General features: G+C 42.7%; 11 protein-coding genes across 22 annotated transcripts; 6 read left to right on the top strand and 5 right to left on the bottom strand.

Moving 5' to 3' along the window:
* Positions 1 to 857: 857 nt before the first annotated feature.
* LOC115364508 (prostaglandin E2 receptor EP1 subtype-like) lies at positions 858 to 6,002 on the bottom strand. The gene is made up of 3 exons (XM_030059111.1): positions 5,681 to 6,002; positions 3,618 to 4,534; positions 858 to 1,378 (listed from the first exon to the last, which is right to left on the bottom strand). The coding sequence occupies exons 2-3, from the start codon at positions 4,485 to 4,487 to the stop codon at positions 1,103 to 1,105; spliced, it is 1,146 nt and encodes a 381-aa protein (XP_029914971.1). The 5' UTR covers positions 4,488 to 4,534; positions 5,681 to 6,002; the 3' UTR covers positions 858 to 1,102.
* A 35,637-nt stretch (positions 6,003 to 41,639) lies between these two features.
* wizb (WIZ zinc finger b) lies at positions 41,640 to 57,834 on the bottom strand. 2 transcript variants are annotated; one of them, XM_030057225.1, is made up of 10 exons: positions 57,734 to 57,834; positions 56,268 to 56,408; positions 55,127 to 55,699; positions 54,302 to 54,757; positions 53,703 to 54,209; positions 52,335 to 52,913; positions 51,686 to 51,897; positions 49,414 to 49,729; positions 46,017 to 46,182; positions 41,640 to 44,773 (listed from the first exon to the last, which is right to left on the bottom strand). In XM_030057225.1, exons 1-10 carry the CDS (start codon positions 57,825 to 57,827, stop codon positions 44,362 to 44,364), a joined length of 3,456 nt encoding a protein of 1,151 aa, XP_029913085.1. In that variant the 5' UTR covers positions 57,828 to 57,834; the 3' UTR covers positions 41,640 to 44,361. The 2 variants fall into 2 exon arrangements, with proteins under 2 accessions (XP_029913085.1, XP_029913086.1); XM_030057226.1 differs by having other exon boundaries at positions 49,414 to 49,666.
* Positions 57,835 to 58,233: 399 nt separating this feature from the next.
* On the bottom strand, positions 58,234 to 61,927 carry LOC115363097 (protein Wiz-like). The gene is made up of 6 exons (XM_030057173.1): positions 61,792 to 61,927; positions 59,995 to 61,695; positions 59,080 to 59,511; positions 58,590 to 58,826; positions 58,389 to 58,436; positions 58,234 to 58,268 (listed from the first exon to the last, which is right to left on the bottom strand). Exons 2-6 carry the CDS (start codon positions 61,148 to 61,150, stop codon positions 58,234 to 58,236), a joined length of 1,908 nt encoding a protein of 635 aa, XP_029913033.1. The 5' UTR covers positions 61,151 to 61,695; positions 61,792 to 61,927.
* A 3,018-nt stretch (positions 61,928 to 64,945) lies between these two features.
* On the bottom strand, positions 64,946 to 68,066 carry pglyrp6 (peptidoglycan recognition protein 6). The gene is made up of 5 exons (XM_030057172.1): positions 68,003 to 68,066; positions 66,418 to 67,278; positions 66,126 to 66,336; positions 65,122 to 65,416; positions 64,946 to 64,993 (listed from the first exon to the last, which is right to left on the bottom strand). Exons 1-5 carry the CDS (start codon positions 68,064 to 68,066, stop codon positions 64,979 to 64,981), a joined length of 1,446 nt encoding a protein of 481 aa, XP_029913032.1. The 3' UTR covers positions 64,946 to 64,978.
* A 713-nt stretch (positions 68,067 to 68,779) lies between these two features.
* On the top strand, positions 68,780 to 73,743 carry LOC115363139 (trafficking protein particle complex subunit 5-like). 3 transcript variants are annotated; one of them, XM_030057230.1, is made up of 3 exons: positions 68,780 to 68,889; positions 70,796 to 71,068; positions 72,478 to 73,743. In XM_030057230.1, the coding sequence occupies exons 2-3, from the start codon at positions 70,799 to 70,801 to the stop codon at positions 72,772 to 72,774; spliced, it is 567 nt and encodes a 188-aa protein (XP_029913090.1). In that variant the 5' UTR covers positions 68,780 to 68,889; positions 70,796 to 70,798; the 3' UTR covers positions 72,775 to 73,743. The 3 variants fall into 3 exon arrangements, with proteins under 3 accessions (XP_029913090.1, XP_029913092.1, XP_029913091.1); XM_030057232.1 differs by having other exon boundaries at positions 68,785 to 68,871; XM_030057231.1 differs by having other exon boundaries at positions 68,806 to 68,909.
* Positions 73,744 to 73,981: 238 nt separating this feature from the next.
* On the top strand, positions 73,982 to 85,760 carry mcoln1b (mucolipin TRP cation channel 1b). 2 transcript variants are annotated; one of them, XM_030057228.1, is made up of 14 exons: positions 73,982 to 74,226; positions 74,715 to 74,959; positions 75,145 to 75,306; positions 75,710 to 75,866; positions 76,435 to 76,516; positions 76,621 to 76,717; positions 77,038 to 77,137; positions 77,366 to 77,472; positions 80,144 to 80,293; positions 80,447 to 80,548; positions 80,737 to 80,859; positions 82,043 to 82,249; positions 83,466 to 83,596; positions 83,967 to 85,760. In XM_030057228.1, coding segments are annotated over exons 1-14 (1,707 nt in total). In that variant the 5' UTR covers positions 73,982 to 74,183; the 3' UTR covers positions 83,968 to 85,760. The 2 variants fall into 2 exon arrangements, with proteins under 2 accessions (XP_029913088.1, XP_029913087.1); XM_030057227.1 differs by lacking the exon at positions 83,967 to 85,760 and having other exon boundaries at positions 83,466 to 83,600.
* A 4,758-nt stretch (positions 85,761 to 90,518) lies between these two features.
* On the top strand, positions 90,519 to 120,665 carry prr36b (proline rich 36b). 2 transcript variants are annotated; one of them, XM_030058962.1, is made up of 5 exons: positions 90,519 to 90,807; positions 105,402 to 106,157; positions 106,667 to 106,751; positions 116,615 to 116,832; positions 117,141 to 120,665. In XM_030058962.1, exons 2-5 carry the CDS (start codon positions 105,512 to 105,514, stop codon positions 120,269 to 120,271), a joined length of 4,080 nt encoding a protein of 1,359 aa, XP_029914822.1. In that variant the 5' UTR covers positions 90,519 to 90,807; positions 105,402 to 105,511; the 3' UTR covers positions 120,272 to 120,665. The 2 variants fall into 2 exon arrangements, with proteins under 2 accessions (XP_029914822.1, XP_029914821.1); XM_030058961.1 differs by lacking the exon at positions 90,519 to 90,807 and adding an exon at positions 95,620 to 95,941.
* Positions 120,666 to 123,445: 2,780 nt separating this feature from the next.
* Positions 123,446 to 125,558, top strand: LOC115363095 (putative uncharacterized protein DDB_G0271606). The gene is made up of 2 exons (XM_030057171.1): positions 123,446 to 124,848; positions 124,909 to 125,558. Exon 1 carries the CDS (start codon positions 123,446 to 123,448, stop codon positions 124,502 to 124,504), a length of 1,059 nt encoding a protein of 352 aa, XP_029913031.1. The 3' UTR covers positions 124,505 to 124,848; positions 124,909 to 125,558.
* Positions 125,559 to 132,203: 6,645 nt separating this feature from the next.
* Positions 132,204 to 172,125, top strand: pkn1b (protein kinase N1b). 4 transcript variants are annotated; one of them, XM_030058966.1, is made up of 22 exons: positions 132,204 to 132,733; positions 152,988 to 153,288; positions 154,155 to 154,300; positions 154,704 to 154,824; positions 156,436 to 156,581; positions 157,334 to 157,547; positions 157,684 to 157,878; positions 159,337 to 159,446; positions 160,675 to 160,818; positions 161,174 to 161,249; positions 162,216 to 162,357; positions 162,935 to 163,022; positions 164,104 to 164,195; positions 164,638 to 164,710; positions 165,236 to 165,327; positions 165,491 to 165,667; positions 165,890 to 165,952; positions 166,096 to 166,172; positions 166,405 to 166,547; positions 168,662 to 168,769; positions 169,363 to 169,443; positions 170,813 to 171,016. In XM_030058966.1, exons 1-22 carry the CDS (start codon positions 132,707 to 132,709, stop codon positions 171,014 to 171,016), a joined length of 2,820 nt encoding a protein of 939 aa, XP_029914826.1. In that variant the 5' UTR covers positions 132,204 to 132,706. The 4 variants fall into 4 exon arrangements, with proteins under 4 accessions (XP_029914826.1, XP_029914827.1, XP_029914825.1 ...); XM_030058967.1 differs by lacking the exon at positions 132,204 to 132,733 and adding an exon at positions 148,094 to 148,137; XM_030058965.1 differs by lacking the exon at positions 132,204 to 132,733 and adding an exon at positions 150,064 to 150,407 and having other exon boundaries at positions 164,104 to 164,192; positions 164,635 to 164,710.
* Positions 172,126 to 176,839: 4,714 nt separating this feature from the next.
* On the top strand, positions 176,840 to 191,831 carry engl (endoglin, like). 4 transcript variants are annotated; one of them, XM_030056919.1, is made up of 17 exons: positions 176,840 to 176,964; positions 178,106 to 178,177; positions 179,926 to 180,095; positions 180,724 to 180,861; positions 181,097 to 181,271; positions 181,598 to 181,769; positions 182,054 to 182,198; positions 182,590 to 182,782; positions 183,150 to 183,319; positions 185,515 to 185,670; positions 187,006 to 187,086; positions 187,245 to 187,490; positions 187,609 to 188,208; positions 188,612 to 188,756; positions 188,833 to 188,934; positions 190,329 to 190,434; positions 191,140 to 191,831. In XM_030056919.1, the coding sequence occupies exons 2-16, from the start codon at positions 178,108 to 178,110 to the stop codon at positions 190,430 to 190,432; spliced, it is 2,667 nt and encodes an 888-aa protein (XP_029912779.1). In that variant the 5' UTR covers positions 176,840 to 176,964; positions 178,106 to 178,107; the 3' UTR covers positions 190,433 to 190,434; positions 191,140 to 191,831. The 4 variants fall into 4 exon arrangements, with proteins under 4 accessions (XP_029912779.1, XP_029912777.1, XP_029912780.1 ...); XM_030056917.1 differs by having other exon boundaries at positions 176,906 to 176,964; positions 178,060 to 178,177; XM_030056920.1 differs by lacking the exon at positions 176,840 to 176,964 and having other exon boundaries at positions 177,626 to 178,177; positions 179,929 to 180,095.
* A 543-nt stretch (positions 191,832 to 192,374) lies between these two features.
* Positions 192,375 to 196,986, bottom strand: LOC115364141 (zinc finger protein Gfi-1b). Its single transcript, XM_030058585.1, has 6 exons — positions 196,909 to 196,986; positions 195,108 to 195,438; positions 194,204 to 194,376; positions 193,698 to 193,829; positions 193,405 to 193,570; positions 192,375 to 192,660 (listed from the first exon to the last, which is right to left on the bottom strand). The coding sequence occupies exons 2-6, from the start codon at positions 195,427 to 195,429 to the stop codon at positions 192,464 to 192,466; spliced, it is 990 nt and encodes a 329-aa protein (XP_029914445.1). The 5' UTR covers positions 195,430 to 195,438; positions 196,909 to 196,986; the 3' UTR covers positions 192,375 to 192,463.
* Positions 196,987 to 205,404: the final 8,418 nt, after the last annotated feature.

The raw sequence follows: 205,404 nt of genomic DNA, 5'->3' as shown, positions 1-205,404 counted from the left end.
AATTAGTTGCTCAGAATAAAGCTAACTAGCTTTCATTAAATTAATTACAGCTGCAGGAACCGCAGTGACAAAGTGCAATCCATATATGCTGAGGCTTTTTCTGTGCAGTCAAAGAGTGGGCAGGTTTCGCCGCAGGTGATCTCTCAGTCACCAATTAAAAGCCAGAATGAGCTGGGAAAATTGAACAGACCTTTAGCCTTTATTAGGTAATCTTACAACCCCTTTACTCTGCAAAGTCTGCAATGTCACATTGAATAGCGTTTGCAACATATACTGTAGCTTCACTTCAGTCCCCGGACACCCGGGGGAAATAAATACATTCACAAACTTGGACAATAAAGACACACTTTCACGTTCATGCCACAATGCCACTGCACTACATCTGACACAAACTGTGTGTGTTTCACATCTTCAAGCTGAGGTAAAAGCACAGCCTTTACTTTGCTCTGCTGTATCAGTATTTACACTCATCTCTGACTTTTACATTGTGTCAAAGAACAAAACCAATGGCACATTTACAGACAAAATTTAAAGTTGAGATGTTTGCTTTAAGACCATATGGGTAGGCAACTTGCTTATTCATCAAGAAATTTACACATTGTTCTCTGGCCAGCAAAACTCCTTGATTTAATCTGTCCTCATAGAGGACAGACTCTAATGCAAATATACCCTGTATCTATATGGGGCATACTGCATTCAGATGTACAGTATAAGCGGTTTATTATGGGTGAGTTCATTATGAATTTTATCCTTTCCCCATGTAGTGTAAGACTGTTTTATACATACAACAACCTAAAACATTATCACAAGCCTGTCAACAATATTCCAACATCTGGAAGATATTGCTTCCGATTTTAAAAAACACTGATTACAATTCTAAATACTTCATATTCACACAAATCAGGATGACTGTCATTCCCACAAGCCAAGAGGAAAAAAAACACAACCTTATTTATATATGACCTTTTACCAGTGCTTTCTGATCCAAACCATAGTCGGCATGATTTATTTCTGATCCCACTGATAAGGCTGGCAAGTGACTGAGCGTCCCTTCAGAGTGACAGATGACATATCCCTTTTCCTCCTTTGTGTCCTCTTTCCCTTAAATCTGATTGACAGTGTTTTTCTCTGAGCTCTGAAAGGAGCTCATGTCCCAGCGGATAGAGCGGAATGTGCTTCCCTTGAAGCTGGCTCGCTTTTTGGTGATGCGGTAGATCTTCTTGAGGATTGCGCGGCGTAGCAGGATGTACACCCAGGGGTCCAGGATCTGGTTCCAGGACGCCAGCCTCACGCCAGTCACCATCAGCATCCTATAGGTGTCTTTATCATTGTCCAGGGAGCCACTGTAGGACCGTATCACTGACATCAGTCCAAAGATCTAAGGAGAATGGTTAAAGAAAAAAGAATAGTTTTAGCCACGTTCAACCAGTATCACCGTATCTAATTAACACATAAATAGATGATAATAAACTATAATGTTAGCTGATAATTGGGACAGACAAAAGGACACATGTATGGAGAAATCCATTGCTTCAAGTGTTCTATGTCACACTTTTAAATTCATTCAAGTTTAAACCCTGGGCAATCTGGTTTATTTATTACAGCACTAACAAGATTATAAGATCTGAATTACTCAATGTTATTGACTAAATAATTGAAATAAATTGTAAAGTACCCATATTGTGTTTGCACCTGCTGCAATTCTATTCATTTCAGTTTATTAAAACAAACATGACCTTGAGTAAAATGTGTCGTACTTTCTTGAGCTGCTAAAAGACATTTTCAATTTACCAAAACACAATTATTGCTACCACTAAGTAACTGCTTCTGGTGTAAAAAAAAAAAAAAAAAAAGATTTGTCAGTGATTGCAGCTCTTACACTATAGTTATATAAAATGATCAAGTCATGGCATGGAGCAACAAACTGTTCTAAATAGCTCACTATGACACAAACTAGTGACTACTTTTCTTTTATTTGCACATAAAATGTGCCAGTCATCGTCATTTAACTGTGAATTTATGGGATTAAACATAGCATACTGATGGTAGTGTCTGAATCTTTTATAGTCTCCATGTTTGAAAAGCCTTCGTCTCCTTATCTTTATAATGTGCAATTATTTCAGTTGTTTGAAATTCTCATTATTCAGACATGAAAACAAGAGAAGCAGGGCTGTGTTTCAGTGTTTTAAGTCTGTCTTGGTTAAAGCACTTTACGTTCAATGCTCAAACTCATACACACTAATTTTCTAACGCACTGGACTGACTACTTTCTAAGTCACAGTAAGCCACTTGTACCCATTTTAATGACACACGGTGCTACAAGTTTGACCACTTTGAGTGAAGGTCAGCTCGGCTTTGCATTGTATTGTCACTGATGAGGCTTTTGTGTGTGGACTGCTAATTGCATAATTTAGGCCTGACCCTCACATATTTTTTGTGTGAGAGGTCACAAAGAAGGACAAGAGCTTAGATCACAATGCATGCACATTACAAGTTTGTAACATTGCATTAATTAAGACTTGTACAACCACTTTCTAAGCTCCAGAGAAAGCCAGTCATTATCCTAGTCAGAAACAGCCTGCTCAGGATGCACTGACAGACTCTCAAAGACAATAAATTTGCACTCAGGAGGGTTTCACACCCTTGAGGTGAGTGTGCAAAGGGACTCAAAGCTTTTCCTTCATGCAATGCAACACACTGAAATAATACGGCATGACAGTGGTAAGCTGTTCTCAGCAGCTTGCTGTGATACAAACCAGTGACCTGTCTCTTTTTATTCCTCACAGGTGAAATAAACTGATTATTGCCATTTTAAATGTGTACTAGTGCAGTTAAACATGGCATATCCACAGTGTCTGTGTTTGAAAGGCTGCAAATCTCTTTATCCTTCTGGCATGAAATTATTTCACTTGCTGCAAATTCTAATTAGTCAGCATTTGAAAATGAGGGAAGCAGAGCTGTGTCTGAGCACTAACTTTGTCATTGCCAAAACTCTCCACCAAAGTTCAGTAATCAACAGCCAAATAGGCTAAGCTGCTAATACCCTGGAGTGATTACTTTCTGAATGACAGAGGAGATGCCGAGGAAACAGCTAATACTTTCAAGACGGCATGAAGTTAAATTAAATGAAACATGAACAAACATGAATAAAATGAGTTTTGAGTGAAAGACATCACTGCGTAGCATCTTGTTTTAAATGATTTGAATTTAGTGGCTTTACAAATTTATATTGATTTTAAGCTTTTCTAAAGAGGAACAGTTCAATGACAGGATAGTACTCATTTTGTTCCCACAGACTACAATATACTGTTTATGCATCATGTCTTAACAGGTATTCCTACATGCAGAAAATATTTTTAGAAGCCATCAGAGCTCTTTGCAGTGAGATAAAATTTCTAATAGTTTTTATGTGCACAGAGCCCTACTCTGTAATTTCAGAGCTCTCTGTGAGCAACACAGAGTGTAATATGTTTTAAATTTAAGAATATATGCTATATAGTGTATGTGATGAAATTCAGTCATATATAAATATTCTCTTTCTCAATTAGATGGCATCAGATCAGGCTATGGCACATCAAGTCTCTACTTATTCCCAGTCTGAACTTCCCCAAACTCACCAGCAGGGGGCTCCAGCAGATGCAAGAGCTGACCATGATCCCAACCAGCTGGACCACCATCTCAATGTCATGGGACTTGGCCAAGCGGCGGTGTGAGCAGGACCTCTTCCGCAGCCTGGCTCTCACCAGCGTGATGCCGCTGATGGTGTTGCACACAAAGGCCACAGCCAGACAGGTCAAACCCAGGCCAGAGAACAGAATCACGAAGGCCAGGTCTGTCCCTTTGGTGTGCCCTAACACCCTGATGAAGCACCAGGTCCAAGGGTACTGGTACGTGTACGCGCCCAGGCTAAAGAAGGGCAGGACGGCCACACATAACGCCACCAGCCAGATGAGGGCCAGTGCCATCTTAGTCCGTGCCGTGGTCACTAACTGAGCGTGGAGCAGGGGCTTGGTGACGCCCAGGCAGCGCTCTGCAGCCATGCCACAGCCCAGGAAGAGCGGGCACAGGCCAAAGAACACCATGCTGCCCCCCAGAAACAGACAAGGGACATCAGGATAATCTAGAGAGTCCGAGTCAGGATCAGCAACAGTGGGCCCAGTGCCCGCTGAGTACAGCCTTAACACCAGGGCTCCGGGGATGACATGTCCAGCAAGGTCGGTGGCGACCAGGGAGCTAGCGAAGAGGAGGAAAGTGGCCTTGGAGCGCCGACGGAAGCGGTTATAAGCCTTGGCCAAAATAATGAGGGCAACCACATTGGATAGGATGCCCAATGTCATGGAGAGACCAGCAGCTGTGGGATTGCTGGGCAGACAGAAAGTGGCATTGTTCCTCTGTGCCTCGACCCCAGTCACCTCCCCTCTGGTCTGGTTCAATAGGGGCGTGGGGGCGACGATGCCTGAGCAGTTGTTGTGCTGCATTGCCAGCATCACCGCTGGGCTCTGGGCCTCATGAGGTTCCTCTGGGTGAGGGGGTGCTGGAAAGGAGGAGAGCTTGGATCAGTATATGCACACTGGAAACACGCTTGATATCAGCCAACTGCTGCTGGATGACTGCAGAAGCTCCAGAGGCAGCGCATGAGCACAAGCAAGAACACAGTAACTCATATTTACCATAAATCATGACCATAGACCATAAATTAGTTTTCAATGCTGTGTCAACATCCCTGAGGTTTACATGTGAGGGGCCTCATAGTTTTCCCTTCATGCACGGCAACGCAGAAATTCTGAACAAGTTCTGACAATTTCTGTTGACACAGAAAACTGCTGCCCACATTCCATGAAAGGTGCTGTTTTCATGCAGCACTCAGCTCTGAATGTGATGAAACACACACACACTGATCAGAACAAGTCAAAAACAACAGGGAAGTCACTGGGAATTCATATTTTGAACATCCACTTGTGTGCAAATGTTCAGTAAGTCTACATTCATGTCAGATCAGAGTTACTTTGGAGTTATTTTAGGAACTTGGACATTTATTGGTATTGATCAGAACCAAAGGGGGGAAAAAACATCGTTGGGTAAGACCATCAACACACACATAATGAGAATGGACATATTTTGCCAAACATTACATTTGCAGCCTCGTATAGTTTAATGGAGCACATCTGGAGTCTCTTGGATTTCCCTTCCAAACGGCACATGTTTGAAACACAAATAAGAGGCTTGACTTTATTTTCTGCAGAAAACGTTTTCGATCCGCTCATGGATCTTCTTCAGCTCTGATGAGATATAAAATCGCTTATTTTTTCCCCCCCTTATTAAATATTTAACACCTTTAATATATAAGCTGTGCATGATTCAAGGCGCTCTCCAAACAGTTTCTAGACATTTTCTAACATTTCTGTCAAATAACTACATACTGTAAAAATTAGGTGGAAAAAAAAAAAAAAAACTATAGGGCTATTGCTATGTCCAAAATATCATTTTCAATAAAAGGAAAAAAAAAATACTACTAATTTTCTCTAATAATAATGAATTCGGCTGGTTAATGTTAATTTCAGTGCATGTACCACTTGTCCTTTAAGTTGAAAATGAAAAGTGAGAGTGAAAAGTTTGGCTGCACATAAAGCCTACAGCCTACAAGCAAATTAAATGACAGCGTCCAAAATATTTATCCTACCTTATGAAATATGACGTCCATGGAGATTAGGCAATGTCAGATTTGGGCAAATCAGTCATATTACACGATAATTAAAACAGATATGAATCCAGCTTTCATGAGTTCCTCTTGAGCTCTTCTTGCACTGAAGTCAAATGCTCTAGGTGGACGCTCCTCGTTTCCTCATGTTGCTGCTGTGCACAACTCTTGGCACTCACTAATTGCTCTGAGAACAGGCAGCCTCCCTACAAGACTGTACAAGCTCGTCCTCTTCCACTTTGTCTGCGCCTTGTCCGCTTTATATGCCGCAGCTGAGCCCAGTTTGCGTTGCCTCTGCGTGTCAGTCGACGGAAACAAGTAATTGCTTCAGTCTACAAGCTGTCTGGAGCAGCGGGGTGAATGGGCCACTCAACAAAATCACACTTTACAATATGAATATTAAAAAGTAATAGTAAAGCCCCGCCCACGAACTCCGCCCTACAATCGGTAAAACTAAATGGCAAGACTGCAGCAGAAGCAGCCTGCCAATTTAAAATGCAGTAAGAGACCTGCTGCCCAGAGGCTGTGGGGTAAATAAGACCTGTCCAGGGAGCTGCTGGGGTGTAGAACATTTAATGGTGGCTAAAGTAAATCCATCAGACAATGTAAACACAAATACATTATAGTCTTGTCGAGTATAGACAATAACATTTCATGTTTGGATTTGCTTTTTTTTTTGTCTTAAAATGCTCTATATTGACACAGATTTTGCAGCAGTGAGAAATGTACATAATCAGTTTGATGTATTGAGCAAAATACAAAGATACAGACAAAGTCAGATGTAATCAAGCAGCCAAAAGGTGTCGCAATAATAATAATAATAATAATAATAATAATAATAAATACACATACAGTGAAAAATATTTCTGTAATAGTTTACAAAAAAAAATCTTATCTATGAGTTTAAAGAAGCATTTGGGGTAGAGCTTGTACCACCTATGAAGTCCGTACTGCAGCGACCTGGGTTTGAATCCCTATGTTGCATGTCAACCTCCCCCAAACACACACACACACACACACACACACACACACACACACACACACACACACACACACACACACACACACACACACACAAACACTTTCCCCTCTCTCTCTACTTTCACTATCAAATAAAGAAGCAATGCCAAAAAAAGAAAGGGTGGGCTCATCAGTTGGGCACTTAGTATGACTAATCTAAATTTACATCATAAGGATTTGCGTCAGTTTAAAAGGGGGCTCCCTCAACTCATCGCTGTTAATTTGGCTGGAAAAACATTCTCCCTTTGTGCCTGTGTACTAATTAATTTCAGCTGAATGGAACACAACCTGCATAGACTTGTGGTCCCCTCACATCAATGTAAACCAGCTGTGCTCCTGCCTCTACAAACATCTCTGTCACAGCGTGTAGCTGCAGCTGTGACTGCAAATAATCTGTCTGCTCTCCAGAAGGCCGGCCACACTGCTGCTGGGGAAATTAGGAAAATATATTACTCTGAGAGGGGGTTTTAATGCTCGAGGCGGCCTCTGAATGAAGATTAGTGTATATACAGTTCACACTTGTGCCGAGGCCAGGAATTTTTTACTTTAAACATATAAGAGGTATAGTTTTCTGCTGGTTCATTTTTACATAACACCCTTCATTCTCTTCCCAGATTGAATAAATTTAAGGTTATACTTGGTATTATCATAATTTTATGTCTGTACAGAGGAAAAAGCACAAAGCACAAGTCAAATCAAAGGAAATTGCATTCATCAGTGTTGTGGGGAACAGAAAAGCTTCAGTATAATTCAATGATAGGCACAGGCAGTCAACACACCACCTAGCTGTGAGTAATGCAGGGTTGTAGTCCCCAAATGTACTTTTGATGAAAAGGGAGAATTTGAGGCACCTCGGTTCCCCATCATCACTTATCAGGCACATCTTTGCACAGTTTTGAAATTCCTCCTGCAGACAGAGGTCGTCTTTCTTCTGTCACCTTACATCAGGAACAGCGTAAGGGCGTAAATGACAAATGTACACAGTAGGGCTCTTTCATACACAGGGTGTAACCGAGCATAGAAAATCTTAGTTCCTTGGCTTGGAGTCCAGTGGGGCAAGGAAAGGAATGTGTGTGCATGTGCCTGCATGTGTGTGTGTGTGTGTGTGTCTGTGTGTGTGTGTGTGTCTGTGTATATGTTTGCACACAAATCAGGTTGTGTGTGTGCATGTGCGGGTGGGTACGTGAGCCTGTCAAGAGGTCAGCCAGTATGTCATTTACCTCCACAGGCTGACATGACAGGCAGGTGCGGCGGCAGTATTAGCTTGAGGTTTTTAAGGCCCCGACTGGCTGCTCTGCTGTAAAACCTGGAGCCTTCCTAAGATCAACACCTGACCTGGCTGGATGAAGAGCTCAGTGGTTATGAATGGAGAGGATTCTGGGAGGAGAGACGGCACCGGAGAGGGGTTGGCTGAGAGGAATGGCAATGTAGAGCAGGGAGGCAGGAAGGCACTCTGCCCGGCAAAAGAGCTTCATTTCAATGATTTGTTCAGGACAAGGAGCGGGGTGTGGCTCTATTTACACAGCTAGAGCAACAAGATTATGGTAATGTTTTGCAGCTGAGAACCCAGGTGGGAAAAACATTTAGTGCTATTAGTGTGAGAAAAAAAAATAGCTTTGTTTTCTTTGGTAGCCCAAAAATATACAGCGTGACAAGGCTTTGACTACAGGCTCTACTGTAGCTGTGCCCATGTCCGTTTCCCTCAGGCACAAATGGATGTTCCTTTTCCCTCACTAATGAGATTTTTATAGACTCACCCAATTTACAGCATCAATACATTGACAAGAAGTTTTATGACTTTTTTGGTTGGGAAAAAAAGGAATTCATTTCAGATTTTATTGAAAATACAAATCTCATGACACCGCCATGTATTTGCACATTTCCATAAAACCAGCTACCTGCAAGACTTTTTAAAAATTATTTTAATGGCTTTGTGATTCTGAAGACTCTGAAAAGCCTTTGAAAGAAAGACACTTTTTTAAAACTGTTCTTCCACAAAAAGCTGAGTCATGCTGACCCACAGAGCAACACCTTGTAGTTGTTCAATGTACAAAAACTGAACTTGTATCACTTGGCTTCAAAATCACTTCCACTTGTTTTGTGTGGAAAGTGGAAACTCTGGTCCATCTTTCAGCACAAACACAGAGGGAATTGTGTCCCAATGGTCCTGGTTTTCATAATTCCAGCTAAACTCTTATCAGTAAGCCATGCTGAACAGCTGCACGGTGCAGAAGAGAAAAACGTACCCTTTCAGCTTCTCAGTCAGTTCAGTAACTCCACAAGTGTGCTATTTTCGTCATGTTAATTGCATATTTTTTATTTGTTCCCAAGGAGCACACAATAACAGAGTAAACAGCAAGGGAAAACAGCCATAAACAAGTCTTCTGTGTGGTTTTGTGTGATACACTGCCTTCACTGTACCAACACTACCATGTTCAATTCAATAGTCAGCCAGTCTCATCTTTTATTTTTAAATTAATATGTTACTTTAAAGCAGGAGTGCCCAATGTGTCAGTTGCAAAGGCCATACTGGTGGTGTGCCTTTAAAAATGCATTGTCCCTCCTCCCTTTGGCACCTGCCACTTGATTGATCAGGAGCAGCTGCTGTTGATAACATTGTTACATTAGGTTACCATGACAACTAACTTGATAAGGTGCCTCACAGACTCTGATCTGCGTAACTACCATCGCTATTCTGAAGAAAAGGAAACATGGAGAGACATCCGCGTAGAGTTGATTTGAGATCAGCTTGCCTTTTTATAAATTCTTGAAGATGTTTCACTTCTCATCCAAGAAGCTTCCTCAGTTCTGACAGACTGGTGGGGAGCTCCAGGTATTTGACCTGTGTGGTGATGTGATCCAGGTCGTTGAAACTACTGAGTCATCAGTGAAACATGGACAGACTCTTGAACCCTGCCAAATATATATATATATATATGACAGTGACTTCCCTACCAAAAGAGAGTTGAGAAAGAGAAAGGTGAGGGAACTGTGATCTCAGTTAATTGGACAGCAGTCTCTTTTCACACAGCAAAGCAAAGACAGCCACTGAAGCCTCATTCCTGGTGAGTCATACCACCATTAAACCCAAAAAGGCTTTCCAAGATAGCCAAGAGGCCTCCACTCAGGCAGCAGACTCACTGTTTCCAGATTTTAAAAATAAGCCTGAAATCAGCATCAGTATCAGTATCAGCAATCAAAGCTCAGTTATCTAGTAGTGCAATTATCCAGCGCTGTGAAGTGATGGCTGATGATAGCTGATTTGATGCAGCAGCTTTGGAAAGACTAGAAGTGTTTCTCACTGCGGCTAGATAAGTCCAAGGACCTAAGTGATACGGTGCAATTGTCCATTTTCATATGGATGATGTTCAAAGACACAACAGGGAAAGAGGAACTATTAACGATCTTACCAATGAAAGAACACATCAGGGTTAGGGCATTTTTCAGACATTGCATTCCCAGTGTCTAGATTGGTATCAATCACCACTTGGACACTAATTGTCCAAGTGGTGATTGACACTTAGGCCAAACATGTTGACACTTAGGCCAAATGGCCAAATGTCACAGGCACACTGTTGATGCTTGGCTGTTCTAATGGAGATGTTGCCAAATGCAAGGAGTAGGACGCATTTCCCAACTTCCTTAACCATCGCTGCATAACACACCATCAAGCACTATGTGTGAAAATGCTGAACATGAAAGAGGTCATGGATGTGTCAACAAAAGTCTCCAGTTCATTTTGGGGAAGCTCTCTTCAAGAGATCTGGAAGGAGGCTGACTGCAACCACACTGACCTCTTGCTACACACCGACATCAGATGGGTGAGTTGGGGCAAATTCTTGCAGAGGTTTTGAGAGCTTCAACCAGAGATACAGGAGTATCTCCATGGCAATAAACATGCAGAATACAAACAACTTGATGATGATCAGACCTGACCAACATGTTGAACAAGCTTAATTTAGAGTTACAAGGAAAAGACAAAACTAGTTGACACTTTCAAGACTTTTACTTGAGCCAATCGCTACCTTCAGGTAGCGATTGGCTCACACTGTTTCACATAAATTCACCTGTGCTGTAGGATGACATCTTGCCACTGCAGGCTGACATTCAGTTGAAGTCACAGGCCAAAGCTGGACAGTTTTGGAACATTCTCACGGAGGAAAATTATCCAAACACGAGGAAATGTGCTACCTCAATGATTGCATTTAAAAAAAAAAAAAAAAAAAAAAAAACTTATTTCCCACATGAAGATTATCAAGTCCAAATATTGTTCCACCATGACTGATGATCACTTGGAGGCCTGCTTGAGACTAGCTACCAGCAGCTACAGTCTGGATTATGAAACCCTGGCTGACTCCATTCAGTGCAAGTCATCAGAATACACTAGGCATCCTAAGTCTAGTGAAATGTTGATTTTATTTTCATGTGTTGTCAGCAATGAGATTTTTTTTATTGGTAGATCATATTGAGCTGGTCATTTTAAAAAAAGCTCACAAGCCAAAAAAGTGAAGCCATACCTGCCATAAAGTACGCATTAGTCACGTTACCCCTCTGAAGCCCACCTTTGGAGACCTCTGACAGAAAGAGCGCTCTGTGCATGGTCCAGGATTTTGTTTTGGAGTTTGAGGCAGAATGCCTCACTTCATCACATAGGAATCTACTGGCTAAATAGCTGTGCCTCGGGTCCAGTAAAACACCCAGAATTCAGCTGAACCCCCCCCCACCCCCCACCCGAGCATGGGGGAGCTGACTGGCCAGTACAGGAGCAGCTGAGGGGAGCTGTGTATTCCTGAGAGTCTTCTTGTTCATTAAATGTCCATTCCTCCACCATTTCATTTGAAGTCAGTGCCCGCAGACACCGTCACCTTTTCCACTTTGCAGTGTCATATGTGTTACAAAAGAAACCCTTTGTGGCAGGCCATCCTGAGTGACACAATTTTGAACCCCACCAAAGCAGCAGCAGGAGAACTTGGCGGTCTGGCCAAATTATAAAATGTTCAAGTTCAGCTTTTTGGTCGCTGTTTGTTGTTTGTCACACGGTTCTCTAGATTTATGTGGAAAAAAAAAAAAAAAAACAGCTGCACAAAATTCCAGAACTTATTTCATGAAAACCTCATAATAGTTATGCAGCTTTGAGCCCAGGCACTTTCATATATTTGTATGCTTGTCATGCTCATTGTTTTTCATAACATCAATTCATTCGCTTTATCACTTTTATGAAATTGGTTTCATTTTGATGCAGTGAGAGATAGGAAACAGAAGATGAAGGTTATTTTCCTCTTCCTGCAAAGTCTCTCATCTCTCATCTCTTAACTGCCTGTGCCTATGGCATTTAGGCTGACATTATAAACAGGAGGCAGCGTTTCTAGGCTGAGCTGAACATCAACTTTCAATGTACAGTTTGTATGCACCCAGCTGGATTTCTGGTAAATATGCACTGTATGATTAAAGAAACAACATCAACACCATTTAAAATATCTTCGTCTTTCGTGTCAAGGAGCATGTTACCACTTCAAAGCAGAGAGAGATGTGTCAAGATATGTATTAGAGCTAATGAGCTCAAAAATAATACAAATTAGTACAGTTCATTTCACCCCTGCCTCCTCTCTCTCTCTCTCTCTCTCTCTCTCTCTTCCTACTCATTCCTACACAGCTTTACCCTAACTACTGCTGGGCTGACCACACGCAATGAAAATATGTTTGTCCTTCCCTTTCCCGGCAGTGTGGTTGTGGGGTCTTGGAATGGAGACGAGAGGAGAACAGAGAAACAGTGAAAAGAGATTGATGGTAAAGGAGGAGAGGAGAGGAGAGGAGAGGAGAGGAGAGGAGAGGAGAGGAGAGGAGAGGAGAGGAGAGGAGAGGAGAAAATTAAGAGGTCTATGAGGGATGTTAGAGCACCAGAAGATGAACCTGATCCAACTCTGCAGAATAAGCCTCGAGTTCCACTGTTAACATTTCTCTGATGCTAACATGAGCACATGCACCATGCAACCAGCCTTCAATATAACATATAATTTTCAAGGAAACAAGAGAGGGGCAGGGGGGATTTGAAAAGCACAGAGATCTTAAACAAAAGACAGAGAATAATGCGAGAACAGTGCTCAAGGACATCACTCTCTTTTGCTCCCCAATTGAGAATGACTTGGCATGTGAGTGCATGTGTGTTTTTGTACTTTCATGCACGTTTGCGTGTGTAAGGAGTCGTTTCAGTCATTCTGCTGGCTGCTACGCTGTAAACATTCCCTGCTCCATGTCCTACCCTCTTCTAACACAATACCACTGTATGAAAAGCTCAGTGGCTGATTGCAGAAAATTGCTCAAGTGACTTCCACCCAACAAATACCAGGAGTGGCTGTGCAGAATTCTTCTTTACAACTATCACTGCTGTCTTCACAGGCCGCCAGATTCCACAACTTCCAGGGAAGGGTTTGTCAGTCGTGTTTCAAAGGGCCAAAGTGACTCATGAATTACGACATATTCCTAAGAAACAACCTCTCTTAACTTGAAGGACAGGGAGGTGTTATGGTTGGTATCTTAGAGTCCGCTTACCTGCACCAAAAATGGGTTTCACTTTTGACTCTGCAAATACCCATTTAATACCCACAGCATGCTGCAAATAACAGACAGAACTAGCTGTGAAGTGAAGTGAAGGACTGTTTTATCTCCTCTGTCATCCGGAAATCTTTCATCTTTTTTCGCTCCAAATAATGTGGATCTTCCCCATATATGAAGGTATTACCACTGGGACCACATACTGTGCATTCTTGCACGTACAAAACCGCTTGTGCTAGATTAGAAAATAATCACAAATGAGTTCATCAGAAAGACACACATTTACAAAAAGGGGTTACAGAGGGGGTGCAAGTTGTAGCGGAAACCCTCCTAGAGTGGAGAGAGGTCTTTCATGCTCCGTACCGAGGGAGCTGATGTAAACACATGAGATATTTGAGACGCCTACAGCAAGTGACCGGTAAACCACAGCTTCCTCTAAGTGTCACCACTGACTGTCCAGCGAACATGGGAACTTACAAAACCTCACTTGCAGAGATCACACTGCACACGTACTCGCACATTTACACACACATTTACACACACACACACACACACACACACACACACACACACACACACACACACACACAGGGGCGCCGCCACGAATTTTGGGCCCCATGAAAAAAAAATCAATTGGGCCCCCTTGGCGCAGTGATTGTCACCACATCTCCAGGACCTAAGTGTTCCATCAAAAGCTTTACATAACTCAAATGAAAGGCTTTCAACTGTCTTGCTTTATGTAGTTCAATAATAGTGCAAGCACAATATTTACTGCAGGTTATTTGTACATGCAAGTCTGCATACAGTATGTAGTTCACTATACTCACTAGTCACACTACAGAACATTGACCCAAATTACCTACAGTACAGTTCTGTATCACCACCACTTGATAACATATAGTACATTGGATACAATAGATTTTGTGTGTGTGTGTGTGTGTGTGTGTGTCGGTCAATATGGATGTTTACTTTGTGGTCAATGGGGATTTTTAACTTTTACTGCCAAAAACAAGTAAAAACAAAGAGATCATAATGGTAGTATTATATTTGACATATATATATATATATATATATATATATATATATATATATATATATATATATATATATATATATATATATATATTTATTCAATGATGGTTTAATAATTTTATATTAGTTTTTACCTATTTTTTGGGGCCCCTGTCAGGCAAGGGCCACTGGAATTGTCCTAACTTCTCCCCCATATATGGCGCCCCTGCACACACACACACACAGTTTGGTCATGCACTTTCATTTATAACTTCTCTGATCATGCAATCCTGATCCTAATCATCCCAAAAAGTTCAAAAAAACTATTTATAGATGAGTGGTTTCTATTCAAGCAATCTGATGGGTTGAGAGCCATGTTTTGTTTGCTATGACATGTTTTGAACAGTTGACTAGCATTTAACATTGCATGTGGGCTGTGAACAATCTACCTTTCAGATTGGATTATGCTGCTAAACAAGTTGTAGTTTGGGGGACTATACTTTTTGGTGGAGCATTAAATACGGTAAGCACAACTCTATTTCAGTGTTTACTTGAGATAATATCAGTATTGTTGCTACAAAATCAAAACTGTTATATAAAAGGAACAGTTATGCTCCAGGGCTGGGTGTTATAGTTAACAATATCACGGCTGTGATTTGGTCGCAGGCACAAGCCGAAGGCCTCGAGTGTTCTGTCTCCTCTTCTATAAAATGTTGCCTGATCAGGAAATGGCTCAGCATTCAATAAGATTGCTCAACATGGATTTTTCCTAATTCAGCTTTACAGCACCCTGATTCTCTTATTGTCACGTCATTGTGACTTGTTCATTCAATATCCCAGTAAACATTTCCTCCACCTGAGTCTAAACCAGCAAGTCCAACAGATGTCAAGTTTTAACCTGACTCTATTTCGACTGACAAGACTCTGCAAGACCGATGTCGACAACACATTATCTTAGAGGAATGGTGATACTAAATAAAAGTGTTTTATTTTTATACATAGTGTGGTGACACATTTGGTCAATATTGAGGGTGAAATAATTTTATTATTTGTGTGCATTTGATTGAGAAGCCATTAGTAGGAACTAGCTGGTTTTCCTTGCTCATGAGCACGGCTGAGTTGTGCCCTCCAGCAGTGCCGGCGGGGGAAGTCTTTGCAGTTTGGGCACAGGTGTGGTGCACATTTTTAGGTGAGTCCAGAAAAGGCACTTCAAATCGCTTTTGTAAGTGAGCCTCTTCCTTGCATCAGTGCATTTGTTACTTTCAGACCCTCCTCTTGTCTTCTTTTTGTGCATTATCTTGGGGTTAGTTTCTTTTGTGTTAGCAGGCAGCAACTGGGACGAGTCAAAATATTGTCTCATATATGCAATGTTGAAACGATGTTGGTGGAAAAATCAAGCTCAGAAAAAACTTTCATATTAGTCCCATCATAAGACCTCTACTTCCATGACGGATGTTCATTAGGCCTCAGATAGAAATGTGATGTAGAGATGATGACGGGTATACACCGCTGTTTTTCTTTTCACCTCTTTGACACATGCGCCATCAAAGGCCAAGGACATTTGATCACTCTGTTCAGTCAATGGCTGGTCAAAAGGGCAGGCTATTATTTTACTGAGCCATTAGTGCAGATTTGTGAGTTTTTTCCATTTTCTTGTCATGTTTATTTCCATCTCCATTTCACATGCATTTCTTTTTGTGAATTATCTCAGCGGGAGCTCTGGAATGACTCTAGCCAGAGTAACACAGATCATTACACACAAGTTCGCATAGCAAGTAATTAAATCTTCACCAATATTCATTGTTTAGTGAAGTATTTAAAGGATACTTATTGGCATTTGCTGTGCTTTTTATGAAAAGCACCTCACGATTCCATGAATGCAGACATTTTTTTTTTTTTACTACATTGACAATCAAACCCCTGCAGTGTTGCTGTTTTGCTCTTCTTACAGAGCGACAGGACCAACATTTTGCCACAAATGACTGAAATGAACACAGTCAAGTTGTACTCACCCTATGTATGCTTGGCATCACAACTATGTAATTTCCACTGCTTGGGTGAACAGTAGTCATCAAGGTGCCAACATTATCATTCCCCTCTTTTACCAAACATATATAATGAATGGCCACTTCTGTAAGTCACCCAAGTGTGAAATAGCAGGAGCACAGGAGCAAAGGACAGCTATTATTGAGCTATAAATCAAGCAAAAACGCCGTTAGCGAGCATGCATGTAAAAAATATAGGTTTTACACAGTTCACAAGAGAGACTACCACAGAAAGATGCCACCATAGCGCAGGGCGTCACATGATGTATGGCTCCATTTTCTAATGATATTACAGTCTGACCTTGCTCCAGTTAGGGCAGTGAGAAATAATGTTGGTTTACGAGGCTACTGATGAGCAATTTGTGATAATATGACGTCAAACCTGTAGGATCTGTGTATTATCAGTGCCCAGTGGAGTTGATAGTACACACATGTGCTGTTTATTTAAAGCACCTGGTGCAATGATATATAGTTTCTTTAATGCTCCACTCAGAAATGCATATTCTGTTTAATGAGTCTTCCTGTTAATGCTCTCAAAATATTTCCTGTTTTAGGTCTAATATGGTGTGAAATTGTTTTTTTTTGTTTTTTTTAATCACATATGCATGCTGTTACATAGTGGACTTTGAGTGTATACATGCTTTGGCAGATGTCCTAATTCATCCATGCTCTTGTTTATTTAGAGTGAGGAAACCTGAGTTGTGTCATATGTATCGTATCTTTTGCTACCGTGAAACATATGGACATATAGCATGTCAGAGCTATAAGTTCTCCCTATTTTTAACTTCCATCCTTATCCCGTGTTTTAATTCTCAGTCTTTGCTCCAGGCAATGATATTCATCTTGTTCCTACTCGTTCTTTCCCATAACTAACTTTGCCCTGCGCAGAATGGTTGGCATTAGATATTGTTGCAATGAGCCAGATGTTTGATTTTATTGTTACGAAGAAAAATAAATAAATAATGATTAATGATGACTGATGTTTTTGCAGTGCATTGAGTTATGCTTTTTACCGCTTTATCAACTCAAAAATGTAGCTGGAACAACACTGACATGAACGCCCACGCTATTAAATTCACTGGTGAAAAGGTTCTTGTTGTCTCATAATTCATGCACCATTAAAACAAAGAGATTTGAGGGAAATATTTTGACATATATATTGATGTTATTTGGGTAACAGGGCTACTTCGAAAACAGTTTCCCTGGTTGTTTGTCATGGGAAATGCTCTAACATGAGTCAGCTGAGTTTGAAATGTCCCTCAGCCCAGTGGTTCCCAAACCAGTCCTCAAGGCCCACCGGTCCCTCTTCAGGTGGATCTGTTTAAGCCAATCAGCTTGCAGCCCTTAAATGGATCAGGTGTGAAAGAGTAGAGCTGAAACAAAAACCTGCACGACAGGGGGGGCCTTGAGGACTGGGTTGGGAACCACTGCCTTAGCCTATAGACATTGTTAGAGGTGTGTGGTAGGTTAAGAGAAGGTGAGGGAAAACAAATTTAAAGGTAACAATTAAAGTAAAGTAAAGAATTTAAACCATCATAAATCCTTTGATTGTGCCGGCACTTCTCGTCAGAGATTCTGTAAAAGCTGAAATGAGACGTCACAGGAAGAATTTCACAAGGCTAATGCACCCAATAATGTCCTATGCACAATTATTTATTCTCTTGCCTCAGTCTTTCCACAGAGGAGTTGAGTCACTCACTGGACTAATAATCTGCAGGACCTTAAAGCCTGTCAACAGAAGTCACTCATAATGACATAAGACGCTAGCAGAGCAAATGCAGATAAAACCTCAGTGGGCCATAAACGATGCAATGGCATGGCTGAACAATGAGGCTGACGAATTACATTAGCGTTTTGTAGTCCCCATGAAATATGTTTTTTGGGATCATGAATAGAATAAGGTTTTAGCCCTGCCCATGTACTTCCTGAACATCATTTCAGTCACAGTCACAGGGGAAATACAATTCATTTTATGGGTCTTTGTGATTGCTTTGCCTTGATTTTCACAACCATCTTTCAGCGTGTGTAAAAATGTTGATGCAACAATCCAGAATGACTTGCCAAAATCTTACCCTAAGACACAAAATACCATGCACAAAAATATAAACTCTAAATCACAATCTCATTTCTCAGACTGTCTCACCGCTGAGCCCAGTGGTTCTCAAATTGAGGTTCATGTACCCCTAGGGGTACACTGGAGTACTGCAGGGGGTACTGTACGTGAGATTTTTATAAATGTTCATTTAAAAAAATATCAGTCTTACATGATTCCTAAAATGACTAGTCTATGCAATAATAAGTTCAATAAAAATGCAAATGTAAGTTTGACAAACCACATTTTATATTCAGTTCAGGTGTCAAATAAATCTGTTGCTGTGGTGCTGTGTGTGTTTGTCACTATTGCCAGGAAGCCAAGACACACACACACACACACACACACACACACACACACACAAAGAAAAGCAATGAAACAGCTGAAAATAAGGAGAAAGAAATGAAAAACAAAGCAAAAACAGAGCCAACAAAAATTCATTACTATCAGCTTGTTGTTTCAGACACTGATGGAGCTGTGTTGGATCTCTTTAAATAGGATTTTTTTTCTACTTTTTTTTTTTTTTTTTTTTTTTTTTTTGCACTGGTCAGGGGGTACTTGGGCTGAAAAAATATTTCAAAGGGGGTACACTGACAGCCATAGCCAATAAGAGGGATGCACAGGCAGCGTCACTGAATCAACTCAACGTTTATTTTCAGTCTCATCTCGTTACTTCTGACTGCATGGTCCAGCACAGAAACTCTACAACAGATCGACCAGTCTCTAAAGGCTGTTAGAGGATTTGTATGCCTGTTTCTAAAATGGCAACAGCGTTTCTGTGCATCTTATTGCACTGCCGTACAAATGGCCGCTGTAAACTAAACTACTTGTTGCACGTGCACATTTTACACGAGTCTTGTACGTTACATCATTATTGTATTGGTTCATCTTCAGTCATTATTGTTAATTCCAGTATGGATATGAGTGTCTAATAGTTTGGTGTTTTGTGAGCGGTGGTTTATTCCAAAGGTCTAAAACCCTCCACTCAGTGCCAATAAACAAAATCAAATCTGCTCTGAAGCCATCAATCAGAAAACTAATACTCACTGTAGAAGTACGTTTACATTCTTATTAAATTCTTATTCTCTAAACTGTTACATAAGGCCGTAACAGGACACAAATACATGCTGCTGTTGTTTACTCTAGTTTCTAGTTGTTTACTCTAACTTATTATTATGACCTATTACTTTTCACTGGGTAAATTATTGCTTTATTGTGTATGTTGATTTTACATTATTTAAGGGATACATCCAACATTTGGGGCAAAATACCATTTTTCCGACTAAACCCAGACAGGGATAAGATGTTCAATACCGTTTTCTCCTGTGTGGTTCAGTTCCTGTGGGTAACATTTTGTGTTAGCTTAGCATAAACACTTGAAGTCTATAGGAGTCGTTAGCCTAGTCCCGACAAAGAGCACAACTCCTGAGATTTGACTTGAAATCTTATTTTGCAGCCATCTGAGGGCAAGGTAATATTTACGAGCCATAATATTTACAATTCCAGAGGGTTTACAGAGCATTGGCATCATAATTACATATTCTGAACTGTTCCATGTCTGCGGGCGTTTCCAGCAATACAACTGGGGGTGGGGGGTTATGGCGTCAACACGGTTGTTATTCATAGCAACAGCATAAGTGACCCAGTTGATTAATTAATTAGTTTAATTAGTTAAGAGACAGAGGGTTCTCAGTGCTGGGCTACATGCTAAAGGTCCTTTTCCTGAAATGTGACCTTGAAATTAATCTAGCCTTTCATGTTTGCTGGAAACATTATTAGCTCTTTCTGAACATTAACCCTCCCCCAGCGAGGGGGCTCGTCCACCTAAGTGAAGACTGTTGTGCAGAGACGTGGCTCGCTAAATAGTGAAGCTTATGTGGGGAACCAGTGTGCTTGTCCGGCTTATCAACACTTAAGTGCTTCATTTTGAATAAACATCAACACTGCTGGGAAACGGCAAATTGAGAAGTGGTTCCTCCCTGTCCATCAGTTTTAGCCTTCATGTTACTAGGTATTTTTTTATTACCTGCTTATTCACAGATGCTTGCTGAACTATATATATCTCTTTAACGTCAACATTTCAACATTTCGTATAAACAATCTGAATGCTAACAGATTCACCAGATGATGAATCAGAGGGCGGTTTGGTAAATTGGCCCGAGTTTGTTGAACTTTCTTTTTCTTGTGTTTTAAATGTAGACCAGGAATAGATTCCCTACCTCCCATTTTGTAGCATTTGAAGCATTTGGATCATTTCATTTTATTGAATCACTGCATGATATGTGACTGACATTATCCTTTTTAAGTATTCATCAACACTTACAGTATATCACTGCAAGTTCACAACACACACACAGTCAATGTGGTCTCAGCATATATCGACATGATGGTAGAGGTGCATTTTCCTCTTGATTCAATTTTCTCTTCCATGAAACATCAAGCCACTAAGCTTCCAACTCACAACCCAGTAAATATTTGAGCTAATAATCCTGAGTGCTGGAATCAACTGGAAGGCTACCAGTCTAATGCGAAGAGGAAAAAGAGACAGGTACCGGAGAGATCTCTGGGGAGGATGACATTTCGGGAGATGGTGCTGATGAGATTTCAAGGTTTCAACTCTGAAAGTCTGACTCAGCATCATTATCTGTTCACAGCCAGTTTCCGCAAGCACTTATTATGTATCATCATCAAGACATTGCACTCAGTTTAAATAGCAGGGACAGCAGAGGATCACTCATCTCTCCAAAGGGAGCCCATTTGTCTGACTCCACCTGACGAAAATATACTCGGTGTAATTATCCAGTTCACAAGGAAGTTGCTGTCTTCATGCAAACGTGCTCGCCACCCCCTCATTACATGCGTGAAAATAACCCTCTGTATCTCATGCACCACTGTAGTTTAACCCACCCACCAGCGGCTCTGCTTTTCGCTAGGACGGGACACGTTTCCTTTCAGTGGAAGCCCTCATGGCCTCAGCTCTCTGGCAGGGAGAGTGAGCATCCCCGTGGCTTTATTCAACATGGGTATTATGTGGTATTAGTGGCCCTGGTGAAATCATCTATGATTACCGAGAGACTTAGCGCTATCGCTCCAGTGTGAACCATTTGTTTACCCTTTACCCTTTCCTGGGCCCCACCATGCAAAAATGACCACACATTTTTGTCCCCGTCTTATCAGTCAGTCATGTCGACTTTACAGCATGCAAATGTGACCATGACAACCAGCAAGGGAACAGCACAGTAACAGATACATGCAAAAATTTGTTGGATCAATTTCAGTTGAATGCCTGCAGACCAAAGCCACTTGACTATCCAATTAAATTGTTCAAACACAGAGAACGTCTGGTGAATCTTTTTTTTTTTTTTTTTTTTTTTTTTTTTTTAAGATATTTGGGGGGATGTTATATGAACACCATCTGTGACATTTCTCTCTGGAAGAAATACATTTGTATTTTATTTCAGCATGTAATGTCTCTGACCGACTGCTCAAAGTTGAAATTAAATATGTGGTCTTAGCTCAACTGTAATGGTTATGAAAAGCTACTGGAAACAAGAGTGCAACTACTGATATATGATTGCACACATTTTAATGGGGTTTCAATGCAAATACGCTCAAAACAAAATGATGTTAAAAAGGAAAACAAAACAGTTATGTAGTTAAGCAGTTAATGAGCTAAATGCAGCCATGTTGACTTTAAATTGCAGCCACTCACTCACAGGGATTTTCTTTAGTCTCAGTGTTCTTACCTAAATATATATAGGAATAAGGTTTTGTGTGTGTGTGTGTGTGTGTGTGTGTGTGTGTGTGTGAGCCAAATTTACAGAATATGACCTACCAGAAGAATCTGCATTTGTGTATGTGTGTCAGTGTGACATTTTCATGGTCAAAAAGCTTATTTATATGCCAGAGTGTGGCTTGAAGTGGGTGTTTTTGCTGCGCGGAGTCCAAGCCTCTCATAAGAGCCTCATTCACACAGTGCCAGCCAGCAAGCCAGCTAGTCAGCCAGTTAGTTAGCCGGCCAGCAAGAAATGGCCTCTCCTGCCTGTGGTGTCTTCAACTCGAACCAGATGCTTCAGACTTTTCCCTCTGCAGCACAACAACCCAACACACCCCTCAGTCTGTTCTCCTCTCCCACTTGCCCCTGGATGATTTGTATCGCTTCCTGTTGCACTTGACAGATTAGCATTTGCATTTAACCTTTTAGTGGTTATGAGCTCAGATTAAACAGCTCCACATACTGAATTTGCAACAGGAAAAGGGGCCTATATTATCTGGGGTGGATTATCGAGGCGGATGAACAGATAGTGTTCATTTTATTTTACTGGGCCATGTTGTCTTATTACAGATCAATGCGCAAGTGCAACTTACATAAAACACTTTTAACTTGACTGTGTTCGCAGAGGTAGAGTTATGTGATCAATATACCACAATATCAATAAAAAAACACTGCAATTTATTAAGGTTAGAATCCAATTCAATCCCATTCTTTTTTTTTTTTTATTGTTTTTACAATAAATAGAAAAAGAAACAGCATGTATACACACATATCAATACAGACACATATATATGGTGAAAAATAAAATGCAAATAAATAAAAGAGGATAGAGTAGAAACTGAAATGACAAAATAAAATTAACTGACTAAATAAAAGGAAAGATTATGTATATCTTAATAAGGTGAGAGTCTACAGGACAAAAAAGGGTAAAATAAAGTGAAGTGCAAGACATCTGTCCAGTAGAATAATAAATAAAGGAAATGTAGAGCTTTTATGTTACTGAGGGAGTATTACTCAAAATTCTGAGAGGCTGAAATTCAATTCATAATAAAACACTGTTAGTGCTCCACTAATTGCTTTGCTTATGTTTGATTCATTTGATTGAAACTGAGCGTTCACTTTCACCCTTGGGTTTCTACAAATGTCTTGGCACAAGATGATTTCCCATCAGCAAGTGTGCTTGTGCAGTATTCTGGAATAATTCAAGTGAGGACTAAATTTATGTTTGCAACATTAATACATCCTCAGTCTACTCATGCAGTACCCTCGACAGGAAACCTGGAACTGAACAATGCACCACAGTACATAGTGTTATGCTACACAGGCCTGTGGTCATAAATCATTAAGTAGCTATATACAGTGCAATGCATGAAATATTTGCAACCACATGAAAATTGATTTGAGATGAAAAATGGAAGTCATGAAGACATACTGTGTAACGTTTATTAAATGGTGCATATCAAGTGAGTTGTGAAAGACATTTCCAGAATGAAAATTCTGCACAAGTACAAATGACAAATAGCTGTGCTCCACTGAGATATGAGATAATGTTTTGCCCGTATGTGGCACCGAGTTCCTGCTTGATGAAAATGAAACAATGCCACAGAGCGATACAGTCTCTCCCTTTTCCTCTCACTTGCCTTGAAATGTCACACAGTTTGATTTGCCATCTTTCCACTCTTCTGTATCATTCATCCAATCACCTGTTGCTATTTCCTCTTGACCTCCAAGTATAATGGGCCTCCCCCAGGGGGGAATACTTTTTCAATCTGCACCGTGGTCCACAGGAGAATTTAGGACACTTCCCGGATGTCCTATTTGCATGGTTTTGTGTACTAAGGGACAGGGGGTGAACTTTTTTTTGCCTAGGTACATAAAAGCAGGAGTATCCAGGGAGGGTTTGCTCAGTAAACCTTCTCTGGCTAAATAAAGGACAAAAAAATGTGATTCCAAAACAAGAGCAAATGGAAGAGACCGAGGAGACGGCCTCTGTTAATCTGTTGGCAGCGGGACGCCCAAATAACCACTGATTGACGGTCTGCTGTTCCAGTGCAGAGCGCAGCTGTAAACAAGGTTGCAGGGATTTGATTGGTCAGTCATTTCGGTGTTCTAATTCTAGAACCCTCCAGTATTGATCTAGAGGGCGAAACAGAACAGGACCGAGTGTGCGAGGCCGAGAGCTTCATCAACACAGCCAATACAGATGCTGGGGAGCGATACTGTCAACCATGTTGGCAATTAAGATCTATAATGCACTTACTCTTCTTTGGCAGAGTTACATTATTTGCACTTCAGGGTTGAGAACTTCTGCTTTCTGCGAGATTTATGTACAAGTCCTTTGAAACTCAGTTAGTTTTTTCAGTTTGAATATGTATAATTTGCCATAGCCAACTGCACTGTGTTTCTGCTCTGTGAAGTGCAGATAGCCTGTAATAGGTCAGTGATGTATGGCTGCTCTTATTGCCTCTCCAAAGGCACTTTACTGGCCCGAATCCATGAATTACTCATTTTCATTTCTGCAAGAATGAAATGGTCACAAACCAATGCATGAGAAAATGAAAATAAGTCTCTGGAGTGTGAACCACACTAAAAATTTGCATTCATCCATGGATTTCTCTTTTGAAAGAGACGTGTTAGTATACTCCTCTTGAACGCAAAACTGCATAGCCCACTAATCAGTCTTCCAGGACTGACAGAGTCAATGGCATCTTCCAGATCTTGGTGAAAACATCATGAGAAATTAGGTCTCCCAGTGGAATGTCTTGTTAAGGGATTCATTTTTTCACCAGCTAATGGTGAGTTGCAGTGAACCGCAGCAGAGAAACACATGTCGTGAGTTTGCCGCTGCTTTTTTATCCCAGTGGAGAATTGTTTGTGGCTTCCAGATGCCTTGGCGTTTACCAATAAATCTATAAATCCAATCTTACACCAACTAGCAAAAAGGCGATCAGTGTGAATGAGCTCATTCACTCCATGCCATTTGGGTGAGGTAATACCACTGATTCAACGTCTGCCACATCATCGCAGACCAGAGGAAGACATCATTACAATCATTGATCAAGGAGGAACGCCGTTCACGAGGGATTTCTTCAAGGTTTGGAGCAACACCAGCTAAAACAGAAAGGCATTTAGAGAATCTAAGTTTTCCTGGAAGTCTTAAAAAGGTCTTAAATTGTTTTTGTTTGGTGAACTGTACAGCTGTTGAACACGGGGCCATTTCCTTTTTGTAGAAACCAGGCCAGATATAGTGGCATGATCGACTATAGTCTAGGGAAAAATAACACCTTCAAACAAATCACTAAATCACAGTCCTACGGAGATGCTTGTGTGGAATACTTCATCCTCAGGGGCAGAAGAAGGAGATTTTCATCCATCACTGACTCCACAGTGTGTAATCTAAACAGAGTCGAATACAAAGCTATTCTCTTCGGGGATTTAGTGTTGCTTTACTCAGCCAGAGGTCTGACAGACGGACATATTTTGTGTTCAGTTGTGAGGCCCCCGTTTGGCCCGGAGACCCGTCCTGTCACGGTTTTGGAGCGGGACGGCCCTGCTGCTCTGCTGGATTGCAGCCCTGCTAATTCCTGCATAGTAAGCAACACATAGGTATCACTTACAGTCATCACAAAACAAATTTCCATAGTTCAAGAAGACCACCAGGCAAAAATTGTGATAATATGCGATTCTGATCTCGCTACTTGCATCCTGTTAGTTTTAGCAGGAAACCATGGAGAGAAGCTAATCGCTGCTTTTTAAAGAAACAAATGCCATGTTCTTTATTTAATTCACCACTTTAAGCTGGTGAGAACTGCACACGTGTACTGTCTAATCCCATGCTATAAAAGCAGAGGAAGTAGATAAACAGGTGTAGCAGCATGGTATTAACAGGAATCATTTTATGAGGGTGATAATTTAAGAAAACACACTAGACTCCATACTGTCCCTCTGCAAGTCAGACAGGGAATAACAAGACGTCGCATGGGAGCCATGCTTCCAGATAAGAGATGCAGAGATAAAAAGGGAGGGTCAGGTTTTCCAGTCTTCACTCAACAACTTTGTCACTGGCCACTGTAGAGCTTGATGACAGCTAAACGCTTTAAAGCCTCGAGCCAAGGATCCGCCTGAATTCTTGTGCAACAAGAGAAAGTACTCTTATGAGGATAAACAGTTGAGATACCAGAGAGCAGATGGTTTAGCCTGACAATGCATAAACACTGCTAGCACACAACACAGAACTTTGTTGATGAAATATAGTCATATAGACTAATGATGGGTAATTTAATTAACACAACTTTAGAATCTGAGGGCATAATTTATTTTAATGGAGCATAGAGCACTCCAGTCTAATACAGTATGACAGGCTTATTCAAAATTTAATTCCAAATAAACATATCAATGCTGGCATTTACATTTGTATGGAGATGCCTTTAAGCAAAACGTTCAGTCAAATGGTGGAAAAACACTAAAGGTGAGAATATTACATTTGAAAAACAATGGGTTTGGGACGTTACACCAGAGCAAGATTTCTAAATCCTGGACTCTTTTGCTTCAGTGGGTGGTCGACTTCCTTGTTAATAATAATAATATTCTGTCTTTAGTTTGAGCAGCATGACTGAATGACCTTGTCCATTACTCTTGTGTAATATACATTCCTGCTGTGATCAAAGCTTCCCCTCTAGGATTCAATGTTTGTTCGTGGCAGCATGTTCATAAGCTTCTCGGTAAATGTTTAAAACTGTTGAGTCATGATTTCCAATAACACACAAAGGAAGGACAAGGTAAAATATGACACAACAAAAAAGACAAAAGGAAGAATTTGTGGCAGGTTTGTGTGGATTCAAGACATCAAATACTGTGCATCAGCCAGTGTGAGGAGCTGGGACACACACACACACACACACACACACACACACACACACACACACACACAGTATTTGTGTGTTGTATCTCTGTGTTATTGGCATCATTATATGTTGCGTTCCATTCTTGCTTGAAATCCAAACATGAGCCATTCCAGACCACAGTCACAGCCATTATTTCTGAGGTTTATCTTCATCCCCCCGTGATAATCGTCACTCTCACTCGCTTGCATTCACAGTGTAGCTGTGTAACTTGGTGCTGTATTTTTCCTTTTGTGGTCAGGCTGCGGCCTCCCCGTTAATCCACACAGCTGTGGAGCCTCACCGGGGGCTGCCTTCTGTTCAACAGCACATAAAAAAAAAAAAAAACCCGTCATCGAGTGAAAAACGGGGCAAGAGGCTACGCTCTGCATCCCACACAACCAGATCTCTACAGTCCGAAGAGTAGGAGGAGGTGGAGGAGGAAAGAAGTGGGACAGGGAATCTCAGCATCGCATGTTTCCTGTTCTGCCTTTTTTGGGTGATATCCTGTTATGGACATCTGCTTGGTCCAGAAGAGATTTGGGTCAAGAATGCAATAAGATGTGAATATCAAACGAATAAACGAGCTTAATCCAGCCAAACGAATCGAGCTCTACAAACTGGAAGATTCGAGAGGTCGAGAGCCTTATCACACCTTTCTGTTCCCTCGGTGAGGAAATGGTTGCAGAATTAAAGACAGTGTCAAACGGGTGGCTTATCTTATTTAGGGAAAATGAAACTATCAGTTGTACATTTAAATATTCAGACAAACACTGACCACAAAGCCAGCGTCTCATTCATCATCAGCAGGACAGCCCCGGGTTATGCATCAAAATGCCTTTCTGTATAGATTATCATCTCACATTTTTTTTTCGCTTTAGGACAGAATTATTCATGACCACAAATGCTGCCCTTGAAAAGATACTTAATTGGCAGTCAAAAGGAAATCTGTTTTTCTGTTTTACATTTATATGAGCACTGCCACTCAATCTTTTCTGTCTTATTGATTGTCTTCCTCTCAAAACCGATGACACTCGGTACTAACTTGGTTATCCCTGTCAGTCACAGTGAAGAGCCCGTGTCCGGCTTAAGGTCCTCAGCTGCAACAGGCTGTGTTTGATGAACTGGGTGTCAGCTTCGCCAGGGAATTATTTCTTGTGCTTTTGGAAAAAGGTCATAGTTGCTCCACAACTCTGTCACAACTGCTGCACAGTAATCACCACAGGCAGTCCCTCTGTATTACAGTTTTTTTTAGTGGTTAAACCCAAATTACAATGGTGTGGGTCCAAGCAGCTTAATAAACCACTTGATTTAATTTCTATCTCTACTATTTTTCAGTGGATGATAGAATTCATGAGCAACTTCACTTGTGAAATTGTTGTGCCAGCAGGTAAAAGAGCAGGGGAACATGTGTTACTGATCAGTTTGGCATTTTATACCTGCAAAAAAAAAAAGAAAAAAAGAAAAAAAAAAAAAAGTCTAGAGACTGAAAATATACTGTGACATTTCTAGCATCATCAGCTGTACTGGCGTTATTTTTACTTGTTCCCTTTCTCAGTGTTTAAAACTGAACAGTCATGTTCAAAGTCACATCCTTGGCATCTACCGAGTGTGTCACTGTGATGTAGCAAGGATCCATTATGGAGCCATTAGTTTATGTAATTTGTTTTTACCAGCGATTCCGCACAATCTTGCCTCTATTCAGCCTCTTCCTTTCTGAGAGGAAGGACTGGAGGTCAGGCAAGAGCAAGCGGGTGAGGCAAAACCCAGTTGAAAATTTTTAACCTAAACAAATTAAGGCTATTTCCTTGATCACTTAATGAAAACAGACTAATTTTAATTCAGTGTTTACAAGGCTGGCTCTGCTCTCTGGAAGAAAAAAGGATGTTTTTTTTCTCACATAATTATGTTTTGGACAACACCTTGTTACCATGACATGTTTTAAAAATGTAGTATTTTATCCCAAACTACATGTTTGGTGGAAACAGCATGCACCATGTGAAGCATCACCTCAGTTCACATCAAAAGGTAGTGCAAGGAATAATGTGCTGAAATCAAAAAATGACTTCCAATGGAATCCAGACTGCCACAATCAGGTTTTACAAGGTGTTGAACAGGAAGTGAAGATGAGAAAACCACAGACATCTATGGAATCACGTCTAAATGAAGACTGAATTAACACACATCAGTCAGCTTGGCTATAGACATGATGTCAACTTTATGACTAAGTTATGTTCAAAAGTAAGTCTGATGATGCTGAAACATGGTATTTTTATAATGTATTGGAATTTACTGCTGGGGGAAAACAATAATCACACTCACGGCAATTGGAAATTGTACCAGCATTATGACTAAGACACTCCACTGAGAACAATGAGGGATAAAGCCCATAATGATGGACAGACATGGGTCAAACAGCAGTGCTAAATCATTTCTGTGGCCTGCTTCAGTGAAGCAGGTGCCAGATAGGTGGGGTTTGCTACCTGGAACAATACAGCAAGCACTAGCAATCAGCTGTAAAGATTATTTAATGAGGTCTGATCTTGGATGGCTTGAGCATTTATAATCAGCGCTCTCCAGCAGCTGTTCCCAGTTGGCACTGACAGATCTGAACAATCATGGCCAAGGAGCACATGTTTGGCACTTTAACGTGCAATTGACGTCGAATGAACAAAAGCTTTTTTAATAGAACAAAGGGAAAAAAGTTGACACAAGTAAATAAGTGTAATGAAATAAAGAAAGAACTGCGGAGCTGAAGGTGTCTGGAGAGTGAGAATAGAGGCATGTCGAGCACAGTGGGGAATTTATTAGAGTAATATTACTTGCAACACACAAGCCCAATTGAAACTGAAGAGAATTAACACATTATGAGCCAGTTTTTATGTATAGTGTGTTTTGCTGAACACTGGATTGCACTGAATTGCGACATGGCATTACCTCATAACAACAACTTCAGGAGCAATTACCACCAAACGATCCAAACACAAGGTGAGAAAACAATAAGCATGTTTGGTCATATGACTGGAGAGATAAACAAAAAAAAAATTCTTATCTAAGAATGCAGGTAGCCCAAACATTGGTCCCAAAATCCCAATGTGGGCAACTTTCTCACAAGCCGTCAAGGAATGAAAAGCAACATTTGTGCTGTTCAGGGAGGAAAACCATCAATAATTCAAGTCCTGATAATTGTGCATGCACTCATGAGAGAATTACTCACTGGAATATGAAGTCGCTGATGTAACACTGTGAGGAAAACCTAGCAGAGGTTTGAATGACGGACACTACAAATTGATTCCCAATAACGGCCAACAGGAACAAATGGAGAAGTATAAATAAAACATTGTCCCTTGGGAATGGACAACAGGATCCAGATGACAGGGGGGATCCGGAGGGAAAAGGTGTGGAGGAGGACAAACCACCGAGCAAATAATCAAACACAGTCCCTTCTCTCCCGGAACAGGAAAACAGCAGGTTGGTTTGTACCTTGGCACCAGGATAGAGGAATATGTGAGAGCAGCAGAGGCTTTTTCCCACTAACTCAGAGGATATTAGGTGTCAAGGGACATATTCACACAGGCTACCGCACAATTATCATATTCTCTTGCTGCACTTCTACCTTTGCCTGGGAAGGAGACGTTTGTTTGTGTGGACATGCCAAGTAGCTTTATGAGTGGAGTTTCAGTTCACACCTCTGAGTCAATCAGTGCATTAGGAGAGTGATTGAGAGTGATTGGAGACGGTGGTCTGCATGGAGCAAGATAATCAAAAATTAACTGGATAGGCCTTTTCAGATACAGAGAATCAATGAGAAACTGGAGAAAATCTACAAACTGTCAGCTGATTCATTCAAAAAAGCTTTGCAATCCTATCAGAAGCTGCCTTACTGTGATGCAGATCAATAACCATTTGGTGTCTATTTGGCACAGGCCTGCTCCTCTAACACTTTGGATGGTTCCAGGATACAGTTTACAGGCATACAATATAATTGTAGACTAACTACTTAAAGGAATATGCCACCATTTTGGGAAAAAATATCCTTTTTCCGACTTAGATGGTCAATACCATTTTCACCTCTTTATGTCCACCGGTTTGGTTCCTATGGGTAGCATTTTGTGGTAGCTTAGCATAAAGACCTGAAGTCTATGGAAGGTGTTAGCCTGGCTCGGGCAAAGTGAGAGAAGTAAACCTTACAGCAACTCTGAAGCTGTCTTATTTACAGAATGAATCATGTGTATTTGTAAATACACGTCTTGGAATTTAAAAAAAAAAAAAAAAAATCAATCGAGAGTCAGGAGACGTTTAGGAAGAGGAGTTTTGGAGAAGCTGATTTGTGCCAAATGACGGATAAACATGTTCAGCAGTTACAGTTCCACCATCTGACTTCTCTACCGCTCTCATTTAAAAAAAAAAATAAATAAATAGAAAAAATCCAAGACATATATTTCAAATTTACATGAAACACTGTATAAATGAGACAGCTTCACAGTTACTGTAAGGTTTATTTTTTCACTTTCATCACCTTATCTGTCTCAGTCTGGGTAAGTCGTAAAAAGGCTATTTTGCCCAAAATGTTGGAGTATTCCTTTAATACCAGTCCCCGTAGTTATACACCCATCCACAATCACTTCATGTCAAATCTTTGTGTGAAGTAAATAAGATTTGCATTTGGCCCTGAATTGACAATTAAATAGGTGATATGACCCACAGAATATCTCCTACATTTTTCATCATTCAGGCTACCATCAGAAACTGATGATCTGATGATCTTTTTCTTCCACGGTGCCTTCTGGTCATTTGCCACAATAAAATTACGACCAGTCAAAATGACGCTGTTGATATCTGAGATGTTAACTCCGGATGGTCAAACTCAGCCATTAAATGTTAAAACGGCCTGGCATATGATTCGGGGATGGATCTTGCTAATGCAAATCCAGTCTTCAAAAAGCATCTAAACTGATCAATACTCGCTCCCTGAGCTGAGATGTGTTGTGATAGGCCTGTAAATAACAGGGAAAGAGCTCTCATCCCTCTCATTTCCCCCGAACTGCTAAAACTTGTCTTCAGTGGAAAATGCATCCCCGGGCCTGATGATAGGTGGAATCACTCTCAAACAGGAAGAGCATTTTTCCCACTAGTAGACTTGGCATGACAAGTTATGGGACGTGCTTCTGACTGTGGGAATTAACTTTGATACCCCCTTCAATAAACTGTTACATCTGGAACCTCACTGAAAGATGCACAGCAGTGTTTAAAACCTCTTGAACCCTGCCAATCCCATAGTTGGCTTCGTCACTTCATTTTAAATTCTAGTGGACATCCTAAGGTTCCCAGACATACCAAAAATGTCCTGCAGAAATACAGGGAATTATGTATAAAATGACTCACAAGACAGCTAGATATTTTCTATTTGATGTAATGGTGCAGCCATAAAAGGATGACATCTTGGGTTTGAATATTTCACTCAATTTAAGTAGCTTCAGTGGAGTGTTGCAGCCAGCAGATGCAGAATATGTAAGTGGCATTGTCTTGCCAGATGGATTTTTTTTTTCTTAACTTTGAAGCTACTTGAGGGGGAAAGTTAAGGGGAAATCAGAGTTTAAGGGTTTCAATATTTTGTTTTTGCTGAAATTCATTGTTAGGTGAACATTTTGAGAGAAAAGAAAACAAAATAGGCATGATCTTCACAAATGAGCTTTCAGAGTTTGCAGTTTATATCTTTGATCTTTAATCACAGCGTCTCCATTGGTCAAATCAAACAGCACACCACAGTACTTAAATGCATCATCCCTCCAGGTAATTTCAAAACTGGACCAGTGCTTGACTTTTGATCGATTATTTGAGATCTTTGACTAAGCAGTGGGTCTTAATCAGCTCTGAAACAACCCATAACAAATGTAACATTCAAGCTTCCAGACAGTATGGATCTTGCAGGGTATTGCACAACCATGATACATCCCCAGTTGGACTGCAAAGTGGCAGAATGTAATGATTTAATGCCTCCAATCCCAACCTCAGAGAGTCCTCTGGCACTTGGCATGGAAAAGGACTGGCAATCAGGGGAACCCTCTGCGGCTGACACTCCCGACGTCATCATCTCGGAGCCAAGACAGTGACTCAGAGTTACAAGAAAGTTCGATGAACCTCGCTGCAGTCAGTGGAACAAGTGACAACGATGGAGCCATAAAAAGCAGGTTGTGAGGTGCTAATGTGTTTCTCTGACGTTCTGCTCCAGTGACTTGGCTCTCGGTGTAGCCTGGGGTCAATCAGCATTCACAGCTTCTTTCACCAGATGGCAGATTATACCTGATACCTTGAGGAGGACTGCTCTGATTAACTGAGGGGAACATCATTTCTCTATGGGAGACTGAAAAAAAAAAAAAAAAAAAATCAGAGGCCTTCATTGCAAAAAGTGGTGACAAAGACTGATGTTTGGCAGTCACATAATTCAGCACAACCCTTTAGATGTAGGTTTATTTACATGCAGGTGCATCAAATGTCTGTAAGAGCTTGTAACTTTAGAGTTAACCCTTCAATCATTCATTCTTTCTCTCAATGATAGTTATTTATGTCATATTTCCTTCCGAATGAAATTCATAGCAATCTGTTTGTTTACCCCAAAGATCTTCAGAAAGTTCATCGCTGGGTCTCAAAATAGTTTTAGAGTTTCTCAGATGCAGTTCAAGTTTTTCCAAAGAAATTAATTTCCGCAAACTATCTCTAGGGAGCCACAAAGAGACTCAGGCCACCTGCTCCCAGAGATCCATTGTGAGATGCGTAACAAATTGTGCTACACTCTGTATACATGAGGGTGTGGACAAAGTGAGGAAGCTGCGACGGTAAAATTAGAGCTGTTTCCCCGTCAAGTCTGTTTAAGGCACCGAAATATCTTTTTTAAACAAATGCGCTCTCTGGAGACATAAAAGACAAACATTTCACAGCAGTGTGTTTCTCTCTAAACGAAAGTAGTGTTTTCAGCTACAGTCACAGGGCCCAGCATGAGGCCAGAATAAACAATGCTCCCAGAGCCAAACAAAGAGGCACACCAAGAAGAGAGAGGGGAGAGGACTGCAAGACATGGCCAGGGTATGGTCACATATTCTACCTGTCACACCTTCAACTCTCCTCCATGTTTCGAGAGGCAGACTTTGCGGTGAGGACTTTGATTCTCATCTCACATTCCAGCTTGCTTAAATAGAAAGGTTGCACTGTTGACGCATCATTTCCAGTGAATGTGATTGCAATCAGTCTGACATTTGTTGGCCTCCCTTTACTTTCACTAAAAAAACAAAAGGTATCACAGTGAAATGTCTGTGTACTTTTGTGTGCGTAACTGCCAGCAGGAATTGTGCAAATATTGTGAAGAAGTCTTTCACTTTTAATTGCAGAAGAGGCACTGTGAGGTAAACTGAACGTAACTCAAAGCTAATGAAGCCTCCAGGCGGAGTGTGGGAGCGTAGTAAGTGACCCAACACAGGTTTTCTCCCTCAGGGAGCTATCAGTCATTGGTCATCCAGATCAGACTGATAGTGAAGCCATGGGTTACATCCTCACACTGTCTCTTAGCCAGCCCACTCAAATAGCCCTTTATGATGAATGGTCTTATGGAGACGTCATGAGGAAGATCAGTGCCAGACTCCGGACTCTTCTGTTCAGTGTCCCGCTAGATTATGCGTCTGTAAAATCATGGAGGTGACAGCATCAGTCAATTATGTGGGGCAAAGAGTAAAAATAGTTCTCCTCTCTTTCCGGCTCATGGGGAGAAGCAGTTCATCCAAAATAGTCTCGCTCTTTTTGCACAGGACCCTGCTGGTGAACCCTGCAAAGCCACTTGTTAGCGCATCACATAAGTGGAATTGGCTTCTACCATCTCCTTCTGGCTCAATTTTAATACAAAAGATAGCTGAAATGAAAGCTGTTCCAACGGCGCTGGCAAGACCATCCATCTCACGTCAGCTGGAAAGGAAAACTGGAACATCACAGCATCTTGAATATAGAGCAGGAAAGGGAAATGTGATCACAAGTGGTCACTCAAGATGCATGTGGAGGCGCCTTCTAATGCCAGCTGTGACCTGACATACTTAGAGCTGTCCACTTGTGATCGGGTCACCCAAGATGCATGTTAATGCATGTTAATGCATCCAGTTACCTTCTCCATGGAAGTTGCCCATGCTTCTTTGCTTGCCTGTCATGTGACATGAAATTTGATGGACAGATAGGGTTGGACTGAGAAACACCTGATTTGATTTTGATAGCAATCCAGATCTGGGATTTCTGTCATTTGCTGAAAAGCATTTTCAGCCATAAGTATGAAACCAGTGGAGATACTCTCTATTCCAAAAGCTAACTGTATATTTGCAGGGTCAGGAAATCAAAGAAAAATGAAAAAAACAAAACAAAACAAAACAAAAAAACACAAGGAAGGATGTCTTTGCAAGTTGAAGAACTGTCCAGCACTGGTGGAGATTTCAAGATTCACGATCATTTATTGTCATTCCAACAAAATATTAGTTAGTCCAGCAACAAGTGCAAGCACCATAGTAATAATAATTTTAAAAAAAGCATTTTAACTGTAAAAGTGCAATAAAAACAGCAAATGAAAAACACATTCTATGAACTGTTCATGTAGAGTGTTGTGTAAAGCGGCTATTTAATGTATATTTACAGTAAATAACTGTCTATGTACAGTGACAACATTAATGTAAAGTGGTTGTGTATCAAGAGGTGGCAGAGCATTGTTCACAGAGTTTGTTTTCACACTCTTGTTTTTACAGTATTAAAGGAGATTCAGTGTATGCTGTTTTACTCTTGCACACATACACGTGTTGACTTTGGGGTCAAAATGTCAGGGGGAAAATGGGATCAGCTGTCATTCGAGGATTCACATCACCTGTAACAACATGAACTTGAAGTCATCATGTCCTGTGCATCATCTCCCACCTTCCCACACATGCACACAATAACCCTCCAAAGTGCAACTCTGCACACTTTGTCTAGCAGGGAGAGACCTCTAAATGTGTCGTTTGGGGAAAAAATTTAAATTCCAACCTTTTAATAAATGACATTAAGCAACGGGGAATTTCTTTTGGATCGTATCCCTAAACAATACAAAGGCAGAGTGAATGGAAACCTCTGTTGCCTTTCCACAGCCTTTTCCACTGCTTAATTCAAACCAAGCCCTTAACACGTTCCTGTAGCCTGCATATGGTGAGCAAATGTCATTCTCTTTTAGTTGTACTGGCACGCTGTCCTACAACCACGCTTAGAACTGAAAGCAAATATCATTATACAAGGAAGGTGAAATAAATCACATTAGGAGTGCAATGCTGACAGCTTTTTCTTTTTCTTTTTTTTAAGCAACACTGATTTGTATACCCAGTACAAATATGCACTATTTGATGTGCAAATATACTACCTAAACAAGCCCTGATTCATGACCCTAACATTGTACTTGTACATCCATTCATCCATATAATACAAATACAAAACAAATACAAACAGGCTCTGTGTGAAGAGCAGTGCCAGTGCACACTGCACGTGCTTGTATTCTCCTCATCATGCATCTGTTTTGACCTTAATTCAGCTGAAATACAGCGTGAGAATGACCCGGCACACGGGAAACTCTCAAAGCAGCAGAAAAGGAGGAAGTAGGAGAACCAGAATCCACTGAGAGTGTCAGGTTAGACCAATATATTGATATGATGTGATACTTGATGATATTGGCCATTCAATAAAAGCAAATATCAGTAAGTCACTATTTATGGAGGTTCTTTTCTGAAAATCACTATACAATACCAGTCTGTTTACTTTATTATTTAGTTATTCATTTATTTATTTGGACCGCCATTAGTCACTAACAATGTAGCAACTGCTCTTCCACAAGTAAACATTATATCATAGCACAAAACAATTATGTGACTACTAAAAAAAGCAAACAAACAAAAAACAAACACAATGAATGAATCAACAACAATAAACCTTTCAATAATGATAATTACAACAATGATAAAGTACTCACACTCTAAGAGGAGATAATCAACATATATCAGTAACACATTTGATACAGTTAAAAAATAATATAGTACCACTGAAAACATGATAAAAAAAAAAAAAAAGTTCCTCGTTCCTCTCACAGGATGACTGCTGTGTTTTTTGCTGAGCCCTCTGTGGTACACACTCCTGCCATTCAAAAGTATGGCAGGACCGGTGTTTTTCCTGCATTGCCGAATTTGGCCTGATTGCAGCCTAATGTGTGTTTCAGAGCTTCCTCTACCCTGCCAAGAATAAGGTTCTCAGGAAAAACACAGAATACTTGCGCTGTTATTACATCAAACGGTCACTAGTAAAGATAGCACAAAACTCTGCCTACGTGCCACCTCGGTTTAGAAATATAGGACTGTGCATCAGCCTTTAAAAACACATATTGTTTGGTGGGACCCTAGGCCAGAGTTTTGTCTCATCAATCAAATCAGCGATGGTCTTCGCAAGGGAAGTCATGAATTTCCCAGACAGGAGGGGAGAGGACAGTTCAGAACTCATCCCGTGTCATGTCAGATTCCAGAGAGTGTGTTAACTTGCCTCTGGGATCAGATGAGTGAAAGCTGTGGTCCTGAGTGTGAGGGTGGCCTGAACACTGCTCCCTTTTTTTTTTTTTATCATCATCCAGCACACTTATCCATCAACAAGTTCCATATGTCTTTGTCAGGTAATCTTTAATTTATGTTGGGGGTGGATGGGCTTTCAACAAACAGCACACTGATTTATGTTGTCTTGTTTATTCTCCAAAGCAAATGAAGCAATGGAGAGGAAACTGCTGGGGACTTTTAAGTAAAGCCTTAGCTCTGTTTTAGTTGTGATAGCTGTAAGACGGGCACCTCTTGCATCATCAAGTAATTTTCAATCTGTCTTGATTCAGTCTGTTTGACAACCTGTCAGAAGTATTGATATTTCCTCACCTCGGTTGATGTTATGCATTCTTACGGTCCTGTGATGTGTATCTGAGGCTGTTCTGGTGTCCTTTTGAAGGTCGGCTCCTCTTCCTGGGCATGGCGCTCAACAATAGCCTCAGCTGGGAATCCCTTGTGACACCTAGGGGTCTTGGGATCTGCGATGTCCGGTCAGAGATGCAAACTTTTCCTGTTTTCAGCCCCAATTCCCTTTTGGTTATTTTGAAACAAATGTCAAAGAGTGATTGAGGAAGTATCAAGATGAACGGGGTCTAAAAGGGTCAAAGAGCACAGAGTGCACACTGATAGTGATGAGCTTATTAAAATATTTGGACCATCCTTCCAGACACTTAATCCCCCCAGTGTGGGTCAGCGTAGGGGTAAAAAGAACGTTTTTAGGGATTTAAGCAGGATTATCTCACTCTCACACCAAAAATGGATGTGGAGTGAAAAGACAGTATGTCTAATCACAGCAGATTGTCTTCTCAAGGGGTTTCTAGCATTGTGCTTTCTCCATAACTGAAATACGATGACAGTGTCCCAGCTTAATCCAGTAATATTTGCTGATTAGACTTCCGTCTGCATTATGAATATGACCGTGAATCTGCGTTCATCCATTCGTCCGTTAATCCGTATGCCCGTCTGTTCATCCCACAATGGCATAACTTACAGAAATATGCTCAGATTTCCAGCAAATTTGGTGGCAAGCCTGGTCATGGGCCAGAGAAGAAGTGCCAAACATTTTGCATCTCTTTACAAAAAGGAAGTGCGGTAGCGAATTCTGAACAGAGTCACATTTCATCGGAAATCTCTGACTAGGTATATCATGGACCACAGAGGACCTGAGGAGCTTTCAAGCTGCTCACTTAAAAGGAGGTGCCTAATACAACAAAAAGTCACATGATTTTCCAACATATTAGCATATCACCACAAATCTTTGACACAAAGTTTGCCCTGGGCTGAGGACAAACATTTTAACCTCTCACACTGATTGGGCCATGGCCACTTCATCCAAGGCCACACCGACTTTTTGTGATATTTTTCCAAAAAGGGTCAGGTGGGGTGTCTGCTGACTCAGCATGTAGCTGTCAACAGGTGGGTTGGCACACGGCCATGCCCACCTCTGGTTGTGCTCTTAATAAAACACATTCTGCACCAGAGCTTCATCCATTCATTTGTTCATCTGTTTATATGTTTACTTGTTTTAGCCTGCTTGAAGTCAGATATCTAATAGTGTGACAATTATCTGTTGTGTCTTCATGGCATGTGATGAGAGAAATAACACTGAGAAACTTATTAATACCAGGAAGCTGAACTTCAAAAGGACACCAATTTGGTTTTGCCAAAGAGTCTAACATCTGATCAGCACTTGAGGATAGATTTGTCTAATTTTATACAGCTCCAGCTTTTATCTCAATTCATGTCCTGTTTTATTTTCCATTATGAAATATAAATAATGACTACAGCAGCTATGGAATGCGCTGAACTCGGTATGCAGCGAAAAAAAAAAACTCACTGAATGAGATGATGCTCTTCATTGGAATTGAAATGTTTGTGCAGTTTCTACAAAGTTTACACTGACACAGCATGTGTCAAATGTCAACAGATAAGTGATACTAAAATGTGTCTTCGCTATCTAGTGAAGTGTAAACACTGACATTGTTGATATATTAAAACACATAAATGAGAACTTTTTACTTTTTATAACTTTCAGAGGTCAGTACACTTCCATTTTTGTGCAAAGTGCAAATATCAGTATCAGTACCAGTATCAATTAAATTTGCTCTTCTCTGCCATAAAAAAAACTTTATTTCCCACTGATATAAGAAGCAGGATGACTGCAGCATGACTTTCCTAAATCATCTATCCACTCCTCCTTCAAATCTGCCCATGAAGATGAAGACAGGAATTAATTTGGGATCTTCATTTAACTTACATGGTGCTCTGGTTCTGATCTCTCAGATTTCAGAGCAAAGCCCCATGATGTTTGTGTGCCTGAGGTTTTGTGTTTGTGTAGGTGGTTTGAAAAGCATTTTACAGTGTTGCTGCACCACCATGTTGCTTGATCTCTCCTTTTGGTCGGGTCCAGCCTAAACTATTAATTACAGGGTGCATGAACCCCTTTCATTTCCACTTGGAACATTTCCAGTCCTTTATCCCAGGAGCTCCATCCTTCGCTGCTCCACTCTGCACATGATGGGAACTGCTGCTTCAACAGCTAGACATCTGCAAGACAAACTGACAGAGATGTCACACAAAACTGAACCCCAGAAGTGGTCGAGCATACTTTTGCATGAATGAAAAAACATGGAAATACTTCCCATCTGACTTTTAGTGTTTTGACTGAACAAATAAATTTTGACAATATAATAAATCAAATTCTAGCCAGCCAAAAAGCAAGCTGGAGATCATCTAGCCCTAACCGTAACCCTAACAACACCAGAGACACATGTGCTAACTAGAAAGCAGATTTACCTTTTACCTGGCTGTTGTGTCAGTGAAATTATCTTTCAGGCAACAAGCGGGATCTTGGTCAGGCCCTTAATTCATTCCTGTCAAAGTCTGTGTTCCCATGGCTTTCCAGTACCATGCTTCTCTTAGAGGGAGAGCTGAAAGAGCGGAAGGAACAAAATGATTTGATATACAAGGATGGGATCAAGTGGAACACAAGAAGTATCTCTCATTGGACACAAGTGGGTGGGTGCCCTCCCTCACCACAAAAAAACCCACTAAAATCTCAGAAAAGGCTAGAAATACACACTCTTCCTGGATATCCTCTGGGCTGGAGAACGGGGTGATGATAAGAATCATCAGGACAAGCTGTAACCCACAGAGGACAACAAAAAGACCACATGTGAAAGGCAGCAGACTTTGAGAGAAACTGCAAGTCATCACGTCCCGCACATAGGTTGAGAAGGGCTTTATTGTTCGCCCCCTGGCATTAATCAATAAGAGTCTGAGGGACACCAAGGTCCTGGAATTTACTGCCGGTCCATATCTACATTTGCATATCTGTCTTCAAGCATTGGGCAATAATGCTCAGCCAACCGGGAGAACTCATTACCGTTATCATTGATCAAGATTACTGCCTTTACTTGAAGACATCAGTTCACTTGGTAGGTTAATAACAATTGATCTGGGATGTGGCTTTCTGGGTTTCAGGAAAAGTGAATTGAGGTTGTAAACCAGGAGGGAAGTTCATTCATGCCTCTCTGCTGCCATTTGTCTCCTAGTAGAGCATTAGTTACAGCTATGAATGCATGCTCTGCGGCGTGTAGTGTTTGTGTGCAAGGCTGCATTCAAAATGTGCTTACATGCTCTACAACGTAAACCCTTTCATGAACTAAAGAGCATGCACAATGATCGAAGCTCGGTTTCTACGCTTGCCTGCCATCTAACGTTGAATGCAAGTCGAATGTGGATGAAATTAACCTCGCAGAGTAATGCTTGTAATTTAACTCCCCCTCCTGGCCAAAAGCTAGAAGAGCCCAAGGTCTGCGCCACGCTGAGTTAAGAATCCCCTCCAAACATGCAAGCGGTGCGTGCCAAACACACACAGATGGTCAATGTGTTGGGATTTAACAATAAAGACAGTCAGCATTTGAAATTGAAATCACATTTATTGTTTGTTCAGGAGCTGATTCACTTAAACCTCGACCCTTTGCGTACAGTACAGTTCTTCCCTCAACTCCATCCTTTTCTTCCTCATTGTCATTATCATTGTCATCTCTGTCTTTTTGCACACCCATGCGCACACACACGCAGATACACACACAAGGCAGCCGGTTACACCAGCTGAAGGTTATAGACGTTTTCAGGCAATCTTAAAAGGGAACGCTACACACCAGTCTTTTAATTCACATCTCACATAGTAAAGCAGCCACGGAGCTGCAAGCGGCTGCAGCATTTAACTCGATTACTATGTGAATGCAGAGGGAGGATCATATCTGACCGTGCAAAGTGGTCCCCTTTAAGGCCTGGTTTTTTAGAGTCCTTTGATACCAGGACGTGACAATCACGTTAAATGTTGTCACTTATTCAGTCACTCGCAGCTACCCTCACCCACAACATTTTCACCAGCACCAAATGTTTCAGCTTTGAGAAACTAACGGATAAAAATAAAAAATACTCTAAGATTCACCTTCCAGGACTGCAAATACAGAAATGCACAGAGCAATAAAAAATACATAGCATCAAAGGTTGAAATCAAATCACGATAGAGGAATTAAGATCACTTATTTTTTTTTTTAAACTAGCCTGCTAATAGAACTGCTGATAGCTCTACTAGCATCAACAGTTTCTTAAGTACATGTAGTTATATAGTATATATCTATACTCCATAAAAGGGGTTGGGTATTGTTTGGATTGAACAGTCATGTTTCAAACATGGTCATCAACACTGGAACAAACTTTGAGAGTTTATCAGCCTACATGGACCCTTTAGTTATTGCCTCAGTTTCAAGTTGATGTGAACGCACTCTGAAGCAACATAGAAAGAAACAGACTGGGACTTCAGCTTCAGGACCCTGGAGCTGCTCCGCGCGTAAGCCCGAGGTCACACGTGTTTATGAGTTTGGATCGAGGGGCCGACAGTTCTCAAGAGCCCTGCTTGAAATCAAGTTTGGTTTGTGTTAGTGTTTACTCAGCGTTGTAATCTACCCCTACAGTAACAACAGAGTCCCGTGAAGCCACTTTCAGTAGCACAAGTCTTTAAAATGATCAACTTGGTGGTGCATGAAGTGGACGCAGATCTCCACCACCAGCGAGTACATCGTCCAATCCATTGTTCACCGTGGAGCCTGGGTGACTTGATAGCTGTGCAGAGTTTCCTCCACAAAGAGGTCCAATGTAAACAGCTTTTACAGAGGCAAGACAAGGAAGTAAACAGACTCTTTGGCACATCCTAACAGAATGACGGATGCATTTTAAGTCCTGATCAGACTAAATAGAGACAGACTCCCACTTTGAGCTGAGGAGAAGTCTTTCTGTGGTGCAGTTTTACTTCTGTCTTTTTCATTAGAGTGGGCATCAAATGTACACTTGCTATGCATGTACACGCACATACAAACTAACACACGCTCGAGCGCGCACACACTCCCACACACACACACACACACACACACACAATGCGCACTTGTGTACAAGTGCACTGTTGACCTATTTTCAAACATTCCAAAGTTCTATTTTAGCCTTAAAATGACCTAGCTTACCACATTCAGATGTATAATAAATAAATAATAATGATTTGGGTTACATTGAAAAAGGCAGGAAGAAAATGGCAACACTGTGAATGGAAAATATAAAAACTTGAAATGGGTAACCTTGAACATTTTCTATGGCCCCCCCCCTTCTCAAATCCATAAATAGCGATTAAAAAGGAACCATGTGCCGTCAACACAACAGCAGCCCTATTTGCTGAACACAGCAAACTTGAATAAATCTGGGGGACTATGATGCAAGAATATTTTTTGATTGTGTATGAAATGTGTGCATATAAGGTATTAATAGATTAGGTGCTTTAAGCTACATTCAAGCAACATGAATATTTTGGGGACAGTAAATTGTGTGCCTGCACCTGTCACTATTAAGTTATAAAGTGAACGTTGGGGCTCTTCCCTTTTTTGGGTGTGCTTCCACTTCTCGGCCCCTGTTACCAATCTGGATTATTCTTTGTCAATTTTGCCCTGTTAAAATGGGGCGTTTCAGTAAGTGCTCAGTGAAAATGTCTACATTAAAAGTGCTATTAAAAAACACTAAGTGTTAACACATGTTTAAAGTCTCAACTGTGAGACTAACACACATATAAATGTTAAATCTCAGTCAGGACCTTTTGGTGAGAGGCTGAGGCCAGAGCCACCAGCGTGCTCTTGCTTCAAAGCCTCGCTGGTCGCAGTAACGCACTGTTTAGAGGGGGAAGGGGGCAAAGCTGTCATAGACAGGGAGGGTCAAAGCTTGATGAGGGTCACATTAACCCCTAAATCAACCGCTGAATGGCAGGAGATGTACAGTAACGGTCCACGTCAAAACCTTGACATTCAATATAAACAAGGCAAACACAAAGCATTAGTTCATCTCTCCCCACAACCTTGAACAGTTCCCATAATCACCCATCCCTGGTGCACAGATAAGCCAGGAGGGCTTCGTTCCCATGGCAACGGGACTTACTAACAGTCTTGAAAGCTGTTTTCGAAGGTGCTTGGGGCTCAGAGAGCTCTTTAAGGGGGCAACACCCTCCTCAAAACGCCCTGTAAAAGGCCAAAAGGAAAGAAACGGATGGACGTAAAGGCATTGCAAAGGCAGAACAAAACCAACGGGTGGAAGGATGGCGGGGCGACGACAAAGAGTTCACACTGTCTGGGTCGGGACAGGAATAGGGGTTGGAGTAAGGGCAGGCTGCTCCTCCGAGACCTCTACTATCTTTGTGGCAGTGACAGCCGGAGCGCACTCGGCCGGAGGCGTCGGGGAGCAGCTGCCGGGAGCGGGAGCGACAGCAGGAGCCGCGGTGCAGGTCGGGGTGGATGCTGAGGTGGAGGTGAGGCCAGTCGTTGTAGTGGTGGTACTGGAGGTAGAGGCAGAGGCTGGGGCCGAGACCGGGGCCGAGGCTTTGGCCGGGGCATCAGCCTGGCTGGGGGGGTTGGGGGAGGCGGCTCTGGGCGCAGTAGGCTTGTTGTAGTTCATCTTGAGAATGTGCTGCTGCAGGTGCCTGATCCAGTCTTCCTGGACCGACAGAGGACCGTGAAACTCCACCTCACAGAACCTGACACAGACAAACAGATCAGGGTGTCTGCAGGTGACAGAGAGGTTGATTTCATGCTTTTTCAACCTTTTGGACAAATTTAAATAAGAGTGCTTTTTGGAGAAAACATCTTTTTCTTATTCAAATAGGCACTGTAATTAAGTATGAATGGTTTTTTAAAAAAAGTTTCCTTTCAGTGGTACTGTGATAAATCTCTTTTCCACAGATCTTGGAACAGGCAAGTACAAGGATTTTCTTGGATTTCCCTCTACAGGTAAATATAAACAGAGCTGGGGTAATCTACAATGCACATTTTCCTGTACCTGTCAGGTAAGTTTGAGCTACTAAATGCCCACATGGTTTAGGTTTCCTCCATTTTCCCCCTTTTTGGCTTCAGTTGTTTGTTTGTTTTTATTTTGGGAAGTTTTCTTGCCCCCTATGAGGGTTTAGGTTTGGATTCAGGATTTTTTTCTCTATAAGCTGTGAAACCCTTTCAGACTGTAACAGTGATTAAAGGCTATAAATAAACTTTAGCTCACAGCATGTATGTGTAAAGGCAGTATTAGATTAAGCAACAAGTGTTTTTTTTTTAAACAGCAAAAGTGTTGAATCTTGACACATTTTGTGGGGAAAAAAATGAAATGAGATAAACATGTTTGTTCAAATTCAAATTCATGACTATATCAGTGTCTTTAAGGTGTCATATTCATAAACTCTTGCATTCAGATTTCAGACTTTGATTCAAGAATGTGCAGAAACCCTGCAGACGAATACAAGCTCGGCCTCCCCCAAGACAACGGCTTCCTTTCATCTGTAAAATAATTTCAACATTTACTGTCAGCTCCAGCAAAGTGTGTACACGCACCAACAAACAAAATGCAAACTGATACCGTCAAATTCAGTGCAGCAAGCCTCCTCGGGGAGCAGCTGTTTTCATTAAAACTTTTGTACTGCAGCGATATCAGAACTTAAGCACTCATATTCATATTGCCTGAAAATCCCAAATGGCTCACTATTCTCAATATAGTGCATTAGCAACTAAAAGTAGAGTGCTGCTTTGCATTGGTGAAGCGGGGAGGGGGGGGACATTGCTGCATTGGGATTAAGAGACTATTTAAAACTCAGCCAGACAGTTCTCATAATGCTGGTGTCTCTGAATTTCTCCTGCCGAGGACCCTGGAAAATGGGCCCTTTGTTAGACCGCTGTGGGTCCCCCAGATCTCAGTGTGACACCCAGCGCTGCAACGTACGCGGTGAAACTCACCGGCACTTCAGGGTGTAGAACTTGCCCACCAGTTTGACCAGCGGGTAGGAGGGCGGTTTGGGGACCAGGGCGGGGACAGTGCCGGTGCGGGGAGGCTTCGGCGGGCCGCTCTCCCTCTCTGCCCCGTCTGGGCAAGATGGGTGCTTCAGGGGCCGTCGCTCAAAACCTAGGCAAGAAGAAGAGTAGAGAGGGTGGTTTGGTAAACTACATTTACACAGATACACTGGTTTAACAATATATGAGGCCGATACAGACTTTTATCACAACGGCCATTTAACATGAAATCGCTGACTAATGATAGTACTTAAGGTTTTATTCCATTAGAGTCTAACATAGCCAAGGTCCTGCTATTGTTCATGCTGGCTCACTGGAAAGACATCACCACATTTAAATGGACCAGAACTTGCATTAATGTCAACAGTGACACCCGTGCATACCTGCTATTTCATGTTAAAATGACTGCTGTGAAAAAGGTCTATTTATTGGATGTCATCCAGTCATATCCTTATGCAACGCTGATATGGGAGGTTTCTCCCTGATCATATCTACATGGAAATGTACAATCAGCAGCGATTTACAATCCTTTCACATTTTATTAGTTAATTCAATCTGCTTGTGCATTGGGTGTTTTCCACAAGTGGTTTATTTAGCAATTTTCTGACATAAGTACATTGGTTTGGCACATACACTCCTGATCAAAATCTCAAGACCAGTTGAGAAATTGCAAGAATTTACATTTTGCACTGTTGGATCTTAAAAAGGTTCTAAGTAGAGCTTCAAAATGCAAAAAGAAGAAATGGGAGTGAGACAAAAAAAAATTGAGTAAGCAATGTATTGCAAACAACCATTGAACTGAAATAGGCTGTTCATCAGCTGATCAAAAGTTTAAGACCACAGCCTTTAAAAGCCCAAATCTTGGCAAAAATGTGGATTCAGTGTCATTTTCTGTCAGGTATCCACATTGTCATGACCTCCTGATGGCAAAGGCAAAAAAGCCTTCTTGTTAATCACCTCAAAAATTCGTTTCGGCATGCTTGATGCTAGTGTTTCCAGGAGGCTAGTGGGAATGTTGCTCCAAGTGGTGAAGATGGCTTCACGGAGGCCATTCACTGTCTGGAACTGGTGTCCATTTTTGAAAACTTCCCTTGCCATCCAACCCCAAATGTTCTCAATTGGATTTAGATCAGGGGAACACACAGGATGGTTCAAAAGAGTGATGTTATTTCTCTGGAAGAAGTCCTTTGTCAGGCGGGCATTGTGAACTGCAGTGTTGTCTTGTTGAAAAACCATTACCACACAGACGATGGCCTTCAGTCATGAGGGATGCCCCCTGCAACATCTCCACATAGCCAGCTGCCGTTTGACGCCTCTGCACAACCTGAAGCTCCATTGTTCCATTGAAGGAAAAAGCCCCCAGATCATGATGGCGCCCCCTCCACTGTGCCGTGTAGAAAACATCTCAGGTGGGATCTCCTTATCATGCCAGCAACATTGGAAGCCATCAGGACCGTCAAGGTTACATTTTTTCTCATCAGAGGATAAAACTTTCTTCCACCTTCCAATGTCCCATGTTTGGTGCTCTTGTGCAAACTTCAAATGGGCAATTTTGTGCCGTTGAAGGAGACGAGGCCTTTGAAGACGTTTTTTTGTTCTTAAAACTCTTCTCTCGCAGATGCCGTCTGATGGTTATGGGACTGCAGTTGGCACCAGTGACAAGCTTAATTTGGGCCGAGGATCGTCCTGTGTCTTGACGGACAGCCAATTGGATCCTCCGGCTCAGGGCCGGTGAAATTTTTTTTGGGTCTACCACTTGACTTTTTTGTTCCATAACCCTCAGGATCTTTTAAGAAGTTTAAAATGACTGTCTTACTATGTCGAACCTCAGCAGCAATGGCACGCTGCAAGAGGCCTTGCTTATGCAGCTCAACAATCCAACTGCGTTCAAGGAGAGAAAGCTTTTTTGCCTTTGCCATCAGGGGGTCATGGCAGTGTGGATACCTGACAGAAAATGACACTGAATCCACATTTTTGTGAAGATTTGGGCTTTTAAAGGCTGTGGTCTTAAACTTTTGATCAGCTGATGAACAGCCTATTTCAGTTCAATGGTTGTTTGCAATACATTGCTTACTCATTTTTTTTTTTTGTCTCACTCCCATTTCCTCTTTTTGCATTTTGAAGCTCTACTTAGAACCTTTTTAAGATCCAACAGTGCAAAATGTAAATTCTTTCAATTTCTCAACTGGTCTTAAGATTTTGATCAGGAGTGTATTGAACATATGAACCAGAGTCAAGACGTGGATCTGAAATGGACATTTTGATATATTTTTTTTTTTTTTTGGCCCCTGCTGTTCAAAATCGCCTATCAACTCCAGTCTAACAGGAATGGCTACAGTGTCTGAAACCTTCACGCTCTCCATGAGGCAAACTTTTTCATGAGACCCTTCAAGACAACTCAGGGTGAGTAAATGTTACAAAATATATAGTTTGTGGGACAAGGAGTCCACACAGCTACCATTTAGAAGAATTTAAAAGAATTTCAGCAGTATGCAGTTCACTGGAGTGCTGTAGCGTGACATGATTTAAATTTTGTTCCAGAAGCTTTTAGACCAGGGCTATTCAATTACAAATTCAGTTGGGCCAGATTTTTAACCGAGACCTTAAGCTGGGCCAGACATTTTCCAGACATTTAAAACGGCGGTTTTCATCGTCAATTTTTCGTTTAAGGGTTGAAAAAGACATACTTTTGAGCCGCTAGCATCAGTAACTTTCAAAACAACGCGCTGCAGTGTGAGTTGGTTGTGTGTTGCTAGGCAACGTGGAGTGTTGCATTCACTTTCTGAACTACTGCAGGGATTTCGAGTTCATTCTCGCGAATATTTTTCTCTGCTTTTTTGGTTGAACCACGAGCTGGGCCACTCGGGAATTGCTTCTGGGCCGCATGTGGCCCGCGGGCCGCCAATTGAATAGGCCTGTTTTAGACCCTGCCAAAAATAAATTTCTGAGGGAAACAATGAATATTCATTATATTCTTGTCATGACAGTCAAATTTTAAAGATACTGAGTAATGGCACAAAATACTGGCAATTCAAATGATCAATAGACCATAATGGCTTTCAAAAACTCATATCGATCAGACTCAAGCATAAACCAGCAACAATGCGAAAATGTGTTTGGTGTGTGTGTGTGTGTGTGTGTGTGTGTGTGTGTAAATATGTTCATGTGACTTGAATTCAAAACTCAGGTAAGAGGTGGTGTAAACAAACAGGGCTGTATTGCCCAAGAGTTTGGAGTGTTTGCGTGTGTTTATAGGAGCAAGGCAGTACACGTGCGTGCACATATAAACATATGCCCGCGAGTGTCCTTCAGTGCAAGAGAGCACAGACATAACCTCACGTACCTCGGGGCAGGCGGACGTTGAGCTCGCTGCGTGCCACCTGTGCTTGGAGTGGGAGGGCACTGGACTGCCGCAAGGGGCTGGGACTGCTGCAGCCGGGCCTGATGGGAGCGGCCAGAAGGTTGGTACCGGCTTCACCGTCTGCCGTCTTGGAAGACCCCTGGTTGACCTCGTGGCTCGCCGGCCGCACCAGGCTCACAGCCACCGAGGACCACTGGGAGGAGGAGGAGGAGGAGGAGGAGGAAGAGGAGGCCTTCTGGGATGAGACGGGGAGGATATGATCAGAGTCCGATGACGGAGAGAGAGGTGAGCTGCTCTTCTGGAAGACGGGACAAACCCAGAGAACAAACGAGCGCTTAGATCTGACCTGTATTCATAAACAGGAGACACTTAAGCTGCCTGATGTCCCGCCATAATCACTCTGATATATTAACGGAATTATGCTAATGAGACCATTAATTTAGCTAAATTATTCATTAATTAGAATATATTCCCATGCCAACCTACTTTTCTTCACATAGCATATGGATGGTATTTTAACCCCTTAACTATGATTTTCCTTTAAATTTTCCCTTAAATAGATTCAAATATAGAATTCTTTTTACATGAGCAACATTTGCACATATAGACAGATGACAAATTAAAGGGAAAAACAACAGAAAGCATCTTAGCGCTCACTGCCAAGCCTCTGAACTCTACTGCAAGGAGGGAACACCATTCTCCAAACAGATCTTGTCCATAGACAGGGATATTATAGCAGGGTTTTAGTGCGCAAAGCCCTCATTACAAAGACAAACGCGCATTTGAATGGCTGCACCGTTACATCAAACAGAAAATATCTAGATGTCTTGTGCATCATTTTCCTGAAATCCAGCAGGGCATATTTGGTATCTTTGGAAACCTCAGGATCTCCACTAGAATTTAAAATAAAGCTTGGTGGATTTGAACAAAGCATGGCCATGCAGCATGCATGTGTAACGATGAACCCAATAACAGGATTAAACAGAGTGAAAGAGGTTGAAGAATTAAGGAGTTAAAAAAAAGATATTTCCTCATTAATATGGAAATTTAGGCAGCAAGGTGCTCCAAAACTAACCAGATTATCTACTCTACAGAAGGAAACTGTGGTGAAGTTTATATCATGTTTTATTCTTGAGTTATTGTCACAATGATGTGACACACAAATCATGACATAGCGCTGTGCATACCGTGCACCACTGAGTTAGGACATAGTAAAATAAAAAATAGTATAAATCCTCAACATGAAGTATGTGATTACTTTAAGCACCTATTTATTAATATTTATGACTGTCTGGACAAATTCTAAGTTATGTTCAAAGTGTACCTGCAAAGCTGAGCCCAAGGCAAACTTCCCCAAAGGGACAATTAAAGTGGAAGAAATATGCAAAATATGAAATATAACGTATTTGTGCAGTGATGACCTGGCCAAGATTATTTCCTATAACACAGTAAATCACAACATGGTTCATGTGGCTGACGTACGCCTAACAGTACTACAGGTTAGTGAGTTCACTTCACAATATAAGAAAGTCTTACAATAAGATTACAAGGACATTTAAAAGGTAATCCATTCGGTATGTGTGTCACATCACAGCTCAGGGAAAAGGGGTGACAGTGACGCAAATGCACCAGAAACTAATTCAGGAGGGAACAAAAAAAATGTACATTTTCTTCTATCAACAGCATGCCATAATTTATCTGAAGATGAAACATAAGCTGCCAGGCACCCTGGTTACTATGGCAACTATCAAGTCAATAGCCGAGTTGTTCTGGCATCTGTCCCCACAGTGATATTTGCTGGGTGTAAAGACGTAGGATCTACAGTAAGGCTCAAAGCTGTTAGACAACACGTCTGAAGCTTTCCAAGACACAAAATGTCTGTCGAGGCAGCAGCTGAGGCATTTTAGATCTCCAAGCATGGAGCCTGTTCAAAGATATTGTGCTGTAAGTGTGGGAGAAAAGTAGCACAGTGTATTATCATCTATAATGTACGAGCCAGGGTGACTTGTATTGTACATACAGCTGCTGAGCTCTGTGGGTGGCGATGCTGTACGCTGTATGAATTCTTACATGCTTTTTGTTTTACAGTTTTTTGTATTGTATCTGTTCTCTGTTGTTGCTGCTCTTTTCGTTGCCCCGGGATGACTTTGCATGTTTTATGATTGCACAGATTCCTTTGTTTTCCCCGAAAGAATTAAGTTATTAAACTAAAATCAACTACCCAAATACTAAATCACTGAATCCCTGTCCTCACCTTCTTGAGGGTGGAGCGGTTTCCCTGCATGTAGCTACGGTGCATCTCCACCACCTTCTGTGGCCTGCTGCGCATCCAAGCACTAAGCGTCTCGATGGGGGATCCATTTACACACCACTCAGTCACACCAAACTGCCTCAGGTGGGCTCGCGCGTGGCTGGCCAGAGCCTTACGGTTCTCAAAGTAGAACCCACACAGCTCACAGCTGGCGTCTGAGGAAGGCAGCGAGAGGGGGGGGAGAGACGGAGCCTTTTGCTAGAAATACTTCAGAAAATGAGCCGTGTAACATGTGCTAACCTCAACACAGCACTGGGAAAGTTTACAAAATAAGTTTTTTGTAGTGCAGGAATGATCAGATGACTAATCAACTGTAATGTGATAATCCAGTTATTTATTTTAAATACAACATTTAACATTTAATACTTTTTATGAATCATATTTGTTGATTCGAGCTTTATAAAACCTATGGTTGGCTGCTTTTCTCTGTTTCATCAGGCCAAGCAAGCAATTTCAAGGTATCACTTTGGGCTCTGATCATTTGTGATTTGTCCTTTTTGACACATTATATAGGAAATAATGAACCAATTATGGGAAAAAATAACTTACAAAATCATTGACAATGATAACAAGCCGTTGTTTGTTGGCTTACCCTGGTGTCCTCCATGCTTGTCTGGGGAAGACTTTCTTTTGAAGGAGAAGTCATGTGGCAGAGGTGAGAAAGTCTTGAGCTGATGGGGCGGTGAGTGCACAGTCTCCACTGAGTGGGACTCTTCCGACAGAGGTCTCTTCCCCAGCGAGGACAGCCTGAAAAACTTCCCTGCAGGTGGGGCAGCAGACGGGCCGACTGTCCCCAAGCCCTGCTTATGGAGCCTGGACCCTGAGTGCAGCAAACTGAGCGGAGATTTACGGAACGTGGAGGACTGGTAGCCTGAAATACCGAGACCGTCTGAACTGCCAGCACCGCCTGTGCTCTCCCACGAGGGACTGCTGCCTCCCTGGCTGGACTCCTTCTTCACCGCATGCTCGGAGGGAGAGGAGGCGCCCACCCCTCTTTTGTGCATGATCTCCCTCAGGGTGTCGATGGGCGAGCCGTTGACCGACCACTCGGTGATGCCCATCTGGCGCAGGTGGGAGCGGGCGTGGCTGGAGAGGCCTTTGCGATTCTCAAAGTATTCCCCGCAGAACTCGCAGCGGATGTCTCTTGTTGGCTCCACTTCATGGGCCATGGCTAAGGCAGGAGAAAAGACAAGGAGAAAAGAGATTTTAAAAGACCCCGCTCAGCTCATTTGGGTAGAGCACTAACACTGCAAGCCTTAGGGATGTCATTCCCAATGGGTACAATAAAAATACCGTATGAACTGTACTACAAAGCACTTTGGCAAAAAGTATACACTAAATGGTATTTATTATGTTAAATTTCAGGGTTTTCCAATTGTGAGACTGTGGGCCTTCCCTTGGACAAAGATTAGAAAAAGCCACCCCACCCCCCTTTCCTGCTTAACTTAGCTCAATTCCTGGATGTCTGTGGGATCATGTAGCTGCTATTTGATCCCACAGACATTCAACAATTGACCTAAGCTAGCCTTATATTGCTGTTCAACATAACTTCAAACTGCACACAAATACATAAAAAGGGCTGACTCCAGAGGTACATATATTTTAGTTTGTCTGACCTGGAGTGAGCAGGAAAATTCCACATAACCATCTCTGAACTAGTTTTTTAACCAAATGACAGATGTATAGATTATTCGACTGCATGGCTTCCCTTTGATAAATCTTTTTTTTTTTTTTTTTTTTTTTTTTTTTAGATCTGCTCCTTCTAAATCCTTCATTAACAATATCTGGCAGCCCCCGGTGGAGGCCCGCCTACGAATTTGAAAAACACCATCACAAAAGCAACTGGCGAATATAGAAAAAAACTCTACAAAATTCCCTTGAATTGGTTACAAGAGTCTGTAAACAGGATTTGGGATTGATATCTACAGCGCTGATTTAATAGATCATATTACAGGCTTACCCAAGTTGAGGGGGAACACGTTGTCAGAGCTGCTCCAGCTACAATTGAGCGGCTCGGAGGAGGAGCCACCCGATCTCCCCACAGCTCCGGGCATGGTGACTTCCAGCTGCACCGGCTCAGGCTTCAGCTTAAGTATCAGCCCGCTGGAGGAGGTCGGCGGAGTTAGGCTTGACTTAGAAGCTGCAGGCTGTGGACTGGAGGGGCGGGCGAAGGCGAAGGGAAGACGACCGAGAAGCGTTGCTGAAGACGGGGAAGACGAGGGGGAGAGGGGTGAGCGAGGGGGTCCTGGAGAGGATGGAGGCGGCGTTTTGTGGGTTTTGAGCGGAAGGGCGCAGGGCAGACCCCGTCTCGTGATGATCTCCCTCAGGGTGTCGATGGGCGAGCCGTTGACCGACCACTCGGTGATGCCCATCTGGCGCAGGTGGGAGCGGGCGTGGCTGGAGAGGCCTTTACGATTCTCAAAGTATTCCCCACAGAACTCACAGCCAATTTCCTTTGGAGGTTCATCTGCGAGATTAAAAGTGGAAACAGAAACGGACTTGGTAAGTTTATGCGATTGCATAAATGGGCAAGAGCAGACAATAAACCGTGTCACTCACTGTGTGGAAGGGCCATGAGCTCTCCGCTACTCAAGCGGAAGACCTGCATGGAGGAGGACTTGGGGCGCTTGGCAGGTGGGCCGAGCAAAGAGGAGGCGGAGGAAGAGGTAGCTTTGGATGGAGACCCACCTCCAGCTGTGGTGACCTTATAGAGGAGCGATGAAGAGGAGGACGAGGGGGAGGGGTTCAACAGGGATCGTTTTGGGGAGGAGAGCGTGGTTGTGAGGCCCCGTGGCTCTGCATGGCTGTCAGGCTGCAGTGTACTGGCTTTGTGCTTGAAGTCGTCTGTGTGGATGAGCTGGTTGAGGAGGTCTATGGGAGAGCCCTTAGATTCAGAATACTCCACCCCAAAGTGTCGCAGGTGGGCTCGTGCATGACTGGACAGGCCCTTCCGTGTCTCGAACCAGGCACCGCACAGCTGACAAATGATGTCCTTGTTGGGGTCCACCTCCAGTGCTGCACAAATGAAAGAAACAGAACCCTAATATTGAAAAAAAAAACTCTATCTTAAGTCATTTAGTCTCACACAGTCTTAAACTCTTGCCGGGGGCATGAGATAATCCAAATTTTCCAAGTTTCCAATGCAGTTTCACACTTTGTGGAAACAAGTATAACTATTTGAAATAAGGCAGAATAAGACAGATCAGCTCACTTGTATGAAAATGACACTTGATTCAAGAGAATTCTGGGAAGACATTGATTGTAAATTGACTGATTTTAAGTTTAAATATGAGACAAAATGACTTTTCTGCAGGATCAGTAAGACTTGAAAATTACTAAAGTGTAACTAAGGGACAGTGATTTGGTGGGGGCAGTCACACTTACTGAGGTTGAGAGGAGCATCAGTTTCCTGTGGCGCCCAGAAAGGTTTCGTTGTTGTGATGGTCGCAGGGGCAGAAAGGTTAGAGGTCAAGCTTTTCATTCCCCCAGACTTGTGGTCTGGAGAGCGCAAGGGGGAAGACACGGGCAGCAGGGAGGATATGGGGGCTTTCCTCACTACTGAGGAGGGGGAGCCAGAGCGAACCAGGGCTGACGGGGGTGGAGAGGCACCGGGCGAAGGTGTAGGGGTGGAGGAGGAAGAGGGTGGTACTGCTTTCACCGCTTTGGCAAGGATTGGGAGAGGGATTGGCTTCTCTTCAAAGTCCATGTTCTCAAACTCCTCGCTCTTTGGAGGAAGAGGAGGGGAGGTTTTCTTGGCTGCGGGAGGCTGGAGGAGGGACGGGCTGTTGTGCCCGTCTGGGTTGCGCTCCTTGGTGATCTGGTAGAGGAGGTCAATGGGGGCCCCGCTGCTTTCTGAAACACTGATGCCCAGCTGGCGCAAGTGAGAGCGGGCGTGGCTGGACAGCCCCCGCCTCGTCTCAAACTGGGCCCCACACACCTCACACTTCAAGTTGTGGACTGCAACAGAGAGCAGAGAACAGCTGTGTGAAGACATTACAAATGTGGGCAGTGATAAGCCTTAGCTGATCAAAGCACATTTCCCAAAAAAAAAAAAAAAAAAAATCACAACAACTCTCACTGTTTACATGCTGTTGGAAGTATTTTTTTTTTCATAATTTTAACAAGCTGTAACAAAAATCGAGTTTGCAAAAACAAAAGCAGGTGGCTTAAATTCTTTTAACTAAATGTCAGTACACCTGTCTCCCTAAAACCCAAACAAAGGCAGCAGATTTCCCAGTGGGCATGTCACCTCACTTAGCTTTTGTGTGTACATCATCACCCAGCTTGCAGTGTAACAACAGTAAAGGGCTGGAGGTCACCTTATTAGCCCCTAAATTCATTTGTCTACCTCTCAGAATTTCCCAAGGGGCACCCCTCTCTGATGTAGCGTGCCATCGCGCCTGAACGCTGACCCGGGGTCAGTTTTACAATCCCTCCACTGACAGTTACAGTATGATTAGGATTTGCTGTAGCAAAGCCAAGCACATGTCAACACTCTGGGGTCAGCTTCCCATATTTCACTCACCTTTGGTGTCTGCATCATCCCGGGTGGAGAGGCCGTCTTGGTCCACACTGAACAGCCCCTTCTTCCCAGGGCTGGAGCTCAGACTGTCCAGATCTGGAATCCGCAGCTCCTCCTCCTCCTCTTCTGCTCCCTCCTCCTCACCTAAAATATAACATACAAATAACCCCAAAAAGTGTAAAACTGTCACATCATTTATGAAGTGACCGTGGTTATAACATCAAAATAAGTGATGATGTCTGAGGAGTGAATCTCTTCATGTATTTATATGACTTTAATAACAGAAAAACTGTCACTTAACATGTACATCCCGCTGTGTCAAGCATATACAAAAAAACGCAAGGTGAGAGGGGGGAAAATAAACTCAGACTGATGAGCTCATTGCCTAATTTCTAAGACCTGCTGTAGTAATAACAGCGCATAATCACGTCTTCTGACTCCAGAAATCTACAAGAAATGAATTCAAGCCATGAAGCCCTGTCAAAAAATGATTGCATTACTGTATGAAACAAACATGGCAGTCTTAGCGCGCCGCTGCATTCCTGGGACAAAAGTGCCATTTTCTGCGACAAATCGGTAAATCAAAAGAGACGTGGAGACAGACAATGCTTTTTGTCTGGTGGGCGGCTCTGCGCTTGTCAGTTCATCTCTTGACTGTAAAAGAGCGGCGATGTGACACCTCGGAGCGCAGCGTTATAACACCACTTATTATAACCAAGACGACACAAAAGCACGGATACATTTATAAAACGGCACAAAGTTGTAAAAAAACGCTAACTTGACTTTGTTGCCATTCAGCAGAGTCGCCTTACACTGAGCAACCCGTCAGTTCCAAGTAAAAAGTGACACTTCGATTATACTTCTTTGATCCAGATAAGTTCTAAAACAGATTATTGGCTATGATCACTTTGGGTCCGCAAAGTAGCCGCGTTGCCTGAGCGATCCCACTGTTCCGTAATCATAATAACATGTACAAATGCATTCATTTGAAAGCACAGCGTGTCCTCTATCAAAAATCAAAGGAAAGTAAAATGGCGAGGATTGGGCAACTGTAGGTAATTTTAGAGATCCTGCAGCACTGAAAATACTGGACGTCATCCCAGACGTGCACAATAAAAAAAATCACACACAGCAAAAACACTCTAACAACTGTAACAATATTTCAAGAGCAAAAAAAAAAAAAAAAATTATCACATTTCCTCCACGCGTGTAAAATGGTTAATACACGAAACAATGCCAGCGACCCGCTTTATGAGCTTTTGACATGCATGTCATGGGCTACCTGGCTGTGCGCGACATTGATTTTTCTTAACATGGTCTCATGATAAAGAGTTTTTAATGGCTGTTGTGTCTGGCTACAATGTGACATACGGCACAAGATGCGGACTGAGACGCGCAGTGCAACAATACAGCCGCCCGTGCGATCCGAGGGCGCCCGGTGCACAGGAATTACACCGCGCGGTACTCACCGGTCAGCAACCGCAGTGCATCGGACTCCCGGCAGCTGAAGCCAGACAGTTTTTCCGCTATTGTTTGGGTCTGCGGGGAGGTGGAAGCAGCCATTTTGCCCCCATATGCACCGCTAAGCTAAGGCGTGACCAATCGAGTGGAGGCGGAGGTTGGGATAAATGCACCGAGTGCCACATCAACCATGGGCATCAGGGGCTCTCTCTCTCTTCTATCTCTCCCACACTGACACACACACATACACACACACTGTGGGGCTGATTCCCTCAACAACCACCTCCTGCTCCAAACACTGCACACTTGACAGGCACACACATACACACACACACACACATAGTGCGACAGCGCTGTCGCCCCGGGCAAGCAAACCATTTTTATTTAATTACAAATACAAACAAGAGAAGCCAAGTGCAGCATGAAGTCATAATATCTGTACCCACATTTCACTATGGCATGCTGCTTTTTAGTGATCATAGTTTCCTTCTCAATCCCTTTGGCATTACTAGTATGACTCTAAATTCATGGTCCAAGTTTCAACTGCACACAAAGGATTACACTATCAAAATCATCAAATAGCAAACAAGCTCTGCAAGCAGTAAGGGAGGTGCATTTGGTGTAATACTGAGGCTGGATCAATAATAAAGAATGAAAACTTACCTTTGGGCTCTTCTACACCATCCTCACTCTTCCAAGGCTGAGGAGATGCTGAGGGCAGTGGGTTAGAAACGCTCCGTTCACTTGTCTCCCCCTCCAGCTTTACCTCTATGATTTCCTCCCCTTCCTCCTCTATTTCCTTCTCCTCCTCCTCCTCCTCCTCCTCGTCCTCCTCCTCCTCATCCTCCTCCTCCTCCTCCTCGCCCTCCACATGTTGTGAGCAGGGGCTCCGCGGAGGAGCTGTGGGAATCACCAGGTCAGGTCTGCTGGAGAATAACTCCCTCAGGATGTGGATGGGTGAGACGGTAACATCCCAGTTAGTGATGCCGAAGTCTCGGAGGTGGGCCCTGGCATGGCTGGACAGACCTGCCCGGGTGTCGAACCCGGCGCTGCAGAACTCACAGCGCATCACGCTGAAGGTGTCAGGGTCAAAGTTGGCAACTGTAGGGGTGAGGGGGGGATACAAGTTAAAGTTTTGAAATCTGGTCAAAGTTGTATGAATATATGAAAACTTCAGCTATGGCTCAGGCCCCTGATACCGTCACATATCCTACATCAAGTTCACTATATTTCAGTCATATTTTACAGAGAAAGACAACAGTAAAGGCTTTGTTTGTCCTGTTTGCTGCACAGTAAAATGTATTTAGACAAGATCTAGAAAAGCCTAAAGAAATATGTGCAACAAGAAGCTGACCTTTTTTCTTCTTCTTCTGATAAGAGAACTTCTTCTCAATCGCATTGACTTCCTCGGGGGATATGAAGTGACGAACATTATAGCTGACGCCGACTCGGTTCAGGTGGCCTCTCACGTGATTGGCAAGCCCGATGCCGTTGTGAAATCGATCAGGGCAGTAGGGGCACTTCCTTTCCACGCTCTTCAGAGTTCCTGTCTCCTCATCAATTTCATCTTCCTCATCATCTAAGATGCTCTCTGACAACAAATGCCGCATACGTTCCTTGTCAACGTCATCGTCATCACTGTCATTTTCAGCAGAGGCAGCAATAACCCGGTTACTCCTCCTCAAAAAGGAAACCTTTCCATCTTTCTCCATTTCCTCCTCTTCTTCGTCCTTCAAATTCTCCTCAGGAGGGAATGATAATGAAGCACTCTGCTGTGAAGAGTCATCTAGAAAAGAAAGAAATCAATGGTTAATTAACAGATAACTGGTTCTGAAAATGAAATAGCATCAGTTTCTGACTGTGCATAGCTTAAATATATGCCTCTGGGTTTTGGGGTCAGAGCTCCTGTAATTTTGAGATGTTCTAGATAAAATGATCAGATTTGAGTTGGACAGTCAGGCCAAATTACTTAGATTGAAGCGTGACTCAAGTCACATTTTAAAAATAAATTTTATACCTGCCTGAGAAGAAAATGGCCTGGACTTTTATCATTGCCTATAACATATTAATAACCATATCTCAACATTGCCGTATGTGCTGTGTTTTTAAATGAACTTTTCCTTTACCCTACTATGGTATGTGACAGGAGACTTAGACCTTGTGACACAAGTTAAGAGTCAGCTAAGGGTGGCTTGGACTCATTACAGTGCAAGAGTGAGGAGTGATGTCGCTCTTATTATGCAAACTATTTTCTGCTGTTTAGTCTCACCTAAGCTGGATCTTGCTCTGGTGTGTGGTTTCAGTCCCCTCGGTGAGTCAGTCTCTTTTTGGGCCAGCTCAGTGTCAAGCTCTGTGCTCTGACCTTTGTCCTGTTTATCTTCACTCTCGGGCAGCTTGTTGCCATCCAGTCTGGAATGAAACTGGGCCAGCTCGGACCAATCCTTCCCCCTCCTGTTTGGTCTCCTGTTCCCAATGCACTTGAAGGCCAGCTCCCTCGGAGGGCGAGCTGCAGCACTGTTTGGGGTGCTGTCCTCCACGGCAGTGACTCCTTGCTGGCTTTTGCCCTCTGGAATACTGGTCAGGGATATGGATCCTGGCCCAGAGATATGATCGCAATCTGGAATAGATCTGGAAATCGGAGCACCCGCACTGGATCTTGAATGCTGGCCCATCTCCTCGGGCCATGCCGCACTGATGGAGGCTTGTCCTGGATGAGCGAGTTTCTGGTGTTCCCTTAATATAGCTTGACTTGGGGTCAGGAAGGCACAATGACCACAGGCCAGGGACGTGGATGCCAAACATGATGGGGAACCAGGGGACAAGGAGTCATCCTCCACAGCAGGAAATTTTGGCTGGAGGCATGGGGAGGTACGCTGGAGAGAAGGCTTTTTTCTGTTATGGGTCTTGGCATGATTAGCCAGTGCCTGGGAAGTTCTTGTGCTGAAGTTACACTTGGTACAGACATAGCGGCGGCGATTGGCAGAGGCAGCTCGAGCCCGTGCCAGGGTTCGAACTGATTGTGGAGGAGGGGTTGGGGCTGAGTCTGAATCATCAACGACTTCTGGGTCTGTGTCCAGTGTTGAAACCGGGACTGGGGATAGAGTTGGACTGGTCACTGTTTCTGGGTCGGACATGTTATTTGGAGCCGAGACTGGACCTGGTTCTTGCACCACATTTGGCACTGAGCTTAAATGCTCCATCATCTTACTGTCCGCCCTCTGCATCTCCTCTGCCTTCCCATTTTCATTCAGTTTCTCAATCTCCTCCAGGATCTTCTCCCGGGACTCCTGATGCCTCCTGTGGTGGTCTGCCAGTGCCAGACGATTTGGCAGGTTCCACCCACACTCAACACACCGAAAACGGCCACCCTTAGCTAAACGGTCCCTCCTGCCACCCCCTGACCCACTTTGACAGTGCTCGGTCATGTGCTCTCGCAGATGGACCTGCTTTTTGAAGTAAATGCTACATTCCACACAGGTGAAAATTTCTTTATGTGGCTCTGCCCCACTGGCTTTTTCTTTGCTGTCCCCTCCTCCAGCAGTTTCCTCTTCATCAAACTTCTCCAGTTCTTCCTCTGCATCCTCTCCAAAGTTCACTTCCTCAAAGTCATAGATCCCTCCATCTTCACTCAGCTCGGCTGTTTTTGATCTTTGAGGACCACCTCTCACCCGCCTTCCTGCCTCAGGCGATGTGCGCTGCCAGGTGCCCAGGCCAGAGAAGGGCCTGAGCAGGACCCTCTTCTTCCTGCACCGCTGGATGAATGTGCAGTGAGCCCAGGGGGCTGGAGGAGGACTCTCAGGGTCCGAGTCTCCAGGGAAGGTGTACACATCTCTCTCAGGCTCCGTGTCTTTTTCCTTTCGCCTTTTCTTTCCCTCACTGTTGTCCTCCTCCTCAATTTGGCAACCCTCCTTTGGTTTTGCTTTGGACAGATCAGCATTCTCAGATACATTCCAGACTTTGTTGTCTGCCACTGTGAACAGAGAGAGAAAAAAATATTATTAATGAAAGGGAGTTTTTAAAAAATATATCAAGTGTGTGGTCAGTCAGTTTTCCTTATGGTGCTTACATTCTGTTGGGCCAAGCTGAGAAGTGTTTGGCTTCTCTGTCTTTGTGCTGCCATTGTTTTCATCCTGCCCCTCCACAGGGCTGGATTTGTCACTGTTACTAAATAAGCGCTGCAGTTTTTCAGGCCCTTGGTCATCCTCGCTGTTGAGTCTAGGCAAAATTGAAAAAAAAAAACAAAAACAAGAAACATTTTGGATGCCATCACCACACAGTCTAAATGACATGGTAAATCTATGGCGGTAACAGTGCTGCTGTTGCCAAACGCTAACTCTGATACCCTTTCTACCAAGTGGAGGCTCAGCACTTCTGTCTGAAAGTAAGTCACCATCACAGATCAGATGCTAGTTCTTTATATATGCTGCTACAACTTAATGCCTGATTGATTACAACCATTTTGGGATCTGCTTTTGTGGCATCTATCTTGGTTTGCTGAACAATCTCACGCTCACCACCAGCTCGAGTCCTTCCTACCTCCCTCTCACCTGAGTCCAGAAGAAGGGGATCCTGGACTGTGAGCAGCCAGGCCATGAGGGTTAGAAAAGTGCTGTAGCTCCTCCTCTGACACACAACAGCACACACAAAACACACAACAACAGGAACATCACTTCACAGCTCTGGGGCCCACAGTTAAAACCCACAGTCAAAAATACAGTGCATAGCCAAGAGAGAGATAAGGGAGGGAGAGAGTTCTTATACAAGCAGACTGGAGGACAATTAAAACAATATCGAAGTGACAACAATGATAGCAACATCACAAGTATTGCCTAGCTCTAAAAAAAAAAAAAAAAAAAAAAGAAAAGAAAACACTCATGGCACTGTATACTAGTGAGGTTCAGGGCAATGCTAGCTGTATTTTGCAGGTCTACTGTGTTGTGTATGTGTTTTTTATGTGCCGTTTATATCGTATGTGTTGCTGCGAAACCAATCTCCCCATGAGGGATAATAAAATTTTTCTTCTACGACTAGCACCACTATGGAGTCAAGTCGTTACTGCGCTGCCCATTTCTATTTCTGATCAGTGAGCTGTGAGGAAAAGGTTTCCAGAAGGCATTATGCCATATATACTTTGTTACCATCAAGTGTTTCTTTCTCAGAGTCAGAGTCCCAGGTCAGGGAGGAAGGAAAGGCTGAGGACCTGAACCTCCTCTGTGCACTCCTCCCTGGATCTGCGCTGGGCAGGGGGCCCTCAGTCTGCTCCAAGCCCTCATCTCCAGCTCGGCCCCATGGGCTTTTGCCAGGCATCAGCTCCTCGCTCACATTTGGAGAACATGAAGACTGGTTGTGACAGGGAGGAAGAAGGGGGAAAAAAAGCTGTTACAGATTTTAAGGTCTGATGGTGGCAATGATGATGATGATGTGTGAAGTATTTTTGAATATCACTTCCTCTTTTGTGTGCAGTGTTGCATGTGAAATATTGAAATTAGTATATGATTCACAGTTACTTTTCCCATTTGTTATTCAGCATAAACCTGAATAGTGTTTGATATGTATTCACAGTCCCCGCCCCCACTGTGATCTTACCTGTAAGGTGCGGCTGCGGAAGGTGGGGATGACAGAGTTTTGTGCTGAGTGGGAGGGTGGGGGCCCATAGCTGGTCCCTGGGGTGAGGGGTTGCCCCTCTGGCTCCATGGTCCCCCAGAGCACAGTATGGAGTCCCACTAGCAAGCAGTCTGCCTACATGGTGCAGCCTCCTCTTCTTCTCACACTAACATGGAAACAGTCACACACAAACACAAAACACACCAAGAAGTTTTTCAGGTTGAAAACTTTCCTCCTCTTTACTTGAACATGATCCCATAATGTGTCCAGATGGTAAACCCTGACTGGCATTAGTTACTGTAGTTAGTTTACATTTTTACAAATGTAGGTTGTAAGTGAGTGATAAATCAAATGGCATGGCATAGCAGAAAAGTGCCAAATCTGCAGAATCGATCGCGCTTTGACAGCCCTCTTTAGCTTTTGCAAACTGCAATTTTCGGACTGTCTGACCTATTTTCACAATATGTCTGGCGTTAAACGAAGAATGAAATGGGGCGCCCAAATGGTTACATAAATAAGTGGCCTTTATATTCAGGCCCATGTCCTCTCTTGCTGCCCCTACTAAAAAAGCAGGAAAATGCTCGGGTACATCAAGGTGTCCCACGGCTTCGCCTCCGTTCCCTCAGAGGACGTGGCTGATATCGATCCAATCGTTGTCAGGTGACCATTACAACAATGTATCCATGCACAACGCATTTAAAACTAAAACGCCCATGAGCTGCAGTTTTTTGTGTGTGCAAAATACTCACTGAAAACGGCCTGGTTTGCGGATCGCAGTGAAAGGCTTGCCGTTTATGCGCCGTTCGTCATACTTCAAGGACAGAGCTTAAGCTTTACGCCCCAAGACGATGCATGCAAGAGGGGCTTTGAACGCTCCCTTGCAGCAACTTGCTCTCTTTTTCAATCGGCGCTCAGGTTTTTGCATGAATCCCTTGAAGATGCCAGACAGAAGACTCCATGTTATTTGGTTTGCAGGCACGCCACGGCTGCGTACGTAACGTCGACGGGGAGGGCGAGAGAAGAGTTTTCTAAATCCCACCACGGCCAACTTCAACATCAACTTTTGTGAGTGCTTTATTTGTTTTTTCATGCTTTGGAGGGTGTGCGTTCGCAACGAATTACGTACAAAAACGTATAGAATCATGGTGACATTTTTATGTGCGAAAAATACACGATTGGACATTGCAGGCTTATCATACTGATAGGATCTGTCAATATGAGGGCTTATTTGTTTGAACAGGTGAGGCATGGATGGAATTTGAATTATGGCAAATTACGTTCACTTGTTAACATGCATTACACATTAACCAACTAATTAAAAATATGTTTTTGAGATAAAATATGGCTGTACCTCCAAATATGCTACAAGAATAGTTACATAAGGTTGTATCAAGTAATTTTTTGGGTAACAAAATTCCCTTAATACTGGAAATCAATAAAGGCTTGATTAGTAGTCACTGCGTGGTCATGCGGCGCCCTCTACTGGCCGCACATGAAATGGTACTTTTCATAATAGTCCCATAAACTGCCATAAGAGTTCATGAAAAGAAGTCACATTGAAAGAAAATAGCAACACTTGGGGAGACAAACATTTATTCTGCTAGGCTTTTGTTCATCCAAGGCTCCTCCTCTTGTCCAGCACATTGTTTTCATTCTTTGACTTCCTGTAAAGAAAAGGAAATTAAATATGAATGCACTTTTAAAAGTTATAATATAACTATATCTTAACTAAGTTAAGATATAATACTCATGTGTCCACATAATGCCCTGATGACGTAACACTATCCCATACCCCAAAGTGCTCCCAGCCTTGGATCTCCTTGTAGAAAGCATCCCCAGGGCAGAGGGTGTTGACCACCTGTCTGTGCCCTTGCAGCGTGAAGTTGCCCACCAGTCGCCCACCGCCAACAGCGCAGGATGCCAGTTGGTCTCTCACCAGCCCCATGGAATGCTGGGAAGGCAACCTGGAGGAGTAGTCCCCAATAAAGGCAACCCCGTATCCTCTGGAGTTGTGTCCGTAGGTGTGAGCTCCCTGCCAGTGCCAGCCTCGGCCCTCGTAGATATACCCATCAGAGCCGGCGACAAAGCTTCAGGAACACACAGGTGGGTAAGAAAAGGATCTGGTATCTGAAATATTACTTATTCTGCATTTCTCTTAAATTGAGTGCAGAATGCAGCTTTTTATAAATACAGTTAGGTCCATATGTATTTTGACAGTGACAATGTATAAAACTGGCTGTAATTCCTAAACGGTTAATGCCATATTTTTGCTCAGCCCCTTAAATTAAATCAGGAAAGTCTGCACTTCAATCACGTCTTGATTACTCCATTTAAAATCAATTGTGGTGGTGTACAAGGGCAAAATTATGAATATTGTGTCACTGTCCAAATACATATGGACCTAACTGTAGCTGGAGTATCAGAGGTGTCTGCACTATTAGAATTAATCATATAGGCCAGGGTAATAATTAATATTATATGTATATAGAGCAATAGTATATGTATATAGAGCAAAGACATGAGCTAGGCAGAGAATGAAATAGAAGAATGCAGTCATGAATGAAAAACCTGGGAAATAATAATTAGGTGTATGTCTGTTAGTCATTTGACTTAAATACAGGAAAGGACACATATGAAACAACATTTACAGTGTTATAATACCTTTCAAACATTTCTGAGGTTATGAAAATTAAGCTAAAATTTTAGTAGGAGGAATTGAACAACACTGGTTAAAAAATGTACAAGCCCTGATAAAAGAGATTAGTACAAGTACTGCAAGAGCAAACTGCCTAACACCTGTATCCGATGTCATCCCAGCCTCGGTCTTCCTGGTGGAAGCGCTGCATGGATCTCATGTCTGCAGCACACTGCTCAAAGGTCAGGCAGGGCTGGCTCGGTGTGGATGTGTGGTGGATGTACATGAAAGAGAGAGGGAGGGACAGGAGGGTCGGAGTTCCTCTGTACGGCTCTGCGTCCCACGCACACCGGGGTATAATGGCCGGACAATCTGAAATAATGATGAAACTGATAACTTTTTTTATGCTCAAAAGTCTTCCATTATGCCTGTGTGGTTTGGTCTTATACTCACTCATGTACTGGAAGACAAACTCCTTCATTCCCTTGTTCACCACAGCCATAAGCTGCTTCTTCTCCTTCACTTGCATCTTGGGATGTCCCTTCAGTCTCCGGCGCAGGTTGATGGATCTCACCACCTGTCTGGCCAGCAGAGGAGGCACGATCAGCTCTCTGAACTTCTCCCTACGCTGTGGGCTGATAGGGTGTTGAACAACGTCCAGTCCCTCATTCTCCAGGCGGTGGCAGTAGTACGCCTTCAGCAGACTGCTGAGCTTGAGAGGATGTCCAGATTGGACAAAGATCTCCATCCCCAGGATCACACCATCCATGCCTCCGTTCACCTGGGCGGTCGTGATCAGGGAGGGACTGCCGGAGAGGGTGAACACCTTTGGAGAGGTTACATTGTCCCAGCAGCCATCAGGACCCAGGCGCGGGGAGAGGGGAGACCTGTGGACGTGCTTGAAAGAAAGGCCTAGGTCTTTGGCCAGAGTGAGCTGGTACAGACCCACAACATGCCCCTTTGTCTTGGAAAGGAAACCAGCTTCAATGCCCAGGAGGAGTGGTTTCAGAGCAACAGTGGTCCCATCGGAGGTTAGAGCCACCCCTTGTTCCCTGCCATCTTCAGTGACCCTGTGACGCACAGCCTTGCCCATGTAATCTGAGAGACTGGCATCCATTTCAAGCCCCCCTGAGCTGGCATTACCAAGGAAGTGCTGAATGAAGGCATCATTTAGGCCAGCTGCCCCACGCAGGCTCCTCAGCACAGCTAATGGTGCTAACTGAGGGTTCCCGTCCTCCAGCTGCTCCACTGCCTTGATAAAGTCATTCATATGCCACAAAGATGAAGCTGCGGATGAGCACAGACAACACAGGACTGTCTTTCGAATTCAGACTGCACCTATTTATTCACTTGACTATAGTGCTGAATATTTTTTTAGCAAGACAATTCAAAATTCTGTGGACAAAGAAAATCTAGGCGCAGTTTTAAATAGGACTGGGCGATATGGACAAAAACAAATATCAGAGTCTTTGATTAGATATCTCTATCAATATTGTGACAGTTGTGAGTGTATGACTATTGCTGCTTACACACACTGTTTACACACAAGAGATTATTGATGAACAATCATCACAAATGTGAATATGATGACCAAGCAGGTAATTTTACAACCAGCCACATCAGTTTAATAAATTCAGAAAACCTTGTCCCTTTAATGTAATCTGCATTACATTAAAGTAGGAAAAGACAATGCATTACAATATCCAAAATCCCAGACAATATCTACTCTCAAATTATGATATCAATATATTGTCCAACCAATTATTTCTTAACTAAGCAGTATGATTAATATTAGATTAATTTAACAAGACCACACATGCTGATATTTTGTTAAGTCTTCCTCAGAGCTTATCAGATCCTACATGGGAGTTAATTTTAAATCTTACCAGCTATAAAGTTGTTTATGTTGTTCATGCAATACAGAAAATAGTCACCCATCAAATCAGAATGTATAAAATTTGCCAAGTACATGCACATGCACAAAAAATAGTGCAAGGACTTTCAAAAATTGGTGAAAACAAAACCAAATGTGTATTACCTTCTATGCAAGTGCTGACCCAGACCACAAGAAGGGCCAGGGTCCATGTCCACTGATGTGCCATCATGTAGCCTGTCCACAACACAGAGCTTCAGGCGTAAAATGCCAACCCTCGTTTCCTTCTCACATTTATAGAAGTGCAAATGCAAACTGTGTGGTTATGCAACAGTTGTACGCATAGATACGCTTTTGTTTAATCTTCTGGGCCGGCCAACTGAGCAATGTGGGAAATTGGCACCTGTGGCGTCAGAAGTGTAGTGTTGTTCGACCTTATGGCTCAAGGTCTCCTCACATTAATGTTAATATAATTACACAGGCCTATATTAACACAACCTGGATCATTTTCAGGAATTCACTAACTCTGTAATAAGTTTCAGTAATCTCAGCAGTTTCAGGGTGAACGTGTGTCATTAGCAGAGAGCTTGTGAAACTGTGGGTATCCTGCATCCTGGGAATAGCACCGGTCAAGACCATGGTCTGTGTCATTGTGCAAGCAGCTGGCAGTCCTCTCTGAGGCAATGAGCATGTTCTTCCTAATGGTGAGAAAATACAATTCTAGACTGCAAAACAGAGGAAATCCCAAAGGCATGAGTTGTGTGGTGTCCCTGTGTCCTGTGCCAGAAACAAACACACAGATACAAACATGAAAATCCTATCTCTGCTGTGAATATGCAAGATTGATCTGAAATATTGACACTGAAGGGGAAAAAAAGACAGAGAAATAATAATAATAGTATTTGGACAACTTGCTGCCAGGAGGAAGTCACGGATTGGTGCCTGCGCCGGTCACGTGATCCCGAGAACAGGAAGTATGTTGTGTGTACATTGTATGTGCTTGGGCGAACTAGCAGCTGGCTAGCTCAGTCAAGGTTGGTCAGTCTTCAAAGGTAATTTCGGAAATTAACTGGTACCCTGTTGGCAGCAGTGCTTCTGTGTTTTTTAAGCTTGTAGCTTTATGTGTATTTCCGTGCTGGAGTGTCGCCGCAAGGGTTTTGCTGACATTTCAATGATCAGCAAGCTAGCGTTATCTTGCTAGCTAGCTGAAATCGGCTCTGATTAGCTGCCATCCCCAAGGCGCGGCTTCATCGATCCTGTGTATTGATAACTGCTTCCACAAAGGATTATATGCTAATATTGATCTGCGTAATCAGTAGAGGTCCCGTGATTTTGAGAAAGTGGTGAAACGGGGTAAAATGTCTCACCCATAGAAATTGAATAGATGAGCCCATTCAGTTTCTATGGTTTCACCCCATGTTTCCAGGCAACCGTACACAAAATGAATGCAGTGGCCATAGAGACAGTTAAGTTCCCTGAATCTGTGATGGGCGAGGCTGCAGGAGGAAGTGCTGTGTGTGTAAACCTGCAGAGAACAATGTGTTTATAGCCATGCCATGTCATTTCTTTTGGTGAAAATGCTGTGATTCTTGTATGTAAATGGAAAGAGAGATGTTTGATGTTCTAGTTGTGACAATAAGAGATCATAAATATGTCCTAACTGTAGGTCTGTACGATACTGCATGAAGCAGGTTTGTCTAAAGTCTGTCATGCATTTAAGTTTGCAGCATATATGTGCTCAAGTGGTATTGTATAACAGTGTAGAGACAATGTTATTATGCTATAAGGCTACAAAAACACCCATCAATCAGAGGTTCAGCTCCCTTAAAGGACTGAAAAACCAGCCAGTAGTATCTGTAGTATCAGAATCAGGACTGATTCAGCTCCCAAGTAAGCTATCTCAACACCAACACTTTAATGAGCTGTGCTTTGGCACAGTAAAACACTTTTCCATTGGGAGGAAAATATCAGTACTCCGGTCATGCTTTGATCTCAGCGAGGAAATCTTCCAGCTGTACCAAGCTAAAGTCAATATCAATATTGGTTTTATTTCAAGATACTGACCAGGAAGTGTTTTTCTTTTTATTCTGGCCTGACACCTGTTGGGGAAGCAACAGGGAAATGCTGACATATTATGTATATTTTATGCATATTTTTCTTATTGAGGGCCAGTACTAGTCTTGGTGGTATCAGTTAATGTCGTATGTACTCAGACTGGCTATTTACTCAGTCATCCTGACAGATTCACTTCATAAAGTTCTTGATACTTGTATCACTTATGCAGACAGACACAGACAGAATGACACTGAAGAGGTTTATTAAGAGAGTCAGCCAAGGAGAACAGGTCATAACAGGATGACATACACACCTACACTGCACAAACAATTGTGTTGACAGTTGTGAATTATAATTTTTTCTGGAAGAAGTATCACCATTGATGTTTGAGTAGACACAAGTTATGGTTTGAAGCTGTGATTGTCAGAAGAGACACAAAAGAGAGACAGCCTGTCTGCCTCGGCATGCTGGCGAGACCCCAAAGGGCTGAAAAGAATAAAAATAAAGGCTGCAATTTGTGTAACATTTTACTCCCATAGCGCTCAATTTGTCTAGATGTAATCCTCAGCCTGGGGTAAGCTGGACCAAATGACCGGCTTTTGTAATGGGTCGAACTTCTGCAGCTGTGTTTGCTACAGAAAATGTTAGTCACCGTGAATGCTCAACAAATAGCAGAATTGTTTGAAATATATACATTTGCTGCAGTAGCACAAAATGAAGGGGCTGATTTGACCCTGTTTCCCCTGACAGCTTGCAACACCAACCTGATGTTTCTCCTAATTATAATGACTAATACCTCTGTGTCATACGTTAATACAAAAAGTATTAAATGCAGTGAGCATTATATTCTGAGGTATTAATGCCAGTCTGTCTAACTCTAATATGTCATTCACGCACCTACAGAAAATGGACACGCGCTTCACTCGAGGGAAATCCAACATTTTGGAGCGACCTCTGACCCGACCCAAGACGGAGGTCAGCGTGAGTGCCTTCGCCCTGCTGTTTTCAGAGATGGTGCAGTACTGCCAGAGCCGCGTGTACTCTGTGTCCGAGCTGCAGACACGTTTGTCAGACATGGGCCAGAGCGTGGGAGCCAGCATGCTGGACGTGCTGGTGCTGAGAGAGAAGAACGGCAAGAGGGAGACCAAGGTGCTGAACATACTGCTGTTCATCAAGGTGAGCCAGCGGGAATCACATGATCATGACATATGCTCTTGTTGACTCAAGGGTTCAACCGGTAGGGTTTTGTTTTTTGTAAATAAATAAATAAATAAAAAATCAGTACCAGTATTTTAATATTAAAATTTCTAGGGATGCATGATAGTACCAGCACGTCATCGGTATCGGCCAAAATTGGCTTTAAAATGAAATATCAGTATTGGCCCCATATGAGAATTGCTGCTGATATGACGGCTGATATGTGAATTCAGTCAAATTTGGCCCTGGTTGTGGTATTTTGTCAGGATTGTCTCAGGGAGAGCATCATTCAAGACTGTTTAAGTTGGATGAATCTTACAGTTTTGTTTGGGAAAAAAAAAATGTTATATAAAAGTAAATATAGTGCATTTTACATAACTTAAGTTGAAGTAGTTTTCTTATTTTGCCCAGTGAATGTGTACATTTTAAAAAGTGTTGTATTTGGCCTACTGCATCTGCCATCACAATAAGGGTAATTCCACTACAGGAGATAATCGATGTTCTCTGCAATTAGGTGGAAAACATATGTGTATATCTTGGCGTCAGCATCGGCAATTGGTCAAAAGAGTTGGAAAGTATCAGCATATCGGATATTGAAAAAAAATCTGATTTCCTGAATCCCTGCAAATTTCCGATAGGTGATAATTTTTGTTGACATTCAGGATAATTTCTTATTTTCATGTAAAAATAAATAAATAAATAAATAACCTTCAATATTCCCCCCTGAATTTTTTTCCATGCCAAGATAGAAGTCTCTGGAATAATATTTACTCCAGGGGTTCCCAATAATTCCCCTATTCCTCATTTTTTCCCTTAACAGAACAGTTATTTTACTAATCATAATGATTTATCACTTAAATAACTTTAGAGGTGATATAAATAATATTTCCGTCACTTCACAGTAGTTAGGTTCATGGCTTCCCCCAGCAGCCAGGCTTTGAGCTAACTAAGTGAGCCTGCAGCTCGTCTCTATTTTTGCACTGGACATGTAGGGATAAAATTGGCACCAATCTTCTTGCCGGACTCTGGGTAGACAAAAAGTGAATTTCCCCCCAAACTTGTTGTGTTACTTTAATACTTTTTCATGTAAGGCCACACATTTTGTAGATAGTAACACACATCTTCCCCATGGATTACATTACTACTCTTGGTTTAACCATTTGGTGTTGATATTGTTTGGGGTTCAGTGAAATCAAATGATGTTCACATTGTAGGGAAATAATTCACAAGCAGACAGATTCTCTGATAATATTATGTAAAAATCCACTGGAATCTGTAGAAGGGAGAGAGGGCATGCTGGAAAGCGGTCTTAACATCACTGTGGATAGATTTATCTTTTAAAGGGAGAGAACAGCGCTTCATTGTTTCCTCGGCTCCCTCTGCTTTAGGTTAATGTATGGAAGGCTTTGTTCGGGAAGGAGGCTGACAAGCTGGAGCAGGCCAACGACGACGACAAGACGTACTACATCATAGAGAAGGAGCCGCTTATCAACGCCTACATCTCAGTGCCCAAGGAGAACAGCACTCTAAACTGTGCTGCCTTCACTGCCGGCATCGTGGAGGCCATTCTCACCAACAGCGGCTTTCCTGCTAAGGTCACTGCCCACTGGCACAAAGGCACCACGCTAATGATAAAGTTTGACGAGTCAGTGATAGCCAGGGACAAGGCTTTGGACGGCAGATAAGAAAGAATGGAGAGAGTGGGAGGTTACATAGAACAATGCAGGGTAAGGATGCATCATCCGCGTCCAGGTTATTTACTCTGGCAAGCGTCCGGCCCCAGGCTATGAGAAATTGACTTTGACTAAGTGTGCGTGACTGTGCAATTTGTTAATTAGTGACTGAATTTCCGCATGGTGACTGTTGGAGGAGTATTATTTTATGGATGAATGGACGTGCATATGGATGGGTGGATGACCGCCCTATTCTGAGCCACGTGTAGAACTGAAAAGATGCAACTAGTTGGCACAGATTTCCATGTTTGTGTGGATCATCTCACTCCTGTCATACCTTACATAGTGACATTTGACACGTATATGTTTACATGTGTACATTTACATTGTTATGTCCCTATGTTTACAGTGACATCACTGTTCACTTACATACTGAACAATTCCTGCTTCATTTTACGCAGTTTTCATTAGGAATGCTAGTCTGATTTTCATTGTACAGGTAACCTCTCTTTTCATTAAAGAAATAAGAATTACCACACTGAATGAGATTGATAACACACTGAGCCACCGGTATACCTCATATGATTGGGTGAGGGTGAATATCTAAGCTAAGACCAATCTGAATGGTGTGTAAACAATCGTGACAAGCACTGTTTCCATAATGGTAAAATAACATTGTTATACCTCATCTAACGCTATAAAACATGTTTCTCAAAGCTATCTTCCCGCAGAGGGTCCCGACTCATGTGAATCACTCCATAAATAACAGCTATTCAGCCGAAATGTAACAGGGAGAGCCCCGCTCCTACAGTGAGGAGATCAGTCCTGCATTTTACTCATCTAACAGCATTCCAGTTCAATCTCTGCTTACAACACCCATCTCTGTATAATTCCTGTAAGAACATTTGTTTTGTCCAATGTTGATGGCACTGTTTATTTTCATATGTTAATCATGACTGAATAAAATACAGTTTACATGCATCAAGTGAATTGATTTGTGATTCTGTGTAAATCCTAAGCATCATTGAACTATGAAATGTTTGCTAAGTTATTATGATAATATCCGTCAAATTACTATTACAAGAATGTTTTGTATTATTATTATTAATCGTAGTAGTGGTATTTGTTTTGTACAATTATGATACTGACAACCCATTCACTGCGTTTCTTTCAATAACAATAAAGACGTCACCCACGTGGCAAGGTGTCACGTGACCATGTAGGAAGCGAGCTGTGTTGTTTGTCATCTGTTCTGCTTCAGTGAGCTTCGTTTGCCAGCGATTTCATCCAGAAGCGGACAGTATTTTGTTTCTTTGTTTCTTTGTTTGTTTTAATACGATTTAAATGATCACTTAACATCCGTACCGATCCCCTCGACGATGTCCTTTTTATAATTCTTGTCTGATCTTCAAAGCGTCGCCATGGCATCTTCAAATTACAAATGCATCCAAGACAGCGCCACAGGTTTGTTCACATCGGCCATCCCAGTTTCTCCAGGCAGATTCATTAATTTGTACCTGTGGTGATTTTTTTTTCAAGTGATCCGTGATGAATGCAGCTAGATCATTTATTATTATAATTACCTCATGCTCAGGCTGAGATCAGGCAGGCCCACTTGAAGATGATGCGCGACAGATATTTATTTATAAGAGGATCATATCGATAATGTCAAAACAAGCTGTGATTTACGTTGCGTATCGCTTCTAATGGAACAACAAAAGAAAGGCTTTATCATCATAGCTACACTGCTCTCCTACTTGCATCCCATTACACTGAACAGGTGCATCAAGGCCTTTTTATATCATGAATAATTTACAGCCTTATGGAACAAACACAGGTCAAAGTAAATGCAATTATCATTCTGTCCACTTCCAAGAAATGCTGATCATGAATTAGCTGCATTTCTCCTCTAAAATAAACGGGTTTCTTTCTGTTTGTGATACATTTGACAGAGAAAGACCGGCTGTTCTCATCTGTGACCAGCTACGGGTCCCAGGACCTTCTTGGAGGTGGAAACCCCCGTCCCACTGGCCTGGTGGGCTCTGAGCTCCGCCAGCAGCAGGAGGAAGAGGAGGAGGCCCTGAGGAGGAAGCTCAAGTACTTCTTCATGAGCCCTTGTGACAAGTACCATGCCAAGGGCCGCAAGCCTTTCAAACTTGGCCTGCAGCTGCTCAAAATCATCATTGTAACAGTGCAGGTGCTTTTTCTTTGATTTGCACCATACACAGATTCCATTTGTCATCTTAAAATCCAGAATTAACCCATCTGTTGAACACTTCAGACAAAAATGATGCAGTTTCCCTCTCTTACCGTATTATATTTAACACACTGCAACTGCCTGTCTGTTGAACCTCATTTCTTTCTCTGACTTTCCTCTCGTAGCTGGTGCTGTTTGGCCTTAGCAACCAGATGGTTGTAACATTCAAAGAGGAAAACACAGCGTCATTCAAACACCTTTTCCTGAAGGATTACCAGGACGACACTCCACAGGCCATCCACACCCAGAGCGAACTCTACAGCCACATCTATTATGCCGTAGAGCAGGTAGCTCAGCAAACTGCGGGATACCTCATTTGTTTCCATCAGTCCAGCTAAAAGCATCTCAGTTTCAAAGTAGGCCTGAACAATACTGTAAAATAATGATGTTGCAGTTATTTTAACATTTATGTGGTATGATTCACAATTTTAGTGGAAAGCATAATTTTTGATGTGATTTTTTATTTTATTTTATTTTATTTTTTGCTGGAGTCTGTATCAAACTCATGTTTTCGTACATGTGGAGGACATGATTTGTAGGCCATGGCACTGAATGCTGTTTCTGCTGCTTTTCTACCCAGCAAAGGAAATGTAAAGCACCATTACATGCAACTGGTCCTTTCTCCTATCAATATTGCATCTATTTGAGCTTTAATTCTCCCTCTCCTCCTCTGTCTCTGTCTGTGTTCAGTACTTGGCTCTTCCGCAGACCTCGCTGGGACGGTACGCGTATGTTTTGGGGGTCGGGGTGAACGGAAGCGCTCTCTCCCTCTGCCAGAGGTACTACTGGAAGGGCAGCATCGATCCTGTCAACGACACTTTTGACATTGATCCCCGTGTTGTCACCGGTAAGATGGCCTCAATCTTTCATATTTCCTCCCTGCATTCCACTTATGTGTCCATTAAATTTGTCCCCGGGTATAAAACATTATAACTGTCAACCTAATTTTTTTTTTTCTTTACCCAGTGCCACTGTTCTTTTTAGCCCTTGAGGAAATGACTGTGTCAGTGAGTCACTGTGCTGCTGCCCCATATATGTCATGAGGCGCCCTGCAACTGTGCCCTACTTATTTAAAGCTTGAAATATTTTCCTATCACCAAAGTTTTTTTTTTTTTTTTTTTTATATACATGTGTGGAAATAGATTACATCGTTTGCCTTGGGAAAAGAGTTGGTTGCATACACCTGCGGATTTTGCATTGAAGGTTTTTGGCTTTGCGAGATTTTTATCAAGGACAGATAAAAATGAGTGGTAACCTTCACAACAGCTGTGGTTGCATTTTAGTGCTTTGAGGAAGTATACAATTTTTGTGCATTTTTCACGAATTGTGGAAAAAAAAAGAAGCATCTGAAGAGTTTGGAAAAGTTCCCGCACATGATGTTGGTTCCTCTAAAGTTATTTTCAAATCTCTTCCAGATTGCATTGGATTGGACCCGCTGCCCTATGGTTCCTCTTCAGAAAACACTGACTATAAGAACTTCACTCTCAAGTTTCACAAGTGAGATATTATTATAGTCTTTATGGTTATTTTTATAGCACCAAAAATAATAGTAATTAATGTCTTTGTCTTGACTCAGTCGCTCTCTCTCTCTCTCTCTCCAGGTTGATCAATGTAACCATTGATTTCCAGCTGAAGGCTATCAACATCCAGACCATCATAAACAATGAGATCCCTGACTGCTACACCTTCGCAATCACGGTGAACAATCATTTCAACTCTGTAAATTTTTAGCTACATCATGCTTTGCATCCTCTCTGTTGATTGTTGCGCAGATAACGAGGTGAAGAGGAGGTGTGTTACTCTGATATGCAACAGAGCGCAGATAGAAATCTGTTCTGTGATACAACTAAGCTCAAGTTTGTCTAATTTCGGCCACACTTGATCACAACTGTAAAATTCTCATTTCTCAAGTTGTAATGTTATTGAGATGAATGTTTTGAGCAGAGGGAGCCTGACTGTGCAGAAACGTCCACGGCCAGAGGCTGTGTGTTTACTCTGCCTCTCTCATCTGCAATCAGATCGTCATGGATAACAAGGCCCACAGCGGCAGAGTTAAAATCAGTCTGCAGAACCAGGCCTCTATAAAGGAGTGTAAAGACCCCAACGTGTCTGGACATGGTGAGCGATGACGAAGAGCTGCATTTTTTTTTTTTTTTTTTTACAAAGATTGATACCATGCATCTAATAGCTTTTGCATTTTGTACCCAGATTTTGCTCTGTCAAGTGCTCTCTCTCTCTCTCCCTGTTAACATCTTCTGTTTTATCTGCAATAACGGCACTTATTCCATCTGTAACTTTCTTGCTTGCCTTTTATCTCCCCTCCCTCACTCCCTCTTCCTCTCTCAGCGGAGAGCTATGCACGGGAGTTCTTTGATGTGCTGGTGGCATTTGTCTGTCTGCTTTCCCTGCTGCTGTGTGGGCGCTCCATCCTCAGAGGTGTGCTCCTGCAACATGTAAGAAACGAGATAAACACATTTCACTGGGATTCATACCTTCTCTCACGTATGATAAGCTACAGAGAACTTGTTAGCTGTCTGTGGCGAGGCGTCAGTCTCGGCTCGACCGTCAGTGGGGCTGGCTGATGTCTGAAACTTCATTTTGATACAGTACCAATACTTTCTTAAATGGGACTTTTCAGTACCTTAATGTGCTCAGTGAAAGCATTTTTTTTATATTGCAAAACATATTTTTTCATCCTTAGTGCCTTTTGATATTCTAAATATAGTCAGACCATGCTCAATATTTTCTTGATTAAAATGCTCAGAAATAGTTAAAAAATTTGCCATTGCATCCTAAGAATCCAATACTTCTAGGTTTTTGATGTGCTTTTAAGCCTTAAATTCAGTTCTTATTAGTAGGTAACATGCTCAACCCTGCCTCTCAGTGGTTTGATCAGAATAGGTTTGGAAAGAGAATGTCATTTAGTGATATAAATTTATTTAATTAACAGTCTGAATGTTTCATAAGTGTAAAAATATGCAGAAATGTGAGAAACGCCACATGGAGAAGTAATAAAAGTAGCTTTGAAGTAATAACCTCACAAAAACCACTACACAGGAGAGTCGTGAAAGATTGAATGCCAATTAGCCGAATTTACCGTATCAGGTATAAAAGTGGACTCGCAGTCACCACATTCATACGGTTATGTTTTCAAAGCAAAATTAAGAAACTAACTGAGTTCCAGAGAGATTTGATGCCGGAATCGCAGGTGAGAAAATATGCCACACCTGATAAACTGTCATCTAATAGCTTTTTCAAGTCAGATAGACTCTAAACAGGATGCTGAATGCCAAAAGCCACAGCCTCAAACATTAGTTAATTAGTTTTTGGCATTATAAAGCTGTTGTCTGTGGGGAAACTGCTGGATAACTTTCATCCAAGACCAACACCAGGGTTGGGTCAGATTACTTTGAAATGTAGTCAGTTACTGAATACAAATTACATGGCAATTTTCACTTTGGGTTACAAAAAAACAAACCAAAAAAACAGTATAATCTCAAGTCAAGTCAAGTTTATTTCATCCATTAAAATGGAAATTACAGCGCTTATACCCACCGTCATGCCCCCACAAGACCTCAGTTTAAAAGTAAATACTGTGTGCGGGCCTATGGTTACAGGCCTAGTTAATACATTAACATCAAATTCGCACACACAAAAGAAAAAAAGAAGATCATAAATTAACATTAAGTACTCTCATAAAACTAAAGAAGTTCTCCAAATGTACGTTTAAAGTGCTTGTTGTGCTGCCTAACCGCTTGAGATATAAAAGAAAGAGCATACCGCTTAGTGCGTGTCGCTGGTGGCCTTAACCGGCCACTATCCATAACCTTGCTGCTCAAGCAAGCCATAATCTGTATATCTTTGGGTTACTTAAGAATCAAACACTGAATATATTGCACCTTATACTAAACAAATGAATGCAGCCACAAACATTTGACTTCCACAAACATCTCAAAACAATGCAAATAAAATGCATTTTTTCAGCAGTTAGATTACAGGTGTACTGTTTATATCCAACATGTGGGATGCTGTGTCGTTTGTGTAAGTTTTTGTTGCTGCTGTTTTTAAAGGCCACATGGTGGACTTTGCAGTGCAAGGGGAGCACTCATTCAAAATATTTGTCTTCCATATTCAATGTGAATAAAAAGGAATAAACTCCATCATCCATAAATCATCATATAAATAACAAAACCAAATATTGACATAACTTAATGTGATATACAGTCATTTAGAACTGGTCAAATCAAATTACCTTTACAAAAGCACACTGGCATCAACATCTACAGGTGCACTTTGTTGTGTCTTTAAGTTGTTGTTGTTGATGTTTTTTAATCAAAGGCGTGGAGAAGAGCACTAAGTCAAAATGCTTGGAATCAAATCATTGTAATAATAATTATAATAATTAATAATCTTCAAGTAACCATCGACAGTGTAACTATAACCTAATTGCACATTTATTTTCAAATGTAATCTTGGCTGATTATGGTTATTTATTTTGTGTCATCACTACCCAACCCTGAGCAACAGACAAAAACACATAACCTGGTATAAGGAGCATGAAACCTACCAGCCTTCTGGTGTGAGTCACTAAGTGCAATCATGTCTCTTGTAATGGAATATGAGGTCATTTTACAGGATCAGTCGCTCCCTAAGGTGTAAACAGTGTTCTCTCATGATATACTAATACTCTGAAATGACAACACACACTGATAGAGCGGTTTTATGAAGACTAACATGAAGTCAAACACCTTGCACAGCCTCCCAAATCACCAGATATGTTACCGTGAAAACCTGTAGGAAGTTTAGAGTCCGACTCTAAAGTAGATCACCACCTCCTGTTTACATGCTGTGAGGTGTTTCCATTATTATGTCCGCTCCCTGTGAATAGTTTTGAATATTTGAACTACTCCTGGATGTGTCTAGTTTATCTTTACCAGACGAGACAAACCATACTGTTCCTCATGGTTTTTTCAATTATCCAAAATGAGGATCACTTTTTTTCCCCACTGTAATCTGGTGTGTTTTTATCTCATGTTTTGGCACCAACATGAGAACTTGATAGAAAAAAGAGCTTGTCTCATTGGTCATCTCACAAAATACTGATCACCTCTGTTTCCCCTCCAGGAGTATGTGCAGTTCTTCAAACACAGGCTTGGCCGGCGTGTGAGCTGGGGCGACCGGATGGAGTTCATCAATGGTTGGTACATCCTGCTCATCATCAGCGACATGTTCACCATCGTCGGCAGCTTCATTAAGATTGGCATCGAGTCCAAGGTAATGTGGTGCAAATGTTAGCGAGCTTGCTGCCTCTCAGGATCCCTGGATAAGCAATAAACTTGCACTGTTTTGTAATAACAATCCATAAATAGTCTAACCGCAAAGTTTCTGTGAGTTAATATATATATATTTTTTTTATCGATCATGTAGAATTTGTCATCATATGATGTGTGTGGCATCCTGCTGGGAACTTCCACTCTGCTGGTGTGGGTGGGAGTCATTCGCTACCTCAGCTTCTTCCAGAAATACAATGTGAGCAAAAAATGCACACACACATGCCACACAAAGTTCAAACTGGCAGCTTTTTTTTCCCCAGTTTTTGTTATAATTTTAGTTTGTCTTTGCTTTGTAGTTTTGCATTGCTGGTCACCTCATTTCTTTTCCTTTGGTCTGAAAATAGACATGAGTGTTTTTTTTTTTTCTTTTGTGTCGTTTCACAGATCCTGATTGTAACTCTAAGAGCTGCCTTTCCCAATGTTATTCGCTTCTGCTGTTGTGCAGCGGCCATTTATATGGGTTACTGCTTCTGTGGATGGATTGTACTAGGGCCCTATCATACCAAGGTACACGCAAACACACACTCACACACACACACACACACATAACGTGACTAATGAGTTACCGGGTTCTATGCAGTGTCTCGGACTGAGAATGAGCAGGAATGAGTCATTCTTGTCTTAAAGGCCGTAAGTGCATTTCGAAATAGCCTAATTTTCATAAAATGCCCTCCAGCCTGTCATTTTTGCAGCTATGTATAATTAATGAGAAGAAAATTGGCATTTATTAAATATGAAATGTTAAAATATCCCTTTGGTATGCTCTGTACTCTCATTTACTGTTCATTGCAATATTACATTTGTGTCCTGTGTGGGGCGAGCAGCCATCACAGCAGTACCTGGTTACTATCTTGTTTTTTGGTAGATGTATACCAGTGGTTCTCAAGGTGGGGTCCAGGGACCCTTTGAGGGGGTTCCAGGGGCTCCCCAGAAAAATGCGGAATATTTTAATTTCGCTATTATTTCATTGACTAGAAGTTATCCCAATGAAATAATGTATGAGAATGATTATTGTGTTCTTAGGCTTAGGCTTAGGCACTCTTCACTGTTTACCAGCCAGTCTACTGTGCAGACAGTTATAGGATAACAAAATCTTATCAGATCGGGCTCTGATGACACCTCATCGTATCAAATACGGGTCTGCAGCCTGATGTGTATCAATTTGGGGGTCCTTGACACCAAAAAGCTAGAGAACCACTGCTGCAGACTGTGTTGAAGCTTCACAAAGACATTATAGAGCAAATTATAACCACATTTCCAAATTTCAGACTTAGGAAAATACCATCTATTTTAACAGACACAATAAAAAAAAAAAAAAGTAGCGTGCATTAAAAGTTTCAAATGTGCACAGTTTCTGTAATTTTCTTCAATTAGAAGCCTTTAAACAGCAAATTACACTGCACAGGGGCTTTTGGAATACATGCTTCCCACATCTGTTGAATGTAATTTCCTCATTCAAAAATTACATTATATCTGAAAAACCAATCCCAGACAACCTGGGATCGGTTTCAAAAGAGTTATTTAATTTAAAGGTGCGTGTCCTTGTTTTGAGTTTAAAGGGTCCATAATTCAATGCAGTTTCACATAGTGCACCTTGACAATGAATTCAGTTAATGCTCAAACAGCATTAAACAAATTGATTTTGTGGCGTTGTTCCTCTGGTCACCACTCGTCCTGGCCTTGTGTGCAGTTTCGTTCCCTGTCCACGGTGTCCGAGTGCCTGTTCTCCCTCATCAATGGGGACGACATGTTTGTAACATTCGCTGAGATGGAGCAGAGCGGCACACTGGTGTGGGTCTTCAGCCAGGTCTACCTGTACACCTTCATCTCCCTCTTCATCTACATGGTGCTGTCCCTCTTCATCGCACTCATCACAGGAGCCTACGACACCATCATGGTACGCCATTTGGTTTCCCTAGTTTTTTTTTCTTCTAGTTCCTGTTGTTTGGGAAGAGTTTGAAATGGAACTGTGCTCCTGGAGCTGACAAGGGGTGGAAGATCTGAGATGACAAAAATTATTTCAAGGGAATACTCCAACATTTTGGACAAAATACGCTTTTTCCAACTTACCCAGACTGAGACAAGCTTAGCATAAAGACTTGAAGTATATGGAAGTGATTAGCCTGGCTCTGTCAAAGTGAAAAAATAAACCCCACTGCAACCCCGCAGCTGTCCTATTTACACAGCGTATCATGTTTGAAAAATATATGACTTGGAATTTAAAAAAAACAAAAAAAAAACAAGAGTTGTTACAGAACAAGTAATTTGTGCCAGAACTTCCTCTATCTTCAGCGGTGCATGGATCACTGCAATAGCGGAAGGATAAATGAGTTCAGTGGTTACATTTCCACCATCCAACTTCTCCTGTTTGTTTTTTTTGTTTTGTTTTTTTTTGCTTTTTTTTATTCCAAGATGTGTATTTCAAATACACATGATACACTGCAGCAGCTTTGGAGCTGCTGTAAGGTTTGGTTTTTCACTTTGACAAAGCCACGCTAATGACGCCCATAGACTTCAAGTCTTTATACTAAGCCAACATGAAATGGTATCCACAGGAACCGAACCACTGGACGTACAGAGGTGACAATGGTATCAAACATTTTGTCTCAGTCTGGCTAAGTTAGAAAACGGGTTTGTCCTTTACCTGAGGCAAAGCAAGTGAAGCAAAGGAAAGTATAAAATGAGACTCATGAGTGATGTTTGCAAGTTTGAAATGCAACCAAGGGCCAACAGATTCTACTTTTGCATGAAAACTGAAATGTGATTAACAGAAATTGAATAAGATAAGATAAGGTATGCCTTTATTGATCCCACATCGGGGAAAATCTAATGATAATGATAATAAGCTAGATTAAATAAGAAAAAGGAAAAAAAAAGAATTATGACCATTATAGCAGGATTGCTGATACATTTAGGGTCTGTGTTGTAATGTTCTAGCTTGTCTGATAAAGTCATTTGATTATACACATGCGCCTTGACTTGTGTGAGAAGTGCTGGCTGCATAGTTTTCAAATTACACAAAATGATGAAAAATTATAATTAATTAGGGAAGGGCATTTGGGAGGTAACTTCACTGACAGCCACATGAAAGCTTGTGCCTCTCCTCCCTGCAGGCCCAAACACAGGAGCAGATCCGAGTCACAGACCTGCACGCCTTCATCGCAGAGTGCACCGACACGCCCAGCTCGGGGAAGTTTCGCGGCCCAGAGGGCTCGTCCTGCTCCTTCTTCTGTTGTTGTGACTGGTGAGGAGGACGAACAGTGAATGAGGGAGTGGCAGCAGTATGTGTGTGTGTGTACGTGTGTGTACAGGACTGCATTTGCTCAGTATTTGTGTGTGTATGCATGTACATCTGGGACTCTTTATATTCAAATATCTGCGTGCATGTGTGTGGATGTGCGCCTCTGTGCATTCACATGTGCATCTGCTATTATGTAGGGCAGTTCTGTGCGCGCGCACGTGTGTGTGTGTGCATTCTTGCATATCGCCATCCACCACAGGGAGTCTGTGTGTGTCAGTCATTTGATGCTCTTTTCTTTGAAGAGCCACATTTCCATTCCAGTGACAGTGGATTGTAATTGTGCTCTTTTTTTCTCTACCCCCTCCTCCCCCAGATGCCCAAGTGAGACGATAATGCCTTGAGGATGAACTGACTGACCTTGGACCTCACTGTCCACCGTTGCCAAGGTTACAAGTTTGCATTTTAATTTGTGCTGCAATGGTAGAACATACTGTACAGCCACAAGCCCCATTACCTGCTTCAGCTTTTGTACTGTATGAATAATTTATTGTCTTCATCTGAAATGCCGGTTTGTTAGGGTTTTTGATGACTAGGCTCATAATGCTTGTACACAATCTGCTAAACACTTTTCATTGTGTTTGTGTACTGGGTGTAAAGTCCACTAACTCTTGTAAATGGATTAGAATTTGCACTTGAATGGTCCACTATGTACAGGATTTTATTATTGGTATTGTTTTTTATTATTTCTTTCTATATTGGGCATTAGGATTGGGTCCACATGACTACCTAGGTGAGTTTTGTACCTCTTGATACATCCTCTGAGTCTCCATCCCAGCGGTAGAATAGACATACAGCAAGCCAGACGGACCGACTGAAATGGAGTGATCATTAAGTGCTGTATATATGCATTAGCTTCTGCAGCATTTTCAAGGGAGGCAGTTCCTCCATTTCCATCTCATTTTTCACTCCTCATCCCTTTGTTCGTACTCTCCTTTGGGTGGAAGGAGATGATGACTGTATATAAGGAAGGACGAGCCTTGCAGCCAACCAGTTAGTCATCAATATGTATGAACCGCCTCTGCTGTAAAGAGCCAGGTGACCCTGCACACTAATGCACCGCGAGACAGAGCCTTTTTGCTCTGGGTTTTTAAGTGCACCGTACAAGGTCGCAAAATGATGCTATGGAAAATTAGAATTCCAACAATGTCAGTAACTGTGTTTACGCAGGTATGTCATGAATAATTTTTGCCAGCCGCGCTGTGTGCCAGGCTAAATCGGCAGCTGTGGCGCTTGTGCTCGTGTTTTATAGAATGTGTCAGACATTGACACTGTCAGTACGGTGACATTGAAGCCATGTGTGAAAGGGTAACCGCTCATTTATTTTATCTGTGACTGACGGAGAGCGTCTCTGCAAAAACCAGCATATGATCCAGTTCTTTATCTGCTGTCTTTTAAGGGACTGAATGGGCATTTGTTATCACTTTTAATAGAGAAACCTGTTTGCAGTGGTAATGTCATTCCAGTGTGGAGCTAGAGAGGGCATGAAGGTCACAGTTTCAAACAAAAGGGATTTTCACTCGTCACTTTTAGCGGTACTAAAGGGAACAAACAGAAATTAAATGTTTCCCTGTCATGCACTGTTATTTTATTGTGTTTTTGTTTGTTTGTTTGTTTTGTTTTATTTTTTGTAACATATTTTGTTTTCCCATGACTTGATTACTTGAATGGACTAATATTGTTTGGAAACTTGACCGAACAAATATGCGGTTTTTAATGAATGTTTACTTACACATAACACGCACTTAATGAAGACTAATATGAGGAACACACAGCTGCAAGTGATGTAAAATGTCTCACATGGGAGCCATAGAGCACAATGGAGCAGAGCCGTGTACATAGCATAATGCATCTGTTAGTGTTCTCCTGACACTCCCGGGAAAGGTTATTTAATGCTCATTTGATTTGGTTGCCTTGTCAATTATTTTATTACGATGTTTTGTCACTTGTTTTACCTCAGCCAGCGAAGCTGTTAGGAAGTCTCTTCGTTTTTATTTCTGAAGCACTTGGAACAGCTTTTTACCCGTATGTGTATCAGATGTTTTCTGTGGAGATGTTGCCTTCTGAATGCAAGTCCATCTCAGCAAAATAAACTGGAAAGACATTCAAACTGTGTCAAGGTTGCTGAGCAGGGTGAACCAGGGTAAACCAACTGAGCAGAGTTATTTTTAATATCTCTTGTTGAGATCCATGATGTCCAGGGCTTTTTTTTTTTTAAATCTCTGCCTCAGAACAGACACTTCATGTATGCAGTTTTGATGGTGACTTGCTCATACTCTCAAAGGGATACAAACATGTATTATAAAAACACTAAAATTTCAAATTTAGGTGACATCGAAATGTTGCATCTGTGCTTTACCTTTCATAAACAACAGTCTTTTTGGCTATGAACAGCCCAGTTTAGGATTTTTTAGATCAGTGCTTCCTGCCTTAAATCGTAGAATTTTCTGTTACTACATTAAGTAAGTATTATAAAAAAAATGTAATTGTAGTGATACCTATTTTGCGGAAAACACATTCAGAAGGACATTACTGTTTGTTCTTCGCTTGTACCATGACCAGGAGCATAGCATGGTTAAGATATTTGAGGGAGCATGCATTTGCACAACACACCTTACCATGCTGCCGATTGATAGAGAATATAATATCGATAATTTGATGATTTTACTTTCAGATACCAGAAGAAGGTAAAAACATGTTGAAGGTGGAGGATTACCAGTTGTGCAATTTGAATAATTATGATTAATTAAAGAATAATGCATGCTTTATGCTGACGAGCCTGGCTGCACTAATGTGTTGCAGCGGTTTTTCACCACTAGAGGGAGGGAGCAGGCTCTGTGGACAGCCACCTGCCAGCCAGTCATAGGAAATCAATACAATCTAAGAGCAATAAAGAGGACAGGAAACTGAATTACAGGCTCTTTGGGGAGAGGAGGAGGGGTGAGACATAAAGAAAGGGAGTGGTTTGTTGCCTGCTTATAAGATAAACAATAGAAAAAATGCATGGAATAATGCTTATACAATATAAGTGAGGCACTCAACTTCTGAATCCATCATTATCACGTCCTACCATACATCTCAAAACACAAAATAAGTGGAAGCAGCGAGAGATATGAGCCAAAGCAAATGCAGATAATTGAAGACGCAAAACATAAATGGATGAGAATGAGGGAGAGTAAAATATCAAAGTAGATATGTGTACACTCAGTGCTCTTAGTGTGGTAGAGTGGTACAAAGAACTGCTGTCCAATATCCTTAGCTCTAGCATGCATTATTTAGGTTAGGATGCCGCCAGGGCTGAGCAGAGGCACTTACAGTCAGCCATCAGACTGACAGGAACTGGCTGGCCTGCTCTGGTCATCATCAGGTTTCAGGGCAAAGCCAATTAAAGAGTCCCGTAGGGACAACACGGGACAGTGGCTTTCAAATCCTGTTCCTCAGGCACAGACTACTTCTGGTTTTCTGTCATACCGGATAGCTAATTGCATTCACCTGGCATCCCAGGCGGAAATCAGTCCCTGATTAGATGGCTAGAATGAAAACCAGCAGGGCTCTGGGTCCTGAGGACGAGGATTAACAGCCACTAATGCAGAGAGTGTGGCTTCCTCTTTGTACTTGTGTTGCTTAAAGATCAGATTCTGAACAAGAGTAGATATGTGTATACTCTGTGTCTACGTAATGTGCAAATGTTAGGGTCACACACTGTGTATGAACACACATATCATGAGTATCTATTGATAAGATTCAGTCTCATCACATACAACCTCCAGGATTTACAGCGGTCAACCAGACTTCACAGGGACATTTAATTTCAACATAAGAAAGAAGTTTAAAACTAAAATAATTGCTGGTCATCAGGCAGGTTTTTATGTGCTGCCTGTGCATTCTGCTTCACATTTTGCCCACTGGTGTGTGTGATAGTATGCAGCATGTTAATGATGTGCTTTGCTGGCACGTTGTGCTCTTTAGGGACTCCATGCTGTGCGCAGAGAGCAGCAGCAGCTGCAGCGGCGTGTGCTAACCTGTATGAGCCTGTTATTCATACACACTCCCATTGCAGTGTAGTGACACTTGTGTTATGAGAGTGTGAAGCGATATGCATGCTAATCACCCACATGCATTGAATTCTGAAGGTACTTGTGTGGAGAGGGAAATATGATTTGTGGACATCTGTACAAAAGATGGCGACTATGTCTGATGTGATGGGTGTGTCTCCCTGCCTTCTCTCTTTGTGTGGCTGACAGGGGAATCAGACTTGTATACAGTCTGTGTATCTGTGTGTGTATGCATGAATGTGTGAAACACAATGTGTTCATGTGTGTATCTGTTGCCGAATAAATATTAATGTGTTTGTCAAAGGTAGAAGCCCCCTATCTAGAGGCCAGGTTGAGGGGCTTGACTGTGCGCCAGCCCCTTTGTGCTGTGCTGCCCCAGCTGGACTGTAGGCCGGGGGGAAAAAACAATGAGATAAATAACACGGGAACTGTACGGCGGGTACACTGCCCTGCCTCTTCCTGTCTCCGCTGCCGCACACCACCGCCTGTGTGAAAAAACCTTCCTCTCTTTGTTGTGCCTGGTTGACCATGCCAATACGTCCATCAGCGTCAAGCCGGCAGGGATTGGACCCCAAGGCTCCCCTCCCTCTTCCTGCTCTCCTTCTATGTGGTACACACATTCTTGCACACACACATTCACATTTGCTCACAAGTGTATACACAAACATGCATTCACAAGTATGCATGCATGTGTACACACACACACACACACACACACACACATGCACACATGCTGTGTCTCATTTGTCTTCATGCACCTTTACCAAGCTTCCCCTGTTCCTCCTTCCTGCACTACACACATTCTGACCTCATATTATTTTCAGCTCTGTTCAGTCAGGCAAATTATTGTAATACATCAAAGATAACATGATAAATCCTGCATATAATCCCATGGGTATGAGTTGTTCAACAGCAAAATGGGTTAAGCAACAAAAATATGAAGTTTACTAGGTGAAAGCTGCAGCAAGCTAATGGACATGGTCTGAAATACCATTAGACACAAATACAGCCTGGATATAGCAGTAGGATAGTCTAAGGTCAGTGCCCTGCAAAGGAACACAAACTTCCTCTTGAAATCTGAGGGAGAGGGAGGGAGGGAGGGAGGGAGAGAGAGAGAGAGAGAGAGAGAGAGAGAGAGAGCACATGTTTTGCCATGCTATTGCAAGGGGCATGTAAATATGTATGTGTCAGTATTCAGTTTTGAGCCATACATTTCTATGCTGAGCCCAAACACACAGTGCAGGGCCAAACTGCCCCTCTCCACTACTTGGAAAGAGAAGAGTGCACCACAGGCTGAACACAAAGAAGCCCATCCAGAACAGACCAGTGCACAAAAGCCTGGCTCATGTAGACAGGGCAGGCGGCTGCTGGGAGCTAGCTGAACAGCAGCGGAGCAGACAGACAGACAGACAGGCAGCATGCCCACCCAGACTGTCTCTGATGAAAAGCCCTGCTCTGGTGAGGAACACAGCACACAGAGACAAAAGCCTGTAAGCAACGAAACAACGCCCTTCGATACTCAATTGTGTCTGAGAGAAAAGACACAACTCAAATGAAGGACCTGCATATAGTGCCTGCTCCTCGCTGCTCTTTATTTCTTGTGGGCTAGCTCAGATTCTTCAGCTGGTTTCCTCCTTTTTCACCTCTTTTCACTCAGACTTTCTCAGGCTCCACTCAGAGGCAGGTGCACATTAATCTGCATCCCCTCCGAACAACATCCATGATTCTACAATTCAGTCTTGTGGGATTTTGTTGTCAGCAAGCAAAAGAGACTTTCAAGACAAAGGAGCATAAGCATATCCAAGGCCTGTGAATGTCTGCTAATGTATTAACTGTTATAATAGTAAGACCATTTTTTTAGATTATTAGAAAATAAACTGGATTGGATTCATTCCCAAAGGCCAGAGGGGAAGCGGTTAGATCATAATCAACTTAATTACAGTTTTATTATCAAAGGGTTTGGAAATTGTTAACCTATACAAAAAATAAAAATGTGAAACAACTGCAAAGTAACACAGAAAGCTTAGTGGAGAAGACAATGCAGGCAACTTGATGCATGTGGGGCAATAGTGCACCGTTGAAGGGTGTGTGTGTGTGTGTGTGTGTGTGTGTGTGTGTGTGTGTGTGTGCATTCAGGCATGGAGAAAGGGAGAATGGGTGAGGGGAGTGGAGAAAAAGGGTGTAGGGGCCTACAAGAAGGGGGGGTGACAGCGACGACAACCGGGAAGAACTCGGGCAAGAGTAGGGTGACTTGCAAGGGGTGACATCATCCTTAATTTGAATAAGCCCTCAGCCTGGGCGGCGATTGGCTATACTCTAGAGAAACTGGAGTTCCTCAGCCATTCGCGATTCATCCCTTTCAATTTCAGCACGGCGCGCTGCCGCCTGAATGCTGCATTCAATGACTCGTCGTAAGCTCTTATTTCGGCATTGAAAAATGGCAAATTCGACCAGTCGGGCATTCACATGTCTTTAGTTCAACAAGAAGCACTTTGATCATCTTAGAGACATGGCACGGACTTCGAAAAATAACTGATGTTTTAATTTATAAAATCTTGGGAAATCTACAACTTAAAGACCATGAATATAGAAATCACTTTCACAATCAGTTTTTTGATAAGGCTACCATGTTCTCCGCAGGAACCACCCCCTAAACGTCATCTAAGCAGCCCTAGCATCACGTAAAAAAAAAAAAAAAAAAAAAATCCGCCTTTCCTCCTCAGCTGACGTGATCTCCTCTCATAAACCTGACATTTCCGGCAGCACCTGAAGGCAGCAGCAGCCCTCCACTCTCATCCATCCGTCCGCCGGTCTAGTAGTGTGCGCGTGTGTGAGTGTGTGTGTGTGCGTGGACTGCTAAGCGTCCTTTCATTCTTCGGCAGGGAACGTGCATCACTTGCGGAAAAACGGCGGTTGAGACGCAGAAGTTTTCTTGTCGACCCGGCTGCTCTAGCTTTTCTCTCCGGTCTTTCTCCCGTCGTCCTTCCCGGTTTCATTTCGCCACTATCCCCACTTTTCCCACTCCAGGTTTCAGAGGAGGGATACTGGCTAACACTGGGCGTAGCTGGAGAGGATTTTGCTAGCTCGCCACACACTGCACTGGTAAGGCAAGATTGTTTTAGCCGTAGCTAGCGTGCTAATGTTAATTTACAAAGGCAATATGGCTAATTGTTAAAGAGGCTCTTACAAATTATGTCTGTAGTCCCTTTATAACATTTACTTTAAGAGCTTTGCTTTTATTACCATATTATTACCGGTTACTACTCGTTTTACTACTACAAAGTGCATTGAAATCATATAGTGGTCACTGCTATGAATGGGTCTTTCTGTTAAATGTCTAATTGCCATTTGTCACCTTCTCTTTTGTCGATGAGCGGCTGTTTTTTTCCAGTCAGATTTATAGTTTAATGCCGGTGGAAAGGGGTTGATGGGGCGGTGGCAGGCTGCATGGTTGCTGAAAGTGATCAGCGGACCTGTTAGGCTAATCTTTAGGTGAACAGGAGTCTAACGACTGTATTCATTTACATGTGGTCTTTTTTTTTTTAAACCATGTACGGGTCTATTTCTGTTTTTTTGGAAGCAATTTCTGTTTCTTTATTCCACCCTTCAACTTTTTTCTTTATATTTTTTAATCTCCCCTCCTTCTCCATCCTCCATCGCTGATGCCCATTGTTCTGTGATGGGCCAAGTGGTGTGTGGTGTGAAATCTTTCATTCCCCGCCTCAGGCGAAATGTCGGGTTATTTAGCGCTAATAATTCAGATGATGCCCACTTAGATTTTATTGTGACTGGACATAATAACTGTGAGGCATTTGTAGCGCGTCAAAAGAGTAGGCTAATTCATATGGCCCTTGGAGGGACTCAATGTAGCTGAAATAGCTATCAATTTGGTTTGCTCACTCGAGGACGACCATAGTCCCACACACGGCGTGTAGTCAGAAGTGATTAATATCACCACCAAAAGTGAAGAAGTCAGTGTGGTGTGGCATTCAAGTCTAAAGGGGCCCCAAAGCCGCTCCTTCTTTGCCTCTCTGTTTGGTGAGTGAGTGCAACAAGACAGATTACGCTCCCCTTTGTAGAACAATGGAGAGGAGAAATACACTGCCAGTTTCCAGAGCCTGGCAGAGAGTATTTAATAAACTGCACAAATGCAAGCATTCAGAATCTTTATCCTTAGCCCACAGCGGTTATTGTCTGCCCCTAAGATGCTGCAGACAGTCCCAAGCTCTGTGGCCATTGTGGGCAGGGGTCGGCCAGTATTCTGCTATGATCTACCACAAGGTATTGATGTCATCCTAAATAAATGGCATCCCAGGGCGATTAATATGAGCACTTTTCAGGCTTGGCCACGCAGGGCTTGGAGACTCTCCAGAATAGTCAGTCAGTCGTGGGCTAAGCCACTCAGATATAGTCCGCCCCCCCAGTGCAACTGATGAGAGAATGGCTGACTCACAATGCTGGTGGATGAGGCAGGGAAATGGAAGACAGACAGGCCGACCATGGGCTAATGCAATCATGTGAAATTAAATTTAGTTGTCATTAAAAACCACAGCCCCTTTCATTAAAAAAAAAAAAAAAAAAACTTGAAAAAAGGTCTTAAAAAGAAATATAAGCTGGAGGCAGAGGATTACTGCAGGAGCTATTCTGTGCACCGAAAGGATTTGTCAGAAAATCTATTTGAATAAATAAAGTCTTTGATTGTAATTAAAAAACATGCTTTAGGCATCAGCAAATTCCTTTTCATATCGGAGTGGACTCTATGTCTACCCCTCCTTCGTTGGTGTTAGTTTGTGTCTACTACAAAGATGTGTGCTGCTCAACAACCACGATAAAGGGTGTGGATGTCTGCGTTAGCATTAAAAAAAAAAAAAAAAATCAGATTATTAATGAAAGCTCAGTGTGGCTATCCAGAATTGCTTGATCTGAATAAATAGCCACACAAAGATGCTGGTCAGTATTGTAGTGACTTAGAGATTCAGTTTTGTTTAAAATATACAATCAATGCACCACCTCTGTTGAGACTCCCCAATGATAAACATGATTAAAGAAAGAAAGAATTTGAAAGAATTATTTGATATCATCAGTAATTTCACTTGGAATCCATTCCATAAGCTTATATTTGGGGTAACTGACCCAGTTTCCAGCTTGCCTGTTCTTGACCTATGCCATGGTCCTTTGAGGGAAGATGATTGTTGATTTGATATGCCTATGTTTCAGCTTGCCCTTAGCCTGCGGACCAGGTCTTGGGTGGGTCTGTGACTCAGGATTATCCCCCCAGCTGTGAACTTCTCAGTTGTGACAAGGGCAAGCCTATGCTTTTCTTCATTGGGCTTTTTTCAGACTGAACCTATGACCTTTGTACTTGTTGTCATGATAAACACTGTCATGATCATCACAAACCCTATATGAACCAAGGCAGCAAGAGCAAAACATTATCTTGCCTTGACTTTAGCAGAACAGCAATAGAGGTTGTATTTTTCTGCTGAATTCCCTCTCTATTGTTGGGATGATTGAGGCTTGAGACTCGCAGTCAGTCACCACAATAAATGTGCACAATGGAGATAAAGCAGAGATAAACTTTGCCATGGTCTGTGCTCCTGTTAAGATAGCGGCCTTGGTTGGCTGTGTCACAGTTGTCAGAGCATGCAGTTGGCGACTGGCAGTGCGGTTTTGAGGGTGTATTTGCCAGCAGCTGCAGTAATTTGCTGTGTTTGGAGGCTCTGAATTCCTCCGGTGGGAGGATGGATAATGGACATGGTTCGCAGCCCTGTTGCTAGGCTCCAAGACCAAAATTTTCATGGCAGAATCTGTTAGCTGTCTCTGGTTGGTTGCTGCAACACAAGCCTGGATATGGTAAAAACACAGAATAGAAATCATTCCAGAAATGTTTTTTGGAAAATTTGCTGTTAGTCAGTCATTAGTTTTGCTCTGCCACCTGTGGCTTGTGTAAATCGGTTTCTGTGGCTCCACTTCTTTACATTGGTAAGTTGGTGTGCATTTGGTGCCCTGGCCTAGTGACTAATGTGATTTAGATTATGTCACAGGCTAGCCGGTCTGTCCTCACCGTAGCCCTGTGTGGAATGACAGGCATGCATGCCACACACTGTTGCTGACAGAGTGATAGACTCCCCTCACCATAGGCAGCTGTAGGGTATAATTTATTTGTTTCTCGCAATGACATTGAAATTAGGTTACATGCTGTCCTATTGTTATTATTTGTTAACAAAAGACTGTAGTGCTGCACAGATAGTGTCTTTGTCTCACTGAAAAATGCAGGATGTATGTTTTGACGGCTGTTTTGAGCGTGATAAGAGAGAAGTTTGTGGTGGCCTGCAGACAGCTGTTTTTGTGGTATCGTGAAGCCAGTTGTTTGGTGTGTGGTTTTGTTTCTGGAGAGCTGTAGTTAGTAGATCCTGGTGTGGTCAACCATCCAACCTGCCTGCCTGCCTGTGAGGGATCAGATTCCATCTGGAACGTGCCTTGTTCCACTTCAAACAGGAGGACATAATCCTCTTATGGACACAGTCGTTCCGCTAGTACTTTGCGTGCGTGTGTCCGTGTCCCGTGCAAAATCTCGAGAGAGTGCTGAAGCCTCTCAGGGGTGTTTCTGCCATCCCGTCCAGATGCCTTGGCTCTAACCCTCTCCCTCCATCTCTCTATATCTGCTCTATCTGGTGTCATTGATCCAAGCCACCAGCTGGTCCTGGGTTGGCTTGATCTCATTTACCCCCGGAGAGGAGCCTGTATGTGGGCACACAGCCCATTATGGAGATGGTCCAGCAGCTCTTCAAGTTACTAATTACCCTTAGATACTCTGTCCCTATCTCTAACGGTGCCGCCGTCTCCCACTATCTTGCTTCCTGTCTCGTTTGCTGTCTCTGTCTCTCACCCTTTTTTCTCGCTTTCCTATAACGCCACCTTGTCACTACTGTCTCTCTTATCTCCCAGGGGAGAGGGCTAACAGCATCAGAGGAACAGGTCCCCCGCCTGCCTCACTAATGCACTTCCTCAGTCTGCCTGTCTCTCTTTCTCTTTCTCAGCCCTGCCCATCTGTGGGGCTAGCAGCACGACTCCCCACTTTCTCCTATCCCATGCGATCAATATCCACGCAGTCGAGCTCCACACTGCCCTGCTGGTTGTCCCTGCAGGCAGTGGAGCCTTGCCAGACTGTAGTAGGGCCCTCGCCGATGGGGCCTTGTTTGTTGTCGGGCTCCATCTCTACCCTTATTGTTTTGGGGGTGATGGACCCTAGCCCTGCCTGCCCATTGTATTGTCTGGTTTCTGGGACACACTGAGGCCTCTGTTGCCACTCTCTCTATTTCTTTCTTTCTTTCTCTCTTTCTTTCTTTCTTTCTTTCTTTCTTTCTTTCTTTCTTTCTTTCTTGTCTTCTTGGCGCTTCCCTCTGTCTGCCTCTTGCTCGCTCTCTCTGTGGCAGTGTCTGTGTGGTGGTGGAGGACAGTTGAGGCCGACTGTACAGGATTAGCATCTCTCTTTGTCCAGGGTTAACAAGCTCTGTCATGTGTTAATCTGCCCATCCCCAGGGGGGCAAGTCTCTCCGAACCCGACGCACCATGGGAAGGCCGGGGCTCTGTGTCTGTGTGTTAGTATTTGTGTGTGTTTATACATGTTGCGTGGATCAGCTTGTTTTCTGGTTGTGGGAAGGGGGTGTGGTCCGTAAACTGTGACCGGGTCATTGGAATCCTTTGATAGCAATATTCCTCCTTTTTTGTTGCACTAAAAGGGGCAGCAGGCAATTTCATTAATAAACCAAGAATTAAACATGTAACTTAATCTAATCCTGAAGTCCCTCCCATGACAAACCCTGCCTTAGTTTGTCTCATATGAACAGTTACCATGCTTGAAGGCAGTGTAAAATCTCAGTGCGAAGCTCCAAAGAGTCTTGAGGATTAGTGCCAGCCTTCTGATCACATGTTTCTGTGATCCAGGTGTCTGTCACACAATCTGGTGCTTTCTCTCACGCACGGCAGCGGCACAGTAAACAAGGAGACAGAAAAAGACTAGTTCCTTCCTTTCCCTTCCTGGCCCTTTGTTCTGCCTGAGATTGTCTCACTGAGCATCGCTGCAGACCCCCAAACCAATGGAAATCAATCAGTAGAAACGACTCCCCTGTTGGGACTGTGTTTGGTTGTCATTCAGCGGGAGAGGAGTTTGGTTGTCATTCAGCGGGAGAGGAACTGGCTTCGTTGCTCGTTGTAGTTTTGCTGAACAAAAGAGGTAGGTCTAACTAACTAATGGTGTCCACTGGCAATATTTTTACAGCTTTGCCCTCAAGTCTCCATCTCAGTCTGTCTCTCTCCTGGCCTCACACTTGCTCCCCCCTTTCTCTCTCACTCACCCTTCCCACAGTCTACAAGGAAGGAATGCCATGGAGTGCAGCAGGCTTTGTTTGGAGGAGTTTATTTGTGTGCAGGACCTGGGCGGTTTCCTGACCTCAGGTCGGGGGTGTTTGGGGAATGCGCGAGCCATGATTAGCATTAAGACGATAGAGGCAGCAGCAACATTAGTTCACCCCAGCTGGATTCAGCTGGGTGTCATGTGCCTTCTGCATCACTCCACCTCCTCCTCCTCCATCCTACAACTGCTGTTCCCACCCCAACCCATCCCCGCTCCTCTTTTCCCATTCCTCCATCCCCAGGCCCTTTTTTATGAAGACTGTGCTTCGTAATAATCAGCCCCTTAGTCTCATGGCTGGTTTTTAGAGAAGCTCCCCCCAGGCTACAATCTCTTCCTCAGAACAGCAGTGAGCTATAATGATTTCTGCTAAAGCTAAGGAGGAGGTGGTACTGTGCAGAGAAATCATCTTGCTAATTGAGTGGGGGAGACAGAGTAGTAGTAGTGGTAGTGGACAGCTGTAATATTAGCCTTGAAAGGGTGTGCTATTATGTAACCCTCTCATGATGATTGACAGGGCCCTAATGGGAAGGGGGTGGCATTCATTTAATAGACAAATTACATGTTTTTTATGTGACATTTTCTCAGTTTCATACAGCTGTCCTCATTCATTGTGGAATTCATAGTGTCCTTATGCCATGATGTTATGCTTTACAAGGTTTATACTACATGTTTTTCTATAACAGATTGCATTGGTAATACGTAGCAGCTTTTACCTTTTACTGGTCTCTTGCTGAGAGACAATCAAATATTCTGTTGTAGTTGTGGTGACAGAGTTTAGTTCTGAGTTGGTTTTCTTAAAAATGGGCCTCTCACCCAGCCACTCCCTTGTAGCATTCATCTGCTCTCCTTGATTTTATTATTTTTTTCTTCTCTGCCAGCCATCTGCCCCAGCACCAATTAGGATCCAGTCATGTTGTCCTGGTCTTAACCTTTTCTTTCTTTTTTTTTGTCTAGCTGCTGTAACAACTTGGCTATTTCAAGAACAGATGCTTGACAGACCATTTCAGTTTTGACTTCAGCTGTGACACCATCCATGTAAAAATATTTAATCTGCCTGCATTTCAGTGTTTCCCCAAGACTGTTTTTTTTCTAGATGTGAGGACAGGTGCAAACCTGCTTCCAGATCTTGCTTTGGACCATATGACGTCCAATTTCCCATGCCAAAGATGGCTGCATTTTCAAAACACTTCCAAAAGATGATATCTAGGCACATATGAACAATTGCCACCTTGTATTGCCTAACTACTTTCTGCTGGGGGCAGTGAGACTTAATTATGATACTTACAATATTTACATTTTGTCATATTTAGAACAAGAAAACCCATGAATTTAACTTTTTTTAAAGACATTACCCTTTACACACTGTCTTCATAGACTTATAGTACATAGCTTGTAGTGGATGTAAATAGCCCTCCAGCAAGTTGACTGAGACTGTTGTTGTGATTACGAGTAGGCAGAATGGACAATCAGAGGCCCCATGCCAGCATGTGGCGCCTCGAACTTTAATGTGCATATCTGACATTCTCTCCTTTACAGAGAGGAGTGTTGCATATACAAACACACAAACACATGCACACACCGCCTTTACACTAATGGGTTGTGTCAGTGGATGCTGTATTTCCCCTGAAGTCACCACCTCAGTTTTGGTCACGGTCACAAGTGAAAAGTACGTCAAAGCTGAGTTTAGTTACATCAGCCCACTTGGAGCGGTGCTGTAAGCAACAGAAGCAGTAAATTATTGAAGTAGCTCCACTTTATAAGTTTCTGGGTTGACTGTCTCAAGGCAGGGGGGACAATTTTGTTACCAGTTTGGCATATTAGATAATAATGAAAAAGGAAAACTGAACCATTGTTCAGGGTTCACCCCTGTTTAATGTAAGACTGCTTTCATCCAGCACATGGATATTTATTATCATTAACTTTTTCAAGCGAATATAGCCTAAATATCATTGCATCGTCTTGTTAATCTTTGATGTTTCTAAATAGCCTCTGAATTTGATATAGACTTATAATTTAATGAATGAGCATTCCTGATTGAAGAATTCCTAAGAGAAATTGTATTATTTTCAGTGTTGATAGCAGAATTCAAAATAAATGGCATACTATTCTATCACCAGTAAGTTGAACAGATCTTCCACCCCTCATTAGAGTTACACTGGACACTTGTATTTTTCCATTTATTTGACAAATACCTCACTGAGTTTGAAGCTGGAAACTTGGGGAAAAGCTGTTCCAGCAAAGTTAAAGTCAAGATATACCATTTGATGAGTTAGGCCTGTATTTCTCCTTCTTTGACTCCAGTCTGACTTCACTTAATGAGATGTGCTTTGTAAGTCCATCCCTCGCTGTGTCAAGCCAGGAGCCACAGTTTATTATCAGTGTCAAAGAGCAACCGCCAGAGCTCAGTGACTTGTGTCAGCTGCTTGTGGAGATGAAAGTGTGTGAATTACAGGGTCAGAGGCTGCTAAATGCTTGTTAAATATGCCTGTTGAAAAACCAGCCCCCCACCACTGATTTTTTTCTCCATCCACTGCTTCTCCATCTCTTCTAGAAACTTCTATCTTCTTATGCTGGCGCAAGTTTCATTGTGGGTAATCCAGCCAAGCTAGTGTGACTTCAGGTTAGCACAAGCGGAAGGTTGCATGGCCACAAAAGCTCACTCTCTGCGCATCTTTTCTGCCGCTCTGCACTCCTCTTCACCATCCCAACCGGTCCACCCCCATTACCACCACTGCCGCTTCCTTCCCCCACAATCCCTCTCTTTGACTTCTATTTAGAGTAGGCCCGGGGGATAGAAGCAGGCTCACAGAATGCATATGTGTGTGTGTACACAGTTGTGTACTGTGAAAGCAGAGCTGACTTCCACCACAGCTATTCATACATGCCTTTGGATAGATAGTTGGCCGGAGTGAGGGGAATGAGCGATGGCGCTTTGATTTAGCCCATTGTGTGGGGGAGGCGGCCAGTCTCTCGTTTCTGACTGAAAGCAGTTGTGATTAGACACGCAGGCACACAACAGGGCACCAGCAGGTTTGACATTAACTTAACATTTAGCCCAGCAACACGCACTGCAATCTCGTTTGGAGATTTGAACCTGTATAATGTATCCCACAAGCCCCTCGCACGTATTAACCTATTTTTTAAAAAAGACGCATAAATTTGGTATTTTTTGGGAAACGATTCTTCAAATTAATCCTCAGCTGTATTCAAAACACGCGTATTTGGTATATATATACGCCCCCACACAGTACTAGATTGTACTTGATGTTAAAAAGGGGGTCAAAGTGCCAGTTTACTATTAATATATGCTGATGACCTGATTATTCAAGAACAGCATGTTTGTGTCTAGACAGTCAAAAAAGCTTAGATCCCTCAGTGGTGTTGGATGCCTTCCAGATATCAACAGTATGGGCCTGGAACAGTATAGTTTGTCTGGCACACACATTCACACACAGACACATTTTGATCACTGTGAGTTGTAGGCTATAAGTGGGATGTGGGTATTAGGAAGGGATGATGACGAGGAGGATTATCTCACCTTGCAGAGCTGGCTTGGTCATGATTAGCTCATTGCTGAGGCATATTAAACAGCGGAAGAGTGTAAACATGTGCGTGGGAGAAGTCTTTCATTGTTATTTTTTACTTTTTTATTCATTTCAGTGCTTTATTGTTGACATGATCCTGCACTTATGTTTTTGTTATTTTTTGTTTTGTTTTGTTTTTTCTTTTGTGTGTGTATGTGCTTGTGTGTGTTTGTGTGTTTCCTTTGTCCCCGGTTACTGTGTAGCTCATCACTTAGGCTTGCAGGGAATGTGGAGTGGGATGCTGGCTCCTTGGGAGCCAGAGCCGCATGATTTGGACACATTGTGAAGGCCAGCAACACATTTTTGCAAAGTCAACTACATTCAGAATGTGGGGGGAAGAAGTCCCGAGTTAAGATGGCAATAAATGGCTCTGATTTGTGGAATCAGCCAAACAAACAGCCCAGAGGAAAACAGCAAGAGACTTCCACCTCAGCTTCCACACTGTTTTCTCCTGTCTCCAGTGTGTGTGTGTGTGCGCGCGCGTGCCCATCCCTCAAGCCACCAGGGCTCAGGTTAACATGCAGCTGATAGATGTGGCCCTGCTGGACAGCCAGCCTGCCCGGTGTGATGCTGCCTGGCTGGAAATTCTCCTCAGCTTAGACTCTTTTATCTTCTGTTTCACACAGCACACTGTAACATGTAATGAACCAGGCCTAATGCATCTGACACAGCCATCTGTCTGGAATCTGCTGCTGGAAATGTGTGTTGACTTACAAGCCATTATGTCTCAGGTCATTGAATGTATATTGTCCCTTATGGGCTGAAAATCTGGGCTTGTGTGCCACGGACTAACCAAATATGGCGTTAGTGGGGGTTTTACAGCACTACTCTCCTAAATCTCCCTGCCAGAATGGATTCAGCAACAAACAACCTAGGGTTATTCAAGTAGATCAGGCTGTTGGTGAAATAAAGGTATAAGAACTGGACCTGTGATTGAAAAAAGTGGCTAAGTGACTAAGAAATGGTCTCACCTTCACTGTCTTTACTCAACAATTGCAGTTGAGATGCCCACGAACAAGCAAGGCACATACCTCCCAAGAGGTACTCTTGTGAAGCCGCTCAGTGGTCACCAGCAAAAGACGAGTTGTACTGGGCAACTCCCTACTGTGAGTGTGCATAATGTTTGGGGAGTGCTGGAAAAAAGTTGGAAAACCTTGGATAATGAAAATGAAAACGTATTGAGTATGAGTACATATTAAGTAATGAGTAAGTATTAGGGAGGTTTTACTACCAATTATTGAAAAAACATTTCTGTTTTACATCAATGAAGGGTCGGGCAATATTGATAAGATCAAATATGATATCTTTGACGCATACCTCAATATTGATATTGGAGGGATGACTGAAGACCTTTTTCACAGCGGCTGTTTTGACCTTTGATAGCAGGGTAAATGCAGATGTTAGTAATGACATTAAGGTTACATTCCATTAGGTCTAACATTTAAATGGAAGAGAAGCTTAATAACAGCTGTGTTCGTTTGCCCAGCTATTATATGTCAAAACTGTAAAAAAAAAAAAAATGTCTGTTGGTGCTTTTGTGAGATATTTACAGATAATGTTTGTGAAATAATCATTAATCATGTAAATATGATGATCAAGCAGGCAGAGGCTAATAGCCTAATCAATGAGGTAGAACAGTCTAATAATTTCAGAAAACTGCATCCCTTGCTGTCATGTAGCCTTTTCAACCAGTAAAAGGCATCTCTTTATAATACAGTGTCCAGTATCAAACAGGATATAGCCTATAATCACATATCACAATATCAATATAATATCGCCAATAACCATCCCCAATTTAAACAAACCTTTCATAAAGTGTGTAGCTCATAAATCTCATTTTTAAAGTCACAAAATATTTATGCTGTCAACAGCTTAAGTCAGTCAATTAGACGTTGTATAAACATCCTCAATCCAGTTAGCTTTAATGAAGACATATGAAGCCATTAGTGGAGTGAAGATGTTTCAGCAGGGAATGCCCCTCTAATTACGCTTGAAAGATCAAGGAAAAAATTTGGCTGTTAAAACCTGTTCAAAACCACTTTGTAACAAATGCATAATTGGATGTCATTCACAAGTTTTACATGTGGAAAAAAACATTCATTATAGCCTGTAAAAGATTTTATCTAAGGTCGTCAAGAGCATATATTTAATGGATGAGAAGATGGCAAGGAAAATGCAATAAAAGATCAAAATATCATCGAAATATGTCACTCTGGAACATTTAGGTATGTGTACCAGTGTTGGATTTTTACCATCATTTCAATTTATTTGCCTGTTAAACTAACAGTCCCTGTGGAGAGTGGTTGAAAGAGTTATTTTCTTGCCCTGGTCTCTGCCCTGTTTATGCTTGCCATTGACGGATAGTCCCACTTAGCCAGAATGACGTAGGCCTGGGCGAGCCAAAGAGAAAAGCGTAATCTCCCAGCTGTCTCTAAGATTGAAGGAGAAAGAGCAATGTTCCTCTGGCTGCAACCATGCTACCAAGATTTATCACCATCTCATACACACACACACACACACACACGCACACACAAACACTGCAGTGTAGGGCAGCATGGAGAGGAGCACTGAAATGAACGGCCTGGCCAGATGCTGTAGCCTACCGTGGGAAGAGTGGGTAAACAGCAGAAGCACAAGAGAGAGGGGATGGTGCTGTTTAGATACAGCTTTTCACATCCTTGTTCACTCCTTGGTCGAGTTTTGTCATTACGGTGATAGCTACAAACACATCTACGATCATGTCCTTTGTATAAGCATTGCTTGGAGTACCAGATGAGTGGCGTTTTTGCCAGAAAGTGACAAAAAACCTTTGCAAACCGAGTTTAATAGTGTGACTGCCAACTTATCTGACATTATCCGCAAAGTCCTGATACGGTAAACCCCACCCATCTGGTGCATAAAGCAGTTTAAATCAAACTCAAAGAAGTTCCAGCAACTGTTTGACCTAAGGCTAAGCAGTAGCCCAGTACAGGAGTTCCTGCTGTCCAAATTTGAATAAAAAAGGGTCACGAGAGTTAATTAGCCTCCAGAAGACTGAGGCAAGTGTGATATTGGTAGAGGTGGAAGAGGTCTGAATGAACTGAACGGGTAAGTGTTGTAATTATGAATTGGTGGTGCAGAAGCACAGGATGTTCTGGGACAAAGTTGGAGCACAGCTCTGTAAGATTGAAACTGAACATGCTGTCTCTTCTCTCTCTTTCTCTCTCTCTCTGTACCACCCACCCTATTCTTCTCTGAAAACCTCTGACTGCTTGTGGTTAGCAGTGTAATTAAGCCGATTGTCTGTGTTTTGTAGCCCAGCTGGCATTGAAACCCCTTGTGTCTGAATGGCACTCGTTTGGAGCATCTACTTGTCACCTCCCTCTCTGTCTCTAGGTTTTTTGGGAGTGCAGTTCTGTTGTATGAGCTGTGTGTATGTGTTGTTTGGGATATAGGGATACTCCTCTCCATGGCTTGTCCCTCTTTGCCTTTCTCTCCCCCTCTGGCCCTGCTCAGCTGCTCAGGCCATCTGTGCAAAGGCAAACAGAGAACAGAGAGATGGAGAGAGAGGGGTAGTAGTGGGGGAGAAGAGGGGTCTTAGGGAAAAAAGGTCGGGAGAAAGGGAGTATCAGTGGGAGAATCAAAGAAGGCCTTTTGACGTATTTGATTTAGCTTGGAGGATGAGTAAGGGATGACAGAAGAGGGAAAGAAACAGTAGGAGGAGTGTGTAGGGAGAGTTTCCAGGAAGCTAACAGCATAAAGATGATGTCTGTCGTCTTCTTTGTGTGTGTGTTTTCTAGTGAGGGTCAACGGAAACTAGGATGACGAGTAATGCCTGGATTTTAGTCTTGGACCAGCGGACATCAGCCCATACTGAGCTCATTTTCCCTCTCTGTCTTTCTCCCTCCTTCTGTTCTGTTCCCATGCTCCCCAGGCCAAGCCTCTTCCTTTGGGCTGGCCTCTATGTTGCCTCAGCCTCATCTCACCACTTAGCCTCCTGCACAGCCAGCTCTTCGCTCTGTTTGTAAACTTTGACAGGCCAATTTCCTGCTACTCCCACTCTCTTTCTCTCTTGCTCTCTCTCTCTCTCTTTCTCTCCCTTTTTTTGTCTCTTACCATGGCCACAGATGTCAAAACAGCTGAAACCTGTCCTTGTCCTATTCTCATGTAATTCGAAAGGAGTTGAGGAAACAAAATCAAAGTCGGTAGTCTAATGTTGACACAGACGGTGTGTGACAGCCCGTTTTAGAGACTGTTGGCCTTTATCAGGCCTCATATGCTCCAGGTCCCTCCTCTGGTCCCCTGCAGTTCATGTCTTTGACAGCTTACTACTCTGTTTATGGTCCAACAGAGCTGCTGCCTGCCTCTTGTTGGCTTTACATCACTTGAACTTTTTCTTAGCACATCCAAACCTCTTTTCCACCAAACATTTCTTGATTCTTTTTTTGGCATGTCTGTTTTATTTGATGGTGACAGTTGAGAGGGACAGGAAAGGCAGGGGAGAGAGGGGCAATGACATGCAGCAAATGATCTGGGCTGGAATCGAACTCGGGCCGCTCTGATAAGGACTTAGCCTAGTCTTGATAAATGGTATGCACTCTACGAGGAGAGCCACCGGTGCGCCCCATCAAACACCACTTCATTCTTTTTTTTTTCCTCGAAATGTACATATTTACAGCCTCTAGTATAGAGTGCGATGCAAACTTCCATAGCATTTGTTGTCCACGCTCTGGAGATTAAGCATTTTTTAGAATTTGTGTGTCTTAGCGTGATTAGAATAGGTGGCCTGTGCGCTTTCTTTTTGAGTGTTCAGGCTTTTTGTTTGCACTCCCTTGAGAGCACTATTCTAGAAACACTAAAGGTCCTGATGCCATTTTGTACCACAAAAAAACATAAGCTAACCCATATTGGCTAAGCTGGCCAAGTGTGTCACTGAGCTTTTTAATGTCACAGAGGGGACCATTTGCCTTTGCACTGCACTTGGCAGAGAATATAATGAAGGCTATTTGTAGAATGTGTTGTGTTGTTGTGTTTGTGAAACAAACATTTGTCCTCCTCTGCCGCCCCCTTCTGTGTCCCCTGAGACTATTACACACACTCAGCCGATCTTAAAATATGCTCATCTCAATGTTTGTCCTAACATGTCCCTCTGAGCATGTCCACTGTGCTGTGTGTGTGTGTGTGTGTGTGTGTGTGTGTGTGTGTGTGTGTGTGTGTTTGCGTGTGTGTGTGCGTGTATGTGTGATAGCCTGTGATGTTGTAGTTGTGTGTTTGTGTGTGTGTGTGTGTGTGTGTGTGTGTGTGTGTGTGTGTGTGTGTGTGTGTGTGTGAGTGAGTGTGAGTGTGTGTGTGCGCGCGCATGTGTGTGAGCATGTCTGTTTGCATGTTCCTCTGTGTAGCCTGTATAGCCTCTGTGTCCTCCTGGATTTGTGCAGCAGAACCATTTCCTGTATAATGGCACATCCTGTTCCATTTCTGCCCTCAGACTCTCTCTGGATCCTTAGAGTTGGATTTGACTTGTATCATAAAATGTGTGTGTGTGTGTGTGTGTGTGTGTGTTGTATTGTATTGTTGAAGCTGGAGCTAGACATAAGCTGTGGCTTTATCAGATTTCTCAAGGGCCCTGTCTGCTGATAGGAGTGGCAGCTCACTGCTTTTCATGTCTGATCTTGCCAATGACTGACTATGATCTTGAATATTTTTCTGTCTCACTCCAGACCGATCCTTGCCCTCTCCAGAGAGCCTCTAGACCAGTGGCCATCATCCTGTTAGTGTCAAATTGACCAGCCCTGCTCTGCAGAGACGGACCGCCACCACTCAAGAGGAGATGAAACCGGATGGGGTTGCCACGGCAGCACTTGAGCCAATGGAAACATTGGAATCCAATCCGGTAAATGAGGCAACACCGCCTGCGGGGGAGGCAGCCAACCAGTTGGCCAGTCCAGCAGAGGAGGTGACGGGGCAGCAGTCAGTGGGGGAGATGGGTCAAGGGGAACCCCAATCTGAACCCACTAAGGAAGCCCCAACAGCCAAGACCAGCGGCAAGGCCTCAGCAGATCCCAAAGCCAAGACCACTAACAAGGCTGGAGCCAAGACGAAGCCTGGCACCACTGGCCCGACTAAGACCACATCCAACTCACGACCCAACACGGCCCAGAGCCGCCTCACCAATGGAGTGTCCAAGCCTCAGACCAATGGAGTGGCTAAAAAGACCACTGGCACCCCAGACAAGAAGAGCGCCCCGACCTCAGCAGCCTCCAAGAAACCAACAGGGACGGCTGGAGCCCCAGCCTCCAAGACCTCCACTAAGGTGGGTGAGAAGAAACCTGCAGGGACCGCTCGCCCTGCCTCTGCCACTACCACCAACGGTGTGAAGTCAACCACTGGAACGACAGCAACAAAGAAGACCTCAGCCGCAGCTGGTAACGGTGTCAAGACTAACAGCCCTGCAGCTGCTGCTAAGAAGCCTGCAGGTTAGTCAAAATATCACTAAAAAACAGTGGAGTGTGAGGTAGCTGGCAGTAACATACTTTTAAGTAAGGATGTAGGCCAGTTGGATAAGCACATCTATAGTAAATGTGCCATGAAATAATCATGCATCTTGATTCACAGTGAGTCATGTTCATTGTAATGAGATGACATGCAGATATATGCACATGTTAACATATTAGACATGCTGGAATGACCATAACTAATATAGAAATGCATTTGCCCTAGATCCCTAGGATATATAAAAGAAATGTGTAATAGGTCTCTATGAGGCCACTCAAAGCCTGACCTAATGACAGAATTTCCTCTCATCTGTGCCATATTTCCCTATTTTTTATTGATCTATTTATTTTGCCATGTACATATCTATCTCCCTCTATCTTTATCTCATTGTTCTGTTTTTTCCCCCCTCAACTTCTCGCTCACCTTCATCTTCACCTTCTCTTGCACCTCTCTCCTCTCCTCTCCTCTCCTCTCCTCTCCTCTCCCCCAGCTCCCAAGCCTGCGTCTGTGGCTCCCACTAAGCCTAGTTCTGCTGCCTCACCCAAGACTGATAAACCTGTTTCCAAGACAACCAGGTGAGTGTGATGTGTGTCGAATTCACAGCCCCACCTGTGGGGAGAGAAAATGTCTGGTGTGCATTTGTACTATATGTATGCATGTATGTGTGTGCACATGCTTGTGTGTCTGAAAGAGATTGTCTGGGTGTCTGTAGATAGCAGCAGCAGTTGTCCATAATTGGTCCTCTTCTCAGACATCCTCCAGGCACAAATGTTCCAAGTGGGATTCTTTTATTAAAACCATTCCTTCGATTTGCTAGCAACACTGCACATTTGCACCAGAACCAACAGTAAATCCGAATAAATTGCAAAAAAGATAGGGATTGTGTGGTCCTAAATTCAGTATTACAAAGCTCCCCAGTGGCAAATAAGAGGCATTGGTTCAGAGAGGGTTGGCTTGGCTACAGGTTCAAAGAGGGCCCTGTTTAAGAAAGAAATCCCTGGAGCAACGAGGGACAATGATCCCCTACAAACAGAGGGGTCTTGGAGAGGACGGGCAGAAGTAGGCCAGCAACAAGCCAATGTTAGCACAGGCCTCGGAGCACCGCCTTGCAGGGTCTCACCAGAACATGCATTGCACAGCTTTATTAATAATGAAATAACAAAGTTTTGGGAAGGAGAGGAGGACAGGGGAGGAGGAGGGGCACTTGGTGAAGTTAGGGAGAATCAGCTGAGGAGGAGTGACGGCACTGAATGTTGTCTTTTCTATGGAAACAGTGAATATACAAGCGTGTTTGAGTGTGTGTCTCTGTGTGCAATCAGTCCAACGTGTGCCATACCTGAGTCACACTGTGTGCATGGTGTTGGGACCTGAGGCAACTTTGCATTCGGCCTGGAGTCAGGAGGAAGTGGAGGCTGAAGGAGGTCTTTGTCTGAGATGATGATGATCATGACCAGACAGCTTGGGGAGTCTGAATGTTCTTTGAACAGGGACTCACCCCTACCCTTCCCTCCACTTTATCTGCTTGTGTTTTCTTTTTTTGTGTTTGTGCGTCACGGGCCTTTTCTTTTTCTCACTTTTATGTTCTGCCATAATAATACAGCTCTTGGCATGTGGTGCGTTATGTCGCCGTGATGGCAACTGTGTGTCTGACACATTTATGTGAACAGTAACTGAAAAACAAAACAAGACAATGATTGAAAGTTCATACACCACAGTCACCACCTACGGAGAAATGATCTGATTATATTTTGGTGCACCTTGCTGCAAATGTTTGAATATTAGCGAGAACAAAGAATCTTTAAACCACTTAAACTGTGTAATTTTTTAAGACTTAATATTAATAGTGCTATATGTTATATGAAGTGTGTTGTATGAAGACACTTACACTTACTTAATGCATTGTTTTGCAGAATTGGTGACATCATTAGCATAACTATGTTATGTTTAATATATCATGGTGGTTACACCAGGACATCAATCACCTTTGCCTTTGCCTCACCATGCCTTTTCTTTTCTTTTTTAAAATGTCCGAAATGCATCTTCACAATATTCTGCTTTGTTGAAAAGGCGCTGCCTCATCCAAACATGTTGAAAAAGAAAATCCTGCATGTTGGTTTAGTAAAAACTGTTGGTTGGTTTAGCTGGCACTGTTATTTAATAATACATAGGTACAACATTCAGTGTGTGCTCAAATGTATAGTCCATTTGCTTAGGCCTGAATCAGAGAATGCACATTTCTGATTCAGAGAAGAAGTAGAAGGAGAAGGCACATTTTGCACATTATCAAGTTATAGCAGAACATAGCAAGCCTACCTGTCCTACATAGCTTCACCTACCCAGTAATACCAGTCTTAGACCGTCACTGCATGCAAGGAAAATCTCTCAAGAAAACCTTTGGAAGAAAAAAAATAAAAGAAACCTTGGACAGGCCCAGTCAAAGAGAGATCCCCCACTGGGATGGTTGTTGGTACAGTAGGCAAGATGCTGGGACAAAGGAGTCAAATGGACAATGACAAGGACATAAGAAACAGGTGAGGCAAGAAAAAATAATGCAGCAGAGTAATATGGCTCCATTCTGCAGATTGGGGCTTTAAAGCAAATGGTATCATCCTCACTGCTGAAAGCGGACGCTGCTATTGCACATGGCGCTGTTTCTGGTTTGGCTTCTTCTATGACCTTTTTGACATGTGAACATGTAAAAAACAAATAAATAAATAAAGTCGACCTTAAAAGCTTACATTGACGAAATAAATTGAAAGATTGAGCTGAAATTAAGCCTGAGTATCTCCCTAATCAGGTTAAGATCAGATTATTAGTGTGCATGTAAGTGCTCCCAGTGTAACATGTTACTTAACTGGATGAAGAACCAGAAGTTATTGAGCTGTTAGCGTATGAGCGGGTATAGTGCGAGTACAGTATGTATGTGTGTGTGTGTGTGTGTGTGTGTGTGTGTGTGTGTGTGTGTGTGTGTGTGTAGCCCAGTTAAGGATTGGAAAGCTTCAGTAGACCTATATATGAATCCCCACGAGAGGCAGAACCATTACAATGATAGGCTCCTCCAACAGCACCGTGTACCCTTCTAGGCATACTTGGTTACGCGGGTGTGCATCAACTTGTGTGTGTGTCAGCTTGTGTGTATGTGATGTGCTTAGACAGGGCCATAAATCTCTACTTTAATTAGATTTGCCCTTTTCCCTCCCCACTCATTCCTTAATTCGAGCCTGGTGTCAGCAGACTGGTTAAGAGCTGGAAGGACACATTCATTGGCACATCAGACACACCCTGCTGGCCTTGTCTCTCTCAGGCACATATACACATGTACACACACACACACAGTGGGTCTCTTAGTTTACAATTTACTTAGTCTCACTGTAAGACTCTTTATTCAGTTTCATCTGCAGCAGGTCCCAGTTGTCAGATAGATAGAAGTGCAAAGCAAGCATTGGCAGTAGATGATGGCAATCCAATTGTATTGAGCAAAACTACACAAACACATTTTGTTTCTCCTATTTAGCCTCAGATTTTAACAAAACTAAATAAGGTCTTTTCAGTTGCAGCTGCTAATGTTTTTTTCTTTTTTTTTCCACATAGCACTCTCTTAGTGTTGTTGCTTTTTGGTGTCAATCCTGTATAGCAGGCATTTTTGTAGTCACATTTTCAAGTAATCTGAAGGATCATGTTAAAAAAAGCTAACTAATGACAAACAATATGACTTACATTTGGCACAATGGTGAAAATAGTCAGACAGGAACAGCATTTCATCATCTGAGGAACCAACTCCGCTCACAGTGCACTTTACCTGTCACCAAAACAGCAAGGGATCGTTGAGGGTGTTAAATATGAGTAGATGGCAGTATATTGCTCTTGCTCCAACAATTTTGACTGTGTAGTGAGGTGTGCATAATGTCTAAAGTGAAAATATAGGCATGATTAATGTGTATATTCTCATTCATGTGTGTGACTGTTCATAAGGCAAGTTTGTACTCTGTGTAGTAGGCTTTGTGTTGATGTGTCTGTATATGTGTGTCATCTCTTTGACTGTTTATATGCATGTGCATGAATATCTTTGTACTGTGTGTGTGTGTGAGAGAGAGAGAGAGAGAGAGAGAGAGGGAAAGAGAGAGAGAGTATACGCCTGCTGTTTGAAGCTGATTGCCAACAGTACACATCTCATGACAGGAAACCTTTGAGTGACATTAGTGTGCAAATGGAGAAAGTATCAATCATCATGGGCTGTTTGAACATCATGTCTGTTAGTGCTTGCTTGTGTGAGTTAATGTGTGTGGTTATGTACATGGATGTGCAAGAGGTTTTCTCTCTCTTAAGTGGCTGTAAAGATTACCTGTGTAGGGTTATGCATTAATGAGCGGGTGTTGGTATGCAGCATGCTAACTGCCCACCAGGATACACTGTGCACGCTATAGGCACTACAACATGTGTATGCACTGCTTGGAGGCCTGCAAAGTGGGGATAGCATGTAATTAGAATGCAGAGCATGTGTTCGTTTGTTGGTCTATTACTCAGTATGATATGGTAGTGAGAGGGGTAAGTGATGCATACTGGCTGGCTGGCTGAACACGTGGTAGATGAGCACGTGTCGTTGAGCTGCTCTGGCGCCTGTGGATGCAGCAGAGTGAGGTAAAACAAAAATGGTGGAGGTGGAGGAGGGAAGCTGCACGGCTGAATAAGTCATGTGTCCCTGCTGAGCTCACTCATCACTGCTGCCAGAAGTACATACAGAGTGGGAGGGCTGTGCATGCAGAGTGCGAGGTGTGTGCATGAAGGAGGTGGTGGTTGAGAGAGGAAAATGAGGATCATGGGGTGTCACTGTGTGACACAAAAGGGAGGGACATTTAAAGGCCCAAATTCAGAACAAAGGGCAGCTGTTATTGTACAAAGTACCATAGGAGGAAATGGGACAAGCTTGCTTTTGGATGATCAGGTGTTTTTTTTTTTTCCTTTTCCTTGGCCACCACCCACCCAGCTACCCCCAGTCTCATGTTAGTCATGCTGTTTTTCTTATTAATGGTCCCTCAGGGATGATACATTTTATTGAAGTGGCCTGAATGCATCCATCCTCATGATCTAACACGTTACTGCTGAAGTAATGGTCCAGCACTGTTGTGTGTGTGGTAAGCAGTAGTCGTAGTTCCTGCCTAGACACTATTCTACATAACAACACAAAGCAGACGACATGTCTTTCAGGCTGTAAATCTTCTGTTCTGCCATGGGTGTGGCCGATTACTCTGTGATGCGGTCTTCCGCTGCCATGGTTTTATAGGGGTGCAACCGCAGACCCAATTACCAAATGGATTTGGTGGGAAAAACTCAGAGGGAGGGAGGGGAAAAGGGAGCGAGGGAGGTGTATGTGTCTGAGTGAGAGGAATGGGCTTGTATGTGTGGGTGTTTTCATTCCTGCTCCAGACGTGCAGCAGATGTGATGGATATTGACAAAAAGCACTCTGAAAAGTGCCACCACCAACTCCACACAATAGTCGTCTTTTTCAATGTACAGTGAATGAACACAGTATTATGGATATTGTGTTTTCAGTCAACATCTCAATTGCCTCAGAGCTTAAGAGTCCTTCTCTGATATTCCTATCTCATCTTTTGTGACATAACAATTTAATAAGGAAAATCAATATGTGATCACAGTTTTTAGTTGGATTCACTTCATCAGTGTACTTTATGGAAAGACTATGTGTCCCTTAGTATATTGTACATTCGGGACATAGACATGGCTCTGTCCAAACCTTGGCTCAAACAGGGAGAGATTGGTTGTAAAATTAAAAGTATGGGAGAGTTCTTATTTTCAAAGTATATATTACCACTATTTCCTTTGGGCAGTTTTATACAGTATGGTTTGACTGGAAAGACAGGACATAGCCGGCCAAATGTCAGTGAGATTTTAATCCATAACCTCAAGTACATGGTACATGTTTTAACTCCTTGAGTCTTTAGCGCACTCTCTACATGGTTAGGACTCTTCTGCTTGAGTACATAAGCCAACATAAGCCTGTTCATCAGGTCTTCATCTAGATTCTAGGACACAGAGCATGAAGCTGCAACCCCCCCACTGGGCTGCTGCTGCAGAGTGTTGCAGCATGCATGCATGCAGGCGTCTCCCTGGCCCAGGGCTGCTTCTGGTAATTCTTAGCTTGCTGCCTTCCTCACATAAGGAAGCCTACAGAGAGAGACCTCAAGAGAGGCAGGAGGATAGCACTGATGATCGGATTCAGGCTACAGTTGAAATTCCAAAGGTGCCTTCAGGCAAGTGGCTGCACCCTTCCTGAGGTCGCTGAGCCTTCTTTAACCTGGGTAAAGATCCCCTTCCTTGGCCCTGCCTCCTAATTAAAACAGTATCATTAGTACAGGTTTGCTGTTTGTCTTGGTGGGAGATTGGCCCTTCCACTGTACTTTGCTTGTTATGCTGCAGAGCAGGTACCTGCTCCGCTTGATTGTTTCGTTGCCTCTCTGTTTACTCATTTGCTTCTTTTGTGGCACATCTCATTGCTTAATTGTTATGTATCATACCCTAACAAAGCAGCACCACCAGGCAGCCAGATCTCATGCTGAGCCAGCCTTTCTCACTTGCTGTGATTGAGAAAATATGTTGCTGTAGTGAAACTAAAAGGTTATTAATTACCCTTGGGTGATTTCAGGAAACTTTAAGTATTTTGCTGTGTGTGCTAGAGTGCATTAGTAGTGACTGACCAACGGAATAATCTGATTTTTCAGCTCCAGTACGTGTCTAGGCTTTTTGTTTGACATTTGGTTTAACCCCAATTCATAGTGTTGTTTCTGTCAGCAAGGCCTGCGGTGAAATATGGACCATGTGTACAGCTTTTACCCTTTGATACAAACTGCCCATCAAGTGAAATGTAGGAGAAAAGTAGCCTCATTTGAATAATGCCAACCAACACAGTTCCTCAGTCATACAGTTGACAGTGATCTTAATTACAGAATTAACATAAGATTAACATAATTCAAGCATGGATGCACAACAATGCTCCATCCAGGCAGGCATCATGCTTGACTGTGAGGAAACATATTAATCTGTACCTATTAATTTTAGAACACAGCCTCTCCCATTTTAAATTGTTCAAGCATGGACTATTCTCTTAAATGCCATACTAGTTTTTCTACTGCACAGAAAGCTCTCTCTGGAAACTGAGAGGAAGTGACATTGATATAACATTAATGGTGTGCAGTGTGAAATAGATGAATATTCTTGCTGCTCCACACACACTCCCCATCTCTCTGTCTTGCTCTGTCTATGTCTCATGCTTCTTTCCTCCCTTACTTCTTGGTGGCCTCGTTAATTTCTAAGACTGTCTTAGGTAAATAGTCCTCCTGTCGTTTTGGATTATCTATATTCCTTTCATCACCCAGATTAACATGAATGCTCTATCTGAATACCCCCACTGCCTGCTTTCACTCTATTGCCTTCATAGTCTCTGTATCTTTTAATTCCCTCCATTCTCTTCCTCCCATAATTATTTTATCTTCATTCTCTAATTCAGGTACCTCAGGCTCAAATGTCTGACAACTTCTTTTTCAGTCTCTTATTCTGAGTTTACTAGATAGGCTACATCTTTTTAGTGAAGCCTGTCACAGAGCTGAAAACACTGGAGATACATGTCACTGGATTGTTGTAAGAAACATGATCAGGACTATGCCAGTTCATTCAGGGATTTGATACAATTCTGGCCTGAATTTCACCATTGTGCCAGTTGCTAAACAGTTTTGGGCTGATTTAAAGTTATTGGCTTGAGCTAATTAGGGTCCACTAAATCAAGCCACACCAACCCTCCAATAAGAAAAAGACCCAGTATCACTGACATATCAAGACAGAAACAATAGGTTATTGTGCTATGACCTGGGCTGTTGTTGATGCTTGATGAAAAGCTTGTTCTTGTCTAGACTTAAGCACTTGCTCTTGCCAAGTGCGTTTAAATGTCCTTCAGTCTTCCCACATCCCTCTCTCTCTCTCTCTCTCTCTCTCTCTCTCTCTCTCTCTCTCTCTTTCTCTTTGACAGAATAATGAGAGGCCTTTGTTTTGCCACAAGAACACCAGCAAATTTCCTCATCAGCATTTTTCAGTCTTGGCCCAGTAAACAAAAGGGGTGTGCTCCAAATACGTCAATGCATCAAGGATTATTAGTGGTTTTACATAGCCTTCAGAGTTCTAATTTATCAGTAAAAGTGAACTGACTTGATTCAACAATCACAGAACCCAAGAATCTCTAACACTGCTCTTATCTTTGATCTAAGTGTAAATGATGTTGTATCAGCTGTCAAAAACTTTCAGTGTGTCCACATTTCTATTACACTAAGAGATGCCACCGACCACCCATTGCTCATCATGGGCCTGCCTATTAATCTCATTTCATGTTACCAAACCATATTCCATTACATTTGCTAGGTTGTACATGGCAGTCAGCACTTCCATGCAGGTTAAAAAACAGTGGCATCCTTCTTGTACAATGTATGTGCTTTCAACTTGGCCCATCGTTCCAGCTAGGGGATTTGGGGAAGTTATTTTTGTTCTCCTTTCAGTATTAAAGATTAACATAGCCCCAGCCATCTTCACTCTCCCTGTGCCTTCCTCCATTGCCTGTTCTCTTTCTGCCAGTACTAACTCAATTCTTTATTTAGAAGCAGTTAGCGGAAGGCAGTTAGTGTAGCGTGAGCCCGGGAGATCACACGGCACTGCCTTGTCAGGACTACTAGATGTAGGTTACTTTGCTTAGACCTGATGTGGGAGCCAACTTCTAGGCCAGGCGGGCTGCCAGTGCAGCCAGGCTTATGCATACGGCCCCAAGTCTCAGAAAACGCCGCCTGGGTCACTCACCAGTGGGGAGGGGATATAGATAAGGAGATCAGAACAGTGGGGATGCCTCGTGTTGCTAATCTCTGGGGTGTGGTGTGACTCACCTCTCACGCTGCTGAACTTCACAGCCCCTCAGGGGAGCTTGCTGTGGTGTTGTGGAGGGGCAAGCAGTGCCTGGGTGTTGTTACCAAGGTGATTGATTCACAGGTGATGGATTCTTTTAAAGCACTGTCAGGTGAACCTGTCTCTTAACAGAAAACAGAGGTAGAGGTAGAGGGTATAGTGGGGTCAGAGAGGCAAAATCCTTAAAGGGCCATACCAGTGATTTTGAATGTTTGGCCCATTTACTACACTTAGGGTTACAGTTAGGGTTAGGGTTAGCCCACATTTTAGATTGCAACAAACCATATAATCAAAATCACTTGATTTTTAAATGTGAATTTTTGGTTGAAACTGCCACCTTTTAATGTTCCACTTCTGTGGCTAACAAAGTCATTGCTATACTTAAACCACAGGCTTGATAATTAGCTGTAAAAAACAAACATTTCTCTGGGCACTATTTTCCCTGGCAGAGAGATATATCAAAATACAACAGCACTGCTGCTTTTCAGAAAAATAATGTCAACTAATAATTACAATAATGACTCAATAATGTCAACTTTATTACCGTGATGGAATACTGATGTAAAGAAAGTTTGAAGTCTCTGAAAGTTCATTTTCATATTTTAGACCATTTTTAGTATATTTATTTTAGTGTAATATAAATCAATGGCTGGAAGAGAAATTATATTGGAATTGTAAAATACAACTGCCTTCTCTGCTCTTGGAAAAGATTAGCAGAAACATGGAGTACATACATTTTGTATGTACTGAGCCTCATCAGTCCTGCCTTCAGTCTTCTGAGAGGTCAGTCTTTAGTGATTTGTTTCATGATGTGATCCTGTCCACAAGCAGTAAGTGGATTTGGACTGCTGCTCCATCCATGAAAATCTAGCCAGGACACTGCCATGGCTGGTCTTGAACCTATTTAAAATGGTCCATCCTCTCCTTGACAGGTTGAGAGCCTAAGCCTACATCTATGCATCTATTTCACCTTTTTTATGTCATTGTGTTGTTTTTATTCTCTCAGTCCTCTTAATTTACATTGCATGCATGTATGCAAGTGTTTAAATGCACTTGTGAGCTGTAAGAGGAGTGAGTGCTGTGGACGGAGTCTATTGGCTCCTTGTCTCACATAGTATAACCAGCACATGAAGTGTTGAGATGGGGAGAGACCTGATGTTTGCCTCTAGCTGTAAGAGGTCTGGCAACTCTTTGGAAAGTTTGTTGTTTCAAACCAACCTAGAATATGACCAAGTATAAACAAACTAGTTTTTGAAATTATATTTATATTCTTTTCCAGAGCAGCTTACATTCAGACTGTTAAGTGTCTTTCCTCAAGCATTAGACACTGAACAGTCTTCAACAGTTCCTATGGCTCCCAGTGTTGCATTAAATTTGTCTGAACTGTGAGTTTACATTTACAGGATAGTCTCTAATCCTCAGGCCAGTCTGCCCCAGATCTGTACACTATAATATGATTTTCTCTTTGTCTTATTTCCTCAGGCCTACCACTGGTACAGCAGCATCTCGCCCAGCCTCAGCTTCAACTCGGCCACCCACTGCCAACACAGCCAAGAGCTCCACAACCACAGCCAAACCTGCCACTCCTAAAACCTCCACCACTCCCAAGCCTGCTCTCTCTAAAGTGACATCCACTACCCCCTCCGGTGGCAAGCCTCCAGTATCACAAGCATCCAAGACGACGACCCCTGTAAAGAAAGGTAACTCTGACAGTTCTGACATAAGCAGAGATGACAAGTTTTTTTTTGTTTGTTTTTTTTTTTTAAACAAGATTTCAGTTTTTCTGACATGAAACTCTCATTCATTTCTAGTGGAATCATTGTTGCTTCTCTGCTATTTCACTTCCTGAGGTCCATATCCTCATTGAAAGAATGTGAATGTGCTGTCATTATATGTCATAATGATTTTTTTTTTCTGTATTTGTATGTATCTTAATGTGCAGTCATTTTGTTAGGGGAAAACATTCCCTAATTCTAATTCTCCCTTTTACTGTGCTCTCCCTCTGTAGATGCTACCAAACCTACCACACCTGCAGCCAAAAAGCCGGCAGCATCTCCCCTCACCCGCCCTGCCTCTGCAACTAAGTCCACCAAACCAGAGACCGCAAAATCAGCTTCCAAACCAGACACTACTGCCAAAAAGGCTGCTGCAAGTAAGACACCCACCCGCCCCAAAACTCAAGAGAGTAAGCCCACAGATTCCAAGGAAGCTTCCAAGACGCCTGCTGCCAAGTCAGCTGCGACTAAGACCTCTAGCCCGAAGAAAACGGTGGGTAGCACCACCCCAACCCCCGTGAAACGTGGCCCCAAAGGCACAACCCCTGTCGAGCCTTCCTCTGACGATGGAGCAAAGAAGGAAGTTGCTGCTGCTGTTGCTGCTGCTGCAGCTATCGCTACTGTGGCAGCTGCCATCGCCAGGCCAGAGGAGCCTTGTGCAGAACCAGAAGCCGCAGCACCTGAGGCACCCGCCAAAGAGGCAATGAAAGTGGCTTCTAGTCAGTTTGAGAATGTTCTTGAAGCAGTACAGGAACCAACTCCAGAACCCACCCCAGAACCAGTCTCTGAACCAGAACTAGGGTCAGTGCTTGAACCAATGGCAGAGCCTGTGCGAGAACCAACACCAGAACCACTGAGAGATCCAACACCAGAACCACTGAGAGATCCAACACCAGAACCATTAAGAGAGCCAACACCAGAACCAGTACGAGAACTGACTCCAGAACCAATACGGGAAAAATCTCCCGAACCAATCTCTGAACCAACAGCATATCTGGCACCTGAACCAGTCCAGGAACCAGTCTCCATCCCTCAGCTCTCTGCACAGCTGGACATGATTCATCTTGATGAGCATACCAGTGACTCTGTCCCTTCCCTGGGAACCACTGTCATGTCTCCTCCCTGCTCCCCACCGGGCCCCATGTCTCCAGCCAGGGAGCCACAAAATATGTCTCCGCTGCTGGACATGCATGTTCAGCCTGATCCCTGGGACAGGAACCAGCCCCTGGCTCCTTCTACCATGGCTGCCCATAGCCCAATCAGTGAGAAGATGATATTCCAGACAGAAGAAGAAAAGGAGGAGAAAGATGAAGAGGAGGAGTATCTAAGGGAGGATGAGGTGGAAGAAGAGGAGGAGAAGGAGAATCTCTTCATGCGATCCTCCACATCTCCATCTGCAGATGGATATGTGAAGGCTCAGCCTCCATGTGAGGCTCAGCCTCACTTGTTTGAAGCCTCACCCATGGATGATTTCATGTCTGGGCACCTGATGTCACCTCAGGAAAGGGAGGAGGCAGTGGAGAAGGCTGACGAGGAGATCAATGAGGATGTTGATGAGGATGAGGAAGAAGAAGATGAGGAGCAGAGGAGACTGGGCCATCAACCTTCATCCATGTTCACTGACATGAGCAGTTCCCAGCCCTCTGAGGAGTTCCAGGTCAGGTCCTCAGCCTTGTGTGGTTCAGCTGGCTGGCACGGTGACGACCTGCTGTCTGGTATGGACTCTGAGGATGTGAGCAGCTGTACCAGCAGCCGTCAACAAGGAGTTTCTGACCTGAGCAGCACCCAGCACACGGCTTTACTGGAGGGCACACAGAGCTCAGACGCTCTGGTAGATTCAAGCTTCCGTGGCTCTGAGGGAGATGGCAATTTCATGGGTTCTCCCAATGTAGAGACCATAGCCAACGAGGAAGAAGATGAGGATGATGAGGAGCGGGTGGATGATATGGATGTCAGTTCAGAGAGGGTGGAAGACCATCACAAGGCTTTCAAGCAACAAGAGCAAGATGAGGAAGAGGATGAAGATGTGGAGATGCCCAGTGAGGGAGTGACGGAGAGTGGCCTGGAAAGCTGTGGGAATGTAGATGAAGATGATTTTAATGAGGAGGAGCGTTTGGACAACCTTAACCGCTCTGGTCCTCAGCCTGTCATTCCCCCAGCCTCTTCATGGGGCCAGACCAACCCCTTCTCTGATTCATGGGCCCAACCAACCTCGCTGCTCTCTGTCTCTTCTGCAAGCCCCCTTTCTGACCATGGTGCTGCGGAATCCGAGACACCCACCCAGTCACCTGCCCATGCATGGTTGGACAGCACTGCCCCCTCCCTGGCTCCTCAGTCAGAGCAAGAGCCTCAAGAGCATCAGTCTGCCCATGAGGAGATAAAGACCTCAGCCTTTGAGGAGGCCCATGCCCCAGCTGGTGCCCCTACCGTTGGCATGTCCCAGTCCAGCACCCTGAGTGGCACGGCTCTGGCTGTCCACAGCAGCAGTGAGACTAGCACGCCAGAGGAACTCCGTGACTATGACAGCAGCTCCGGAGTGGAGTCCCGTTCAGACAAGCAGCAGACCCCTGTACCCTCCACAGTTCAGCCTGACATGGAGCAGGACCTGGGTATCCACCTGGAGAAGGGCGATGGAGAGGAAGAGGAGGCTGAGACACTTCCTGCTGACGAAGTACTGGGGGCAGGACCTCCAACTGCTCCTGCCTCCGCCCCCTCATCCCCCTCCACCTCAGGAGATGAGGCCAGCGACACAGAGGGTGAGATGCAGATAAATGACCCTGATGCACCCATGACTATGGGCGAGAGTGCTGGGTTTGACAGCCCCCCTCCCACCCACAGTCTGCCTGCGCTGGATGAGGATGAGGAGGCAGGGGACACGCCAGCAGGGGAGGGTGAAGAGGATGGAGGTGGTGCCACCCCGCAGTCAGCCAACTCTGTTGCATCTTATGGCTTTGACTGCACCACATCCAACTCCAATGCCCACTCAATGGCTGAGAGCTGTGGGAAGAGCCCAGGTATCTTCTCCCTGGAGAACGAGGAACAGCTGCCAGAAGAAGCCAAGGACCCCTCTCTCATCAAGGAGCTGACCCTGCCCTCAGCCGCTGCTGCCCAGGCAGAGGACCTGCTGGGTCGGCCTGTGGACCTGATGCCCTTGGGCCACCCAGGGGAGAACCTAGCCAGCCTGGATGACCACCACTACATGCTGGGGGGGAAGATGGCAGGAGATGACCTGGAAGAGGTTGATCCACTGGAGCCCAGCCACCATCTTGGGGCTCAGCACGCTGGAGACTCCAGCGACAGTCAGCCGCCCTACTACTCTGCCATATGTGATAAGACTGATAGCTTTCTGGCAGGTAACGTATAAATCCCTCCCACCCCCTTTTGGAATGCACCTTTTCCCCACAACCCTCCCCCTTTACCTGTTGTTGTTTGTTTTCTCTCCAGTTGGGTTAGATGGCTAAAAAGAAGAAGAAGAAAAAAAAACAGGGGAGAGCAAGATTGTAGTAAAAGATAAAAAAAAAATAAACAAGGGGATGAAAAAATGACTGTAGCAATTTTCAAACAAAGCCTCCCTCTTTCTTACTGTTATGGTCATGGTTATGAGTGTATGGCTTAAACTTCTTTATGTACAATAGCTACTACCATTTTCTATTAGAATGTTCTTTTTAAGTAACACTGCATATCTGTAGCCCCTGACGGGGTATTGACTGACTGGTCCAATGTGACTGACCTTTTAAACCATAAAGGAAAAAAAAAAACACGGATGGAATGAAACGGACTCTACCTAATTGTGTATTTATCCTACTGTTTTTACCGATCAAATGTCAATGATTTTTTTGTTTTTGTTTTTGTTTTTTTTTTGTACTTGCTATTTGTTTGTTTTTATTTTGTTTTTGTTGGAACCTGGTCCTCCCTACCCTGTGTACACACGCACTCCATGTTCTCCTGAATCATAGGGATAGTCCCATGCTCCTTTTTTGAAGTTTGTGTTCTTGTTTTAAGACTTGACCATTTTAGCTATCAAATAAAGGCTAGATATCTTTTACCCTGACAGAATTGTTGAGGTGGGTATGAGAGTACTAGATTGCAGTTGGTGAAGTTTTTAATGTGTGCTTCAAGAGGTTCTACGCTCCTTGCATAGGTTGTTATTGCATATGATGTGCAGTCACGTACAGTATGTGTTTCAGGCATTTGGTTCAAAGTGGCTATGCTTCAAGCCAGAGTTAGTTGATCATTTGTGCTTCAGAAGAGACTAACAACTAGCCTATTATTTGTGAAGAGACCCTGCATTCCCCTGCATCTGTCACAGCTGAGCTTTACACTCGCTTAAACGTTTCATAGTGGGAGTTTGGTTTACTATTTCAACAGTATCTTGCATGTTTGACTAACAAGAAGACATTGTGTACTACCTGATGAAGTTGAAACAGCTTTACACTAGAGATGTTCATAAATGAATGGCTCACACTAACTAGTTTTTATTTCTCAAAATTCCATTAAAACATCATTGCAAGGCATTTTGTTCCTGTTTCTTATTTCCCCCCATGGATTCAGCATGCCTGGCATTATTGTCCTCATGTTTGAACCTCAGTGTATTTACATGTTTACACAATGAATTTCCCATGGCATCTCTTACTCTTCACCATGGGAATAACTCATAAACAGGAAGCGATGCAACATAGTTGAATGGTGTTGTTTCTAAAATGGAATTTTGGTCAAATCAAAGAGAGAAACCAACTTTTGTCCCAGTGCCCTGTTCTCCAGCATGCTTTTGTCGCTCTCTGTCTTTCTGACATTTGTGGATTCAACACTAGCTGACCAACATTACATTCAGAGCACATCCTTGGCAGGTGGTACTCACTTAACAGCCATTAGGCAGGAAATGCACCATACACTTCTTATATGACTTCAAGGTTTTATGCACAACTGCTCCACACTCTTCAACAAAGTGAAACCTTTTCAAACCCGCTTGTGTCCTCCTGAATGCTCCACTCTCACACATGCACAGACATACACACATACACACACACACACACACACACACACGGTCACTCTCCACATTTACAACCACAAACAGCACAAATGTCCTGGAACAACCTCCCTCCTTTCCAACCACATGAATGCATCCATGAATGAGGAGTTGAATGTTGAAGCTCAAGAGGATGGAAACAAAACACTTCCTCCAGTTCATGCCTTTGACCCTTTTCCTCTGACCTGCCTGTTCCTGCTCATTAAATCCCAGATATGGAGACACTCTGGACCCCTGTTTGTTGGTATTGAATTCACACTCCCTTTTGTCTACTCTGTCCAAAGGACAAAAAAAAGCACCCTAAGCTTTGGTAGTTCGCCAGATTGGAACTTTACTCACGAGATTTTGTTGGGTGAGCTTTGTTCCATGTTGTGTTTTGGCACACAGAGGCTTCCTTTTGAAAGAACAGAACAAATACAAAATTCAATGAATGAGCTAGATTTTCATGATGTATTTATGCAAAACATAAGACAGATATGTTAGAAGGCGCTACTACTTGAACTGGCTACTGAATTAGTCAAATTACATAATATATGCTAGGTTGAGCTGCAGTCAATCCATTGTGTAAAGTGTTTGTCATTGGTTTTATTCCCCATGTGTTCGTCTCTGTCAAGTAGCTGTTGTCTGTATTGTACTGAATCTAAGACTTCCGTCTTGCATGTTAATCACAAAGATGGGCATAATCCACTCAATTTATAAAAATGACAGCATTTCTATTGGGTTTTGAGAAATGACAAATTGATTCAGTCACATTTGGATTACCACCAGTTACGTGGTAGCCCACAGATATACTGTGTATTGGATGAATTCCCCATCACTGTTCACGGAATCCACATCTTGCACCAAAGCAGATTTCTTTGAAAACTACTCCCACATCTTATGAGCAAAGACATTAGTCAGCACCATTAGTAAAAGTGTTTGGGTGCCACTATGCTGGAGTACAATATGATGATGTTGTAAACAGATCTGTGCCAGTAAAACTAAGAAGCCTAAGAAGATGACGTATCAGGACAATGAAAGCAAAAAGCTGTGTAACAGTTAAAACACCAATATCCTGCTCATTTTGAAATATCTCTATCCATGCGAGTGATTGAAAAGATGGAAAATCAGATTATGCCAATGGAGCCAACTGCATTCTCATAATAATGTGACATCTTGTAGCAAGCTCTCAAGTGTTGTCAAAAGAGGACAGATGCCTGACGTTAGCAATAAATAAGTAATAAAAGTAAACAATAATCTGTGATGTCTAGCTCTAAAAAATGATAACTTGATTCAATATTGCATGGTTGAAGGGTTTTGCCTCAAACTGTCTTGATAGCTGAGATGTTCCTCTCTTTATACTAGAGCATTTTATTTGTAGATATTTTCCTGTGCTGTGGATGTCAGTTTTTATTTTCTCACCCCTTTCTTTTTGCGTTGCACCTTCGTCCTGTTGTGAAAGCTCTCCCTGAACCCTCTTCTTCCTGGCCCTTGTTGTTGCTCCACCCGTTCTGTTCGATGCATGCATCTCTAATGGATATACCAAGTGATCTTGACTGTCTCGCAGGAGACGAGAAGAGTGATGATGGGGATGATGATGATACCCAGTCAGATGAAGTTCAGGAACAGCAAATATCCTCACAGGAAGACAACCAGAACCAGAACCACATGACCACTGTTCCAATAGCCAACGGCCACTACTTAGCATTGGTCCCAGGCAACAGGAGGCCCATCGATCCCACTCTTGCAGCCCACTTTGCCAAGATTGCACCCCCACCACCTGTGGCGGAGACCAACAGCCATATTCGCAGTGGTGGAGAGCAGTTGAGGAGGTTGGAGCAGCACCAGGAGCAGCTGAGAGAGATGCAGCAACGCCAAGAGCAGGAGAGGCAGAAGAGGCAGTGGCTGGAGGAGGAAAGGCTGAGGCTTGAGCAGCAGAAGCAGCTGGAGAGGCAGCGCAGGGAACTCCTCCAGCTGCAGCTACAGCAGCAGCAGCAGGAGCACCGGCAGCGCAGACAGGTTCTGCAGTGGCAGCTGGAGCTGGAGCAGCAGTACCGGCTGCAGCAGAAACAGCTCCAACAACAACAGCAGCAGATGAGGAGGAGTCCGTCTGGAGTCATGCTCTCCCCGTCGTCAGGGCTCTGCACCATCTACGAAGCCATGGAAACGAGTGAAGAGGAGGATGAGGGCAGAGAGGAGTTCGGAGAACAGAATAGGAACACAAAACAGAAGCTCGAGGTGCTGGGGAGGAGAGTGCCACCCACCCAGACAATGACACAGGACTTCCACAGACAACTGCGTCCAGTGCCGCCACAGGACCTGGACTGGAACAAGAAGGTCGACATGGTCCAGCAACTCATCAGCCAAACCTTGCTGTTGTCTGGAGATGGAGGCTGCCCACCGCTCCTGCTCCTCCCTGTGGGTACAGGGGGCACCCTGAGTCCCCTGGAGAGCAGCATGTGGCCCACCCTGCTGTCCCAGTTCAGCCCGCCCTCCGCCACAGTCACCTCGGTCAGCAGCTACTCCCCAGACAGCCAGGGCAGCTCCTCACCAGGAGACTGGACTGTGGTGGAGTTGGAGACCCAACACTGACCACAGGGGCAGGATGACTAACCATCTGCCAATCAAACGGCCAGTAAATAAGTCAGTTAACCAATCAATATCTCACTCAGTTGATCAATCATTCAGTGCTACACTAGCTGATCTCTGAACGTGTTAAACATCATACCTCTGAATATCAGTGATAAATCACATCATTATAACACTTATAACTTTATGCTGCATATATATATATATATATATATATATATATATATATAATTTGAAAATAGCAAAATAAACCTGATCACAAGTCAGGTGTCACATGAACATGCATATTTCACTGTGACTTGAGAAAAAAATTGCAGAGCTTTATTTCTAGTCTTGTATATATATATGTGTGTGTGTATATATATATATATATATATATACACACACACAGAGAGAGAGAGAGAGAGAGGCTTAATATCATTACATTGAAATCCATACAAAGACATGCATATCAATACCTTGCATTAGAGCTTGTTTCATTACCAGAAGCACGTATTGACAATCCTCAACTGTCTTACTGTGGAAACACTTTTCATGTGTTCATTATGTATTATGTAAAGTTTCTTTTATATGTTTGCCCTGCTTAGATCCAGACCAAATATTGGTCACCTCTTAATGAGGGATTCAGCTATGACAAATTGCACTTCCTTTGTCTTCTTTTTTCTGACTGGAATATTGTGGAGTATTTATACAGGTAAGTGGCAGTACAGTTAATAGATTTGTGTTTAGTAATGAAACCCAAAATCCTCAGAAAGTGTGTGTGGGGAAAAAAAGAAAAGGGGAAAAAATAATTCACTGCCTGTGCTTGAAACATCTCATTGTGTGTGTGAGTGGAGAGAGAGGGAGTGAGAGAGAGAGAGAGAGAGAGAGAGAGAACTTTCCAACCATGGACCTTTTTCAGGCTTTTCGGGGACGAGTCATGATGCTGCGATGTAATGTTTCCACCCGGGTCTCTGGTCAGCGGTGTCACCATGATGTCACTGGACGAGGTTTTCAGAGACTAAATAGAGCTGTCAGTCACAGAGGAAGAGGGGGGGCGAGAGGGAGAAGAAGGCCCTCCTTGTTCTGCTGTTAGGGGCATCTGCTGGGGGTGGGAGGATGGTGCATAGGGGTTTGGGTGGGGTGCTGGGGGGGGTTGTTTGTGACTGTGGGTGGGTGGGGGTGGCAGGGGGTGGTCTTCCCTCTCACATTCCAAAGTTGTAACCTCATTTCCTGGGTCGGCCAGCATTCAGCAGGTCTCCGAGGTTACGGTGATGTCATTGGGGAAGAGAATGGATGATGTCTGAGGTGGAGACAATGTGCCATGCTGGGAAGGCTGGGGTGGCAGTGTGTGTGTGTGTGTGTGTGTGTGTGTGTGTGGGGAGGTGGGGGTAGGGGGCTGTTATCGTCAAATAGCAGTGTTGATCCCATGCCTAATAGAACATAAATATCACTGACTGTTTGGGAAACTGGGGAACCAGACTGTAGAGTTTCATCTATTTTGCTCTTTTGCTGTGCAATCCATATCTATATCTATATATAAACTTTATCTATGTTTTGTGCAATATAATAGAAAACATATATCATTAGTTGACTATGATTTGTGACAGGGAAGTATCAGGTATAAAGCAGCAGCTGTTATTCTGTTGGTTAAAAATGTCTTAATATATTGTGTGTCAAGACTAAAAGCACCTGTGTTTTTCCCTTTGTCTGCTCAAGGTAGGTCAGTCCCACATCATGAATTACATGACAACACTGCCCCCTGGTGGCTAAATAAGTGAGATCTACCATAATTAGTAATTAGTGAAAGGTTTATTTACAGTAAATCATTAGATCTGTGTTTTGTATTCAAATATATCATCTGCTGTCTTTGCATTGGTGTGCTGCTATTATGACTATAAAGAGGATATATTTTATAGCTTTTTAAAGGGTTATGTGGATTCAAGATTATTACCGTTAATGACAAGTCATTTCTTTTTTTTAGACAAGCATGAACAGGATCTAGATTTTTAAATGATTTAACAATGACATCCACTAATGTTTACTCCATCTACATGATGCATGTTCTGTCATATCGTGTTTGTGTTTAAAAAAGTGAAAAAGAGCCATTACTAGATCATATTATTATATTATTATACTCTTCATATCTAATCCACATGGTTCATCAAGCATTAGCATTACACTATTATATGGAAACAAGCACAATTTACATTAGTGCATGAACTTGTAGGAATGGAACCATGTGCACCTTTATCACTATCATTATTAATTTACTAACAGGTCTGTAGTGCCTCAAATTCCTTTCCACTGATTTTTTGTGTTTAATTTTGCAATTAACAGTTTTAATATAAAGCACCTGAGTGTGAAGTATTTCTAACTTGATTTTTGAATGTGTTTGTCTTTTTTAAAAATTGTATTTATTTATTTAATTAATTTATTTATTTTGTAATTCAGAAATAGATTTAACTTGTGTACATTACTAATGTGTTTGTCTTGGCTAAATCATTGTTAGTATGAAATGTGAGGGGAAAAAAAAACATTGCTTGAAATATTAAATAAAGTTGTTTGAAATATGTTTTCCATGCTCACAAAAGTATTTTAAGTATCTTTTTAAGCATCAATACAGAGGGAAAATCAAGAGAGGGAGATACATACCAAGAGGCATTAAAGACACATTTTACAGTGTTTTAGTACTACTGCATTTTTTAGTGCTATTAGGGCTTTTGTCATACCTTGATACTAAATACATGACAATATACAGAAGGACCACTTTTATTTTGTAAGGTAAGGCGTTTAGTTGTGAAAAGAAATTTCCCCTAGGGGACAATAAATCTAAATCTAAATCTAAAATCTAGTTAGAAGCCAAGCAGTTTGTTAGGTGGTGAATGCAACAAAACCAGCACTTGCTTTTTTTGATGAGCTGACATAAAGGGCGGGCACATAACAAAGCAGCAGGCAAGGGGGAATCATCATCGTCATCATCATCGTCATCATCATCATCATCATCATCATCATCATTTAGAAAACAAAATGAGTCCAAAGAAGAACGCACTACTATTCAGTCAGCTTGGCAAGGTCACTTCATTTCCTTTAAAACAGGCTTTAAGCTGGCTGGAGGTAAATTAAATTGGCTATGGCTGCTTTGTTTTTCTGCAAGTTCAGCCAACAAAAGGACATTTATTTGATGTGTGGAGGGAAAGTGGGGCTGCTGTTCCCCAGTCTGATGGTCTTGGGTGGGGAGTGGCATGCCTGGTAACTGGAAACCGCTGTCCTGCAGCGATCTGTTTCAGAGGCTGTGTGAGTGGAGGGTGTCTCAGATGATGATCTGTGTGCAGGGGAGCTTTCTGGCTGAGTGGCTGAGTGGCTTTAATATCTCCAGTGACAGATATCGCTTCCTGTCCTCCTGATTGCCCTGCTCATCTCTCCCACCGCAGGGTTTAGCAGCTTTTTAGAAGAATCCAATTACAGTTTATAGCTGAGAACACTGTACAATAAACATCTCTCCTTTTAGGATACTAGCATTGAATTGTTAATTTCTTTATGTCCATGTGGTGAGTTTGTCTTTTTAATTCTAAGGCAGCAAGGTATCATTAGGTGTCCTTCCAAAAATGCCTAGTATGTCCTGAATTACAGGGAAATGAGTACAAAATGCTGCACAAGACTTCTAGATATTTTCTATTTGATGTGATGGTGCAGTCATAAAACAACGACATCTTGGCTTTGAATGTTATACTCAATAAAAATGTGATGGAGCTCCAGCCAACCAATGCAATGAGCAGAAACAGAATATGTAGGTGAGATTATTGTACAACATGGGAAAAATGTTTAGTCTAACTTTGAAACTACATAAGGGAAAGTTTAAGGGGAAATCAGAGTTCAAGTGATCAAAGGATGGCTACACGTGGCTGATGAAACACTGGTAATATTCTATGAATTGAAATGGATGTGATGTTAATTTATCAGTGCAATGCAATAATTTGATACCTTCTATGCCCGAGCTTTGCAGTTTAACACATTTTGAAAACAATTCCTCTTGTCAGCTGGTATTTGACTCAGGTATGTGTGTGTCAACCTGAAACTTGGAGGAGGCCAGGTAAGGAATTCATTTCTTTTATCAATAAATCTATGAAACATTTTTTAAACCCTCATGTGCATAGGTGGGTCAAAAAAGGTTATTGTTGTTGTTCTTGTTTTTTTGCAATATCTTTGCAATGAAAATATTTCATCTTTTCCTAGATTTTCCTCAAACATCTTGATTTTGATGCCGTCCCATTCATTTTTTTGTTTACTTTTCAAACTTTTTTAGAAAATAGATGTTTTGTATTACTACCCTCAGTTTCCATAAGTTGGTCAAAATAAAACCATAATAAAATAATAAAACCTGTTTATTGACATTTCAAATGTCAGTAGTGTAAGCACTTATCAAGACTATTTTACACATTATTTTTATGCAATATTATACCATATCAATATAAGCAATATTATATAAATCTTTTATTACTGCTGGAACTCTTTCATGACACTAAATCGATGAGGACTGCACAATATTGCACATTTATTACCACAGGTTGCAGAACTTTCTAGATAGCCAGCTAACACCATGTAGCAAAGTTAGCTTGTTAGGCCCTCGCCCTCCCTTAGGGAGAAGGGCCTATTGTTTTTAGTAATAGTAATAGTAACAGTAGCTTTATTTGTATGGTGTTATTCAAAAGAGATTGCTGGCATATAGGTATAGGTTGGGTGTAAACCAGAGGGAGGCAACCATGTGCCATAGAGAGCCAAGAGGCTGCAGGTTTTTATTTGAACAAAAAACTCCAGCAGGTGACTTCACTGATTACCTCACTTTTAAGCAGAGAGGAGGAGCAAATCAGTGAATTCACCTGGTGGAGTTTTTGGTTAGAATGAAAACCTGCAGACTCTTCAGCTCTCCATGGCACATGGTTTCCTACCCCTGACCTTGTTAAAAACACTTTAAAACGTGTTACACAAATAACCATGTTTTAAACCAAATTATAAATCACTGATGTGCACACCAAACATCTTAATTTAATAAAGTTTAGCGAAAAGAATGACAACAATCGATTCTAACACAGGTCATGTTTGACCCACTCATGGAGGAGTGTAGGTTCCAATCTGCAGTTTAATTGTACAGATATAACAGTACAATGTGTGTCTGTGAGTGCCAGTTAAAGTCAGTAACTTTGCAGCAGGCAGCTCCTAGTGATGGTCTGCAACATCTCGTCCTGACTGCACCTACATCAAGAGTTAAAATATGCCCCTTTCAGGTTGCTGTTGCAGTTTAGGTCAGACATCTAAGAGATACAGGGTCTCCATTTGTGTCAGCTGCTGGTCATTTGGTGAATTTGATGATGGTTAACATTTAATTAGCTCTTTCACACATGCCACTTGGTACATGAGCTCATTTTGAACTGTGCTGCTTTTGCCAGCACCAACATGCTTTGATGCAGCATTGTGCATGCAAGGCTGTAAACACATTTTCTGCAAGATAACATGAATGTGAATGAGAATGCAACGACTGGGCCAGGGAGGTCCACGAACTAAGGAAGGCCATCTGTGTGAAAAAACAATCAGAGGTGAGTTTTAACTTTTGCAGTGCGCCAAAGGAAAGTGAGCGAGATAATTAGAGCTCATTTATTTGCTACCATTACATACTTTTGTGGGTATTTCTCCTTAACTTCATTGCAAAAATCTAGTAACATGGTGCTCATATTGCTATTGTTACCATCCTATGAGAGGAAAATTCCTTTAGTTGCAATAAGGCTTTGATTCATTCATCCACCTTAGAAATGTGGCCGGCTGGTTGGACTTCCTCTTTTTCATGATTTCCCCACAGAAGGGGAGCGCCATCTGACTCTGCAGAGCAAAATTCATGCAACAGCTACAGGAAATAGAGCTCATGTTAGATTTGAGAGGAAAGAAGCCTCGATTAATACTCGATCCGTCCCTGGGAAACATGGGTCTGTTGTTTCACACTTAATACCTTGCAACATTTTCCATACTTCACATATTGTATTATATAGCCTATATTTTTAGTTACATTTTTAGAATAAATGTAAGAATAAATATAAGTTCCCAAACCATGAACATCTCTAGCAATTAAAAATATGGAAGCAAAAGATCCAGGTCTTAGTGCTCAGATGGTATTTGTGTGGCCACATAGTAGTAAACTGCTAGTAAACAGAAATAGAATAAGCACTATGGAGAGAGACTGAAGGGGTATCTGTTTATTAATATTTTATTCGTGGAAATACAGAAATACATCTTTGCGACGTCAAAGATGCAGGTCTTTTGCTGATCTGGGTTCTGGCAACAGGTTAATCCAGATGGGCTACAACTTGGCTGCTAGATGGAAGGTGAGGAGTCATCATGCAGCATCCATACTTAGTTTTTCATTTATCTACAGCTGATGTGTGTGACAGGTGCATATAACATTTCTTTTTTGACATTTGTGTGACATTTAAGCTTGCTGCAAGAGGAAGGAGTGTGGCATTTTTATATCATTGGCTTTTTTCCATAAGCCAACTGCTCATTGGGTATACATGTCCTTCTCTGCAGTTTGATACATGAACTTTAAGGCAGCAGGGAGGCAGCAAGCGTGCATTTGGATAACTGTTATTGGTAGAAATCATAAACATGTTAAAATAAAAATAATCATGCATTTAACAAAAAAAAAAAAAAAAAAAGAAAAAAAAAAGCCTGCATGTTGGTCTGCAGAAATGAAAGGTGGCTGTGCATCTCAGGAAACCTCAGTGTTTAGTGTGCTTACCGCAGCTTTACAGGATGAAGATTTTAGTCTTTCAGTTTTGACCAGCCAATATTAGTATTCACTGTCTCACATACATTTCTATTGGGAGAAGAATTTAAAAAAAAAAAAAAAAAAAAAAAAAAAGCTGAGCAGGCCTATAGCCTATTCATACATCCTATAGCATGTACAGAGATCTGCAAGATGATGATGATGATGATGATGATGATGATGATGCTTATTATTATTATTGTTGTCATCATCATCATCATCACCACCACCACCATTATTATTATTATTATTATTATTATTAAAATCAGTGGGCTTACAGCTGCGCTAGTTCTCTGTTAGCCCATGACTCAAACGTTTGGCTGTGATCAGCTGATCAACAGGTCGCAGACAAACACGAGTGTCGGGACCAAGAGGGCGCTCGGTCGTCGCGGAGCCGCGAGCGCCTGTGGAGCTGCGTCAAACTCCTCACACACAGCGACACCCACACCGGAACTACCGCTGTTTTTCCTTCAAAATAAAACCACAGGTTCGGTCACGCCTGAGAAAAGGGGTGGTGAAGTGTTGAGTATACAGAATGACCACAGTGGATGGAGTCATTTCATTCAAAATGTTGCACTGATTAACTGTGAATACCCAGGGCTGGCAACACAGGCCCGTGCACAGAAATACTCAAACATCACATCTAGACCCTGCACCTGATCTGGCATTATTATTATTATTATTATTATTATTATTATTATTTATTATGACTAATCATGCTAAAACACCTTGTATCTTTGTTTTGTAAAGTGCAACACATTTGAAGTTACATAAAATTCGACTTTATATATTGTATTTTGAAGGTCGCGACAGGAAGTTTCATTGACAACTATTTCAGGCTTTACAGGTGCCCCCTCCAGCATCCCCGGCTGCTCTCCGCTCTCCGCAGAGCAGTCCCTCCGCACCGCTGCGGGGAAGCACGGCCTCGCTGTCCCTGTGCTGAGCAGGAGAGCTTGCGCGCTGAGTCCCGGCGGGTTCACGGTTACTCGGCTGTGTTGCTGAATGAATCCGGCGAGGAGGGGAAGCCGTCCTGCAGTAGTTGTTTGGGCGCCTGCTCTTACAGGTTAGACAGGCTGAAGGATGCAGGCAGGCAGATGAGTATCCAGGAGTTGGCATCCTGCTCCGAGAGGACTCCTATCTCCTCCTCTCACCTGTCCCTTACGATGCACGAAAACATGTCATCTGCTCTCCGTGCAACTGGATGCATGCGACTGCGCTATCACCAGGACTACTGACTGCATCTTTCCAGTAGGAGGACATCCACCCTTTGGCTTTTTTCTTTTCTTTTAGCCACAGGACTAGACTGAAAGTGTGTTTTCTATAATGATCCAATGCTGGTAAAGTGTGAGAAACTTTAAAAAGAAGACACCCGGCGTCGCCCTCTAACTGGTTGTCTCTGCGGTTCAGGCTTCATGATGGCAAATAACAATGACCTTCAAGTAAGTTTTCCAACTTCTTCTTTCCCATCTCCTTACTTTGTTGGTGTGTGTTGAACCAGAGGCTCCCAAACTTTTTCACGGGAAGCCCCCATACTCCCACCCACCCCCCAAAAAACAGACCACTGAGCCCTATCTGAATTTTATCACATTAGGAGCCATATCTGAGGGATTTTATTTTGTTGATGTTGTTGTTGTCTGACATGTGTTGGAACAGAATTATATAACTGTCTGTAGCCTACTTTTTTTTAATGGAGAGAGGGAAGCCTGTGATGAAAATAGTCCTCTCTAAAATACATCCTCTGTTTGTGCTAACCTTTAGTGAATTTAGTTAAACCATTCCTCAGTTTGCTATGCAGACATTAAGCAGTATGCTGAGCAGTCCTCAACATAGTGAGAGTAACCAGGAGAAGGCAGGCGTGCAGCAACCAAGCCAACACCACATAACCCCAGTTTTTGAAAATGATGGTCTTCTGCCTCCACATCATCTCCCATAACTTCTAATCACATCTTAATTTCCCATTGGACTATATTTTGCTCATTATTCATATTTATTTATCCATTGTGTTGTTTTGTCTTGATTACTACAGAGGTAAATAAACATGTCGCCAACCAGTGACCTCCAGTCCAGCGATCATCATAATGCAAACAGCCACCAGTCTAAATAAAAATCACTTAAATTTTCAGCAAAGTGCTCTTCCCTTACAGGACTGTATCGTCCACCTCATTTTGATATGGCTTGCTACGATGTATGTGGTGTGATTTCATAACATAAAGATTCATAACAGGCCAAAAAATAGTGGAAACTGTGGGAAGACTGACTCTCAGTGTGTTTACCCCACCTTTGCATTGATTCATAGTGCTCATCAGATTTCACAGAAAAGCACCTCCTCCCCTGTAATTTTTGTCACCTGACTTGTGGTAGTTGCCTTTAGGTGGAGTCTTGGGTGAGTTGTGAAGGGTGTCATGGTGTCAAAGCTACCGCTCTCATTTAGAGGGGTCGGGTTACCCGGCGTTGCAGCTACATGGTGTCACCACAGCCCTGCCCGGGATGGAGCGGAGGAGGAGGGAAATGTTAAAAATTAAAGTCTGAGTGTTGGTTTAGCTGAACCTATGAGCCAGCACATCGCCGCTTGTTTAGTAACCCCTGTGACAAGGTTAAACTACAAGAAAGATAGTGAGTGTGCAGGCCTTCAAGCAGCTCTTAACTGTACGAATGTTAGATATATATGTTATGTTGTAAACACACAGTAAACACTTTGGCTAGTTATATGCACACAGAGTAAATAGGATACAAGAGGAAACCAAGAGCGTTTTGTGTTTGATGTGTAACTACATGCAGCTACAACCACAAACCACTGACATGTCTTACATCCACTCAGGCCTAAACACGGTGGAAACTGGCAACCTGTGTGGGTTTAACGTAGCGGCCCAACAGTCAGCAAGGATCATGTATCAAGACAAATCAGTCAAAATAGTCAAGCATCCTGGGTAGTTTTTCTTTTGCTCAGAATTCAGTCCCTTATACTTATTATTTACACGGTGTTACAGGTGATGAGTTTGTCAAAGCAGACTGTTGTTGGTGAAACTGGCTGGGACTTCTTGCTTGACATTTAGAAGTTTGTGTTTCCATGAAGAGGGAGGGCACCCTCAGTGTTTCCTGGAAAGCTGCACTCTGCCTGAGGGCACCACAAGGCAAAAGAACGGTCAAATCAAGAGCTAATAGGTGCTGTAAGACACCTTAAAGTGAATAGGACTCACTGGTTTCTCTCATAAAGCTGTTGTTTTTGGCCAGAGCCCATGAGGATATCCACAAAGCCACACCTCCTCTTATTAAATGATTGAGCATGGCATAAAAATGGAGACAGATTATTGCAGGAGCTGCAGCTTTTTTCATAAAGGTACACTGTGTCACAGAATACTATTTTAGCAAATGACGCATTTTAGGCTAGCTGTTCTCAACCTTTTTGGTGTAAAGGACCCCCAAATTGATACAAATCAGGCCATCGACCTGCATTTGATAAGAAGTAGCCTCATCTGATGAGATTTAGTTATTCCATAAGTGTCTGTGCTGTAGATTGGCTGATTAACAGTGAACAATGTGAGGCTGATGAACAGAATCATCATTCTTATACATTCTATCATTGGTCTAACCTCTAGTCAGTGAAATAATAGCTAAATTAAAATATTCCACATTTTTCTGGAGATCCCTTGGAACCCCCTCAAGAAATCCTGGGGGTCCCCTGACCTCAGTTTCAGAACCGTTGGGGCTGCTGCAGAGATGTTAGACATTAGAAAGCATGTCAGAAAGCATGAAAAATATGGTGCAAAATGATCAGTGCCACTAAAACTGTGAATCGTATTGCAATGCAGCATCTGTCAGAATAATTACAGTATCATTTTTTTGCTATATTGCTAAGCCCTACCAGGAACTAAACAACAAAAGGCTGCAAAAAGGATGAATTGCATTGTGGGAGACAGTGCTACATGTGTGGACAAACTGAAAGACGTCACAAGTAATACACAATAAATTGTAGACTTCCTTGGTGCCGACGTGTCGATGGCACATTTAAACCAGTTTATGGCCTCAAGGCTGAATCTGTTACACCAGATTCAACGCCTGGGCTGTAATTGAGCAATTTTCTATGTGGTCTGATTTATTCAGTGTTTGAACCCCCTTCTCTGATGATGAGAAGGGCTCAGTCATCATCAGTGCAACCTGCCCCAGGCCAGCAGACGGGCAGTGGGAGACGGCTGATTGAGATCAAGGGGGCAGGCTGGTAATGATGATGGGCTGAACCTGTCAGAGTGGACCGAGGCTCGGCGGCATGGTAATTGAGCTCGCTTGATTTGCCCCCTTCCCTTTGTGTCTCTTCGTTTTGGCTCATCGGAGGCAGGCTGGTGGTACATGTGGCTGCTTTGGATCCCCATGAAATACTGCTGCTACATCGGCTGCCTTCCTTCCTCTTTGTCCTCTTGTTTCTCCCTTTTCTCTCTCTCTGTTACTCTCCCCCCTCCCTCCTCTCCCCCCTCCCTTTCAAACACATTATCCATATTATCCAGTGTGCAGGATGGGGGCTAAGTCCATCACTGTAAATGTAGCTTAACTCTCAGCGCTTTTCTCCTCTGTCTTTCTCACGCCTGCCACTCTCTCGCTGATGAACCTCTCTCTCGCTCGCTGTTATTGATTTGCTGCCTGTTTATTTGCTCGCCCTCCACACCCTCAGATGGCTTTAAGGAATGTAAATTGAGGCTCCGTGCTGAGCACGGCGGCCCTGCGCTGAGCTGATAACACAGAAGATGCATCACACTTTGAGGTGCGTGCCGTGGCCGTCCCTCTCATGAATTCTTTATTTCTGTCGGTGTCCTGAAATTACTATCTTTAAGAGTTTTGCAAGCCGAGGGAGCTTTTGCACGGAGCTGATATTCCTGCGGCTGCTGCTGCTTTCCCGAGTTGTTGGGAGTGAAGGTGATCCTTCTCCTTTCAGCTCTGAGACAAATTACTTTTATTGATCATCCAAGAAAGTGGAAGCGACTTGGTCTGTTCCTTAGGCCATCTAAGAACTTCTGAACACATGCAGAAACAGTCCCACTCTCACACACCTGTTGTGCTCCACGTTAAAAAAAAAAAAAAACACAGCAGAACAAAATACACAGTGGCTCCAGCTGTCATTGCCATGGATAATAAGATTAGGAGACTGGACTTCTCTGTGACTTGACCCGCTCTGAGGGTTGCAGTAGTACCCTCAGTCACACACGCACACAAACAACCCCCCCCCCAACATTCAGTCCCTCCCGCCTGAAGCCAGGATTATACTGTGTCTGCAGAAATCTGTCTCCATCCCAGACAGACCAGTGGAGAGTATTCTGCATGACAGCAAAGGCAGCGTGACTGCATCAACCCTCCTCAGCCCTGCCAGTCCCACCTCTGGGTTCATCATTACAAATGCATGCTGCGTGGCCAAGCTTTTTTTCAAACCCACAGAACTTTACTTTAAATTCTGGCGGAGATCCTAAGGTTTCCGAAGATACCAAGCATGTCCTGCTGGATTACAGGGGAAATGTATATAAAATGATGTACAAGACATGTAGATATTCTCTGTTTGAAGTAATGTTGCAGCCATGAAATATTGACATCTTTGCTCTTAATATTTCACTCAGTATAAGCGTGAACATGAAGTGTGATGTAGCTAATATAAACAGTTCCTAGCAGACACAGAATATGTATGTGACATTGCTGTACAATATGGCAAAAAAAAAAAAAAATCTCATGAAGAGGAACTGTAGGAGAAAATCAGAGTTCAAGGGGTTAAACAGATATCTTGCTGACATTCTCCTGTAAAACCAATGGTTACTTCCTAAGCAGGCTCATTAGGCTGCAGCCAGCAGCATCTGTTAGGACCAACGAGGAATGCTAATAATGTGGACAGGCCATTTCTTCAAACTGAAATGCCAATACAGAAAAAAATCCCCTCACTCTAAAGTATCCCTTCAAGCTAGGATCAATAATTATGCTTCATCATTATATAAGAGAGGTCAGTGGTCGCTGGCCTGTCTTACGGCCATAACACCGCTCCTCCCTCAGCCCTCGCCAAGCCCCGTCCCATTCAGCCTACCAGTCTGAACACCAGCTGTTCCTGTGGCAGGCGTCCACTACTACAGCTCCGCCAGGCTGGCATGGCCTTCAGAGGATTAGTTATGATTACTACCAAACCAGAGAAGAGGCAAGGCAGGACTACAGGCGCTCCACAGGCAGAGGCACTGCTAGTTAGACTGGGTCCCTGCTCAGAGTGGCACTCTGGCCTGTTTACTGTAGTTTAGGCTGCCTGTCAGCTGGTTGTGTGAGTGTTTTGATGCATGGCGGAGCTTAAACGGATTGTGGAATTATAGGATTGAAGAATGTGTTGCTAAGAAGGACATGATGGAGGAACCGTGTTACATTGAGGGAGCAGCATATTGTACTTCATCTGGTCTTAATTCTTATCTCAGTGTGAGTCAGGGGAGGGAGGTCACAGATGAAGGGAGCCGTGTAGGAGCCAACGTTTTTGGCTCTGGGTAGGACTGGGCGTTAATCGGTCGCCGCAGTGGTTTTGTAATCCCAGTCAGCAGTGAGACTGGACTGATAGTCCCAGCGGTGCTTGTGAAATCTCTTGGACTAATGCCTTGATAAAAAAAAAACAAAAAAAAAAAACATACAGCGCAGGACGTCACGCATTCACTCTTTTGTTCTCATGTCACTCACTGAACAGCGTGATAAGGGACAAAAGAAAAGAGCTGGCTCAACAGATCAAAGAGGAATGAAGTGGAGTAGAATAGAATAGAATAGAATAGAATAGAATAGAACCATAGGAACAGAACATAACTCAAGAGCTTCATTGTCAAATTCAATGTCACCATTGTCACCTCCTCCAAAAAATTATAATAGTCCATTATCAGGGGGAGTAGAAAGGAATAGAATAGAATCGAGTAGAACTGTATGACTGATGAAAAACTGTAGAGTGTTGCATTCAATGTCGCCATTGTTACTGCCTCTAAAAAAATGGAAGTGGTAAAGTCTGTTATCAGAGGGCTCAATGGGAATTTAATGAAGAGGATTAGAATAGTACAATAGAATAAAAAAAAGGAATAGTATTGAATAAAACAGATCAAAATAGAACACAATACAATAGAATAGGGTCATAGAGAACTGAAGAGTTTCTTTGTTACGTTCAATGTCAATAATTTCACTTTCTCTAAAAAAACAAAACGTAGTATAAAACTGAAGTCCAATATCAAAGGAATCAAAGAGGAATTTAATGAAGTGGAATAGAATAGAATAGAAATGTATGACTGGCGAAAAACTGTAGTTTCACGTGCAATGTCACCATTGTCACGTCCTCTAAAAAATATAATGTTATGTATGTATAATGTAAAGTGCATTATGGCTAAACAATAAAGTTAAACCTTAACTTATGGTTCTGAGAACATAATCATCTGTGCTTTTGAAATATTGACTGTTGAAATCAAAGTGTGTATACGGTGGATATAATGGATAAGAGCTGTGGTGAAACTCCTCAACTGGACACGTTGCTCCTGCAGTTGCAGTTTTGCCTCTGCACCGCCCATCCTGTGCAGTCACAAGCCAAGACACCTAGACAGAGAGATGGCAGCACTTGGCAGTGGCATGCAGAGCGCTGCAGGAAGCTGGGCAGCAAAATCATGTGCAAAGGAGCTGCTGGTGAGGCTCGAGCATGCATTTTGAAGAGATACTGAAACAGAGAGAGAGAGAGAGAGAGAGGGAGAGAGAGAGAGAGAGAGGAACCTGGGCCGTGTGACCTGATTGTGATTACCTGGGGCACTGGAGATGAGTGCGGAGGTCATGTGATAGCCTGTGTGTTGTGCTGTGGGAGTGGTGTTGGGTGTACAGGCAGCACAAACCCAAGGCTTCATGGGAGCCGCGGCTCAGGCGACCATGACGCCGTCCTCAACAGTGGCCTGTCTGTTCTGTCAGCCCAAGGGCCATAAATGTGAGACAGACAGGGAAGAAAAAACAGCTTTTATTATTGACCCGAGAGTCTAAAAGTAGCAAGGTAAAGAGGGAGAGCGGGAGAGTTGACTTGGTAGTGGAGCTGCGGAGCCCAGGAACAACTGTACCCTTCACAGCGTAACTCAAACTGCTGCCATTGTTGTTATCAAAGACCTCTCCGGCTAAATTGCTGGAACGGTGGGATAGTGAGGCACAAATAGCAGCCAAGCACCATTGTGAGTCATACTCTTTTCCCCGCGGACAACAACATGCAGGAGATTCAGAAAGTTGCAACTGGAGGAGCACAAATAGTCTCAAATGAATAGTATGCAGCATCGAGAGAGAGAGAGAGAGAGAGAGAGAGAGAGTGCAAAGAGAGGTGAACTGCTTTCCGGTGTAGAGGAAACATTAAGTGCCTGGTAGTTTTGGTACTGAGTCAGTCCACTGAATGGGGCTGAGTTTTATAACCCGCCATCTTCATGATTGCTGCTTTGTGATTTATCACGCTCGGTGTATAGCAGTTTTTACCACCAGCGTCCTGATCCTCTCCTCTCTTCCTGTTTCCTCTGAACCACATGACTACACTGTATAGCTCACTTGCTTTAGCACGGCTCTAATTTTGGGATAGTTGCAAAACGATGCTCACTATTTTAGCTTCCCAATTGCACCACTCACTTCCCATTAATCACTGCATTTCACCTAATTCTGAGTAGAGGTGCCGGACTAGGAATTTAGCTTTATGTTGTTGGCGCCGTGTAACAGCTTATTACAAATTACGCCATAGTAAATTACATATGCTATAACATATATTATGTTTCTGATTATAGAGAGTATTTTTTCTCTTGAAAGCATAGCCATAATCTTTGCCATAGTTTATACCTCGCACATCTTGCTCTGAACTTTCTCTGAGATTCTGGGAACTTGCGTTTCATAACATTTTCCTGTCCTATTCATAACTTTCATTAGTCATTACATTGTTAGTAAAATAACATATAGCTGTAAATAGTTGTGCTGCCCGTTTCTTCCTCTCTGTCCCGCCTGGTGTTTATGTGCGGCATGTTATCGTAATCAACAGAATCAGTAAAGAGGGATAATCATCTGCATTATAGAATGTGCCTCTTATCCCCTTCAGCTCCTCTGCCATAATCATTTTTAATCTGCTTTTCCATGTCCATTACCATCATGCATGATCAACCACTCCATTACTGTACCCAGCAGGGCTCCTTCCGCTCTGTGTGTCCCCGCCTGACCACTGTAGCCGGACCGGGAAGGAGAATAAAGTGTCCGCTATAAAGCATGTCAGTTGCCGTGCTATCTGCCCGAGTCAGGAGTCAGGCCATCGTCGCAGCGGGGGGTGGGGCGTGTGTGTCTTTTAGTGTGTGTGTGTGTGTGTATGTTTGTGTGGTTGGGTGGGTGGGGAGGAGTCGTAATAACCAGAGATTTAAGCGGCCGTGGTCCGTTTTCTGGTCAAATCTCCCATGGACATCCATCCGTGATTTACACAACATCTGAGTTTGGATTTGTCCCAGGAAGTAGGGAATGTAGTAATGGATCAAATCCTGCAGCAGTTGTAACTCATTCATGTTTCAGGCTGTCGGATTCCCGTGCGATTTCAGAGCTGTAAGACGCTGAATTATAGAACATCCATGAGCAAACACAACACTGCAAAATCTATGTTTAGTGCAACTCTCTGTCTTTTCCTATGGCTCTATTTTTGTCTCATTCTGTCTGTCTTTCCCCTTCATCTCTATCTCACACACACACACACACACACACGCATGTATATGGAATTAGATGCATTTAGTATTTAGCATTAGTCAAAGCTGAACTATGGATGATTTCTGCCCTGCTAGAATTAGACTTCTTCTTACTGTTGCATATCTCACACTGTCCTGGGGTTGTATGTGGTGTGTGTGTGTGTTCTGTGAGTGTATTTGTGTATATTGTGAAAAAAGCAAGGCAGTCAGGCAGTATAGATCTCAGTCGTATTTCATCTCTAACTCACTCTCTGCCCCCTGTGGAGCGGTGTAAGTAGAGGGAGGAGGTATAGGATTTTCTCCTCATGCGGACCCTTGGATCGCTGCAGAAAATCCCCACTTAAGACCGACTGATTGAGTGTCAGTCACGTCACCACACACACACACACACCCAGCAGCCAGGAGTCATAATGCCTCACTTACATCTGCTACTGTGCGTGTGTGTGTGTCTGTGTGCTCTCTGTGTCTGCTTATATCTAGTAAGGATCGGACAATGTGCGGAAATTCAATATATGGCTATCAAAAAATGTAGCAATATGCATTGTCACATATCAGGCTGCAAAGAGAATCGTCATATTAGCTTCAGTTTGTTCTGCTGTGGTAATCATAAATGATACGGCTCGCCCACGAACAATATCACAAGCTCCCACATCAAAATTATATTATTTGCACTTAATATAATCAAAAAGTGTTTAATTGTTGACATTGTAGCAAGCCAGTGCTGTCGTGTATGCACAGTCATACTTTGTTAACACTGAATTTTTTTTGTGACTTGCAAACTCCATGTCGCCCATCGCATCATGAGATCAATGCATATTGGCCCATTTCTAATATCTAGGTTTAAATTGATAAATGTATCACCATGCCTGCAGTGTCAGCTGATTAAAAAGCAATATTGTAAGGGCCTATAGAGTTATTTTTACTTTTGATATTTGGGCCATTGTGAAATTAGCACCTGTGTCACCTTTTTTTTTTTTTTTTAGAGAAGTGTGCTGCGTAATCCAATTGTCAAATTCACAGCAGAGCAAATCCAACATGGTGTTTTGTTAAAAAAACAAAACAAAACAGAATTTTCTTAATTTATGAAGCTTTACCTGTTTTGCACCTGCATTTGTATTGCGTTATCAGTATTGTATTGGCTGTATGATATTACATATCGATACTGACCTCAATTAAAAAAAAAAAAATTATTAATAATAATAAATAAATAATAATAAATACTTTAAATAATTCAAGAAATTGTACAAATAAAATCAAATAAAAAAAAAATGCTTATTTACACATATGTTTTCTCAGGGCGCTCTCTCTTTCTCTCCTTATTCTAACTCCCGCTGCCTCTTCCATGTGTCTATTTTCTCCCTCCATTTTCTCCCTGCTCTCAGGAATAACAGCATCCAGGCCATGACAGTGGTTAACATGGCCATGACTGTAAAGCCATAAAGCGCCTCATTAATTCTCCTCTGTGTAATGCCCTTATCCAGGGTGACTGTTGTAGGTCAACAACTTTGTTTGCAGCCTTTTTTGTATGCAGGTATATGCTTACTGGAGCGTTCACAGAGAAATGGGCTGTGTGTATTGGATGCAAGTCCAAGGACCTTTTTACCTCAGAGCTGCCTGGTGCTGGTCTGGCCTTTTTTTTTTTTTTTTTTTTTTTTTTTTTGAACATATATGACTGTGTGAGTAAACCAGCGTTATCACTGAGCTTTTTCTGCTTTGCTTGAGTTAAATAAATGTCCACTTCTGTGTTTGTCATTTACATGTTTCAGAAAACTTGTACTTTCTTTGTTTATCTTGTTTGTTTCAGCATCTTTTTAACTTGTTGAGTGTGTGTCGTGCTTCGCCCTCCATAGGGGGAAATGCTGCCTCAGTCCTCAGGAGCCTGAACAGAGCAGCTATTTGTTGCAGCGGAGTTCACAATGGACAAAGCCGGGAACACAAACACATAAGCATTTACCGAAGTCTCTCGAGAAGATGGACTCTTCCACAAAGATGCCATTCATAGTGATCAGCTCCTCCCCAGCTGTGCAGCGGACACTGCTGGAACGCACACAAACTGTCTCAAACACACACACACACACACACACACACACACACACACACACACACACACACACACACACACACACACACACACACACACATACACACACTTGGAAACACACCCAGAAGTGCACAGACAGACAGATGTGCACACAAGTACAAAAAGCTCACACACTGTAGACATGCAAATCCACACACAAAAAATACATGAACACACAAGACACACTTTCCCGCCTCACCATCATCACAGTTTTCCTGTGGATGGAGCATCCTCCACAAGACATGTTGCAAACCATGCAGTGGTACTAAAGATTTGGCAGCATATAATCAACATCCTTCAATTTTCAAATATAAATTTTTAGTTGAAACACCCTGCCTCTAATGTTCTGTTACCATTTTGTCCAATTTCAAGTCATCAAACACAACAGTGCTGCTGTTTTTAGGAAAACTAATGTAGACGACTTTATTGCGGTGCTGGAATACAGGTGTGAAGAAAGTTTGAAGTCTCTGAAAGTTCATTTTCATGTCATAGAGGAATGAGTGGAAAACAGTGGCTGGAGAACAGATAGGAAACATAATATTGGGGTTGTAAAATACAACTGCCTCAGGAAAAGGGTTAGTAGAAACATGAAGTATGTACATTTTATAGATATTTTGGTAAACCTACAAATTTACACGGATGGTCCTTTAAAAGGTCTTAAATTAGTTTATCTAAAAGGAAGGCCTTAATTGGCAGTAAAATGTCTTAAATCCATCTCTAAATCTTAAAAATGCCACAAACCTAGAAGAGAAGTTTTAGAATTAATTGTGTTTCTTAGTTAAAAGAATGGGTAGCGGGAAATTTTGAATATGGCATTTTGTAGCATCGCTCAACTTAGCTCTTGACTGATGAGTATCGCAGTCATGGGAAGTGCAAATACAACAATAATTTGGTGGATAACCCCAATTTTGCGCCATGGATGAGTCCCGCTCAAGGCAATCAGTACGAGGCCTGTTGCAAACTATGCAAGAAGGCTTTCTTTCACACTTCTTTTTTTCTTTCTTTCCACATGCACAACTAAAATAAGTGGCATTTGTGCAGCTCTGTTACAGTACAACAGAGATACAGCAGTTTTTGCTCTGTGAAACAGCAAAAAGGAGATTTGGCCACAATTTCCATTGGAACACGTGGGATTTTCGGGATTAATGGGCCACACTCACGCACACACAGTCCAAGGTTCATTTTGTAAGCTGTTAACTCCTTCACTGTTGGCTCATGTTAAAGGAACAGTTCACTAAAAAATCTAACTTTTGTCATTATCTACTCAACCCCCGCGCCACTCAGAACAGGCTAAGTGTCTGTACAATGCTCTGGGATGCAACTCCATCCAAAGCAGCCTTCTCCAAAACAACTTGCAGTGAGCTCTACTGCATTTCCAGGTTTACACTGCTATGCTACACATAGGCCAAAGTCTCACAAACTGAATACTAAGTGCTTACTTGTTAGAGGTACAAACAAAGCAGAAAATGTCTGAGGACTAAATGAGATGAGAACCGTAAGCTCCCATCGAGCAGAACATGAACGTTTGAGGCTTTGGTGCGTTACTGTTCACTGTTTTTCTATCAAAGGATACAGTGAAGATTTGTGTTAAATAACGGTGTAAATATAGATGAATCTGGCAACTAGTTAATGTGTTTCACTCTCTTAATGCCAACATTGCTGCAGCGGCAAAATCATCATCATCATGATGACAGCATGGGTTGTTGGATTGACAAAGTGAGGCAGTGGTACCTGAAGTGGATGTTAGCAGCCTTGGGAGGGGAAAAAAGGCCACCTTTGACTAGCCGATGCATGATAGAGAGTCGACATGCTATGTAATGATCTTACTAGAATTTTACTGTAAGACTCTGCAAGCATATCATTATCAATCAACAAACAGTTACACTTCATGATTTCTCTGCATTGTTCTTTTTTTCAAAGTTGTATACAAATTGTTGTATCCTCAGCTGAGTTTCCACTGAGCTGTGTGGGTGTTGTAGTGAAATGTCACCTCAGTAGTGGTGACCTGTTTACTTCCACCTACTTCCCCAGATTCTTCCACAGATAGCACTCAGGACGCCATGGATCATGCTGCATGAGCTGTATGGACTGATTTTGTTGTCCTGTTTTGTTTTTTTTCCCCTTTTTTTGCCTTATCTTCACTTGTTCTGGAGAATACTGGAGTTGCTGTAGCTACTTCCCTTTATATTTATAAACTCTTAGGTTGACAATACACAGTGCACCTTACGTGCAGTTTGTTGCATGTTGTAAATTAATATTTGATTGCTGCTGTGTCACCAAACCCAATCCCACTTCATGATTTTCATTGGATGGAACGCCTAAAGACCTCAGCTGCATGCAACCAAACTGCATGAAAAAGTTTCACAGGTAACCTGTGTTTCAACTGGCATGCTGATGAGTAAATAATGACAAAACAAACAAAAATAAAATCATTTTTTCATGAACTGTTACTTTAAATGCAAATAAATTTCTCAAGTGGTGGAGTTAGGGTGAGAAGTGGGCTCTGAGAAATGTCAGTGAAGAAGAATCGCTCATCTTGGCAAACACTGCATTATGTAATATATTGGGTCAAGGCGTCTTGGCCAATGAAAAGTGGCTCTGAAAGCACCACGGAGCGCCAGCGTTTCTTTGACAGCCATAAGTCTGTGCTTCACTGTGGTGTTACTTGGACTGAAATTGCCCCACTTACCCACATTCGCACTTCCACTCGGTGTCCAATGGTGTCCTGAAGTTAACTCCCCAGTCTGGAGCACGCAGACTCCTCTCTGATCTGCTGTGTTGACATAATGAGGAGCAGCGTTTCCTCCTCTTACTACTCTCAAAATCCCTGCTTACACTGCCTTACTGTGCTGTTTTATTCATTACCAACCAGTTAGTGCAGTTGCTGAGTGTGTGTGTGTGTGTGTGTGTGTGTGTGTATGCACGTCTGTGAGTGTGTGTTTGTGTCATTCTGCATGCTTGAGCTGCACTTTTCTGTGCCCGGCTTTATAATTCATGTCATTCATTTGGCTATTTATTCCTTACTCTTAATTTGTCTGCTGTTTCTCTGGGTGTAGCGGCCCGGACAGAGAAGGGCTGTGTGTTTGGAGGTGGTGGGATGGGGTGGGTGGGGGCTAAGTTGAATTCACTGTTTACCCCCCCACACACACCCCTCACCCGCTCACCGCCTCTTAACCCAGATCTCATCCACTGCCGGCTGCCTGCTGAATGAGGCTGTGTGCAGACGTGAGGATGTGAGGAGAATTTAAACTCGCGCTTCTCTCAGTTTCTGCCTCTCTCTCTTTCACACGCACTCTTCCTCAGTGTTTTAATTTGTGTGACTTGTCTCAGATGCACACACACTCTACAAAAATGATGAATGGCACTATTAAGAGACTTCAGAACTCTTTCAACACCGCGACGACTACTCTGTCTCTCTCCCTCACCTTCTTTCTCCATCTTTCTCCTCGTCTATATCAAATGTTGAGCGTTGGATACAAAGGTCATGCTTTTCTTGCCTCTTCCTGTCTTAAGAAAACACTCAGGACTCGCCTGAAGTTGTCACACATGGCCCTTGGGTCCCATTTGCCCTTACAGCTCCCAGCAACATCTGGCACCTGTATCATCTTGTATCACTTGTATCAAAGACACAAGTGCCTTTTAAGGGCCCTCAAATTCGGCCATACACACACTCATGCGCATGCACCACACAGACACACACACACTGAACCTCTCCCCATGACCTTTGGTTATGCAGTTTAATCCACATCTTCCTCTAATAATAAACATATTTTCATCAGCAGTGAGTTCCTGGATTTGCCAATCCCTCCTCTCCTCCCAAAAATATCTCACCTCCCCATGCGATTTCTGGCTTAGCTCTGAAGGCTGCATTTATTAAATTATCGTTACTTTTGGCGCTGCCACGTCATAACAACAGAGCTTTTTCCCCCCTGGAGCCCATCATTATTATTGTTGCGTGTTTGTCAGTGAGTGAAAGAGCAATAATGTGAGGGAGTTTAGCTGGTAACTGGTGCAGACAGACAAAAGCATGCCTCCTCTAACCCCTCCAACCCTCTCCAAAATGGACTTAATGTCTATTTATAGACACAGGCGAGGTGAGATGAACTGACAGGACATTAAAACTTAATCAAAGGGATGGCTTTCACTCACCCAGTGGCAGCGCCGGGCACAACTCTGTCACCTGTGCTTTGTAGCAGACGGGGTGAGGGACAGATTGGCTCAGGGATGAAGGGAAACAGGAAAGACAGAGGGAATGAGAAACAGAGACAGGTTGAGAAGGTGTCAAGGGAGGAGAACGCAGGAAAGGGAGGCGAGAGAGGCGTTGCACGGTGAGAATGACAACCACGACAACATGTTTGCGCAGAAAATTGTTTTATTTCATGCTCCAGCAGTGATCCAGACAGGGCAAAGTGACACAAAACGTGCGGCAGACAGTCAAAAACAAGAAAAAAAAACTAGTAAACATGTCGGGTGGTGCAAGAGCCTCTTAAGCCAATCAGTAACAAAATGCATGATCACTTCCATGTTTCGTAGCAGTCGTGACCTTTCACAGTTTGAAATTTTGACCTTTCATTGTAGCGCTCCCACCACGCCAAGGTTGGTGATTGTTTTAAATGGCAGGAAACGGTGCCTAAATGCATCATTCGTCATCAAGTGTGTCCAAAACATCACATTTGAGAAAAAAAAAAAACCTTAATCGCATCACACCGTCTGTCCTTTCAACATTTTATTCCAAGGCAAGATATCTTATCTAAATCCTGCGACTGAAATAATGCAGCTGTAACTTTAAGAGCTCTGTCTATAGGTTGATATGATCTTTTTAGTTCCTGATATTCTAGTCACTGATAGTGTGCATGCAGTCAAAAGCACAGTGCTGATGCTGAAGCAGCTTGTGTTATCCTTTGGATTCCAGTTTTCATGTTTTCATGTTTGTGTTGGCTTTGATGCGGATAGTCCACCTGGAGTGATACAGCTCAGAGACATCTCATATAGATGGATGGGGACTGTTGTTAGCACACCTGCCACTCCACATCACACAGGAAGCACTGGGAGTCATAGCAACTTGGTAAGGGACTATTTTATCTCGTCAGTAATAGAAAAGAACGGGGGCGCCTTGATGGCTCTCCTGGTGGAGCGGGTAACGTCTAGCAGGTCCTTTCTGCAGCAGCATGGGCTCGAATCCAGCCTGGGCCTTTCGCTGCATGTCATTCCCTGCCTTCCCTGTCTCTACTATCACTATCAAAAGAAAAAAAGATGCTAAACAAGCTATTTTACAGCCATTTTACCTCGATTGGACTCAGACAGTGCCATATTGTCTTGTACTTTCACATATCTTAGTGATATTTCACTTCCTATTTCTCTGTGGTTGTGAGGGGGAATATGAAGAGCTAGATGTGCTTTGCTGATTTGGTGCCTTTGTGAATCTGCTTGCTTTTGTGCACTTGTGTGTGTGTGTGTGTGTGTGTGTGTGTATAGAGTGACAAAGATAGAGAGGGCTGTCTGCTCTCTCTTTGGGCAGCGAGGGTCAGCGACCCAGCGCTGCTGAGTGTTCGCCTCTGATAAACCCATGACCTGTGTGTCGCTCAGTGACGGGAGCAGGGCAGGAGCCAGACAGCGATGAGACCGTCTGTAGCTGTCAGGACGGGCCGCTGGTCTGTGACCAGTCAGTATTGTTATCTCTTATAGGTGACAGCTCTGCTTGTTGTTTTGCCTCCCACATTTTATCTGTCATGTGCACTGTCTTTGCACCAGCGCCGTTCATTTTCCTGCACCGTAGATCTCTCTCTCTCTCTCTCTCTCTCTCTCTCTCTCTCTCTCTCTCTCTCTTTTTCACTCTCTCTAAGGCTCTCTCCGCAGCTCCAAAACTTTTGTCCTGCTTCCAGTTCGCTGTTCTCGTCAGCAGGCAAATGTCCGTCTCCTCCTCTCTGTGTGTGGTTTGTCTCCATATGGCCTGGTGTTATATCAGGAGGACACAGTGAATGAGTACCAGTTAGAAAGAAAAAAAAGCATGATCAGTGTGCATCCCTCTTTTTTTCAACACATTGTTCAGTTTTTTAGATACTTCATGGCATTTATATGTCTTGAAGAGAGTCAGGGGTGGAGTGCTCAGCCCAAAAAACAATGTGCATTAAAGATTAAGCTGGCACATCCGAAAAATACCAAAGTATGGCACAAAGTACAAAGTTTCCATTTGGCTCTGATTAAGGCTACATAGACTAAAATGATTTTTTTTTTTTTTTTTTTGGATTTGCTACCATCATCTTCTCATATGACTTGCTACGAACCTGATTCAGTCCCATGGTGGTGTGAGAGTGTGAGAGTACAGTAGCTCACTAAGACAACCAGAAAACTGACCTTTTTTTTTTTTTTTTTTTTTTTTTTACAATCCTATCATGCAATCAAGTGTCAAGCCCTTTTTAGCGGAAGGCCTATGTGTGGCTTCCTGATGGGAATGCTTTGCCCTTTAACCCCCTCATTCAGCTTGGCTCATTTCCTCAAATTCATCACTCTTCGTTGCTTGTTGCTCTCACTATTCTGCCTCTCCTAATCTGTCAGTGTGTTCTCTCTCTCTCACACACACACACGTACACACACACACATGTACACATAAGTTCACATGCAGGGACACATCTAAAAACAGACATATTTGGATTGGGTGCACACACATGTACACTCAAACATGCACATAATCACAGGGAAAAGCATGTATGTACACACACACACACACACACACACACACACACAAACACACACACACACACACGGCCTGCTAGTGCATTTAATATAATCAGAATCTATCACAACAGCCTGTCTCGCAGCTTTGGAGACCCAGTAGCAGGAAGCAGTGTGGCTGTGAGCTTGCACTTACAAAAGCAACTTTGTGTGTGTGTGTGTGTGTGTGTGTGTGTGTGTGTGTGTGTGTGTGTGTATGTCTGTATAGAGTGCATGACGCCTCAGCCTCTCTCTATCTGGTAGAGAGCAGAACAGGAAGCAGCGAGGTGGGGCTCAGTCTGTGCTGTTCTCTCTTCCTCTCCTCCGCCTCGTTCACTCGCTCCGGATTTAGACTGGCTTTTGATTCCTGGCGGGAAGGACATCCTGGATTTGGGAAGGCAGGAATAGCACCCTGTGCTGTCTGAGTGGCAGTGCTGCTGAGTGTGTGTGATACAGTGTGTGTGTGTGTGTGTGTGTGTGAGACAGGAGGACAGAGGGAGGGGGGGTTGTTGAGAGCGAAGACCAAGGCCAAACATGGCCAGTGAGGAAGTGTTGGAGGACTGGCAAGGGGACCAGTGCCTGGACCCCGCTGTGCTCGCCGAGCAGGGTGACACCGATCCTTCGGTAGGCCTGAGCAGACATAAACATGGCCGCCTTGCCGCTACTTTTTTTTCCATCCATTAATATGGCCCCTCTCTTTTCTGCTGGCTTCCTCGTTCACTTCCTGTAAAAACATCTAATTTCTGACAGTGACTCACGCCTGAGCGTTCATTCCCGTCCGCTTTTGTGTTTTCACCCTGCTGAGTGAGTGGCCTTACACCTCGCTCCAGGTTTTCTTTGTTGTTAGACACCAGGGATTAAATTGTATTGTGTTGCACAGGAGTGCGTCACAGCACAAACTCTCCCTTCCTGTCACTCGTGGCGTATCGCTGCCTCTGCTTTTGCTTCTGCTGCGAAAAGGCCATGGCCTCGCTTTTGCTGCTGCTGCTGCTCACCTCTTCTCTGAGAACCCTCTTCTCTCAGGCGTGCCACATCAAGGAGTACGAGTGTGTGTAACTGTGTGTACGTGCACTTACATCTGTGTGCCTGTCTGCGATTGTTTCTGCCAGTGTGTCTGTGTCTGTTTACTTTTTTAACAAGATAAACTTGTACAAGTTGTGTCTACGTTCTGTCCTCCAGACCAAACTCTCCGCTTCTCACCACGTTTCCACAAACACGGCCGCGTTATTCAGCTCCATGGCCTCGTTACAGCGGCGGTGTCGATATGTGAAACATTTTACGGCGATTACGTTGCCTCACAGTTGTGCAATGACCCGCTGGAATTGCACATAGCATCGCATGTAACTGGCCGTTCAGATCCTGCAAGTGTTGGGCCTGTGCCATGTGGCTTGGTTGGCTGCTTTGGCCAAGCTTGACTGTTGTACTGTATTGTGTTGCAGATGGATTATGGTTTTAATGAGTGCAGAGCTGGGCCGGCTCTGGCCCTGGCCTGCATGCGGCTGGACGGACACAGAGACCTAAGAAGTTGTAATCAGATCTGCTAAGCTGGCTGGCTGGCTGACTGGTTACACTGAATGGCCCTCAGCACCCTGTCATTATACTCCAGCACAGGGGAGGGGACAGTCCGCAGTATCTATAGCCTGTGTGTGTGTGTGTGTGTGTGTGTTTGTGTGTGAGATCTAATGAGATCTAGTGCACTGTCACTGTATTGAGTGAATGCATGGCATGTTCAAGCCCTCAAGGCCTTTTCAATAGGTTTATTAACAACATGGGGCATGTGTTGTTGGTGTGGTGTGCATGTACGTCATGTGCAGGACTTTCCATGCCGTGGAATGTTTGCGTGGCCATGAGTTATTTTTGGGCTTTTCATGCGTATATGACTGTGCGTGTGTGCGTATGACTGTATAGATAATCCACAGTATGGCTCAGAGGGGTCACTAGCATTGCATACACAACGGCTCATGTGCTCAATTGTGTGTGAGAGGGAAAGACACAGGGACAGATATCTATTGCTGCATTGATGGATGCATGCATGTTGTCAGGAAGAAACTTTGCAGAAGATACATGATGTGACCATTAATGCAGTGCTACCACCAACCTGTTATCCTGTTCCATTCAGCTTTTCCGATTGCCATAATTAATGAAAACATAATTATTACATTTCATCTCCATGATTATATGCCTTTGATGGTTGAAAAAGTAAATAAACATATTGATTCAGTTCTTACTTTAAAACAGGCCAATTTGTTTTCTAAAATTTTTGCCTTGTCTGAAGTCACTTGAGCTAATCACAGAAACCAAAGCTCTGAAATAATAATCGCATTTCCTGCTAATTCTGAGTTAAATGACCTTCTTTTTTTTTTTTTTTTCAAATGATTCCTGAACAAAGCTCATGTTTACATGTGTGTATACACTATAGTGTGTGTGTGTGTGTGTGTGTGTGTGTGTGTGTGCAGGTGCTTGTGAGCCAAACAAAAGTGGACAAAGGCCCTGGTTGATTTTAGCCTCTATTAATGCTGTTCTAATCTGCTGTAATCTGGTTAGCATTGATCAGTAGGGGAGGCGACGTGAGCACTCAGCCCTTTGCTCACTTAAGTGCTCGCTCCGCTTTGAGGCTCCCTGGCGGTCCCAGCTCGGCAGGATTCAGCCATTCAGGATTCAATCCAAAATTCCCTGCTTTCCCCCTCCGTCCCTCCAGTCCAGGAGGGCAACGGCTCCCAGCTTTGTCTCTTAACCTCGGCCCAGCGGGTCTCAGATGGAGATTTCACACTCAACAGCAGTTTCTCTTTCTTTTCCTTGCACATTCTGCTCCCATAATGCACGTCTCTCCTCCGAATGGGAACGTGCTGTTCATGTATTTGTCTTTCTCTCCATCCTCTGCGTTTGCCATTTGCTTTCAGCTCATTTTAAGTTCCCTCCCCCGCATACCGCGTGCCAGTTATAGTCGAGCTAACTTAGGTTTTTGTGTTTTTGCAGTGGTACTTGAACCAAGCACTTTTGAAACAGCACAACATGTTCTTGTGTGACATGATTTGGAGTAACTGAAAAAAGTACAAAGTACACCTAACCATTATTCTTTCTCCCCAACTTCTCCTTCTCTGCCTCCTCCACCGCCACTTCTTCATCACTCTTTGCCTTGGACTCGACATCCCACTCATCTCATCGCTCCTCTTCCTTCACCCTCTCTCTCTCCTCCTTGCTCAGAGTGATCCCGGTGGGCTGTCGGTGCTCCAGCAGCTCGGCCTGGACCAGAGCTCAGACTTCTCGGACTCCAGCGTGCAGCAGCGCCTGGACGAGCACCGCGAGAGGATCCGCAGGGAGATCCGCAGGGAGCTGAAGATCAAGGAGGGCGCGGAGAACCTGCGCCGAGCCACCACCGACAAGAGGAACGCCCAGCAGGTGGACTCCCAGCTCCGCAGCTCCAAGCGCAAGCTGGAGTCCCTCCACACGCAGCTGCAGGAACTGGATGCACACATTGTGGTCAAGGGCCATGACGACAACAAAGGTTGTTACCATGAGTAAATGGTTGTGGTTACAGTATAATCAAGCCATTGTCATTACAGTCATTTCTCCAGCAAAGGTTCTGCTAAAAACAGGGGCATAGCGGACACCTACACGTTCTTAGAGTTCATCTATTTACTAAATAGTCCACCCACTGTCATGAGTCGGCCATCCCACCTCATCCATACTGCATTTTTATTTTCTTTCTTTCTTTTTTTTTTTGTAGACATCTTTGTCAAGCATCTAACCCTTTGAAACCAGAGCAAATGCACTTGATTTCTTCCAAATAAAATGGCAAAGAGGGTGATCAGCCAATAAGCAAGTGGTAATAAATAAATAAACCAAAAATAAGAAATAACCAAAAAACAACAAGAAAACAGTAAAAAGTTAAGAAAAATACCAGGAAGTTATCCAAAAATTCACAGAGATTTTGAATAAATAAATGCATACATACATAAAAGATAATTACTGGAAAGGCAGCAAGAAACTTATAGGGAATATACAGTATATTAAAAAAGGGAAAAAAACAGAAAAAGAAAAAGAACAGATAGAAGTAAATATTCCAACAATGTCCCTTCAAAACATAAAAAAATATATAAATAAATAACACGAATTGTGTGTCTCCTGGGTTTCAAAGGGTTAATGTATACACAAAAAAGTGGCACAAACGTGTTGATTTAATTCTATGTAAAAATAAATAAGTAAATCATTTTAAAAAATAAGACCTGAACATTTCATCCCCTTGTCTTTTGAAGTGATGGCGACGCCCCTGGGTAAACTGTCCCACCAGGATGCACTAGCAAGTGATTAAAACACATGTATCATTATTGGGTTGATCATTAACTTGAGGTTTAACTGCCTTCCACCCAGATACGCCTTTGTCTCCGGGGACGGTCAGTCAGACGTCGGCCAACGAGCACCGCATCGCTGCCTTGGAGCGGCAGCTGAACATCGAGCTGAAGGTCAAACAGGGAGCGGAGAACATGATTCCCATTTACGCCAATGGGGGTACCAAGGTACTGGACCGGGCCAGCTGTCAAACATTCACCTCACGTTACTGCCGTTTACAACATCAGTATTGTAAAACTGTATTGCAAGATTTATTTACCCAGTTTGGTCACAGTGTACAGTGAGATTAGGAATGGGTATGTAGAGTGAAATAAATTTGCTGCCTATCTAATCACCGCCTTCCCTGGAAACATTTCAAGAGAAGATGCATTTTCCTCCTGAAATGAGCTTTTTGTCTCTGTCTTCTTTCCACTCTCCTTCTGCCACCAATCATCCTCTCTTACTCAATCAGCTCATTTCTGTGGAAAGAGTTTTTAAAATGATAAAGGTTCCTGGTAAAGTGCCGCTAATGCATTTTACGCTCTCCATTCTCCTCTCTGCTGCACCGCCGCCTCCGCTCACCCCCAACAGGACAAGAAGCTTCTCCAGACAGCTCAGCAGATGCTGCAGGACAGCAAGACCAAGATCGACATCATTCGCATGCAGATCCGAAAGGCCAGGCAGGCCACGGAGCAATCTGAGGACAGCCAAGGTGCCTATCGCGTTTTTCTTTTTCCCTCTGTCAATTCTCAGTTCGTCTTTCATCCCGTCTGTCAGTGTCTCCGTTTATAAGCGTTACATTTTTTATGAAGAGGGTGGTAATGGATCAATTCCTGCTTCAGAACTGCACAGCATACAGTCTTCCGGTCAACCTCACCCACTCACACACTGCCACACTCAAACGCAGACACACACTGTCCATTACAGCCCTCTCTCTCCCAGGTTAGAGCCGTATTGATGTTCCTGCATCCCCTTGATGTTGCCCAACAACTAAAAGCCATGCCTCATTTACCAGAGGTGAGAGAGCAGGACAGATACAGGGAGCCAGGAAGGGAGACAGACTGAAAGGAGTGAGTCAGAGATGATGGCAGGGTGAAGCAGAGGAAAGGAGGCAATGGGAGATGAAAGAGAGGAGAACCAGGGAAAGAAGAACAAAGCAGGAGAGGAGTAATGATCCAGGAAAGGGCAGGGAATTTAAAGTTGTCAGCAACTACCTCCAGTGGATCTATGGGTCATTTTTTCTTTACATTCTGCTGTGCCTTCTCCACACTCAGTCCTGTGGGTTAGGGATAAATTTGTGTTGTTGACTAGTTCCATTAATCATTCCTCCATTTAGGACACACACACTCTTAGGTACAGATGATGACAGCTCAAACACACACAAACCCTCCCCACTGTGTTCAGCCGGGCCAGACCAAAAAAGCACGATTTTTTTTTTTTTTTTTTACTATGTTTGTGTTTTTGATTTAATATAAAGCATCTACACTTTTATTTTTTTAAGTGGTTGATCATTTTTGGTAATAATCATGGTGAAACTGTTTCCTTCTTAATATCCTTTCTTCACTTTCCTCCACCAATCAAAAGCTTCTCCAGCAATAAGTTGTCTTCACTCGACATTAGGATCAAGTTCATGTTTTTTTGTTCTCCGAAACTCAGGTGTGCCTCTTCTCTCTTCTGCTGACATGCTTTATTGAGTGAGCAGAGTAGGAAAACTACATGCAGGGGTGTCCTGTCCTTGCTTTGCAGCCAGGGTTCACATAAAAACAATACAAATGGATAACATCAGTGACAACATCAACACAATAAATCACAGAATCAGTGCAGGGAAATGGAAATTCATACCAAATACAAATGTTTAGAGCGCATCCAGAGTGCTATTTGCCATTAAGCAAATCAGTAGCACTTGGAGACATGGCATCTTTTAGTCCTACAAGCAGGTGCCCTGAAGCGACGGCCTGAGGGCTATAGCTCAAACTCCCTCTAGAGTGGATGGTCCCGACAGTTCGATATAACATTAGTCCTCTTAAGTACCAGCCTGTCATAAATGTCCAAAAGTTCCTCCCTGAGATATTACTGGTCAATTTAACAAGACTTGCAAGTCTATTCTTACTGGACAGATTTAGATTTACAAACCAAGCAATGATGCAAAAGGTTAAAACAGATTCAATAAAACTTCTGTAAAAGAGAGTCATCATCTCACTTGCTGGACCTTTTTAGACCAAACCAAAACCTGTTGATCATTTGTGACTCTTCATTTTTACCAGATGCTCCCTGTGTTCTTCATATGTTTCATATTTGACTAAACCTGGCATCTTGTCCCCAGGTAAGCCGGACCTGTGTGGGGTGGAGCTGCGTGTGGAGGAGCTGTGGCACCACTACCGCGTGGAGCACGCCATGGCTGAGGGAGCCAAGAACATGCTGCGACTTCTGGGTGCCGGAAAAGTCCAGGACAAGAAGGCCATGGCGGAGGTCAGACTTTTTGTGGAGCATAATTTACTTACTGACCTGCTGTTGTATCTAAATCATCCATACATACTTCCATAGATCTGGAGTAGAATCCAGAGATAGTCATCCATAGAAAATATACATAGATCGATGTGTGAAATATAATAACCATAAAAATACAATGTGCATTTGTGCAGCATTATTATTCCTGTGAATTTGCAATTCATAAAGGTCGCACTATTTCATTATTATTCTTATTTAGATATCATGAGACTGATTAGACTTATTCGAATTTATAGATATACATATCAAATATTTTATACATAATTATTACATTTACTTACCTGTTTACTTTAATGTACTTACACTTATATGGCTCATATTAAATAATTCACATTTAAGTAAGCAATTGTTAACAACTAAGTAAATCTATAAATGTTAGAAACCTAATTCCTTCCCATACTTTTAAGTACTGCATTTGCAGTACTTAAAAGTCTACAGTCTGCTTTGAATTTCATTTCTTCTGTTTTTTATTGTTTATTTTTAAATTCTAGTTGTCTGCTGCTCACATTCTGTTTCCTGTTCCCTGTTGCTGTCACTGCTGCAACATCTTAATTTCCCCCCAAGGGGATCAATGAAGGCTCGTCTTGTCTCAAAAAAAAAAAAAAAAACCCTCTTCCACACACAAGCTCTTGAGCAAATACATTGAGGAACAGTCTCCCATCTCTCTCAGTGTCAGTGTCGTGAATCCTCCCTCTCCTCTCTGTTTGCTCCAGGCTCAGTGTGGCCTCAGTGAGTCGTCCCAGCGTCTGGACCTGCTGCGGGGCTCTCTGGAGCAGCGGCTGCAGGACCTGCCGGAGGATCACCCCAAGGCCTGCCTCATCAAGGAGGAGCTGGTCCTGGCCTCCTCCTCAGCCTTCAGCGCCCGTCACGGCACCCCCTATGTCCACAACCAGTACAGCACCCTCAGTAAACCCTCGCCGCTCACAGGTAGACAGAAGCCGTCAGCGTGTATCAGCGTCTGCGGGGATCATGTTCAGTTTATGGTTTATGTGTTTGATATACTTTTGTTTTCCTGTGTGTGCATTTGGTTTTGAGGTTGATTGCCTGAAATGTGTCTCTCCAGGCACTCTGCAGGTGCGTTTGCTGGGTTGTGTGGGGCTGCTGGAGGTCGTGCCTGGGAGGAGTCGAGGGACGCCAGTGGTTCTCCCCTCTTACTCTCTGAGTGATGGACGCTCCTCCTTCAAACTGAGCGGCCTCTACAGCCGCAGCACCAGCAGCATGAGCCTCAAGATCCCCGGCAAGACCGATGAACTCTCAAGTAAGTGTGTGTTTGTGCATGATTTGAATCCATGTGGTGTCACTGATTGTAAGTCTGCCACATGATTGAAGTCTTTTTCTGATCAGGGGGAAAATCTGATTTTTTTTTCTCGCTCGGACCACGGCTGAATCAAACGCAATCAACTTAATATACTTAATCTCAATCACATATAATTACCATGTACTATCGGACTATAATGAGGCCTGTGAGCACGTTTAGCCTCTGACCCCAAGATTGAGAAATCAGCATGTACAATATGTATTCATTGGTGTGTATACAGAAGGGCTGTAGCAGTAGATATAATAGTGTTTTTTACCTTTCCAAGAGGCAGTGTGTTACTGTAGAAAGTGCAAAAAATACTAGGAACACATTCCTATTGTTGAGTCGTGCCGCTTTTACACGATTCATGAATCAGCATTCCTTAACGATTAAAGGAAAATTCCAGGCTAAAACACTATTTAAAACCATGGATTGGCAATTTTCATTTCTGTGTTTCCAGTGCTGATTTGTTGCTTGATATTGTATTTTATGGCTACTTAGACAAAAGTTAATCCACTGGCATCACTAGGAACTTCTCTCCTAGATATTTCATGCTCAGCTGTAAGTGGTGTTATTGCAAAGTGGAAGCGTTTAGGAACCACAGCAACTCAGCCACCAAGTGTTAGACCACATGAAGTTATAGAGCGGGGTCGCACTGTGCTGACGCACACACACAGTGTGTAAAAGTGTTCAATGCATGCAAGCTTCACCAAGCACAACACCAGGTGTCAGATAGAGCACCACTGGACTCTGGAGCGGTGGAAACGTGTTCTGTGAAGTGTCAAATCACTCTTCTCTATCTGGCGGTCTGATGGGCGAGTCTGGGTTTGGTGAATGCCAGGAGAACGTGCCGCCTGTAAAGTTTGCTGGAGGAGGGATAATGCTATAGGCTTGTTTTTCTGGGGGCGGCCGAGGCCCCTTAGTTCCACTGAAGGGAAATATTAATGTTTCAGCTCACAGAGACATTCTGGACATTTCTCTGCTTCCAAGTTTGTGGGAACAGTTTGGGGAAGGCCCTTTTCTGTCCCAGCATGACTGAGCTCCAGTGCACAAAGCCGCTCCATAAAGGCTGGCTGAGTTTGGTGTGGAAGAACTTGACTGGCCCACACCGAGCCCCAACCTCAACCCCATCCAACACCTTTGGGATGAACTAGAACAGAGATTGTGTGCCGGATCCTCTTGTCTAACATCAGTGTCTGACCTCACAAATGTTCTTTTGGATGAATGAACAAAAATTCCAACAGACACACTCCAAAATGTTGTAGAAAGCCTTCCCAGAAGAGAGGAAGCTGTTCCAGCTGCTTATGGATTTAGAATGGGGCGTCATAAAAGCTCCTGTAGGTGTGATGTATAGGTGGACCAATACTTTTGTGCATATAGTGTATGTCCGCATGTGTATATGTTGTATGTGTTGCACAGCGGAGGTGAGCGCGGTGCTGAAGCTGGAGAATACAGTGGTGGGCCAGACAGGTTGGAAAACAGTGGGAGAGCAGGCCTGGGACCAGACCTTCACTGTAGAGCTGGAGCGAGTAAGACACAACACCGTTCAAAACACAACACACAAAAAAAACATAAAGCAACACAATACAAAGAGAGGGATTTTTCATTCACGTTTTATCCTTAAAAGCACTCTAGAGAAGTAGAGATCTAATGGTGACACATTTTAACAGCAATGAGTCACCAATCCATTCATTCTGAGATATTAGTATAATTGCCTTTTACCTTTACAGGGTGCTGCTTTTCCAGTGCAAAATACGTGAAAAATGGAAAAGAAAGAAAATGAAAGGTTGATGGAAAAGTCATTCCTGCCACCATGTTTGTCCTCTTTAGAAGAGAAAGAGAAGCAAAAAGCAAAAGCACTGAGAGTAACACCAGGGAGCGGGAACAGGGACAAGTAGCAGCGTCCTTTTTGCAAGAGGATTTAACAGGGCTTATAGGAAATGTGGTTATTATATTCAGAAACACGACCACTAACTGGTGTGAGATGGAGGTTACCCATCATCTCCACCATCTGATTACAGCCATTAAACCATTACAGTTAAAGGTGCATTATGCAAAAATGCCAAAGATTGTCTTAAAGGAATACTTTTATACTGTATTTCAAATACACACGATACATTGTGTAAAGACAGCTTTGGAGTTGCTGTAAGGTTTATTTTTTCCCTTTGATGGAGCTAGGCTAACAACTCTCGCAGATTTCTCACAGAAGTCTTTATGCTAAGCTAACACAAAATACCACCCGTAGGAACTGAATCACTGGACGTACAAAGCTGAAAATGGTATCGAACATCAGTCCTGGTATGACAGAAAAAGGGCATTTTGCCCAAAATGATGGAGTATTACTCTAAATCCGCCCCCCCCCTCACCCCACCATCTGCCATCATCATCATCTGCCTTGTATCCACTGATAAATTCCTCATTTATTCCACATTTTCGCCAGTTGAGTCTAAAGGCAATTTTCCATAGTGCACCTTTAGTTTGATAGTGTTATATAAACGTCAAAAAACAAACTTTAGGAAGATCAAGTAGGGGCTTTTTGTTATTTAACTTTATTCATAAGAAGGTCAGCTTGCACGACAGCCTGTTTTTCAGGGATTTTCACCTTATCTAGGCTGGTGAGTGATTGTCCTCAGCAGACAGAATATGAATCCAGTTTAATGGAGACGGTTATGAAATGTTGAAAAAAAAAAAAAACTGCTTTTGCTGGACCAGTGACCAGAATCTTTGTGTTCTGCCTGTGGTATGTGCTGCGCTCAGTCCAGGGAGATGGAGATAGCGGTCTACTGGAGAGATTACCGCTCCCTGTGCGCGCTCAAGTACCTGAAGCTGGAGGAGTTCCTGGACAACCAGAGACACAGAGTCCAGCTGGAACTGGAGCCACAGGGGCTGCTGCTGGCTGAGGTACTGGACCTACACACACACACACACACACACACACAGCAAACGCATTATGCACAAATGACAAGAAATAATTTCCCCAAAGAAGGAGTCATTACTTAAGTATGTTTCAACACAAACATTTAGTTAAGCTGCTAGACATTTTGGTGATTCTCAGTCAGTTTCTTGTATTGCCTTTGGCTTTTGCATGCACACACACACAAGATACACACACACTGCTCATGCACACAGAGAGGCCATACACCGACGCCCACACACTCACAAATGGTATGTGCGACCTTAGTCGTAAACTTACTGTAGTCGTATAACCAAGTTAAAATGCTTGACACACATTTTTAGCATAATGTTTGTGTTGCAGGTGACCTTCTTCAACCCCGTCATAGAGCGCGGCCCGAGGCTGCAGAGGCAAAAGAAAGTTTTCTCCAAGCAGCACGGTAAAAGACAACATTCATGGTTTAACAGGAAGTGGCAGAGAGAAAGAAACAGAGAGTCTATAACTTGAAGTCACATGCTTGTCCGCACTGTCATTTCCTCCAGATTCATACCAGTAACACGCAGCTACAGCGACTGTTTGTTTCTGTGCCAGTTTCTCAATCAGTTTTCATGAGACGGCAGTGATATTGAGCCTGGGCCTTTGTGTCTTTGTGTCTTTGTGTCCATACTAATCTCATGCATAAAAATCCATGAATGGCAGTGTGCTGTTACAGGCCATTCGATCGCTCTGCGCTCTGTCATGCCATCTACCTGTGGGAAAGCAGCAACACCGAGTCCATCAGTCAACCGGTCAAACAAATACATTTAATGTAATAAGTGCAATGCAGTGTGCGGCAGATAAAGAGCTAATGGCTTCAGTGATTTTCTGGAACTGAGATTATAACAACTTATTGGAAATGCATCGGGTTAATACTGACTTAGCTCATGTAATGGCCCAGATGTCTGATCTCACACATTAACAATGTTAACTCATCATTTAATCAAAGCCGTTGAAGAGATTACTTGCAACATAATGTAACTTTATCAGGATGTGAGGTTTGAATAAAATGGAAAAAATATGTATGATATTTTTTTTTTATTTAACCTTTATTTAACGAGGCAAATCATTAAGATCAAGTTCTTATTTATGATATGTGCGCTGAAGGGCATGCATGTAATTTATTTTTCTCTCTTATATTTTCCAGTTAGAAAAAAAATTGTCATGCGTTAGAAACACAACAAGGATAGAGTGCATACCACTTTTTAAGGCTGAGTCCTGATGGCAGCGTCCTGGGTTCAAATCTGAGCCCGGGGCCATTTGCTGCATGTCATCCCCTCTCTCCCCCCTGCCTTTCCCGTCTCTCTCTCTACTGTTACTATCAATTAAACTTTGCTTTTGCTGTCTTCTCTGGTTGTGTTTGTTTCAGGCAAGGCCTTCCTGCGTGCTCGCCAGATGAACGTGGACATCGCCACCTGGGTGCGCCTGCTGAGGAACGCCATTCCCAGCGGAAACAACACCCCGGCCTACACGCCCAGCTTCACAAGCAACACGCTCACCAGCAGCCCAGGGTATGTGCGCCCCACAGGTCCTGAATACACTCCAATCAGGTGTTAGAGGTCTTAAAAATGTTGGAACGCAGCCCAGTCACACAGAGCCATATTATGATACATCTACAGTTTTACCAGGGGTAAAACAGTCTAGAGAAGTCTTAATTTTACTTAACACATCCTCTTGAACACACTCACACACAGATTTTTTCTCCACAAACCCATCCATTAAACAGGTCATGCACAGATAACAATAGATTTTTCTACAGAATGCAATGTATAAATGCAGAATTGAGATGGGTAGATAAACTTTGTGTTACTTTGGTTACATTTTTCATAACAAACACAGTGTTTTTTGGAGAAGCTGCTGGAATTTCATGTAAAGTGAATGGCCGCTGCACCCGAGGCTTTTGACCACCAAGCACATATGTCCCTTTTTCAGTCCCTTTAGTCTTTCAACCGCCTGTGTAGATGTGATTGATGCTTAACTTACCAATTGATTCCCTTCACAGGATTTACATTTTGTAGCCGAGGGCCTCTGCAACATCTGATTTTTGTTGTTGTTGTTGTTGTTGTTTCCGCTTTGTGTGGACTACAGAGAGATCTCAGTGGAGAAGCTGAGCCTGGACAGCGACTCTCCTGCCAAAGCTGAGATCAAGAGGGATGTGGTGGATGCACCCGCTCCGGTGAGTGAGAAGAAGGTTTTGCAGGGAACAAGAGGAAGGGAGGAGGCACGAGGGAGAAGGGAAAGGCAAGCAGACAGAGGATTTTCAGAGAGCGGACAGAAAAGATGGGCATCTTCACAGTATCATATTCCCATTTGCCCACTTCCTACCTGTAGCCTTTGGCTCGGAAACAGTGCTCCAGTCATAGGCCACTGCACCACGTGCCACGGAGGAATCCAAGACAGACAGAGCGGGGACTGAGCGGAGGGACAGAGCGAGGGAGGGAGAATTAATAATGAGAGCAAGAAAGAGAGAAGTCCAAACGCAGGAAGACAGCCTTAATTAGACTAAATTGGATGGAGGGAGCTTTAATTCGATCAGGGCCAAATCCGTGTTCGTTTCCCAGCGTGTAGAACACAATCTCCATGAGGGGACGAGGGACCGAGATAATGCGGGAGAGATGAAAGGAGGGGAGTGTAACACGAGAGGAGAGGAGGAGGAAAGTGAGAGAATGAAGGGATAGGAGGCGAGGAAAAATAGAAAGGAGATGGAGCTGAAAGAATTCACGGGGAGGGAGAGGGGGTAGCGAGGCCAGGGAGGCGCAGATACACAGAATCAGACAACCAAAAAAAAAAAAAAAGAGAGAGAGAGAGAGAGAGAGGGTCTGTCTGGCAGATGGCGTGGTCAACAGGGTTGAGGGATTATGGGATTAATTACTCTGATGTTTTTGAGGGAACTAATTAGCAGTAACAAGGGAGTGAGGAGGACAGGAAGAGGGGAGGAGCGAGGGGAGAGGCTGCCAGCCAGCAGGGAGATGACAACTGGGGAGGACGAGCTGCAGAGTGACTGTCAGCCTGTTGGCCCGCCCGGCTTCACTGAAGGTCACCGCAGAAGTCAGAAATCACTTGTCCTCGTTTTTTTTCCCTATTTCTGTTATTCCCCTTATTTCTCATGCTGCCTCACTTCTCCCTTTATGTTCTATTTTCTCCTCATGGATGCACTTCTGCCCTTTGCTTTCTTTCTTTTTTTTTTTTTATCTGTGTCCAATCCAAACGTTATTTCTTTGTCTCACACCTTCCTTCGTCTCTCTGGCGCATCACAGGAGCAGATGCCAGTAATTGAGCCCCCGTCCCCACCGGATACCCGCGCACACGAGCAGCCAACCAGATCGCCGTCCCAGAACTCCATTCGCTTGTACGCAGGCACACAGCGGGGCCTCTCGGGGTGTTCACACACACACACACACACCTGAGCACATTGCGGCGCAATATGTCCACCACAGTGTGACACCGCAATCACACCCACACACAATATGGTCCCGTAAGGTAGCCTCTTTTTTTAAACACCTGGTAGTAAAGCCAAGTCAACATTAATTTGGATTACAGCATATGTCACCTTAACAGGGAAAGACTGGGATTTACTGGGTGCCAAAACACACGATAAAACCGGAGCACTGACAGTCATGCTCTGAAATGTACACCATAGAAGAGTGTTTGCAATGCTGTTGGCAGGATGATGCACACTAAGTACAATATAACACGGCATTTTGTGTTACGTCATGTTACATGCACTGCCTGTAATCCCTCTCCTTCTCTCGCTCTCTCCCTCTCTCCCTGTGTGTGTGTGTGTGTGTCAGACTGAGCAGAGGTCCTCTGTGCCTGCAGGACTTCAAAATGATAGCGGTGCTCGGCAGGGGCCACTTTGGGAAGGTACGGCACTGCACTGGTCCTCACAGGATGAACATACCTGCCCAAATAACTGAGAAGCTTTTTTTGTCTACCTGTGCTTCTTTCAGTATTTTTAAGAATTTCGTTAGAATTTAGGAGAACAGAAATCTGTGACTTGGCGTTACTTTGGTCACTTTGGGGTGCTCTTTTATCATTTCAGTATTTTACTACTGAGAGAATCCAGTTTGAACACGGCTCTCTCATCCTTTAAACATGATCTATTTTCTGAAAAGTATCTTTCACTGAGCACATTTTGAATTTGCTGCTTTTAACTTTTGTTTGACTATTTTTACACCAGTGTTGTTACTTCTGTTTAAGTGAAATATACGCAACATAACAATCATAACATGTGTCTGTTCTGCAGTGTAAGAAAAAAATATATATTTCAAATCAAAATACCATTGTGTTTGCGTCCTGAAAAACATTGTGTTCACAGTTGATAATTCATATCTGACTGACATTTATAATATCCTGATAGATTGATGAACCTTCTGTTGGATTCTCTAGGTGTTGCTGTCGGAGTACAAGAAGACGGGCAGCATGTACGCCATCAAAGCCCTGAAGAAGGGAGACATTGTAGCACGAGATGAAGTGGAGAGGTAACTGTGTCTTAGCACACAACAAACACCTCACCAGAAACTCTGCTGCAAAAGAGCCAAGGTTTCTCTCTGTCTAATCACTTTGTAATCTCTCTCTCTCTCTCTCTCTCTCTCTCTCTCTCTCTCTCTCTCTCTCTCTCTCTCTCTCTCTTTCTCTCTCCAGCCTGATGTGTGAGAAGCGAATCTTTGAGACTGTCAACGGCTCCCACCACCCGTTCCTGGTCAACCTGTTTGCGTGTTTCCAGACGCCAGAGCACGTGTGTTTCGTCATGGAGTACACGGCAGGAGGAGACCTCATGATGCACATACACGCTGACGTCTTCACCGAGCCGCGTGCTGGGTGAGTGACAGTGTGTGTGTGTGAAGGACAGGCAAAATGCAACTGAACCACGAACAGTCAAGAATTCCTTCTGTTATTTCTCCTCTGTGTGTGCATTTTCATAAAAGAAAAAAAATCTCCATGCTGTGCATAAACGTCTACGGCCGTCGGCACTCGATACGAATGTGTTTGTGCTGCGTTCACGTGCCCGTCCTTCCATCTGTCTCTTGGTCTGTCCGGCAGGTTCTACTCAGCTTGTGTGGTCTTGGGTCTGCAGTTCCTCCATGACCATAAGATTGTGTATCGGTGAGTACTTGGATTGTCTGTCTGTGTCCTCTGCGTTCGGCATATTCAAAGCAATATATTCTCCCCCGGCTCATTGCCACATGCCCCTCATTGTAAGTGCTCTCATTGATTCAGCCGTGAATTTCAATTGCTCTCTTTCCCAGGGATCTTAAATTGGACAACCTCCTGCTCGACACAGAGGGCTTTGTGAAAATTGCAGATTTTGGGCTCTGTAAAGAAGGTGAGTGTGCATGATTTATTTATGACAATGGCTCTCTGTGCCATGCACGAACATGAAAGATTGCCATACATCAAGGAAAATTGACTTTCCTACTTTGCATTATTCCATTTCCCCAGCAAGTCTTTCTCGTCACTCCCACACTCTCACTTCTTTTTATCCTTTCAGCTTTCCAAATCGGTTTTACCCTCATCCCCTTTTCCTCATCACTCTGTCCTCTCTCTCTCTTGCTCAGGTATGGGCTATGGAGACAGGACCAGTACGTTCTGTGGTACGCCAGAGTTTTTGGCCCCAGAGGTGCTGACAGACACGTCCTACACTCGAGCCGTGGACTGGTGGGGACTGGGGGTGCTCATCTATGAGATGTTGGTGGGAGAGGTGAGAATACAGAGTTGTACATTATGAATCTTTTAAAGAACCCAGCAAAGGGCGTCTTACTCCCTTGATTTTTTTGGATCTTCTGATATAACAGGATGTCGGTAGCAGTGGTGCAGGACAGATATCATTTAACCTCTTAACGTTCCAGCAGGTCACCAGCAGACCCGGTCCAGTCTTTCAGAGGCTCAGTTTTAAAGCTAGAGTGAAGATACTGGTATCATATGAAACTAGACAACCTAAGGAACATTGATGCCCTTGATGCCATGTTAGATTATCGGCAAGGAGACTACATATTGCTCCAAAGTTAGGCTAAGTTCTGACAAGGGATAAACTGGCATGGTCATTTTAAAGGGGTTCCCTAGACCTTTCAAGACATCTGAACTAAAATGGGTTCTCTGGGTATGCACAGGTCTCCCCTTTGCAGACATACTCACCTCATGTAGTACAAATGTGCTTTTTTTACCTGTTGCAAAATGCTGTATTTGTGCAGATTGGGGCCTAAACAGTCTTGGAGTTGGATAAATTGGCTTTGACTGGAAAGCTGAGACTCTTGTGGATTCAATGAGCCACGTTTGATCCATCTGTGATGATGTTAGCCCCCATAGGAGCCATTTCAATGTAGACCTTTTTTTGAAACTCGACATCACTGTATACAATGACCTATAGTGACCTCTAGGATAGTCACTGGATAATCGCAGCTTCATGAAACGTTACACCCACAAACTAGAGACCCAGCTCATTCAGAGGATGTCTAGTTTTGCAGGCATATTAATAATAAAGGGAGTTTCTGAGCTGTTTCCAGAGCAGAATGCTCATCACCCAGTTGCCAAAAAATGCAGTTCTTAGATAAATCTCCAAATGTCAAAAGTAGTTGATACCAAGGTCATGGTGTCTCAATGTGGTATTTAGGAGGGATTTTTGAGCATTTTTATTTATTATTGAGTGGTCAGAAATGCTTAATTTTTGCACCAAATATGTGTAACAAATGGTATCAACCTAAAAACTAAAAAGCTGCAACAACTTATGACACATAAATTGGCATGGGAAAGGCTATCACATACTTCCAACATAATGTTTTCAAACCCTTGTTCACTCTATATTAATAAATAAATAGTCACCTAACCACTACACAATGTTTCTTACAGATTTATGACTACAATAACTTGACACATGGTGCTGCGCTGCATCTCAAGTCAATCTTCAGGTTCCCAGTGCTCAGATGATGTATACTGCTTCTATTTGGCGTCTGCTGTTGAGCTTTTATTTCCCCCCTTTGGTCACCAGTAAAAAAAAACCCAAAGGAAATTCATTTCACCGGCACTTTATCATGTTAGTTGTGATCAGAAGTGCAGCAGAGTTTTCAGTAAGGCAGAAAACTTTTGCTGCCCTCTAGGGACTGAAACTTTCAGGCCTGGACACGCCCAGTCACTGACGTCCCAGCAGGTATTTTTCATCAGGCGTCAGCGGTAAATGAGCTGTGATCGGTCAAGGATGGAGAAAGGGACAAGTAGCCGCATCCCGGGCTATCAGGAACATACTGTGTTAATCCAAGTGAAAACTATGATCATTTGTTGAGTTCACGGATTAATTTCAGTCGTGAAGAAGAGATGAAGACGAAGACTAAAGACTGTTTAACAAAGTTTTTTTAAGCCTTTTGGCAACTGGGATAGAGACTGAAAGAAGGAGTCATGTTTTTTTAAAAAAAAAAAAAAAAAAAGTGAGACTCATTTTTAGGTCAAGTTCTGATAACAGACTGAGGCCTTGTGAAATAATACAGTAAAATGAGGAATAATTGATTTCAGCATAACTGAATTCGCTAGAAATTGTTATGATACAAAAAAAATGTATGTAGTGATTGTTTTAACATGATGTTTTATCTCACCACTTTGAGTCTATTTCTCAGTGTTAAAGTATGACATCTCAACAATGCAATACCGAACACAAACCAAAATATTATTTCAAATCAGAATTTCTAGGGCAAAATCACCTCAAATGCCAGCATAAAAAAGTTTGGAAACCCCCGTCGTAGAGGCTTTATGGGCAGATTTCATGTTAATGTACAATAGTGTGTGATGAAATTTAAATTAACGTGCAACGGCCTGTGTTTGATTCAGTCTCCGTTCCCGGGTGATGATGAGGAGGAGGTTTTTGACAGTATAGTGAACGACGAGGTGCGCTACCCACGTTTCCTCTCCACCGAGGCCATCGGCATCATGAGGCGGGTGAGTCTCCTCCCGCTGGCCCTGCGCTGCACAGGCCGGCTTGATTTCAACTTCCCTAAATCCTGCTGTGTCAGCCGCCTCCTGTACGCTCGGCTGGCTGCTCCTAACAAAGTCAGATCCACTATTGTCTTCCATCATAACCTAGAAACGCATCCATTCCAGAAATGTATTTGCATCCCCATTTCCCCCCATTCATCACCTCCCACTCTCCCATATCATCCTATTTTTTCCTCCCTCTGCTCCTATTTCTTAGCTTCACACTTTGCCATTATCCAAAATCACTCTAGCATTGTAGCTATGCATTTTAAGCACTGTATTGAAATGTGTGGCCAAGTGTGTATAAGTGATAGGAGCTCCACAGCTTTGTAACATAATTTTTTTTATGCAGTATTAATCTTGAATAGATTTTCCTACTTTCTGCATTATAAGCAGTTTCTCTCCCCTGAATTGTTTTGCTTTAAAATGTAAATGTAGGATGTAACCAGAGCCCTGCTGCTGTCACTGGAAGCCGCGCCAAGTTGCACAAAGTTGAGCAAAATCGTGTCAGTCTCCGAGCCGCAGTAACCTACATATTGTTGTTTCTCTGTTGCCAGCTGCTGAGAAGGAATCCTGAACGACGCCTGGGCTCCGGAGAGAAAGACGCAGAAGATGTCAAAAAGCAACCTTTCTTCCGGGTGAGCGTCTCCCTCGCTCTGCTTTTTAATCTCAGTTTCTCTTTTCTCCTTTGTTTCTTCCTGCCTTTAAGGCCTGCTCTCATCTCGATTTAATGTCTTTTGACTCGCTGGAAGCCACCAGGGATGTCACAAGAACTGATACTTGGGCAATACCAAAATTTTGAAAGTGATACTGATAGCAGCATTTCAGTGTCAGCAAAATCCACAGAAGTTGATGCCTCACTCCAAAACTCAGTGTTCTTATGCTGCAGTCTTAGCTCCCATGTTTAAACACTTGAAACACACATTGCAGTTAAAGTTGCAGTTCCTTACAGGAGTGTAAATCAAAATGATGGCACATAATTACACCATTATATTTGCTGTTACACAGTTCCTGTAGTTTGAAATTAGTATTTTGATAAGGTGCTTTGTTTTCTACTTCTAACTTGGTGTTCTTATTGTAATGTAGCCTTTATGTTTAAATACTTAAAGATCCCATGAAACAGACTCTTACTTTCTTGATTTGCTATATTTCCTGTCCAATAGGATAGACCAAACCCTAACCTTAACCTAACAGGATATCAGGAGAACAACAAATATATTTGAAGGGACCGGTGGATGAGAGAGGATGTTTAAATATTTGTAAAGGTTTGATTGGTTGGAATTTTTATTTACACCCATTAGTGCAGGATGATGTCACTATTTAAAGGAATACTCCAATGTTTTGATCAAAAACTAACCCTAACCCTTTTATCGACTTCACCTCTGTTTGTCCGGCGGTTTAGTTCCTATGAGTAGCATTTCATGTTAGCTTAGCATAAAGACTTGAAGTCTATGGGAGTCATTAGCTTAGCTCCGTCAAAATGAAAAGATAAACCTTATGGCAGCTCTGAAGCTGAGTCAACTAGGGTCGTTTTGTATTTCAAACACACATGATACACTGTGTGGTTAAGACAGCTTCGGAGTTGCTATAACTTGGTTTGTTTTTTCACTTTGACAAAGCTAGGCTAACGACTCCCACATAATTCAAGTCTTCATGCAAAGATAGCACAAAATGCTACCCAAAGGAACTGAATCAAAGGACGTGCAGAGGTGAAAATAGTATCGAACATCTGGGTGAGTCAGAAAAAAGAAAAATATGTTCCGAGTATTCCTCTAAGATACTCTGTTTTACTTGAAGTAGAAGTCACGTGAGGTCATTTCATGGGGACTTTAAAACACTTAAAAGTCTCTGTTTATACAAAGTTGTGACATAAAGGTGTGTTTGCTGGATGGGAATCAGAGTCATTGGCTTCCATTGGTATTCCACTGCTCAACTACCAAAACTCTGGTATCATGACATCCCAAGGGGCGGATAGAAATAAGTAATCATAAATGTCATTGTCCTCAGGGTATGGACTGGGAAGCACTTCTTCAGAGGAAGATCCCGCCGCCGTTTGTCCCGACCATCGGCGGCAAAGAGGATGTCAGCAACTTTGACGAGGAGTTCACAGCCGAGGCCCCCACCCTCACGCCGCCCCGCGAGCGCCGCACGCTCTCCCGCAAAGAGCAGGACCACTTCAAAGACTTCGACTACATCTCTGACCTCTGCTAGGGCCAGGAAGCCAGGGGGGTCAAGGGGGTCTCTTAACTGTCCACTGCCAGCCCCAGGCTCTGAGCGGAGACTGGAAACTGAAGGCTGACTCCTGCTGTACCGTAAAAAAAAAGGGGGGGAGAGAGGACTTTACGATCGGAGGCGAGGATCACCCTTTATTCTGTCCTGTTTCTCTCTCTCTCTCTCTCTCTCTCTCTCTCTCTCTCTCAGTCTGTCTGTGCTCTGAGATGAAATACTAGCTGGTCTGAGTGTATCGGGATGAGGATCAGTGGAATCTGATAGCGTGTTGCACACATACACGGTGTCACAGATCTTCTGACCTCCAATGCATCTGGAGTGGCTTTTAGAAGAGGAGGAGGAGGAGGAGGAGGAGGGGGGATATGATGAAGATAATCCAGATTATGTAACACTTGGAACATGGGGGATGATGGATCCCGATGTCTGCACGGTAATGCAACACACTGAACAGTGTGCAGGAGTGAGTGGTTACACCGAAAAAAAAACAAAAAAACAACTAAATTTGCAGGGTTGGCAAAATTTAAAACTACGGCAACTGAGACTGAGAGGACGCGTTCTGATGGTCTCTACAACGCCCCTCCCCCCTCCCCGCCTTCACTCTGCTCTGTTGTCCCATATCTAAACTGTTTGTCGCTGCTAACTGTGTGTCTCGCTGTGTAAGGCGACCCCGCCTCCATCACGAATGCATCCATGTCCGTTGCAGACATGCACCGCTTGTATATTGACACTTGGGGGCGCCAGAGGAAAGATAGAAATATATTTGGCAGATGAGTGCCCATGAACTGCAGAGAGAGAGAGAGAGAGAGAGTAAGAGAGACGGGTGTGGGGGTGGGTGGGGGTTGTTGTTTGTGTGTCTGTGCTGCGTCTTACATAGGCCACCTCCTCATCGTCTTCTCTTGTCCGCCGTCTTTCGGTACAACAACAAACTACAATCATTTTTTTTTTTTTTTTGACTGTTCAGCCGCTTTTACAAACTTGTTTTTTTGTGATTTATATTTTTTCCCCTCCTGTGTTTCCTCCTCTGTCACTTGTCAGTCATGCTGGTGAACTGTGTTGGAACTGTGACTCAGTAAAGATGTGAATCTAATGGAGAAGCACTGGTCGTTTTTTTTTTTTTTGTTTTTTTTCAATCTTTTGTGTTTTTCTTCCCACCTTAACAAGTATGTTTTTTATGAAACAATCACATTGTACAATAACCCATCTTAATGTACATTTTGAAACTTTAGCCACTGGTATATCAGCGGCCAGAATTTCTTTCAAAGCAATGGAGTCTCGTTGTGGCTGGTATTACTTTTCTTGTGTTGGTTACTAAAACGGAGCAGACAGACACTATCAGCTCTGTGTGGTGAGCAACACTTCGTCATGAGATAGTATTCCACATCTGTAAAGTCGAAATGGTTATGACTGGATATTAATCAGGATAAATGAAAAGAGCATTGCATGACTGTATTTACAAGCAACTCTGAGATTTAAAAAAAAAAAAAAAAAAGGCTTGGCAGTTAGATGGAAGAAACTATCCTCATTTGAAGTGGAGCCATCATGACGACTGTCAGCCTGATGGAGTCCAGATGCTGCTGGTGGTGAAAGGGCTGACAGATGTTGTCTTCCTGGACGATTGAATGAACCACTTCAACAGCAGCACTGAGATGACAACCTCGAGCAGGCAAGCGAGGGAAGGTTTTTAAAGAGTTGATATTGCACACGACACAAAACTTCTGCTGCACCTTTATTCCAACTTATCCCAGACTGAGGCAAGATTTTAATACCATTTTCACCTGGTTCAGTTCCGATGGGCAGCGTTTCATTTTAGCTTAGCATAAAGACTTGAAGTCTGTGGGAGTCATTAGCCTGAAAAAATAAACCTTACGGAAACTCCAAAGCTGTCTTCTTTATTCTCTTATTTTGTGTCATGTGCATTTGTAATACATGTCTTAGAATTATAAAAAAAAAAAAAAAAAAAAAAAGAATTCATTTTAGTAGAAGTTAATTTGTGCCAGATCATCCTCTGCCTTCAGCGGTGCACAGATCACTGTGATAGACGAAATGATAAATGTGTTCACTGGTTACAGCTCCAACATCTAACTTCTCCTGAAATGAACTTCACTAACTTCTCATGAAATACACGATATATTGTCTAAATAAGACAGCTTCGGAGTTGCTGTAAGGTTTATTCAGAACTGAACCACTGGACGGGATGCACAGAGGAGAAAATGGTAGGCTATCCAACACCTTGTCTCAGTCTGAATTTAGTTTGAAAAAGGGGGGAAAAATCACATAAATAAAGGACAGAGTGAACACACTGTATAGATACGGGTTAAGAGGAAAATGACTGTGACCAAGGAGAGTTTTTGTAAGTCATTTCCGAGTGCTGTTCAGGTAAGGAGACGTGGAAAACTATCGGAGAGCCATTTGTGGTGTTTGCAGGGCCTTTCTGTCTTCACATACAAAGCAGATAGACATCAAGTTTAGTGTTCCTCTGACAATATTTTCCTTTCTTTGGTTTTGACATGAAATGTTTTCTGGGCAGAATAAGAGAAACATGGTCTGTGGACTCCAAATGAAACACACACAGACAACAGACACTGACTGCCTTGAATAAAGAAATAAAGAAATAAAAGAAATGCCTTTGACCGGTGCAGTACATATGTCTCCAGAAAGTTTCCTTAGTTAGATTAAACGAGGCAGGAAAGCAGACGGTCAACTGGCCATGGCATTTTATGGATGAGTTACACTCCGAACAGGACACTTGAGTGAAGTCTGAAGAGCGTCCTGCCCCAGGTGAGCTTCATATCAATTCTCTGCACTTGGAAATGCTCAAATGGATTTTGCTGGTCAGGTAAAACAGGTGAAATGGACCAATTATGAGATATGGCTTGTTTTTCGGCAGAGTTTTGGAAAATAAAATCCAGTTCTGAGTAATAGTGTGGGTGGATAAATGACAGGGGGATCGGGCTGATGTGGAGCTGGGCCTCAGCTGCTGTGTTTGATAATGTCCTCAAATGCTTATCATAAAACTCATTCCTGGGCATATTTCATTTGGTCGTGTGGGTGTGTCTGTCTGCCGCTAATCACTCATACTACTGGGCCATCAGCCTAATATTTTTTTTGCTCACAGTTATGACTGTATGATCAAGGGCCTCGTGTGGTTGCAGTGAGTCAGAGCTTTTGAAAAAAAACTATTTTATGGAGCATTCTGCAGTCCAATCACTACTGAGGCTAATTTAGCCGCAGCAGTCTGGGTACAAATCTGGCACTCAGCTGCATGTCATCCCCCATCTCTAGCCTGGCTCTCCTGTCTCGCTCAACTGTGACTGTCTAATAAAGAAAAAAAAATTCCCCAAAAATTTAGTGCAAACTCAATTGATGATTAACTTTTTTTTTTTCCGCCTAAGTTTGGGCACTGGAGAAGGAGAAATACACCTGGCAGAGATCTGCACTCTACTGAGTGCACTCTTCTAGCCAGTGAATGAAAACAGCATGCAAGTGGAAGAAAACACACACACACACACACACACACACTAAAAATGTTGGGTTGTTTCTGTAAACCAATGGTCGGGTTAAGCTGGTGGTTATTTTCGACCCAGCATTTTTTTAGTGTGCACACAAACACACACACACACACACACACACACACAAATATATGCTGCATTGTCATCAAATCGTGCAGTTCCAAACAACGACTGAATGAGAGAGATGGATTTTGTGTACGTCTTTAAAAGAGCAACAACCAAAAATCTAGCAAACAAACACTTTAAACTAGAAATGTTTCTGTCTTGTGGTCAGAATCACGTCTGCAACAGAATGCATGCATAATAACAATAATTTTATGAAACTACATCAATGTTAAACAACTGACATAACTGCAGTTGCGCAGCCTCTGCATAACATTTGTCTTATCACGACTCCACTCAGCCTCCACTGCCTTCAACAAAACATGAAAACTCCATTTAGAAGTAGAAAAACAGCGCTCATCCCCAAACTAATGTTAACTAATGTCAGTCTGACACAATACTGCAAGAATAAGCTGTACCGCTGTGTTCTTGCCAGTTCAAGAGCTGAGAAAATGTGCCGAGACACCAAAGTGAAAGAATCATCACAGACAAATAAGCAGCAATAAAGAGAGATGGTTATGTTACATATTTACTGCCAAAGAAATGTTAGTGACTGCAGAAAATGAAGATTTATGAGTCTGTTCATGGTAGTGGCTGTGACATATCAGAAAAGGCGCTAATAACTTCTGAATAATTTCTCAGATTCACACATCATCACAAAACCTTGACAAGGTTTGTCACGGGCCACAGATGACCTGAGTAACTTTTCCATCTGCTCAGTCAAAAGGGGGCGAGACATACCACAAATAGTCACACGACTTCCCAACCGATTTGCATAACACCACAAAATTTTGATACAAAGTTCATCCTGGGCAAAGGAAAAACATCCAGCGTCAACTTTTCACACTGACGCCCACTTCTTCCCAGGCCACACCCACTTCAGAGGGGGCCTGAGGTCTTGGGTAGCTGCTGACAACTTAGTTAACACACAACCAGCACCGTTTCTGGCTGTGCCTTTCTAAACTGATTCAAGCCCAGGAAGTGTTAGCTGAGTTTCATTTACGCAGTTTATCTGTTCATTTCTGTTCATCTCATACCATGTTATGTGAAGTTGGATGTGTGTGTGTGTGTGTGTGTACCTGGTATTGCTAATGTTGTGGGGACATAAATCTGTTTACACAGTCACGTTGTGGGGACTCGCCTCCCTCCCTTATGGGGACAAAAAGCAAGTCCCCATAAGGGAGCACCATTAATTTTAGGGTGAAGACTTGATTTAAAGCTAAGATAACTTTAGGGTTAGGCAGGTAGTGGTTAGGGTTAAGGTTAGGTTAGGTGTGCGTGTTAGGTTAGGTGTGTGTGTGTGTGTGTGTGCATGTGCTTGTTTGATTTGATTTGGATTGATTTAGCTACTCCAAAAGGGTTTCAAAAAAATGCAATGAATGAGTCCATGAATGAATGAACAAAGAATTGCAAGGTTTGAGTGAGGATCACTGATGAAATCTCATTTTGTTACTAATCCACTGAATCCATTCTGAGTGAATGTGAACAGGGTTGCATAAAATGAGAGCATGGCTGGAATGTATATCCCATGTTACTCAGAAGAAGCATCTTGTCCTCCGTGTCATTGCTATTACATTTTCCTCTAAAACAGCCCCCAGCCAGTAATGAGAAATAGCCAAACACAAAGCCTGAAACTGGAGAAATGTGAATGTCTTAAGAGATAGAGAGGGACAGGGGAGAAAAACTGTGTGTGCATGTGTGTGTGTGTCCCCCTCTGCCCCTCCAAAACATTTCACCTGCCAGTCAAACTCCTGAAGTCCAGCCTTCCTCTTCCTCATCCCTCCCACCTTCCCTCCTCTTCCCTCCTTCTCTCACTCCAGCCCTTCTTCCTGTTGCCATCTACGTTTGTAAACGTTTTCAAAGGCTTTTATTCCTCTCCCCGCCGTCCTGCTCTCCAGTCTGTCACACCATCCCGCAGCCCCTCCCATCAGGCCTTTAACTGACTATTTACTACAACTTTTCTCCTTTTTTCCCCCCCAAATCCCGCTCGAAGTATAAAAGTGAGTTTTTTCCTCAGGGAGATGTTTCTCACAAACCGCACCTCAGCTGAATAAAAGATGCCTTACGCGACATGCAGAAGACATATGGCTATTTTGCGTGCTTCAAGATAGAGCGTGTGTGTGAGTGCGAGTGCGTGCGTGTGTGTGCGTGTGTGTGTGAGTGAGTGAGTGAGTGAGTGTGTGTGTGTGTGTGAGTGTGTGTGTTTAGGAAGTGAAGGGGCGTGTGTTTAGCTGTGAATACAGACGGGACGGTGAGGTCTGCAGCCACAGCTGGATCAGCACTTCGTCTGTCCTTCGGTGTGCAAGTGTTTCTCCTCAGGTGAGTTCAGCCTTTCCTTTGAGCTTCTTGAAATTATTTACGTGAAAAAAACAAGTTCTGGCGATCCTAGAATAATTTTGAGAAATATTTAATTATCACAGCAGTCGCCCTCTAAATCCATCCAGGATTTTTGAAGGAATATTATAGTGTAAGAGAGATTGTAAGAGATTAAATTATAATTAAGTTTCATGAGGTCACCATAAACTCATTATAACTAACTACAGACACACTAGAAGACCCTTGGACTCTGATAATGTTTTTCCCGGTGGGCAAATTCTATAATATAATGACTGATTTATTTGAAAAGGTAGCATGTTTTTTAATTATTATTTTTGTCTGACTGCACTTGTGACTGTTGTGCAAAAAGTGATTATTTGGGTATTTGCTAATTGTCATTAGTTCTCTCTCTCTCTCTCTCTCTCTCTCTCTCTCTCTCTCTCTCTCTCACTCTCTCTCTCTGTCTCTCCATTCTCAGGCAAATACAATTCTGTTTTACTCTGATTTTTAAAAAAAAAAAAAAAAAAACTTGCTTTCGGTTCATGACTCACAACAGTGTGTCTGGTATGTTTGAGGGAACTGTGCCATGACTTCTAATCACAAGCAGATCGCAGACTATTCATGTCATTACATGTCATGGAGTGAAAAAAAAAAAAAAAAAAAAAAAAGCTGATAGTCAGTGGTGGTCCTGGCTCACTTGGTGTCCCGGGCCGTTCTGATGTGCAATGGAGAAGTGAGTGTGCATCTGTGTGTCTGAGTGTGTGCATGCATTCTGGCCCAGTAACTCGGCTGCCCTTTGCAATCGCCTGTGTCGCCTATGCCAAGATCCGCCACTGGATGCAGAAACTGAAGTGCAGATTCCAAGACAAACAGTCAGAAGTTTAAAAGAATGAGAGGACACGAGGAGATGAATGTGAAAAGTTTGCTGCCTCTCTCTTTTCATTTGTGCACTTTACTACTCTTCTTACTAACCCTCACATGCCTGCATACGACAATAAAAAACAGCCTCGACCTTGTATTAATCAGTGATGGCAGCTTATGCATTACCTGTAAATATCTGTATGCTTAATGTGAGCATATGTAGTTTGTTTTCCCCAGGATGCTTCAACTCGGACCGTCTAATTGAGATCTGTCTTGTAAACAGCCATGATGCCGTTGCTGTCTGGAACTGCATGGACTGTTTTCTGTCTCCTTCTGCTCGGGAAGAGAACAGCAGGTAAAAGTGTCAGGGCCCGCAGGATGTCACATGACATACTGCATTTCTCAAGCCATTTATCTACCAAGTGCCAAGCACCAGATTAATGTGTTATGAAGATATTCAAATGTGATATTTCCTCTGCTCCAGCAGCTCAGTCAAAGGTCTTAAACCCGAGTTTCAGAATGAAAGTGAAAATTCTTAAGGAGCATTCAGGGGGCTTTCAAAGACTGTCTGGGAATTTAGCAAATGTCTTCACTTGGGTCTCCTCAGGCTGGGAATTATACACAGCATGCAAACATACAACTGTCTATTGTGTCACCCACACACTGTGCAGAGGAAGAGAAAGGACAGAGGAGAGAAATACAGTGAGGACACATGGACAAGGGGATAGAAGGAGGGTTAAGAGACCTGGCACAGCCGACAGCCATTATGTAGGTTTTGGACCATTAGGCCTGTGTGTGCAAAGTGAACATTGACTTCATTCATTACTGTCATCCAAAGACTCAGAATGTTCAACACTTTTATACACTGATACTGATCTGTGTAATGATAGAGATAGGTGACATTATTGCACATCCTCAAATGTGTCTGCTTATCTCCCTGCCGGTTTCAGGTTACATTTTATTCATCATATGTGCAGAACAAGAAGCATTGGACAAGGAAATGCTTATTTTGCTTGCAACAATATAATATACCCAATACACTCTGACAAGAGAATGTCCCATACAAGAATAGTGGCCAGGCTGAGGTTAAAATATCTTTTTAATGGAGAATAGTTGCTGGCAGGTGGACTGGAAATGGAGAGCAGAGCAGGTATACCGAGCTGGCAGGGTGACACTAACTGCGCTGAATGCATACTAAAGACTGGAGACAGAGGATTGCAACTAACAGACTGAAAAGTAAAGATAAACTGGCAAACAGAAAACTAACTAACCAAAAAAAAAAAAAAAAAAAAAAAAAAAAACAGCAGACAGTACAGTAAGCAGATACAGGCTGGAGCTGGAAACATGGATGAGCACCGACAAGCTGGAAAAGACTGACCTGAAAGGTGGACTTAAATACAAACTGAATCAATCAGGGGACTAGAAACAGGTAAGTCGATAGGGAAACAGGCAGGCAGGGAGCTGATTGGTTGGAAGAGGGCAAACAGGTGTGTAGCAAGCAAGGGAGAATGATACAAAATTGGTACTACAGGAAAAAGACTGGGAGACAGAGCATAGACACAACCAACACAGAAAAAAATAAAGCTAACGCAATGAAATGTAAATATAATGCAGTGATCCAGATAAAATTTGTGACTGTGATGACACACTGAAGAGGGAAAGGTGCCAAAACATGACTGTGATATAACTTTAAAATTCTTTTATTTAATTATTGTAACATGGACCAATGGTTTTTGGTTTTTTTTTTTCATCCTTTTTCTGGGTGTGCGCTTTAACTTACTACTGAATTGTATGTAAATATAATGTAACATAGGAGGAAAAAAAGAATCTACATTAATTTACAACTATATCGTAAATATATAATAAGATAAAAGTAGAAAATATAAGACTAGACAACGTGAGATATAAAGACAACGTAAGTCTCAGTGAAGTCAGTTAAAGATGATTCAAGTTCAGTGTATGCTATTTTACACATGTAGACTGCATTTTTTGTTTGTATGTCATAATCATTTACAGTAACCAACAGGGTCACTTGATGTTGCATTTAATTGCACAGTAATTCTGATTTCCCTCTCTTGCCTTGTGTCTGCTCTTGCTACCCAGCAGAGAGCGAAGAGATGCAGTGCCCTGTGTCTCCAGTGGGGGCGCTACACCCTGTTCAGGGTCTGCTGGAGAGATTTAAAGCTGGCCCAGGCTGTGCTGCTCGAGAGAGCGGGAACAAGGAGACCCATGTGATTGCTGTGGGCAGAGCATCACACAGCCCAGACAGCCAGGTAAAGAGGGGTGCTGTGCCGCTTCCAGTGATGTAAACATCAAAGAGAAATCCCGTATTTTTTCTTTTTCTGTTTTTTTTTTTTTTTTTCTGGGTGGAGCATGATTGAGCAGTGGTTTGTTTAGAATACACAAGAAATGGGCAGTTAGCGAGGCACCCATGGCTGATCAGACAAAGAAAGCCAACTGCGGCCATTCAAACTTCATCAACAGGAAAGACAAAGGAAAAACATGTCACACACTGATTGCCAAGTGACCCCTAGGAAATGCAGTCCAAAAGCACCACAGCGATGAAAAACAAGGATTTGGAGGATTACAACTTTTACTTGTGCAGTGGTGCTTCTCAGTGGCCAACAAAAGTACTAGACTCAAGTTGTACTGGGCTCCAGCTGGTAGTTTATGCAACTATGCAAGTGCTGAAAAAGAGCATGCACACCTTGAAAAGCTTCCATGGATGATTAAAAGTAAACCATTAAAATGAAAAATAAACAGGATTTTGTAGTGCCCACTGAAATATATATGTATGCATGAAGTGCACACATCTACAAACGCACAAGGCCAAAGTGATCAGGCTTTCCATCTGCACCACGTCTGACCTCCTCTTCCTCTTTCTTCCTCTGTGGTGTCCAGGTGACGGTGCTGCTGAAGCCCTTGTCTCTGTCCTCTTCACCTCGCAGATCCCTCATCCTGCTGCTCAGCTCTCAGCTCCCGGTGCACTGGCTGCTGGATGCTGAGCAGCTGCCCTCAGACCTGTCAGTGCTAGTGCAGGTCAGTCATCATTACATGTATTTAAATGTCCTCTACCACATCAAGGACCACAGCATTGAAATCCAAAACAAACCACACAAGCTTTCTAGCAGGACAGTATGTATCTTTTTTTCTTTTAGGATGCAGTCAGAGTGAAAAGATTCATCTGAGTGTATATCTGTATGTGCACCGTTAATTTTCCATCCATTGTTTCACACTCTTTTCTGTCTCCTTATCCCACCCCCTTCTCTCCCAGCTGTCCTCTAACTCCACAGTGCACTCCTATACTCTGCCTCTGCGAGTACAACCAGTGCATTCGCTGCCATTTCGTCCACGTGCGCTGCTCCGCTGGGCTCTGAAACACCACTGTAGTTTGTCCTCTCTGACACACGCAAGTCACGTCAACCGAGTCTATATTCGCCTCGGAGAAGGTGAGCCATCTGGAGAGAAATCATCACGATGAATTGCATTTAATTATGCAGGGATAAGCCCAAACTCAGTGGTTACATATCTGACGGACAATTTTCACTTGTCTCAAGCTAATTTTCACTTGTTCCAAGTGAATTTTCACTTGAAACAAGTGAAAATTGTCTAAAAACAAGTTACTTCTGAGGTGATCATGTCTTTTGACTTGTAATAAGACAAATATTCTTGGTAAGATTTTGAGTTTTTGCAGTGTGACGGGATTTGCAGTATTTTAAGCAGTAGTATTTACCACAGCCATAAAACAAATCTTGTTCTGTCTTCAATATTACAGATCCAAACCTGCCCAGTGTGTGCCAGTTACAGTCTCTGTTCCTCTCTCACAACTACATGACCTCTGACCTGCAGCAGCAGAAAGTGCAGGGTTGCACCCACTCAGTGGCAGACAGGAACAACCCAGAAATACATGTGATCAAACTCCATTCGGCTGGCTCAGGACTCTGCGGGTGAGTGTCTTTCTTGCAGCACCTTCTCGACTTCTCTCATGACCAAATTCTTTCTTTGGCTAGAGTTTAAAATGCAGAACAAGTGCACAAGGACACTGAGCTTGTTAACTGGTGATGACACTGTGCAGAACAGTTTTACAGTAAACATGTGACATAAGGAGCAGGACAAAACTGGACTTCACACAGAGTACAGTTTCAAGACGTGATCAAAAATGGGAATGTGGATGGAGATGTGGACGGCAAATGTAAAATTGGTTCTCTGTCTTTCTCTCCATCCTTTTCAGCTCTCTGCAAGTGGAGGTGATCGTCTCTCTGGTGCCCCCAGTGGCCAATTCAGGGACACACAAGGTGGTGCTGATACTCAGCAGCAGTGTGCCAGTCAACTGGGCAATCGTTGCTCATGGACTCCGGGGTCATGTCTCTGTTTATGTAAGGAACCTATCTCCATTTCTTTCTCCAGATGTAAGATGTGTCTGTTTTACATCTGATTCTGTCAATTTATTTATTTATTCATCAACAAACACAGTTTTGACACACCTTGGCAGATGCCACATATTGTTTTATGATCTTTACTTATTCTTCTTCTTATACTATTCCCATGTCCAGAGCCTCTAACATTTACTTTGTGTTTTTTATTTATTTATTTATTTATTGATAAACATACTCTCTGATCTCATTTGACATCAATTGTTTTGTTATTTTTGTCTTTTCCCACACATTGTTGTCTTTACGTCTATATTACTGAGGTGGCAGGTGGGAATGACTCTACTTGTCTGTCTGTCCAGCTGTCAGTACTTCTCTTTCTCTCTCTGTTTTGTAGTCCTCCAACAGTGTGTCCCCGCCCTACCCACCTGAGCCTTTCCTGACCGTGTCCAGTAAGCTTCACTCTGACCTGTCCACCGCCCCTGACCTTCTTGTGTGGGCCAATGAGAGGGGCTTCCCGGTGGTGACCTCATACACTAAGGCTGACCTGGCCAACCGCTTTGTGATCCAGCTGTCTGGGGGAGGGACAGGTCAGGACCCCTGTGTGTCTCGTTTTTCTGTTGCTGTGTGAGTGAACTGAGTGTTTCATTTTCGTTTTCATTTCCTTTTGTGAATCGGTTTTCCCTCGTTCTTTCATTTTTATTCAGGCACAGGATTATAGCTGCCCAGTACAACCACAGTATTACTGCAGTTCATGGTTCAGTGCCCTCCCTGTAAACACTTGAGAGGAGAGCTCTTCTCATTCACTTTTTCTGGCTTTATCATACTGGATAATGTCATCCTTGACTTCCTTTACCCCACTGAAGATGAAGACTGCTTCTTTACATCTTCAATGTTATGGAGATTTAGATTTATAAACGGCTCTGAGCCGTTTCCCGTCTCTCTCTTGGACTACAGATGTGGTTCCAGTCATGAATCCTTTGGTCGTCCGGCCTCCTTGGGCTGAGGAGCGCAGGCTGAGGCAGTGGCTGACTGGTGGAGGCAGAGGTGGAGGAGGGAGAGAAGCTTTCACCGTGCAGTGTGATGATGGACGGCTCAATGTGATGGTCGACAGACACATCCTGCAGGTATGAATAAAGACAAACAGACTGACAGACCGATAGATAGATAGATAGATACATACATACATACATAGATAGATAGATAGATAGACAACATTTTGGCCTACAGGTGGCGCTAGAGTAAAGTGTATGGAGGCAAGTTGACAAGTACCATCCTCTACCCAACAATAAATTTTGTCTGTCATGTCTAGGGTTAGAAAGAATCTGTTTAATTGTGGTGGGACATGAAATGTAAGAAAGGCGACGGCCTCGGAATTTTATAAGAAAGGAAAAACCTGCATATTGTCAATACATATTTTAGAGACCCTCCAAAATTTCTTGCATTGTCTTTTTAAGGAAGGTCATGTCATTAAGGGGAGCTGAGCTCCTCCTGGCTCACCTGTAGTTCCCACCCTGCAGGTAGACAGTTTGTGTTTTAATTCATTAACCAGCTGCTTTATAGTTGCTTTATATCTTTTCTTTTGGAAAAGTGACGGTCTGGCTGGTGTTGGTTGTGTCAGGTTAGTAGGCGGTCCCTCAATGCGTCCTGGGACACAGGTCTGTTTGCACCTCTAATGCAATGCAGTCGCAAGCGTCCCAGACCATCTCCGAATGTGTCCTGAGATCCAGTCACTCACACTCACTGTACTTAGAGGTGTCAGCTTGCATTCGGATTTCTCAGGACGGTTATTAATACCAGGTGGGAACAAGGCCAAAATTTCAACAGTTACAACCACCACTGTCATTGTTACAACACTTTGGCCTGCTGGGGGCACTAGAGGAAAAGGTCAGGGGGTCACCAAGTTGAAGTATCATTATCTACCCAACATGAGGGTTGTAACCACATTTCATGTCAATCCTCCAAATGGATTTGGAGATATGACTGGTAATGAATGAAAAACAAACTGCTAAAAGTTTGAGGTCAAAGGTCAATGTCAAGATCACCCAAAGGTCAAATTTGCATTTTAGGCTTTATCTCCAGAATGAAGCATCATTGAAAGATGGAGCTAGGTGCGGTTGATATTGGGGATTGTGCAGCTGGCGGAGGTCTGCTCTGACTCTTGTTTATTTGTATGAGGCAGGATATCTCAAAAGGTTATAAACACATTTGCATGAACAGTTGGGGCTGGTTGTGGGGCAAGGAAGAACTGATTCACTTTTCACACTGACTGAACAAAGGGCATGTGGTGGTGGTGGTGGGCGTGATTAACTTTTGGTGAATTATATGGAATTAGTTTATCATGACTATTGTGTAACGTTGGCGGAGGTTTGCACTCTACTCAGTGCTTCCTACTTAAGATATTTACTGGAGGCTCAATATTTGAACAAACAATAAACTTGAACTGCAATCTGCTCTGACATCTGCTCGACTGTTGCATGTTGTATATTGGCCAGCGTATACACCGATACTGATCTGTGTTTGTCTGTGCTGGCCAATGAGATCAATGTGTTGGTTAGGCTGTAAAAGAGAGAGAAAGAAAGAAAGAAAGAAAGAAAGAAAGAAAGAAAGAAAGAAAGAAAGAAAGAAAGAAAGAAAGGCTTGTGTGAGTGTCTTTATACCTTATGTCACCAGTGGTCTTATGTCACCCATGAGGTGGAAACCTTCCCAGAAGAACAAGTACAGAACAGCATGTCCAACTGTTGTGTAATAAGAAGTGCATCAGAAAAATGTGGGGACAAACAGTGAACATTTCACAGATACCCCACTGAAAACCCTCTATAGACACAAATGTATCTCCTCAGTCCAGAGGGATAGGGGCTCATATGCTATGGTTAAATATTTAGCCCACCTCAGGGCGTCCCGGCAGCTCACTGGATAAGAGCGTGTACCACATGCTAAGGCAGAGTCCTGATCATAGCGTCCTGGGTTGGACTCCAACTTCAGGCTCTTTGCTGCGAGTCATGCCCCCTCTCTCTACTATGACTGCCAAATAAAAGCAGAAATGCCTAAAAATATGTTTAACCCACATATTAGAAACTACAGTAGTCTTGGTGGCTAGCCAGCATCTAAAGCGTGAAAGTCGTAGTTGTTCCGGAGATCAGTTGTTATGTCTAAACGTCGTCACTTGAAGTTACACCTACCTTGTTTCATTGTGAGTACTTGAAACCACTGCCAGCACTGTGTAAGGTACTGCATGACAAACTGCAGTGCACATTTCTTTGCTCTAATTCTATATTATTTTGAAGATAATGTGGTCTGTGAATCCTTGCTCTCCTCTCAGACCTTGTCTATCCCGGTGGCTGCCGTGACCCTGAGAGACCCCAAGTGCCAGGCTCAGTCAAATGGCAGCCATTTCCTGTTGGCGTTCCCAGTCATTTCCTGTGAGACTGAGGGTCGCCTCCTCAGACAGCCCAGAGGGGTGCAGTACAAAAACATGGTGAGATTACATCTAGATTCAGTGAATGAAATTAAATTGAAATCATCGTAATAGGCCACACCTATATACAACATACAATGAAATCTATCTTTGTAAAGTTTTCTAATGTTTTCCAAAAGAAGTCTTACAGAAATAACTTAAGTTTAACAAAGAGAAACAATAGCAAAGAAGGGAAACATCTGAATAGGCAGGTCTGTCAGGATGGTAGACAGCAGGCGCAGATGTAGGGACAAACATTTCACACTTAAAATGGAGACAACTAGAGAGTTCAGGGGAGCAGAATCATGCTGGTTAGCTGGAGGCTAAATGGGAAAGAGCAAATGACTCCTGGTAATCATGTTTTTGCTCATTTTCACGATGTGTAATGTACATTTGAGATTGTTTAAGCGGATGTCTTCCCCTGTGAGACACTAAAGTGGTAACCCAGGTCACTGTGCCCAGAACAGTGCTGAATCACAGCTTAAAAACGGGGTGCTTCCAGACAAAGGTGAGTAAGTGATGTTGATGAGGGAGGATGTGGTCGGTTCTGAGGCAGGAGCGTGGAAGGAAGGAGGGAGGGAAGGACTGGTGATTCAAAGTGATTGAAGAACAACGACAAAGGGAGAAAGAATAGAGGCAGAAAGTAACACATATGAAAGATTGTCCTTGCTAAATTATATATCTTGTTGACTGTGTAGAATAACAAGCCAGTTTTATTTAACCAGTGATGTGCCAGAATCACATTTACCAATATGCAGAATCTAATGTAAAAGAACATACATTTTGTTATTTAGAGTGATTGCACACTTCTTTCCTCCCTTTAAACTCTTTAGCTGCAGCTGCTCTCTATGTGCATCACATTTGGTGATTTTACTGATGCGAAAAAATGGAATTGCACCCAAAACCAACAAAAACATGACGCAATTCACTGGTCCCCATTTTTAATCAGTATTAATATTAAATGGACTGCATTTCCATAGCGCTTTTCTAGTCTACCGACCACTCAAAGTGCTTTACAATGTTTGCCTCACCTTCACCCATTCACACACACATTCACACATGGATAGCAGAGGCTGCCATGCAAGGTGCCAAGCTGCCCATCAGGAGCAGTGAGGGGTTCAGTGCCTTGCTTAGGGACACTTCGACACACTCTCTGGAAGAGTCGGGGATCGAACCAGGAACCTTTAATGTGTTTTAGGATAGAATTTTTCTTTGAGGAAATCAGAATGGATGTGTCTTGGGGGATTTATGGTATATTGTCTTGTAACTAGCTTGCATTCAAGGATTATACTGCATGTTGTGAGGAATAAACCCACCTGCTGTTGTGTTTTCCTCTCTCCCCTCGTGTCTGGCCAGGTGTTGTTATGGAGAGACAAGCCTCAGACAACTCAGGCATTCAATGAAACAGAGAAAAAGAGAGGCCCTATTGGCATACATGTGAGATATTTATGTGTGTGTGTGTGTGTGTGTGTGTGTGCAAGCACATATACCTATCTTTATTTTGTCTGTCTTGGTAGTAAGTAAACATTAAAATTAAATTTTCTCCGTTTTCCTTAAAACATTTTTCATCCCTCATGTCTACTTCCTCTTCTCAGATCAGCTGTCTGGCTGCTGTCCCTAGTGCTCCCGTCCCGGATGATGCAGTGACTCCTCAGGCAGGGCCGGTCCAGTGGGAACCCCACAGTCCCGGTCCTGGGCTCAGTCCAGGACTGAGCCCCCTCCCCACACCCAGATCCAGACCTGGGCCTATTCTCACCCTGAAGCTATTTGTCACTGAGAGCTACGAGCAGAGGCAGACCGGCCCCTGTGTGATCATTGCAGACCACCGTGTCTATGTTGAGGTGAGCGCGTGTATGTGTGTTTCAGTGGTATTGAGGTTTTCGGCATTGTTTTCAACCCAAAATAACACCAATAAAAACACGTTTTACTTCGTTGCTGCTTCATTATCGTCTACTGCAGGTCTCAGCCAAAGGGCCCATCAGACATGCTGCACAGGTCATGTCATGTGTGGTCTCTCCCCTGTCAGACCCAAGAAAGTCTCCCTTCTGGACGGTCATTAAGGATGGCTGCTCCACGGACCCCTCACTGACCCTCAGTAAGGTGAGGGAAGATGGCAAAGAGGACAGAGAAGAGGTTGAAGATGATGAACTCGGGGAAGATAAGGAGGAAAAAGAGGAAGAGGAAGAAGAAGACAGAGATAACGAGGATCATGACAGCATCGGCAGAGGGAAAGACCGAGACTGGAGACAAGACTCAGAGGGCACTACCAAAGAAATGATAAAAGGCAGAGGAAGAGCAAAAGGGAGAAAAGCACAAGTGAGGGGAGAGGAGAGAAACACCAGGACGGGAGAAGCAGAGGAGGAGATACAGTCCTTGAGGTTCAGTTTTATTCTGCGACCTGTTTATAATGACTCCATGCAGTTCCTCCATTGCAGCCTTCGACTGTGTGTCTCTGACTCGGCAGGAGAACGATCCACAAAGGAAATGACTGTCAGAGAAAATGACTGTCAGGGTGGGCTGCTCATCCCTCCCCTTGTATCTAAGTCACCGGCACAGCAGGTATAAACCCAGCCTTTAAAGCAGCCTCCAAAAAAGATGCACTTGGGCAATTCTTGATACCATGACGCATAAAAATAGAAGAGTAATGCAGAGCAGCTTCCATAAAAGACAAAATAATCCCAACCTTCTATAGGACCATACAGGTTTTATTTTGACATCTCATGAATAGCTACGGTCATATCTGTCCATCACATGTTCACAAAATGTGAAAAGCTCTGTTAACCTTGAAAGCTGCTACACAGAGGTCATACCATCTCTTGAACAACGGTTTGTATTTACCTTTCCAAAAATGACTGTTGTGTTGCTCATTAACCTCAAATCTGTGTCCAGTGCTCAAAACTGTGTTTAGGTCCACTTGTTAAAGGGGTAAAGCTAACCTACAGGCCTCTTCCTGTATTATCAGTGTGAGATCAGAAACCTTTCCAGGCCCATGGTGGTCACTCAACCCATCAGCTCACTGGTGGCCAAACCACTGAGGCCACCTGACGGCCAGACAACGAGGAGGTTTCATGTGTCCCAGTTGACCAATCCTGCCCCAGACCACAGCGGTGAGTATCTTTTATTTTTTTCTAATGTGACATTTGTATGACCTGCACTCTCATTTTCTTTCTCTGTGTGCTCAAGGCTTTGTGATAGACACAGGACCAGTGATGGGGATTGTCTTCGCTGCCTTTGTTATGGGTATCAGCCTGATGGGAGCGCTGTGGTGCATTTACCATCACACAGGTAATGAGATCAGGATCACTCTACCTATGAGCAAGAATAAACACACACTTCCACACAACCACAAAACAATAATTTGCAACATTTGCATCTAAATAAATTTCCATTTTGATCTGCATCACTATTTTATCCATCTTGATAAAATAGTGATGCAGCTTGCAAGGTCTTCCTCCAGGCACAGAAAGTGACAAATTTCATTTTTGTGGCAGCAGCAACAGCAGGTGGCAAATACATTAGCATTTTACATTTCTGCAAACCAAGGATATGTTGAAATGTCATGTTTTCAAGTTTTGTGATGTAGTATAGAGCCACACTCATGTGTGTGAGATGCACAAATGATTGTCATGGCTAACTGTGGAGGTCAAATGAAAACTTAATCCTCAGTTATTCATGCACAATGATATTTGGAATAACACTGCACAGTTCTTTTGTGATAAAACAGCACGTACTGGTTTTTGTCATGGGCATAGCGCTTGTCAAGTCAGCACTGGTCATTTGCTGGTGCCAAGTCTGAGAACTAACCGTATAATAAGAGCTGTATTCTCCCTGTCGATATCAGACAGACTAAAAGGTTTTCCTTTAAAAAGTTATGAAAAAAAAAACAGATGAATTTCTTGTAAATATTATCACGGTTTTTCGGTTCCAGAATTTTTTATTCTGTTGTATTCTTTTTTTTTTCTTGCTTTTTGTTGCCGCATATCTGATCATTTTGTTTTTGTGCTCATTATAGGTAGCTATTTTTGTTTCACATGTAGGTTATTTTAATTATTTTTGCTTCTGGCCTGTTTCTGTCCTTTTGTGTTATTGATGGTGTAATTTTAACTATTGCTTGTTTTTATTGTTGCGGTTTTTGTGTGGACAGCAGGAAAATGAGCAACCACTTGGTGGAAGCTAATGGGAATCTGAATAAAGAATAAATAGTAAAAGAAAGAGTGAAAAATGCTGTTTTGGTGGCTGATGAAGCAAACAAAAAATAGATGGTGGCCTAACATTAGTTAGCTTAACTGTCGCATGATGTTGCCCCAGGCTCCACCACATTGGCTATAATTGTAAATGTTGATGTGCAACATATTTTTGGTTCATAAAAGTTGTTATTTCAACAGATTTGTTGGTTTGCAGAAAACGTAAAATGGCAACATTTTATTTTGGTTGTGTGGAAACTTCAACAACTGAAAATCCAAGGAAAAAAACATCATCGTATTAACAACACAGCACCTGACATTCTTTTTGACTGTCAAGTCTGGGAAATGCAATGAGTTAATATAACCAAAATAACAAAATCTCTGTTAAACTACTGCTTGTATATCACTGTGTCTATAGGCTGAATTGTATTTTTGTATTTTGCATGCATGTCTGTTGGTGAGAACAGTCTATAGCAACTGTGTGTGTTTTTAAAGGGACATCAATAAGAAGAGAGAGTCCTTTAACAGAGCAGAGTCGTGGAAGCCACAGCAGCTGGAATCCCTCTGCACTGATGGATCAGACCAACAGCACCGTGTAGACGTAAGACCTTATGAAGAGAGGGGAATTGTTTAAATGAAAAAAGAAAAACCTCCAAAGTTTGACTTGTGAGACCATGGAAAGTGTTGTACGGGCACATTGTCATCTTGTAATTTGGAAGCATCATGAGAGGCATCATGAGAGAACAGTGTTTGCACCACTTGGTCCTGCAAAATTGTCTGTTACACAGCCATGCAAAGCACTGATGTATTAGTTCACATGGTGTGTCTGTTGTTTGTCCACAACCTGTATTGTCGAGCTTCAAATCTTTTGAGAGCCTCAGTGAAAAACACAATTATTCAGTTACCAAGTGAAAAATATCATTCATTCAACAAAATACTCAATACGCATTGGGAATTAAATACATGTATTTTTTGGATGATGCAGGTGTCTTGCACCCTCCGCTCAGCATGATCAGTGCCAGACTTATCAGTCTATCTATCCGCCAGACTTATCTAGCATGCCCTGCTTTTTTGTTACAGCTTGACAAATTTTCCACCGTCTATGTAGTATAACTGTACAGGCTACAGCAGCTGGAGGGCCGCAGAGTAAACAGGGTGTCTAAGCTAGGTAGTTAAAAATATTATTGTGGTTAGAAGCACCAGCAATTCCAGAAAAGACCTCAGCATTAGGCAAGCACCTGCAGATTGCCATTCAGATATGTTGCTTTTGGGGCTGAAAATTGTTTTTCTTTTATCTTTTTCTCAGGATTTCCTCCTTGAAATCTGAGGCTGAAGGTGAAGTGGGACAGTGGTTCAAACAACTGGTTGGTGTGTGAGTTTGTGCGAGAGAGAGAGAGAGAGAGAGAGAGAAAGAGAGAGCAGGAGAGCACAGGTGTGTTTGCCTTTGTGTACACCACTGTGCACACAAACATGTGTTAGTGCAATTCTACAATCAAGTGCCATTCCTAGCTGTAGAAAAGCGAGCGATGTGTATGAAGGACTGACACAATGTGAATGCAAACACGGTGGTTAGGCAACTTGTCGCCACGTTGTGAAAAAAAATCAAATGTTTGAGTCAAATTGAAAGATTGCGTGTTTGATTCAGCAAGGCATTCTGCATCATTGCAAGTCATTTCAAAACTGGCAGCCACTGGTCATGTGGAGAGACTGTTATCTGGATTCATACAGGATCTAAACCTGGTCGACTCAAACAAAAACCACATCCTGGACTTCTTCAGACAGGGAACACAAAGTCAGAGATGAATCAGGAGATTATGTGCCAGGATTACAGTATCTAAGTGTGTTCTACAGACTCATCAATTCAAAGTCTTTGTGTTGTAACTGTGAACTTCTTCTGCATTGTGGATTGTTTTCAAAACTACATCTACCTGTATGTGAATTATTTTATGTGTTCATGTGTCAAATAATTGAGAAGAATATTAAATGAGCTACAATCCATGTTTTGCTCTTTCATTCACAAATCACAAATATGGGAACAACATAACAAGATGCTTTGATAACTTTTATAACTCAAATCTTTTAAACCCTAATCAGTTTATCCTGAGACAGTCAAGTATATGCATACATGAAAAGGTATACAGGGTTCTTTAAGTCTGTACCTCATGAAACACCTACCAAAGCTAGATTTTGCCCTGAGAGTTCGCTGGCAGGTTTGTTGCTGTCATTTCAAGAAAATCATGTCATAATCAGTCTCCTTACACAATGTGCATCCTGTGCGTTGCCCATTATCAGTCATCTCTGTGGGGAGCCTACTGAAATAGAAGTGGATCATTCACACAGCAAAAACAGAAGGCAAGGAAAATAGCTTCTGACAATCATGCAACAGTGCTAGATGATAACTTGGCCCAATGGTATTGCTGCTCACTGCAATTTTCAAGTTTTGCCTTTACACCAAACACAACAAAATGCAAAGCAACAAGATGATTTTTTTTTTTTTTTACACAGCGCTCAATTTGATAGACAATAATTCATTTCCAACTTTAAAGCTTGTTTGAAACTCTTAAGTCTTTATGTATAATTACAATCCTGTTTTAACACAGGCCTGCTACCACAGACCAGCCTGCCCGGACTCATCTTCGACTGTACATGTCTCCATAGCCACACTCAGTCTCTTGGTGGCGCTGTAGGTCAACCCTGCGCTGGAAGCTGAGCTGACAGTGGGAGCAGCTGAAAGGCCGGTTGTTGCTGTGCTTACGGCTGTGGGTGATGAGGTTGGAGCTCTGGCTGAAGGCTTTGCCGCACACCTTGCACACATGTGGCTTCTCACCTGAGGGAAAACCGGGGAGGGGAGGGCAGGGAGACAGGACAAAGAGGCAGGACAAGGTCTTTGAGATGTTCCACCTAGAAGAATATCTGGGGTCACCTCCAGGGGGAAACTGGATTAAACAGTGTAAAGTAAGTTGTGGTCAGAGGAACTTTCCCAGAAAATTAACTCTGAATTTTAACATATTGAATTGGACTAATTTGGCTCAGAAGACACACATTCCTATGTGTTTAGATGTGGGATATCGAGAACATTCATTGACATAGTTTCAGTGCTATTGCAAATCTTTTGAAAATGTCATAATTTTACAACTGATTGCACACTAGCCTATAATTACGTCTTCATTATAAACACTGGGATGAGTAACAATGACAGTTAATCTAAAATATTTGAAATCAGCTGTGATTATCACCACTGCCCCCCAATGACCAAAAAACTACTCCACTGTTTTCTCACTGCACTTAAAAGCTGTGTTTGGCTCTCCCTATCTATAATCTCTGGAATGCATTTGAAAATAATATAAAATGTAAAAGATAAAAGATTAATATTTTAAATGTTTCCATCACAGTGAGGGTATCATCAAGTGGTTGGATGTTGCATGTATATATGTTTAGTCCATCGTCTTATCTTTGCATGGCGATGTAAAGATATGCTGTCTGTGTTACCAAATTCCTGTACATTCATGGTGAATATAACAACTCTGGGTCACTGTGCTTTGCGCAGTAGGGTTGTGCTCCGTGCTCCCACCTGTGTGTATGAAGGTGTGTTTCTTCATGTCTGATTTCTGGTGAAACCTCTTGCCGCAGTACTGGCAGGGGTAGGGCCGTGTGTCTGAGTGGATGAGGAGGTGGGTGGACAGGGTGGAAGAGCGCTTGAACACTTTGCCACACACCTTGCAGCCAAAACTACGTTCCTGGATACACACATGCACATGCAAAGAAATCATTAACATTTCTATGACAAATCCAGGTTTCTTTCAGGGCTATTAAGTCATGTCTCTTAAAATAAAGTGAATTCTCCTATTACAACAAGTACCGTACCTTTGCTCTACCACTATTTCCTATGGGTCTGTAGTCATAGGGGATGTAGGGTAGTTCTCTGGCTGCGGGTGATCTTGTCAGTGCAACAGAGTTTTGAAAATGAGCCTCAGGACCACCTCCCGACAGTAAGACCTGTGAAAGAGACTACAAGTGAGAAAGTTAGAGGAAGAAGAATTGAGGGGGGCAGACTGTAGATGGTATATGTTAACATGTCTTATTTAGTGTGACATAACCTGAGAAGTAAGCATGTGACATTTTTGCCAGCGTGTGTGTTAAGCAGCACAAGCTGTAACTCAACTTGCCCTCACAGCTTTTATTTATACACCAAACCTACTGACATGTCGACAAGTCCTGTGTCATGCAAGCGGTTTCATTATAACTCACCGTGGCAGCATCTCTCGTTGCAATTATCTTTGATAGTCCTTTTCAAGTACGTACATCAGGGCAGATACAATACAGCACAAAATAAGAACACATGATGTTTCACAGTATTTGGTGCCTCCTACCTTTTCGCAGAGGGGGCACTCGCTGGCAGGGGATTTGAGGTCAGTGTGCGATGTGTGGCGGACTAACATATAAACCAGTCTCTCCAGTTCCCTCTCTCTCTCAGACCTCAGGGTGCAGTCCGCTGACCAGGGCAAGACACGCTGCAGAGGCTCTCCACCCTCTAAAGTAGCTTCTGTATCAAAACAAATGGATGATGATGCTCCACAGTAAGCCTTAAATGATATCTTTTATTTGACAGAGAATAATATTTAACATCTCCATCTTATATCTGTCTGTGATTTCAAAAGTTCACCATACACAGTTGCAGTTTACACTAAACTAACAAAGAAAAGTCATCAAATCGCATGCTTATTCCATTCCAGTGCACCTTTAATCTTTTCCATATACACTGAATAAAAAAGAAGAGACTTCAGACTTGCATATGGTGACTGTATCTGTATGAGGTCAACGTTTTGGTCTGCAGACCTTTCTGAAGGATTGTGTCCTATAATGGATCAACACATTGACCTAACACAGATACAGTCATATTCAAGTCCCCAGTCTCCTCTTTTTTGTCCTTTTTGTATTAGCCCTGCAAGGACACTACACCCAATGAAATGCTGTAACACCCACTTTTCCATTTGCTACTAATATACATGGAATACAAAATACTAAGACCAAATCTGAATGTGTAGTTGAGGCCCCTTTTACAAAATTCTTGTCTCAACTTACTCAAGGCCAAAAATCTCTTATTGATCTTCATCTCCTTCTCATGAGATACATGTAGTTTTTAAAAGCAATACTTTGACATGAAGTAATCAGGCTGGACTATTTCATCAAAAATAATCTTTTATACACAAACTGTAAACTTTTTGCAGGGCCACATGAGACTTATTTCTTGGAGCCAATGACAGAATTGGTTACCTGAAGCCAAGGTCTCAGCTGGGCCCATGCTCTGAGGTCCAGCTGCCATCCTGTCCCATGGTGAGCAGGCTGTAGCCAGAGAATCTTTGACCCCTAACATGGATGACGGAGGCTGCACAGCATCCAGAGATTGTTTCCCGTCCAGTTGCACCCCATACTGCAGAGTCTGGGGAGTGTGTGTGTGGGACTGGACATGAATCTGGGGCTGGACCTCAGAGCTGGACGGGGACTCATGTTTAATATCCACATGTCCAGAGTCCACGGATGGGTAAAGCAGATGAGACCCAGTCCTTTTACTCTTGACGAGGAATGAACGGGGCATAGTCGACTGCTGAGTGAGGAAGTGATGGCAGAGATGAGGTAAAGCCCGGCAGAATAAACCAAAGAATGTGAAAAGCTGCCACCCTAATGTGACTGTCAAACTAGAGCTCCATGCACACGCATTACACACCTGCTGGTAGATGTTCAGTTAAAATGCCAAAGCCTGAGGTTTGTGTGACAAATGCAGCTTGCCACCTGCAAAAAGTTACAGGGCTTTCTCTGAGGATATTCCTGTTGTGGTATCAGCAGGCAATTTTCAAACTGAAACTGCAATTGCAGGTTTTACTCAAAATCTATTTTTTATGCTTTTATTTTAATTGATTATCATTTGATTACAGTTACATTTTAGGTATTTTGATGTTCTGATCTATAGTGACAAACAACAAGAGTCAAATTAGAATAATCTTTCATTATTTCACATTCTTAAATTAGAGATAGAACAGAGAAAAATTAGAGAAATCAATAGTAGCAAGTACATTTATTACATGCCTTATTTATTAAGTAACTATGTGATTGTGTCACCATTGTGTTAGTTGTGACATATCTGTCACATAACCGCCTCTAAATATTATTAATATTATTAATAATATTAATAAAATAATTATAATCTTAGCCTCTCATCGTGTAAACAAGAAAGACAGCAGCCTTAGGAAAAGGGGAAATTCAAGAAAATGTATTGAATGTCATTGCTGTGTATGTTTAAAGTGTGAAGGTTATTTAATTAAAAATGGACATTATATGTGTGTGGGCGTGTGTGTGTGTGTGTGTGTGTGTGTGTGTGTGTATATATATATATATATATATAGGTGACAAAAAAGTCTTTTAAAAAATCCTTTATATACAACCACATAGGCTTCCATTGTATTTGTAAGTCTGCTTCTGTGTTCAATAGAAACCCCATTCAAATTCCTAAATGATCAGTATTACATGCTGAGCAAACGGGACCACTCTCATACTGATGTCATGTATGAATTATGAGTTACAAAGTATGACAGTCAATGAAGCCCCATCCACTCCCATTGTATGTAGGGGCATCATTGGAAACTCCATTCAAATTTCCAAACGCTCAGCAGCGCATGCTGATCAAACCACCAGACTCTCATACTGACAGCATGTTTGCTTTATAAGTTATAAAATACATGTAAGCCAATGACACTCCATCCCCTCCCATTGAATTATATGCCAGCCTAAGTAGAAAGTAGAAACTCAATTAAAATTTCTGCATTCTCAGTGACATGCTAATCAAATATGCATATTCTCATGATAAAAACATCAATGAAAAACCAAACTGATGAGCTGAGAGCAATCACACATTTTCTTCAGAAAATGTTTTTTTCCTTGTTCTTTTTCTAAGGAATGGTGACTTAAACCTGCTAATCATGTATTTATGTATAGTACCCACCACAATCTGTGTAACTCTGAAATTAACGCCAAAAATTTACTTTTTTACCCAGATGTTTAATTAAATTGCCAGTCTTACCTCTTGAATGCACAGCTGAGTGTTGAGACTGTTTCTAGTGTCTTTCCTTTTGCAGCGTCCTCTGTTCTCTTCCTCACACCCATTAACTCATGACACAATGAGATTTGATTTGATTTTGGAGGGAGTCACCGCTGAGGATTGTGGGGCCCAGAGTTTGACAAAAAAAAAAAAAGAAAGAAAAAAAGCAAGCCTATCAAAACATCTTTAAAATTAGATGGCTTTGAGATAAAAAATCAACCTTCAGCTTTCAGATGCAAATTTGACGTCATCCAAATTCTGCAGTCCAAGTAAGCAGAGGTAGTGTAAGTATTTGTCGAGCTCTGTTGATTATTCCACTTCATTTGATCCAGCATGACTGCCGAGAAAATGATCTTCTCCTAAAGCCTCGTCATCTTTATATTTTATATTTTGCCTCCACAGTAGGCAAGCTGTCGCTGGCATATTTCATCAATTCTGACTGAAACAAAAAAGGCATGCATCATCACTCTAAGGCATCACTATGTATCACTAATATGAGCGTGGGTGGACTTGTAAATACACCAAGCATCCTTTGGAAAGTTTACATATCTACCCATTCTCATGTGAACACTGGGACCTTTACTATGCACATGCCCTACACATGACCCCCTCTGTCTACCTGTGTGTGTGTGTGTGTGTGTGTGTGTGTGTGTGTGTGTGTGTGTATCTGTGCTCTTAATGTGGTACCCAACCATCCTACACATCTCTCTTTGTGAGTGGAGGGAGATTTCAATCTTTTTATATATTCACCTATAAGAGTTTAAGAGGAAGAGGTTGAAAAGATTTACACAACGGATTCATTTCAGACATGACTGTTAACTGTTAGAAAGAAAACGAGAACATGGCTTCGTGTAACACATGGTGGGGCTAAATTACAAAACGGCAATCACTAATAATGCATACCAACAATGCAAGGAGGAGCTCCATTGACTGTTTTTTTTCTACTCCCACAGAAAAAGGAAAAATTATCCAGTGGATTTTTACTTTTTCTTACTTAAATTTAAAGTTTAAAGGATATTTATGTGTTTCATGAGTTTCACAAGCCTTTGGCCCTGAAGGTTCATGGAAATCCCACCATGTAATTACAGAATAACATAGGTGCCAGCGAGAAAACAAACATGTTCAACAGCAGAAATCCCAAGACCCCTCATGCCCCTAGATTGAAATCAAATCTGTAAGGGCTCAATATAAACTGAAACCACGCAATTTTTTTTTAATGTGGCAGTGTTTTTGCAGACAAATCTTTTGAATCCTGGTGTGAGCAGTGCAAAACAGAGCCAAGTGCGTCTTCATGTGCTTGGAGAGAAGCTTGCCAGAGCGCTGTGGTTAATGTGGCGGGGGGCTTGCAACCTTCTCCCTGGGTTTGTCAGAGGCAGCAGTCGAGAGGAGCGCAGGGAGCTGAGACGGGGCTGGTGGGTTCAGTGGGTTTAAGTCTCATTTCTCTTGGGGGGTTTAGGGGCTTCTTGTTCCCCTGGTGTTGGTAAAAACCTGCCTTTCTAGGAACTTGAAACTCGGGGGGTCTGGGGAGTTGAGGTTAGAGGAGAGGAATGAAGGGAGTAAGAGGGTAAGGCATTTGAAAGCAACTTTTCCCATCACTCGATTTCAGGTATTCACTTCAGAAATGAACATTTTACTTTATGTGATATGACTGTAGTGTATTGTGTGTATTTATGTAGTGTATGTATGTGAGGTGTTTATATTATTTCAAATATTTATGAGTAAACAACTGAAATTAAATAATATAATATATTGCCTCTTTGTTTCAAAGTAAAAGAAGAGGAAGGATTTGAAGAAGCCATTTGAACAGTAAGCTTGAAAAAAGGCTGTTTTGCGAGAGAAAAGGGCTCTCAGTTCAGGAGACATCACACAGCCTTCTTGCAACCTGAGCTTTGAACCCTTTTTGAGGCAACCCTCTCTGGCCCAAGAAAGCATTACAATGCATAACAACATAACAACATAACAGAAAAAGCAAAGTAAAATCTGATTTAAAAAAAAAAAGCACAACCGTTCATGAATGTAGAGAATGTGGTGTAAGATTTTTCAGCTGTTCTCATAGCTCACTGCCACTTTGCACGTCAAAAAAAATATATATATCAATAAATAAATAAATAAAACCACAACAAATGAAGATAAAGTAAACACTGCAGTGACACTGGCCACTGTGGTTTGAACACAACAGCAGCAAGACAGACCCAGCCCTTTATCAAACGGAAGACACACAATGTTCATGAACAGATACTGAGACACAATCAAATGCCTGCAGAAATACTTTTACACACATCGATCCACACAATACCGACACAGACACACACACACACACACACACACACACATGCACAGTGTTTTGCTGTGATGTTTCTGTGATGCTTATTGGTGATAACCCTAACCACACACAAACACACAAAACATTGCCCCTGGAAATGCTAAATCAGTGGTGACCAATGGGTAAATGAACAGATGCATTTACATGTGTTTCATGTATTTTCATCAAATCATCTTGAATTAACTTTATGCTACTTTAATTCTTATGTGACCAAAAACTGTAATCGATGTGTTGGTGCTGTCTCTAATGCCATTTCTTTGGCTTTAATAGCTAAAGTTTATTGACTAGTTGTCGATACAGAAAGAACAGTCTCAGGCCGAAGATGTGCATTGTGAATGAGACATTATTACGTATATTATTACAACACTACATCCGATGAAAGCTATCCTTAACATTTCCCTGATCATAAAGAAAGGAAACCAGAGCTAAATCAGCAGGCAGGCCACAGTCACAGCTTTCTGGTTTATCTGTGTAACTGTCGCGGCTGATGGAGTCAGTCAGGAAACTTGACATATGACAAGTAGTGCCACTTTCTCACGGCCAACAGCTTCTCTATTCTCTGTCACCAGCATTCACCCACTCAGTTTACACTCATCTCTTCACACGCACTCTCATATTAGTGGGCAAGAGGGTGAAAGTTCATGGGTAGTGCAGGGGTTTCTTCTTTGTTGTTTAGGGTACGCTTTACTGGAGATCAAAGAAATATGACGGCTTTTTCAGATTTTGATGTAGTAACGCCTCTTATCTTATGACATGTTCAGAGTGACAAACGTTAGTGCTTTCAATACCATCCGGATGTACTTAACCTGTAGGAAAGTTTTGACTGAGATTATAAAATAAAACAAAACATTTAACAGACAGTATCAAGCGGCAGTGACAGTAAAAAGATTCACAGATTAACACTAACAGCTTTGCATGAGCTCTACTCAATATAAACAATAACAAATCTATATTTACTATCGCTTGGGGAACTGTAGACTGTACCTACTTTCCATATTGCAGCATTTCATACAGTCATACACACTAGAAAAAACGCAGCACTCACACAAGGTCTGTGCCTCCTACTGAACAGGAAATAACTCTTTTGCTGAGGCATTTGTCATTCTGTGTTACAGATTATCACACCCACCTACTGCTGCAGACCGAAGGTGTCATCTTGAAAACATTAGTGGGTTCGTGGTAATTCTCCTGGTTTAAACCATATTGTGGCTAATTCAGGAAAATGGTTATTGACCAAATGCAGCTTGTGGCCAAGTGAAATTTTTTCTCCCGATGATTAATTTCTATCCGGGGTGTAAGATATCAAATGTGTTGTACTCACTGAAAACCTTATACAGCCATGACATTGGTATGGAGGGATGATGGTGATGAGGATGATGGCAACCTCTCCACTTCCACCAATAGACAGGACATCCCCACTCCCACATACAGATCACACGCAGCAAACTCTCTGGGTTTTCTCTCCCTGTGATGGTGAAGGATTAGTGGGTGTAAAGAGGGTGTGAGAACTCTAAAAATGCATGGTACTCATGGTAGAAACTACATGCATCTACATATTAAGTGGCACAACAATTTTAGCCTTTGGGAAGCTCATGTGTGAAAATGAAAGTCATTTTTTCTACAGAAAAACTTTTAGATTCGTTTTTGGATAAGTCCATCTCAAGTATCCCAATACAGAGTTTCCACTCCAGTATAAAAGCAACACCATTTTGTTAACCAAGGATTTAGGTGACATGCTATTTCTTTTCTTTTCTTTTCTTTTCTTTTTTTTTTTTACAGTACAATACAGTAGAGCTTCTATTTTGTGCTGTCAGTCTTTGTTTGATCAGGTGTACAGAGAAGGTAAGATGCTGTATATCTCTTGTGTTACTTTCCCCAGTTGATTGTAACAAAATTATTGTTGGGCGTAACAGTAAATAAGTCTGATGGCTAAGGCGGTGGCATGAGGACACAACACTTAACTCTCTCACACTCTCACTGTAGAAACACTCCTTTTCTCAGAAAGAACCACTGGAAATAACCCAATCTGATGTGCGACCAAAACCAAAAACAGAGGATGTTGACAACATCCTTAGCAAAAGAGAGAGGGAAAAAGATAGGGCTTGATATCTGGAGCAGAAACACTTTCTCTCAACCTGTAACCTGTGTAAAAAGATATTAGTTGTTTGGCATGCTGAGGCCTCTGACAAGCTTGTGATGTTCTTTCAGGGCTGGACGTGTGAATCCTCTCTCACACATAACACAACCCCACCCAGGGCATCAGGCTCCCTGCCTGATGTGTGCGATGCAAATAGAAAGGTGTGAAGCCGCATGCCGTCTCACAGCAGAATCGAGGGCGTTGTTAGGATTTTTAGGCCCCTAAACTTGATGTAATGTTGAGCTTGCCCCCCTCACTGCCCCGCTGTCTAATTTTAGAGATGCGTTTTCCTGACAAGAGATTGAGATTACTGGAAAACACAGCAAGTATAATGGATATAAAAAGGTCTCATGCTCTCCAAAGTGCTCTATATCATGTAATCCACTTTGTCAGCAATACTATGTATTTAAGTCTGCATTTAAGTACTATGTATGTCAGTAAATTATGACAATAGTGCACTTTTATGTCTGTAAGATGATCATCATCTTTGTAATACACACAACTGCATCATATGTGTGTGTGTGTGTGTGTGTGTGTGTGCATCATGGAGACACACACACACACAAAAACATAACTGGGCTTAATTTTTTCATCGATACCAATAACTTTACCAATATCAAAGATGACCAAAAACTTTTGGTGATATTAGGCAAGAGCACATGAAAACAAATTCTGGGGCAGAGACATCATGAACATGCTCAAGATAATTTTCTATTATATGAATTTAAGTGCTCATAAATTATCATTTATGTATAGGCTGGATAGAAAAGGCAAATAAAGTTGCACAACACACCAGGCCGGTCTGATCAAGACTATAAGAATCTGTTCAAACTTGTCACCATCCTCTGAAGCTGATGGCAGTATATCCTTGTAACACACACACACACACACACACACACACACAGTACAATATCTCAACCATATAATGAACAGATGCAATAATAATTTGGGGTTTCTCCACTGTCAAAAACACCAAACTCCTGGTATACTGTATTTTGCAAAGAATTTGTGTAGAGCTATTGGTGTGATTAATGCATCGTCTTATGAATTCTCTCTGCTCTTCATGGGTGCAGTTTCACACTCAATCTTGACATTTTTCTCAGCAGTAGCACCAGCATGATCTCTCTAACACATGCTGTTTACCACCACTTTAACACTGTAACCAGACCCTATTTTTTTTCTTCACTCTGTAACTCTTTTTCACTTTTTCTCCCTCCCTCTCTCGCTCTCTCTCTCTCACTCACTGACACATACACACACTCACATAAATGCACAAATGCACATGACAGCTGTGTGGAGTACATTGCATTGTGGTTCACCGTCAATTTAAGTCTTTGCTTCAGATTCCTCTTGGCCCGAATACACGGCAAACAGCACACACCTGCATCACATTCACGATAGACTAAACACAAACAGAACTGTACTTAGTTAATTTCACAGCTTTCCTCTGAGCAACAGTCACTACACATTTCTGTAACCTTTAACCTCTCAGTTAACAGCAGCAAACAAAAAGTTATGCTCATACAGAAGTGCTATAAATTGTGAAGCAACACACAACACATACAAGAAGTGTGAAAATAACAAAAATGGACTATAGGGGAAAAGGCATTTAGCATCCAAGAACTGTGTTGCCTATGTTGCCATTTATATAACTAATAATGAGAAGACTCTGTATGAGGGTTGGCATTTGAAAGAGCAAGACGACCAGCATCCACTGGATTATTTTAATCCCCAAACTGTAACCTCAGTGGCCCCTACTGGATATAAAGATCAACTACACATTAATGCAGGTGATTGTCATGGAGTCAACCTATCAAACAACCTAAAATTCTGCCAAATCTAATTCTGACTGAAAAACAAAGAATATTTGCATTGATTGAAGGTAGAGTCAAAGGGAAGAAACTTTTGCCTCAGGGCAAATAAGTTAATTTATCAATTATGAAAATGATAAGTAATCAGTCAATCAAAAAAGCACTTTTACTCTCTTACATCACCATGGGGAAGCTAGAGGTTTCATAGGATTAAATCAATAGCCTTTTAAGACCTTTTACAGGCAGATTTTAATGAAATTTAGACTTTTTTGGACAAATAATCCCTTGTTATAAGTTTTTTTTAGTATTATAAGAGTCCTTTAGGTGGTGGTGTAATAAATCTGTCCAATTCTTCTTTCCACAGAACTTCACAGGAAAATATAAAGACTTTCTAGGATTTCTCTCTGCTGGTATGTGTAACAGGTACAAAGTGAGTCGGGTTAACCTACAAGAATAATATAGAAATACATGAATAAATGAATTGCAAAAATGAGTGAGACATTTTAAGTTGTTTTTTAAAGGACCTGTATACACCCCTGCAGTAAGATTCCTATAATATTTCTATCTGGACTAATGAGTCTGTGGTCATCAGTAGTGATAGTGTCCTTATCCTATTTTGAAGAAATGTTCATTATTGTATTAATTGCAATAATAGCCTATTCGTGATATAGAGTTGGTGTGCTTATATAGAGACCACTACACACCTACCCTGTACCATTTTTATAGACTATTCCATATTACAACCAGGTTACGACATTACACATCATCAAAATTGTAATCACTGAAGTAATCCAGATCTGATAACTTTCAGATTACTCAGGTGGAAAGGTAGGCCACTGACTGGCACAGATAGAAAAAGTGAAAAAATGAAGAGCCCAGTCTGACATAAAATCTTCCTATGCGTCAGATTTTTACATACATTAGTAACACAAAATCACTTTCAAAGGGGAGGGCACCCCACCAAGAGCATTTCAGCCTCACTTGTTTATGTTTTTGTGCACATTTGACATGAAAACATTACACTGAAGAGCATTTCTACATTAAATGTAGAAATATGTGTAAACAGTCTATATAAGGTGCAGTCTTAAGTGCAATATGTGTGTATTTCTGTTTCTTTCTGAGATGCAAGTAGTGTTATTCTAAAACAAAAACATAAAAAAAAAAAAAAAAAAAAACTTCCAACGGCGACCAGACACCTTCTGGTGTCTGGAGTCGGAAGCACTGCGTTAGTGTTTTCTGTCCTCCTGTTGACACGGTTGTGTCGGCCTGCATCGTGCCGCCTGGCCGGGGGTTAGCTTCTGTTTCGGGGGAAGGAGGCTGGGCGTTCTCCCTTACTTGCTCAAGGTAAGCTAGGTTAGCCTTCTTGTGTGCGCTTTTCAAATGGACTTTTAGATTCGTGGGATTTTTCCCCTTCAGAAAAGTTCCATATATTTTATCATGTTCCACTACAAGGCACTTACTCTTGTCTGAGACAGTCATATTCAAAATAATCCCAAATAGGACTCTGGCGCTTTCTCCCTACTTTCGCCGCCATGCCGCACCTGACTGCAGTCCGGCGGATTGCTGCCTGACGTGCCTGCCATCTGCTGGCGTAAAACTGGCACAGCTTTAAAAAAAAAAAAAAAAAAAAAAAAAAAAAAAAAAAAGATGGACAGGAGATAGATGTTCCCCCAAAATACTTGGCTTGTGTATGAAAACTGATAAAGACGAAAACTAAGCAAATTTTCTCTATCGTTTTAGTTTGTTTTAGTTAGTTTTGTAAACGCACAATAGAGTTTCAGTTAGTTGTCGTTTTTTTTGCAGAGCCTTGTTTCTATTTTTATTTCAGTTTTTACAGATTTAGTTCTCTTTAACGACAGTAACCTTGGTCTGAAACGGGGCTGCTGAATTAAATTTCTCCGTGGCCGTCCTCTCCTGTCATGACAACCGTTGTTAGCCCCTGCCAACTGACGGGCTGCTTGCAAAGTTACAGCAGCTATTCACTGGAGAACCGGACGGTGCCGGAATGAAGTTGCTGCAGAGCCGCTGTGAGCTGACCAAGACGACTCCGTGTTTATTAGAGGAGGGGGCACTTGGACAGGTTGAGGAAAAGTGTGGAAAAACAGTGGCAAAACAAGTCATTTATCCAGGTAGGTGAGGGCTCATCTTTGGTTTTAAATTTAGCAGCAGTACGTTAACGAATTGGCAGGTAGACACATGAATTATGC

This window comes from Myripristis murdjan, chromosome 8, assembly GCF_902150065.1.
Source record: "Myripristis murdjan chromosome 8, fMyrMur1.1, whole genome shotgun sequence".
Taxonomy (NCBI): domain Eukaryota; kingdom Metazoa; phylum Chordata; class Actinopteri; order Holocentriformes; family Holocentridae; genus Myripristis; species Myripristis murdjan.
Note: the sequence above shows the minus strand (reverse complement) of the source record. Positions and strands in the feature narration are given on the sequence as shown.

What these genes read in the sequence shown, in the direction of transcription:
- LOC115364141 (XM_030058585.1), bottom strand. Translation starts at nt 195,429, where the DNA reads ATGCCCCGTTCATTCCTCGTCAAGAGTAAAAGGACTGGGTCTCATCTG. An exon ending in AGCTGAGACCTTGGCTTCAG is followed by an intron (nt 194,377 to 195,107) that starts GTAACCAATTCT and finishes GTTTTGATACAG; the next exon opens with AAGCTACTTTAGAGGGTGGA. An exon ending in GAAATAGTGGTAGAGCAAAG is followed by an intron (nt 193,571 to 193,697) that starts GTACGGTACTTG and finishes GTGTGTATCCAG; the next exon opens with GAACGTAGTTTTGGCTGCAA.
- prr36b (XM_030058962.1), top strand. Translation starts at nt 105,512, where the DNA reads ATGAAACCGGATGGGGTTGCCACGGCAGCACTTGAGCCAATGGAAACA. An exon ending in TGCTGCTAAGAAGCCTGCAG is followed by an intron (nt 106,158 to 106,666) that starts GTTAGTCAAAAT and finishes CCTCTCCCCCAG; the next exon opens with CTCCCAAGCCTGCGTCTGTG. An exon ending in GACGACCCCTGTAAAGAAAG is followed by an intron (nt 116,833 to 117,140) that starts GTAACTCTGACA and finishes CTCCCTCTGTAG; the next exon opens with ATGCTACCAAACCTACCACA.
- pkn1b (XM_030058963.1), top strand. Translation starts at nt 150,318, where the DNA reads ATGGCCAGTGAGGAAGTGTTGGAGGACTGGCAAGGGGACCAGTGCCTG. An exon ending in ACGCCAATGGGGGTACCAAG is followed by an intron (nt 154,301 to 154,703) that starts GTACTGGACCGG and finishes CACCCCCAACAG; the next exon opens with GACAAGAAGCTTCTCCAGAC. An exon ending in ACAAGAAGGCCATGGCGGAG is followed by an intron (nt 156,582 to 157,333) that starts GTCAGACTTTTT and finishes TGTTTGCTCCAG; the next exon opens with GCTCAGTGTGGCCTCAGTGA.
- wizb (XM_030057225.1), bottom strand. Translation starts at nt 57,827, where the DNA reads ATGGCTGCTTCCACCTCCCCGCAGACCCAAACAATAGCGGAAAAACTG. An exon ending in GGATGATGCAGACACCAAAG is followed by an intron (nt 55,700 to 56,267) that starts GTGAGTGAAATA and finishes TCTCTGTTGCAG; the next exon opens with TCCACAACTTGAAGTGTGAG. An exon ending in ACCGCTCCACCCTCAAGAAG is followed by an intron (nt 49,730 to 51,685) that starts GTGAGGACAGGG and finishes CCCGTCTTCCAG; the next exon opens with AAGAGCAGCTCACCTCTCTC.
- mcoln1b (XM_030057227.1), top strand. Translation starts at nt 74,184, where the DNA reads ATGGCATCTTCAAATTACAAATGCATCCAAGACAGCGCCACAG. An exon ending in GCTACACCTTCGCAATCACG is followed by an intron (nt 76,718 to 77,037) that starts GTGAACAATCAT and finishes ATCTGCAATCAG; the next exon opens with ATCGTCATGGATAACAAGGC. An exon ending in GAGCCTACGACACCATCATG is followed by an intron (nt 82,250 to 83,465) that starts GTACGCCATTTG and finishes TCCTCCCTGCAG; the next exon opens with GCCCAAACACAGGAGCAGAT.
- LOC115363095 (XM_030057171.1), top strand. Translation starts at nt 123,446, where the DNA reads ATGGATATACCAAGTGATCTTGACTGTCTCGCAGGAGACGAGAAGAGT.
- engl (XM_030056919.1), top strand. Translation starts at nt 178,108, where the DNA reads ATGATGCCGTTGCTGTCTGGAACTGCATGGACTGTTTTCTGTCTCCTT. An exon ending in TCGACAGACACATCCTGCAG is followed by an intron (nt 183,320 to 185,514) that starts GTATGAATAAAG and finishes CTCTCCTCTCAG; the next exon opens with ACCTTGTCTATCCCGGTGGC. An exon ending in GGGTGCAGTACAAAAACATG is followed by an intron (nt 185,671 to 187,005) that starts GTGAGATTACAT and finishes GTGTCTGGCCAG; the next exon opens with GTGTTGTTATGGAGAGACAA.
- LOC115363097 (XM_030057173.1), bottom strand. Translation starts at nt 61,150, where the DNA reads ATGACCGAGCACTGTCAAAGTGGGTCAGGGGGTGGCAGGAGGGACCGT. An exon ending in TCAGAAGAAGAAGAAAAAAG is followed by an intron (nt 58,827 to 59,079) that starts GTCAGCTTCTTG and finishes TCACCCCTACAG; the next exon opens with TTGCCAACTTTGACCCTGAC. An exon ending in TGGTGTAGAAGAGCCCAAAG is followed by an intron (nt 58,269 to 58,388) that starts GTAAGTTTTCAT and finishes CTTTGTGTGCAG; the next exon opens with TTGAAACTTGGACCATGAAT.
- pglyrp6 (XM_030057172.1), bottom strand. Translation starts at nt 68,066, where the DNA reads ATGGCACATCAGTGGACATGGACCCTGGCCCTTCTTGTGGTCTGGGTC. An exon ending in GGTCAGCACTTGCATAGAAG is followed by an intron (nt 67,279 to 68,002) that starts GTAATACACATT and finishes TTCGAAAGACAG; the next exon opens with TCCTGTGTTGTCTGTGCTCA. An exon ending in GTTTGTCTTCCAGTACATGA is followed by an intron (nt 66,337 to 66,417) that starts GTGAGTATAAGA and finishes TCATTATTTCAG; the next exon opens with ATTGTCCGGCCATTATACCC.
- LOC115364508 (XM_030059111.1), bottom strand. Translation starts at nt 4,487, where the DNA reads ATGCTGGCAATGCAGCACAACAACTGCTCAGGCATCGTCGCCCCCACG. An exon ending in TCTGCTGGAGCCCCCTGCTG is followed by an intron (nt 1,379 to 3,617) that starts GTGAGTTTGGGG and finishes CATTCTCCTTAG; the next exon opens with ATCTTTGGACTGATGTCAGT.
- LOC115363139 (XM_030057230.1), top strand. Translation starts at nt 70,799, where the DNA reads ATGGACACGCGCTTCACTCGAGGGAAATCCAACATTTTGGAGCGACCT. An exon ending in ACATACTGCTGTTCATCAAG is followed by an intron (nt 71,069 to 72,477) that starts GTGAGCCAGCGG and finishes CCTCTGCTTTAG; the next exon opens with GTTAATGTATGGAAGGCTTT.